Source organism: Papio anubis, chromosome 20 (assembly GCF_008728515.1).
Source record: "Papio anubis isolate 15944 chromosome 20, Panubis1.0, whole genome shotgun sequence".
NCBI classification, from domain to species: Eukaryota; Metazoa; Chordata; class Mammalia; order Primates; family Cercopithecidae; genus Papio; species Papio anubis.
In genome coordinates this window covers 33,871,121-34,148,355 of record NC_044995.1, presented here as the reverse complement: position 1 = coordinate 34,148,355, position 277,235 = coordinate 33,871,121, and the positions used below count along the sequence as shown (strand labels likewise).

Here is a 277,235-nt window from a genome sequence, read left to right as displayed (position 1 = left end):
CCTGCCTGCCTGTCACCCCTGGGCTCCCACCTCCTCCTCTAGGGCTGAGAACATAGCAGGCAGCCCATGGGGAGGACCTGGAAGGATCAGGCCCAGTCCCTCCCCTCCCATCCTGGGCCCCTTTTTCCTCTGTGTTTGTCTGCAGAGCCCTTGTGTATTTATCATATCAAAGCCGGTCTTGTCTTCTGGCCCGAAACTGGGAGTTTGGGGGACTTTATGTGTCTTTATCACCACAGTGTCCCTGCCTTAGAGTACAACTCCTGCATACAGGAGGTGCTCAATAGATGCTGATGGAAGGAATCCCAGGTCCCTGAATCCTGAAAACTCAGGAACAAACCCTCTGCGACACCTGCCCCAGCTCCCACCCTGGTCTTCCCATTTCCCTTCCTGCCCCTGCAGTTCCCAGGAGCCTGAGGGAGCCAGCACTCCAGATGTGGTTTTGTTTTGGTTTGGTTTTTATTGAGATAGTGTTGCCCAGGCTGGAGTTCAGTGGCATGATCTCGGCTCACTGCAACCTCCGCCTCCTAGGTTCAAGGGATCTCCTGCCTCAGCCTCCCCAGTAGCTGGGATTACAGGTGCCCGCAACCACGCCCAGCTAATTTTTTTGTGTTTTTAGTAGAGACGAGGTTTCACCATGTTAGCCAAGATGATCTCGATCTCCTGACCTCATGATCCGCCCTCCTTGGCTTCCCAAAGTGCTGGGATTACAGGCATGAGCCACAGCGCCCAGCCTTTTTTTTTTTTTTTTTTTTTTGAGCCAGAGTCTCTCTCTGTGACCCAGGCTGGAGTGCAGTGGTGCCATCTCGGCTCACTGCAAGCTCTGCCTCCTGGGTTCATGCCATTCTCCTGCCTCAGCCTGCCGAGTAGCTGGGATTACAGGTGCCTGCCACCACACCCGGCTAATTTTGTTGTGTTTTTAGTAGAGATGGGGTTTCACCATGTTAGCCAAGATGATCGCTATCTCCTGACCTCGTGATCCACCCTCCTCAGCTTCCCAAAGTGCTGGGATTATAGGAGTAAGCCACTACGCCCGGCCGCCTTTTTTTTTTTGAGGCAGAGTCTCACTCTGTCGCCCAGGCTGGAGTGCAGTGGCACAATCTTGGCTCACTGCAACCTCCACTTCCCAAGTTCAAGTGATTCTCCTGCTTCAGCCTCCCAAGTAGCTGGGATTACAGGCGCCCATCACCACGCCCGGCTAATTTTTTGTATTTTTGGTAGAGACAGGGTTTTGCCATGTTGGCCAGGTTGGTCTCAATCTCCTGACTTCAGTTGATCTGCCCTCTTTGTCCTCCCGAAGTGCTGAGATTATAGGCATGAACCAGCACACCCAGCTCAAATGATTTCTATTCTAAGACGCCTCCCCGACCACCCTAACTCAAGTCTCCCCGTCCTCATTCTTAGTTCTTTCAACTTTATTGAATCTAAAATTTTTTCTTTTTTTTTTTTTTTTTTGAGACGGAGTCTTGCTCTGCCGCCCAGGCTGGAGTACAGTGGCCGGATCGCAGCTCACTGCAAGCTCCGCCTCCCAGGTTCACGCCATTCTCCTGCCTCAGCCTCCCGAGTAGCTGGGACTACAGGCGCCTGCCACCTCGCCCGGCTAGTTTTTTGTATTTTTAGTAGAGACGGGGTTTCACCGTGTTAGCCAGGATGGTCTCGATCTCCTGACCTCGTGATCTGCCCATCTCGGCCTCCCAAAGTGCTGGGATTACAGGCTTGAGCCACCGCGCCCGGCCGAATCTAAAATTTTTGTAGAGACAGGGTCTCGCTACGTACCTAGGCTGGACAGTACTTTTGTGTATCTAAAATTCTCAGTTTTATTTCTCTTTTTAAAGAGAGTTGTCCCCCTCCTCTAGAAAGCCAGCTTCAAATGGGGCACAGTTTGTATCTCTCTAGGACGCTGCATTCCCCAGCACCAGGCTCAGAGAACGGGCTACATGGATATGTGAATGAATGAATGAATTAGTGAATGAATGAATGAATCACTGAATAAATAAATGGCTGAATGAGTGAATATCTTACTCACCCTTGCCATCCTTACACTCACTGGAGCCCAGGTTCCAGCCTCCATCCAGGCAGCCAGGGCTGGGTCCAAGATTTCGGTAGATGCACATGTGGAGGGGTGCTGGGGATGGAGGTGTAATGCTTGTGTGCCCGGCCACTCCCTGCTCAGGCCACTACCTTTGTGTCCCTCAGCTCCTGTAAACATCTTCCAGTTCTCCTGCACCCAGACCCTCAGCCACTGCCCAGAGATGAGTGGCCCAGCCCTCAGGCACCCCCCAGGTCCCCTGTGGAGGGGCTTGCTGTCCAGCCGCCTCCTCCATGCCTGACGTTTGCAGAGGACACAGCCTGTGCGCAAGGCAGTTTCCCAGGGCATGAGTCCCGGGGGCGTCTTGGCTGGCTGACAGGCTTACTTGCAAGCTTCTTGGGTCTCTTCCAGCCAACCATGGGCTGGTGAGAGGCTCTGCCTGGAACGGAGACCCAGACGGCCCCCACCAGAAGCCCCACCTCCATTCCAACCTTGATTCCCATTCACGCTGCCTGCTGCCGACCTTGTCTCTGAGGGGTGGGATTCCAGCAGGTGGCAGGACTGATTCAGGTGGGAGGCAAGGCCGTTGATCACCAGATTGACTGTCCAAGTTTCACTTGATGGGGGCAGTCCCCAGTCCCTCAGGGCAGGTAGATGCACAGGAGAACAAGCAGAGGTCTTTTCAGAGGGAGAAGGTGGGTACAGGGGCTTTAGGGCATGCGCAGGGATGCAGGGGATCGGAGGCAGTGGTGTGCTGTGGCTGACGGTTTTGTGAATTTCAGGACAGTTACATGTTAGACTTGAATTCAAAAAGCGTCAGGCCGGTCGCGGTGGCTCATGCCTGTAATCCCAGCACTTTGGGAGGCCGAGGCGGGTGGATCGCTTGAGGCTAGGAGTTCGAGACCAGCCTGGCCAACAAGGTAAAACCCTGTCTCTACTAAAATTACAAAAATTAGCCAGGTGTGCTGGTGCGCGCCTGTAATCCCAGTTTCGTGGGAAGGCTGAGGCATGAGAATTGCTTGAACCCAGGCAGTGGAGGTTTGGAGGCTGCGATGAGTGGAGATTGCACCACTGCACTCCAGCCTGGGTGACAGAGCGAGACTCTGTCTCAAAAAAAAAAGAAAAAGCATCTGATGCTGCAGCCTGTGCAAGCAGACCAGGGTGAGCCCGTGGGCATGGTATGCTTCTCGTGGCTCAGGGACCTGTGTAGGGGCTGGGTTGAGCTGTCAGGGACCAGGAGCATTGAATGTGGTACAGGGATGTGCCCGATCCTGAGGGAGCTGTGGGTGGCTCCAATGTTGTGCTATAGAAAGGGCTCCTGGTGGTCCAGGCAGGGGAACAGCAAGTGCAAAGGCCTGGAGATGGGAGCCGTGGCAAGGGGGGACTGAGGAGGCTTGACTAGAGGCCGGAGTGCTGGTGAGTCAGCAGAGAGATGCAAGAGGGGTGGTTGGTTCTCAGGCGTGGCTAAAAACCCACCGCTTCGGGGTCCCCATGACCCCTTTCTTGCTCTGCAGTGACTCTCAAAGCTGCTTGTGTCTGGTCAGGTCACTTGTAACAGCCCCCTGTTACGGATCCTATCCGGCCCTGCCTGGTACCTCTGTGGATATGACTGGGACCACCCAGGCCTCTATTTCCTGATTGTCACAGCCCTGGGCATTGCCACCACGGCCGGGCCTTGTGCAGAGCAGTCTGGACAGGCTGGGATGAGGAACAGGCTCTCCGGGAGGGAACAAAGGTCCTGTCTGCAACTTTGAGCCATCACCTGGCCCCTCTGTGACTCACCGCCACCCCCAACCCATGCAGCTATCCCTCATTCATGCATTCCTTCCTTCCTTCATTCATTCTGTCCAACTGTTTTCTGAGCTCCGCAGAGGAAACACAGAAGACCAGCCTCCCTCAGGAATAAACACTCAGATGTTCCTGACCTGGGCCAAAGCTCTGGGCTGGGAAGAAAACAGATGGAGGGTGTGGGAGAGAGATAGGGGGGTGGGATCTGCTGGCTCCAGGAAACCCCCAGGCTGGTGGGGGACAGAACTGAACACAGTCACCTCAAGCCTGGTGGGAACAGGGTGAGGCAGAGGCAGAGGCAGTAAGACTGTCTGGAAGAGGAGGAAGGAAGAGCTCCCTACCCACTGATCTCCCAGGCTCCCTGGAGCCGCCATTAACTTTAATGAATGAGTCTGCCAAGTTCAGCCTGGGTGCTGGGGGAAGGAGCACTGTTTTGGGGACCCCCAGCCCTGGTGATCCCAAACTCCCTGGGGCTCCGGCTTCCTGTCATCCTGGGCATGGGTGTTGGGGGTTAGGACTGGGTGGCCTGATCCAGACGGGCATCTTTCCTTCCAGAGAAGGTGGCCTCTAACCGAGTGCCCCAGCATGTACCCAGTCCTACCCCTGGAAGCCCCTACACAGGGCTCCCAGGCACCCCCCGCACTTACAATCACCCTAATCCCTCCAAGGCTCCCCTGTGCAGACCTAGACCCCGGAGGAGGTCGTTTGAGGGGCAGGCATTGAGTCGCTTTGCTAAGTTGTCTTACAGCTGATGCTAACGGGGAGGACGGTCCCAGGCGTGCAAAGGTTGACAGAGCTGCAAAGGTTGACAGAGCGCCTGAAGTTTGGGACCTAATTTTGGGGAGGGGGTATAGTTAGGAGGTCCGGAGGGCTGTTGGGGGTGGCGGTTGGAGATTCACCAAGGTCCTCTCCGTCGCACGGGGCAAGAGGGGGAGTTCGAGGTCCAGTCGCACGCTGGGGGATTGCAGGGGGCCCCGGGGAATGTGGGATCTTTAAATATGGGCGGGGCTTGCGGGGTCGTCGAAGGCGGTACCAACCCGGGCTCGGCCAATCGGCGGCGGCTCCCGCGTCGCACCGCCCCCTTCTCTCCCGGCCCGGGCGGGCGCTTGCCCCCCGCCGGGCCCGTGGACTGGGCGGCGGGGGATGCGCCTGCTGCCGCCGCCCCCGGCCCCGCCGCCCCCGGGCCCCGCGCCCGCTCGCTGCTGCCCGCCCCGTCCGCGACCCCGGCTCCGGTCCCCGACCGGGGGTGCGCGGCCGCGCGGGACCCTCTCCCCTCCAGCCTTGTCCACCCGCCCGGGCCGAGCCCAGCAGGTACTGGGTGGGATGGGTGAGGGTGCGGGAGGATCCGGGGTCTGCAGCTCAGTGCGCCCAACGAGGGAGGTACGTCCCGGAGGGGGACGCGGTTTGGGGCAGGGGCCAAGAGGGAGGGTCTCCGTGCGGTCCGGAGCCTAGGGAACAAGGAAAGGTGGGGGGAATGAATGCATGTACATTGCCCGAGTGAGTGAGGATCCACGCACCCTCATCCTGGGAGGGGGAGGTTGCAGGGTTCACTTTGGGGGAGGGCAAAGCTGTGAGTCTCCAAACTCCATAGATAGGGTTGGAGGTCGGGGAGCTCTCAGGGATGGACAGTGACCCGCAATGACTTAGGAATGGGAAGGAGGTGACCCACCACTGGCCCCTGGATCCAGGGGTTGGGGCACTCAGGGAGGGGTCAGGGAGCCGGGTCTTCCAGCTCTCCCCGGACAGAAGTCCCGGACCCATCTCGGGGCACTGCCCCTGCTGTTCTGGAGGGCTGGCCAGCAGATGGGAGTTCCCGAGGCTGGGGTCTGAGCGGAGAGGCTGATGGAGATGCATCAGAATGGAGGGCCCCCGAGGGAGGCAGCCTCCGGGAGGGCAGGCTAATTGCACCCTGCTGGCTGCTAGCAGGCTCCTGGCGGGTGGTGATGGGGGGATCGGGCCGGCAGCCAGCGCCTTGCTGCACTGGCTCCTGGGCGGCCCATGGGACAGGAGGGCAGGCAGTGCCTGTCTGCCCTGCAGAGCTAGGGCCCTAGGAATATTGGGGGAGGGGAGGGGTGGTGGTGATGAGAAGGGGGATCCTCGGAGACCTTCCTCAACCTCAGCAGGGACACCCGGACTCTGGCTGCGCCCGCTGGGGACCCACAACAGGCCCACATGTCCCAGAAGTTTCTGTTGTGTGCTGATCTGGTTGTGGTACCCGGAAACCCCTGGGTGTGCATCTGGGGGCCAGGGGCTGTCTGCCTTGGGGATTGAGGGGCAGGGGGCACCTTCTGTTGGTCCACTTCTGAAGAACAGAAATCAGTGGCACCGAGCTCTTACAGCCTGCAAAGCATTTGCCATGCAAGATCTCACTGTGTTCTGGACACCAACCCTCGTCGTGGGAGTGGGGGGGGCGGCACCATGGGGAACCTTTACAAAGCAGGTGGCCGAGGAGTGGGCAGTAACTTGCTCCCTGGCAGGGGTGCCTGAGGGCCCCTCCTCAGTGGCTGCCTCAACGAACCTGTCATTTGTAAAAATACTCACTGGAGGGCTCTGGAGGCTTGGCTGGGATTCTGTCTCTTCCCATGTCCTGTTGGGTGGGGAATCTAAGGAGCCATCAGCCCTGCTCCCTGCTACCCTCATCCTCTCCTCAAGAGCTCTCTTGGGTCCCCCCAGGCCCACCAGATTCCCCCGGAAGTGTGTGTCTCCAGGGGAGGGTGTGGAGGGGGGTCTCTGCTCATCCCCCCTACCCCAGGCTTCAGGGAAGGGAGATCTCATGACCAGACAGAGTAGTAAAAGTAAGGCAATACTTTCCGGCCCAAATACACCCTGTAGGATGTTTTGTTGTTGTTGTTTGTTAGAGATGGGATATTCCTAGTTGTTCAGGCTGGTCTCGAGCTCCTGGGCTCAATCGATCTCCTGCCTCGGCCTCCCGAGTAGCTGGAACTATAGGTGCATACCTGGCTAATAGGGTTGTATTCCTCACTTGGCAAACCCAGGACTGTTACCCAGAAAAACATACCCTTTCATGGACATCTAAACCTTGGCTGAGGGTTCCCAGGGGCTCCTGGGTCTCTGGGAATCCCTGAGGGTCCCAGGGACTCCAGTGTTAGGCCCAGATTGCAGTGGGGGAGGGGATGTGTACCCAGGAATGGGGAAGGCCCAGGCACTCATCAGTTCTGTGCTCCAAGCTCATGGCTTCTCAAGGGCAGGACCAGGCTGGTTCCCCTCCCAGAAAGCAGACCCTGCCACCTGCCACACTTGGATGGCACTAATTTAGTCCCTGCCTTTCCTGGCTGGATGACCTTGGGCAAAAGGTGCTGAGCTTCTCTGAGCTCTGTCTCCCGTCTGTAAAATGGGAACGAGAATGCCACCTTGCTCACCAGTGGTGATAGGGATTAAATGTGATCATCCTGATCTCAGGCTCAAAACACAGTAAGAGCCCCGTCCACGATAACGTGCTAGATGCTGGGAAAGCCCTCCACCCCTCCACCCCTCCACTCTCTTGGAAGCCACCTGCCATTTCTCTCCTCCTCCCCACCCCCTCCCTGCCCAGGGCACCTTAGGACGCGGCTGCCAGGCAAGGAGGAACATGGCAGACACACGGCTGAATTTGGCCCATGCGTCGGGTGGCTGAGTCACATCCCCAAATTGCATCTTCATTGGTGCGTTTCAGAAGGTCGTTTGCAGAGGCCCTCAGAGGCCCATACCCCCTCTGGGTTCTGTCTGCCCGGCCACCCGCTTCTCTTCCCTGTGCCCCCCGTCCCCAGCCGGGGAAGTTTTGCCCCCTCAGGGGGATGGTGGAAAGGGTGCCTGGGTTTTTCTGGGCTCCCTGGATGAGGGCACGATCTGGGGTCCCTGTGTGCACCCTAGTGCAAGTTCCCAGCCCCACCTGGCAGCCAGCAGACATTCAGGTGGTAGGCAGGGGTTTGAGCCTCGGAGCGGAAGCCCCACCTAAGTATATGTGAGGTTAGGGAAAGATCAGGGCCAAGGTCACAGTTTGAGGCTTCACAAACTGTCAAATGCTGGGCCCACAGGAGACCAGGTCCTATAGGCTGTAAAGTGCTGGGCCGGCAGGAGTTCAGGCCTGATAAACTATGAAGTACCAGGCCACATGAGGCTAGGCCTGATAAACTGGGAAGTGCTGGGTCTGCAGGAGGTCAGGCCTTATAAGCTAAGAAGTGCCTGGTTATAGGAAACCACAGCCTGATTGATGTGATGGATGAGGGTGGGAAGGGGCGGGACAAGTTCTGAGACTCATGAGGTCACCTGACCATCAAAGGAATAACTTTTTTTTATTTTTTTTTGAGACAGGGTCTCACTCTGTCACCCAGGCTGGAATGCAGTGGCGTGATCTCAGCTCACTGCAACCTCCACTTCGCGGGTTCAAGTGATTCTTGTGCCCCAGCCTCCCAAGTAGCTGGGATTATAGGCGCCCACCACCACGCCCAGCTAATTTTTGTATTTTTAGTAGAGACAGGGCTTCACTATGTTGGCCAGGCTGGTCACAAACTCCTGACCTCAGGTGATCCACCTGCCTTGGCCTCCCAAAGTGTTGGGATTACAGGCGTGAGCCACTGTGCCCAGCAGTTTTTACTATGTTGGCCAAGCTGGTCTTGAACTCCTGATCTCAAGTGATCCACCCGCCTCAGCCTCCCAAAGTGCTGAGATTACAGGCGTGAACCACCGTACCCGGCCACGAAGGAATGATTCTTGCACTCCTGTGTGCTGACACCAGTATCTGGAGACACATGGTGAGGGACAGACACAGTGTAGGGGGTGCGGGACAAAGGCACAGGTGGTCCTGCAATGTGTGCGGTGGCCAAAGTCACCCAGCAATGTAGCTCCTTTTATTTTTTTTTCTTTGAGACAGAGTCTCACTCTGTCGCCCAGGCTCCAGGTTGGATTGCAGTGGTGTGATCTCAGCTCACTGCAGCCCCCACCTTCTAGGTTCAGGCGATTCTCCTGCCTTAGCCTCCCGAGTAGCTGGGATTACAGGTGCCCGCCACCACACCTGGCTAATTTTTGTAGTTTTAGTAGAGACAGGGTTTCTCTATGTTGGTCAGGCTGGTCTCAAAACTCCTGATCTCCAGTGATCCGCCCACCTCGGCCTCCGAAAGTGCTGGGATTATAGGTGTGAGCCACCGCGCCCGGCCAGTGTGGCTTATCTTGCTGTGTCCTTGAATGACGGTCTCTTAGTCTGTCACCCCCAGTGGGGGTGGGAAGTGTCCTGCCTGTGCACACAGCTGCCCCCCCCAACCCTTCTCCCAGGCCTGGCACACAGGGGACCCCCCAGCGCACGCTGTTGTGATCATTTCAAAGGGGATAACACTTGGCCTTCCACCCACCCCTGCCCAGCTTGTTGGGAAAATCTCACAAAGGAGCCGGGTCCAGAATCTTCCTTGCAGGGAGAAGGTGTGTCTTCAGGCAGGTTATTTTATTTTACTTTCATTTTTATTTTATTTTATTATTTTATTTTATTTTATTTTTTGAGATGGCGTTTTGCTCTTGTCGCCCAGGCTGGAGTGCAATGGCATGATCTCGGCTCACTGCAACCTCCACCTACCGGGTTCAAGTGATTCTCCTGTCTCAGCCTCCTGAGTAGCTGGAATTACAGGCATGGGCCCACCACGCCTGGCTAATTTTTTGTCTTTTTAGTAGAGACGGGGTTTCACCATGTTGGTCAGGCTGGTCTCGAACCCCTGACCTCAGATGATCTGTCCCCCCTTGGCCTCCCAACATGCTGTGATTCCAGGCGTAAGCCAGCGTGCCCGGCCCAGGCATGTTTTTTCTCTTTTTTTTTTCTCTTTTTTCTTTTCTTTTTTTCTTTTTTTTTGTGACAGAGTCTTGCACTGTCGCCCATGCTGGAATGCATTGGCGCAATCGCTACTCACTGCACGCTGCGCCTCCTGGATTCAAGTTATTCTCCTGCCTCAGCCTCATGAGTAGCTGGGACCACAGGTGCCTGCCACCACACCCGGCTAATTTTGTTTTTGTATTTTCAGTAGAGATGGGGTTTCACTGTGTTAGCCAGGATGGTCTTGATCTCCTGACCTCGTGATCCGCCCACCTCGGCCTCCCAAAGTGCTGGGATTGCAGGCGTGAGCCACTGCGCCCGGCCCCCAGGCAGGTTCTTTCACAACATCGTGCCACAGTTTCCCCATCTGTAAAACTGGCCAAATCCCAGGACCCACTTCTTGGCAGTATTAGGATTCAGGAGAACATTTACATAAAGAATGGAGCCTGGGACCAGGCACAATGGTCCATGCCTGTAATCCCAACACTTAGGGAGGCCAAGGAGGGAGGATCACTGGAGCCCAGGAGTTCAAGACCAGCCGGGGCAATGTAGCAAGACCTGATCTCTACTAGAAATAAAAATAAATCATCTACAGCTGAACACTACATACCACCCTGAACACACCTGATCTCATCTGATGTCGGAAAAATAAATCATTAGCTGGGTGGGGGGGATGGTGCATACCTGTAGTCCTGGCTACTTGGGACGCTGAGGTGGGAGGATCCCTTGAGCCCAGGAGTCCGAGGCTGCAGTGAGTTAGGATCGCCTCACTGCACTCCAGCCTGGGCTACAGAGCAGGTAGGGAGTGCATTTGAGGGTCTGAGATACTGGGCTGGGCAGGGCAGGGGAGAATCTAGCAAGTTGGATCCAGAGACTCAGACAGCCTCATCAGTGCTTTGGTGAGCATGACTGTGTCACCATCAATTGAGGTCCCTCCTCTCACACATGATGCCACAGGGCATTGCTCTGTAATCACACAGGATGCTCTTCAAATAGCCTGGCAGGGAAACTGAGGCTGGCTTGAGGTCAGAGAACCCAGCCAAGCATGTCTTACATCTTACAAAGCCCTGCAGAATTGCTTCTAGATCTTGGAGTTAAATCCTGCATTGCCACACTGGTCCTGGAATCTGTTTAGAGATTATGGATCCCCGCCTGCCCAGGCAGGAGGGAGCCTCAGAATCGCTGTAGCCAGGGTCCCTAATGTCCCATAGGCCACAATGCAGGAGCCTACAAATGCAGCAGGCACAGTGAGGTGAGGTTAACTCATCCAGGAGTCTGAAGGTTGGAAGAGGATAAGTGCAAATGAAAACCACCCTCTAAGCATACCATTGGCCACCCCATCCTCCCAGGCAAGCCCGTTGGTAGATTTCATCTTCCAGCGTTCAGCAAGTGTTTCCTGAGTGTCATCTGTTTGCTAGGCATTGTTCTAGGTACTTGGATACACATAAAGTCAGCAGGCAGGGGTCTGGGAGATAGTGGGGGGCATTCCAGGCAGAGGGCACAGCCTGTGCAAAGGCTCAGAGAAGGATGAACTTGTTGGAATCTGGTGATCGGGAGACCATTGTGGCTGGAGGGATTGGGTCTGGGGAGAGTAAGAAGGATGAGATAGGTGGGAACCAGATACAGAGGGCCCCTTGGCCATAGTGAAGAGTTTGGTGTTTTATTTTATTTGTTTTTGTTTTAGAGATAAGGTCTTGCTATGTTGTCCAGGCTGGATTTAAACTCCCAGGCTCAAGCAGTCCTCCAGTCTCAGCCTCTAAGTAGCTGTGATTACAGGTGTGCACCACCAGGCCCAGCTCTGGAGTTTCTTTGTTCTGTTTGTTTTTTTTTTTTTTTGAGACATAGTCTCACTCTGCCACCCAGGCTGGAGTGCCATGGCATGATCTTGGCTCACTACAGCCTCTGCTTCCTGGGTTCCAGCCATTCTTCTGCCTCAGCCTCCCAAGTAGCTGGGACTACAGGCGTGTACCATTACGCCTGGCTAATTTTTGTACTTTTAGTAGAGACTGGGTCTCGCCATGTTGGCCAGGCTGGTTTCAAACTCCTGACCTCAAGCGATCCTTCTGCCTTGGCCTCCTAAGTAGCTGCAATTACCAGAGCTGCACCACCGTGCCCGGCTCTCTGCCGTTTATTTTTTCAATGAGACAGCACTGGGGAGCCATGGGAGGGCTTTGAGCAGGGGAGGGATTCAGGCTGACTCAGATGTTTCTGGGATGGTAAACCCACGTGCCAGCACTCTGGGCCACTCCCAAACTTAGAACGTTCTGGGATGGGTCCTTGCCTTTCTGGTCAGTAAGCTGGACCCTGCTGTGACCACGTCCCTCTGTCCCCTTGCAGGACAGTGCAGGAGCCCAGCCGCTGAGCCATGCCGGGCCCCGGGCGGCCTGCAGCGAGCGCAACCCCTGCACCCAGGTAGTCATGAACAGCCACAGCTACAATGGCAGCGTGGGGCGGCCGCTGGGCAGCGGGCCAGGCGCCCTGGGACGAGACCCTCCGGACCCCGAGGTCGGCCGCCCCCCGCAGCCCCCGCACAGCCCGGGCCTCCAGGTGGTAGTGGCCAAGAGTGAGCCAGCCCGGCCCTCACCCGGCAGCCCCCGGGGACAGCCCCAGGACCAGGACGATGACGAGGATGATGAGGAAGATGAGGCCGGCAGGCAGAGGGGCTCGGGGAAACCCTCAAATGTGGGCCACCGCCTGGGCCACCGGCGGGCACTCTTCGAGAAGCGGAAGCGCCTCAGCGACTATGCCCTCATTTTTGGCATGTTTGGCATCGTCGTCATGGTGACGGAGACCGAGCTGTCCTGGGGGGTGTACACCAAGGTAGGTGCGGTCCTCCCCCAGGCGCTCCAGGGAGGTTCCACCGGGGCCCACCTAGCTTTCTTGACATGGGGTTGGGGGTGGCAGGACCCCCCAGGAGGTAGGGAGTGTTAGGGGGCTCCTGGAGGTGAGGGCTCCCTGGCCTTCTGCATACCCACCTCCGGGAAGGTAGCAGGGAGGCTGCACGTGGGGAGGGAAGGTGCCAGCCCATTCCCTGGCCAGGTGGCTTAAGGCGGAGGGGGGTTTCCCCCCAGGACAGGGGGTCCCCAGAGTGGGCCTGCTCTGGAGAGCAACAGAACAGCTTCCTCCCCTTCCCAGAGTGAGTGCGTCCAGGTCACAAGCCTGGCTGTGGGTTCCCTCCTGCCACCTGGAGAGAGATCAGGGCTGTGTCAACCTATAAACTGTGAAGTGCTGAGGCTGGATGAGCTCAGACCTTGTGAATTGTGACATGCTGTGCCCATGTGAAGCCAGGCCTTATAAACTGTGACGTGCTGTGCCCATGTGAGGCCAGGCCTTACAAACTATGAAGTGCTGTCCCCATGTGAGGCCAGGCCTTATAAACTGTGAAGTGCTGTCCCCATGTGAGGCCAGGCCTTACAAACTATGACGTGCTGTGCCCATGTGAGGCCAGGCCCCATAAACTGTGAAGCACTGGACACATTTTGCTGTCAGCCTGGTCCCTAGGAATAAGGCCAGGAGAGCACCACTTCCTGAACACAGCACCTGCTGCACGCCCAGCCCTGATAAGCTGTTTCACACACAGTGGCCCCAGGACTGGGGAACTAGCAGAAATTCGGGGTACAGTGGGAGAAGCCACTGGGAAGAGCCCCATTTGGCTGACTCCCATGCCCAGGAGCCAGGGTAGGGGGATGGGAGGGCCGCCTACCCGCCGCCTCCAGCATCTATCCGGTTGTGTCCTCTCTCTTTACCCAGGAGTCTCTGTACTCATTCGCACTCAAATGCCTCATCAGCCTCTCCACGGCGATCCTGCTAGGTCTCGTCGTCCTCTACCATGCCAGGGAGATCCAGGTCAGTGCTGAATGCTGCCAGGAAGCAGCTCCTCTCCTCAAACCCCCGACACCAGCCCACCTTTAATTTTCATTGATTATTTACAAAAAAGAACAGGTAGTGAGAAGTGAGGGGCTGAGCTGGGACTCTGGGACACACGGGTTGTTTCCAGGCTGGAGTGCAGTGGCGCGATCTTGGCTCACTGCAACCTCCGCCTCCTGGGTTCAAGCGATTCTCCTGCCTCAGCCCCCCGAGTAGCTGGAATTACAGGCGCACGGCACCACACCTTGCTAATTTTTGTATTTCTAGTAGAGATGGGGTTTCACCATGTTGGCCAGGCTGGTCTCAAACTCCTGATCTCAAGTGATCCACCTGCCTCAGCCTCCCAAAGTGCTGGGATTGCAGGTGTGAGCCACTACTCCTGGCCTATTTGTTTAGCTTTTGAGACAGGGTCTCACTTGTTGCCCAGACTGGAGTACAGTGATATGGTCATAGCTTTGACCTCCTATGTTCAAGAGATTTTCCTGCCATAGCCTCCCAAGTAGCTGGGACTACAGCTGCACACCACCACACCTGGCTAATTTTTCTATTGTCTTGTCGGTGACTGGCCATATTGCCCAGGCTGACCTCAAACTCGTGGGCTCAAGTGATCGGCCCACCTTACCCTCCCAAAGTGCTAGGACTTTACAGTCGTGAGCCATCATGCCCGGCCGCACATGCATGTTGATAACAGCACTGTCTGCACTAAAAATCATTAATTCTGTGATCCCAGCACTTTGGGATACCAGGTAGGGTGGATCACTTGAGGTCAGCAGTTCAAGACCAGCCTGGTCAACATGGTGAAACTCCGTCTCTACAAAAATACAAAAATTAGACAGGCATGATAGTGGGTGCATGTAATCCCAGCTACTCGGGAGGCTGAGGGGATCACTTGTGCTGGGAGGCGGCGTGTTGCAGTGAGCTGAGAGTTGCATTCAGCCTGGGCAACAGAGCAAGACTCCACCAAAAACCAACAAAGTAGCCAAAGCAGAAACAACGCCCATGGACCATCCGCATGAATGGATAACAAATGTAGTATTCTATACAATGGACAATTATTCAACCTTTTTTTTTTTTGAGGCGGAGTCTCGCCTGTCACTTCAGGCTGGAGGTAGTATGCCGATCCGCTCACTGCAAGCCTCCTCCGGGCCGGGTTCCCGCCATTCTCCTGCCTCAGCCTCCCAAGTAGCTGGGACTACAGGCGCCGCCACCACGCCCGGCTAATTTTTTTGTATTTTTAGTAGAGACGGGGTTTCGTTGTGTTAGCCAGGATGGTCTCGATCTCCTGACCTCGTGATCCACCCGTCTCGGCCTCCCAAAGTGCTGGGATTACAGGCCAACCTTTTTTTTTTTGAGATGGAGTCTCACTCTGTTGCCCAGGCTGGAGTGCAGTGGCGCGATCTTGGCTCACTGCAACTGCCGCCTGAGTTCAAGTGATTGTCCCGCCTCAGTCTCCTGAGTGGCTGGGATTACAGGCACCTGCCACCACGCCTGGCTAATTTTTGTATTTTTAGTGGAGATGGGGTTTTACCATATTGGCCAGGCTGGTCTCGAACTCCTGACCTCAGGTGATCCGCCCACCTCGGCCTCCCGAAGTGCTGGGATTACAAGCGTGAGCCACCGTGCGCAGCCTATTCAACCTTAACGAAAGAATGAAACACCACAACAGAAATGTATTGTCTGAAAGTTCTGGAGCGTGGAAGTCTGAGATCAAGGTGTGAGCAGTGTTGGTTCCCTCTGAGAGCCATGAGACAGAATCCGTTCCAGGCCTCTCTCCTAGCTTTTGGTTGCTGCTGGCAATCTGGGGGATTCTCGGCTTAGGAGATGTGTCACTCCAATCTCTGCCTTGATGATCACATGATGTTCTCCCTTTGAGAATGTCTGTGTCCAAATTTCCTCTTTTTTAGATAAGAACACCAGTCAGTATTGGATTAGGGCCCACTGTAATTAGATGATTCCACTTTTTTTTTTGAGACAGAGTTTCGCTCTGTCACCCACACTGGAATGCAGTGGCTTGATCACGGATCACTGCAGCCTCAGCATCCCGGGCTTACACAGTCCTCCCACCTCAGTCCCCAAGTAGCTGGGATTACAAACACTTGCCATCATGCCTAGCTAAGTTGTAATTTTTTTGCTTTTTTTTTTTTTTTTTTTTTTTTTTTTGTGGAAAGGGGGTCTTACCATGTTGGCCAGACTGGTCTTGAGCTCCTGGGATCAAGCGATCCTCCCGCCTCAGCCTCCCAAAAGTGCTGGGATTTCAGGCGTGAGTCACTACGCCCGGCCTGATTCCAGCTTAACTTCATTTTAACTAGCCGACCTCGTTACAATGACCTCATTTAACGAGACGACTTCTATAAAGACCTTATCTCCATATAAGAGCACATTCCAAGGTACTAGAGGTCAGGATGCCAACATGTCTTTTTCAGCAGAACACGAATCAGCCCGTAACAATTTCTGATACTGAACATGGACGAACCTTAGAAATATGACGCTCAGTGGAAGAACCCAGGCATAAAAGGCCACCAATCTTATGCTTTCGTTTATGTGAAATTTTCAGAAGATGCAAATCCACAGAGACCGAAAGATTAGTGGTTGCCGGGGAGTGGGAAAGGGAGCAACCACTAATGGGGACAGGGCTCCCTTTTGGGGTGATGGAAGTGTTCTGAAATTAGATAGAAGTGGTGCTCGCACAACACTGAATGTACTAAATGCCACTGAATTGTGCACTTTAAATGGGAGCATTGTAGGGTTTGTGAATTTCATATATGTATACTTGCGGGGTTTTTTTTTTGTTTTGTTTTTTGAGATGGCGTCTTGCTCTGTCACCTAGGCTGGAGTGCAGTGGTGCAATCTCAGCTCAACGCAACCTCTGCCTCCTGGATTCAAGTGATTCTCCTGCCTCAGCCTCCCGAGTAGCTGGGATTACAGGCACCTGCCACCACACTTGGCCAATTTTTGTATTTTTCATAGAGAAGGGGTTTCATCAGGTTGGCCAGGCTGGTCTTGAACTCCTGACCTCATGATCCACCCGCCTCGGCCTTCCAAAGTGCTGGGATTACAGGTGTGAGCCACCGCCCAGCCTTTTTTAAAAAAAAAAACAAAAAAAACACAGGATCTCGTTCTGTTGCCCGGGCTGGAGTACAGTGGTGCAGTCAGAGCTCACTGCAGCTTCCACCTCCTGGGATCAAGCAGTCCTTCTGCCTCAGCCTTCCAAGTAGCTGGGACCACAGGCACAGACCACTATGCCCAGCTAAATGTAAAACCTTATATATATAGATATATAGAGATATATAAAATCATATATCTATAAAGACAGGGTTTTCCTGTGTTGCCCAGGCTGGTCTCAAACTCCTGGGCAAGGGTGATCCTCCTGCCTCAGCCTCCCAAAGTGTTGGGATAGGTATGAGCCACTCTGTGACCTGGTTTTGTTTTGTTTTTTTGAGACTGAGTCTCTGCCTATCATTTCAGGCTGGAGTGCAGTGGCTTGATCTCAGCTCACTGCAAGCTCCCATTCTGGTTCACTTTATTCTCCTGCCTCAGCCTCCCAAGTAGCTGGGACTACAGGCTACCACCTCACCGCTAGTTTTTGTATTTTAGTAGAGACGGGGTTTCACCCGTTAGCCAGGATGGTCTCTGACCTCCTGACCTCGGATCCACCTTGTCTCAGCCTCCCAAAGTGCTGGGATGGTAGGCTTGAGCCACCACACCTCGGCCTTGTTTTTGCTTTTTAACTGTAATTCAGGCTGGATACATTGGCTCATGGCTGTAATCCCAATACTTGGGAAGGCCTAGGCAGGAGGATCACTAGTTCCAGGAGTTTGAGAGAGAGATCAGCCTGAGCAACATGGGGAAACACTGTCTCTGCAATTTTTGAGACGGAGTCTCACTGTTCCCAGGCTGGAGTGCAGTGGCGTGATCTTGGCTCACTGCAAGCTCCGCCTCCGGGTTCACGCTTATTCTCCCGCCTCAGCCTCCCAAGTAGCTGGGACCACAGGTGCCCACCACACGCCTCCGGCTAGTTTTTGTATTTTTGTAGACCGGTTTCTACCCATGTTAGCCAGGATAGTCTCGGGATCTCTGACTGCGGATCCTGCCTCCTCCCAGTGCTGGGATTACAGGCTTGAGCCACCACACTCGCCTACAAACATTTTTAAAAAGCCACTGACCAGGCATGCATGCCATCAGTTCCAGCTACTTGGGATGTGGGATCACCTTATTTCCAGAGAGGTCAAGGGCTGCAGTGAGCCGCGACGCCACTGCACACCAGCATGGGGATGAATGACTCCTCTCAAACAAAAAACAAAACAAACAAACAAACAAAACCTGGAAGGACAAGTAATACAGCAAGACCCTCCTCTTGAAAAAAAAAAAAAAAAGAAGGAAGGAGTTAGAGGCCGCAGTAACCTATGATCCCGCTAGAGCAGGACCACCGCTCTCAAACAAAAGGGCGGGGGGCGGGGGAAGGGGCGTGGCCATATTCCTGATGATACCGTTTGCCCAGCCCACATGACACCTGGCTCCAACTGACAGATGTTATAATTCACCACCTTCCTAGGGCTGGCCCTGGACATGGCCAGGGTACCCCATGGAGGGCCCGGGGAGGCAGTGGCGCTGCAGGGTGTCCTTTATGTCAACGCTTTGCGGATGTGCGAGCGGAGGAGGCCCCTAGAACGCGCGGCCGCCACATTTTAAGGAAGTGACTTTTTTTTCTTTTTCTTATTTTAGAATGACTTTATTGCTTCTTATTTTTAAATGACACGTGAAAAAGGAAAAAAAAATGATACTTAGGAGTTATACACACGTTCAGAAGGAAGAGAAAAGTACAGTGAAAGGCTGGGTGCGCACACCTGAAATCTCAACACTTTGGGAGGCTGAGGTGGGAGGACTGCTGGAGCCCAGGAGTTCAAAACCAGCCTGGGCAGACAACAGAGTAAAGTCCCCATCTCTGCATAAATTTCTTTCTTCTTCTTTTCTTTCTTCTTTTTTTGTACCTGTTGCCCAGGCTGGTGTGCAGTGGTGCAATCTTGGCTCACTGCAACCTCTGCCTCCCAGGTTCAAATGATTCTTGTGCTTCAGCCTCCCAAGGCTGAGATTACAGGCATGTGCCACCACACCTGGCTAACTTTTTTGTATTTTTAGTAGAGATGGGGTTTTGCCATGTTGCCTAGGCTGGTGTCAAACTCCTGGCCTCAAGCAGTCCTCCTGCCTCGGCCTCCCAAAGCACTGGGATTACAGGCAGGAGCCACCGCACCCATCCTGTTTCCGCTTTTGGAGGTTGTGAATAGTGCTGTTGTGAATGTGTCTGTCCAAGGGTTTGCTTAAACACTTGTTTTCATTTCTCTTGAGTCTGTCTAGGAGCGGGATTGCTGGGTCATTAGGAACTCTATGTTGAACTTTTTGGGGGAACACTCATCTGATATTTCGTTCGAATTGTGGTCAGTGCTGAGAACTACAGAGTTTTGCATATGAAGTCACATTTCTGACTTCTCTTGGAAAAATTTGAAGCTGGCACGGTTGCTCACACCTGTGATCCCAGCACTCTGGGAGGCTGAGGCAGGAGGACACTTGAGGCCAGGAGTTTTAGACCAGCCTGGGCAAAACAGAGAGACCCCATCTCTGCAGGAAATTTTAAAAATTAGCCAGGTGTGGTGTTGCATGCCTGTAATCCCAGCTCCTCAGGAGGAGGCTGAGGTGGGAGGATCACTTGAGCCCAGGAGGTCAAGACTGCAGTGAGCTGTGATTGCGCCACCGCACTCCAGTCCAGGCACAGAGCAAGACCTTGTCTCCAAAAAAAGGAAAAAGAAAAGAAAAATCCTCGCCAGGCACAGTGGCTCACACCTGTAATCCCAGCACTTTAGGAGGCCAAGGTGGGTGGATCACTTGAGGTCAGGAGTTCGAGACCAGCCTGGCCAACATGCTGAAACCCCGTATCTATTAAAAATACAAAAATTAGCCGGGCGCAGTGGCAGGCGCCTGTAATCCCAGCTATTCGAGAGGCTGAGGCAGGTGAATTGCTTGAACCCGGGAGGCAGAGGTTGCCAAGATCGTCTTCATGGCACCTGAGCCAAGTGAACCAAGATTGCGCCACTGCACTCCAACCTGTGCAACAGAGCAAGACTGTCTCAAGAAAAAGAAAAAGAAAGAAAAGAGCCTGGGCATGGTGGCTCACGCCTGTAATCCCAGCACTTTGGGAGGCCGAGGCGGGCGGATCACGAGGTCAGGCGATCACGGTGAAACTCCGTCTCTACTAAAAATACAAAAAAGTTAGCCGGGCGTGGTGGTGGGAGCCTGTAGTCCCAGCTACTCGGGAGGCCGAGGCAGGAGAATGGCGTGAACCCGGGAGGTGGAGCTTGCAATGAGCAGAGATCGAGCCATTGCACTCTAGCCTGGGCGACAAGAGCAAAACTCCATCTCAAAAAAACAAAAGAAAGAAAAATCCGAGCCTGTGGGGTTTCAGGCCAGGCTGACGTCACTCTCTGGGGTTGGGCGGGGAGCGCGGCGCGTGTCTGACACCCATGGCTGGCTCCCTCCTGCCCTCCACAGTTGTTCATGGTGGACAACGGGGCTGATGACTGGCGCATCGCCATGACCTGCGAGCGCGTGTTCCTCATCTCACTGGAGCTGGCGGTGTGCGCCATTCACCCGGTGCCCGGCCACTACCGCTTCACGTGGACGGCGCGGCTGGCCTTCACGTACGCGCCCTCGGTGGCCGAGGCTGACGTGGATGTGCTGCTGTCCATCCCCATGTTCCTGCGCCTCTACCTGCTGGGCCGGGTGATGCTACTGCACAGCAAAATCTTCACGGACGCCTCGAGCCGCAGCATCGGGGCCCTCAACAAGATCACCTTCAACACGCGCTTTGTCATGAAGACGCTCATGACCATCTGCCCCGGCACGGTGCTGCTGGTCTTCAGCATCTCCTCCTGGATCATCGCAGCCTGGACAGTGCGCGTCTGCGAGAGGTGCGACCCCGCCCCGGGAGCCCCCCCATGCCCCCAGCCCCCGTTTCCCTGGACCTCCGTGCCCATTCATGATTTCACTGACCCTGGGCTCCTCCCGACCCTGGCCATTGCTTCTGTCTCCCCGATTGCAAGACACCCATGGTGCCTCCTGTCTCCCAGTCTGTGGCTTCAGTAATCATCCTCTCTGGGGATCTAGTCCTGTGTCCCCAGCTGCCCTCAACCAGGGAGGGACCCCAGCTCCCTCTCCCTCATCCTCCCCGCCGGGGTCTCCCAAGCCTCCTTCTCCCAGCCCCTCAGCTCCCTGGGAGGCTGACTTCTGATCTCTGGGAGGCTGACTTCTGATCTCTGGGAGGCTGACTTCTGATCTCTGACCCCAGGGGCGCAGGCAGCAGGCACAGGGATGCCTCCCCTTCCCCTCTGTCTCCCACCTCCCACGTTTAACCAGCTTTCATTTTCCCCTCTGCCCGCTCCACTGGACTTTAGGGAAAACATGTGAGTCCCACCCTTGGCTGAGCTGTGTGCGCAGAACAGCCGCTGCCACCGCTGCCGCCATCCCCGACCCGCCAGGAATTTAAGATTAGCTGCCGCAAGGGGAGGGAGGCAGGGAGAACGGGCCAGCAGGGTGGGTCGAGGTCAGTCCCCCCATCTCAGGGACAGGCCGCTCCACTGGGCTTCCTCTCCGAGTCTCAGGGCCCTTGTGTCCGAATGGCGGGGGTTAAGGAAGGGCTTGGCTCTCATGTTGTGTTTGGGCAGCTGACCGCTGCAAGCTCCGATGTTTCCTCCCAAGACTTAAATAGATCTGGGGTGGGCTGGGCGTGGTGGTGGTGCCTGTGATCCCAGCTACTCGGGAGGCTGAGGCAGGAGAATTGCTTGAACCTGGGATGCGGAGGTTGCAGTAAGCTGAGATTGTGCCACTAAACTCCAGTCAAAAAAAAAAAAAGACAAATAAATGGGTCTGGGGTGAAGGAAAACCGGCCGCGCCTTCAGGACCTCCAAACAGGAGGGAGTCTGTTGTGAATACCCCTAGGAGGTGGTAGGCCATCAACCCGATTTACGAAGAGGGAAACTGAGACTCTGGCAGGCAAAGGGACTTGCCAAGGGGCCTGAGTCTGGCGGTCTCAGAGGCAGGAGGGGCTCCGCCAGGCCTGGGGTGTGAGGGTGCCTTATCTGGGAGAGGGTCTCCCTGCCATGCGCCTAGCTGGTGGAGGCCCCGGAGGGGTCCCTGACTGGACCCCTGCTTGCCCTCAGCACCCCATCCTCATCCCTTCACCCAGCCCCCACCCCCCATACCCCCACGGGCCCTGCCTGGGCCTGAGGCCTGGTGCTCAGGGATGAAGGCCCCAGTTTCTCCGGCTGTCAAGGCTTCCAGGGGTCTCCTTGGGCCTTTGATGTTCCCACATGCAGCTCCTACATACCCCTGGTGGGTGGGGTCAGAACTAGAGTTGGGGGTATGGGGTGCCCCTCATCAGGTATCCCTGAGGTCCAAGCTGGGTCCTTGCAGGACTCTGGGGGGGTGGGGCACGGGGCAGGGCCGGCAGGCAGCCAATCCTAAATTCTGAGCCTGGCGACCATGCTTGAAGCCCCCTTGCCTGCCTCGCTCTGACCCACCCCCGCCTCCCGCATGTCCCTCAGCCCTGCTCCTGGGCGGTGCCACGGCACCCCCACCTTATTGCTCTGTCTGGATCTGGGGCTCACCCACCCACCTACTAGAGGGCCCCCCTCGCCCCTCCTGCCCTCTGGGGATCAGGCAGCTTGGGGCTCAGATGTTTTGGTGTAAGATGGGGGTCAGTCAGCTGGGTGCGGTGGCTCACACCTGTAATCCCAGCACTTTGGGAGGCCGAGGCAGGTGGATCACGGGGTCAGGAGATTGAGACCATCCTGGCTAACATGGTGAAACCCTGTCTCTACTAAAAATACAAAAAAAAAAAAAAAAAATTAGCCAGGCGTGGCGGCAGGTGCCTGTAGTCCCACCTACTCGGGAGGCTGAGGCAGGAGAATCGCTTGAACCCAGGAGGTGGAGGTTGCAGTGAGCCAAGATCGTGCCACTACACTCCAGCCTGGGCGACAGAGAGAGACACTGTCTCAAAAAAAAAAAAAAAAAAACAGAAAAGATGGAGTCAGTCCCTGGGCCTTCACCCAGCAAGCATCCTAGAAGCCCAGACCGGAGGTGCCTGGAGTGGCATTCAGTCTCCGCAGGAATGAAGACCCCCAAATGCCAATCTTTGGGGAGCCTCCATCTCCTTCCCGCTGGAGCCTCTGACTCCAGCCCTATCCTTGGGCTCTGTCACCCACTGTGTCTGGCACAGGCCTCCCCTGAAGATCCTGCTCTGTCCAGGCGACTTCCTCGGTGCTACCCCAGTTGACCTCTGACCTTGAATCCCCCAGAGGCTGGCTTGGGGCTCAGATGATCTAAACCCTGCAAAGGAGTGGGTTAGCTGGAAGCCAGGTCAGAGGGGGCCCAGCCCCCAGAAAAAGGCCAAGGGGATTCGGGGACTCAGAGCTGAGCGGGAACAGATCCTAGAGCCACCCCCAGACCCAGAGAGCCAAGCCCTCGGCGCCCTGGCATGGCCACAGGCAGAACCCCTTTGCAGCCTCTCTGGCCGAAGTCCCCAGCCCGGCTGTGACCAGGACTAAGTTCCGTCAGTTTTAAGGCCTTGGGGCCTGTCTCCCTGGGTCCCAAAATGTAGCCCCAGGCCTCTCCCCAGTGCCAAAGCCAATGCCCCTCTCCTGCCAACCCCCAGGTGCAACATGGGCCTGGAGTTGGGGGACTCATGCTGTCCTCCAGTCTATGTCCTTCATATATGGGCGTCCCTTCTTGCTCGAGCCCCAGGTCGTGATCCTCCAGCCTCCCACCTCCTCCAGTCCTCCTACCTCCTTGGGGCCTCGCTGGCTGGGGAAGTTCTTCCTGGTGTCTGACCCGAATCCTTGCCTCCACCTCCTGCCGCTTCTGGTGCTGTGGTCACCCGTCCCCCTGTCTGTGTGTGTCTGTCGTTGGGAGGGGGATTGTATGTTCATACAACCTCACCTGGGCCCCTCTCTGCCCCATCCAGGGAAGCAGCTTGGGGGACAGGTGAAGGGAACGTGGAAGGGCTGTAGGGGAGATGGTGCACCTGTCCTATACCCACAGGACATGGCCCCAACGCAGCCAGGTGGACTCAGGGCCCTGCAGCCCTGGCGCTGCCCCAGGCAGTGTGATGGAGGCAGAGGGGATGGTGTAGACTGAGCCTCCCTCTTCCCACTCTGGCTCCCCAGGTACCACGACAAGCAGGAAGTGACCAGCAACTTCCTGGGGGCCATGTGGCTGATTTCCATCACCTTCCTCTCCATCGGCTACGGCGACATGGTGCCCCACACTTACTGCGGGAAGGGCGTGTGCCTGCTCACTGGCATCATGGTAAGGGCGAGGCTCCATGTGCATGATCCTGGGAGGTCTAGCCAGCTGTCTATTCCACCAGCCCTTGCATACCCCTCGCTGACAGGGTGCTCACCCCATCACGAGCTTTGCCTGATCAGCATCCCTCCGCCTGTCAGTCCACCCCTCCTCTGCTCTGCTCTTTTCCTCTGACATCACGTGGAAGCCACACTCACAGGCTTCCTGAGACATCTCCCTGCGGTCCTTCCAGGCCTAGATATGCAGCTCCCACCACGCCTGCCCAGTAAGAAGCTGTGGTCCACTCTGACCAGAGAGTCATTGTCACCCCTTTATTCTCTACAGCCCGATTTATTCACAGCCTTTGGATCCAGGGCAAGGGGCTTGATGCTGAGGTGCCTTAGTTTCCTTGGCTGTGACCAATGCTACTTCCTCTGCTTTGCAAGGGCTAAGTCGGTTATTTATGTGAGAATCCCAGAACCGTGAATGCCGTGGACACGCTATAAACACCTGCTGCGTGCCGGGCGCAGTGGCTCACGCCTGTAATCCCAGCACTTTGGGAGGCCAAGGTGGGCAGATCACCTGAGGTTGGGAGTTTGAGACCAGCCTGTGACCAACATGGAGAAACCCCATCTCTACTAAAAATACAAAAGTAGCCGGGAGCGGTGGCTCACACCTGTAATCCCGGTACTTTGGAAGGCCAAGGTGGGCGGATCACGAGGTCTGGAGTTCCAGACCAGCCTGGCCAACATGGTGAGACCCTGTCTCTACTAAAAATACAAAATTAGCCGGGCGTGGCGGCAGGCGCCTGTAATCCCAGCTACTAGGGAGGCTGAGGCATGAGAATTGCTTGAACCCAGGAGGCAGAGGTTGCAGTGAGCCGAGATCACGCCATTGCACTCCAGCCTGGACAACCACAGCAAAACTTCATCTCCAAAAAAAAAAAAAAAAGAAACCTGCTGGGCTGTGTCCTCTGCAGCCCAAACCCCCTTCTTTGGCTGACTTTCAGGGTGTTCCCTGAGTCCTCATTTGTCTTTCGTGAGTCGGTGGGCGCAGGCAGCACCCCGTCTCCCCGAAGGATTCTCCAGTCTGCCGTGGGTGCCTGTAAACATCCTTTCATGATCACTGCTTCCTCTTTTCCCTGATTCAGTCATCGGGGTCCCTGTCCATCCCCTCTTTCCAGAACCTTCTTTCTCTCCAGACATGTTTTATGCCCATGCCAACAAATGCTTTTCCATGTTTTACTTTATTCAATTTTATTTTTATGTTTTTATAAAGATGGGGTCTCACTATGTTGCCCAGGCTGGTCATGAACTCCTGGGCTCAAGTGATCCTCCTGCTTGGGCCTCCCAAAGTGCTGGAGTTACAGGCCTGAGCAATTGCACCTGGCCCATGTCCGCCTTTTTTTTTTTTTTTTTTTATTGAGATGGAGTCTCACTCTGTTGCCCAGGCTGTGGTGCAATGGCGCGATCTCGGCTCACTGCAACCTCCACCTCCCGAATTCAAGCCATTCTCCTCTCTCAGCTTCCTGAGTAGCTGGAATTACAGGCGCCTGCCACCAGGCTCAGCTAATTTTTGTATTTTTAGTAGAGATAGGGTTTCATCATGCTGGCCAGTCTGGTCTTGAACTCCTAACCTCAGGTAATCCACCTGCCTCGGCCTCCCAAAGTGCTGGGATTACAGGCGTGACGCCAGCACGCTGGCCCCCCCCTTTTTTTTTTTTTGAGATGGAGCCTCAGTCTGTCGCCCAGGCTGGAGTGCAGTGGCATGATCTCAGCTCACTGCAACCTCCCCCTCCCAGGTTCAAGCGATTCTCCTGCCTCAGCCTCCCGAGTAGCTGGGATGACAGGCACCCGCCACCAGGCCTGGCTAATTTTTGTATTTTTAGTAGAGACGGGGTTTCACTATGTTGACCAGGCTGGTCTCGAACTCTTGACCTCAGGTGATATGCCCACCTCAGCCTCCCAAAGTGCTGGGATTACAGGTGCAAGCTACTGCATCTGGTCTATGTCTGGCTTTTTACTGGCAGCCCAGCATGGATCCCTCCCTGCAGCATCTGTGCGGTACATCGTGCTGTTGCAGAGCCTTTGTCCATTCCTTTTCCTTGCTGTCTAGTATTCTAGGTGGAGGTTTCCAGCAGGTCGCTCTGTCCCAGTTGACAGGGCTTTTCCTGAGAACAGGCTTCTAGGTGCTCTCAAAACCTTTGTCCTGGCCTGGAAACTGAGACAGGGTTTCCTCCGGGAACCTGTGCTTGTGCTCTAGGCCAACCCTGCTCAGGCTCAGGGTGTTGGCATCTAAACTTGCCTGGGGCTGGGCATACTAATGGCTCATGCCTGTAATCCTAGCACTTTGGGAGGCTGAGACAGGTGGATCATTTGAGGCCAGGTGTCGGAGACCAGAATGGGCGACATAGTGAGACCCTATAGCTCTACAAAAAAAAAAAAAAAAAAGGTAGGGGGAGGGGGCAGGCGCAGTGGCTTACACCTGTAATCCCAGCACTTTGGGAGGCCAAGGCAGGTGGATCACCTGTCTGGAGTTCAAGACCAGCCTGACCAACATGGTGAAAACCCCTCTCTAGTATAAACACACACACCCACACACACACACAATTAGCAGGACGTGGTGGTGCACGCTTCTAGTTCCAGCTACTCAGGAGGCTGAGGCAGGAGAATCGCTTGAACCTGGGAGGTAGAGGTTGCAGTGAGCCGAGATTGTGCCACTGCACTCCAGCCTGGGTGACAGAGCGAGACTCCATCTCATAAAAAAAAAAAAAAAAAAAGAGGCCGGGCGCGGTGGCTCAAGCCTGTAATCCCAGCACTTTGGGAGGCCGAGACAGGCCGATCACGAGGTCAGGAGATCGAGACCATCCTGGCTAACACGGTGAAACCCCGTCTCTACTAAAAAATACAAAAAATAGCCGGGCGAGGTGGCGGGCGCCTGTAGTCCCAGCCACTTGGGAGGCTGAGGCAGGAGAATGGCGTGGGGCGGGGGAGCTTGCAGTGAGCTGAGATCCGGCCACTGCACTCCAGCCTGGGCCACAGAGCACGACTCCGTATCAAAAAAAAAAAAAGAAGAAGAAGAATCGTCCTACCTCCTGGAGTTGCTGGGGGTCGAGTGAGCTAATGTGTGGGACATGCTGGGAAACAAGTAGACCTGGAGTCAGTGAGCTCCGCAGATGGAATCCACTCACACTGCTGACTCAGGGAATGGGGAGGCTGCAATCTGGGCAGCCTTCATGGAGGAGGGAGTGACCTCAAGACGGGACGCTGATGTGCCCCCACTCTGCCCCGCACACAGGGAGCTGGCTGTACCGCGCTCGTGGTGGCTGTGGTGGCCCGGAAACTGGAGCTCACTAAGGCTGAGAAGCACGTGCACAACTTCATGATGGACACTCAGCTCACCAAGCGGGTGAGGACCGCGGTTCCCATGGAGGCCGCCTCCTGGCCTTGTCAGTGAGCGTAGAACTTCCCTGCTTTCCTTCTGTATGTGCCGGGCACGCGCATGTGCCCATGGGTTACCATGCAGCCCCATGTGCTGGCTTTGGGAGGCCGAGGCGGGTGGATCACCTAAGGTCAGGAGTTCGAGGCCAGCCTGGCCAACATGGCGCTAACCCATCTCTACTAAAAATACAAAAACTAACGGCATGGCAGGCAGGTGTTTTGCAGTCCACTTTGGGACTGAGGCAGGAGAATTGCTTGAGCCTGGGAAGCAGAGGCTGCAGTAAGCCAAGATGGCACCACTGCACTCCAGCTCTGGTGACAGAGCAAGGCTCTGTCTTAAAAAAAAAAAAAAAAAAGGGTCGTGGCTCACGCCTGCAATCCCAGCACTTTGGGAGGCCGAGATGCATGGATCAGGGGTCAGGGAGATCGAGACCATCCCATAACACGGTGAAACCCTGTCTCTACTACTAAAATACAAAACTAGCCGGGCGGTGGCGGGCGCCTGTAGTCCCAGCTACCGGGAGGCTGAGGCAGGAGAATGGTGTGAACCCGGGAGGCGGAGCTTGCAGTGAGGGAGGACGCGCCACTGCACTCCAGCAGCCTGGGCTAGCGAGCGCAGACCCCATCTCAAAAAAAAAAAATGACTGTGCCTGACTCACACCACACCCATCCGTGAATAGTGCACAGGAGACATCATGACATCTACCCTTGTGCCCAGTCATATCCACCCATGGGCATTCAGCGAGAGGTTTGGGCCAGACTGCAATATGCAATTTGAGAGCTACCCCAGTAGGTTGGATCGCTCTGTACCCCAGATCTCATATACTAAAATGGAGATGGTTGGGCGCTGTGGTCAGCTCAGAATCCCAGCACTTTGGGAGGCCGAGACGGGTGGGACTTCGGGCAAGGTCAGGAGATCGACCATCCTGGCTAACCTGGCTGGAAATCCCGCTCTCTACTAAAGGTAACACAAAACTACCGGCAAGGTGGCGGCTTCGTAGCTCCAGCTACCGGGAGGCTGAGGCAGGAGAATGGCGAACCCGGGAGGCTGGAGCTTGCAGAGCTGGGATCCGGCCACTGCACCAGCCTATGACAGAGGAGACCGCTCTGCACAAAAAAAATAAAAAAATAAAATAAAATAAAAATGGGAGAAATAAAAACACATGCCGCATTCACTGAATTCAATATCTGCATCATGGTTACGCCAAAGTCACTATAATCCCAGCACTTTATAGGCTGGTGAGGCAGGTGGATCACCTGAGGTCAAGAGTTCAAACCAGCCTGGCCACATGAAACCCCCATCTCTAGTAAAATAGTTAAAAATTAGTTGGCAGGCTTTATAATCCCAGCTACTAGGGAGAGTGAGACAGGAGAATCACTTGAACCCGGGGGGTGCAGTGAGGCAAGATCGCACCACGGCATTCTAGCCTGGGCCACAGAGCGAGACTCTCAAAAAACAACAACAACAAAAATACCACAAAAAACATTTGCATGTTTGCAGAGAAGGGGCCTGGCCCATCGTGAGTGATGTGTGTTAGGTATACACACATTGCGCAGACGTTGCTGTGCAAGCATGGCCCTGCCTTATAGCCCAGGGACCCTGAGAGGCATTTCCAGAAGTTTCTAGAGGTTTCTGGAAGATTCTAGACATTTCTGCAGCCTTTTGGAATTTCATGCCAACCCTGAGGCATGAAATTGTTCTTTTTCTGGCCCCAGGTAAAAAACGCCGCTGCTAACGTTCTCAGGGAGACGTGGCTCATCTACAAACACACCAGGCTGGTGAAGAAGCCAGACCAAGCCCGGGTTCGGAAACACCAGCGTAAGTTCCTCCAAGCCATCCATCAGTAAGTCCAGCACCTTTCCAGCTCACGTTTCTGTGTCCACATGGCGCGGAGGCAGCCCTCGCAGCTCAGTGTGGCCTCTTCACAGCTCCCTGCCAGGGATGGGTGGTCAGTTGGTTGGGGCCTGTATCTTCTGAGCTGGGTGGATGGGAGGATCTTCAGAGGGAGGCAGATTATGGGTTCTGCTAAGTCATGGACACTACTCAGTAAGTGGCAGGATGTATATTTTATTCTCTGGAATAACCAGGATGATTCTAACCCTTTAGACTTTGAAGAGATTTCCTCTTTTTGCTTTGTCTGCCAGGAAGCTCATAATTAAATCCGTGGTCTGATCCATGGGATCATGTGGGGTAACTAGAAATGAATTAAGCCAGGTGTGGTGACTCATGCCTGTAATTCCAGCACTTCAGGAAGCTGGAAGATCGCTTGAGTCCAGGAGTTCAGCACCATCCTTGGCAATACAGGGAGACCCTATCTCTACAAAAACTAATAACTTAGCTAGGTGTGGTTGTGTGCCTCTGTGGTCCCAGCTACTCAGGAGGCTGAGGTCGGAGGATCACTTGAGTCTGCAGGGTCAAGGCTGAAGTGAGCCATGATTGTGCCACTGCACTCAGCCGGGTTACAGAGTGAGACCTTGTCTCAAAAAAAAAAAAGAAAGAAAAGAAAAGAAAGGAAGAAAGAAATTAAGAAATTGCTTGATTTCCTGTGTTGCTTCTTTGCCCTGAGAATTATTTAATAAAGTAACTCTAAATCCTTGGCTGCTCATTGAAGTCACCAGGGGGCTTTTTAAAAATCCCAAGAGCCACATCCAACATCAATTACTTAGTAGAGTCTGGGTTGCAGCCTGGAATTACATTTAAATTCCTCAAATGGCTGCTTGGTTGGGCGTGGTGGCTCACGCTTATAATCCCTGCACTTTGGAAGGCCAAAGAGGGAAGACTGATTAAGGCCAAGCTTTGGAAACCAGCCTGGGCGACATAGTGAGACCCCACTCTATGTAAAAATTAAAAAATAAACCTGGGCGTGGTGACTTACACCTTGTAATCCCAGCACTTTGGGAGGCTGAGCGAGGAGGATCGCTTGAGGCCAGGAGTTTGCAACCAGCCTGGGCAACAAAGTGAGACCTCGTCTCTACAAAAATAAAAAAATTAGCCCAGTGTGGTGGCACGTGTCTGTGGTCCCAACTACCCAGGAGGCTGAAGTGGGAGGGTAACTTGAGCCCAGAAGGTCAAGGTTGCAGTGAGCTGTGATTGCGCCATTGCACTCCAGCCTGGGCCACAGAACAAGACCTTGCCTTAAAAATATATATATGGCTGGGCGCAGTGCTCACGCCTGTAATCCCAGCACTTTGGGAGGCCAAGGTAGGTGGATCACCTGATGTCAGGAGTTCGAGACCAGCCTGGCCAACATGGTGAAAGTTTGTCTCTACTAAAAATATAAAAATTAGCCCGGCATGGTGGCATGCACCTGTAGTCCCAGCTACTCGGGAGGCTGAGGCAGGAGAATCGCTTGAACCTGGGAGACGGAGGTTGCAGTGAGCTGAGATCGCACCACTGCACTCCAGCCTGGGCGACAGAGTCTCAAAAACTAAAAAATAAAATATATTACAATAAGTAAATAAATAAAATTTCCTCAGGTGAGTCCAATATGCAGCCAGTCAGCAAATTTTTTCTGTAAAGGGCCAGATGGTAAATCTTTCAGGTTTTATGAGCCAGTTTCTGTTCCACTCTTCAACTCTCTGCTATTGAGACAGGGAAGCAGTGAGGATAACCTGGTGTGGCCATGTTCCAAAGAAACCTTATTTTCCAAGACAGGTGGCCAGCTAGATTTGACCCACAGGCCATAATATGCTGACGACGATGCTGTCCACTAGAATATCATGTGAACAACATATATAATTTTAAATTTGCTAACAGCCACGTTAGAAAAAAGTACAAAAGGCCGGGCACGATGGCTCACGCCTGTAATCCCAGCACTTTGGGTGGCCGAGATGGGCGGATCATTTGAAGTCAGAAGTTCAAGACCTACCTGACCAACATGGTGAAACCCCATCTCTACTAAAATACAAAAATTAGCCAGGCCTGGTGGCACATGCCTCAGAGGTCCCAGCTTCCCGCAGAGGCTGAGGCAGGAGAATCACATGAACCCGGAAGCTGAGGCTGCAGTCCCCTAGACTGGCTTAGGCATGAAGGGATGGTTAGCAATGTGGCTCACATCAACTGAGATGGGCGGATCACCTGAGGTCAGGAGGCGAGACCACTCGACATCATGAGGAAATCCCCCATCTCAGGTAGCCAATCGCAGGTTGGTGAGCATCAATCTCAGTTGCTCAGGAGGTTGAGCAGGAGAATCGCTGACCAGGGAAGCTTAGTTGCAGTGAGCTGAGATCGTGTTGGGATGAGTCGACACACTGGCATTCCCACCTGGGCAAGCAGGAGTGAGACTGTGTTCAAACAAAGGGGTGACCAAAAGGAGCAAGGGCATACACTAACCAACTCCCCCTGTGGCCAGCTGTCCAGAGACCAGGGTCACCAGTGCCAACACCAACACCAAGTAGCAAGTGTGGGTTCAAATCCTGCCAGGGCAGCGATGTGGCAGTGGCTTTACCCTCTGAGCTAAGTTTCCCCCAGACGTATGGGCTTTCTTTTTTTGAGACGAGAGTCTTGCCTGCTGCTCAGGCTTGTGCATGTATCTCGCTCACTGCAAGCTCCGCCTCCCGGGTGCTCACGCCATTCTCCTGCCTCAGCCTCCTGAGGTTGGGACTACAGGCTCACCACCGCCAGCCTGCTAATTTTTGTATTTTTAGTAGAGACGGGTTTCACTGTGGGTCTCGATCTCTCCTGACCTTTGTAATCCTCGCCTCGGCCTCCCAAAGTGCTGGGATTACAGGCGTGAGCCACCGCGCCCGGCAACGTGGGCATAGTTTTCTGAATGAAACACCACCTCCGGGACAGGACAGAGGACAGGTGTGTCCCTGAGGGGCTGGCACAGAACCCTCAGAGGCTGGGCACTTCCCCAGAGCAAGGGCAGCCCCTCGGCCATCTGGGAACCCTGCGCGGGGCCCTGGGGTGGCACCCCCGGGAGTTGGGCAGGGTTGGGTACATGCCGCACAACTGTGCTGAGGTTAAAATTGCCTTGTGATTTTTCTCCTGCTCTGCCTGGTCCTCCCAGGGCTCAGAAGTAAGTCTTCTCCCAGGGGCTTGGTGGGGCTGGAAAATCGGGGGTGCATGGTGGTCACAGACAGGGGCACACGTGGGGCATGCCAACCCCAGCCTCAGAGGCAGGCAGGATTCACATCTGCCCCATGGATCGGTGTAGGCTTCACCTTGGTCTGGGATCCAACGTCCTGGGGTCCCGAGTTGGGCTGGAGACAGGACCAGCCAATGGGTGGTGTGGGCGGTGGCCAGGCTGACTCCTGGCCCTGCTGCACCCACTGTATGCTGGGAGGGAATAGACCATAGGGAATCGGCCGCCCAGCTCCCACCTTATCCTCTGATGCATGTCCCATAGGTGACCCCAGGTGGATGCATGAAAGTCCCTGCCCCCACTGCAGCCTCCATGGGAACCTGCCTAACCCCCTCTCCCCAACCCTGTGTCCCCACAGGCTCCGGAGTGTGAAGATCGAGCAAGGGAAGCTGAACGACCAGGCTAACACGCTTACCGACCTGGCCAAGGTGAGTGGGTTGGGGCAGGGTAGGCCGGACAGGGCAGGTGGGGCCCTGGAGCAGACAGGATGGGGCTCAGCTCCTGCCGGAGGAGGGCACAAGGACCCACAGCGGGCTGAGTGCAGTGGCAGGCAGATCTCTTGAGCTCAGGAGTTTCAGACCAGCCTGGGCAACATGGTGAAACCCCGTCTCTACAAAAAAATACAAAAATTAGCCAGGCGTGGTGGTGGGCGCCTTTAATCCCAGCTACTTGGAGGCTGAGGCGGGAGAATCGCTTGAACTTGGGAGGTTGAGGCTGCAGTGAGCCAAGATGGCACCGCTGCACTCCAGCCTGGGTGACAGAGTGACACCCTGTCTCAAAAAAATAATAATTTTTTTTTTTTGAGACGGAGTCTTGCTCAGACGCCCAGGCTGGGGTGTGGTGGCGCGATCTTGGCTCACTACAAGCTCCGCCTCCCGGGTTCACGCCATTCTCCTGCCTCAGCTTCCTCAGTAGCTGGGACTACAGGCGCCTGCCACCTTGCCTGGCTAATTTTTTTTTTTTTTGTATTTTTAGTAGAGACGGGGTTTCACCATGTTCGCCAGGATGGTCTCGATCTTCTGACCTCGTGATCCGCCCGTCTTGGCCTCCCAAAGTGCTGGGATTGAGCCACCGCGCCCGGCCAATAATTTTTAAAATAATAAATTTAAAAAGACTGTATAGTTAGGGGGCTAAGTGGAAGAAGAGGTATTTCTAGATTTAGGCATACTACCTCAATTCAAGCTCTGAAATTGAAGAGAAAAAAATTCCTTTGCTGTGGGTATAAATTCAAATGATAGCCTTGGGAGAAAGCTTATTTGTATAGCAATTAAATGTCTGTCAGGAAATTTAAATTGATTGCAAGAGAAATTGGGGCCAGGTGCCATGGATCCTGCCTGTAATCCCTGTAATTTGGAAGGCTGAAGCAGGCAGATCACTTGAGCCCAAGAGGTTGAGACTAGCCTGGGCAACATAGAGAGACCCCGTCTGTACAAAAAGAATAAAAAAATAAACTAGGCATGGTGGTGAGTGCCTGTAGTCCCAGCTATTAGGGAGGCTGAGGTGGGAGAATCACTTAAGCCCAGGAGGTCAAGGCTGCTGTGAGCTGCGATCACTCTGCTGCAACAGAGCAAGACCCTATCTCAAAAAAAAAAAAAAAAAAAGCAAGAAAGAAATCAGTTTGTGTTATACATGGATCTGTGTGTTGATTCTAATATCAAATCATTTCCCACTTTTTTTTTTTTTGGCTTTATTTATTTTTTGAGACAGAGTCTTGCTCTGTCACCCAGGCTGGAGTGCAGTGGTATGATCTTGGCTCACTGCAACTTCCGCCTCCTAGGTTCAAGCAATTCTCGTGCCTCAGCCTCCAGAGTAGCTGGGACGACAGGCATGCACCAGCATCCCCGGCTAATTTTTGTACTTTTAGTAGAGACGGGGTTTCACCATGTTGGCCAGACTGGTCTCGAACTCCTGACCTTAAGTGATCCGCCCGCCTCGGCCTCCCAAAGTGTTGGGATTACAGGCGTGGGCCACCGTGCCCAGTCCATTTCCTGCTTTTTGAATTCTTCCACTGGAAGATGTGTTATTGGACCAGTTGCAATTAATCAAGTGCTTGAGATCTTTGCAACACTGATTTGAATTCCCTCCTGACCAATGACATAGTTTCGGAAAATAGCTTTTGCTTAGTGGCTACATCCCCTGATCTACCAGTCAGCCTGAGGCCAATTTCATGTTATCTTTAGAAAATGTTAAGTCCCATTTCTATTTTATTTCTTGTCCCCAGTGCATTTTGGACTCACTTCCCCCATCACTAGGAAGAGAATGCAATCTAACTTAATATTAACCTACAATAAATTTAATTTGGAAGGGAAATTTTTTTTTTTTTTTTTTGAGACAGAGTCTTGCTCTGTGGTACAGGCTGGAGTGCAGTGGTGAAATCACGGTTCACCGCAGCCTCAACTTCCTCAGGCTCAAGCAATCTTCCCACCTCATCTTCCCAAGTAGCTGGGACTACAGGTGCACACCACCAGGTCCTGCTAATTTTTGTATTTTTTGTAGAGATGGGGTTTCACCATGTTGCCCAGGCTGGTCTCAAACTCCCGAGCTCAAGTGATCCTTCCGCCTTTGGCCCCAATGGGATTACAGGCGTGAGCCACCACGCCCACAAAATAATCTCACAGAGAGAAAAACATATTCTAGACCCCTGAAGATATACAGTTAACTCTCGAACAACATCGGGGTTATGGGGTGCTGACCCCTTAAAAGTCAAATATTCCCATATAACTTCTTTTATTCTTTTTGAGACAGAGTCTCACTCTATTGCCCAGGCTGGAGTGCAGAGGTGCGATCTCAGCTCACTGCAGCCTCTACCTCCTGTCTCAAGGTATTCTGCCTCACTCTCCTGAGTAGCTAGGATTACAGGTGCATGCCACCACACCTAGCTAAGCACTTTTTTTTTTTTTGAGACAGACGCTTGCTCAGGCTGGGAGTGCAGGAGGGGAAGCTGGCCACTGCATGGCCCCTGTCTGTTTCCTGCTGCCTCGGCTGGGACTGCCACCCCAAGTTAATTTTTGAGTTTAGGCATGAGCCATTTGTAATGTTAGATGATTCGATCTTCATGATCCACCCACCCTCAGCTCCCAAAGTGGCTGGGATTACAGGTGTGAGCTACCACGCCTGCCTGTTTTCAGTGAGATGGAGCCACTCATGTTGGCTGTGGCTGGTCTCAACTTCCTGACTCTCAAGTAATCACCTGCTCTGGCTCTTCCAAAGTCCTGGGATTACAGGTATAAGTTACTGTGCCCAGCCTCATAACCTTTTGATCCCAACCCAAACCCACCCAACCTTTTCCCACCCACCTTTTCCAACCTATTATATACTGTATTCTTACAATAAGGTATGGTAGAGAAAGGAAAATACTAAGAAAATCAGGCCAGGTGCAGTGGCTCATACCTGTAATCCTAGCACTTTGGGAGGTTGAAGAGGGAGGATCACTTGAGCTCAGGGAATTCGAAGACCAGCCTGGGCAACATGGCAAACTCATCTCTACAAAAAAAAAAAAAATACAAAGTAGTAGGAGGTTGAGGCAGGAGAATTGCTTGGTCGTGGGTGCAAGGCTGCAGGAAGCCAGATACACCCACCGCGACTCCAGCCTGGGAGATAGAGCAAGACTCTGTATCTAAAAAATAAAATTTTGGCCGGGTGCGGTGGCTCAAGCCTGTAATCCCAGCACCTGGGAGAGGCCTCTAGATGGCTGATCACGAGGTCAGGAGATCGGGAGACCATCCTGGCTAACATGAAACCTGCCTCTACTACAGGTATCACAAAAAGATCCAGCCAGGCTAGAGGTGATGGGAGCACCAGGTCCCAGCTACCGGGAGGCTGAGGGCGTGGGAGAATGAAACCCGGGAGTATGGAAGCCAGTGAGCTGAGATCCAGCCACTGCACTCCCGCCTGGGCGACAGAGCCAGACTCCATCTCAAAAATAAATAAATAAATAAAAAATAAAAAAATTTTATAATAAAAGTACCACCCCTCATAATCCCAGCACTTTGGGAGGCTGAGGCAGGTGGATCACCTGAGGTCAGGAGTTCGAGGCCAGCCTGGCCAACATGGTGAAACTCTGTCTCCACTAAAAATACAAAAATTAGCCAGGCATGGTAGCGGGCGCCTGTAATCTCAGCTACTCAGGAAGCTGAGGCAGGAGAATCGCTTGAACCCAGGAGGCGGAGGTTGCAGTGAGCCAAGATCATGCCTATGCACTCCAGCCTAGATGACAAGAACGAGACTCCATCTCAAAAATAAAAATAAAAATAGGTCGGGCGCGGTGGCTCAAGCCTGTAATCCCAGCACTTTGGGAGGCCGAGATGGGCAGATCACGAGGTCAGGAGATCGAGACCATCCTGGCGAACACGGTGAAACCCTGTCTCTACTAAAAAATACAAAAAACTAGCCAGGCGAGATGGCAGGCGCCTGTGGTCCCAGCTACTCGGGAGGCTGAGGCAGGAGAATGGCATAAGCCCGGGAGGCGGAGCTTGCAGTGAGCCGAGATCGCGCCACTGCACTGCAGCCTGGGCGACAGAGCGAGACTCCGTCTCAAAAAAAATAAATAAATAAAATAAAAATAAAAATAAAAATAAAAATTTTAAACCTCAGAAAAGGCTAAAAAGAACCACCTGAAGGCTGGACGCTGCTCTGGCCACCAGGTGTCACCTTCTGGCCCTAGGGACTGTGGTGCCTGAGAGAGGCCAAGGTGAGGTCAGTGGTGCTAGGAGGGGCGTCCCCCACGAGATGTTTGCACTCGGAGCGGGGTCTGCCTTGCAGTGATGGAGGGAAAAGGGTAGGGGGCACAGTGGGGGAAGCTGGGAGGAAGAGGCTGGGGGTGAGAGGACAGAGGAGCTGGGGTGGGCACCTCTCTGTCCTGTCTTCCTTCCACCACTACCTCCATCCTCCCATGGAGGCCGCCACCGCCAGGTGGCAAACCGGTGTCCTCACCCAGCTGCGCTCAGAGCAGTGGAGTGATGTTCTAGTGCCATCTGGTGGCCAGAGTAGCATCTGCACCCAGGGCTGTCCCTGTCTGGCCGGCCTCCCCTGCCCACAGTGGGACAGCGCCAGAACCGGGCAGTGGAGGTGGTGGGGACGCCCCACTGGCTGCTGTAACAGTAATTGTGGCTGTTGTGTTCCCAGTCTGTGATTGTGTCAGATTCTCAGGGCAGTCACCTTACTCATCAGACCCCTGTCCCCTCCCCAGCCTAATGGGAGGGGTGGCAGTTCACGACCCAACGGGGCTCCCCCTCCTCTTCCTCCTAGGCGGCCATGTCCCCAAGCTCCTGCTGTTCCCCAGCCTGGAGAAACATCAGTCCAAAACATCCCCCAGGTCTGTGGGTACCACTTGAGCACCGCCTCTGGCTGTGTGTGCCCTGTGGCCACCAGATCCCCCCAGGGCAGCTCTGGCCATGTGCTCCCCACCCCAAGACCTCATTAGGCCTTTCCCAGGCCTGCCAGCCTTGAGCTTGGCTTCCTTTTCTTTCTTTCTTTTTTTTTTTTTTTTGAGACAGTTTCTTTCTTGTCACTCAGGCTCACTGCAGCCTCCACCTCCTGGGTTAAAGCGATTCTCCTGCCTCAGCCTCCCGAGTAGCTGGGAGTACAGGCGCCCACCACCACGGCCTGGCTAAATTTTGTATTTTCAGTAGAGACAGGGTTTCACCATGTTGACCAAACTGATCTCAAACTCCTGACCTCAGGCGACTCGCCCGCCTCGGCCTCCCAAAGTGCTGGGATTACAGGCGTGAGCCATCACGCCCAGCTGAGCTTGGCATTTAAGACCTGTCTTTTAGGCTGGGTGCCTCCCAGGAAGAGGAGGCTGTAGTGAGCCAAGATTGGGCCACTGCACTCCAGCGTGGGTGACAGAGGGAGACTCTGTCTCAAAGAAAAAAAAAAAAAGGAGACCAGTCTCTCCCCTCATCCATTCTCTAATCCTTCCCTGGGCCCAGCAAGGGACCTCTGGGGCTGGGAGTGTCCTCCCAGCCACCCCCCACATGGGCCCCATTAGCAGCCGCCACCCACCTGGAGCATGTGAGCTGTCCCTCTGTGTCATTGTTGTCGTGGTATCGTCCTCCTCTCTCTCACTCGGCGGCACCTCTCTCCTGCCCCTCTCTGTCTCTGGCAGACCCAGAGCGTCATGTATGACCTTGTATCGGAGTTGCACGCTCAGCACGAGGAGCTGGAGGCCCGTCTGGCCACGCTGGAAAGCCGCCTGGATGCGCTGGGTGCCTCTCTGCAGGCCCTGCCCGGCCTCATCGCCCAAGCCATACGCCCGCCCCCACCGCCCCTGCCTCCCCGGCCCGGCCCCGGCCCCCAAGACCAGGCAGCCCGGAGCTCCCCCTGCCGGTGGACGCCCGTGGCCCCCTCGGACTGCGGGTGACGGCCCTGCCCGCCACCAGACCCCTAAATCTTGGCCATCGTGTGGCCACCACCTCCGGGAAGCCTTGTACAGTGGCACCTCTTGGAGTTCCAGAAGCCGGCGCTGAGTCAGGCTGAGTGGACTGAGGCCTGCCCCGCCCAGACTGCCCGGGCAGAGGGCAGGGCTGGACCATGGGTGAGGGCAGGGGAGCCCGGAGCTTCCTCTGGTCACCTGGTCCCCCGACTCTCCCCAGGCCCCCGGCGGGCATGGAGCAGCCCCGGGAGGGGTCCGTGCTGGTTTTGAATAAAGCAGGACCCGCCTAGTGGCTGCCTGTATGCGTGGCTGGGAGGCACTGGTGATGTCCCAGGAGGTAGAACCCCAGCCCTGGGTACCAAGATAAATATGGGAATCAAAAAACCTGTTCCCATCACCGGCCTAACCTAGAACCTTAGCCTAGAAGCCCCCTCTCCCTCTGGGCTGAAGCTCAGTGAAGGATAACTCTCTATGGACACCTGTGCCAGCCCCACCTGGCGCTGATAATGCGATCCCTCAGAGGGCGTGGCCCAGCCCTGGCCAGAAGCATCTCTCCCCTTCAACCAACCGCGCTGATGGACACCCACTGTGTGCCCGGCCTCAGCAGAGCCCATGGGGGAGGTGACCTGGGTGAGGAAGGTCTTTTGGGTTTTTGTGAGATTTGTATTGAGTACCTGCTGCCTACAGAGAATGTGATGTCAATTACCACACTGATTCCTCATCAGAGCTTGATCACGGTGGAATGAGGGGAAACTGAGGCCCAGAGAGGTAAATCTACCTGCTTGGGACCACACAGCGAGGAGGGATGGTGCCAGATTCGAACTGGAAATCCCCTAGGCCAAAGTAAAGAACCGGACTGGCTGGGCGAGGTGGCTCACACCTGTAATACCAGCACTTTGGGAGGATAAGGCGGGCGGATCACCTAAAGTCAGTTCAAGACCAGCCTGGGCAACATGGTGAAACCGTCTCTACTAAAAATATAAAAATTAGCTGGGTGTGGTGGTGGTGCACACCTGTAATCCCAGCTACTCGGGAGGCTGAGGCAGGAGAATCGCTTGAACCCGGGAGGTGGAGGTTGCAGTGAGAAAAAAAAAAAAAAGAACCTGGACTTGGTGAAAGGGACTCCATGGAGGAGCCATGGGGACGGCAGGAGGAGGGGGTATTTGGTGACATCCAGGGGTCAGACAGACCCTTCAGGGGAGGGTTCCAGACACAAGTAGAATCAGAAAGGTCCCTGGAGGACGTGGGCTTGGGTGCTGGGAGCAGCAGGCACTTACTTGGCAGATGCTGAGCCCTGGGTGGGACAGGGAGGCCTGGCTCCTGGGGAGACCATGCTGTGCCCAGCCAAGGAGCCCCAGGTCCTGGCAGCCTCTGATAAGGCCATCCATTGCCTGGCTCAATGAGATAACTAGGCCATTGCTGGTGCATGAATGACCAGCTTGGGCCCAAGCACAAGAAGGGTATGAGGAGTGCTGGTCAGACCAGGGTTCGAGTCCTGACTCTGCCACTGCTGGGTGACTCTGGGCAGTGGCTGCCCCTCTGGGGCCTCTGTTGTTTCATCTATAAAATGAGGGTGACAGTCTATTTAACCAGAACTCCCTAAAAAGGGCCAGGCAACTGGTAGGTGCTCAATAAATGCTCCTTCCCGCCTGAGGGATCACATCGGAGTCTTTGGCAGGACTCATCCTTTATACCCTGTTATCTGGCTGGGGAAACTAAGGCCTGAGAAGGAAGGGAGCTGTCTTTCAGGGTGAGAACCCAGGGTTCAGTTAAGGAACATCCGTGGGTGTACCTTCTGAGCCCAGTGGTAGCTCCCAGGTCTGATGGCAGAGGCACAGTCAACCCATAGTAGTTTAAAAAAAGAAAAAAAGAAAAACACCAAAGCCATAAAGTTGTAAACAGGCCGGGCGTGGTAGCTCACGCCTGTAATCCCAGTACTTTGGGAGGCTGAGGTGGGAGGATCAGTTGAGGTTAGGAGTTGGAGACCAGCTGGCCAACATGATGAAACCCCATCTTTACTAAAAACACAAAAATTAGCTGGGTGTGGTGGTGCACGCCTGTTGTCCCAGATACTCGGGAGGCTGAGGCAGGAAAATTGCTTGAACCAGGGAGGTGGAGATTGCGGTGAGCCGGGATCACCCTACTGCGCCCCAGCCTGGGCAACACAGCAAGACTCTGTCTCAAAAAAAAAAAAAGAGAAAGAAAAGTAAACATGGCAAGAAAGAAAGAGAGAGAGAGAGAGAGAGAGAAAGAAAAGGAAGGAAGGAAAAAGAAGAAAGGAGACAAAGGAAGAAAGAGAAAGGAAAGAGAAAAAGAAAGGAAAGAAAGAGGAAAGAAAGAAAGAAAGAGAGAAAGAAAGAGAAAGAAAGAAAGAGAAAGAAAAAAAAGGAAAGAGAAAAGTAAACAAGGCCAGAGGTGGCAAGGGGACTCTGAGGAAATGGCATTTGGGCGTGGGCGGCATGGGTGGGAGAACGGATCTGGCAGCGGAACAGCGCAGTGCGGAGGCGAAGAGGGCTACTCGAGGTGGATTTTGTTTGGGGGACAGCCATGAAGTGACAATGACGGGGAGGCTGAGGCAGTGCCGGGTTCGGGGCGGGGGCGAATTAGACCATAGGGCTGAGCTCTGCGGCCGCCTCGGTGCCTCCCCAGCCACCTCCGCCCCTGCCTGCCTCTAATTCAACAGCACCCACCCTACAAAAACAGGGCCCGCCCAGCTCCGAGGATGGCAAAGTTAACAGCGCGGGCACGCGGGCGGCCCGTCCCCGGCGGCCCGCGCGCGTCACAGGGGCGGATGCAGAGGACCAGGAAGTTCGCCGACGACGCGCCCGCCCTGGGGCACCGGCGCCGGCCCAGGTTCGCCGGGGGGGCCCTGGAGGAAGCTCGCGGGACGCGACGGGGGAGCGCGCAGACCCCGGGGATCTGCAGGCGCACCCCGGCCGTGCGCCTCCTCGCCGCGTGTCCAGGCCGTGTCCCCCGCCGCGCGCCATGCGCCCTGGGGGCGTGCGCAGCTTCGCGCTGGAGCTGGCGCGGGGCCCGGGCGGCGCCTACCGCGGCGGGGAGCGGCTGTGCGGCCGGGTGCTGCTGGAGGCGGCGGCGCCGCTGCGGGTGCGAGCGCTCGAGGTGAAGGCGCGCGGTGGGGCGGCCACCCACTGGCTGGAGGGTCGCAGCGTGGGTGTCAACGCCTTATCCAGCGACTACGCGGCCGCCGAGACCTACCTGCGGCGTCGGCAGCTGCTGCTCCGAGGTGAGACACTCGTCGCGCCGGCCCCACAGCAGCCGGGACCCCCTCGGCCAGGACCCTCTTCGGGGCCGGAAGCCTCTCAACTTAGAACCTCTGCGGTCGGGTGATCCTTTTCAAGGAGCGGGAACCCCCTTCCCGGGGTCCTGACCCTCCCACAGGTCAGGAGTTCAAGACTAGCCTGGGCGACATGGCGACACCCCATATCTCCAAAAACTACCAAAATTAGCCAGGCGTAGTGGCGCGCTCCTGGAGTCCCAGCTACAGGCTGAAGTGGGAAGATTGCTTGAGCCTGGGAGGTAGAGGTTGTAATGGGCTGAGATCGCACTCCAGCCTGGACACCCACCCCGCCCTGGTCAGGACCCCCACTAACCCGGAACGTCTACCCAGGGTCTGGGCGTTCCCTTCTCTGGAGTCAGAGGCCCTCGACTTAGAGGCTGTGCGGTGGGGAGACCCCTTTCAAAGCAGGGGGACCCTCCTATTAGAGTTCAGGGAACCCCTGGGAAGTGGAGTGGGAGATCTCCCTGGTGGACCCCAGGGTCCCCGTTGATCCCAGGCCTGGAGTCCCTGATTCTCAAAGAAGGCCCCCACCTCGTGTTACCCAGGGCCCCACCTCAGTTTACCCCACAGGGTCTGCAGCGCGGAGTTCTTCCCTGGGGTAGGGTTGGGGGTCTAGTGGTATTTCCCGGTGAGGAGGTGGAAATGCATCCCAGAGGGGAAGAGATGAAGTGGGGTCACATTCTCCTGGGAGTCTGGGTCTTGGGCAGGTCTCTACTCTTCCCCGAACCTCAGTCTTTCTCGCACCCCAAGCGTCCCTAGGATACAAAGCTGGTCACCAGTGAGCCAGGGGCCACAGAAGGAGGCAGTCCATACCCTCACACCCTACTGTGTGGCTATGGGAGGGCATCATCCTCTCTGGGCTGCCCTGGCTATTCCTCCGGGCCAAGCCAGACCTCGCTATATCCGTCTGTAAAATGGGCCAGGAGGGAGGCAGACCAGATTCCCAACAGCCCCAATTTTTCCCCAGCGCTGCGGGCAATAGAAGCTTTGCGCATGCAAGAGCCACAGGTGTGGGGGACCCTTCCCTCCCCAGCAGTGGAAACAGAAGAGCAAGCGCGGTGGGGCGGGACAGGAAGGAGCCTAGGAGGCACTTCCCTTCCCTGGCAACTCGGAGAATTATTTGGGGCCGCTTTCACCTGAAGGCTGCCTGGACACTCAACGGCGACTTCCTTAAAACACTGGAGAGGCAGCCTGGTGCGGTGGCTCGTGCCTGTAATCCCAGCACTGTGGGAGGCCGAGGAGGGCAGATCACCTGAGGTCAGGAGTTCGAGACCAGCCTGGCCAACATGGTGAACCTTTGTCTCCATTAAAAATAAAAAAATTAGCCGGGCGTGTTGGTGGGATCCTGTAATCCCAGCTAGTAAGACAGAAGAATTGTCTGAACCCGGCAGGTGGGCAAAGGTTGCAGTTAGCTGAGATGGCACCGCTACACTCCAGCCTCCGTGACAGAGCAAAACTCTGTCTCAAAAACAAAAAAACAAAAAACACTGGAGATGCGAGCCTGGTGGGCCTGCCTGCCTGTGGTTCCAGCTACTACAGAGGCCGAAGCAGAACGATCGCTTGAGCCCAGAAGTTCAAGGCCAGCCTGGGCAACATAGCGAGACCTGCCACCCCCGGCCTCATTTTTGTTTCTGTTTGTTTTTTTTTCCAGACAGGGTCTTACTCTGTTGCTCAGGCTGGAGTGCAGTGCCGCGATCTTGGCTCACTGCAACCTCTGCCTCCTGGGTTCAAGTGATTCTACAACCTCAGCCTCCTGAGTAGCTGTGACTAGATACCCGCCACCACACTCAGCTAACTTTTGTTTGTTAGTTAGTTTGTTTTTTTTTTTTGAGACAGAGTCTCACTGTCACCCAGGCTAGAGTGCATTGGCACTGGCGCAATCTCGGCTCACTGCAACCTCTGCCTCCTGGGTTCCAGTGATTCTCCTGCCTCAGCCTCCTGAGTAGCTGGGATTATAGGTGCCCGCCAACATGCTGGCTAATTTTTGTATTTTTGGTAGAGACGGGTTTCACCATGTTGGCCAGGCTGGTCACGAACTCCTGACCTCAGGTGATCCACACGCCTTGGCCTTCCAAAGTGCTTGGCTTACAGGCATGAGCCACCGTGCCGGCCCCTATCTCTTAAAATACATAAAAATTGGCCAGGCGCAGTGGCTCACGCCTGTAATCCCAGTACTTTGGGAGGCCAAGGCGGGAGGATCACCTGAGGTCAGGAGTTCAAGACCAGCCTGGCCAACATGGTGAAGCCCCGTCTCTACTAAAAATACAAAAATTAGACAGGCTATTTTTTTTTTTTTTTTTTTTTTGAGGCAGAATTTAGCTCTTGTTGCCCAGGCTGGAGTAATAACATGCGATCCTCAGCTCACTGCAACCTCTGCCTCCCAGGTTCAAGTGATTCTCCTGCCTCAGCCTCCCAAGTAGCTGGGAATACAGGCATGCGCCACCATACCCAGCTAATTTTGTATTTTTGTATTTTTTTTTTTTTTTTTGGAGAGGGAGTCTCCCTCTGTCGCCTTCAGGCTGGAGTGGTGCAGTGACTCACCACTGTAAGTCTGGCCACTTCCCAGGTTCACGCCTAATTCTCCTGCCTCAGCCTCCCGAGTAGCTGGGACTACAGGCGCCCGCCACCGCGCGCAGCTAATTTTTTTTTTTTTTTTGGTATTTTCAGTGGAGACCGGGTATCACCGTGTTCGTCAGGATGGTCTCGATCTCCTGACTTCGTGATTCGCCCGCTTCGGCCTCCCAAAGTGCTGGGATTACAGGCGTGAGCCACCACGCCCGGCCAATTTTGTATTTTTAGTAGAGACAGGGTGTCTCCATGTTGGTCAGGCTGAATTTGAACTCCCGACCTCAGGTGATCTGCCTGCCTTGGCCTCTCAAAGTGCTAGGATTACAGGCATGAGCCACCTCGCCTGGCCAATTTAAATTTAAAAATTTAAATAAAAATTTAATTTAAAAATTAGCTTGGGAGGCCGAGGCGGGTGGATCACGAGGTCGAGAGATCGAGACCATCCTGGCTAACACGGTGAAACCCCATCTCTACTAAAAATACAAAAAATTAGCCGGGCAAGGTGGCGGGCGCCTGTAGTCCCAGCTACTCCGAGGCTGAGGCAGGAGAATGGTGTGAACCTGGGAGGCGGAGCTTGCAGTGAGCCGAGATCGCGCCACTGCATTCCAGCCTGGGTGACAAAGCAAGACTCCGTCTCAAAAAAAAAAATTAGCCCAGCTACTCAGAGGGCTAAGGCAGGAGAACCTATGGAACCCAGGAGGTGGAGGTTGCAGTGAGCCGAGATGGTGCCATGCACTACAGCCTGGGTGTCAGCGTGAAACCCTGTCTCAAAAAAAAAAAAATTAAATTAAAATTTTGGCTGGGTGCAGTGGTTCACACCTGTAATCCCAGCACTTTGGGAGGCTGTGGTGGGCAGATGCCTTGAGCTCAAGAGTTCAAGACCAACCTGGGCAACATGGTGAAACCCCATCTCTTCAAAAAATACAAAAATTAGCCGGGTGTGGTGGTGCGCACCTGTAATCCCAGCTACTCTGGAGGCTGAGGTGGAAGGATCGCTTCACCTAAGGTGGAAGGGAGGCAGAGGTTGCAGTGAACCGAGATCATGCCACTGCACTCCAGCCTGGGCAACAGAGTGAGATCCTGTCTCAATAAATAAATAAATAAATAAATAAATAAATAAATAAATAAATAAATAAATAGCTAAACATTTAAGGAAAAAAACAGTGACACTGGAGGCCAGTGGAGCTGCTGTGTGACCCTGGGCAGTGCCCCGCCCCTCTCTGGGCCTCTGGGGTCCATCTGTGAAATAAATTGAGGGAGGCGCTGGCTCAGTAGTCCCTTCAGGGTTACGTCATCCCGCTTCTCCTCCCGGACTTAACGGCCTACTGTCTCCCTTCTAGTATCCACTTAAACCTGGCCTAAGGTCCCAGACCTTCCTTTCAACTCCAAAGACCCATCCTCCCAGGCAGCCTTCCAGGCTGATCACTGTGCCTCCAACCCCTTCGTTCCTGTTCTGACCCCCGTCACGGACTGCGGGTGACCGTGTTTGTTTATGACCGCCCCCTCCACACCCACACACCTCACTGAGGTGGTGGAAGTCTCGTGGTCTCCTGAACCGAGCTCAGAGGCGGACAGTCAGGGCAGGGGATGGGTTCAGCAGCAGCGCATTCCGCTGCCACGAGAAGGCGCCCGCGTCCCGCAGACGACGCAGAGGCAACTCCCGCTGGAGAAACTCCAAGCGACTTTTCTTTGGGGAAACTAAAGCCCAGAGAGGTGTCACGTGGTCCCGAAACCACACCGCAGCCGTGGACCTGGGGGTGCCCGAGCGTCCCCTGCATTCAGCTCTGTGAAGGGAAGGGGGCTGAGGATGACTGGAGCAGGCACAAGGGCTGCGAGGAAGGTAGGGTTTGCCAGAGGGTGAAAATTGGGAAAGGAACATCAAGTCGTAGGTACCGCTCCTGGGCGAATGCGCCGAGGCGCGACCGGGTGACAGTATGACGGTATGTCAGGAGCAGGTTGATGACCCGGGAGCGAGGCTCTTGGAGGAGTCCGGCTGGGGCTGCACGATGATCCATGCACAACTTTCTGAGGTCGGGACTGATTTTTATTTTCTCCCGGCTCTACAGAGGTGGAAACTGAGGCTCCAGGAGGTTGTCATTTGCCCAGAGCCACCAGCTGAAAGGGACTTGAATCAGGGAAGAGGTGCAGCAGGCACCAGCGTGGAGGGCAGTCCCACTCACGTCTTCCACTTCTCCCTTTGCATAGCGGGGGGAAAAAGCCTGGAACAGTCATAGGCTCTAGGGCCCTCAACTGGGGCGAGAGCCCCCCGCCCCAAATCGGGCTGGACATGCCTCGAGTCACGTCTACGAGTGGCGGCTGGTGAGCGATTAAGCCGAGAGGCTGAAAGCTCTGCTAGGTGACCTCAGGCCTGGGCCCTGCCTCTGGACCTCTTTTTCCCCTCTTTGCCCCCGGGGTCCGCGAGAGACCAGCTTTGGCCGCCTCAGGGCTTCAGTTTCTCCCCGGGGTCCGCGAGGGAGTGAGGCAGCGTGGGGCAGCCGGCGGTGAGCAGGGGCGTTTGTTATTTTGCTCCACGCTAGGGCAGAGCCACGCCCCTTGTCGCGCTATTGGTGGAGTCCCTTCAGGGGGCGGGGGAGAGACGGTGACCCCGCCCCCCGCACTGCCGTATAAAAGCGGCGCCGACGCACGGCGCGGGGATTTTCTGCTCGGGCTGGTGAGCACGCCTGCGCGTTGCGGGCGATTTTGCGTTCTGAGGCTGCAGCGTCGGCACCTTGAGCTGCCGGTTCACGGGTTCGAGGCCAGGTTCCGCGTGTTGTGGGTTCGCACCCCGGACGCGATGCTATTCGACAAGGTGAAAGCGTTCTCGGTGCAATTGGACGGTGCGACCGCGGGCGCCGAGCCCGTGTTCAGCGGCGGCCAGGCCGTGGCGGGCCGGGTGCTGCTGGAGCTGGCAAGCGCCGTGCGCGTGGGTGCCCTGAGGCTGCGCGCGCGGGGCCGCGCCCATGTGCACTGGACCGAGTCGCGCAGCGCGGGCTCGAGCACGGCTTACACGCAGAGCTACAGTGAGCGCGTGGAGGTCGTGAGCCACCGTGCCACGCTCCTGGCGCCAGGTATGGATGGGTAACCGCTGCTCAGCGCTCCGGTTGTGTGCCAGCCACCACCTGGATGGTGGTACCTTTGTCAGCCCTGGGACCCCAACGCAAGCACTCAGTCGCCTCCTTTTGCTTTTACCTGCAGATACTGGGGAGACCACGACGCTGCCTCCTGGGCGCCATGAGTTCCTGTTCAGCTTCCAGCTGCCCCCGTAAGTCCTCTGAGGTGCAGGGTTGCCCTAAGCCTGCAGCCCCTTCCAGATTTGTACCTCCAATACTGGATATCTGGGCACCTCTGAGCCCCAAGACCCTCCCCCTGGGAGGCCCCTAGAGTGTCTATGTCTCCTTCTCCCTGCCTGTGTGTCTCTGTATCTTGTCCCCTGAAGTCCCATCCCTCCACCCCAGGAACCTGGTGACATCCTTCGAGGGTAAACATGGTAGTGTCCGCTACTGTATCAAGGCAACCCTGCACCGGCCCTGGGTCCCAGCACGCCGGGCAAGGAAGGTGTTCACTGTCATCGAGCCTGTGGATATCAACACGCCAGCCCTGCTGGTGAGTGGCCACCCTTGGGGGGTAGGATGGGAGTATTGTAGGAAGGGGCCTGGCTGCTGGGTGACACCAATCGATAAGATGGAGGTCATAGGTGGGCCCTGGCAGGGAGGGAGGCGGGTGTGGGAATGTGTGTGGAATCCACTGCTATCTGCACCCATTTGCCGTGTGACTCTAGGCAAGTGTCTTGCCCTCTCTGAGCCTCAGGTGCCTCTTCTGTGAAACAGACCACAGCTAGGGCTTACCAAGAGCGAATTACACACCAAACACTTGGCTTGTACATTTCATTTCTGGCTTTATAAGATGGGTTGTGTCCCTGGCTCTATTTAACAGATAGTTCCTGGATTGTTAAAAAGAAACCAAGCCCTGCCCAAAGTCCTCCCTCAGCTGGGGGTGGTTTGGAAGCTCCACAGCGACTGTGGTTTGCACAAAGTGACTCATCCACATCACTTTCCTCTACACCGACAGGCACCTCAAGCGGGGGCTCGGGAAAAGGTTGCCCGATCCTGGTACTGTAACCGTGGCCTCGTCTCCCTTTCGGCCAAGATCGACCGGAAGGGCTACACCCCAGGTAGCAGGCGGACGGGACTGGGTCGGGACGGGAGCTGGTGTTGGGGCTGCAGGAGGGGAAACTGAGGCCCCACTGCTCCTCGCTGCAGGAGAGGTCATCCCTGTCTTTGCCGAGATCGACAACAGCTCCACACGTCCTGTGCTGCCTCGGGCAGCGGTGGTGCAGACACAGACGTTCATGGCCCGAGGCGCCCGAAAGCAGAAACGGGCGGTGGTGGCCAGCCTCGCAGGAGAGCCGGTGGGCCCTGGGCAGCGGGCGTTGTGGCAGGGCCGGGCACTGCGGATCCCCCCAGTAGGTCCTTCCATCCTGCACTGCCGTGTTCTGCATGTGGACTATGCACTCAAGGTAGGGCACCCTGCTGGCCCTGGGGGACAGCGGCCACATTCACCCTGTATTCCCTCAGACCGGGGGAAGCTGAGGCCTCAGTCTCCCCAGGCATAGGAGGGAGGTGGGAGTCGGGGAGGTTGCCTGGGCACCCTCCCTCATGGATCCTTCCTCCAGGTCTGTGTGGATATCCCGGGAACGTCCAAGCTGCTGCTGGAGCTGCCACTGGTGATCGGCACCATTCCCTTGCACCCTTTTGGCAGCCGTTCTTCCAGCGTGGGCAGCCACGCCAGCTTCCTGCTGGACTGGAGGCTGGGGGCCTTGCCGGAGCGGCCTGAGGGTAAGCTCCCACCCTGCTTGCATGCAGAGGGTGGGTGGATACACGGAGAGGTGGACACCGGGTTAACTCTCTCACCACGAGTCTCCCGGAATCCCAACCAAAGGTCACACAGCCTGGCAGTCCCAGAGCTGGCACAAGCCAGCTCCTGGCCCCTGGTGCCTTGGAGGAGGGCTCTCTCTTGCCAAACTCACCCGCCCTGTCTCTCACTTCCAGCTCCTCCTGAGTACTCGGAGGTGGTAGCCGACGCTGAGGTGGCAGCCTTGGGGCAGAGCCCCTTCCCACTCCCGCAGGACCCCGAAATGAGCCTTGAAGGCCCATTCTTCGCTTACATCCAAGAGTTCCGCTACCGCCCACCACCCCTGTACTCTGAGGTGAGCTCAGGGGTCTGAGAACCACGCACGCCTCTCTGGGCCCTGGGAGGCTCGATGGGGCGGCAGACATAGTAGATGGGTTTGCTTTTTGTTTTTTTAGACAGGCTCTTGCTCTGTCACCCGGGCTGGAGCGCAGTGGCATAATCATAGCTCACTGCACCCTCAACCTCCTGGGCTCAAGCAATCCTCTCGCCTCAGCCTCTTGAGTAGCTGGTTCTACAGGCGCACGCCGCCACATCCTGCATTTGTGTTTTGTTTTATTTTGCTTTGCTTTTTGAGATGGAGTTTCACTCTTGTCACCCAGGCTGAAGTGCAATGGTGCGATCTCGGCTCACTTCAACCTCCGCATCCCTGGTACAAGCGATTCTCCTGCCTCAGCCTCCAGAGTAGCTGGGATGACAGGTGTTAGCCACCAGCCCAGCTAATTTTTGTATTTTTAGTAGAGACAGGGTTTCACCATATTGGTCAGGCTGGTCTTGAACTCCTGACCTCAGGTTATCGCCTGCCTTAGCATCCCAAAGTGCTGGGATTATATGCATGAGCCACCACGCCCGGTCAATTTTTCCATTTTTTGTAGAAATGGGGTCTCACTATGTTGCCCAGGCTGGTCTTGAACTCCTGGGCTCAAGTGAACTCCTGAACTCCTCCCACCTTGGCCTGCCCAAAGTGCTGGGATTACAGGCGTCAGCCACTGCACCCAGTTGGCAGTGGATTTTAATTGTTGACAGAATTTCTATACATACAGTCGGCCCTCTGCATTAGCTGGTTTGGAATCTGCAGATTCAACCAAACATGGGTCAGAGACATTTGAAAAATAAATACATACATGGATAATACAGATTAAAAATATGATAGGCTGGGTGCAGGGGCTCACGCCTGTAATCCCAGCACTTTGAGAAGCCAAGATGGGAGGACTGCTTGAGGCCAGGAGTATAAGACCAATCTGGGTACCAGAGCAATACCCCCATCTCTACTGCAAATAATACAAAATTACCCAGGCGTGGTGGAGCCCACCTATGGTCGGGAGGCTGCGGCAGGAGGGTCGCTTGAGCCCAGGAGTTTGAGGCTACAGTGAGCAATGATTGTGCTACTACACACTCCAGTCTGGGAGACAAAACAAGACCTCATCTCAATACTACTACTAATAGTAATAATGCAGCATAACAGTGATTAAATAGCATTTATATTGTGTGTGTGTGTGTGTGTGTGTGTATATATATATATATATATATATTTTTTTTTTTTTTTTGAGATGGAGTCTTGCTGTGTCACCCAGGCTGGAGTGTGCAGTGGCACAATCTTGGCTCACTGCAACCTCCACCTCCCGGATTCAAGCAATTTTCCCTGTCTTAGCCTGCCGAGTAGCTGGAATTACAGGCGTCCACCACCATGCCCGGCTAATTTTTGTATTTTTTAGTAGAGACAGGGTTTTGCCATGTTGGTCAGCCTGGTCTCGAACTCCTGACCTCAGGTGATCTGCCTGCCTTGGCCTCCCAGAATGCTGGGATTACAGGTGTGAGCCACCACACCTGGTCATAAAGTATTATAGGTAATCTACAAGAGATTTAAAGTACACAGGAGGGCTGGACACAGTGGTTTATGCCTGTAATCCCATCACTTTGGGAGGCTGAGGTGAGCAGATCACTTGAGGTCAGAAGTTTGAGATCAGCCTGGCCAACATGGCAAAACCAGGTCTCTACCAAAAATACAAAAATTAGCTGGGCATGGTGGCGTCCACCTGTGATCCTAGCTACTCAGGAGGCTGAGGCGGGAGAATCGCTTGAACCCAAGAGGTAGAGGTTGCAGTGAGCCGAGATCGTGCCACTGCATTCCAGCCTGGGTGACAGAGCGAGACTCTGTCTTAAAAAATAAAATGAGGCCGGGCGCGGTGGCTCAAGCCTGTAATCCCAGCACTTTGGGAGGCCGAGACGGGTGGATCACGAGGTCAGAAGGTCAGAGAGACCATCCCTGCTTGGTGCAGTGAAACCCGTCTCTACTAAAAATACAAAAAAACTAGCCCAGGCCGAGATGGCAGGAAGCCTGTAGTCCCAGTTACTTGGGAGGCTGAGGCAGGAGAATGCAGTAAACCGGGGCGTAGCTTGCAGTGAGAGCTGAGATCCGGCCACTGCACTCCAGCCAGTGACAAGCTGAGACTCCGTCTCAAAAAATGAAATAAAAAAAATAAAATAAAATAAAATAAAAATAAAATGAGACACGGTACTGGTGCTCACACCTGTAATCCCAGCACTTTGGGAGGCCGAGACGGGCGGATCACGAAGTCAGGAGATTGAGACCTTCCTGGCGAACACGGTGAAAGCCTGTCTCTACTAAAAACACAAAAAAAAAATTAGCCGGCCGTGGTGGCGGGCGCCTGTAGTCCCAGCTTCTAGGGAGGCTGAGGCAGGAGAATGGCGTGAACCCAGGAGGCGGCAGAGCTTTCAGTGAGCGGAGATCGCGCCACTGCACTCTAGCCTGGGCGACAGAGCGAGACTCCATCTCCAAAAAAAAAAAGAAATAAAAATAAAGTACACAGGAGGATGGGCTTACACTATCCGCAAATATTATGCCATTTTATATCAGAGACCTGAGTATCTGTGGATTTGGGTATCCACGGGGTTCCTGGAAGCAATCCTCTGTGAATACAGTATACGCTCCACTCCAAAACCCTCCTTGCACCCCAGTCTGCCCTAGACACCACCTCCAGATGGCCTCTTCCCTGGTCAAGGGTGGGAGGTGGGAGATGGCTGGATGGGGAGCGGTATTTCTGAATTTCTGTTTCCAGTGTCCTCTCAGGCTTAATGGTAACATTTCTCTCAGGAGGATCCAAACCCACCCTCAGGGGCCATGAGGCCGCGCTGCATGACTTGCTGAACGGCACAGGGACCCCGTGAGGAACAAGGATACACACCGGCTTTCAGCCATCGTGACTGTGGGGAGCGGCTGGACCAAGGGCTGACCTCCCCGACTGCATTGAAGCTGGGAAACCAAGTCTCAGAGTGAGGCGGAGCCTTTCGGATATCACATGGGACAGAGGAAGAGCCCAGCTGGAGTCTGACTTATCTGGACCGCCACTGTCCTTGTGAGGCATGGAACGTCCAGTGCAGTATCCCAGGGACTGTTTAATAACCTGTCTTCCTTCCCAGCCTGTCGGCAGTGCTGGAGTCCACCAGGAGCCTTCAGTCTGGGAGAAACAGAGCCAGACATAGACAATTCCAGCATCACGAAACCAGAAGAAGAGACCTGCAGCTGTGAGAATCCAGACAGGAAGCAGAGATGGCATCCTTGTGGAAAGGGCATTTTAGCTGAGGCTTTGGAGTACACACAGGAGCTCAGCAGGCAGACGAATGAGGAAGAAAAGTCAGAGAAGGTCAGAGCTGAGTGACGTTTGGAATCCACCCCGTTTATTGTAGAACTGGGGGTTCAGGGGGCAGGTGCCTTAAAGTTGAGGCCACACAGTGAGGTCCGGTGGGTGAAAGGACCCAGGAACGAGGCGTTCAGGAAAGCAGGTTGTCGGAGCTATGTGGGGTCTGTGGGTGGCAGGGGCAGCTGCTCCAGCCTTTGAAGACTTTGAAAGCCAGAGATTCCTGGCTCAGGCTTGGACTTCCTGGGAGCTCCTCTAGGTACCCAGGAGCATCAGAGCTGCCTGGGTGTTCCATGGCCCAGGGAACCCAGGTTCAGGGTAGGACAGGCAAGACCAGATACCTAACGTGCAAAGTGAAAACACTGGGGTCCCCGTTAAATGATGAAGAATTCAAGACAGTGACAACATTACGTCATACCTGGGGACAGAGATCAGCCTAAGGTGACAGCCGGGGACTACTGTGCTTCCTGGAGGCTCCTTGTGTCCTGGAGGAGAAGAGCACTTGAGGGGGCCGCTGGACAAGCTCCCAACTGCAGGGTGCCAGCGCTGGCTGGGGCAGGGCCCCGGCCTGGGACTCAGCATTTCTGATATGCCTTAAGAAATCATTGTTTTGTACAATTATTTTTTAAAAGTAAATGTGTGGAGAAAGAAACCGGGCTTCTTGGTTTATTTTCCGCTCCCGTCCAGCTGCTGAGGGAACTGGGACTGCCATTCCTGGTCACTATCTTGGAGACTAAATTCCTGGCCAAGGAAAGCGGAGGGGCCCATGATTCAGAAGGGGAGACTGAGGCCCAGGACTGGGAGGGGGTTGGCCCAAGGACACATGAGGAGGCTGAGCTGGGGTGGGAGCTGAGCCCTGGGCCCCTTACTTGTACTCCCTGTGGGAGTCTCAGAGGCTAGCGGAGGCTAAACAGTGGAAGCCAAGCAGAGAACTCCTCTATCCTCAGAGAGTGGCGGGCTGGGGCTGGGAGGAGCCGCTTGAGTACGGGAACATCCTGTTACCTGAGTGTAGGTTTGGTTTTTGTAGGTTTTTTTTTTTTTTTTTGGTGGTGGTTTTTTGTTTTTAGAGGGAGTCTTGCTGTGTCGCCCAGGCTGGAGTGCAGTGGTATGATCTCAGCTCACTGCAACCTCTGCCTCCTGGGTTCAAGCGATTCTCCTGCCTCAGCCTCCCAAGTAGCTGGGATTACGGGTGCCTGCCACCATACTTGACTAATTTTTTAATTTTTAGTAGAGACGGGGTTTCTTTTTTTCTTTTCTTTTTTTTTAAGACAGAGTTTCATTCTGTCACCAAGCTGGAGTGCAACGGCTTGGTCTCGGCTCACTGCAACCTCCGCCTCCCAGGTTCAAACTATTCTCCTGTTTCAGCCTCGAAAGTAGCTGGAATTACAGGCATGCGCCACCACACCCGGCTAATTTTTCTTTTTCTTTTTTTTTTTTTTTTTGAGATGGAGTCTCGCTCTGTCGCCCAGGCTGGAGTGCAGTGGCACAATCTCGGCTCACTGCAAGCTCCGCTCCGCCTCCTGGGTTCACGCCATTCTCCTGCCTCAGCTTCCCAAGTAGCTGGGACTACAGGCGCCCGCCACCACGCCCGGCTAATTTTTTGTAATTTTAGTAGAGACAGGGTTTCACCATGTTAGCCAGGAAGGTCTCAAACTCCTGACCTTGTGATCCACCCGCCTCGGCCTCCCAAAGTGCTGGGATTACAGACGTGAGCCACCGCGCCCGGCCATTTTTCTATTTTTTTAATAAAAAATAGAAACCTGTTGGCCAGGCTGGTTTCAAACTCCTGACCTCAGATGATCTGCCTGCCTCAGCCTCCCAAAGTGCTGGGATTACAGGCGTAAGCCACCATGCCTAACCCTGGATTTGTTTTTATGGAGGTGAAATTAACATATTATAAAATTCACCATTTGAAAGTGTTCAATTTAGTATACTTTACAATGTAGCATTTAGTATATTCATAATGTTTCTTGTTTTGTTTTGAGATGGTCTCACTCTGTTGCCCAGGTTGGACTGCAATGGCCCCATCACCGCAGCCTCAACCTCCTGGGCTCAAGAGATCAACTTGCCTCAGGCCCCCCAAGTAGTTGGGACCACAAGTGTGTACTACCACACCCAGCTGATTATTTTTTTGTAGAGACATGATCTCCCTTTGTTTCCCAGGTGGGTCTCGAACTCCTGGGCTCAAGCAGTCCTCCTGCCTCAGCCTCCCAAAGTGCTGGGATTACAGGTATGAGCCACCACAACCAACCGGGCTATTTACAATGTTATGCAACCATCACCACCATCTATTTCCAGAACATTTCTATCCCTGCCAAAGGAAACCCCGTCCCCACTAGTGATTAATCCCCATTCCCCCTCCCCCACCTCTGGCAACCACTAATCCACTTTCTGTCTCTATGGATTTGCCTGTTTTGAACATTTCACATCGATGGAATCATGCAGCCTTTTGTGTCTGGCTTTTATCACTCAGCATGTTTTTGGGGTTCATCCACATTGTACCATGTATCATTCCTTTTTCTGGTTGAATAATATTCCATTGTCTGCACAGACCACATTGTGTTTAGCCATTCATCCATGGATGGACATCTGGGTTGTTTCCATGGCTTCGCTATAGTGAATCTTGCTGCTAAGAACACGCGTGTTCAAGGATTTCTTTGAAAACCCACGGAGCTGTTAGGTGGCCCTAGTGGCATGGGGCTGTCATTCTTCTGGAGTTACAGGTGGGGATAGTGAGCTCAAGAGAAAGAGACTAGCCTGGCAGACATGGTGAAATCCTGTCTCTTCTAAGAAGAATACAAAAATTAGCCAGCTGTGGTGGCAAGCACTTGTAATCTCAGCTACTCGGGAGGCTGAGGCAGAAGAATCACTTGGACCTGGGAGGTAGAGGCTGCAGTGAGCCGAGATCGTGCCACTGCACTCCAGCCTGGGTGACAGAGTGAGACCCTTTCTCAAAAAAAAAAAAAGGAAAGGAAGGAAAGAAGAAGGAAAGGAAAGGGAAAGGAAGGGAAAAGAAAAGAAAGTGGGGGAGGGAGGCAGAGAGAAAGAGAGAGGAAAGAGGGAGGAAGGAAGGAGGGAGAGAGGGAGGGAGGGAGGGAGGGAGGGAAGGAAGGAAGGAAGGAAGGAAGGAAGGAAGGAAGGAAGGAAGGAAGGAAGGAAGGAAGGGAGATGCCCCACCCAGGGTCCCACAGTCAGGACTGAAATAGCCAGCACTCAAAACTGCCCCTTGGGCCAGGCACAGTGGCTCACACATGTAAATCCCAGCACTTTGGGAGGCCAAAGCAGGAGGATCGCTTGAGCCCACGAGTTTGAGACCAGCCTGGGCAACATAGCAAGATCCTGACTCTACAAAAAATATAAAAAATTAACCAAGTGTGGCAGTGTGGACCTGTAATTCTAGCTACTTAGGAGGATGAGGTTGGGAGTATCACTCGAGCCTGGGAAGTCAAGGCTGCAGTGAGCTATGATCGCACCACTGCACTCTAGCCTGGGCGACAGAGCAAGATCCTGTCTCAAAAAATATATATAAACACTGCCCCTTAGACTCCAGTGTCCATGCCCCCCTCAGGCCACATGATACTGTGCCCCTCAAGCTCCCGCTGAAGCTCCACCTGTCCCACCTCAGCCCTCATGCCCCTCCAAGTTTGGGCAAGGCCCTATTGAAACCCTCATCTGGGCCAGGCGTGGTGGTTCATGCCTGTAATCCCAGCACTTTGGGAGGCCAAGATGGGCAGATCACGAGGTCAGGAGATCGAGACATCCTGGCTAACACGATGAAACCCCGTTTCTACTAAAAATACAAAAACTTAGCCGGGCATGGTGGTGGGCACCTGTAGCCCCAGCTACTCAGGAGGCTGAGGCAGGAGAATGGCGTGAACCCGGGAGGCAGAACTTGCAGTGAGCTGAGATCGTGCCACTGCACTCCAGCCTGGGCAACAGAGCAAGACTCCGTCTCAAAAAAAAAAAAAAACCCTAGTCTGATACCCCAGGATGTCCCAGTCAGCCTGCCCAAGGCAGCAGAAATTAACTGGCAGGCTGGAGTGGCCATTGTCGGGGCCAGGAGCCAGGGATGAGGACTGAGGGACCCAGGGACTGGACACGAGGAGATCTGCATTAGGACTTGGCTCTCTGTGTGATTCCAGGCAGGTCACCTTGTGTCTGAGCCTGTTTTGTCATCTGAGACTCTGGGAGACACCCACCCCTCACACCCTGCCACAGTCCTCAATCACTTCCTTCCTCTGGCCTGAGGGTGAGCCCTCCTTTCCTGCTACCCCTGGTCCTAAGGTCCACCGAGACCTCCTTTGACCTGGCATCGAGCTTGGAGCATGCCATATGTGGGAGGTCCCGGAGTCCAGGCGGAGGGGAAGCGTTCCTACAACACAGTCACTAGAAGCCGAACTGACAGTCTCAGTAGGAAATGAGTTCTTTGTCATGCGGGGTGTGCAAGACATAAGATATCAGTTTCCAGATCCATGTTCCCAAACAGAGGAGAGTCTACGGTATTTATTCCAGCAAGGGATGTGGGTACAGTGCGACCAAAAGATTCCGCCCAGCGGGGGTGGGAGGACAAGACGCCCGGTGTCCTCAGGACTCCTGAGTCTGCAGCTATGGGGAACTTGATCCTGACAGAAGGAGAACTTTCCGGTTCAGATGATCGACAACCAGGATAAAGCTGGCCCAGGTAGTCCCAATTCAGGAAACTTCCTGAACTTCCCGGGGAGGGGCCCAGGGAGCCCAAAGGCAGGTGGTCAATTTCTGTCAAACATGAAATAAGGCCGGGCGCAGTGGCTCATGCCTGTAATCCCAGCACTTTGAAAGGCTGAGGTGGGAGGATCACGTGAGGCCAGGAGTTTGAGACCAACCTGGTCAACAGAGTGAGACCCCATCTCTACAAAAAAAAAAAAAAAAAAAAGTAAACATCAGCCGTGCCTGATGGCATGTGGTCCCAGTTACTCAGGAGACTGAGGCAGGAAGATCACTTGGCCCAGGAGGTCTAGCCTGCAGTGAGCTGTGATCAAACCACTGTACTCCAGCCTGGGTGACGCAGCAAGAATTTTTCTTAAATAATAATAATAACAACAAACCCCGCACTTCTATAGGCCTGTAAGACCCCCTGCCCACCTTTCCCTCTAGCTCCCCATCCCTCCCTGTCTGCTACTCAAACACTCCAAGCTGATTTTTATTTTTATTTTTATTTTTTAGACAGAGCCTCTCTCTGTTGCCCAGACTGGAGTGCAGTGGCTCAATCTTGGCTCACTGCAACCTCCACCTCCCAGGTTCAAGTGATTCTGCTGCCTCAGCCTCCCAAGTAGCTGCGACTACAGGTGCGCGCCACCATGCTCAGCTAATTTTTGTATTTTTAGTAGAGACTGGGTTTCACCCTACTGGCCAAGCTGGTCTTGAACACCTGACCTCAAGTGATCCACCTGCCTTGGCCTCCCAAAGTGCTGGGATTACAGGTGTGAGCCACCATGCCTGGCCCTCCAAGATGATTTTTACCTTGGGGACTTCTCATGTACTATTTCCCTTGTGAAAAGGCTCTTCCCCCATTGGTGGTTTCTCTTTACCCCCTGGCCTCACGTTTTCAGAGCCACTCCAACCTCCTGGCCAAAGTTGCCACTCACTCCATCACTCCCTCTCCTGTCTCTCTGTTCTGTAGTCTTCCTAGCCCTCATCACACTCTGAAACTACTACCTAGATGTTCATTTGTTTGTCTGACGCTTTGTGGGCAGGGCCAGGTCCAGGCTCTGACCCCAGCCCCAGCATCATACAGCAGGCATGAGGGTGGTTGACTAAGTGACTGGGGGGCTGCTGCTCTGCCTACTCTGATGTGGATGAAGACGCCTCCTTTTTATTTATTTATTTATTTATTTATTTATTTATTTATTTATTTTTGTTTTGTTTTGTTTGAGATGGAGTCTCACTCCCTTGCCCAAGCTGGAGTGGAGAGCCTTAATCTTGGCTCACTGCAAACTCTGCCACCCGAGTTCAAGCAATTCTCATGCCTCGGCCTCCTGAGTAGCTGGGATTACAGGTATGCACCACCGCACCCAGCTAATTTTTGTATTTTTAGTAGAGTCAGGGTTTCACCATATTGCCCAGGCTGGTCTTGAACTCCCGACCTCAGGTGATCTGCCCACCTTGGCCTCCCAAAGTGCTGGGATTACAGGCGTGAGCCACCGTGCCCAGCTCGGGTGAAGATTCTGATGGGGGTGGAGGTGTCACCCCTTGCACTTGCTCCCAAGACCCCCTAGAGTCAGACGTGTCCCCCATGCAGAGAGTCGAATGCCAGGTCTCTATCCCTCAAGGTCTCTGTCTGTCTTATTCTGACTCTGACCATCTTTTCTTTCCCATCTCTGTCTCTCTCTCAATGTCTCTCTTGCTTACTGTCTCTGTCTCTGTCTCTCAGTCTTGTTGCCTCTGTACTTCTGTCTCTGTCTCCCTGTCTCTGTCTCCCTCTGTCTCTGACTCTCTCACTATCTCTCTTGGCCACCATCTCTCTATCTCTCTGGGTCCCTGACTCTCTCACCATCTCTGCCGCCTGCCCTGGCCCGGCCAGTTGGGGGACAAGGGGTGACAAGCAGTCAGGGCGCCTGCCGCTTGTTTTCCCGCCCATGCTGGCAGGGAGCCCAGCCCTGCCGGGCCACTGTTCAGGAATCCTCCAGCCTCCCCACTCCAGCCACCAGGCGCAGCCACCGCCAGCCTCTCCACCCAGCACATTCTGTCCCAAGCAAAGAGCGCCAGGGGTGGGGTGGGGGTAGAGGTGGGAGGGGGACGCATTCCTGCTGAGCTCTAGTTACAGGACAGCTTGTCCTGGTGGCCCCACCAGCACAGCCTCCTGATGGCTCCCCGTCCTGCTCTGGGGTTAGACCTTCCTGAATGAGGCCAAACCCCCTCTGCCAGTTCGTGCCCACCTCAGGGCCTTTGCACCAGCTGTGCCTTCCACCTGGCACTCCGTCTCCCTAGATCTCCCCAACACCTCCTCCGCCTGCACATCTGAGACCTCACATCACCTTCTCAGCAAGTCCCCTCTGTCCCTAGGCCAGGGCACCCCGAATTCCCCTCCTGCTGCCCCAGTGCATTTAACTTCCTGGTCCTCGCCACCTCCCCGGGGTTACATATTCACTTGTTTGTTGATGTGGTGTCTATTACACGAGGGCCCCACTGTGTCCCAGCACCCCAAACACACAGTAGGTGGCTCAGTGAAGGTTTTTACAATTGACATCTTTTCCTCCCAAAGCTCAGCCCACCCAGGTTCACCCATGTGGCTCCCCAGTTCCTGACCTACCCCACCCCTGCCTCGCCCTGCCTCCACCACCCCTGCACCCCAATGCACCAGGATTTTCCAAGCCCCCCTGCCTTGGCCCAGGGAGTTTTCTCCACCAGATGTACCTTTCTGAGAGAGAAGCTGGGTGCATTGAGGGGCAGGGGCGGCTGGAGTTCAGACGCACCTTTTGAGCGAGGGGCTGGGCCTCTCTGTCACTGGGCTCCAGGCACAGGGCAGTCATGATGTACACACACACGTGCAAACACACACGTACACTAAGCCTCTCTGCAACACAGAAAAACCAGCCAGTGAACTCGGGCACAAGTAGCCGGGCATGTGGTGTTCATGGGGTGCTCACATGTGAGGTCCCCCAACTCCTAGGGCGATGCGGTTATGGCCTGGATCCTACAGGTGGGGCCCAGACGTGGGCTTTGAACCCACGCCAGATATGCACAAACCTATCCAAACACACACGTCTCTGCCCTCGCTTCCCCCACCCGGGAGTCACCCCCCACACCTTGTTTTTGATGTTCAGGAAAGTCCCCAGAAAGCATCGGGCCCGGGCAAGGGGCCAGGAGGAAATGGTGACTCAGCCGGTGGCCATCAGTGCCTGCCACGCTGGGCTGGGTGGCCTGATCTGGACTGGGCGGCCCTATCTGGGAGGATCCACAGAAAACAACAATAAGAGATGAGGGCGTGGGTGCGGGGTAAAAAGGACTTGGCCCAAGAACGATCAGAGAGGGGATGGACCACTCTGTGCTCCAACACTTCAACCCTGCTGGGCCTGATTGACAAGTGGGGAAACTGAGACACAGGGAACAAGTGACTTGGCCAAGGCCCCCCAGCCAAGATGGTACAGGCAAGGGGATCCCCTAAGTCCTTAGCACAGGGGTCTGGGGGAATGTCTATCTGCCCTACATTTTTTTTTTTTTTTTTGAGACAGGGTCTCACTCTGTCCGTCAGGCTGGAATGCAGTGGCACGATCTCAGCTCACTGCAATCTCCGCCTCCTGGGTTCAAGTGATTCTCCTGCCTCAGCCTCCAAGTAGCTGTGATTACAGGCACCTGCCCCCACGCCCAGCTAAGTTTTGTATTTTTAGTAGAGACGGGGTTTCACCATGTTGGCCAGGCTGGTCTCAAACTCCTGACCTCAGCTGATCTGCCCACCTCAGCCTGCCAAAGTGCTCGGATTACAGGCACGAGCCATGATGCCCGGCTCCCTGCCCTACTTTCGGAGGCTCAGAAAGACCCAGATCTACTTCCCGGGTTCCTGTGTGGCCATGTGACCAGGCCTGGCCAATTAGAGCCTTTTGTTATCACAGACACAGGGATTGGGTCAGGGGTGGGCACGTGATCCTGGCTGGACCAATCATGTTACGAATTTGGAGACTCCCTGGAAGAAGGCCCAGAAGTAAGGAAAATCATCTTGGACGCATAATGAGGACAGTGGATTAGAGAGTCCTAAGGACACTGGTGAAGAGCAGAGCAGGACTCACATAACCCCAGATCCCCGTGGAGTCAGGGTGGAGCCAGAGGGAAGGCTGAAGGCTGGAGGGTCCTGAGAGGCCTTGCAGAAAGAGAGGGCATTGGAGTTGGGGCTTTGATGGATGAAGAGGAACTAGGGAAAGGCATTCCAGGCAGAAGGAACCGCCTGTACAACCACAGCAGGCAGGTGGGAGCTAGGCGTGTCCTCAGTCACCCCAGTGGCCCCATGGGGCTGGAGCATAGAGAAGCATCTGCAAATTTGTTTATTTATTTAATATTTGAGATGGAGTTTTGCTCTGTTACCCAGGCTGGAGTGCAGTGGCACGATCTTGGCTCACTGCAACCTCCGCCTCCTAGGTTCAAGCGATTCTTCTGTCTCAGCCTCCTGAGTAGCTGGGATTACAGGCGCACGCCACCATGCGCAGCTAATTTTTTTTGTATTTTTAGTAGAGACAGGGTTTCACCATGTTGGCCAAGCTGGTCTTGAACTCCTGACCTCAGGTGATCCACCCGCCTGGGCCTCCCAAAGTGCTGGGATTATAGGCGTGAGCCACTGCGCCCGGCTATTTATTTATTTTTTGAGATGGAGTCTTGCTCTATTGCCCAGGCTAGAGTGCAGTGGTAGGATCTTGGCTCACTGCAAGCTCCGCCTCCCAGGTTCAAGCAATTTTCCTGCTTCAGCCTCCTGAGTAGCTGCGATTACAGGCGCCCGCCATCACGCCAAGCTAATTTTTGTATTTTAAAAGAGACGGAGTTTCACCATGTTGGCCAGGCTGGTCTTGAACTTCTGACCTCAAGTGAGCTGCCCGCCTCAGCCTCCCAAAGTGATGGGATTACAGGCGTGAGCCACATGCCCGGCTTAGATGTGTTTATTTGTCTTTGTGCTCAATTCTCCCACCTACAAGCCCCCTAAGGGCAGGACCGGGTCTGCTTTGTTGGTGGCCAGCAGTTGTCCGTTAATATTTGTGATACAGGTGAACCAGGCCACGTGAATCCTTGAACCGGGGCTGAGAGCCAGCGCTTTCTTTTAGGGACACAAACAGGCAGGATGGGCAGGGGGTGGTGAATAGGGAGGATTGGGTACATGAGGCAGAAGAGCCTGGGGCTTTATGACCCCTGAAGCCTGTGACCCAGAAGGGACCAGGCCCAGGCCACAGTCCAGGCAGGAGAGGGCGTGTCCCCATCTGTGAACCACCGCACCCCCCCCCCACCCCCAGCCCCCGGTCATGGTGCTTAGGAGGGATGCAGGGTGGAGCTCCCGGTCTGGGCTCTGGGATCACCTCTTCCTCCTTGTGTGACCGTGGGCAAAGGACCGCGCCCCTCTGAACCTCAGTTTCGTCATCTGGAGCTTGACTTCGCTGTATGTCAGGGTAAGGACTGTACACAGAGTGGGTGCAGCGTCTGTGGGGTAGCATAGGGGTGCTGAGGCAGCGGGTGAGGGGTAGGCTTGTCTGGAACATGCCGTTAGCAGTTCCCAGCCTCTTTGAAAACAGGAAACTGGCTCTCCTGGGAGCCCCCTGCTGCGCTTCCTGAGTCTCTGCGCGTGCTGGGGCGGTGTGGGCAGGCACGTGTGTGTTTGCGTGTTTGCAGGCGGCCTGGAATACAGCTGGACCCGCCTGCGTGTGCCTGTGTGTGTGTGTGTTGGGCCACCCGTGGCGTTGCCCAGAGGCATGTGCACAGACACCCGTTACCTGTGGTAGAACATGGATCTGTGGATCTCAGCCAATGTGGGAAGCAGACAGTGGTTTGATTGGGGCACTTTTGAGTCTGAGTCTAAGTGTTAAGCCTGTGTGACGGTCAGCAGCGGCGGCTGGTGTGTGCTGGGACTGATTTGGGCCGGCAGAGCCTGTATGGTGGCCCCAAGGCCTCTGAAACCCCAGATCAGCCCTGATTCAGCTGCAGATGTTGGCTTTATTTATTTATTTATTTATTTTGAGACAGGGTCTTGCTCTGTTGTCCAGGCTGGAGTGCAGTGGTGCCCTGATAGCTCACTGTGGTCTCAACCTCCTAGGCTCAAGCTATCCTTCCATCTCATCCTCCTGAGTAGCTGGGTCTACCACCACACACCCAGATAATTTTTGTATTTTTTTAGACACGGAATCTTACTATGTTGCCCAGGCTGGTCTCAAACTCCTGAACTCAAGCAATCCTCCTGTCTCAGGCTCCAAAAGCACTGAGATCACAGACATGAGCAGCAGCCCCCTTTTTTTTTTTTTTTTTGAGACAGTCTTACTCTGTTGCCCAGACTGGAGTGCAGTGGTGCAATCATATCTCACTGCAGCCTCGACCTCCCAGGCTCAAGTGGTCCTCCTGCTTCAGCCTCCCAACCATCGGGGACCACAGACACAAGCTACCATGCCCGGCTAACTTTTTTTTTTTTTTTTTTTAGATGGAGTCTCATTCTGTCACCCAGGCTGGAGTGCAGTGGCAAGATCTTGGTTCCCTGCAACCTCTGCCTCCCAGGTTCAAGTGATTCTCCTGCCTCAGCCTCCAGAGTAGCTGGGATTACAGGCATGCACCACCACATCTGGCCATTTTTTTATATTTTTGGTAGAGACAGGGTTTCACCATGTTGGCCAGGCTGGTCTCAAACTCTGGAACTCAAGTGCTCATCCTGCCTCAGTTTCCCAAAGTGCTGGGATTACAGGCATAAGCCACCATGTCTGTAATTTTATTTTGTTATTATTTTTATTTTTGTAGAAACATAGGTTTCCCTGTGTTTCCAGGGCTGATCTCAAAATGCGATCCTCCTGCCTCAGCTTCCCAAAGTGCTGGGATTACAGGAGTGAGCAACCACGACTGGTCTACAACAGGTTCATTGTCACCTCAGGGCCCTTTTTTTTTTTTTTTTTTTGAGACAGAGTTTTGCTCTTGTTGCCCAGGCTGGAGTGCAATGGCGTGATCTCAGCTCACTGCAACCTCTGCCTCTAGGGTTCAAGCGATTCTCCTGCCTCAGCCTCCCAAGTAGTTGGGATTACAGGCATGTGCCACCACGTGCAGCTAATTTTGTGTTTTTAGTAGAGATGGTTGTTCTCCATGTTGGACAGGCTGGTCTCGAACTCCCGACCTCAGGTGATCTGCCCGCCTTGGCCTCCCAAAGCGCTGGGATTACAGGCGTGAGCCACCACGCCCGGCACCTCAGGGCCTTTCTACGTGTTGTTCTTTCTGCCCAGATAGCTCTTCCCCTCGCTCATTACAAAGCTTGCACTTTCTCTTCCTGAAGATGTCAGTTTAATAATTCCCTCCTTTGAGACCTTTCCACTTCTTCTTCTTCTTCTTCTTTTTTTTTTTAATTTTTGTGGAGTGCAGTGGCATGATCTCGGCTCACTGCAGCGTCTGCCTCCCAGATTCAAGCAATTCTTCTGCCTCAGTCCCCCAAGTAGCTGGGACTACAGGCATGTGCCACCACACCCAGCTAATTTTTGTGTTTTTAGTACAGACGGGGTTTCTTTTTTTTTTTTTTTTTTTTTGAGACGGAGTCTCGCTCTGTGGCCCAGGCTGGAGTGCAGTGGCCGGATCTCAGCTCACTGCAAGCTCCGCCTCCCGGGTTCACGCCATTCTCCTGCCTCAGCCTCCTGAGTAGCTGGGACTACAGGCGCCCGCCACCTCGCCCGGCTAGTTTTTTGTATTTCTTAATAGAGACGGGGTTTCACCGCATTAGCCAGGATGGTCTCGATCTCCTGACCTCGTGATCCGCCCGTCTCGGCCTCCCAAAGTGCTGGGATTACAGGCTTGAGCCACCGCGCCCGGCCACTAGCCGGGGTTTCAACGGGTTGGCCAGGCTAGTCTCGAACTCCTGACCTCCAGTGATCCACCCACCCTGGCCTCCCAAAGTTCTGGGATGACAGGCGTGAACCACCGTGCTCAGCCCCTTTTACCTCTTTCACAAAAGCAGCCCTATTCTGTCTCTCAGTTCCTTTTAATTCCTTGCCTTGCCCTTCTCACGGTTTGTAATTACAATGTATTGACAGGATCACAGCCTGTCTTCCACCTCCCCTCTGTACTGGGAGCTCCAAGTGGGCGGGTCATAGCATGCAGTAGGTGCTTAATAAATTTCCTGGCTGGGTGTAGTGGCTGACGCCTGTATAAAGCGCTTTGGGAGGCTGAGATGGGAGGATCGCTTGAGGCCGGGATTTTGAGACCAGCCTGAGCAACGTGGTGAAGCCCCATCTCTACTAAAAAAAAAAAAAAAAATGCCGGGCGCGGTGGCTCACGCCTGTAATCCCAGCACTTTGGGAGGCCGAGGCGGGCAGATCATAAGGTCAGGAGATTGAGACCACGGTGAAACCCTGTCTCTACTAAAAATACAAAAAACTAGCCAGGCGCGGTGGCGGGCGCCTGTAGTCCCAGCTACTCGGGAGGCTGAGGCAGGAGAATGGCGGGAACCCGGGAGGCGGAGCTTGCAGTGAGCCGAGATAGCGCCACTGCACTCAAGCCTGGGGGACAGAGCGAGACTCCATCTAAAAAAAAAAAAAAAAAATTAGCCAGGCATGGTGGCACATACCTGTTTCCTAGCTACTGGGGAGACTGAGGTGGAAGGAATGCTTGAGCCCAGAAAGTTGAGGCTGCAGTGAGCCGCGATTGCACCGCTGCACCCCAGCAGGATGGGACCCTATCTCTAAAATAAAGAAATAATATAAAAATAAATGCATGTGATAAATGAGAGTGCGGAGCCTGCACAAGATGCAGAGAGCCGGGAATGGGGAGGTGGAAGACAAGGGCCCTCCCTCAGTAACTGCTCAATTAGTATATGATGGATTAATGAAGCTCGAAGTGAGACCCTGAGCCACTGGTCCTGGGCTCCTAAAGAGGAGTCTTCTGGCCTCATCCCTAGCCTCCTGGCCCCAGGTCACACTGTGTGAGCAGCCCCTGGAGCCTGCTTGGCAGGGGAAGAACAGAAGTCCCTGCTCAGTTATTTGCATACTGGCTTCTCCCACGAAGTCCTAACATCACAACTCCAAGTGCCCTTTCCTTCCAGACCCCAGGCCTGGAAAGATCTTTATTTTGGCCACCTCAGCCCATTGCACAGAAGGGATATCCAAGGCCAGAAGCAATCCCGTCCCTCTGTCTAGGTTGAGCATGTCCCTCCTCTGCTCACACACCCTCCATGGCTCCCTATTACCCTCAGGGGAAAGTCCGGCTCCTCAACTCAGCAGTCACAGTCCAGCCTGAGTGTGGCAAATTCTTTTTTCCTTTGTCTAATTCTCAGTCACTCTTTGGGTCTCATCTTGGTTATGTTTCCCAGTGTTGACCATTGACACAGTCCCAGGACACACTAACTGCTGTCAGAAACCAAGTGTTTGTTGCATTAATTATGTGAGAACATTAGGCTGAATATGTCTTTTATTGTTGTTAAGAGACAGTGTCTGGCTCTTTCACCCAGGCCGGAGTACAGTGTTGCGATCATGGTTCACTGCAGCCTCAACCTCCGGGCTCAAGCAATCCTCCCACCTCAGCCCCCCGAGTAGCTGGGACTACGCACACTACCACACTCAGCTAATTTATTTATTTTTTGTAGAGATGGGGTCTCACTCTGTCGCCCAAGTTGGAGTGCAGTAGTACGATCATGGCTCACTGCAGCCTTGACCTCTGGGCTCATGCGATCCTCCCACCTCAGCCTCCCAAGTAGCTGAGACTACAGGCACACAGCACCACGCCTAGCTAAGTTTTTTTTTTTTTTAATTTTTTGTAGCGACAAGGCTCATCATGTTGACCAGCCTGGTCTCAAATTCCTGGACTCAAAACAATTCCTCCCACTCTGCCTCCCACCGTGCTGGATTATAGGCATGAGCCGCCACACCCATTAGGATATGACTTTGTTTGTTTGTTTGTTTTGTTTTTTGAGACAGAGTTTCACTCTTGTTGCCCAGGCTGGCGTGCAATGGCGCAATCTCAGCTCGCTGCAACCTCCACCTCCCGAGTTCAAGTGATTCTCCTGCTTCAGCCTCCCGAGTAGCTGGGATTACAGGCATGTGCCACCACGCCCGTCTAATTTTGTATTTTTAGTAGAGACAGGGTTTCTCCATGTTGGTCAGGCTGCTCTCGAACTCCCGACTTCAGGTGACCCACCCACCTCGGCCTCCCAAAGTGCTGGGATTACAGGCATGAGCCACCGTGCCCGGCCTAGGATGTGACTTTTACAAAGTAAAAAGACTCACAGTTTACATTGCATGTGAACACTGTGGACCATTGACTATTAACAGGGTATTAAATTCAATATAAAGAACAGTGACTGCCCAAGAGCTTAGATCAGGAATTGGCAAGCATTTTCTATAAAGGGCCAGATAGGAAATATTTGAAGCTTTGCCGGCTACACAGTCTCTTTTGCAATTACTCTACTCTGCTGCTCTTTGAAAGCATTCATACACAGTACACAAATAAGTGAGCATGGCCGTATCCCAGGAAAACTTTGTTCATGGACACTGAAGTGTGAATTTCATGTAATTTTCACATGTCATGAAATAGTCTTCCTCCAGTAGTTTTTCAGTCATTTTAAAACGTAGGCCAGGCACGGTGGTTCTCGCATGTAATCCCAGTGCTTGGAGAAGCTGAAGTGGGAGGACCATTTGAGGTCAGGAGTTCAAGACCAGCCTGGGGCCGGGCGCGGTGGCTCAAGCCTGTAATCCCAGCACTTTGGGAGGCCGAGACGGGCGGATCACGAGGTCAGGAGATCGAGACCATCCTGGCTAACACGGTGAAACCCCGTCTCTACTAAAAAATACAAAAAACTAGCCGGGTGAAGTGGCGGGCGCCTGTGGTCCCAGCTACTCGGGAGGCTAAGGCAGGAGAATGGCGTGAACCCGGGAGGCGGAGCTTGCAGTGAGCTGAGATCCGGCCACCGCACTCCAGCCTGGGTGACAGAGCCAGACTCAGTCTCAAAAAAAAAAAAAAAAAAAAAAAAAAAAAGACCAGCCTGGGCAACAAAGGGAGACCTCCCCCCATCCTTACAAAAAGTTTTAAAAATTAGCTGGGATGCCTGTAGTCTCAGCTATTCAGTAGACCGAGGTGGGAGGATCACTTAAGCCTGGGAGTTCGAAGCTGCAGTGAGCTATGATCCCACGACTGCACTCTAGCTTGGGTGACTGAGAGCGATCTTGTCTCTAAAAAAAGGAGGGAGCCAGGGCCAGCCATGGAGACCAGCCTGGCCAACATGGTGAAACCCTGTCTCCACTAAAAATACAAAAACAAAAACAAAAACAAACTAGCCGGGCGTGGTGGCAGGCACCTGTAATCCCAGCTACTCCAGAAGCTGAGGCAGGAAAATCGCTTGAACCCAGGAAGTGGAGGTTGCAATGAGCTGAGATCGAGACATTGCACTCCAGCCTAGGAGACAAGAGTGAAACCCATCTCAAAAAAAAAAAAAAAAAAAAGGAACTGGGAATGGTAGCTCACACCTGTAATCCCAGCGGCACTTTGGGAGGCTGGGGCAGGCAGATCACTTGAGGTCAGGAGTTCTAGACCAGCCTGGCCAACATGGTGAAACCCCGTCTCTACTGAAAATACAATAATTATCTGGGTGTGGTCCCAGCTACTCGGGAGGCTGAGGTGGGAGATTCGCTTGAACCTGGGAGGCAGAGGTTGCAGTGAGCCGAGATTACGCTGTTGCACTCCAGCCTGGGTGACAGAGTGAGACTCTGTCTTAAAAAAAAAAAAAAAAAAAAAGAAAAAAAGTGAATACTGTTTTGGGTTCATGGTTAAAGCTGAAGTTTGCCAACCCCGATGGATCATAAGTGTCATGATTTGTGTTTACAGAGTATCAGAACTTTGTTTAAAGTTACCAGCTGATAAAATATGAGGACAGGTTTATGGCTAATAGCATTTGATCATTGACAGGTAGCAAGTATCAGGATTAATCTTTTTTTACAAAGTATCAGAACACAGCAAGCGCTGATGGCTAATCAGGTGTCAGGACCTGGGTTTAAGTCCAACCCTGCCTGGGGGCCTCAGCACCGCACCGCTAACCACCAACTACTGTCCGCTCTCAGGACACTGTTTACTAAGTATCGAGTGACAGGCTGATGGCAAAGTATCGGGTCATGGAGAAGTCACACTGCGAGTTGGGCACTGTGACAGTGTCTCCAGATGCCAGCTGTTTACAGTGACAGAAGACCGGCTGTTTACAGGGGATGAGTCAGTCCCACTTCCAGATACCCAAATCCAGATGGCAGATGGGACTGGAACCTCTCCAGGTGTTTACAGGGTACTGAGGTCCTGGCAAACTGGACTTCTCTCCTGCAGCCACCTCTAGCCAGGGTGGGGAATGAGGCAACCCTGAAGGCTCTGGGACCCATCTCCTGCTCATCCCTGGCTGTGCTGCCTCAGGCACGTTACTTAACCTCTCTGGGCCTCTGCCACCTCATCTATAAAATGTGCATGATGAGGAAGCTAGGTTGCCAGATAAAATATAGGCTACTTGGCTAAATGTGATGTTCAGATCAATATTGAATTTGGTTTTAGTATAAGTATATCCCGTGTAACATTTGGGATATACTTACACTAAAAAAAAAATTATGGGTTGTTGCTGTGGTTTACATGGTCCCCCAAAGTTCGTATGTTTGAAACTTAATCCTCAAAGCAATAGCGTTGAGAGGTGGGGCCTTTAAGAGGTGATTCAATCTCTGGAGTGGGTTCGTCATTGTGGGAATGGATTTGTTATAAAAGTGAGATTGGAGGCCGGGCGCAGTGGCTCACACCTGTAATCGTAGCACTTTGAGAGGCTGAGGCAGGTGGATCACTTGAGGTCAGGAGTTTGAGACCAGCTTGGCCAACATGGTGAAACCCCGACTATACTAAAAATACAAAAATTAGCTGGGTGCAGTGGCAGATTCCTGTAATCCCAGCTACTTGGGAAGCTGAGGCAGGAGAATTGCTTGAACCTAGGAGGCAAAGGTTGCAGTGAGCCAAGATCGCGCCATTACACTCCAGCCTGGGGGATAGAGTGAGACTCTGTCTCAAAAAGAAAAGAAAGAAAAGAAAAAATGAGATAGGAGGCGGGGCACGGTGGCTTATGCCTGTAATCCCAGCACTTTGGGAGGCCAAGGCAAGCAGATCACCTGAGGTCAGGAGTTCAAGACCAGCCTGGCCAACACGGTGAAACCCCACCTCTACTAAAAAAACAAAAATTGGCCAGGCGTGCTGGCTCACACCTGTAATCCCAGCACTTTGGGAGGCCGAGGCGGGCAGATCACAAGGTCAGGAGATTGAGACCATCCTGGCTAACATGGTGAAACCCCGGGGTCTCTGCTAAAAATGCAAAAATTTAGCCGGGCGTGGTGATGGGCGCCTGTAGTCCCAGCTACTTGGGAGGCTGAGGCAGGAGAATGGCGTGAACCCGGGAGGTGGAGCTTGCAGTGAGCCGAGATCGCGCCACTGCACTCCAGCCTGGGCGACTGAGCGAAAAACAAAAAAAAAAAAAAAAAAAAAAAAAAAAAAAATTACCATGGTATGGTGGCACATGCCTTTAATCTTAGTTACTCAGGAAGCTGAGACAGGAAAATTGTCTGAGCCAGGGCGGCGGAGGTTGCAGTGAGCCGAGATTGTGCTACTGCACTCCAGCCTGGGTGACAGGATAAGACTCCGTTTTTTGTTTTTTTGGTTTTTTTTTGAGACGGAGTCTCGCTCTGTCGCCCAGGCTGGAGTGCAGTGGCGCGATCTCGGCTCACTGCAAGCTCCACCTCCCGGGTTCACGCCATTCTCCCGCCTCAGCCTCCGAGTAGCTGGGACTACAGGCGCCCGCCACCACGCCCGGCTAGTTTTTTGTATTTTTAGTAGAGACGGGGTTTCACCATGTTAGCCAGGATGGTCTCGATCTCCTGACCTCGTGATCCACCCACCTCGGCCTCCCAAAGTGCTGGGATTACAGGCTTGAGCCACCGCGCCCGGCCGAGACTCCGTTTCAAAAAAAAAAAAAAGTGAGATTGAGATGGACACAGTGGCTCACACCAGTAACCCCAGTGCAAGGCAGGAGGCTCACTTGAGCCCAGGGGTTTGAGAATAGCCTGGGCAACATAGTGAGAGTCCGTCTCTACAAAAAATTTAAAAATTAGCTCAGTGTGGTGGTATGCACCTGTAGTCCCAGCTACTCAGGAGGCTGAGGCAGGAGGATCACTTGAGCCCAGGAGTTCAAGTCTGCAGTGAGCTATGATTGCACCACTACACCCCAGCCTGAGAGACAGAGCAAGATCCTGTCTCTGTTTTAGAGACAAATACATGTCTCTAAAATATATGTATAATATATGAAAATATATATCATACATATAGATACATGCATATATATTATATATTTGTTTTTTATATATATATGTATGTATAGTGAGACCCCATCTCTATAAAAAAGAACAAAATTAGCTGGGTGTGGTGGTGTGGGCCTATGGTCCCAGCTACTCAAGAGGCTGAGGCAGGAGGATTGCTTGAGCCCGGGAGGAAATCAAAGCTGCAGTGAGCTGAGACTGCACCACTGCACTCCAGCCTGGGCAAGAGGGTCATAACCTGTCTTTAAAATTTTTTAATGTAAAAATAAATAAAAATGTAAAAGAAAAGGCTGGCCAAGTGCCGTGGCTCATGCCTGTAATCCCAGCACTTTGGGAGACGGAGGCAGGCAGATCACGAGGTCAGGAGATCGAGATCATCCTGGTTAACACAGTGAAACCCTGTCTCTACTAAAAATACAAAAAATTAGCCGGGCATGGTGGCACACACCTGTAATCCCAGCTACTCAGGAGCCTGAGGCAGGAGACTAGCTTGAACCCAGGAGGCAGAGGTTGCACTGAGCCAAGATCATGCCACTGCACTCCAGCCTGGGCAACAGAGCAAGACTCCGTCTGACAAAAAAGAAAAGAAAAGAAAAGGCTGTCTGGGGCTTCCCTTGCTCTCTGACATGTTTCTCTTACCACGTGATGCCTGTACCACGTCATAACACAGCAAGGAGGCCCTCGCCGGATATGGCCCAATCTTGGACTTCCCAGCCTGCAGAACCACAAGCCAAATAAACTTCAGTTGTTTATAGATTACCCAGCCTGTGGTATTCTGTTATTGCAAAGCAGAAAGCTGACTAAGACAGTTGTTTCTCTGAAATTCAAAGTTAACGGGGTGCCTGGATGTGTATTTGCTAAGCCTGGTCCCCCTGTGATGAAGCCTCCCTCATCACACAAAAAAAACTTAGAAATTTAAAATTGAGCCAGGCATGGTGGTGCATGCCTATAGCCCCAAACTCAGGAGGCTGAGGCAGGAGAATCCCTTGAGCACAAGAGGTCAAGGCTGCAGTGAGCCATGATCGCACCACTGCATTCCAGCCTGGATGACAGAGCAAGACCTTGTCTCTGTCATTTTTTTTTTTTTTTTTTTTTTTTGAGAGGGAGTCTCACGCTGTTGCCCAGGCTGGAGTGCAGTTGCCGGATCTCAGCTCACTGCAAGCTCTGCCTCCCAGGTTTGCGCCATTCTCCTGCCTCAGCCTCCCGAGTAGCTGGGACTACAGGCGCCCGCCACCTCGCCCGGCTAGTTTTTTGGTATTTTTTAGTAGAGACGGGGTTTCACTGTGTTAGCCAGGATGTTTTTTTTCTTTTTTAGACAGAGTCTTGTTCTGTCGCCCAGGCTGGAGTGCAGTGGCGCCATCTTGGCTTATTGCCACCTCTGCTTCCTGGGTTCAAATGATTCTCCTGCCTCAGCGTCCCGAGTGGCTGGGATTATAGGCATGTGCCACCATACCTGGCTGATTTTTGTATTTTTAGTACAGATGGGGTTTCACCATATTGGGCAGGCTGGTCTTGAACTTCTGATCTCAAGTGATCCACCTGCCTCAGCCTCCCAAAGTGCTGGAATTGCAGGTGTGTGAGCCACCACAACTGGCCAAGACCTTTTCTCTAAATATATATATAACCTAGACAAGACCTACCAAAGGGAGATGCTCATTACCAGGACCCTGTCCCCATTTATTCAAATGAATGAATTGTGGGGTCAATCCAAGAGGGCTTCCTGGTGGAGGTGATTCCTTATTGAGTCCTGAAGGCAGAGGTTTCGTAGCTACAAGCAGGAGACAGAGCATCCCAGGCAGAGGGCACAGCATGTGCTAAGGCCCTGGGTGGGAGGCATTGTGATGATTTCAGGGGCTGTCTTCATGTCACCTCCACCTGTCTTCACAATTTGCCAGCTCACAGTTGATGAGGCTGAAGGTAAGTTTGGGATGGCCTGGATCACCTGGCAAGTCAGGCGGATGTGGCATCGTCACTGCCCACTCTGGAGGAAAGGACGCAAGGTCCCACTGCATTCTCGGCCTAGGCAGAGGCAGGATGATCAGTGAGGCTGCAGAACCAGACACTACCTTTGCCCTGGAATTTCCTGAGCTGCTGGCCGGGTATATCCTCCTCTTCCACATTGCAGAGCAAGAGGAACGAGACTTGGCCTCGGGCTGCTGGGCGAGGCGGGGAAGCAGAAAACAGAGCTTCGGGTCACCTGGCTGAGCCCACTCAGGACCCAGAACCAGGACTGGGATGACAGTCATAGCAACAAAAGCCCCACCAGGCTGATTCTGTAAACATCCCCATTTTACAGACAGGAAAACGGAGGTCCAGAGGGACAAAACTGCTTGCTGAGGACTCCTGGTGACCCATGAACACCACCTTTTCCCTTTTATCATTATTATTATTATTATTATTATTATTATTATTATTATTATTTGAGACAGAGTCTCTCTCTGTCGCCCAGGCTGGAGTGCAGTGGCGTGATCTTCGCTTGCTGCAAACTTCACCTCCTGGATTCAAATGATTCTCCTGCCTCACCCTCCTAAGTAGCTTGGATTACAGGCACACACCACCATGCCTGGCTAATTTTTGTGTTTTTAGTAGAGACAGGGTTTCACCATGTTGGCCAGGCTGGTATTGAACTCCTGGCCTCAAGTGATCAGCCCGCCTCAGCCTCCCAAAATGCTGGGGTTACAGGCATGAGCCACTGCGTCTGGCCTTCAGCTTTCTCTTTTATTCTTACTTTTTTTTTTTTTTTTAAAGACCAGATCTTGCTCTGTCTCCCAGGCTGGAGTGCAGTGGTACGATCGTGGCTCACTGCAACCTGGACTTCCCAGGTGCAAGTGGTCCTCCTGCCCTAGCCTCTCAAGTAGCTGGGACTATAGGTGCATGTCACCATGCAAGGCTAAAACCTTTTTTTTTGTTTGTTTTTGTTTTTTTTTTGTTGAGACGGAGTCTCGCTCTGTCACCCAGGCTGGAGTGCAGTAGCCGGATCTCAGCTCACTGCAAGCTCCGCCTCCCGGGTTTACGCCATTCTCCTGCCTCAGCCTCCCAAGTAGCTGGGACTACAGGCGCTCGCCACCTCGCCCGGCTAGTTTTTTGTATTTTTTAGTAGAGACGGGGTTTCACCGTATTAGCCAGGATGGTCTTGATCTCCTGACCTGGTGATCCGCCCGTCTCGGCCTCCCAAAGTGCTGGGATTACAGGCTTGAGCCACCGCGCCTGGCCGTTTTTTGTAATTTTTAGTAGAGACGGGGTTTCACCGTGTTAGCAAGGATGGTCTCGATCTCCTGACCTCGTGATCTGCCCGTCTCGGCCTCCCAAAGTGCTGGGATTACAAGCTTGAGCCACCGCGCCCAGCCACTTTTTTTTTTTTTTTTTAAACAGATGGGATCTTCCATGTTGCCCAGGCTGGTCTCAAATTCCTGGGCTCAAGTGATCCTCCTGCCTCGCCTTCTCAAAGTGTTGAGATTACAAGCGTGAGCCACTGTGCCTGGCCTTATCCTTGCTTTTGAGGTGAGAAGATGGAGGTCCAGCATCCATGGCCAGATTTCAGCCCACTGGGTCATTTGTCTCTAGCCTCAGTAGCACTGGCCATGAAATGGGACTTTAGCCAACTGCAGGTGGCCAAGAGCCAACCTTGCATCTCAGGCTGCTGGGCCCCTCTGAGCTCAGCCCCGGGGGCTTGTTGTAGGAAGGTCCCTCACTTTTATTTATTCCCACACCCCCATTGTGTATGTAACTGTCTGAAACTCACTGTTATCCCCATAAGGAAAAATGTGCTTGGCTGGGCACCATGGCTCATGCCTGTAATCTCAGCACTTTGAGAGGCCGAGGTGGGAGGATCACTTGAGGTCAGGAGTTCGAGACCAGCCTGGGCAACATGGTGAAATCCCGTCTCTACTGAAAATACCCAAATCAGCTGTACATGGTGGCATGTGCCTGTAATCCCAGCGTCTCGGGAGGCCAAGGCAGGAGAATTGCTTGAACCTGGGAGGCAGAGGTTGCAGTGAGTCGAGATCACATGACTGCATTCCAGCCTGGGTGACAGAGTGAGACCCTGTCTCAAAAAAACAAAACAAAACTCATTCACCTGTACTTTATTGGATATAAGTTATACCTTAGTACACTTGACTCAAGATTTATGTATTTAATGTTTTATTTTGAGAATGTGAGAAAACAAAGTAACATAAGAATAAAATCCAGGCTGGGAGTAGTGGTTCACGCCTGTAAACCCAGCACTTTGGGAGGCTGAGGCAAGTGGATCACCTAAGGTCAGGAGTTTGAGACCAGCCTGGGCAACATAGGGAGACCCCTCGTCTCTACAAAAAAAAATTTTTTTAATTAACCAGTCGTGGTGGTGGACACTCAAATGTTACAGAATGGTTCTTGTGACTAGGCTTTTAGTCACAGCTACTTGGGAGGCTGAGGTGGAAGCATCACTTGAGCCCGGAAAGCTGAGCCTGCAGTGAGCCGTGATGGTGCCACTGCACTCCAGCCTGGGCAACGGACTGAGACTGTCTCAAGAGAAAAAAAGAAGGCCGGGCGCAGTGGCTCACGCCTGTAATCCCAGCACTTTGGGAGGCCGAGGCAGGTGGATCACCTAAAGTCAGGAGTTTGAGACCAGCCTGGCCGTCATGGTGAAACTCGGTCTCTACTAAAAATACAAAAATTAGCCGGGCATGGTGGTGGGCACCTGTCCTACCAGCTACTTGGGAGGCTGAGGCAGGAGGATCGCTTGAACCCAGGAGGTGGAGGTTGCAGCGAGCCGAGATCACTCCGTTGCACTCCAGCCTGGGTGACAGAGCGAAACTCTGTCTCAAAAAAAAAAAAAAAAAAGAAAAAAGAAAAGAAAAAGAAAAAAAATTCAAATGGTTTATACAAAGTCTTCCGTTTTGGAAAACTCGTGTTATTAGTTCCAGCTCTGAAAGGATGAAGAGTGGTCTCTTGCTACATACCCTAGCCATCCAGATGCGTCTGTTCATGTTCTTTTTCTTGCTTCAAAACAAAACACATCTGTGTTTTAAGTTATAAGTGTTAACTTGCTAGATTCAAAGCATTCATGAAACATATGTGACCACACCATTAAAGAAACACAGAAAAAAAAGGAGAAAACAGTCGATTTATTTATTTATTATAGAGATAGGGTCTCAGTCTGTCACCCAGACTGGAGGGCAGTGGCGCCATCATGGCTCACTGCAGCCTCCCAATTGTACAGATGAGGAAACTGAGGCACGCATCTGTATGTCTCAGGCTGATGGGCAGCGTGGCTCACACCTGTATTCCCAGCACTTTGGGAGGCTGAGGCAGGAGGATCGCTTGAGGATCCAGCCATAAAGCAGTCAGTTTAGAAGCGGAGATAGTATGGCGGTTACAGCCGTACTGAATCAGGCACCATGGCTCCGGTTCCATGCATAACAGCCCTAGAACTATCAATCTGGATAAAATGATTCTTTTTATTTATTTATTTTTTGGTAGAGATGGGATCTTGCTATGTTGCCCAGGCTGGTCTTGAACTCGTGGGCTCATGCAATCCTCCTGCCTCAGCCTCCCAAAGTGCTGAGATTACAGGTGTGAGCCATGCCGCCCATCAGTTTGAGACACACACATGTGTGCCTCAGTTTCCTCATCTGTACAATTTTGTAGCGATGAGGTTTCGCCATGTTGCCCAGGCTGGTCTCGAACTCCTGGGCTCAAGTGATCCTCCCACTCGAATGCAAGGTTCATCACCCCCTTGCGCATGGGGTCATTGTGAGGACAGGGTGGGTTGGGCCTGGTGCAGTGGGCATTGTCAGAGCAGAAGAAATAAGTCCCAGGTTGGATTTAGTGTCTTCTGTCTTCTCAGCTGCCTTCACTTGTTTACGCTGGTGTGAGCCAACCTAAAGTCTCACTCTGACACATTGTCATCATCCAAATGGCCAACTGCTAATCATCAAGCACTTCCCGGCCACCGCAGCGAGGCAGTAGCAGCAATGTCCCAGGATCTGCCAGTTCCTGGTCACATCCCATTGCACGTCTGCCCCTAAGCAGTCCTGGGGCTGCTTAGATTCTAGAAAAATCTTGGGAGCGAGGAGCCCAGGGTGGCATCCTGTGGTCTTGATCCCAATACCATGCTCTCCCAGGGTCACTTGGAAGCTGGACTCAGGGTCCCAGTCGGGGAGCTGGTGGCTCAGGCAAAGAGACGCAGAGGAACCCCCCTGGGGACTCAGCAATGTGGCCCTAAGGGAGCTGGGTGCAGCGCAGTGGCCCACACCTGTAATCTCAGCACTTTGGGAGGCCGAGTGGGAGGATCACTTCAGCCTAGGAGTTCGAGACCAGCCTGGGCAACATGGCAAAACCTCGTCGCTACAAAACTACAAAATAGAGCCGGGCGCCGTGGCTCACCCCTGTAATCCCAGCACTTTGGGAGGCTGAGGCGGGTGGATCGCCTGAGGTCAGGAGTTCGAGACCAGCCTGGCCAACATAGTGAAACCCTGTCTCTACTAAAAATACAAAAATTAGCTGGGCATGGTGGTGGGTGCCTGTACTTTCAGCTACTCCAGAGGCTGAGGCAGGAAAATCACTTGAACTTAGGAGGCGGAGATTGCAGTGAGCTGAGATAGCACCACTGCATTCCAGTCTGGGTAACAAAGCGAGACTCCGTCTCAAAAAAAAAAAAAAAATTAGCCAGGCGTGGTGGCATGCACTTGTAATCCCAACTACTCAGGAGGCTGAGGCAGGAGAATAGCCTGAACCTAGGAGGTGGAGGCTGCAGTGAGCCATGATTGCGCCACTGCACTCCAGCCTGGGAGACAGAGTGAAAAAAAAAGGAAGAAATACCAGGTGTGAGAAAATCGAGAAAATCTAGTAGAATCAGGAACATAGTGGAGAAGAAATCATCTGGTGCTGTGGAAGCTCAGGACAGAGCCCTGCATCAAGAAAGAAGAGATTGTGCTGCTGCACTCCAGGCTGGGTGACAGAGTGAGACTCCATCTAAGAAAAAATAAATAAATAAATAAAGGCCAGGTGCGGTGGCTCACGCCTGTAATCCCAGCACTCTGGGAGGCTGAGGCGGACGGATCACAAGGTCAGGAGATCAAGACCACCCTGGCTAACACGGTGAAACCCGTCTCTACCAAAAATATAAAAAATTAGCTGGGCGTGATGGCGGGCGCCTGTAGTCCCAGCTACTCAGGAGGCTGAGGCAGGAGAATGGCGTAAACCCGGGAGGCAGAGCTTGCAGTGAGCCGAGATCGTGCCACTGCACTCCAGCCTGGGCAACAGAGCGAGACTCCGTCTCAAAAAAAAAAAAAGGAAAGAGGAATAAAGGAATCAAAAAGTGTTTTCAACCCTGTAGGGAAACAGACACAAACTGTATTAAGAGAGATTAATGATGCAAGATGGATGTCCAGGACCCACCTGCTGGGGACCACAGTGGCTTAACTCCACTGGCTCTGGGAACTCGGAGGTCATGGCAAGCAGAGCAGTGAAATTCCTGCACCAGGAGGGGGCCCAGGCCATGCATGAGGAGTCGCTTCATGAGTACCAGCATGGCCCAACTTACAGAACTGGCTGGGTTCAGCTGTTCAACGTCATTGCCAAGGCATATCCTCCCATATCCATGTCCAGGGCCCCTGCTACTGTCCCAATCATCCGTGGCCCAGGGAATAATGGAGAAGGGAGCCTGCTCTGTGCTTGACATCCCAAACATTTTGGTCACCAGCCAATCATCTTTGACCCCAAAAGACCCAACAAGCCACTCTACACTATGCTGGTGACCCACCATCAGGAAAGGGTCATTCTTTTTCCTGGTAAAGTGCCCCCAGAGCCCACACTGATCAATGAGCTGTATGGGCTGGGGGTGGATGCCATCTTTGGCTTCAGCTTCAAGGGCAATGTTTGAAAGCCATTCTGTAACATTCTGAGTGTCCTGAATGGACTCACTGTGCCACTGCCAACGCTGACATTCCCTTGGGATGGGACATAGAGAAGGAAAACTCCGGAAGGGGACACGGAGAAGGAGAACTCCGGAAGGATCCAGCCAGATCTGCGTCTCTCCCTGATAGCACCCAAAAAATCTGAAACCTAGTTTACAGATTGCTACCGCTACTTGAATGCCACTTGCTTTCGGGAAAAGGAAGCAATCGCTAAAAAACCTACCATTGTACCCTAACACTGAGTATGTCTCATCATCTGGTGAGGAAGGTGATGACATTCTTCCAATGCTATACTCAGTGTCTCCTTCTCCCATGTCATGACACACACACACACAAAACGCAGAGAGAGACTACTAAGGCTAAAGAGACGGTGGGCATACCATGGTCATGGACAGGAAGGCTGAGGCTCACACAGATGCAGATTAACTCATTTAATAGTCCCAACCCACCAGAAGGAACTAATCTTGCAGATACCTTGATTTCAGACTTCTAGCTTCCAAAGCTGTGAGAGAATAAACACATTAAATTAATTTCCCCCTCTGTCGTTTCAACACAATCCCAATTAAAGTCATGTCACAGCTTTCCCTGGAACTCAATATGATAATCGAAACATTTAACTGAAGCAGCAGAGGGTTGCAAATACTTGGGGCATTGCTGCAGAAGAACAGGGCGGTCCTACCTGACATACCAGATACTGGAACCCATGGCAAAGCCTGTAATTAAGTCAGCAAAATACTGGCACAGAAAGAAACACATTGACCAATGGATTAGAATTAAATGCCCACAGACAGCCCTATGCAGGTCAGGAATTTTGCTTCAAGAAGGAGAGAGTGGCCGGGCGCGGTGGCTCAAGCCTGTAATCCCAGCACTTTGGGAGGCCGAGACGGGCGGATCACGAGTTCAGGAGATCGAGACCATCCTGGCTAACACGGTGAAACCCCGTCTCTACTAAAATACAAAAAAAATTAGCCGGGCGAGGTGGCGGGCGCCTGTGGTCCCAGCTACTCGGGAGGCTGAGGCAGGAGAATGGCGTGAACCCGGGAGGCAGGGCTTTCAGTGAGCTGAGATCCGGCCACTGCACTCCAGCCTGGGCAACAGAGCCAGACTCCGCCTCAAAAAAAAAAAAAAAAAAGAAGGAGAGAGTCTGTCCCAGCAGTGGGGAGGGGAGGCTATCCCATAAAAGGCTCTGGGAAATGGGAGACCATGTTGAAAACAATATTGGTTCTCTACTTCACACCATATGCAAAACAAAAATCCACATGGGTTAAGGAGTTACACACAAAAATATAACAAAATTAACCTTTTTATTTTATGTTTTTAGACAGGGTCTTGCTTTGTCACCCAGACTGGAGTACAGTGGCATGATCATAGCTCACTGCAGCCTCAGACTTACAGGTGCACATTACCACGCCTGACTATTCTTTTCAAATTTTTTTGTAGAGACAGGATCTTGCTGTCTCTAGATCAAGATCTTGCTGTCTTGCTATGTTGCACAGGCTAGTCTTGAACTCCTGGTCTCAAGTGATTCTCCTGCCTCAGCCTCCCAAAGTGCTGGGATTACAGGCATGAGCCACTGTGCCTGGCCCAAAAGAAAGCTTTAATGTCTTGGTAGAAAATAGAGGTGAACTCAAGGGCAAGCCTTGGTGCCTCATGCCTGTAATCCCAACATTTTGAGAGGCCAAGAGGGGAGGATCATTTGAGCCTAGGAGTTTGAGACCAGACTGGGCAACATAGGGAGACCCCATCTCTACAAATTAAAAAATTAGCTAGGCATGGTAGTGTGTGCCTGTAATCTCAACTACTCAGGAGGCTGAGGCAGGAGAATTGCTTGAGCACAGGAGTTTGAGGCTGCAGTGAGCTGTGATCATGCCACTGCACTCCAGCCTGGGCCATAGAGTGAGACCCTATCTCAAAAAAGAAAAAGAAAAAGAAAAAAAAGGCCAGGTGCCAGAGGCAATGGCTTACGCCTGTAATCCCAGCACTTTGGCTGAGGCAGGCAGATCTCTTGAGGTCAGCAGTTTGAGACCAGCATGGCCAACATGGTGAAACCCCATCTCTACTAAAAATACAAACATTAGCTGGGCGTGGTGGCGGACACCTGTAATCCCAGCTACTTGGGAGGTTGAAGCAGGAGAATCTCTTGAATCTGGGAGGTGGAGGTTGCAGTGAGCCGAGATCACACCACTGCACTCCAGCTGGGCCACAGAGGGAGTTTTCACCTCAAAACAAAACAAAAAGACTAGTTACAAATTAGGGGAAGATATTTGCAATATACTCAACAGATGGAGGAATACTATCAAACCTACATAAAGAATTCCTATAATGACAGCCAGGCACAGTGGCTCACGCCTGTAATCCCAGCACTTTGGGAGGCTAAGGTGGGTGAATCACCTGAGGTCAGCAGTTGAGGATTAGCCTGGCCAACATGGTGAAACCCCATCTCTACCAAAAATACAAAAATTAGCCAGGCAAGATGGCAGGTACCTGTAATCCCAGCTACTCAGGTGGCTGAGGCAGGAGAATCACTTGAACCTGGGAGGCGGAGATTGCAGTGAACTGAAATTATGCCACTGCACTCCAGCCTGGATGACAGAGCAAGATGCGGTCTCAAAACAAAACAAAAAGATAAGTGACAAATTAGGGGAAGATATTTGCAATATACTCAACAGATGGAGGAATACTATCAAACATATATAAAGAATTCCTGGCTGGGCGCGGTGGCTCAAGCCTGTAATTCCAGCACTTTGGGAGGCCGAGACAGGCGGATCACGAGGTCAGGAGATCGAGACCATCCTGGCTAACACAGTGAAACCCCGTCTCTACTAAAAAATACAAAAAACTAGCCGGGCGTGGTGGCGGGCGCTTGTAGTCCCAGCTACTCAGGAGGCTGAAGCAGGAGAATGGCGTAAACCCAGGAGGCGGAGCTTGCGGTGAGCTGAGATTGGGCCACTGCACTCCAGCCTGGGCGACAGAGCGAGACTCCATCTCGAAAAAAAAAAAAAAAGAATTCCTATAATGAACACCACAAAGAACACAGAGTAAGATTTCACGAAGGAGGAAATCTTCATGTGGCAAGTGGCACATGAGATGGCAAGGAGATGATCATCTATTGGGCATCAGGAAGATACAAGTTAAAACACCAGGTAGATGCCATTTGATTGTCAAAAGCTACAAAATCCACCAATATCAAGTGTTTCCCAAGATACATTCATGAGAAACTCACAAATGGCTGGGGGAGGGTGAATAGTGCTGACACTTGGGAAAAACCTCTGGAGTTTCCAAGTGTCTCTGAGTCTACAACCCACAAGCTCCAGAAATCCCCAAAGAGAAACACACACCTTCCTGCTCCTGGCCAGAGTGCAGGAGGTAGGCACTCTCAGACCTGGAGGACCTGCAGGAGGACAGGGGAGTTTTTACTTGGGGTTGGAGAGGGGACTGTCTAAGTTTCCTGGGGCTAATGTAACAAATTTGCACAACCTGGGCGGCTCCAGACAACAGAAATTTATTCTCTCCCAATTTTGGAGAGAAGTCTGAAATCAAGATAATTGCCAAGGTTGATTCTTTGCAGTGGTTTGAGATGTTTAAATGAGCTAATATCTGGTACACACTAAACACTTAGTATATGCTTGCTGGGAGAATAATAAAATGCAGGAATACAGCAAAGCATAAAATAAGCATCAGTTGTTGATTGGATGCTTGATTAAGACTAAGTGAAGGGCGGGGCACTGTGGCTGATGCCTATAATCCCAGCACTTTGGGAGGCCGAGGAGGGTGGTTTGGCTGAGGTCAGGGGTTCGAGACCAGCCTGGCCAACGTGGCAAAATCCTGTCACTACCAAAAATACAAAAATTAGCTGGGCATAGTGGTACATGCCTGTAATCCCAGCTACTCAGGAGGCTGAGGCAGGAGAGTCACTTGAACCTGGGAGGCGGAGGTTGCAGTGAGTCGAGATTGTGCCACTGCACTCCAGCCTGGGCGATGGAGTGAGACTCTGTCTCAAAAAAAAAAAAAGTGGTGGCCGGGCGCGGTGGCTGATGCCTGTAATCCTGGCACTTTGGGAGGCTGAGGCAGGCGGATCACTTGAGGCCAGGAGTTTGATACCAGCCTGGGCAACATGGTGAAACCCTGTCTCTGCTAAAAATGCAAAAAATAGCCAAGCATGGTGGTGTGTGCCTATAGTCCTAGCTACTTTGGAGGCTGAGGCTGCAGTGAGCTTGAACCCGGGAGGCAGAGGTTGCAGTGAGCTGAGATCACGCCACTGTTCTCCAGCCTGGGCGACACAGTGAGATTCTCTCTCAAAAAAAAAAAAAAAGACAAGACTAAGTGGAGATGAGGGTTCAGTGCACCCCCATCCCCTGGCCCTGCTGCCCGCGAGCCAGACCCTGAGCTGACAGATTGATTGCCCATTTCCTCTTATGGATTGATACGGGTCTCTTACCTCTGGGTTTGCTCAGCCCAGCGGCAAGCAGTCAGAGCCAGAAGCTGTTTGCAAACCGAAACCGGTCTGTGGCTTGGGCCACCTACTTGTGAAACCAGCTGTCACTGTTTCCTCCCTGTGAAAAAGTCCCCCAGTAAAGCTGCGCGGGGGAGGAGAGGGAGGGTGGAGGAGGGCAGAGTAGCTTCCCGGGAGACCTTGGGGCGTGGCGGCGCTGCTCTGGACTTTGGTTTGCTCATCAGCAACCGGGCACCATGCGGAAAGGGGATTGCAGGCTCCTGGCTGGGGAGTTTGGATTTGGGGATGCTGGACAAGTGACTTCACCTCTCTGAGCCTCAGTTTCCTTATCTGTGAACCAGTGAGAAACACATGGCCACCAGAGTTGCTGCAAAGGGGCATGTCCCTCTCTTCATTCAGGCCTGGGCCCCAAACGTCGTCTATTCCAGGAAGCCCTCCAGGACTGCCTGATCAGGCAACGCGCTCCCCCTGCTGCATCTGGTCATGTATTCTACTTTATTCATCGCACTTTTCAACACCTGATTCCACATTACAGATGCATCGCTTCAGGTGCATAATGTCCTCTGGGTCCCACCTTTGTCCCCAGACCATGAGTCCTACAAGGGCGAGATTGCTCTCAATTTATCCCCAGCTGTGTCCCCAGACCACAGCCCAGGGCCTACAGCACAGCAGGCATCTGGTATTATCAGCGCATGATTATCTGTGAGCACACTCATTAAGCCCCAGCTGTGTAGAGGAGCCGGAGACACCACCATGAATGAGATACAAATTCTTTTTTTTTTTTTTTTTTGGATGGAATCCCATTCTGTTGCCCAGGCTGGAGTGCAGTGGCACAGTCTCAGCTCACTGCAACCTCCACCTCCCAGGCTCAAGTGATTCTCCTGCCTCAGCCTCCCAAGTAGCTGGGATTGGTAGCTGGGACTACAGGCTCCCACCACCACGCAGTTAACTTTTGTACTTTCGGTAGAGATGAGGTTTCACCATGTTGGCCAGGCTGGTCTCGAACTCCTGACCTTGTGATCTGCCCACCTCAGCCTCCCAAAGTGCTGGGATTACAGGCATAGCCACCGCACCTGGCCAAGATACAAATTCTTGATGGCAGAGGAGGGAGAGAGAGTGTGGTTGATGATGATATTTGAACCGAGACCCAAAGGAGGTGGGGGAGACATATGGGCATCTATGGGAAGATGGTCCCCGGGAAAGCACAGCCTTTGGACAGGCCCCGAGGCAGGAGCCTGTCTGACTCACTGGAGGATCTTGGAGGAGGCTGAGGTGGCCAAAGTCGATTAAGCAGGGTGGGGAGGGAAGAGGCAATGATGCAGTGAGACCAAGCAGGGCTTTGAGGTCTGGGAGAGAGCTCTGGCTTTTGCTCTGAGGAAGGTAGGAGCCATGGAAGTTTCTAGACAGAAGAAGGACTAGCTGGACTCAAGATACCAGGGTGGGGTATCTCTGGGGGATAAAGGGAGAAGCGAGGAGACCACAGAGGGGTACCTGTGCTGGTCCTAAGACGCAGGGATAGTCTGGACCAGGGAGAAGGACCTTCATGAGAAGGAATCGGATGTGGGAGCAATTTTGATGGTGGATGAGTGGAAGAAGAAGATTCAGGGGCGCCAGCGTGAGCCCATCTCAGAAGGGAGGAGACTGAGACTCTGGGGGCAGAGGGATCTCAGTAAAGGAAAAACTGGAAGAAACCGGTGGGACGCTCAGAGGTGGCCAGGGACCAGGAGGGAGCCCCCCACCTCCCTCAGTCACAGTGGTTGCCAGCTTCCTCCTGATGCAACCTGACCTTCCATCTCTCTCTTTGTTTTTCCTTTTTTTTTTTTTTGAGACAGAGTCTCACTCTGTCACCCAGGCTGAGGCACAGTGGCACGATCCCGGCTCACTGCAACCTCCACTTCCCATGTTCAAGCAATTCTACTGCCTCAGCCTCCAGAGTAGCTGGGATTACAGACACACACCAGCACGCCCGGTTAATTTTTGTATTTTTAGTAGAGACAGGGTTTCGCCATGTTGGCCAGGCTGATCTTGAACTCCTGACCTCAAGTGATCTGCTTGTCTTGGCCTTCCAAAGTGCTGGGATTACAGGTGTGAGCCACCGCCCCCGGCCTGTCTTTGATTTTATCTCTATAATTCCCATCCCTGTCAGAGGGAAGAGGCTCTTCCACCTACGGACGCCAATAGGCCTGACTCAGCTTCCCACAGATTCATTTACTAACCCCCAAACCCCAAGACATGGGTACCAACCCTGTTTTACAGATGGGGAAACTGAGGCTCATATAGGTGAAGTGGTTTTCCAGGTTGACTAGCGGCAGAGGCAGGATTAGAACCCCGAGCCTTGACTCTAGACCCCTGCTCTTGAGATGGCACGCTGCTGGGGGTCATCAAACATTTCACCCCGAGATGCGTTATTCAGTTCCCAGCTTCTGAGAACTTTGACTTGGGTGGGAGCCCCCTGCAACATGCTAAAAATCCAGGTTTAGGCATTTTTTAATTTAAAAAAAAAACTTATTTATCGTCCAGGCACGGTGGCTCATGCCTCTAATCCCAGCACTTTGGGAGGCCGAGGTGGGCAGATCATTTGAGGTCAGGAGTTCAAGACCAGTCTAGACAACATGGCGAAACCTCGTCTCTACTAAAAATGCAAAAATTAGCCAGGTGTGGTGGCGCATGCCTGTAATCTCAGCTACTACAGAGGCTGAGGCAGGAACAATCGCTTGAACCCAGGAGGCAGAGGTTACAGTGAGCCGAGATCTTGCCACTGCACTCCAGCCTGGACAACAGAGCAAGACTTCATCACAAACAAATGAACGAACAAAACTTATTTATTTATTTTCTAGAAACAGGGTCTCACTATATCACCCAGACTGGAGTGCACTGGCATGATCATAGCTCATGGCAGTCTCAAGCTCCTGGACTCAAGCGATCCTCCTACCTCAGCCTCCCTGAGTAGCTGGGACTACAGGCACCTGCCACCATGCCCAGCCACATTTTTTTCAATTTTTTGTAGAGAAAGGATCTCACTATGTTGCGCAGGCTAGTCTTGAACTCCTGGGCTCAAGCAATCCTACAGCCTCGGCCTTCAAAAGTTCTGGGATTACAGCCTTGAGCCACCAACCTTGGCCAGATTTCGATTTGTATGGCCTTACGTTTCTGAGTTTGTAAGATTATATATGATTCATTTGCTCATTCATGTTCATTCATTCCTGGCCACCTCCAGGTGCCTGCCTTATTTGGGGCGATGCTCGAGGCACCAGCTTGGGAAGGTCCAGGCTGGATAGAGATATTCTGGTTCCCATAGGGTCAAGGCTAGGCTGGAGGGAGGTACCCAGGGCTGGGGGTCCCCAGCGATCCAGGAGGTGGGGGGCTTCCTGAAGAAGGGAACCTCATGCCAAGGGCCTGGGTCCCTTCCTCTTCACGCCCCCCACCCCCATGACGAAAGCCAGAGAGGATGAGGGCAATGTGGGGCTTCCAGACCCCAAATCTGAGCCTGGTGCCTGGCATGGAGCCCCAGAGCGTGCCACCGTGTCTCTAGTGATCCCTGAAAAGTTCCAGCATATTTTGCAAGTACTCAACACCAACATCAATGGATGGCAGAAAATAGGCTTTGCTATCACCGCCATTAAGGGTGTGGATGGAAGATACGCTCATGTGGTGTTGACCAAAGCAGACATTGACCTCACCAAGAGGGCGGGAGACTCACGGAGGATGATGTGGAATGGGTGATCACCACTATGCAGAATCCACAGCAGTACAAGATCCCAGACTGGCTCTTGAACAGACAGAAGGATGTAAAGGATGGAAAATATAGCCAGGTCCTAGCCAATGGTCTGGACAACAAGCTCCGTGAAGACCTGGAGCGACTGAAGAAAATTCGGGCCCATAGAGGGCTGCACCACTTTTGGGGCCTTCGTGTCTGAGGCCAGCACGCCAAGACCACTGGCTGCCGTGGCCGTACCTGTACCATGGGTGTGTCTAAGAAGAAATAAGTTGTAGGCCTTGTCAGTTAGTAGTTTATGGCCGGGCGCGGTGGCTCATGCCTGTAATCCCAGCACTTTGGGAGGCCGAGGCGGGCGGATCATGAGGTCAGGAGATCGAGACCATCCTGCTAACACGGTGAAACCCTGTCTCTACTAAAAATACAAATAATTAGCCAGGCGTGGTGGCACACGCCTGTAGACCCAGCTACTCTGGAGGCTGAGGCAGGAGAATCTCTTGAACTCGGAAGGCAGACGTTGCTGAGATCTGGCCACTGCGCTCCAGCCTGGGCGACAGAGCAAGACTCCGTCTCAAAAAAACGAGTAGTTTATATACCAAAAAAAGAAAAGAAAAGGAAAAAAACCTGAGCCCAAAGCCTCGCCCTAAACGTCACCTCCGGTCCCCATTCCTGCCTTGCATCAGGCAGCAGCCAACACCACGGGGACGTGGCCTGGGCTTCCCGCCAGACTGCCTGCTGCAAAACCAGCTCTGGTGTGTGGGGGTGTCACCGTCCAGTATGTCGGGGTGGAACCTTCTGGGCTGACCATTTATGGGACAGGCCCCTAGAACGGGAGGCCCAGGATAGCCAGAGAGCCACAGAGCCCAGCAGCTGGACCAGGGTGACCGTGAAGCCACTGGGGCTGGGACACCTGCACGAGACTGTTCGGGAACAAGGCCCTATTTCCCCACCTAAAAATGGAAGTGGGGCCGGGCACAATGGCTCACGCCTGTAATCCCAGCACTTTGGGAGGCCGAGGCGGGTGGATCTCTTGGGGTCAGGAGTTCGAGACCAGCCTGACCAACATGGTGAAACCCTGTGTCTACAAAAATACAAAAATTAGCCAGGCATGATGGTGGGGGGCCTGTAATCCCAGCTACTCGGGAAGCTGAGGGAGGAGAATCATTTGAACTGGGAAACAGAGGTTGCAGTGAGCAGACATTGCACCACTGCCCTCCAGCCTGGACCACAGAGTGAGACTCTGTCTCCAAAAATCAAAAAAAAGAGACGAAGAAACAGAGAAACAAGGAGAGACAGAGGCAGTGAGAGACAGAGACACAGAAAGATAGACAGGGAGAGACAGAGATAGGTGAAACAGAGACAGAGAGAGATGAGACAGAGACAGAGAAACAGAGACACAGAGAAACAGGGAAAGAGAGAAAGGGAGACAGAGAAACAGGGAAAGAGAGACAGGGAGACAGAGATAGAGAGAAAGAGACAAAAGTCAGACAGAGAGATGAGACAAAGAGATAGAGAGAGAGACAGGGAGAGAGATGAGAAATGAGATAGACAAAGATAGAAAGATGACACAAATATTTTGGGAAGCTGACGGGGAAGGATTGCTGGAGGCCAGGAATTAGAGATCAGCCTGGGCAACATAATGAGACCCTTATCTCTACAAAAAGAAAAAGAAAAAAAAAAGATGGCATAGAAAGAGACAAGGAGAGAGACAGAGAGACAAGAGACAAAGAGAGAGAGAGAGAGGCACAGGGAGAGAGACAAAAAGAGGCAAAACAAGCCAGGCATGGTAGCTCATTCCTATAATCCCAGCACTTTGGGAGGCCGAGGAGGGTGGATCACCTAAGGCCAGGAGTTCAAGATTAGCCTGACCAACGTGGTAAAACACCATCTCTACTAAAAATACAAAAATTAGCATAGTGGAGTGGCGCACGCCTGTAATCTCAGCTACTTGGGAGGCTGAGGCAGGAGAATCACTTTAACCTGGGAGGCGGAGGTTGCAGTGAGCCGAGATCGTACCATGGCACTCCAGCCTGGGCAATAGAGTGAGACTCTGTCTCAAAAAAAGAAAAAAAGAAAATGGCAAGACAGAGAAATAGAGACAGACAGAGAAAGACAGGAAGATGAGACATGAGAGATAAGGAGAGACAGGGAGGGAGGAAGGAAATAGGAAGCTGGGGGTGGGGCCGGGGCACAGTGTCTCATGCTTGTAATCCCAGCACTTTGGGAGGCAGAGATGGGAGGACTGCTGGAGGCCAGGAATTTGAGACCAGCCTGAGCAGCAGAGTGAGTGCTCTTTCTACAAAAAATTCAAAAATTAGCTGGGCTTGGTGGCACACACCTGCAGTCTCAGCTACTTGGGAGGCTGAGGTGGGGGGATTGCTTGAGCCCAGGAGGCTGCAGTGAACTATGATCACACCGCTGCACTCCAGCCTGGGTGACAGACAGAGACAGAATCTCAAAATAAAACAAAATGAAAATTAGCCAGGGACAGAATCTCAAAATAAAACAAAATGAAAATTAGCCAGGAATGGTGGTGGGCACCTGTAATCACAGCAACTTGGGAGGCTGAGGCAGGAGAATCGCTTGAACCCGGGAGGTAGAGGTTGCAGTGAGCCGAGATTGCACCATTGCACTTCAGCCCGGGAAAGGAGAGCAAAACTCCGTCTCAAAATAATAATAAAATAAAATAAAGATCACTGCTGTTCAGTTGGTTAAGGAAAAAAAAAAAAAAAAAAAAAAAAAGGTTAGGGGTACAGGACCAGCCACTGGGAGAAGAGGGCCCTCCTCCCCAACCAGAGGAGCCCCTGGCTGGAGCTCCTGATCCCAGCGCATAAGGTTTAATATTATTAAAGGTGATGATATCTTGGAGGGTTGGGCACCTCCTTCACCTAGCTCCCTCTCACCTCTCATAGGCCCCCCGGGGGGTTAACTACCCCATTGCACCGATGGGGAAACTGAGGCTCGGAGAAGCCCTGGCTGCACAACTAGTTGGAGGCAGAGCCAGGACTCGGCTGGATCCTTGAGACGTTTGTCGACTGTGTGATCCCTGGCCCCTTCAGTCTCCGACCCGGAGGAGGAACCCGCCCCTCTCCCCCTCCCCCACCCCCGGCCCGCCTGGCAGGTGTTTTTTTTTTTCCCCTTTTCCTGGGTATTTTGGTTTCGGCAGGAACCGCATGGGGGAGCAGGCGGTTCCTGCTGGCAGGGTCAGCCCAGGGCGGGGACCGGAGCCAGGAGCAGCTCCAGGCCGGGGAAGGTGGGGAGGACTCGGGGAGGGAGCCCGGCCGTGGCCCCGACCACTGGGACCAGGCACGTCGCGTCCCCATCTCAATCTTCCGGTGCCTCAGTTTCCCCACCTGGAAAGCGGGGCCCTGCGTGATCGCGGCACGGCCCGTGGGGACGCGTAGCGCATGGTGCCGGGCGGGGTGTCTCCGTCTCCGCCAAGGTTCCGTCCGCTCAGTTATTAAACATTGATGGAGGCCTCCGATTCGGGGACGGAGCCACAGGTCACTGCCCCAAACCGGGGCGGGAGGTGGGGAGGGCAGGAGGGGAGGAGCGGGGAGGGACAGGCCAGAGGTGGGGGCTGGGGGCGGGGAGGATGGGAGAGGTGCCCGCAAGAGGGGTTTATCAATATCAGGAGGATTCTTAAGTAGAGCACCCAAAGCACAAGCCAGCAAAGGAAAATAGATCAACCCGACTCCATGCAATGTAAGACTTTTCTTCTGCAAAGGCCACTATTAAGAGAGGCCGGCACGGTGGCTCACACCTGTAATCCCAGCACTTTGGAAGGCTGAAGCAGGCAGATCACTCAAGGTCAGGAGTTCAAGACCAGCCTGGCCAACATGGTGAAACCTCGTTTCTACTAAAAATACAAAAATTCGCCAGGCATGGTGGCTAACACCTGTAATCCCAGCTACCCAGGAGGCTGAGGCAGGAGAATCTCTTGAATCTGGGAGGCGGAGATTGTGGTGAGCCAAGATAGCGCCACTGCACTCCAGCCTTGGCAACAGAGCAAGACATCATCAAAAAAGAAGGAGGAGGAGGAGGAAAAGGAGAAGGAGGAGAAGGAGAACGATAAGAAAAAGGTGGCCAGGCTCAGTGGCTCACACCTGTAATCCCAACACTTTGGGAGGCTGAGGTGGGCGGGTTACTTGAGCTCAGGAGTTCCAGAACAGCCTGGCCAACATAGTGAAACTCCGTCTCTACTAAACATACAAAAATTAGCCAGGCTTGGTGGCAAGAGCTTGTAATCCCAGCTACTTGGGAAGCTGAGGCACGAGGATGATCACTTGAACCCGGGAGGCAGAGGTTGCAGTGATCCGAGATCACGCCACTGCACTGCAGCCTGAGTGACAGAGCGAGATCCTGTCTCAAAAAGAAAAAATAAAAAGGAAAATAGCAAGTGTTGATGAGGATGTGGAGAAATTTGAACCCTCATGCCTTGCTGGAGGGAATGTGAAATGGTACAGCTGACGTGTGGAAAAGTTTGGCAGATCCTCCAGAAGTTAAACACAGAATTACCATGTGACCCTGTGATTCTACTCCTAGATATATATGGAGAAAACTGAAAACGGGTGTTTATGCCAAAATTTGTACACAAACGCTCAGAGCTCCACTATCCACAATAGCCAGAAAATGGAAACCACCCAAATGCCCATCGATGGCTGAGTGGATAAATGAATAGTGACACATCCACACAATGGAATGCTATTCAGCCATCAAAAAGAATGAAACCCTGACACGCACTATAACGAGGATGGGTTTCAAAAACATCTGAGTTTCTTTCACAAAAGAACAGACAAAAAGGCTACATATTATATGATTTCATTGATATAAAATGCCCAGAACAGGCAAATCCATAGAGACAGGAAGTAGATTAGTGGCTGCCAGGGGCTAGGGGAGGGGAATGGGGAGTGGCTACTATGGAACGAGGTTTTCTTTTTGGGGAGATGAAAATGTTCTAGAACCTGTGATTGTACAAAAACCACTGAATTGTACTTTTTTTTTTTTTTTTTTTTTTGAGACAGGGTCTCACTCTGTCACCCAGGCTGGAGTGCAGTGGTACAATTATGGTTCACCGCAGCCTCAACCTCTTGGGCTCAAGTGATCCTCCCGCCTTGGCTTCTCAAAATGCTGGGATTGCAAGCGTGTCAACTGTACACTTTAAGAGGGTGAATTGTATGGTGTGTGAATGTATCTTAAAAAAGGAGGAATGGCTGGGCGCGGTGACTCACGACTGCAATCCCAGCACTTTGGGAGGCCGAGGTGGGCAGATTGCCTGAGGTCAGGAGTTTGAGACCAGCCTGGCCAACATGGTGAAACTCTGTTCCTAGCAAAAATACAAAAATTAGCCATACATGCATGGTGGTGGGTGCCTGTAGTCCCAGCTACTCAGGAGGCTGAGGCAGAAGAATTGCTTGAACCCAGGAGGCGGGGTTGCAGTGAGCCGAGATGGCGCCACTGCACTCCAGCCTTCTGGGCGACAGCGTGAGATTCCATCTAAAAAAAAAAAAAAAAAAGAAGGGAGTAAGTCTGGGCTCAGTGGCTTGTGCCTGTAATCTCAGCACTTTGGGAGGCTGAGACAGGAGGATCGCTTGAGCCCAGGAGCTCAAGACCAGTCTGGACAACATAGCAAGACTGTCTCTACTTTAAATTTTTTTTTTTTTTTTTTTTTTTGAGACAGAGTCTCACTCTGTCGCCCAGGCTGGAGTGCAGTGGCGCGATCTCGGCTCACTGCAAGCTCCGCCTCCCGGGTTCATGCCATTCTCCTGCCTCAGCCTCCCGAGTAGCTGGGACTACAGGCGCCCACAACCGCGCCCGGCTAATTTTTTGTATTTTTAGTAGAGACGGGGATTCACCGTGGTCTCGATCTCCTGACCTTGTGATCCGCCCGCCTCGGCCTCCCAAAGTGCTGGGATTACAGGCGTGAGCCACCGCGCCCGGCCAAAAATTTTTTTTTTTTTTTAAAGAAAGAAATGAGTTAAAAAGAGAGAGAGAAATGGGCAGAGGGCAGATTTGGAAGAAGGGGCTTCTTGGCCGGGCGCGGTGGCTCAAGCCTGTAATCCCAGCACTTTGGGAGGCCGAGACGGGTGGATCACGAGGTCAGGAGATCGAGACTATCCTGGCTAACACGGTGAAACCCCATCTCTACTAAAAAAATACAAAAAAAAAAAAAAAAAAAATTAGCCGGGCGAGGTGGCGGGCGCCTGTAGTCCCAGCTACTCGGGAGGCTGAGGCAGGAGAATGGCGTGAACCTGGGAGGCGGAGCTTGCAGTGAGCCGAGATCGCGCCACTGCACTCCAGCCCGGGCGACAGAGCGGGACTCCGTCTCAAAAAAAAAAAAAAAAGAAGGGGCTTCCTGGGCAGAAGGCTTGGCATCTGGGCACAGATAATAAAGTATCAGGGGCCAGGCCAGGAGCTACCCTGAGTCCAGGGGTCATCTCCTGCAGCCCATGGTCCCCAGAAACCTCTGACACCTCAGTCCCATCCTGGCTCAAGGGCAGAGGCAGAGACAACATCTGTTTCTGACCACACCCAGAGGCTACTGGAGAGATCGAGAAGGAAGGTACCTGGGGAGGTAAACTGAGGCAGCCTATCTCCCTGATGGAGACAGGCTTCCCACCTATAGGTGGGAGCCGTGGAGAAGGGAAAAGATGGATCAGGAAAGACAGAGACAGAGGAGGGAAGGTGGGAAGAGGGGCAGAGGCTCTGGAGAGGCTGCCTGACCACATCCATTGTATGGACCGGAAAACTGAGGCTCACAAGATGAATCACTTACTTCCAGCTGAACCGCAGCCAGAATAAACTCTGAACATCTCACCAGTCAGGCCCTGACTCTCCAGCTCCAGGACCCCACAACCTAAGAAGAAAACCCTAGCCCACGGGTGCAGTGGCTCATGCCTGTAATCCCAGCACGTTGAGAGGCCAAGACAGGAGGATCACTTGAGCCTAGGAGTAAGAGACCAGCCTGGGAAATATGGTGAAACTCTATCTCTACAAATAATCAGATAAACTAAGCTGAGTGTGGTGGCACATGCCTGTGGTTCTAGCTACACAGGAGGCTAAGGAAGGAGAAACAGCTGATCCTAAGAGGTCGAGGCAGCAGTGCGCTGTGGTCACGCCACTGCACTCCAGCCTGGGTGAGAGAACCAGACCCCATCTCAAAAGAAAAAAAACAACTCTGGCCCAAACGCTCCCAGCCTCACGTGGGCTACAACCTCTTCCCCCATCCCCCATCCATTCCCCACTAGCCACCTCAGGGCCTTTGCATTCCCTCTTCTGGCCCCTCTTTACCACCTTAGTCCAGCATTGCCTCCTCCAGGAAGCCTTCCCTCACTCCCTACTCCTCACATCCCCACTCGTCACTCTTACGGTTTCTCATAACTCTCTGTGTGATCATTAGATTAGTGTCTGCCTTCCCAGCCAGCTAAGAGTCCCTCATGATCAAGAAGATCCTGACTTGTGCAAGGTGGGGCCTGTTATACAGTAGGCACTCGATGCTGACTTTTTTTTTTTTTGAGACAGGGTCTCACTTTGTCACCCAGGCTGGAGTCCAGTGGCATCATCTCAGCTCACTGCAACCTTGACCTCCCCAGGCTCAGGTGATTCTCCCACCTCAGCCCTCAGCCTCCCAAGTAGCTGAGACTACAGGCGTGTGCCACCAAACCTGGCTAATTTTTGTATTTTCAGTAGAGACGGGGTTTCACCAGGTTGGCCAGGCTGGCCTCGAACTCCTGAGCTTAAGCGATCAGCCCGCCTTGGCCTCCCAAAGTGCTGGGATTACAGGTGTGAGCCACCGCGCCCGACCCTGATTTCTTAAATGAATGAATGAAACTGAGCTGTGAAATGGAGGCTAATATCGTCCTGACCCCGGAGCTGCTGGGAGAAGCTGAGGCATGGCTGCTCTGAGGAGCCCTGGAGTAATAGTTGTATAGCAGCCCTTGCTCAATATTTACCAGGCCAGGGCCCTGCTAAGCAAACTTGCTGAACCCATTGAGAAAAGGACCCCAACCCCTTCCTATTTTATAGATGGGCAAGGAGAGGCCCAGAAAGAACCTCCTGTTGGTCATTTTCTAGGGGCAGAAGAAGGACTCAAAGTGGCTTCATCAAAACAGGGAACTGAGGCCGGGTGCAGTGGCTCATGCCTGTAATCCCAGCACTTTGGGAGGCCAAGGCAGGTGGATCATTTGAACTCAGCAGTTCGAGACCAGCCTGGGCAACATGGCAAAACCCCGTCTCCACAAAAAATACAAAAAAATTAGCTGGGCGTGGTGGCTTGAGCCTGAGGTTGAGGCTGGAGGATCACTCGATCCCAGGAGGTGGAGGTTGCAGTGAGCCAAGATGGCGCTACTGCATTCCAGCCTGGGCAACAGAGTGAGACCCTGTCTCAAAAAATAAATAATAAATAAAAAATAAAAATAAAATATCTATCTATTTATTTATTTATTTTTGAGACCGAGTCTCACTCTGTCGCCCAGGCTGGAGTGCTGTGGCACAATCTCGGCTCACTGCAACCACCACCTTCCAGATTCAAGCGATTCTCCCGCTTCAGCCTCCCAAGTAGCTGGGGTTATAGGCGCTTGCCACCATACCCGGCTAATTTTTGTATTTTTAGTAGAGACAGGGTTTCGCCATGTTGGCCAGGCTGGTCTCAAACTCCTGACCTCAGGTGATCCACCTGCCTCAGCCTCCCAAAGTGCTGGGATTACAGGCATGAGCCGCTGCGCCCAGTCTAAAATATTTATTTATTTATTTATATTTATATATTTTCTTGATACAGAGTCTCGCTCTGTCACCTAGGCTGGAGTGCAGTGGCACCATCTCGGCTCACTGCAAGCTCCGCCTCCCGGGTTCACACCATTCTCCTGCCTCAGCCTCCCGAGTAGCTGGTACTACAGGCGCCCACCACCACGCCCGGCTAATATTTGCATTTTTAGTAGAGACGGGGTTTCACCATGTTAGCCAGGATGGTCTCAATCTGCTGACCTCGTGATCTGCCTGCCTCGGCCTCCCAAAGTGCTGGGATTACAGGCATGAGCCACTGTGCCCGGTAAATATTTTTTAAAAAAGAGGAACCAGATGGAAAATACTGGGTTTCAGGTAAGGCTGGATCCAGGAACCAATGCTTCATCTCAGTGCTGCTGTCTTCCCTGCAGACTCCTCTCTCAGGCAGGCGTCCCCACGGTGGGAAGGAAAGAGGCTCCAAGCTCCAGGCTTCCCTCTGTCCAGCTCAGCCTCCCACTAGCGGAAGCAGGGTGAGCATTTTCCCCATGCACTCTGGCAAAAGTCCCAGCTGCTACACAATAAACATTGCCTGTCTCCTACTTCTCGCATCCAAGAGACTGTGCAGAGGGGTGGGTTTGCGGCCAACTCCAGGGGCCTCCAGGGCTCACACCTGCAATCCCAGCACTTTGCGAGGCCAAGGCGGGTGGATCTTGAGGTCTGCAGTTCGAGATGAGCCTGGCCAACATGGTGAAACTCCATTTCTACTAAAAACACAAAAAATTTTTAGCTGGTCATGGTGGTGGGCACCTGTAATCCCAGCTACTTGGGAGGCTGAGGCAGGAGAATCACTTGAACCCGGGAGGCGGAGGTTGCAGTGAACCAAGATTGTGCCATTGCACTCCAGCTTGGGCAACAAGAGCGAAACTCCGTCTCAAAAAGAAAAAAAAAAAAAAAAGGAAGATAAACGCTCAAGGGAGAGCAAGCCTGGTGGAGGGAACGGCTTGAGCAGAAGCTGGGATGTGGCAGATCCGGAGCGGGGCGGGGGGCATCTGCAAAGCTCTGAGCAACCACTTTGTGGCTAGGACACGGGAGCCCAGGCCTCTGTTTCCCCATCTGGATGCATCCATGGGGAAACGGAAGTCCCCCCACCAAAGGGTCGGGGCCTGGGACTCTTGCCTCCTGGCCCTACTGGCTGCAAGAGGTCTCTCCCCGAGAGGTCTCATCCTTTTTTTTGCCACAAAATTCAGTAGTTCTGGGCTTTAATCCCCCTCCTCTGAAACCGGAAAAGTCTGTTTAGCAAACACCGTAGGAGGAGGCAGGGCGGGTCCGGCCGGGGAAACGCGCGCCGCTGTTGCCACCTGGTGGCCATGGGGGGAATCTGAGACTACCTGCTAATCGCCGGGACTGGGGTGGGATTTCAGGAGCCCCCCAACACCTCGGCTCAGACCGCAGTGGAGATCGGGGGAGGCGGCTGCAGAGCGTGGGCAGAAAGAGGGAGGATTCAGGGTGTGTAAGGGGGGCAAGGGTCCTGCTGTGAGTTGCTGGGCGTGAAGAGGAAGGAGCGTAGGGGCAAACCACGGTTCCTGTTACGGGAGCGCCCGGCTGCTCCACTCCCCCTAGGCCGTCCCTTCCCCTGCTCAGTCCCAGCTTAGCAGGGTTCCCAGCTCTCATCCGGCTCTGTCTCCCCCAGATTAGGTGCTCCTGGAGGAGACTCAGAGGAAGAGATTAATAAATATATGTGGAATGAATGAATGAATGAATGAACTCAAAGGCTCGTGTTTTGAGATTTTGAGGACATTCAAGCTTCAAACGGGAAAAAATACCCAATAGGAGGCTCATTTACGATGATTTTGAACAGCTGTGTAAGGTCATTGTCATCACCCCCATTTTATAGGGGGATGGGGATGGGATGGGAGGACCATCATTTTTTCCACAATGTTTACAGTCCCCTTCCCCCATATGCCTGGATCCTCCGAGCTACAAGACCCCACAATGCTGCAGGGAGCCCTTGAGTCCAGACTCCCCATCCAGTGCTCCTGGGGGCGGATGCCCAGCCCAGGGTCCGGGGATCCATCTGAGCCCCCTTTGCCCCCATTCCCAGTCTATTCTACTCCAGAACAGGTCAATGGCAGGGTCTGCTCCTGCTCCACGGATGCCAGGCCCAGCAGGGTGCAGCAGCTTCCATTTCATGGCAGCATCTAGGGTTCCCCCACAGGATGCGTGGCAACAGGTGCCGGGCAGACAGGAGGCAGGTGCACTAGAGCCTGGAGGAGCTCTGGGTTATTTGGGTCCAAATTTGACTCCTGTGTGTGCTGCGTAGCCTCAGGCGAGTCACTCACCCTCTCTGAGCCTCAGTGATCACATCTGTAAAATACAACAGTTATGGTTCCTTTCAGGGGGTGGTTGTGGGAATTTGGTAGGGAATCATGTGAGTGGATGGAATGGGCTGGGTATGCCATAAGTGCTTAATAACCAGCCGTTGTGATTGAGATAGTCGCTCTTCCTGTCTGTAAGACAAAGTGGATGTTCCCGTTTCTCCTTCAAGCCTCCAGGCCCTGATCTCCCAGGAGCGATGGACATCTAGCCCCTCACCCCCCGGGCAGGGTTGCACCCCTGACCGTCTGGCCCACTGGGCCTCAGGACCTTGGCCTTGCACCTGTCTCCATCCTCCAAGGACAACTGTGTATCCAGGGCCAGCTCAGGGGCACCCTCAGGTAGCTCTGCCTTCTCAAGAAGCTCAGTCCTCTCGCCTTTGTCCCAGGACATCTCCACCACCAGGGCCTCCTGCAGGGATGCCTCTTCCTGGAAGTCCACTGGGTTGATCCACTGCCAAGTCTGCAGAGGGAGGGTAGGGCAGAGTTCTACTTCCTATCCACAGCAGGATGGAACGGACCGGGTCTCTGCTGGCTAAATTCTCTAAAATCCTGAGACCTGGATGGGCGCACTGGCTCACACCTGTCATCCTCGCACTTTGGGGGGTTGAGGCGGGTGGATCACTTGAGGTCAGCAGTTTGAGACCAGCCTGGCAAACATGGCCAAACCCCATCGCTACTAAAAATACAAAAATTAGCTGAGCTTGGTTGTGCATGCCTGTAATCCCAGCTATTTGGGAGGCTGAGGCAGGAGAATCATTTGAACCCAGGAGGCAGAGGTTGCAGTGAGCCGAGATGGCGCCACTGCACTCCAGGCTGGGTGACATTGCAAGACTCCATAAAAAAAGAAATATATGGCCGGGCGCGGTGGCTCAAGCCTGTAATCCCAGCACTTTGGGAGGCCGAGACGGGCGGATCACGAGGTCAGGAGATCGAGACCATCCTGGCTAACACGGTGAAACCTCGTCTCTACTAAAAATACAAAAAAATCATTAGCCGGGCGAGGTGGCGGCGCCTGTAGTCCCAGCTACTCGGGAGGCTGAGAGGCAGGAGAATGGCGTGAACCCGGAAGGCGGAGCTTGCAGTGAGCCGATCGCGCCACTGCACTCCAGCCTGGGCGACAGAGCAAGACTCCGTCTCAAAAAGAAATAAATAAAAAAAATAAAAATAAAATAAAAAAATATATATATATCCTGAGACCAATTTGAGGATGAACTCTGCCTCACTGACCCCCATTCAGCCCCTCTTAGGAAGAGCACTTCCCTCTCTCTTTGGGAAATTTCCCTCCCCTCTTTTCACAGATGGTGTGGCTGACAGTGCAGTGGCCCCACCTCAGCTCTAGCACTGGTCATGTGACCCTGGCCAGCCCACCCATCAGACCCTTCCCTAACCCTCTGGTTCCAGCCATAGGCTCAGGGAAGAGCCTGTGAACCAAGCTGGACCAATCAGTGATGGCCCTGAGACTGTTGCCCTAGGTAATGGGGAGAATGGACACTCTGCTTCCAATCAGAGAAGGCTCAGCATGCCTGGGGGAGAACCCTGAATGGGCAGCTCCGAGATAGACCCCAGTCGCTGGATTCAGCCATATCTAGAAGCCCACTCCCTTAGGATTTTTCCATCAGGTGCCCTTTATAATAAAGCCACTTTGAGTTCTGTTTCTAGTGCCAGGAAATGTACCTCTGCTTGCCTGTCTTTAAAATGGGAAGGGGTTTGGAGCACTGGTTTTGGAGTCCTTACCTTGATGGATTGGAGGAGAATAAAATGAGCTAATGCGTGACCCTTGTCCAGCGTGTGCACCCAATAAAAAGACTTAGGATTAGAAAAGGAGTCCTTACCTCCTTCCCTGCAGGGAACTGAATGGCGGAGCTGGCACAGGGTGTGGGCAGTGGTGGGCACAGGTGCCGTGTGGCCCTGAAGAGGAAAGGGGGACGGTGAGAGGAACTGAGCACCTTTTTTTTTTTTTTTTTTTTTTGGAGATAGAGTCTCGCTCTATTGCCCAGGCTGGAGTGCAGTGGCGTGATCTCAGCTCACTGCAACCTCTGCCTCCTGGGTTCAACTGATTCTCCTGCCTCAGCCTCCCGAGTAGCTGAGATTACAAATGCGTGCCACCACACCCGGCTAATTTTTGTAGTTTTAGTAGAGACAGGTTTCGCCATGTTGGCCAGACTGATGTCCAATTTGTGGCTTAAATCGATCTGCCTGCCTCAGCCCCCCAAAGTGCTGGGATTACAGGCATGAGCCGCTGCGCCCGGCTTGAAAGCAGCTTTCAATCAGACATGCCCACCAGTGTCACCGCCCCTTTCCATGGGAATGACCCAAGGACCCAAAACTTACTACCCTTCCCTAGAAATTTCTGCATGGGATCACTTGAGGTCAGGAGTTCAAGACCAGCCTGGCCAACATGGTGAAACCCTGTATCTACTAAAAATGCAAAAGAAATAGCTGGGTGTGACAGCACGCACCTGTAGTCCCAGCTACTTGGAAGGCTGAGGCATGAGAATGGCTTGAACCTGGGAAGAGGAGGTTGCAGTGAGCCAAGATCGTGCCACTACACTCTAGCCTGGGTGACAGAGTAAGACTCCACCTCAAAACAACAACAACAACAACAACAACAAAAGAAAATAAAAGAAAAAAGAAAAAGAAATTTTGCATAAACTGCGCTCTTAATCTGTATGCAATTAAAAGTAAGTATAAATCTGACTGCAAAACCGCTCTCAGTGGCTACTCTCCGCCTACAGGGAAGCCGTGCTCTGCAGAGGCAGTCACGGAGCTATAACTGCTTCTTCAGTAAAGCTGTTTTCTTCTACCTCTGGCTTGCCCTTGAATTCTCTCCTAGGCGGAGCCAGGAACCCAATCAGTGGGCTAAGCTCCACTTTGGGGCTCCCCTGCCTGGCATCATTACCATTGCTATGGTAACGGTAAGAGGTGTCAATTACCTGTTCAGGCCAAGGTAGCCAAGGACACCCACGAGAAGGATGCTCAGGAAGCTCCCCAGGGAGGCGAAGAAGATGAACCAATCAGAAACCTGCACTTCTGGGGTGGGAGAGCGTGGGTTGGCAGAAGGCTACCTCCTGCCTCTTCCTCAGGGAAGGAGCTGGGAGGGCCCGGTTTCTCCATGAACTTGCTGCTGACCCTGGTGCACATGCCACAGGCTTCTCACTGGGAGACCACAGAACCCACCTGCCCAGTAGCTGTCAAGGAATAAAGGCCTGGCATGCAGGAAGTGTTCAAGCCTCTGTAATTCCAGGCCGGGCACAGTGACTCATGCCTGTTACCCCAGCACTTTGGGAGGCCAAGGCGGGCAGATCACCTAAGGTCAGGAGTTCGAGATCAGCCTGACTAATATGGTGAAACCCATCTCTACTAAAAATACAAAAAATTAGCCGGGTGTGGCGGCGGGCGCCTGTAATCCCAGCTACTCGGGAGGCTGAAACAGAGGAATCGCTTGAACCCGGGAGGCAGAGGTTTCAGTGAGCAGAGATCGCATCATTGCACTCCAGCCTGGGCAACAAGAGTGAAAATCTGTCTCAAAACAAAAAAAGACTCCGTAATTCCAAGAGCCTACACATAGGGCACATGTGGCTGCCCCTGGACCCAGGCCTGCCTGCCCCACACCAACTCTGACTCTTGTTCTCTGGGTTCCAGTTGGTACTCTTGGAACTGAAAGGACACCGTGGCATGTACAGGGATCATTTGATCTCTGAATCTCTTATAACCATACACCCCAGACAACAGAGCCTGTGTTGTTCTCTTCCTTCTCCTCCTTCTCCTCCTCCCTCTTCTTCTCTTCCTCTTCCTCTTCGTCTTCTTTCTCCTTCTTCTTCTTCTTCTTTTTTTTTTTTTTTTGAGACAGGATCTTGCTCTGTTGCCCAGGCCAGAGTGCAGTGGTGCGGTCACGGCTCACTGCAACCTTGAACTCCTGGGCTCAAGCCATCCTCCCACCTCAGCCTCCTGAGTAGCTGAGACTACAGGTGTGTGCCACCACACCCCACTATTTTTAAAATATTTTTTTGTAGAGATGAGGTCTCACCATGTTGCCCAGGCTGGTCTTGAACTCCTGGGCTCAAGCAATCCTCCAGCCTCAGCCTCCCAAAGTGCTGGGATTACAGGCGTGAGCCACCGCACCAGGCTTCGCCTGCATCCTCCTTATTTTTGCATTGATTTATTTCTCGCTCAATGAACAGATTCCTGCACCTCCCTCCTCCCCAAGAGCCCCCAGATACTTTGACACATCTACCCCCAACCCACGGTGTCAGACCAGGGAGGAGGGACAGTTGTAGACAAGGGCATGGCCAGAAGGAGGCAGAGAAGGCTTGCTGGAGGAGGGAACTTTTGAGCTGAGTTTTGAAGGATGAATAGGAGTTAGACCGTGGGGAAAACAAACATTCCAGGCAGGAGGGAGGGACGGGCCTGCATGGGCAAGGCTCCTGGAGTGTGAGAGGAAGCTGCAAGAGAAGGCAATGGGAGCAGGTTGAGCTGCTGCTTTCTCCTGAGGGCAGTAGGGAGCCATGGAGGGAATGAGGGTGAGGGCAGGGCTGCTAAGATCATTATGGGAAGCGCAGTGCGAATAACTGGGTCCCACCCCCTCCACTCACTGATGCTGAAGCGCTGGGGCTGGCTCCAGGCACCCCTCAGCCACGCCGTGTCTGCTCGCACCTGCACTGTGTAGGCTACACCAGCCCGCAGGTCACTGAGGGTTACTTGGGTCTCTGTGGGCTGCACGGGATGCTCTGCAGTGGGAGAGGCAACCCTGAGTCCTGGGACCCCTGGAGGCGGGGCTTGGACACAGGACCAAATTGAGGACTAGCTAAAACAGGTGCTGGGCTTTCCATAAGACACGCCCACCAGTGTGCCATGTCAGTTTACCATTACCATGGCAACACCCAGAAATGACCACCCCTGTCCATGGCAATGATCCCACAACGCGGAAGTGACCACCCTCATCCTAGATACTTCTGCATAAACTGACCTTTCATTTGCATATAATTAAAAGCGGGTATAAATGTGAGAGGTAACTACCCTGCCTGTGGGGTGTTCCTGCTCTGCAAGGAGCACGACTGCTGCTGCTGCCGTACATGGCCACTTCAGTAAAAGTTTCTTTTTTTTTTTTTTGAGACGGAGTCTCGCTCTGTGGCCCAGGCTGGAGTGCAGTGGCGGGATCTCAGCTCACTGCAAGCTCCGCCTCCCGAGTTCACGCCATTCTCCGGCCTCAGCCTCCCGAGTAGCTGGGACTACAGGCGCCCGCCACCTCGCCCGGCTAGTTTTTTGTATTTCTTAATAGAGACGGGGTTTCACCGTGTTAGCCAGGATGGTCTCGATCTCCTGACCTCGTGATCCGCCCGTCTCGGCCTCCCAAAGTGCTGGGATTACAGGCTTGAGCCACCGCGCCCGGCCAAGTAAAGGTTTCTAACACCACCGACGTGCACTTGAACTCTTTCCTGGGGAAAGTCAAGAACCCTCCCAGCTAAACCCCATTTTGTGGGCTTTCCTGTCCCTCATCAGATCCCCGCTCCAGGCCTCGGTGTCCTCATCTGTGGCATGGAGACAAGTCATCCCTGCCTGATGAGAGTCCAACTGCTGCTACATGTGAGGGGCAGCCTCTCATGGATGAACCCAACACACCATAAGCACTTGGCTGGTGCCCACCCAGCCTTCTCCAGGGTCTGCAAGGGGTGATCAAGACCCTCAAGTTCAGCTGGGTGCAGTGGCTCATGACTAATCCCAGCACTTTGGGAGGCCAAGGTGGGAGGATAGTTTGAGGTCAGAAGTTTGAAACCAGCCTGGGCGAGGCCGGACATGGTGGCTCACACCTGTAATCCCAGCACTTTGGGAACCACAAGGCGGGTGGTTCACCTGAGGTCAAGAGCTCGAGATCAGCCTGGTCAACACGGTGAAACCCCGTCTCTGCTAAAAATACAAAAATTAGCCAGGCATGGTGGCAGGTGCCTGTAATCCCAGCTACTTGGGAGGCTGAGGCGGGAGAATTGCCTGAACCCGGGAGGCGGAGGTTGTAGTGAGCTGAGATTGTGCCACTGCACTCCAGCCTGGGTGACAGAGCCAGACTCCCTCTCGAAAAGAAAAAAAAAGAAAAAAAACCCAGCCTGGGCAATATAGCAAGACCTTGTTTCTACAAAAAATAAAATATTAACTGTGCACGGTGGTGTGTACCTCTGTTTCCAGCTACTAGGGAGGCTGAGGTGGGAGGATCGCTTGAGCCCAGGAGGTTGAGGCTGCAGTGAGCTATGATGGCACCACTGCACTCCAGCCTGGGCACAGAGTGAGTCCCTGGCTATAAAATTAAAAAAAAAAAAAGGCCAGGCGCGGTGGCTCACATCTGTAATCCTGGCACTTTGGGAGGCCAAGACGGACGGATATAAAAAAAAATTAAATTAAATTAAAAAAAAAAACCTGAAGTATAATTCTCTTGTTTTTGTTTTTTGTTTGTTTTTGTTTTTGTTTTTTTGAGACAGAGTTCTCACTCTGTCGCCCAGGCCGGAGTGCAGTGGTGCAATCTCGGCTCACTGCAATCTCTGCCTCCCGGGTTCAAGTGATTCTCCTGCCTCAGCCTCCCAAGTAGCTGGGATTACAGGCATGTGCCACCATACCCGGCTAATTTTATATATATATATATATATATATTTTTTTTTTTTTTTTTTTTGAGGCGGAGTCTCGCTCTGTCACCCAGACCGGAGTGCAGTGGCCAGATCTCAGCTCACTGCAAGCTCCATCTCCCAGGTTTACGCCATTCTCCTGCCTCAGCCTCCTGAGTAGCTGGGACTACAGGCGCCCACCACCTCGCCCGGCTAGTTTTTTGTATTTTTTATTAGAGACGGGGTTTCACCGTGTTAGCCAGGATGGTCTCGATCTCCTGACCTCGTGATCCGCCTGTCTCGGCCTCCCAAAGTGCTGGGATTACAGGCTTGAGCCACCGCGCCTGGCCTAATTTTATATTTTTAGGAGAGACGGGGTTTCTCCAAGTTGGTCAGGCTGGTCTCCAACTCCTGACCTCAGCTGATTGACCCCCCTTGGCCTCCCAAAGTGCTGGGATTACAAGCACGAGCTACCGCGCCCAGCCAATTCTCTTGTTTTAAGGGTCTGATAACCAAGGCTCAGAGAGGGACAGCAAGGTGCCCAGGGTCACACAGCAAAGGAGATCTCAGGCTAGGATCCTCCCTTCTTACCCGAGCCACATCTGCACTGCCTCACGTACCTGACACCTGGTTGCTGTCTTCATCTCGGCAGCGGACAACATACTCCTTTAGGACGCCGGGACAGGTGCTCAGCGGGGATGGTGCCCAGTCCACGGACACTGAGTCCAAGCTATGATTCTTCACCGAGACGTGGTGCGGTGTCCCAGCTGCTGAGGCTGCAACCAGTACCATTGTCATAGTAAACGCCAAGAGTGCTGGTCGAGGCCTGGCACAATGACTCGCGCCTGTAATCCCGGTACTTTGGGAGGCCGAGGTGGGTGAGTCATTTGAGGCCAGGAGTTCGAGACCAGCCTGGCCAATATGGCAAACCCCTTCTCTACTAAAAATACTAAAATTAGCCAGGCATGGTGGCGGGCACCTGTAATCCCAGCTACTCAGGAGACTGAGTCAGGAGAATCACTTGAGCCCAGGAGGCAGAGGTTGCAGTGAGCCTAGATGTCGCCCACTGCATTCCAGCCTGGGCGACAGAGCAAGACCCTGTCTTCAAAAAAAAAAAAACAAAAAAAAAAAACAAAGCCGCCATGGCGACTTATGCCTGTAATCCCAGGACTTTGGGAGGCCAAGGAGGGCAGCTCATTTAAGGTTAGGAGTTTGAGACCAGCCTGAGCAACATGGTGAAACCCTGTTTCTACTAAAACTACAAAAATTAGCCGGGCGTGGTGGTGGGCGCCTGTAATCCCAGCTACTTGGGAGGCTGATTCAGGAGAATCGCTTGAACCCAGGAGGCAGAGGTTTCAGTGAGCCAAGATTGTGCCACTGCACTCCAGCCTGGGTCAGAGAGTGAGACTCTGTCTCAAAAAAAAAAAAAAAAAAAAAAAAAAAAAGGAGTGCTGGTTGAGCACTTCCTGAATGCCCAGCCTCCCACTGTCCAGAGACAGGGGTAGCATTGGCCACAGAGTCAGGTGGGCTGGGTTTTAATTCTGGTTCTGCCACTCAGTCACTGTCATTTTCCTTCCCTGGGCCTCAGTTTTCCTATCTATAAAATGGACAATGCTGGCCGGGTGCAGTGGCTCACACCTGTAATCCCAGCACTTTGGGAGGCCAAGGCAGGTGGATCACGAGATTAGGAGTTTGAGACCAGCCTGGCCAACAGGCTGAAACCCCGTCTCTACTAAAGATACAAAAAATTAGCCAGGCATGGTAGCGCACATCTATAATCCCAACTACTCGGGAGGCTGAGGCAGGAGAATCGCTTGAACCCGGGAGGCGGAGGTTGTAGTGAGCCAAGATTGTGCCACCATTGCACTCCAGCCTGGGCAACATGGCAGGACTCTGTCTCAAAAAAAAAAAAAAAGGACGATGCTGTTAAGCCAGACAGAATGGCTCACACCTGTGATCTCAGCACTTTGGAAGGCTGAGGTTGGTGGATCTCTTGAACCCGGGAGTTCAAGACCAGAAGACCAGCCTGGGCAACACAGTGAGAGCCTGTCTCTACAGAAAGAAAAAAATTTGCCATCCATGGTGGCATATGCCTGTAGTCCCAGCTACTCAGGAGGCCGAGGTGGGAAGATCACTTGATCCCAGGAGTTCGAGGCTGCAGTGAGCTATGATTGTGCCACTGCATTCCAGCCTAGGAAATAGAGCAAGACTCTGTCTCCAAAAAAAGAAAAATATGAACAATGCCACTCAGAATGTCTTTGCTGTCCACCGAGCTGACCTCCATATGTCTGGCCTGACGTGCTGCAGGTGCCTCTAAATGCTCATTCTCTTCTCCTGACACTGAGAGTTCCTGCTGAATCCTCCATAGAGATAAACCTGCAGGTGGCTGAGTGCAGTGGCTCACACCTGTAATCCCAGCACTTCAGGAGACCAAAGTGGGAGGATCGCTTTAGTCCAGGAGTTTGAGACCAACTTGGGCAACACAGTGAGACCCTGTCTCTATTTTACTTTATTTATTTATTTTGAGACAGATTCTTGCTCTGTCGCCCAGGCTGGAGTACAGTGGCACGATTTTGGCTCACTGCAACCTCTGCCTCATGGGTTCAAGCAATTCTCCTGCGTCAGCCTCCCGAGAAGCTGGGATTACAGGCACCCACCACCACACCTGGCTAATTTTTGTACTTTTATTTATTTATTTATTTATTTATTTTTAATTTTTATTTATTATTTTTTTTTGAGACGGAGTCTTACTCTGTCACCCAGGCTGGAGTGCAGTGGCCGGATCTCAGCTCACTGCAAGCTCCGCCTCCCGGGCTTACGCCATTCTCCTGCCTCAGCCTCCCGAGTAGCTGGGACTACAGGCGCCCGCCACCTCGCCCGGCTAGTTTTTTGCATTTTTTAGTAGAGACGGGGTTTCACCGTATTAGCCAGGATGGTCTCGATCTTCTGACCTCGTGATCCGCCCGTCTCGGCCTCCCAAAGTGCTGGGATTACAGGCTTGAGCCACTGCGCCCGGCCTAATTTTTGTATTTTTAGTAGAGACAGTGTTTCACCATGTTGGCCAGGCTGGTTTCAAACTCCTGACCTCAGGTGATCCACCCACCTTGGCCCCTCAAAGTGCTGGGATTACATGTGTGAGTCACCACGCCCAGCCTCCATTTTTTTTTTTAATTATTTAAAAAGAAAAAATAATGTAAACCTGCAGGTTTGGGTCACTTACCATTGCCCCCAAAGTGGTAGGTGGACAGGACCGTAGACCACAAGGTGAGCTTCTTTGGGTGCGCAGAGGCAAAGATAGTAATGTGGTAACACTTTTCCTGCCCCATTGCCCCAGACTCTCGACTCCAGCTGTAGGTTGCTGGAAGGATAAGCAAAGACCAGGCCATTCAGTAGATTGTGTTCCCACCTCTGCACCTTTGCATTGGCTGTGCCAGCTGCCAGGAACCCCCAGAAAACTCCTACTCATGCTTCAAAGCCCTTGCACCAATATCCCCTCCTCCAGGATCTCCTCTCTGTGCAATGCCCCCAATCCCATCCCCATCCTCCTCTAACCCAGCCCTTACTCCATGGAACCAGGGCTTCTTTTTTTTTTTTTTTTTTTTTTTTTTGAGGCGGAGTTTTGCTCTGTTACCCAGGCTTGAGTGCAATAGCGCGATCTTGACTCACTGCAATCTCCACCTCCCGGGTTCAAGGTATTCTCCTGCCTCAGCCTCCTGAGCAGCTGGGATTACAGATGTGTACCACCATGCCTGCCTAATTTTTATATTTTTAGTAGAGACAGGGTTTCTCCATGTTGGCCAGGCTGGTCTCGAACTCCTGACCTCAGGTGATCCACCTGTCTCAGCCTCCCAAAGTGCTGGGATTACAGGCGTTAGCCACCTTGCCAGGCCAGTGGGGTCAGGGGTTCCGTGTCCAGTTCTGTCTCCTCAGGCTGTGAATTCCTCAAGGAACAGGCTGAGGTTGAGGCTTTCTGGGGCTCTGGCAAGGCCCAGAGCAGGAAGCAGGAGAGTGAGAGGCTACCTGAGCCTCACAGTCCCCTCTTTCCCTAAAGACTCATTAATTTGCCACCAGCATCTCACGAACTGCCACCTTCCCTGGCGCAGTTGAATATTTAACAAACACCTTAGGATGTGAGATTCATTACCTGCAGGTGTGCGATCTGCCTGGAACTGAGCTCAGGATGCCAGCAGGAGGTTCCAGACCCATATGGGTGAGAGGCTCCGAACCTCACCCTGTCCCTACCTCTGTGTGATCTCGAGTAAGCAGCAACACCTCTCTGGGCCTTAGACACCCGCTATGTGCCTTCCCTGCAGGTTTGAACCCACCAGGAGCTAAAAGGGAGGGCACAGAGGAGGAGCAGAGGCAGGCCATTCCAGGCCATTACCCATTCCAGCCGGATCCGGGTCTTGCGGCGCAGTCAGGTTGCAGGTGGCAAGGCTTCCTTCCTGGCCCACGGGCTGCCATTCAATGCAGTACGTCGTGCTCTGAGCCCGGGCTGGCCAATACATAGTGGTTCCGTTGGTTCCGACGCTGATATTCAGAGCCACTGGTTCTGGAAGGAGAGGGGAGAGACCCATCAGACAGTTGCCATCTCTCTCCCCAGCCCCCTTCTCTGGCTCCTGCAGCCTCTCTCCCACCCTTTCGTCTATACCTCTGACCCTACAGGCCAGGGTGTCTGTGTTTGGCTGTTTCCCTGCACTGGAGGCTGCCTGGGGAGTCACGCAGAAAGAGGGTAGCAGATGGCGTTTGTTTTTTTTGTTTTTTTTCTTTGGAGACGGAGTCTTGCTCTGTCGCCCAGGCTGGAGTGCAGTGGCATGATCTCAGCTCCCTGCAACCTCCTCCTCCCGGGTTCAAACGACTCTCCTGCCTCAGCCTCGTGAGTAGCTGGGACTACAGGCACGTGCCACCATGCCCGGCTAATTTTTTTTTTTTTTTTTTTTTTTTGGTGGAGGCGGGGTTTCACCGTGTTGCCCAGGCTGGTCTCAAACTCCTGACCTCCAGTGATCCACCTGCCTTGGCCTCCCAAAGTGCTGGGATACAGGCGTGATCCGCCGCATCCAGTCAGCAGATGGTGTTTGAATGAGCTGAGTCCTCCTCCACCCTAACTGCTGTCTCCTTGCCAGGATATTCACCATGAGGGCTTCCTGTACTGCCATTACACCCACCTCCAGCCTTGTAGGCGTCTCCGGCTGCGGCAGATACCTGGCCGCCTACCGCTTGCCTCGCCTGGGCGGAGAGTGAGATGCAAGACCAGGCTCCCCGGCCTGACTGGCCCCACTGGTGGTCTCATGCCAAACTCAGAAGCACGAGCACACACCCACTCAGTCCCTGGGCAAATCTCTCCCACTCCCTCCCGCCAGGGTGTCTGCACGAATGTCAGAGACGGATACTGCTTGCAATTCTGGGGATAGCAACAGCCGTTTATTGAGTACCGACTGCATGTGCCAAGCCAATGCTGAGAATTTTACAGGCACCATTTCACTATGATATGGGACCAGGCTGGGTGTGGCAGCTCACACCTGTAATCCTAGCACTTTGGGAGGTGGAGATGGGTGGATCGCTTGAGCCCAGGAGTTCGAGACCAGGCTGGGCAACATAGGGAGACCTGTCTCTACAAAAAATAAAAATTAAAAATTAACCAGGTGTGGTGGTGCACGTCTGTAGTCCCAGCTACTCTGGAGGCTGAGGCGGAAGGATCACTTGAGTCTGGGAGTTCATGGCTGCAGTGAGCCATCATTGCACTCTAGTCTGCCAACAGACTGAGAACCTAGCTCAAAAATAATAATAATAATAGTAGGTCGGTCACGGTGGCTCACATCTGTAATCCCAGCACTTTGAGAGGCTGAGGCAGGTGGATCACCAGCCTGGGCAACATGGTGAAACTCCATCTCTACTTTTTAATACAAAAATTAGGCTGGCATGGTGGCTCACGCCTGTAGTCCCAGTGCTTTGGGAGGCCAAGGCAGGCAGATCACCTGAGGTCAGGAGTTCAAGACCAGCCTGGCCAACGTGGTGAAACCCCATCTCTACTAAAAATGATCCGCCTGCCTTGGCCTCCGAAAGCATGGGGATTACAGGCATGAGCCACTGCACTCGGCTGATTACTGAATTTTTGATATACCCCTAAATTAGGCACTGCTTTAAAATTTTCTGCTTCACTCCTCTCACCCTGGTCTAGCTGAGGCTCAGAGTAGGTGCTCAGCTCTGAGGGGCCCTCATACCGCCCTCCCCACCCAGAGGAGGCACCTGTGTGGGTGTCAGCAGGAATGTACCACGTCTGGTTTGGGCCAGGACCAAATCGGTTCGAGGAGATGACAGCCACATTGTAGGCAGCACCCGAGAGATAGGGCATTTTCTCCAGGGGCAGGGTCCTGGTGGCCTTGGCCTTACACGGGCAGGACAGCATGTGGAGCTGCAGTTGGTAGGTGACCTCCGCTCCAGGCGCCGGCCCTTGACAGCCTTCTGGAAGCTCCAGCTGGGTTGGCTGTCAGGAGTATGAAAGACAGCTTGTGGGGACCTGATCACATTCATCATCCCATAGGGAGACAGCAGGACACAGCCTATGAGGACAGACTTGGCCAAAGGCCACAGTTGATAACACGCATCAAAAATTAAAAAAATAATAAACCTCAATGCTGGCAAAGCTGCTGTGAGACAGCCATTCACCGCCCGCACACATCTAGCTTGGGGGAAGTGAGAAATTGACAAAACCCACTGACATTCAGGAAAAAAAAATGTTTCCATCTTTTAACCCAGTTACCTCAAGCAGAACATTTTTCCTTAGGAATGGAATTTGAGTTAGAGGAACATAGGAAGTAAAGGATTTTTGCTACAGCCTTATAGTAACAGCCCATTAGGGACCTGGCTAAGACGACTATGGTAAAGTCAATGAGTGGAATATTTGCCAGTTTTGTCTCAACAGAAATAGTCCCTCTGTGCCTCAGTTTCCCTCTCTGTAAAATGGGGCTAATCAGACTGCACTTAATGGGTTGTTTTGGGACTTTTTTTTTTTTTTTTTGAGACAGAGTCTCACTCTGTCACCCAGGTTGGAGTGCAGTGGCGCAATCTCAGCTCACTGCAAGCTCCGCCGCCTCCGGGGTTCACGCCATTCTCATGCCTCAGCCTCCCGAGAAGCTGGGACTACAGGCGCCCCCCACCATGCCCGGCTAATTTTTTTTTTTTTTGTATTTTTAGTAGAGACGGGGTTTCACCGTGTTTGCCAGGATGGTCTCGATCTCCTGACCTCATGATCCGCCCGCCTCGGCCTCCCAAAGTGCTGGGATTACAGGCGTGAGCCACCGCCCCCAGCCTGTTTTGGGACTTAAAGCAATAACCTGCTACCCAGGCAAATGCAGTCATCATTGTCTCCTTCCTGGCCTTCTGGCTTCTGTGCAATTCCCACACACTGTTTCTCACACAGGAGCCAGGGAAAGCCTGTGAACATCTGAGTCCAGTCATGTCCCTCCCCTGCTCACACACACTCCATGACTCCCTATGACCTTCGGAGTTAAACCCACAATCTGCCCACTCACTGCCACCTCTACTTCTCTTCCCCCTCCATCTCCCACTTGCTCATCAGCCTCCAGCCTTTTGCCTCCTGCTCCCCATCCCAGGCCACCCCACAGCCCTGTGATAGCCCCGTTACCTGCTCTTTCAGGGTCAGCCGCCTCCTCCCATCCCGGCCCAGCTGCTCCACTGAGAATCTCACCTGAGGCTGTGGGGGATTTTCTGCAATCAGAACCAAACCAACCAGACGAATTGGAAGGAGAGAAAGACTGATGGATGTTTTCTTTGTAAATGATGGATTCTCCACATTCACAAAGTGAGAATCCCTTGCTGCCCCAAATTGCAGGAAAGAGAAAAAACTGGAGGAAGAAAAATTAACACCGTTCGCATCCCCAGGGATAACTGCCACCTGTAATTTCATGTTGTCTAAGGTTTTTTGTTTGTTTGTTTGTTTGTTCGTTTGTTTTCTACCGCCCAGGCTGGAGTGCAGTGGTGCGATCTTGGCTCACTGCAACCTCTGCCTCCCGGTTTCAAGCGATTCTCCTGCCTCAGCCTTTCGAGTAACTGGGACTACAGGCGTGTACCACCACGCCTGGCTAATTTTTTATTTTTAGTAGAGACGGGGTTTCACCATGTTGGTCAGGCTGTTCTCGAACTCCTGACCTTGTGATCTGCTTGCCTCGGCCTCCCAAGCTGCTGGAATTATAGGCATGAGCCACCTCGCCTGGCCTCTAAGTTTCTCTTTGAGTGCAAATGTATTTCTCGGCATGGTTTTGTTGTTGCTGTTATTTTATAGACTAGAGACAGGGTCTCGTTTTGATTCCCAGGCTTGTCTCAAACTCCTGGCCTCAAACAATCCTCAGGCCTCGACCTCCCACAGTGCTAGGATTACAGGCATAAACCACAGCACCAGGCCTTTCTGCATGATTTGAAACCCTCTCACTCATTTCCCTGTTGCCCAGGGTCAGGGCAGCAGCCATTTAGTACACCCTGCCACCTGCAGGTGACATTGTCCTTGAGACACTGTGAGGTTCAGCCCAATGATTCTCACTTGATAAAGCTCTGTAGCGGGCGGAGTGCAGTGGCTTGTGCCTGGAATTCCAGCACTTTGTGAGACCAAGGCGGGACGATCACTTGAGGCCAGGAGTTCGAGACCAGCCGGGCCAACATGGTTAAACCCCATCTCTACCAAAAATAAAAAAATTAGCTGGGTGAGGGTGCGGTCACCTGTAGTCCTACCTGGGAGGCTAAGGCAGGAGAATCACTTGAACCCGGGAGGCGGAGGTTGCAGTGAACCAAGATCGCACCACTGCACTCCAGCCTGGGTGACAGAGCAAGACACTGCCTTAAAACAAAACAAAAAACCCTAAAGTGAGTGCGGCAAGACCAGATGCCACATTGTCAGGGTTTGAGCACCCATTTCTCCCTCTGCCTTATTTCTAACACTTACCACCTTGTTTCTAATACCTGCTGCCTTATTTCTTTTTCCATCTTATTTTATTATTATTATTATTATTATTATTTTACTTTTTGAGACCGAGTCTGGCCCTGTCGCCCAGGCTGGAGTGCAGTGGCGCGATCTCCGATCAATGCAACCTCCACCTCCCGGGTTCAAGCGATTCTCCTGCCTCAGCCTCCCAAGTAGCTGGGATTACAGGCATCAGCCACCACGCCCGGCCCCATTTTATTTTATTTTTTTAGAGATGGGGTCTCACTATGTTGCCCAGGCTGGTCTCAGATCACTGGCCTCAAGTGATCCTCCCGCCTCAGACTTCTGAGCAGCTCGAACTACAGGGTGCACCACCACCTCCAGCTGCTGCCTTATTTCTAATGCTTGCCCCTGTTCCTGTGCCCGGAGTGATCTTACCAGGGGGAACACACACAGGGCTGCTCCACTTGCTCCAGGAACTCCCCTGGCTCCCCAGCCGCCGTCGTCGGAGCTGGATTTCCTGGGCCACATTCATCTCCAGGGGACAGAGGCAGGACTCTGGGGAGAAGCAGGTCAAACATCAGGCTGTAAGAATTGTCCAGGACTTGGCACCAGTCACTTAGCCATCATGCACTTATTGAGCTCCAACTGTGTACAGAGCCATGTGCTGGGTCCTGGGGGCTCAGCAGAAGCAGGCCAGGCCCTGTCCTCTTAGGGCCTCCAGGATCACCCACATCCATCCCTGCCCTCAGTTCAAGTCCCGGCCATGGCCATCCCTTGGGTCATGACCTTGGCCAAAGGCTTCTCACCCCCTCCAAGTCTTGATTTGTTTCCCCACTTGGAATATGGAAATAATCCAATACTGAGCTATGAGGCAGGGTAAGAGGCATACAAAAAATTCAGCATTGGACCTGGCATACAGTAGGCGCTCAATTAATGCCAACTTGTTGCAGCTGTTGTTGTCATTACTATTATTATTCTCACCAGTATCATCATCCTGAGGTCCGCAGTCGCCCTAGAATAAGAATGTATTCATATATTGTTTTGCGTTTTAATGCTGAAAAATATCTGCTGTTTTACAATTATTTATTTATTTACTTATTTATCTGAGACAGGGTCTCACTCTGTCATCTAGACTGGAGTGCAGTGGCGTAATTATGGCTCACTGAAGCCTCAACCTCCCAGGGTTCCGTGATCCTCCTGCCTCAGCCTCCTGAGTAGTTGGGACTACAGGCACGCACCATCACACCTGGCTAATTTTTGCATTTTTGGTAGAGACAGGGTTTCGCCATGTTGCCCAGGCTGGTCTCAAACTCCTGGCCTCAAGCAGTCCCACCCCAGCTCGGCCTCCCAAAGTGCTGGGATTACAGGTGTGAGCCACTGCACCTGGCTACATTTTTTTAAATTAATAATCCCCTTCAGGGATTATTTCTATAGTTAATTACTAGAGAACCTTCTCTAGGTTCAAACCTTCTTTAGAAACATATAAAGCAGTAAAAAATTATTATAACTAAATTTTGAAAATTAATAATTATTTTTACTAAACACGATGTGGGATCCTGGATTGAATCTGGGAACAGAAAAAAGACATTCCTGGAAAAATTGGTGACATTCAAATAATGCCTGGAGTTTATATAAGACATTAACATTTAGAGGAGTTTGGGTAAGGGGTATATGGGCGTTCTCTGCACTAGTTTATAAAGTAACATTTCTGAAAATTGAAGATTATTCCAAAAGAAAAAAATTATTTTAAAACATTTTAGTGGGAGCCAGGCGCAGTGGCTCTTGCCTGTAATCCCAGCACTTTGGAAGGCCAAGGTGGGCAGATGACCTGAGGTCAGGAGTTTGAAACCAGCCTGGCCCACATGGCGAAATCCCGTCTCTACTAAAAATACAAAAATTAGCTGCACGTGGTGGCAGGTGCATGCCTGTAATCCCAGCTACTCGGGAGGCTGACGCAGGACAATCGCTTGAACCTGGGAGGTGGAGGTTGCAGTGAGCTGAGTGCCACTGCACTCCAGCCTTAGCGACAGAGCAAGGCTCCGTCTCAAAAAAAAAGGAAAAAGAAGAAACCACCTGAGGGGCTAGAGTGGGGGTTGGTTGGGAGCGGGGACAGACGCAGTGATGGTGAGACTGATTTGAGGGTGAAGGTGCCCTGGAGAGGCCCGTGTCCACCCTGGACTTGGGAAATAAACTCACCAACTTCCATGAGCTGCTGGGCGTCCGGTGCCGGAACTGCACCTCAGCACCAACCTGGTTATCCGGGGTCTCCCACTCCATACGCAGCTGCCCAGCCAACTTGGACACCTTGATGTCTCCCAGAGGAGGCTTATATTTAACTGGAAGCAGAGGCAAGGATTGGCGAGGGGCAGCCCACACGTATGTCAGTTAATGGGCCCTGAAAATCTACCCGGTCCAAGGTAAGCAACTGAATCCCTAAATATGAATTAGTGGACACCTTGCAGGTCCCAGCTAAGCCTGGTATACTATGATTCAAAGAGTCAAGATTTATACACAAGCCACATATGGTGGCTCACCCTGTAATTCCAGCATTTTGGGAGGCCAAGGCAGGAAGATCACTTGAGTCCAGGAGTTCGAGACCAACCTGGGCAACATAGTGAGACCCCCATCTCTACATAAAAATTAGCCGGGCATGGTAGTTCATGACTGTGGTTCCAGCTACTTAGGAGAGTGAGATGGGAGGATCACTTGAGCCTAGGAGGTTGAGGCTGAAGTGAGCCCTGATCGCACCACGGCACTCCAGTCTAGGAGACAGAGGGAGACCTTGTCTCTAAAAAATCAACAAATAGGGCCGGGCGCGGTGGCTCAAGCCTGTAATCCCAGCACTTTGGGAGGCCGAGACGGGCGGATCACGAGGTCAGGAGATCAAGACCATCCTGGCGAACACGGTGAAACCCCGTCTCTACTAAAAAAAATACAAAAAACTAGCCGGGTGAGGTGGTGGGTGCCTGTAATCCCAGCTACTTGAGAGACCGAGGCAGGAGAATCGCTTGAACCCGGGAGGCGGAGGTTGTAATTAGACGAGATCGCACCACTGCCCTCCAGCCTGGGTGACAGAGCAAGACTCTGTCTCAAAAAAATAAATAAATTAAATTAAATTAAATTAAAATTTAAAAATAAATAAATAATTTTTCATAAAGATTGATACACAGGATCCTGCTAGTGAAGATATCTTTAAAATATTAACACCCATTGCTGGCAAGGCTGTGAAGAGACAGGTACTTTTGTGAATTGCTTGGCAGAGGATAATTGATTCTGACAAGCAATTCACAAAAGTGCCTGCTTTTGAGGGTGATCCACCCACCTCGGCCTCCCAAAGTGCTGGGATTACAGGCATGAGCCACTGTGCCCAGCCAATTTTTTTTTTTTTTTTTTTTTTTTTTAGAACTCTCAGGGAAATTGTACTTAGTTTTTAGATCCGTTTCAAGGAACCTGACCTAAGGAGAGACATAAATTAGCATAAATTAGTCTTGCTGCACTGTGGCCATACCCTGCCTGATTCTTTATTATATCATTGTATAAATTTAAGAGGTATGATGGTTTGATGTACATATGCACAGTGAAATGATTACTACAGTAAGCAATGTAACATATCCATGGCCAGGCACAGGGGCCCACGCCTATACTCCAAACACTTCGGGAGGCCAAGGCAGGAGGATCATTTGAGCCCAGGAGTTTAAGACCACCTTGGCCAGCATAGCAAGACCCCATCTCTTAAATATATATGTATACATATCCATCACCTTCCATAATTACTTTTTTGGTGTGTGATGAGAACACCTAATTTTTTTTTTTTTTTTTTTGAGACAGAGTCTCACTCTGTCACCCAGGCTGGAGTACAGTGGCGTGATCTTGGTTCACTGTAACCTCCATCCCCCAGGTTCAAGCGATTCTCCTGCCTTAGCCTCCCAAGTAGCTGGAATTACAGGTGCCCACCACCACACCCGGCCAATTTTTGTATTTTTAGTAGAGACGGAGTTTCACCATGTTGGTCAGGCTGGTCTCAAACTCCTGACTTCAGGTGATCCTCCCACCTTGGCCTCCCGAAGTGCTAGGATTACAGGCGTGAACCACTGCACCTAGCCCTAAAATCTGTTATTTTAGCAAATTTTCAATATACAATATGCTATTTTTAATTATAGTTCTCTACTGTACATTGGAACTCTAGACTTATTTATGCTGCGTAACAGCCAATTTTATTCCTTTGACCTACATCTCCCCCATTTCCTCCTTCTCCCCGTCCCCGGTAACCACGGTTCTACTTTTGGTGTCTAGATATTCGACCTTTTTTTTTTTTTTTAAAGATTATACACGTAAGTGAGATCATGCAATATTTTTGTTTCTGTGCCTAGCTAACTTCACGCAGCATAATGTCCTCCAGCTTTGTCCATGTTGTGGCAAATGACATGATTTCCTTCATTCTTTTCTTTTCTTTTTTTTTTTTTTTTTTTTTGAGACAGCGTCTTGCTCTGTCACCCAGGCTAGAGTACAGTGGTGTGATCTCGGCTCACTGCAACCTCTGCCTCCCAGATTCAAGCCATTCTCCTGCCTCAGCCTCCTGGGTAGCTGGGATTGCAGGCATGTGCCACCACACCAGGCAAATGTTTTGCCTTTTTTGTGTGTGTTGCTATTGTTTTTTAGATGGAGTCCCGCTCTGTCGCCAGGCTGGCGTCCAGTGGCTCAATATCAGCTCACTGCAACCTCTGCCTCCTGGGTTCAAATGATTCTCCTGCCTCAGCCTCCCCAGTAGCTGGGACTACAGGCGCGCGTGGCCTGCACCTGGCTAATTTTTGTATTGTTAGTAGAGATGGAGTTTAACCATGTTGGCCAGGATGGTGTGGATCTCTCGACCTCGTGATCCGCCCACCTCAGCCTCCCAAAGTGCTGGGATTACAGGCGAGAGCCTCCGCGCCCGGACAAATACATGGTGTTGAGTCATGAGAACAGATATTCAGAACCCAAGCAGCTCCTGGTAGCATTATGGACAGCAGAGAGAAACCAGAAGCAGCCTCAGTGCCCAGGAATAGGGGATTGGTAAGAGGACCATGAAAGACTGCTTTGTCACAATAGTGTTTGTGTGACACTACATGAAGTGACAATGGCTAGTAGTATCAAGTCCCTTGCCAGGGGCCAGGAATTCCCCTCCAGCTCCAGCCTTGCAGCCTGATGGCCTCTGGGTATAAAAGGGACAGCGGGGAGAACAAGGTGCTAACCTGACGTGTAGAGCTGCAGGGTCACCTCAGGAGATTTCTCTGTCCGGTTCCTGGCCCAGGATTCCACCCAGAGCGTGACGGTGTGCAGCACAGACACCCCGGCCTGGTCGGAGAACTGCAGCCTGGTGGCTGAGCCTGCGGCGAAGTAGCAACAGCGCCCAGAGCTAAGGCTGCAGCAGGAAGGAGCGTGTCAGTGCCGAGTCTGGGGTCCTGGTGGACCCCACAGCCGACTTTGTGCATCAAATCCCGGCATCATTTTATGGGTGTTTGTTTGTTCGTTTGTTTGGAGATGGAGTCTCGTTCTGTCGCCCAGGCTGGAGTGCAGGAGTTCAAGACCAGCCTGGCCAACATGGTGAGACCCTGTCTCTACTAAAAAATACAAAAATATAAAAATTAGCAGGCACGGTGGCGTGTGCCTACAATCCCAGCTACTCAGGAGGCTGAGGCAGGAGAATCACTGTAACTCGGGAGGCAGAGGTTGCCATGAGCTGAGATCATGCCACTGCACTCCAGCCTGGGCAACAGAGCAAGACTCCGTCTCAAAAAAAGAAAAAAGAAACAAGTAAGTAGATGGATGGATGGATGGAAGGAGGGATGGATGGATGGAAGGATGGATGGATGGATGGATGGATGGATGGATGGATGGATGGATGGATGGAAGGATGGATGGACGGATGGAAGGATGGATGGATGGATGGATGGATGGATGGATAGATGGATGGATAGATGGATGGATGGATAAGTGAAAGGGTGAAGAAAAAAGGACTAAAGAGACCCTCATGGCCACCCACCCTGGGATGCCTACCCTCACTGACCACCCCCCACCACAATCCTCCAACCCTCTCTTCTTAGATGAGGAAGCAGAAGCCCAGGAAGGTGTGTTGACCCAGCCAAGATCACGCATCCGAGAGTAGGGGCACCAGAGGGGGTTGGAGCAAGAGTGGGATGGTGGGTGAGGGTTTAGGAATGGTAGAGGGGTCCTCACCAGCACCGCAGGAAGTGGCTGACCCCAGCTGTGGGACCCTCATACTGCCAGGAGCACTCGTAACCAGCGCTGGATATCCGATAGCAGCTCAGGTCCCTAGGGCCCGAGGCTGAGCCTGGAAGAGATCCTGTAGGCTTGGGAACAGACCAGAGTCTGGAGGGGTCTTTGTGCCCAGGACAAATCTTTGTGATGCTTACATCTTTCAGTGTCACCTCAGCCTAAACCCTCCCTGCGTCCTTCCTACCTCATCTCCCGCCATCTCTCGCCTCAACCTATTCGGAATCCTCAGCCTTCGAACTCGTCCTCAAAGAGGCCAGATGTCCTGCCACCTCCCTCTCTATTCCTCACCCTCCTTCTGGTGGTGTTTTTTTTTTTTGGGGGGGTGCCCTGGGCCCCAGCTTCCCTCCTCTGGTTCTTCAAAACACATCATCACATGCAGTATAGACATTTGTTTGCCTGTTGTCTATCTCTTCCACTAGGCTGTGGTCTTGGGAAGTCAGTTGAGCTCACAGCCCCCTATGTCTAGATCCATGTGCGCACATAGAAGGTGCTCAGTAAATCGTTATCAAACAAGAGAATGGACGGTGTGTCTGCTCAGTGTCAGACCCTTTGCAGGGCGCATTATGAGCATAAATGTTCCAACAGTATGTCCGGGCGTGATGGCTCATGTCTGGAATCCCAGCACTTTAGGAGACTGGGGCGGGTGGATCACCTGAGGTCAGGAGTTCGAGACCAGCCTGGGCAACATGGTGAAACCTCGTCTCTACTAAAAATACAAAAATTAGCTGGTTGTGGTGGCAGGCACCTGTATTCCCAGCTACTTGGGAGGCTGAGGCTGGAGAATGGCTTGAACCTGGGAGGTGGAGGTTGCAGTGAGCTGAAATCAGGCCACTGCACTCCAACCTGGGCAGCAAAACAAGACTCTGTCTCAAAAATAATAAATAGGCCAGGCGAGGTGCCTCATGCCTGTGAGCACCCAGCACTTTGGGAGGCCGAGGCGGGTGGATCATGAGGTCAGGAGATCGAGACCATCCTGGCTAACACGGTGAAACCCCGTCTCTACTAAAAACAATACAAAAAAATTAGCCAGGTGTGGTGGCGGGCGTCTGTAGTCCCAGCTACTCAGGAGGCTGAGGCAGGAGAATGGCATGAACCCCAGAGGCAGGGCTTGCAGTGGATCCAGATCATGCCATTGCACTCCAGCCTGGGCGACAGAGCGAGACTCCATCTCAAAAAGAAAAAACAAACAAATAAATAAATAAATAAATAAATAAAATAAAATAAATGTTCCAATAATTTATTGGGGGGGGGCTTCAAAATGCTTAAAAGGTACTTTCTCCCATGTACCGACCAATCTGAACGGACATAGACACCAGCCCTGAGACCGTGCTAGAGAAGTGATAAGGTTCAGAGAGGAGGCTGGCTGCTCCAGGGCACCTTGAACCTGTTGAGAATGGGCCAACAGGTGGTGGGGTGGGGGCTCCCAAGACCACAGGTGTGGCTGGGTCTTCGACCGGGTGGCAGAGGCCATGGGAGGGGCTGCTGTGGATGGGGTCAGGTAGAGCCCTACATAATCCTCAGCCAACAATGAGGAACTGCTCCAAACCTGAGTCTGCATCCGGATATGGTGGGTCCTGAAAACAGCACTCACTGGTTCTGCAGGCAGCTGCAAAGGCAATGAAGACATAATGACATCCCTGGCCTTGCACTGTGTGGGGAGAAGGGCTCAGCCTTGGGGTCTACACCTAAGTGATCATCAGCCCTCCCACCCACCCACCTTCCCATCTATGCACCCACCTACCACCACTCATCCATCCATCTGCCCATGTATTCATCCACCCATCTACCCATCCATCCATGTATTTATTCATCTATCCACCATCTACCCATCCATCCACCCATGAATTCATGCATTCATCCATCCATCCATCCATCCATCCATCCATCCATCCATTCATCCATCCATCCACCCACCCACCCACCCACCTACCCGTCCATCCATCCATGTACTTATCCATCCATTCACCCATCTACCCATCCATCTATCCAATCATCCATGTATCCATTCATCCATCCACCCATCTACCCATCCATCCATCCACCCCACCATCCACCCATCCACCCATCTATCCATGTATTCATCCCTCCATGTATTCATCCATCCATCCACCCCATCTACCCATCCATCTATCTATCGATCAATCCATGTATTCATTCATCCATCTACCTATCTACCCATTCATCCATCCATCCACCCCACCATCCATCCATCCATCCACGTATTAATCCATTCATTCATCCACCCCACCATCCACCCATTTATCCATCCATTCATCCATCCATCCATTCATCCATCCATCATCCACCCCACCATCCATCCACCCCACCATCCACCCATTCGCCCATCCATCGTGTATTCACCCATGCATCCATGCATTCATTCGTCCAGTATCCATTCACCCAACCGTCCATCTATCCATCTACTCACCAATCTATCCATCCATACATCCATGTATTCATTCATCCATACACCCACCCATCCATCCATTTATCTACCTACTGATATATCCATCCAGCCACACATCCATCCATCCATCCATCCATGTATTTATTAATTCATCCATCCATCATTTAACCACCCATCCACCTGTCTATCCATTCATCCACCGCCCTTTAGTCCTCAGAGGTTGAGATGCATATTTGGGAGATACTCTCAGGAGGTCCCCCCAGCAGGAAAGAACAGTAAGACCAACAGTCTGGAGGGCAGAGAGAAGTGGGGGTGTGCCTGGGGTGGCACCAGTGTCTGAAGCCAGCATGGGGAGAGACAGTAGAGGGTGCATGGCAAGGAGAGGCCTGCCAGGGCTGGCCCAGGCAAGCACACTTGGCCCACTAGCAGTTGGGGCAATAATTTATAACATTTCCCCAGGAGGCAGCGACCTCCTTCAGCCACTGGGACCCTGTCTCTGTAAAAAGTACGCGCCAAAAAGATTAACCTGGCACGGTAGTGTGCGCCTGCAGTTCCAGCTGCTCAAGGAGCTAAGGCAGGAGGATCACTTGAGCCCAGGTGGTCAAAGATGCCGTGAGCTATGATCAGGTCACTGCACTCCAGCCTGGGCAACAGAGTGAGACCCTATCTCAATAAATAAATAAAAAGGGTATATGGGAGGATATGCATAGGTTATATGCAAATACTTCACCATTTTATATCAGGAACTTAAGCATCCTTGGATTTTGGTATCTGCAGAGGGTCCTGGAACCATTGCCCCATAAATACAGAGACAACTGTATACATTATATTATGTATGTCTATCTATTGTAAACTACATACATAAGATACTATACCATGTATACCTATTAGATACATACTTGCTTTTCATTCATTCCTTCCTTAGTTTTTTTTTCTCACTGAACTCAGGGAGGTGGTGGAAGAGATTTAGTGCATTTCACAGAAGAGAAAAATCAAGACCGGAGGAAAGATGTCTAAGTTCGATCCCAGAAGCCATGACTGCCCATCTCCCATTTGACAGCAGGAAAGACTGAGGCACAGAGAGATGAAACCAACCCACACAGCAGGCCCACAGCTCTCCACACATACACGTGCCTCCCCCCGGCAAGACGAGCTGCCATGCCAGGGTCGGGGGACTCACCACCCTGCCTGGATCGCAGGAAGAGGAGGAGGAGGGGGACCACCCAGGTCACCAGCGGCCCCATTGGATCCACGCAGAGCCCCACAGCCCCAGGGGAGCCTCTCTGCCACCTGCGAGGTTCAGCCACCCCGTCCCCACTCCGGAACACATTGAAGCTGAACAAGGGAAAAAGACCAAAAAAAAAAAAAAAAAAGTGAGTGTCACAGCCCATCCCTAGTGCAAGTCAAAGCGAAAGAGAAACCCAGGAAGTCAGCTCCGTGGTGGTGGTGATGGTGGTGGCCACAGACTCACCTTTGGAGCAAGTCAGGGTTCTAGGGGTTCTGCCCTGCTGGCCCCAGACCTGAACTGAACACCCAGATGCCAGCCCCATGGGCCACCTGTAGTTCCATGCACTTGACCAGGTCCCTGGCCCTCTCTAGCCGATTTTTTTTTTTTTTTTTTTTTGAGATGCAGCCCTGCTCTGTCACCCAGGCTGGAGTGTGGTGGCGTGATCTCCACTCACTGCAACTTCCACTTTCCCGGGTTCAAGCGATTCTCCCGCCTCAGCCTCCCGAGTAGCTGGAATTACAGGCAACTGGCACAACACCCGGTTAATTTTTGTATTTTTGGTAGAGATGGGGTTTCACCATGCTGGCCAGGCTGGTCTCTAACTCCTGACCCCAGGTGATCCTCCTGCCTCAGCCTCCCAAAGTGCTGGGATGACAGGCGTGAGCTACCGTGCCCGGCTGCCAAATTCTTTTTTTCCTTCTTTTGAGATAGGGTCTTGATCTGTGACCCAGGCTGGAATGCAGTGGCCCAATCACGGCTCACTGCAACATCAACCTCCCCAGGCTCAGGCCATCCTCCTACCTCAGCCTCCCCAGGAACTGGGACTACAGGCATGCACCACCATGCCCAGCTAATTTTTGCATTTTTTTTTTTTTTTTTTTTTTAGAGAAGGGGTTTTGCCATGTTGCCCAGGCTGGTCTCAAACTCCTGGGTTCAAATGATCCATCCGTCTTGGCCTCCCAAAGCGCTGGGATCACAGGCGTGAGCCACCGCACCGAGTGGCTTGCCAACTTCTGAGTCTGAGACTGAAGAGCTGAAGGAGGGCAGTGTTCTTGGATGGCCTGAGTTCATCCTTCCAACAAATTGTTTTTTTTTGAGACGGAGTCTCGCGCTGTGTCACCCAGGCTGGAGTGCAGTGGCACGATCTCGGCTCACTGCAAGCTCCGCCTCCCAGGTTCACGCCATTCTCCTGCCTCAGCCTCCAAGTAGCTGGGACTACAGGCGCCCGCCACCACGCCCGGCTAGTTTTTTGTATTTTTAGTAGAGATGGGGTTTCACCATGTTAGCCAGGATGGTCTCGATCTCCTGACCTCGTGATCCACCCGCCTCGGCCTCCCAAAGTGCTGGGATTACAGGCTTGAGCCACCGCGCCCGGCCAACAAATTGTTACAAAGAGCTTGCAGCATGCTGGCTGCTGGCCCCCCAAAATGCCCACCTCCCCATAGGCCAAGCTCCAGTTTTGTGCACCTGGACTCGCCCCTCTAATCCCAGCACTTCGAGAGGTTGAGGTGGGGGTATCACTTGAACCCAGGAGTTTGGGACTAGCCAGAACAACATGGCAAGACCCCACCTCTATAAAAAATAAAAAAGCCAGACGCAGTGGCTCACGCCTGTAATTCCAGGAGGCAGAGGAGGCCGAGGTGGGTGGATCACGAGGTCAGGGGATCTAGAGCATCCTGACCAACATGGTGAAACCCTGTCTCTACTAAAAATACAATAATTAGCCAGGTGTGGTGGCGGGCACCTGTAATCCCAGCTACTCAGGAGGCTGAGGCAGGAGAATCGCTTGAACATAGGTGGTAGAGGTTGCAGTGAGCTGAGATCGCACCACTGCACTCCAGCCTGGGCAACAGAGTAAGACTGTGTCTCAAAAAAAAAGAAAAGAAAAGAAAAGAAAAAATCTATATATGTATATAGATATAATAAAAACTTAGCCAGGCGTGGTGGCATGCATCTGTATTCTCAGCTGCTTGGGAGGCTGAGGTGGGAGAATGGCTTGAACCCAGGAGGTTGAGGCTTCAGTGAATCATGATCATGCCATTGCACTACAGCCTGGGTAACAGAGAAAGATCCTGCCTCTAAAAAAAAAAAAAAACCATTTAAGACATGCAACTTAGTTTTTCCCCCATGTTCCATTTCTTTTTTTGTTTTTTCTTTGAGACGGAGTCTGTCTCTGTCGCCCAGGCTGGAGTGCAGTGGCGTGATCTCGGCTCACTGCAAGCTCCGCCTCTGGGTTCATTCCATTCTCCTGCCTCAGCCTCCCAAGTAGCTGGGACTACAGGCGCCCGCCACCTCGCCCGGCTAGTTGTTTTTTTTTTTTGTTTTTTTTTTTTGTATTTTTAGTAGAGACCGGGTCTCACCTTGTTAGCCAGGATGGTCTCAATCTTCTGACCTCATGATCCGTCCGCCTCAGCCTCCCAAAGTGCTGGGATTACAGGCATGAGCCACCGCCCATGTTCCATTTCTTAGCCTCTGAGTATTTCATTTCCTGCCCCTCCCTCCCCACTGTCAGCAAAGCCTCTAAATGTCAGTGGAGAAGCTCTGATCCAAGCTACCGCGTGGATGAACCCTCAAAAACATTATGCTGGGCCGGGCGAGGTGGTTCGCGTCTGTAATCCCAACACTTTGAGAGGCCGGGGTGGGCGGATCACCTGAGGTCAGGAGTTCGGGACCAGCCTGGCCAACAAGGTGAAATCCTGTCTCTACTAAAAATACAAAAATTAGCCGGGTGTGGTGGCATGTGCCTGTAATCCCAACTACTTGGGAGGTTGAGGCAGAGAGAAAAACTTGAACCTGGGAGGCAGAGGTTGCAGTGAGCCAAGACCACCCCACCGCCCCCCACCCGGGGAAAAAGGGGAAAACCCAAAAAAAAAAAAAAAAAAAAAAAAAAAAAAGTCACACACAAAAAAACCCGATCATGCTGGGTGGACGAAGATGGACAGGAAAGGCACACATTGTATGATTCCACTTATATAAAACATCCAAAATAGGCAAATGTACAGAGGCAGACAGTAGCTGAGCGGTTGTCAGGGGCTGGGGGGAGGCGGGAGTGAGAAGTGACTGGTGATGTATGCGGGGTTTCCTTTTGGGGTGATGCAAATGTTCTGGAACCAGATAGAGGTGGTGGTTGCACAACACTGTGAATGTGCTAAATGTCACTGAATCGTTTGCTTTAAAGTGATGAATTTCCGGCCTGGGCGCGGTGGCTCACTCCTGCAATCCCAGCACTTTGGGAGGCCAAGCCAGGTGGATCATTTGAGGTCAGGAGTTCGAGACCAGCCTGGACAACATAGTGAAACTCAGTCTCTACTAAAAATACAAAAATTAGCCGGGCGTGATGGCAGGCGCCTGTAATCCTAGCTACTCGGGAGGCTGAGGCAGGAGAATAACTTGAACCCGGGGGGCAGAGGTTGCAGTGAGCCAAGATCACGCCACTGCACCCCAGCCTGGGTGAGAGAGTGACACTCTTTCTCAAAAACAAAAAAAAGATCAATTTTAGGTTATGCGAGACGCATCTGCAGAAAAAAGAAATATTATTAGAGTCCAGGGGCACTGAGGAGGGAGAGGGGGAGGGTCTCTTCTAGGGGGTGAGCATCTGTGGAAACTGAGGCCCAAGCGGCCAGGGTCGCACCACACAATTCAGCGTCCTGGGAGGAGGTCCCTCCTTCAAGAAGCCTGGCCCCTAGGGGCAGCTGAGCTGGCCAGGGTCAGGCGCCCAGCAGGCTATGAGGTCAGCGAGTTGGGGACAAAGACTCAGTGTCCTGGGCCTGGCACACTGGGGACGGGGACCCTGTGACCCCATACAGAACAGCCTTCTCTGGCCCCAGGGCCCAGGCCAGGGTCTGCTGGGGGATGGATATGTGAGGCCTGGGGGAGGGGCAGAGACAGAGACAGGACAGAGATAGAGAGATACATAAAGATGGAGGAGCCCAGGCAGGGTGGATTATGGCTGTAATCCAGCACTTTGGGAGGCCAAGGCAGGAGGATCGCTGTAGGCTAGAAGTTCAAGAGCAGCCTGGGCAACATAGTGAGACCTTATCTCTATAAAAAATAATTTGCTGGGTGTGGTGGCAGGCACCTGGAGTCCCAGCTACTTGGAAGACTGAAGCTTAAGCCAGGGAGGTCGAGAGTACAGTGAGCTCTAATTGCGCCACTGCACTCCAGCCTGGGCCACAGAGCCCAGGCTGGGCTCAAAAAATAAAAATAATTTTTGTTATTTTTTGCGTCAAAAAATAACAAGAAAGGTGGAGGAAACAGGTAGAGATCAGAGGAAAGTCACGGCCCCCTCCTGACCATCCTGAGACCCTCCCGACTCCACCAATTCCCGGAGAGTCCCTCACTTGCCCCATTTCACAGATTGGGAAACTGAGTCCAGGGGCACTCAGACCACCTGAGGCCCCAGCTGGAGATGAAGAGATGGATTCAAACCACCCCTCGTGGAGTACACTTTTGCCCCTTCCAGAGTGGAGACCGTGCCTCAGGGCTTCCCCAACCCCCACAGAGCTTGGCCCTCCCAGGCCTCATCTTTCCCACCTGCAAAATGGGCTGTTGTGAGTATGCAGGAGGGCTTGGCTCGCAGTGAGCGCTGTCCACCCGCTGGCCAGTGTGATTAGTCATTGTTGTTCCCCGGTGGCCTCTGCCTGGCAGCTGCTGGAAAAACATCGAGGGAGGGAGATACAGGGCTGGGGAGGTGAAAAGCTGGACACAGACGCCCCAGCCCCTTGGGATCAGGGACAGATGAAGGCCGGGTGCCCTAAAGTAGAGCAGGGAGGGCTGCCTGGAGGAGGGACACTTGAGCTAGTATTTATAGAATTACAGGGCATCTCTAGCAGGGGCCACAGCAGAGCCAAAAGTCCAGAGGAGGTGCTTTGGGGACCACCAAGATGGACACAGTGGATCTGGGGTTCTGTGGGGTGATGGGCTGGGGCCTCGAGCGCCAGGCTAAAGGGCCTGGCTTTCTCCGAGGGCAGTAGGGAGCCATGGCAGGTGTGTGAGCTGGAGGGGTACCCCACACAAAGGTGAAGTGGTATTTCTCCCCTTATTGAAGTCACAACCTGACACTCCCTCTGAAGTTAGCCACATCCCACCTTCCCCTTGCCACATCTTGGCATGCCCACCTCCTTCCCTTCCTCTCTAGGCTTGCCAGGAGGCCCTGTGGGCCCCTTATGGCCCCACCCAGCTGCCAGGGCTGAGATAAGCTCCCAGGGCTGCCCCACTTTCAGATGCCCCACAGACTCGGGGGAGGGCGAAACAGGAAAGATCGAGTCACGGGGGCCCCGGAAAACATGATGGGAGGAACCACAGCACTTCCCCACCTCCTCAGCTTCCGCCTTCTTCTCAGGGAGAGAGACCTTCAGCCGGAGGAGGAGGGCCAAGCGTCCCTCCATGTGGCCAAGATACCCTAATGCCGCTGAGGATCATCTAAAGAGGGTGTTGAGCCTGTAATCCCAGCACTTTGGGAGGCCGAGAGGGGCGGATCACGAGGTCAGGAGATCGAGACCATCCTGGCTAACACGGTGAAACCCCATCTCTATTAAGAAATACAAAAAAGGCCGGGCGCGGTGGCTCAAGCCTGTAATCCCAGCACTTTGGGAGGCCGAGGCGGGTGGATCACGAGGTCAGGAGATCGAGACCATCCTGGCTAACATGGTGAAACCCCGTCTCTACTAAAAATACAAAAAACTAGCCGGGCGAGGTGGCGGGCGCCTGTAGTCCCAGCTACTCGGGAGGCTGAGGCCGGAGAATGGCGTGAACCCGGGAGGCAGAGCTTGCAGTGAGCTGAGATCCGGCCACTGCACTCCAGCCTGGGCGACAGAGCGAGACTCCGTCTCAAAAAAAAAAAAAAAATAAAGAGGGTGTTGAAGGATACATAGGAGTTAGCCAGCAGAAAATACATTTGTTCATTTAACAAACTCATAGGCATCACTCATCAACAAGAACAATTTTCATCATTCAATCAAACTTTCTAATGCCTCTGGGGGATCATTTGAGGATGTTTAATTATTATTTTTCTTTGAGACAGGGTCTCACTCTCTTACCCAGGCTGGAGTGCAGTGACACAATCATAGCTCACTGCAGCCTCAACCTCCCAGGTTCAAGCTATCCTCCCACCTCAGCCTCCGATATAGTGGAGACACAGGCCTATGCCACCATGCCCTGCTTTTATATCTTTTTCTTTTTCTTTTTACTTTTGAGACAGTCTTGCTCTGTCACCCAGGCTGGAGTGCAGTGGTGCGATTTCAGCTCACTGTAACCTCTGCCTCCTGGGTTTAAGCAATTCTTCTGTCTCAGCCTCCTAGTAGCTGGGATTATAGACGTGTACCACCATGCCCAGCTAATTTTTGTATTTGTAGTAGAGACGGGGTTTCACCGTGTTGGCCAGGCTGGTCTCAAATTCCTGACCTTAAGTGATCTGCCAGCTTCAGCCTCCCAAAGGGCTGGGATTACAGGTATAAGCCACCACCCCCAACCATCCAGTTATTATTTTCAATTTTTTTTTTTTTTTTTTGAGACAGAGTCTCGCTCTGTTGCCCAGGCTAGAGTGCAGTGGCCGGATCTCGGCTCACTGCAAGCTCTGCCTCCTGGGTTTACGCCATTCTCCTGCCTCAACCTCCCGAGTAGCTGGGACTACAGGTGCCTGCCACCTTGCCCGGCTAGTTTTTTGTATTTTTTAATAGAGATGGGGTTTCACAGTGTTAGCCAGGATGGTCTCTATCTCCTGACCAGGTGATCTGCCCTTCTCGGCCTCCCAAAGCGCTGGGATTACAGGCTTGAGCCACCGCGCCCAGCCAAATTTTTTTTATTATTATTTTTTAAGTTTTTGGTAGAAATGTGGTCTCACGGCCGGGAGCGGTGGCTCACGCCTGTAATCCCAGCACTTTGGGAGACCGAGGTAGGCGGATCACCTGAGGTCAGGAGATCGAGACCATCCTGGCTAACACGGTGAAATCCCGTCTCTACTGAAAAATACAAAAAACTAGCTGGGCGAGGTGGCGGGCGCCTGTAGTCCCAGCTACTCGGGAGGCTGAGGCAGGAGAATGCCGTCAACCCGGGAGGCGGAGCTTGCAGTTAGCTGAGATCCGGCCACTGCACTCCAGCCTGGGTGACACAGCGAGACTCTGTCTCAAAAAAAATAAAAATTAAAATAATAATAATAATAATAATAAAATAAAAATACAAAATTAGCCAGGCATGGTGGCACGCACCTGTAATCTTAGCTACTCAGGAGGTAGAGGCAGGAGAATCGCTTGAACCCGGTAGGCAGAGGTTGCAGTGAGCTGAGATTGTGCCACTGAACTCCAGCCTGGGAGACAAGAGCAAAACTCCGTCTAAAAAAAAAAAAAGAAAGAAAGAAAAAAGAAAAAAGGAAATGTGGTCTCACTATGTCGCCTAGGCTGGTCTCAAACTCCTCGTCTCAAGTAATCCTCCCACCTCAGCCTCCCAAAGTGCTGGGATTACAGGCATGAGCCACAGCTCCTGAACAGATAAGAGGATGTTTTAAGGAAGACACAGGAGGTTACCAAGAAAAAAATTCATTCAACCACCACACCTCCCGATATCCCTTACAGAGACATGTGAGGAGAGTTTTGATGGGTGCATAGAAACTCACAAGAATAAAATGTATTTGCTCATTCAATACAAGGTCCTCTGATGCTTCGCAAAGAGAATTTGAAGGGGGTTTTGAATAATATATAGATGTTAGGCTGAGTGCAGTGACTCACGCCTGTAATCCCAGCATTTTGAGAGGCCAAGGCCGACGGATCGCCTGAGGTCAGGAGTTTCAGACCAGCCTGGCAAACATGGTGAAACTCTGTCTCTACTGAAAATACGAAAATTAGCCGGGTGTGGTGGTGGGTGCCTGTAATCCCAGCTACTTCGGAGGCTGAGGCAGGAGAATTGCTAGAATCCTGGAGGTGGAGGTTGCAGTGAGCCGAGATCGCGCCACTGCACCCCAGCCTGGGAAACGGAGCGAGACTCTGTCTCAAAATATGTGTGTGTGTGTGTATGTGTGTGTGTATGTGTCTCTGTGTGTGTGTGTGTGTGTTGACCATAGAAAAACTGCATTCATTCATTCAGTCAGTCCAGTCAGTCAGTCACTAAGTAAGCAGTCCTTCTTGCCTATTAAGGGGTTGTTCGGGAGGCAGTTCTGTGTAGGAGTTCTCCAGAAGAAGCAGCGGATTTGAGACCTCTCTGGTGGCTCTCTCCAGCAGGTTCCCACATGCCCAACCCAACCCTGGTTCAGGGAACCTCTCTTTCCCCAGGATTCCGTTCAAAGCCCCAGGGAGGGCTCTGATAGGCTGAGCTTGGGTCACATGTCCACCTTGAACCTATCACAGTGGCTGAGGTGGATAAACGACTCTGGGTTACATGTCCACCCCAGGCTGGACTAAGGGAGAACTTTGAGGCAGAGCTGACCAGAGTCTGAACAATTGGCCATTGGAGGACAGGAGCTTCCCATCACTTGGGGTGTGCAAGCTACAGCCTGAAGTTCACTTAGTGTAGGATTGTCAGATAAAACACAGGACTTCCCCACTCCCATTGGTTTCTGCCTTCTCAGGGACCTTCAGCGTGAGGAGTGGGGAGCTTCCCTCTATGTGGCCAAGAGACCCTGATGCCCCTGAGGGGTCATCTAAAGAGGGTGTTGAAGGATGTATAGGAGTTTTCCAGGAGAAAATCTATTCATTCATTTAACAAACTCGCTTATAGTCATTATTCATTAAATAACATTTAAGTTAAATTCCCAGTTAAATTGGAAGTTCAGACAACCAACATATTGGTTTGTGTTTTGTTTTGTTATGTTTGAGGCAGAGTCTCGCTCTGTCACCCAGGCTGGAGTACAGTGGCACTATCTCAGCTCACTGCAACCTCTGCCTCCCGGATTCAAGTGATTCTCCTGCCTCAGGCTCCCGAGTAGCTGGGATTACAGGTGTGCCCCATTACTCCCAGTTAATTTTTGTAGTTTTAGTAGAGACCTCTTTGGTGGCTCTCTCCAGCAGGTTCCCACACGGTTTCACCATGTTGCCCAGGCTGGTCTCAAACTCCTGACCTCAGATGATCCACCCACCTCAGCCTCCCAAAGTGCTGGGATTACAGACATGAGCCACCAAACCCGGCCAACACATTGTTTTTTAATATAACTATGTCCCAAGTACTGAAGGGGGCATACTTATACTGAAAAACATTCATTGTTTATGGAAATTTAAATTTAACTGGGTGTTTGCTTTGGAAAACAGCCTGGTTGTCTTTTACAAATTTAAAACATAGAGTTGCTGGGAGTGGTGGCTCATGCCTGTAATCCCAGCACTTCGGGAAGCCAAGGCAGGAGGATCGCTTGAGCCCAGGAGTTTGAGACATGGCGAAACCCTGTCTCTACAAAAATTTAGCTGGGCATGGTGGCGTGTGCCTGTAGTCTCAGCTACTCCACGCTCCAGCCTAGGCGAAAGAGCAAGACCCTGTAATCCTAGCACTTTGGGAGGCCAAGGTGGGTGGATCACTTGAAGGTCAGGAGTTCGAGACCAGCCTGACCAACACGGTGAAATCCCGTCTCTACTAAAAATGCAAAAATTAGCTGTGAGTGGTGGCGGGTGTCTGTAATCCCAGTTACTCAGGAGGCTGAGGCAGGAGAATCAATTGAACCTGGGAGGCAGAGGTTGCAGTGAGCCAAGATCGTGCCACTGCACTCCAGCCTGGGCATCAGAGCAACACTTCATATCAAAAAAAAAAAAAAAAAAATCTATGCAAAACATTGTATGCCAAAGTTCATAGCAGCTCTATTCAGAATAACTACCAAAAAGTGAAAAAATCCAAGTGACCACCAACAAATGAGTGGATCAACAAAATGTACGTGTACATATACGCAATGGAATATTATTTGGCCATGAAACTGAATGAAGTACTGATATTTGCCACAACGTGGGCACATCTTGAAAGCATGATGCTGAGAGAAGCCAGACACATAAGGCCACATGTTATATGTTTTCATTTTTATGAACTATCCAGAACAGGAAAATTCATAGAACGGGAAGCAGATTGGTGGTTGCCAGGGACTGAGGGAGGGGGAATGAGGACTGGCTGCTAATAGGTACAGGGTTTCTTTCGGGGATGATACAAATGTCCTGGAATTAGATCGTGGTGATGGTGAGTATGCTTAAAACACTGAATTGCACACTTTAAAAGCGTGGATTTTATGGTATGTGAATTTTATGTCAATTTTTTAAATTATATGAGAAAAACAAGTTTTCCCTGGGATCCTATATTTTTATTTGCTCAATCTGGCCATCATAACTTGATGCAACTCTACAGTACCTCATGGACAATCGGGCCCAGTGATCCTTCCTAGGGTCTCTTCGAGCCTGAAAACACACTCCAGTGTCCAAACTGAACAATGGGGCAGCTGAAGACAACCGCGGCTGCAGAGAAAGTGCGAGTCGCAGGGAAATAAAAAATGCAGGTGCTAAGCCAGGCACAGTGGCTGATGCCTGTAGTCCCAGCGCTTTGGGAGGCTGACGCAGGAGCATCACTTGAGGCCAGGAGTTCGAGACCAGCATGGGAAATATGGCAGTACTCCATCTCTACAAAAAAAAATGCAAAAATTAGCCGGGCATGGTGGCATGCGCCTGTGGTCCCACCTACTCTGGGAGCTGGGATATGGGGGCTGAGGCGGGAAGATCGCTTGAACCCGGGAGGTTGAGGCTGCAGTGAGACAAGATTGCACCACAGCACTCCAGCCTGGGGGACAGAGCAAGACCCTGTCTCAAAAAAAAAAAATGTTTTTTTTTTTTTTTAATGTGGGCGCTATTTTGGGACTTTGGGCTTTTCTCAGCCTCAGTTTCCCCTTCTGTAAAATGGAGTAGAACGATTATCTTCAAATATCTGCGAGAGGTGGTGCTTATGAGACATTTAGGGCAGAAAGGCAATCATCCTCAAAAAAGAAACTGACAACTGCAGCAGCTACCTGTTTTTGTAAGTAAAGTTTTATTGGCACCAGGGCCAGGATTAAAGGGAGGCAAATGAGGCTAAGTGGTGCAAGAACAAGGGTCTGATCATGTCTTAAGAGTTTTAGTGTTTTGACCAGGCAAAACACTAAAACTCTTTGGCCTGTAATCCCAGCACTTTGGGAGGCTAAGGTGGGTGGATCACCTGAAGTCAGGAGTTCGAGACCAGCTTGGCCAACATGGTGAGACCCCATCTCTACTAAAAAATCCAAAAAAAAAAAAAAAAAGCCAGTCTGGTGTGGTGGTGGGCACCTGTAGTCCCAGCTACTAGGGAGGCTGAGGCATGAGAATAGCTCAAACCAAGAAGGCAGGGGTTGCCGAGATCATGTCACTGCACTCTAGTCTGGGTGTCACGGCGAGACTCGTCTCATAAATTAAAAAAAAAAAGTTTTGGTGTTTTGGCCATACACCTATAATCTCACACCTGTAATCTCAACACTTTGGGAGGCCTAGGCGGAAGGATCATTTGAGGCCAGGAGTTCAAGACTAGCCTGGGCAACATAGTGAGATCCCCGTCTCTAAAAATAAGATAAAAAATAAAAGTTTTGATGTTTTGTTCATCATAAATGTTTTCATTAATTTTATGTTTTTAAAATATTATTTCTCTTGATGGCTGAGTTTTTTGGGGCACCCTTAAATTTTGCACAGGGGTGAGATCCTCACTTGCCTCACCCTAGAACCCGTTCTGTTGTGTGTACTGGGCACTTTTTTTGTTGTTGTCTTGTTTTTGTTTTTGAGATAGAGTCTCGCTCTGTCACCCAGGCTGGAGTGCAGCGGCGCTATCCGGGCTCACTGTAACCTCTGCCTCCTGGATTCAAAAGATTCTCCTGCCTCAGTCTTCTGAGTAGCTGGGACTACAGGCGCGCGCCACCACGCCCAAGCAATTTTTTTTTTTTTTTTAAAGTAGAGACAGCGTTTCACCATGTTGGCCAGATCACTCCTGACCTCAAGTGATCTGCCCATCTCGGCCTCTCAAAGTGCTGGAATACAGGCGTGAGGCACTGCGCCCGGCCAATGCGCTGGGCACGTTGATTAACCTCTCTTAGCCTCAGTTTCTTCATCTGCAAAATGGGGCTGAATGATGCTCCCTTACTTCTGAGAGGATTCATTGTAAAATATTTACTTCTGCGCTCTGCTGAAGGGGCGGGGCCAACTCGCCCAGTGGGGGCGGGGCCCTGTGGTCGGGCGCCCGGGAGGGGCGGGGCCAGGCCTCGTCAGCTGACCGGCCTGGCCAATGGCACCCGGCGGCGGGGCCTGGCAGGCCGAGGCGGGGCCGGGGGCGGGCCTGGCGGCGCGGACTCCCGGGCCATGGACGAGTCGAGCCTCCTGCGGCGCCGCGGGCTCCAGGTGAGGGCCCTGCGCGGGCGGGCGGGAGGCGGAGGGCGCGGCCAAGTGGACGCGGCCTGAAAGGTGCGGGGGGGGGGGGGGGGGGGCCTTCGCGGGCTGTAGGGAAACTGAGGCAGAAGGCGGTGAACGCTCAGATCGCTTCTTTTTGACCACCCGCTTCTCAAAGTGCTTTTTCTCCTGGTGGGAAGGGGGAAGGTGTCCCCCTTGGACATCTAGGGAAACTGAGGCTCCAAGCGATGGCGTGGGAGGAAGAGGCTGAGGGCTCTGCCCCTCCCCACCAGCTGTTCTAATAATAATGCTAGCAACAGCAGCCAGAGAACTCACCATATGTTCATGGTTGTTTTAGTCCTATTACTAGCGATGTATTAATATTAGTTCTTATGTATTAATACCTCCTTGGGTCGTCGCTGCACCGCAGTACCCCCCTCAGTTCAGCCCTACGACGACCTGGGGAGGTTGGGGCTGTCAGGCACCCATTTGTCAGAATAAGGAAACTGAGGTTCTAGTCCCAAAAAGCCACTCTCCAGAGGTCGCCTAGCTGGGATTCGATCCTGCGCCCTCAACCAGCTGTCTTAGGGCACAAGGCGCTGCCAACCAGCAGTGTGACCTGGGGGGAGGGCACCCTTGCTTCTCCGGGCCTCAGTGTTCCAACGGGCCACAGGGTCCTCCTTTTACCGAGTTCATGTTTGGGAGGCTGTGTCATCAGGACGGCGTCGGGGACAGCAGAAGCCTAAGTTTGAAGCCACACACGGGCTACATGACCCCGGACAGCCACCCCTTGACTTCTCTGGGCCTCAGTTTCCCCGTCATAAGAAATGAGAAACGAGAATTAAGATTTGGCCATTTTCCTCTGGGACTTAGACCACACCCTTAAGAAGCCACCAAGTTTTCAGGTAGGGAACCTGGGATTCAGCACTTACCCAACGAACATTTATGGGGCGCCTGCTGTATGCCTGGCTCTGGACAGGCAGTAGAGTGTTCTGCAACCTCTGGAGCTGCCCTCCTAGAAACCCCAACCTGTTCCGGAAGGTAGACGCCAGAGCAGCGGTGACCCCACGGAGTGGTCAGTTGTGATAAGGGACTCACCGCAAGTGAAGGAGGCGCCTGACCCAGACATTGCTGGGAGCCCTGGGTTAGAGGAGGCAGTCAAGGGTGGCGGGGCATTGCAGCGGGGGGGCGGTATTTAGGGAAATGAAAGAGGCTGACAGAAGCTGGTACCCAGGGAGGACTGAGCAGGTGTGGTGGGCGTCGTGGACTGAGGTTAGCTCCGGGCGGGTTGAGGGGGTGAGAGGAATGGGGCCGGCGGGTCTCCAACCTGGAGCCGCACCGGTAGCTGCGGGACTGCGAACTCTGCAGGTGATGGGAAGCCAGGTCGGGAGTGGTCAGGGAAGGCACGGGCTGAACTGCAGATCAGAGACACCCGGTCTCTGGCCGCGCGGGGGTGGGGCAGAACTGGAAGCACTGAGGCCAGAGGCAAGAGTGGGGGACTTGGACGGAAAGGAGGGGGCGGGGCGGGATTGGCGAGCAGCGTGGTGTTGGGGGGGGGGGCAGCCCCGCCTCCAGCCCCAGTTAGATGCCAACCCGCCCGCAGCCTCTTAAAATAGAGAAACCGCCTCCGGGTAGGCGAATGGGGGTGCTGCTGACGTCAGGAAGTGGGGCCTGTTCCATGGGGGGGTCAAACATTTCCTGATGATAAGTTCTATGTTACAAAAGGGGAAACTGATGTTCAGAGAAGCATAGACACTGTCCGGGTTTCACAAAGTGTAGGTGACAGAGTCAGACAGGATTTGAACCCAAGCAGTTCCGGCTTCCTCTCCAGACCAACCCAGCACAGGCATCCATCCGCGAAGGTGGAGGGATGAGCACGGATTCCGACGAAATGAGGGCATTTGTGCAGAGGCCACAGTACGTGCAAAGGCCCAGAGTCATGTAGCCTTTCTTACCTGTTTTTATGGGGAAACAAGAACTTGAACCTATTTCTTAGCACTAGAGGCTGATGGCCAGGACTTAACGCTTCCAGGGCCTTCAGTGCTGATTTTGAAGCGGTTAGACTTTCCCCCTAGGGTGATGGGGAGCTATGTATGGAAGGTGCTGGAGCAGGAGAGGGCATAGCCATATTGAGGGGCTGGAAAAACTCCTCTGGAGGGCTAGGAACAGGAGCCGGGGAATCAAAAAGGTCAGGAAGCCAGGAAGGAGCATGGAATGAAACTCTAAGTGTACCAGGTGTGGTGGCTCATGACTGTAGTCCCAGCTGCTCAGGAGGCTGAGGCAGAAGGATCCAAGGATCTCTCTCTTTTTTTCTTTTTTCTTTTTTTTTTTTGAAGGAATCTTGCTCTGTTACCCAGGCTGGAGTCCAGTGGCGCAATCTCAGCTCACTGCAACCTCAACCTCCCGGGTTCAAGTAATTCTCCCTTCCTCAGCCTCCCGAGTAGCTGGGATTACAGGCACATGTCACCACGCCCTGCTAATTTTTGTATTTTTAGTAGAGACAGGGTTTCAACATGTTGGCCAGACTTGTCTCAAACCCCTGACCTCAGGTGATCCGCCCACCTTGGCCTCCCAAAGTGCTGGAATTACAGGCGTGAGCCACCGTGCCCAGCCAAGAAGGATCTCTTGAGCCCAGGAGTTTGAGGCTGTAGTGAGCCATGACCACGAGATCCTATCTCAAAAATAAAAATAAAGGTCCAAGTGGGAGAAGATTAAAATAATAATAAAATAATAGTAAAGTGATAATAACTGTTCATATTAACATGCTAAGCCCTCTCATGCATTCAATTCTCCTAACAGCCGGAGTGGTCAGTGCTTTTATTAGTTCCATTTTTCAGAGGAGGAAACTGAGGCCCACAGAGGGAAGTACCCACCAGGAAGCCAGAGAAATTCTAAACAATCTGGCACCTGAAAAGTGTTGTCTTCATCAGCTGCAGTTTGGGGTCTTTTTTGGCTGGAAACCTTGTTAATGGTCCAGGAGCATCCCAGCCAATCAGGGGGCAGATCGCTGATGAGAGCCAATCAGATTTCCTGGAGGCCAAAGGCCAAAGAGTCCATTCACAGAAGGGTGCTGACTGGCCAGTCCAGACGGATAGCCCAGGGCATCCTCTCCGGTGGTGACAATGTGGGGCGTGCTGTTGGCTGTGTGCGGGAGAGGTCTGAAAAAGGATCTGACCTGGCCCGCGGGCGGCCAGTTTGCGACAGCCCTGCGTCCAGGGAGGTGGTGGAGACCTTCCCAGTTTGGGTTAAACTCAGCCTCACGCCTAACGTGTGCAGGCACCGGGTAACGTGAGCTGATATTACTACTACTACTATTAGCTTATTACATTTATCATCTCCCACTTGGACTTTTGCTTTACACATGACCGAATTTCAAAACACCAGGTCCCACAAACAGAGCATCCCCTGGCAGAGAAGGTGGTTAGAGCCTGTATCTGGACTTTGTCTCTGCCACTACTGGGGTGGCTCCCTTAGGTTCAGCCCTCAAAGGTGATCCTGCTTTCTCATGGCCCGCTTCCATTTATTTTCCCCCTCCTCCTCCTCCTCCTCCTCCTCCTCCTCCTCCTCCTCCTCCTCTTCCTCCTCCAGGAAGCCCTGGGGCTTGTGCCATGTGGTCCATGCTGACTTCTCTCCCGTTTCACTTCAGGGGCATTGAACTTCCAACGGGGCTTGGTGCCCAGCAGGCTGAGTGCTCCGTTTGCACGTACTGTTTGCTGGGCATGGACTGGTGTTTTCCATGTGCCTACTGGCTTTGTCCAACGCCTTCTACTCCAGGAAGCCCCTTAGCTCTCCTCTCTGCGTGCCTCCAACCCCTCTTCTCCCTTCGAGTCTCTTTTTTTTCAGACAGTATCTTGCCCTGTCGCCCAGGCTGGAGTGCAGTGGCACGATCTCGGCTCACTGCAGCCTCTATCACCTGGATACAAGTGATTCTCCCTGCCTCAGCCTCCTGAGTAGCTGGATTAGAGGCGAATGCCACCACACCTGACTAATTTAATTTTTGTATTTTTTAGTAGAGATGGTATTTCACCATGTTGGCCAGGATAGCCTCAAACGTTTTTGTTTTTTTTTTTTTTGAGACGGCGTCTCACTCTGTCACCCAGGTTGGAATGCAATGGTATGGTCTCGGCTTACTGCAACCTCCGCCTCCCGGGTTCAAGCAATTCTCCTGCCTCAGCCTCCCGAGTAGCTGGGACTACAGGTGCATGCCACCACGCCCAGCTAATTTTTGTATTTTTAGTAGAGACGGGGTTTCACTATGTTGGCTAGGCTGATCTTGAACTCCTGACCTTGTGATCCACCCACCTCGGCCTCCCAAAGTGCTAGGATTACAGGCGTGAGCCACTGCGCCCGTCTCAAACTCTTGATCTTAAGTGATCCTCCTGCCTCAGCCTCTGGGATTACAGGCGTGAGCCACAGCACCCAGCCACTTTGGGTCTCTCTCTTAATCCCTCCAGTATGGAGGTGCTCCTGCTCTGCTATGTCTTCTCCAAACTGGAATTTCCTCAGGTGGGGCTAAAGCTTGTGGGGGAGGCAGCATCCCCCAGCCTGGGCAAGCACAGACGGGGATACCATAAATATTACCTTTAATGGGCAGTTTCAGGGGGTCGGGGCCTCCCCAACCTCCACTCCTCTGGGTAGGAGCCACTCCCAGGGGAACAGCAGGCACAGAGGGGGCTGTGGGCGGAAGCAGATGGTGTGGGGACTGAAGGGTCCGGGAATGGTGCCAGGAGAGTTCCGTGTAGTCCAGCTTCCCCGGGAGCCTTTGCAGGGAGCTGCCGATTTTGCCTCACCTCTCTCTGCCGCTTTCAAAAAAACATCTTCAAGCCGGGCACGGTGGCTCATGCCTGTAATGCAGCATTTTGGGAGGCCGAGGTGGGAGGACCACGTGAGGTCAGGAGGTCAAGACCAGCCTGGCCAACATGGTGAAATCCCATCTCTACTAAAAATATGAAATTCGCCAGGTGTAGTGGTGGGCACCTGTAATCCCAGCTACTTGGGAGGCTGAGGCAGGAGAATCGCTTGAACCCGGGAGGCAGAGGTTGCAGTGAGCCAAGATCGTGCCATTGCACTCTATGCTGGGCGACAGAGCAAGACTTCATCTCAGAAACAAAAACAAACAAACAAAAAAACAACCACAAGAAAAATCTTCACATCTTTTTGTCTTTTGGAAACAACTCTCAACCGGTGGTTATTATTCACCTCTTGATCACTGTCTTGACTCCCATCCATCAAAGTCTCCCCCAGCACCAGGCCCTGAGCTTGCTACTCGTTGATTCCTCCAGGGACCCTATGTCACTGGGCCATTTTCCAAATGAGGAAACTGAGGCACAGAGGGGTTAAATCACTCATCGGGTCACACAGTGCAGGAGTGGGGGAGGCAGACTGGGAATCTAGGACTGTGTGCTGGATGGGGTGCAAGTGGGACCCCCCAGCAGGGTTCAAATCCCTCCCTGTTTCACGTGGGGTAGTGGAGGAAGTGGTATAAGATCCCACAACTGGCTGGGTGCAGTGGCTCATGCCTGTAATCCCAGCACTTTGGGAGGCCAAGGCAGGTGGATCACTTGAGACCAGGAGTTCAAGACCAGCCTGGGCAACATGGTGAAACCTCATCTCTACGAAAAATACAAAAATTAGCTGGGTGTGGTGGCACATGCCCATAATCCCAGCGACTTGGGAGGCGGAGGTTACAGTGAGCCAAGATTGCACCACTGCATTCCAGTCTGGGCGACACAGCGAGATACCGTCTCAAAAACAAACAAACAAAAAAAAGGTCCCACAGCTATTGGAAGGGCCAGAATGAGACCCTAATGGCCACGATGATGGTGGTGATGGTTCCATCACTGTGACTGTTTGAACTCAACGTAGTGAGTTATCCTCAGAGGTATTCAAGCAGTCAGGGAGACCTCTGAGTGGTAGATTATTCTCCTCCCATCGTGACAGCTTGGTTTTCTGAGTGCAGAGCAGCTGAAGTCAGGCCTGGGGTGACACCACACCCCTGCAACCCTTCCCCACCTCTCCCGCGAGACCTTGCCCTCCCAGCTGGGTCATCCGGCAGCCCAGCAGCTTCCGGCCCCCTCCAATTGGCTGTGGGGGCCGATGGCGTCACTGGTTGCCATGGCGAACACCCAGATCAGGACGTGGGCAGCCTGGAGCCCACCAAAGTAAAAATAGTCGTGTGTCCCCAGCGTGGCCGCCCTGATGTGTGTGGAGGGAGGGTGTCCTGAGACCCAGTTTCCTGCCTCTCACTCCACTAAGAGATGTGGGCAGCCGGCTTTCCTCTGCACCTAAGTTTCTCTGCCAGTAAAACAGCCCCTGCCCGCGGTTCACAGTAGGCGGCTCAGTAAATGCAAGGACATTTATCAGGTATTATGATAGCTTCCATAGTCCCTTGCTGAACTCAGCAATAGTACAACAGCTCACAACAGCAGCAATAGTAATGGCTGATCGTGATTAACCCAGATCCCTCCTGATGTCATCTCCAGATTACAGATGGGGAAACCGAGGCACGGGGGCATACAAATAACTTGCATGGCCAGGAAGAAGCAGAGAATTGAACTGAACCCAGGTCTGGGTGTCCCCAGATTCTAAACTTGTGCCACATGGCATTTTGAGAATTTAAAAATCCTCTTGATTGGCCGGGTGCAATGACTCACGCTGTAATCCTAGCCCTTTGGGAGGCTAAGGCGGGTGGATCACTTGAGGTCAGGAGTTCGAGGCCAGCCTGGGCAAAATAGTGAAACCTCGTCTCTGCTAAATATACAAAAATTATCCGGGCATGCTGGCGCACACCTGCAACCCCAGCTACTCGGGAGGCTGAGTCAGGGAAATCACTTGAACCCAAGAGGCAGAGGTTTCAGTGAGCCAAGATTGTACCACTGCAGTCCAGCCTGGGTGACAGAGTGAGACGCCATCTAAAAAACAACCACAGAAAAAACTTTTTTTGGCCGGGCATGGTGGCTTATGCCTGTAATCCCAGCATTTTGTAATCCCAGCATTTTGGGAGGCCAAAGTGGGTGGATCACCTGAGGTCAGGAGTTCAAGACCAGCCTGAACAATGTGGCGAAACATTGTGTCTACTAAAAAAAGGGGGAAAGGGCCGGCGCGGTGGCTCAAGCCCTTTGGGAGGCCGAGACGGAAGGATCAACAGGTCAGGAGATCGGCACGGTGAGACCGCCTCTACTAAAAAATACAAAAAACTAGCCGGGTGAGGTGGCGCCAGGTCCCAGCTACTCGGGAGGCTGGAGGCAGGACGGCTGAACCTCGGGAGGCGGAGCTTGCAGTGAGCTGAGATCCGGCCACTGCACTCCAGCCTGGGCGACAGAGCCAGACTCCGTCTCAAAAAAAAAAAATAAAAATAAAAATAAAAAATAAAAAAAATAAAAAAAAAGGGGAAAAAGCCTAGCTACCGGGAGGCTGAGTAGAATCGCTTGAACCTGGGAGATGAGGTATCGACGAGATTGCCATTGCACTCCAGCCTGAGCAACAAGAGAAAACTCTGTCCAAAAACAAACGCAAACAAAACAAAACCCTCTTTAACCATGTCTGACAAGCTCAAGGCTTTCTATCCTGCATGTGGTGAGGGCACCAAGAGTGCAGATCAGCTTGCTGAGCTCTAAAACGGTCTTCAAAAGGGAGTCACCCGTCAGCCGTACTCTCCACGCCCCCACTGGTACCCAGGGCTCAAACCTGCATAGACTTTGCAGCAAGTGAGAAGAGAATGGTGTTCAGACCTAGACCCAGGAGGAGAGGGACATCTGAGATAGGACAGGGATAGGACAATTCAGGAATCTCTATTTTCTCAACAGATTATTAGTTTTTAGCCGCTACTGACATACTTCTTCATAAATAAAACTAATTTGTAATTTTTAATAAAATTATTATTGTTATTTTTAGACATAGGGTCTTGCTCTATCACCCAGACTAGAGTGCAATGGTGTTATCATAGTTCACTGCAACCTCCAACTCCTGGGGTCAAGCAATCCTCCCACCTCAGTCTCCTGAGCAGCTGGGATTACAGGCGTGGGACACCATACCTGGCTAATTTTTTTTTTTTCTTTTTTGAGATGGAATCTCGCATTGTTGCCAGGCTGGAGTGCAATGGCACGATCTCAGCTCACTGCAACCTCTGCCTCCCAGGTTCAGATCCTCCCGAGTAGCTGGGACTACAGGCGTGCGACACCACGCCCAGCTAATTTTTGTATTTTTAGTAGAGACAGGGTTTCACCATGTTGGCCAGGATGGTCTCTGGACTTGACTTCTGGATCTGCCTGCCTTTGGCCTCCTAAAGTACTGGGATTACAGGCGCGTGAGCCACCGACTCAGCCCTTCAGATTTATTTATTTATTTATTTTATTTATTTATTTTATTCTATTTTATTTTTGAGACAGAGTTTCGCTTCTTATTGCCCAGGCTGGAGTGTAATGGTGCAATCTTTGGCTTACTGCAACCTCGCCTCCAGGTTCAAGAAGTGGATTCCCTCCTGCCTCCCAGCCTCCCCAGCTGGGATTACAGGCACCCACCACCATGCCTGGCTAATTTTGTATTTTTAGTAGAGATGGGGTTTCACCATGTTGGCCAGGCTGGTCTTGAACTCCCCACCTCAGGTGATCCACCCACCTCGGCCTCCCAAAGCTCTGGGATTACAGGTGTGAGCCACTGCGCCTGGCCGGCCAGGCCTTTTTTTTTTTTTTTTTTTTTGAGACAGGGCTCAAGCAATCCTCCCACCTCAGCCACCCAAGTAGCTGGGAGTACAACCTCGAGCCACCATGACTAGCTAAATTTTCACTTTTTATTTTTTTATTTTTTGTAGAGACAGGGTTTCACTATGTTGCCCAGGCTAATTTCAAACTCCTGAACTCAAGTGATCCATCCGCCTTGGCCTCCCAAAGTACCAGAATTACAGGCACGAGCCACCACACCCAGCCCAGTCTGGCTAATTTTTAAAAAAATTTTTGTAGAGATGGAGTCTCGCTATGTGGCCCAGTCTAGCTTAAACTTCTGGGCTCAAACAACCCTCCTGCTTTCGCCTCCCAAAGTACTGAAATCACAGGTGTGAGCCACCGTACCCAGCCTAAAATAATTTTTAATGCAGGTATGGTAGGAGCCGGGTGGGGAATTAAATTGTGAATCTGGGGGGGCCTCCAGGAAGAAGGGATGTTGAGTTCAGACCTGGAGTATGAGCTGTAGTTAATTAGGGCCGGAAGGGAGGGAAGGCCATTCTGAGAGAGCATACAGCTAGTGCAAAGGCCCTGAGGCAGGGCTGAGCCCAGTGTGTAGACACATTGGTTGGGGCAGGGGATTGGGGATTGTGAGGGTGCATCAAAGGCCAGCTGTTCTGAGGGCTAGTCTCTCTGAGAATGTTCTCCATTTCTGTCTCATTGCAGAAGGAACTGAGCCTGCCACGCCGGGGACGTGGGTGAGTTCACCTGGGGCTGGCGGGCTGGGTGGGCCCTGGTGGTCCTGGAAGTGGATATTTCAGCAACAGCCACTGAATTGTGCATGGATTTAATAATTACAGCAACACGTCTCATGTTCATTCTTGCCCTCGTGTTTGTAAAGTGCTTCACAAGCACCTGGCCTCTCGCCACACACATGGGAGGCCATGCCAGTTTGCAAATGAGGAAGCTGAGGTGCAAAGGGGTTTCATCACCAACTTAAGGGCACTCAGCTGGGAAGGGGAGAAACTTGTCTGGAATCCAGAGTCTGCATGTTGAATTTCAACTGAAGTGTATTAGAACTGGCTTGAATGCCTCCCATGATGGGGAACTCACTTCCTTTTGGGGAACACTAGCACAAAATCATCTCTCAGCTGGACATGGTGGCTCACGCCTGTAATCCCAGCACTTTGGAAGGCTGAGGCAGGCGGATCACTTGAAGCCAGAAGTTCGAGACCGGCCTGGCCAACATGGTGAAACCCCGTCTCTACTAAAAATACAAAAAAATGAGCCAGGCATGGTAGTGCACGCTTGTAATCCCAGCTACTTAGGAGGCCGAGGCGGGAGATTCGCTTGAACTCAGGAGGTGGAGGTTGCAGTGAAATGAGCAACCGCCGCTGCACTTCAACCTGGGCGACAGAGTGAGACTCCGTCTAAAAAAAAAGAAAAGAAAAAAATCATTTCTCTTGGGGTCACATCAGTGTTCCTGTAGGCTTTTTTGTTTTGTCTTGTTTTTGAGACGGGGTCTCGCTCTGTCACCCAGGCTGGAGTACAGTAGTGTGATCTTGGCTCACTGCAACGACTGCCTCCTGGGTTTAAGAGAGTCTCCTGGCTGGGCGCGGTGGCTCAAGCCTGTAATCCCAGCACTTTGGGAGGCCGAGACGGGCGGATCACCTGAGGTCAGGAGATCGAGACCATCCTGGCTAACACGGTGAAACCCCGTCTCTACTAAAAAATACAAAAAATTAGCCAGGCGTGGTGGCGGGCGCCTGTAGTCCCAGCTACTCGGGAGGCTGAGGCAGGAGAATGGCGTGAACCCGGGAGGCAGAGCTTGCAGTGAGCTGAGATCTGGCCACTGTACTCCAGCCTCGGCGACAGAGCGAGACTCCATCTCAAAAAAAAAAAAAAAAGAGAGAGTCTCCTGCCTCAGCCTTAAGAGTAGCTGGGACTACAGATGCGAGCCTCCACACCCGATCTGTATGTTTAGTAGAGACAGGGTCTCACTATGTTGCCCAGGCTGGTCTCAAACTCCTGGACTCAAGCGATCTGCCTACCTCAACCTTCCAAAGTGCTGGGATTATAGGCATGAGCCACCATGCCCAGTCTAGGTTACCGTTTTTTATCCCCAAAGCTTAGAGAACATTTTTGTTCAATGCCTTCATTCATTTACAGATGAAAGAAACCAAAGCCCGGGGGTGGGGAGGGGTTTACCTTAAGCTAGTGGTCTGGAAGTGTGTGAGTATGGACACCCCATCTTTGGGGGCTGCTTTTGCCTGAGTTGGGGGTGGGAATCACTCAACGAACATTTTTTTGAGCACCTACTGTACATTGGGCCCTGCTGAAGGCAGAGGGGATACAGACAATTCAATCTCAGAGTAAGGGTTGAAGTTTTGTATGCAGGAGAGAGATTAATCAGAGAAAGAGACAGAGATGCTGGGGGTGGTTTTATCCTGAAGATCTGTGGCCTCTTGGAGAAAGTGACCCTTGAGCTTAGATCTGGAAGAAGAGGAGGAGCTGCCAGGGGGAAGTCTGGGGAGAATGGCATTCCAGGCAGCAGGAACAGCGTGGGCAAAGTTTCTGGGGTGCCAGCACACTTGGCATTAGAAGAACAGCATGAAGACAAGGGTAGCTGAGTGGGGTGAGTGGAGGTGAGGTGGAAGGACAGGAGAAGGAGGAGGTCCTGGGAATGGGGTCAGAGTGGCCCCCAAGCCCAGGCCATCTGCTCCTGTTCCAGTGGGGATGATGCAGTTGGTGAGGAGGTACTTGAAGGCCCCAGTGGTTGGGGGTTGCCGGGGGACTCGGGGGTTGCCAGGGGACTCGGACATTGCCCTGAGAGCGGGCACTGTTTCCAACCTTGGCCCAAGCTGTGGGCAGTGTTGGCCCAAGCTGTGGACCGTCAATCAATGAGGACTGCAGAGGGTAAAGTCCTGGACTTTGGGGCAGGACAGAGCCAAAGACTCCACAAGGGATGTCCACTCCCTGCCACCTTCCCTGTGCCCCACTGGGTCCACCGGGACCTCTAGAGGGCCAGAGTGAGGCACAGACACCCCCAGACCGTGGGGTTTCCGCTGAGAGAGAGGGAGGACAGGGCTGGCGGCGCCTGGTGCTGGTGGCGGTGCAGGGACAGCTTGGCGGAGAAGGGGCTGGTGGGGCTGGACTCGTATATGGGTGAGGGGGACGACCTTCCTGGCAGAGGGAACAGCTGGAAGCCAGGGACTGGAGGTGTGGTCAGAGCCTCTAGTGTGCGCGGGGATGCGGAGACCCGAGCAGGTTAGGACCTCAGTGCCGAGCGGCTGGCCGGGATGCGGGGTTGGGGAGCTGGAACGGACTGCGCTCAGATCCTGGCTCCCAGAGAGCCCCAGGGCTGGGGCAAGGGCTGAGGCCCGGCCAGGGCGGGGAGAGGCGGGGTCAGGCCATGGAGCAATCGCGCCGACCGCGGAGCCAGTGACCGCCCTTCCCTTCCGGGACGCAGCTCGGGTGCTCCCGACCCGGCGGCCTCGGCGTCCCTGCAGCAGACGGGGCGCCACCCGCGGCTCCGCCATCGGGCTGCGCGACCCTCGCTGCTGGGCCCGGCCTGCGCGCAGGTGCGGAGCTCTGAGCCCCGCCCCGAGGCGGAGCCAGCCCGGCCCCCAGCGGCCCAGCCCCCGCGTCTAGTCCGCCGCACCCGCCAGGCGTCTGTCCCTGCGTCCGTGTGTCCGTCCGTCGGTCCGATCGCGCCACGATTAGGGCTTCCGGGGGCCACCAAGGGGGCGTCGATACCCGGCCGCACAGACGCGGCCTCGGCCTCGGCATGAAGTCCCGTAGGGACAAGCTGCACATCCCGGCGCTGACCCTCGAGTGAGTGTGGGGCAGGGCGGGGGTGTGGGGTGGTGCAGGGAGGACAGGATGACAACCACCCTCCCCCCACGTCTCTGTTCGTGTCGCCCAGAAACGCACCGCCGCCTCCGGGGAGTCCTCCCGGGCCATCGGTCTGGCCCCGCCCTCACGGCCTGAGCTGAACCCAGAATCCCCAGTCTTGGGCCCCTACTCCCTGAGGGAACCACAGCCGCCATCCGGAGATCCGGATTCGGCCACGCGAAGGGGCGGCCACCAGGTTCACCGTCCCCGGCCTCTTTCTTTGCAGTCTGTCTCCGAGCAGCCAGAGCCCGTCCCTGCTGGGTCCCAGCAGCCCCTGCAGCCCCTGTAGCCCCTCCTTGGGCCTGCACCCCTGGAGGTAAGTGACAGCGCGTGTGGGCGGGTCGCAGACATCGCCCTGGCACCCCAGAGCCTTGGAAACCCGCCAGAATCATCACTCTCCCTAAGGTACTGTAGGTTGGTGACCACCTCTCTGGACCTCAGTTTACCCCTCCGCATAATGGCACTGCGATCCGTTCTAGGGGGTTAATGGGAAAATTCCATTTTCAGCCAGGCCAGCATCTGACAGGTGGCCAAGCCAAGGGAAGAACTTAAGCTGTTGCCCAAGGACTTTCCCAAGACAGGTGCCGGATTCCCAAGCTGCTCAGGGCACTCCCTGCTGAATCGGCCTGGAGTGCTGGGTGGTGACCTCAGGGAGAAAGCTCCTCCCTCTAAACACACACGCACACCCAAGGCTGAGAGGTCACCAACGAGAGTGCTGTGAATTGAGCTTAACCTAAGTGGCGCTGGGAGAAAAGAACCAGCATGACTGAGCGCTCCATAAGCCCTTCCTGATCCCCACTTCCCAATTAAGAAAACTGAGACTTAGAGAGGAGATGCCAGTTTTTCTGATTCAGTCCGTCCTCTGGGGGCCAAGCGTCAGGGACAGTTTTGCCACCAGGTCTGTTGAGGGTTTGACTGGCCAGTTGGTTGACTCTGTGACTGGCCAGGTTTCAGGACAGGAGGGAGTTTTGTGAGCTCCTCTGATGGTTTGGAGGGGGGACATTTAGGGAGGGACAGATGTGAGGTCAATGGTGTCTATTAGAATTATATGGCCCATCAACCATTTACACTTCAGTATGAATGAGCTGCTTAAATCTTTTCACAGCCTTTTTTTTTTTTTTTTTTTTTTTTTTTTTTTTTTTTTTGAGGCAGAGTCTTGTTCTGTCCCCTAGGCTGGAGTGCAGTGGCGCAATCTTAGCTTACTGCAACCTCCACCTCCCGGGTTCAAGCAATTTTCCTGCTGTAGCCTCCCAAGTAACTGGAACTACAAGCACCTACCACCACATCCAGCTAACTTTTGTATTTTTTTTTTTTTTTTTTTTTTTGAGACGGAGTTTGGCTCTGTCGCCCGGGCTGGAGTGCAGTGGCCGGATCTCAGCTCACTGCAAGCTCCGCCCCCCGAGTTTACGGCATTCTCCTGCCTCAGCCTCCCGAGTAGCTGGGACTACAGGCGCCCGCCGCCTCGCCCGGCTAGTTTTTTGTATTTTTTTTAGTAGAGACGGGGTTTCACCGTGTTCGCCAGGATGGTCTCGATCTCCTGACCTCGTGATCCGCCCGTCTCGGCCTCCCAAAGTGCTGGGATTACAGGCTTGAGCCACCGCGCCCGGCCTAACTTTTGTATTTTAGTAGAGATGGAGTTTCACCATGCTGGCCAGGCTGGTTGCAAACCCCTGATCTCAAGTGATCCACCTGCCTCAGCCTCCCAAAGTGCTGGGATTACAGGTATAAGCCACACGGCAGGCCATCCACAGACTTTTAATGGGCAGAAGAGAGAACAATATGGAGCCCACATTTGCGTGCTGGGCAACAGGGAGGTAGCTTCATTCGGGCACCAAGCACTATGAGATACCTACTGAGATCCAGGTGCTAAAGGCATTGGTATAAAGAAAACATAGTCCCTCCATCAATGGCTTCTCAGTCCGCTTGGGGAATTCAGTGATAAAACGAATGGATAAACAAGATACATTCAGACAGGGACCTCCTGGGGAGGTGATGTTTGAGCCAAGGCCTGGGCACAGCTAAAGGAAGATTGGCACCAGGCAGTGGGTACTGCATGTGCAAAGGTCCTGTGGCAGGACTGAAGTGGTGGGTTTTTTGTTTTTGTTTTTATTTTTTGAGACAGAGTCTCACTTTGTCGCCCAGGTTGGACTGCAGTGGCATGATCTCGGCTCACTGCAACCTCAGCCTCCTGGGTTCAAGTGATTCTCCTGCTTCAGCCTCCGAGTAGCTGAGACTACCGGTATGCCTCCATGCCTGGCTAATTTTTTGTTTGTTTATTTGTTTGTTTGAGAAGGGGTCTTGCTCTGTTGTCCAGGCTGGAGTCCAGTGGTGCCATCTCGGCTCACTGCAACCTCTGCCTCCTGGGTTCAAGTGATTCTCCTGCCTCAGCCTACCTAGTAGCTGGGATTACAGGCACATGCCAACACTCCCAGCTAATTTTTGTATTTTCAGTAGAGATGGGGTTTCACCATGTTGGCTAGGCTGGTCTTGAACTCCTGACCACAAGTGATTCTCCCACCTTGGCCTCTCAAAGTGCTAGGATTATAAGCCTGAACCACCATGCCCGGCCTAATGTTTGTATTTTTAGTAGAGGTGGGGTTTCACTATATTGGCCAGGCTGGTCTTGAACTCCTGACCTCAGGTGATCCACCTGCCTTGGCTTCCCAAAGTGCTAGAATTACAGGCGTAAGCCACTCTGCCCCCTCCCTGAGATATTTTTTAAGCCTCTGTGGCTGCCTTGAGGGGAGAAAGGTCTGCTGGGGCCAGGAATGGAGTGGCCAGAGAGAAGGAGGTGGCTAGGACAACATCCAGGACCAAGTTGAGGCATCCAATGGGAAGCAGAGACTGCCATCACCCCCATTTATGAAGAAAACGGGGGCACGGGACCTCAGAATGTGTTATAAGGAGCATCCTAGGAAGGTTTCGGGCCAGATCTGACTCTGTCTAAATCCTTGGCTTCCACCCCAGGTGAGGACGTGATGAAGGGAGGGATCCTTGTATTGGAGGCCGCAGAGCAGATTTGACCAGTTTTAACTGGGAGGGAAGGGAGGAAGTGTCTGGGGCTGAGAAAGCCCACCAGGCTGCCTGACTCACCACCAGGGGGCAGCAGAGCCACATTGCCTTGGGCCTGCCAGGGGGAATGGGTCCCTGGCAGGGAAATGGGTCCCTGCCTGCCATGTTCCAAGCATCCTAGCAATAAGCTCATAATTGTCCCAACAGGGTCCAGCCTCTGCAACTCCCCTGCCTCTTTTTTTTCTTTTTTTTTTTGTGAGACAGTCTCGCTTTGTTCCCAGGCTGGGGTGCAGTGGTGTGATCTCTGCTCACTGCAACCTCCGCCTCCTGGGTTCAAGCGAGTCTCCTGCCTCACCCTCTTGAGTAGCTGGGATTACAGGCATGCACCACCACACCCAGCTGACATTTGGATGTTTTATTGGTTTGTTTGAGACAGAGTTTTCTTCTTGTTGCACAGGCTGCAGTGAAGTGGCACGATCTTGGCTCACTGCAACCTCCGCCTCCCGGATTCAAGTGATTCTCCTGCCTCAGGCTCGTGAGTAGCTGGGATTACAGACGTCTGCCACCACTCCCGGCTAATTTTTTGTATTTTTAGTAGAGATGGGGTTTCACCATGTTGGCCAGGCTGGTCTCGAACTCCTGACTTCAGGTGATCCACCCGCCTTGGCTTCCCACAGTGCTGGGATTACAGGCGTGAGCCATCGTGCCTGGCCTTGCAACTTCCCTGCCTCCATTCTATCCATCTCCCCATCGCTCACTTGGCTCCAGCCACACGGCTTCCTGGGCTGATCCTCCAGAATGCAGGCTGGTCCAGCCTCAGGGCCTTTGCACCTGCTGTCCCCACTGCCCAGAACTCCATTCCCTCCTTTTTAATTCTGTCACATCCTCATCAAGGCCTCAGCCTCAGATGGGAAGCTTTCCCCAACCACCCCCTCCTTCCAGGCCCCACAAACGTGGAGTATAACATGCATTATACCTGTCCATTTCCCTATCCAGACCTCAGGGATTTTCTTTTTTGTTTCTTTCTTTTTCTTTTTTTTTTTTTTTTTTTTGAGACAGTCTTGCTCTGCCACCCAGGCTGGAGTGCAGTAGTGCGATATCTCAGCTCACTGCAACCTCCGCCTCCTGGGTTCAAGCAGTTCTCCTGCCTCAGCCTCCCAAGTAGCTGGGATTATAGGCATGTGCCACCACACCTGGCTAATTTTGTATTTTTAGTAGAGACGGGGTTTCACCATGTTGGCCAGACTGGTCTCAAACTCCTGAGTTCAAGCGATCTGCCCATCTCAGCCTCCTAAAGTGTTGGAATTACAGGCATGAGCCACGGCACCTAGCCAACCCCAGAGATTCAATTTCCACATTGTCTTGTGTGACTATCCAGTTATTTTTCTCACCCAGAGGTTTGACAGCCTCTCTGGGACCATACCTTATCTGTCCTGGTCATGTTGTAGCCTCAGGGCAGGCCCAGGGTGTGTATCCAGCAGGTGCTCAGTTAATGCATGTGGCTTAGATGAATGGGCAGTATCTGGGAGGGCTGTCCTTGTGGTGGTGATGGCATTGGGGGTTGGGGGTGGTGTTGAAGAAGGCGATGAGTTGGGCGCTCATAGACAAAGTGGCAGGAACAGCATCGTTAGAGACACATTCCTTCTGGAGCCTCAAATGCCAAGGGCAGGAAGAATGTGGATTTTCTACCTAGGGCACTAGGAGCCATAGAGTGTGGTGCTGGGAGGGGCACAGATGTATGGGCAGGTGGGAAGCGCTGGGGTAGTCCCACTAAAAAGGGGCCGGTGAAGAGAGATATCTGTATATCTACCTGAGACTTTGGCATTTACAGTCAGAGCACAGGCAGGGAGAGTCAAATGCCACTGTCACAGAGTTTGTCAGGGACAGGGCTAGGATATGACCCCTGGGAGAGGGATTCACCCGGGAATGCGGTTTTGCTGTAAGAGCAATAGGGAGCCATGGAGGGTTTGTGAGCAGGGCAAGGGCATGATCTGGGGAGCAGTGAACTGACACCAGAGATCAGTGGCTCAGCCAGCCTTTCATGGAAGGCCTTCACCGTGGCAGCAGGCTCTTTGGATTGTCAGCTGCAGCCCTGTTTTGCAGAGGGGGAAACTGAGGCCAAGTGAGCATGAGAGAAGGTTCTCTCCCTGCTACAGATGTCAGGGCAGTGGGTATATGTAATAGGGGGTGTGTAAGTGTTACTGGGTGTAGCTGTGGCTGGGGACAAGGGGGCAGCGTCGTGTGTGTGTATGCAAAGGTGTGTCCCCGTGCATATGGGGTGGCTCAGCACGTAGTGACAGCAAGTGGAGACTGTGGCCCCATCCCCACTTGGGTCCCCAGCCAGACTCAGGAGAATCTGTAGCCCACACGAGGCTTGGGCTGCGTCCCTGGGGGTCATAGGTGACCACTCCCATCCTCATTACCATCTCTGGTGGTCTCAAAACCACCATCTCCCCTGGTCTCAACACTCCCAAACCCACCCATTTTTCCCCATAGCTTCAATATTCCCCTCCCAGACATTGTCCCAGCCCCTTACTGGCCTCCTGCTACCTTCATTCCTGTCCCCCAACAGTCTCCTCCCCATAGCAGACACAAGGGGGTTTACAAACATAGTCCAGATCACACCGCTTCTCTGCTCAAGCACCCTCCATGGCTCCCCATTGCTCCTACAATAAAATTGCACTCTTCCCTGCAGCCCACAAGGCTCATGTGGTCAGCCCCTCTGGCATTTTGCCCTCAGTGCTGCCTCAGAGAGCAGTGCCCTTTGCCTGGGATGCGCTTTCTGCATAGCCAGCTCCTTCCTCCTCCATTTCTGGCTGGCTGCAGTGTTACCTCCTCTGAGAGGCCTCATGGCTAAAGTCGCCCCTTGCAATGTTCTGTCCTTTCTTTTCCCTTCTCAGCCTTGGTGTTTGAAATTATCTTTTTCTTTCTTTCTTTCTTTCTTTCTTTTTTCTTTTTTTGAGACGGAGTCTCGCTCTGTCACCCAGGCTGGAGTGCACTGGTGCGATCTCGGACCACTGCAACCACCACCTCCTGGGTACAAGTGATTCTCCTGCCTCAGCCTCCTGAGCACCTGGGAATACAGGCACGCGCCACCATGCCCAGCTATTTCTTTCATATTTTTATTTATTTTTTTTTTTGAGATAGAGTTTTGCTCGTGTTGCCCAGGCTGGAGTGCAATGGCGCTACCTCAGCTCACTGCAACCTTCACCTCCTGGGTTCAAGCAATTCTCCTGCTTCAGCCTCCCAAGTAGTTGGGATTATAGGCACGTGCCACCACACTCGGCTAATTTTGTATTTTTAGTAAGACTGGATTTCACCATGTTGGCCAGGCTGATCTCAAACTCCTGACCTCAGGTGATCCACCCGCTTTGGCCTCCCAAAGTGCTGGGATTACAGGCATGAGCCACCAGGCCCAGCGGAAATTATCTTGCTCATTGAATTGTTTCCTGTTGGCTGGGCACGGGGGCTCACACCTGTAATGCTGGCACTTTGGGAGGCCAAGGCGGGCAGATCACCTGAGGTCAGAAGTTTGAGTTGCCTGGCCAACATGGTGAAACTCCGTTTCTACTAAAAATACAAAAAATTAGCTGGGCGTGGTGGTGCACACCTGTAATGCCAGCTACTCGGAAGGCTGAGACAGGAGAATCGCTTGAACCCAGGAAGGCGGGGGTTGCAGTGAGCTGACATGGCGCCACTGCACTCCACCACACTTGGCCTCACCCAGGCTGGTTTTAAACCAAGGCTGGGAAAAGCCGGATGGAGGCTGGGTATGGTGGCTCACGCCTGTGATCCCAGCTAATTGGGAGGCTGACGCAGGAGAATCGCTTGAACCCAGGAGGCGGAGGCTGCAGTGAGCTAAGATTGCGCCATTGCATTCCAGCCTGGGCAAGTAGAGCGAAACTCTGTCTCAAAAGAAAGAACAAAAAATCGTCTCTTTAGATATGAAGCCCGGGCTCCAGCATCGGGCCTGGACTGGGTCCCAAAGTGTCCTGGGGCCCAGGAAGGGGCACCCCTCATGATGACACTGCCCCTGACTTGCCTGGGCTGTCATGACAGGAGGAAGCATTAATTCAGTCCCCACAGTGGGAGACACTTCTGCTTCCATAGTGGCTTCCATAGTGAACACATACTGTACCCTCAGCCCTGTACCAGGCTCTGTGTCTCAGATTTTCAATACGGGGGATGTTATGCATGGGGAAACAGAGGCCTGGAAGTTAGCCTGATGCTATCGTTTATAAATTATATATAGATATGGAACATATACCAGGTGCCCTTGGAAGCGCCCCCTTACATCTGATTTGTGTAATCCTCACTGTCAGTCCAGTTTTCCTCCAATTTCACAGTTGAGGAGACTGAGGCTGGAGTTTAATCAGGTGGCTTATTCCTAATTGAGGCAGGGCTGATGGCCCTTCCCGCCACACAGAGGCAGAGCATGTCAGACGCCCCGACTCAATTTGCCAAACACACCCTCTGTGCCATTCCGGTGCTGGGAGCTGCTGGGACCCCAAGGAGTCCCCAGCCTGGGGAAAACAGAGCCAGACAGACACGAAAGCGGGTTTTTCAGAGGAGAGGACGCTGTCTTGCCAGGCTAGATTCCAAGCAGTGGGGCCAGGGTGGGCGTGGTAGCATGAGCCAGGCCAGGACGCTGGGTGGGTCTTGGGTGCCGCACTGAGAAGGGGTCAGTGCCCCGGGAGAGAGGAAAAGGAGGGAGTAATTAGATTTACAGTTTAGCAGAAAGGAGCCAAAATGCCTATCCCTGGCTCGAGGTTAAGGTGCTGCCAGCTCCCCGCCCCCGCCGCCCGCGGTCGTAGCAACGCCCAGCCTCAGCCGCCCGCGGCCCTAGCAACGCTCCGCCTCTCCGCCCGCGGCCATGGCAGCGCCCCGCCCACTCGCCCGCACGCGGGTCCCAGGGCCTCGCTTCCGCGTCGCTCGCTCCGCCTTCCGGCAGGCCCCGCCCCCAACGGCCCCGCCCCCGCACTCGCCTGGGCGGAGTTCCAGGCCGCGCTCGGGGGCGCGCGCTTCCTTCTCGCCGCCCCCCCAACCCCGCAGCCCTGTGCGCCCCCCTCCCTGTCCGGCTCCGCGGGGCTCCCGGGGCCGATCCCACCGCCGAGGTTCGCGCCCCGCCGCCGCCGGCTGCGCCCCCGCGCCTTCCCGGCCTCGGGCGGCGGCGGCGGCACAAAGGGAAGCAGCATGTCCGACCCCAGCTACTGGACGGCGGTGGCGGCTCCCGGCCATCGCAGCCGCCTGGCCAAAGGCGCGCTGCTGCAGCGCTCCAAGAGGTAGGGGGCACGGCGCCGGCGAAGGCTCGGCGGCCGGCCGAGCAAACAGGAGTTGCCAGAAGTGTGTCCTGGCCGCGTGGCGGGGACCACGGCGAGTGTCTGTCTGTGGCAGCAGTGGGAAGGGGGGAGGACGCCTGTGGATCGAGGTGTCCCCTGGGGTCCCTGGCACCCTCCTTTCGCCCCTCGTTCCCTGTACTGGGGTGTCTGTCCGCCAGCGTCGCAGCTGGGGTGGTGACAGACAGGAGTGAGTTGAGACTGAGCTAGGATTTGAACCCGGGTGTCCAGGGCTGTGCAGAACCAGGGAGAAACTTCTTGGAAAAACTGAGGCTGATCTGTCCCTGGGGGCCCATTCGGCAGAAATGTTGGCTCAGAAGCAAATATTTACTGCATGAGGCTGGCATTTGGGTGGGGTGTCAGGAGTCCAGATAATTGAGGTTAACCCCCTCCAAAGCCTTATCTCTCTTGGAGTCTCAGTTTCCTCTTTTGAAAAGCAGAGAGGATAAATGAGGGCTGTGGATTCTACCGGACCTGGGTTCAAATTTCGACTCAGCCACTACCAGGCTGTGTGACCTCAAGTAGCTCCTTAACCTCTCTGTGCTTGGGTTTTTCATTGGTGCTGGACTGGGGCAAAGTCTGGGTGGTGGGACCAGCTACCAAAAGACCTTGAATGCTGAGTCCAGGGCTTAAACTTCCCTCCAAGATCATGGGGAGCACTGGAGGGGGGATATGGGTACCAGAGGGATGAGGTGCAGGAGGCTGGCTTCAGGCCCCTGCTTTCTGCCACATTCTGTCTGTTGTGTCCTGGGTACCAAGAGAGGATGGTTCCCAAATGGCAACTTCTCGAGGTCCTGGATCTCCTCCAGGAAGAGTTGAACAAAGAGTCAGCCCTGCATAGATGCTTGGGAAGTGAACAGATGATGCTTGGTTCTCCTTTGAGGCCTCACACTTGGCCGTGTTTTCAAGAAGACCTCGCCCAAGAACAGGAGGGAGGGCAACTCAGTGTTTTTCCCAAATGCTTTTGGAAGCAGCAAGTGATACAGCAGGATCGGGGAGGGAGGGTGCTGCTGGTGCAGTGTGGGGGCGAGGAACCAGGTGAGGGGCTGGGAGAGGATGCGGAGACAGCCAGGTGAGCATGCATTGAGGGGTTGGCAGGAAGTTTTGCAGAAACCTGCAGGTTTCACTTTTGCTTCTGCAGCTCAGGCTGGGAGACAATCACTGTGACTATTGACATCTGTGGCTTCAGTTTCCCAGTCTGGGAAATGGGCTCAGCTGGTCGCTCCCAACTCTGGGGCTTGTTGGGCTTGGCACATGTTGGGGATGTAATTCACTCAGGAAGCATTGCCTGCCCTCCCAGCGTGAGCCAGGCCCTGTGAGCCTTGTGTAGGCAAAGACAACAGCGTATGTACCCGAGTCTGGCCCAGAGCTGAGCACTGGATGTAGTAGGTTTCATCCTTCAAGGTAGAGATGGGGAAACTGAGGCTCAAGGGGCAGCCATATGTGGAGACATAGATAGGCTGGGCCTCTTCTCCCTGTCCACCTTGTCACCTGTGTCCTTTGATGATCGTATGCTTGTTCTCCCATGCATTGACCTGCTCTGAGCATTCTGCCTGGGACCCCATTTCTGCACCTCAGAGGCCCCGAGACTTCATCTCTCCCTCCCCGCGAGGTTCTCCCACCGCTGAGCTGTGTTGGCGGCTTGGGGTGTGTGGGCTGATGCTCTGGTGGAGCAGAGCTGTTGCCGGGCGACTGCTCTGGTGGGGCGGGAGATGGTGTCACTCCCAACTTCCTTCTGTCAAGGTGTGGGCTGAGGCCAGGGCTCAGGTGGGAGAAGAGGCCAGGCAGGGTGTCAGAGACCTGGGCCAGGTATCTGGTGGCCAGAAGGGAACTGGGATGGAAAGAGGACAACATGTGGGCAAAAGTTCAGCAGAACAGGCAGGACTGCGAAAGAGATTGCATTTAGGGTTTCTAGTTGGGTCCCATTGGCATTTTAGGGGCATCTTGGGAAGAAGGAGGGTTGTCAACAGATGGGAGCAGGGGCTTTAGGAGGGGTGTATAGAATGGGGTGTCTCAGCCCATATCTGGGCTCCAGGGTGTGGTTGGTCCACGTGATTTGCTGGTGCTGCTGGCAGTAGCCATGGTACAGGGAAAGGTGTGGGGGTGGGACTGTAACACAGAACCGTGAAAAGCTGGGCCGGGGGCTCCTGGCCATATGTAGTGTCCACCATCAGGCTAGAAGCACTTCATGCCATTGCTGTTAATAACAACATTGCCAATAGTTTGTGTTTGTTTTTGTTACTGTTTTTGAGACGACGTTTCACTTGTGTCGCCCAGGCTGGAGTGCAATGGCGCTATCTCAACTCACTGCAACCTCCACCTCCTGGGTTCAAGCGATTCTCTGCCCCAATCTCCTCAGTAGCGGGGATTACAAGTGTGCGCTACCACGCCTGTCTAATTTTTGGGTGTTTTGTTTTGTTTTGTTTCGTTTTTTTGAGACGAAGTTTCACTCTTGTTGCCCAGGCTGGAGTGCGATGGTGCGATCCGGGCTCACCACAACCTCCACCTCTTGGGTTCAAACGATTCTCCTGCCTCAGCCTCCCAAGTAGCTGGGATTACAGGCATGCATCACCATGCCCAGCTAATTTTGTATTTTTAGTAGAGACAGGGTTCCTCCATGTTGGTCAGGCTGGTCTCGAACTCCTGATCTCAGGTGATCCACCCACCTTGGCCTCCCAAAGTACTGGGATTACAGGGATAAACCACTGTGCCCAGCCTTGTTTTTGTTTTTTTAAGAGAGAGGGCCTTGTTCTGTCACCTAGGCTGGAGTGCCGTGGCACGATCATGGCTTACTGCAGCCTTGACCTCCTGAGGCTCAAGCAATCCTCTTGCCTCAGCCTCCTGAGTAGCTGGGACTACAGCCGTGCATCACCCCAGCCAGCTAATTTTTAAATTTTTTTATAGAGACGGGGTCTCGCTATATTGCCCAGGCTGGTCTTGAACTCCTAGCTTCAGAGGATCCTCCCACCTTGGCCTCCCGAAGCACTGGGTTTATAGGCATGAGCCACCATGCCTGGCCAGCAGTAGTTTCAATAATAAGGAATGTTAGTCAAGGGGTGACTCCCTCCTGGGCCTTAAAGACCTGGCTAAGGGCCATGGGGGAACCCACCTGGGGGCAGAGTGGGAGTGGCCATGTCCAACATCCCATCCTTCTCCAGAACGGGCTGCCTGTGTGATTTAGGCTGGGCAGGTGGCTTAGTGCAGGGCCCTGGGCAGCCACCTACCCTGTCCCCTTTTCCCCCCACAGCTGCCGCAGCGGGAACCGCAAGAGCTTGGTGGTAGGAACGCCCTCCCCGACCCTCTCCCGCCCCCTGTCGCCACTGTCAGTCCCAACGGGTGAGTGTGGGAGCAGCCAGCGGGTGCTGTGTCCTGCCTCTGCCCCGCTGACTCAGTTTTCCCACCTCCTCCTCAGCAGGCAGCAGCCCCTTGGATAGTCCTCGGAATTTCTCGGCTGTCTCTGCCCTCAATTTCCCCTTTGCCCGGAGGTGAGTGATTGCCAGCTTTGGGAGACAGTGCGGGCACCACGGGCAGGGGTTGGGCAGGGGCACGTGCTCGGGGGCTAGACCTGGCCCCTCATTCATTTCATTCACCTTTTCCCCTCCCCTGGCCCATCTGGTGGTGGTCTCCCCCTCTGGCTCCCATCCCTGACAAATGCATGCCATCTTGCAGCCACATCCCACGCACAGACAGGTAATTTCAACCAGCCCAGGGGGTGGGTGGTCGTGGGGGGATATAGCCCTAAGAATCATTAACTCACTAAAGAAATCATTCATTCATTCATTCACTTAACAAGAGCTGATTGAGTGCCTGTCATGTGCCAGATGCTTGCATTTCATTTATTTATTCATACAACAACGTTCATTAAGCACCTGCTGTGTGTATGCTCTGCGCTGCGGGCTGAGGGCATGGTTGCAAATGGGCGACTGGCCCTGAGCCCCTGGGGAGTCCTCCGTTTGGTGGGGGGTGGCCAATGTGTGCCCCAGAAGCTACAGCTCAGAGGTTGAAGCTTTGACAGGGGACACAGTGGCAGTTGGAGTCACGGGGGGCTTTCTGGAAGAGGTAGGTACCTGGAGAGAGAGAGAGCGTGCAGTGGATTTGGCCAGCCTGTGTCTCTGTTCTTGGTTATTTTCAGGAGATCCTTCCTATGACAGGGCCAGAATATGCTGGCCACAGTGTCTGCTCTTAGTCCCCACAAACCACAGGGGCCAGGCTTTCCTTCCATCTGTTCTTGTTCCCCTCTCCAGGGCAGACGGCAGAAGATGGTCCCTCGCGTCTCTCCCATCTTCCGGCTATGGAACCAACACACCCAGCTCCACCCTCTCGGTACCCATAGCCCCACCTTGGCAGACGGACAGGCAGATGCCGGGTTGGGGGGGGACACATCTTTGTGTGTTTTCTTCAAGGTGTTGGGTAGTTGTGCGGTCAGCAACCATACTAGCTACTTCCTCCATGCATGCCCCATTCTGGAAAATGCGGGGTCCCCTGAGAAGACCCAGCCTTGGCCCCAAAATAGACCCCAGTCGGGGAGATACAGATATCCCCAGCCTATGGGATCAGGGCCTGGCCAGAGGGGGACTTGGGGCTGCCCAGGGGTACAGACAGGGAGGACTTCCTGGAGGAGGGGGCATCAGAGCTAGGGTTTTGAGGGATGCATAGGAACTAGACAGGAGAAAGAATGTTACCATCTGATGGCCATCTGATGACCAGCAGACAGCCTGGCCCTTGAGGGGTGGTGCTGGGGTCCTGGCCACACCACTGACGGTGAACTCATGACTCTAATCCCCACCACTCTCTACCAGTCAAGCTCATCCTCCCGGGAACGTCTCCACCAGCTTCCCTTCCAGCCGACGCCAGACGAGCTGCACTTCCTGTCCAAGCACTTCCGCAGCTCAGAGAATGTGCTTGATGAGGAAGGCGGCCGGTCACCCCGCCTCCGCCCCCGCTCTCGCAGTCTCAGGTGGGCCTCGACCTCTGGCCCTAGCCCCGGCCCCTCCCTGGGCTAGTGTGGAGGCCCAAGTTGTGGCTCCTCCTCCACCCTAGCCTCTGATTCTTGTCCCTCAACCCTGGCTCAGAGCCCCGACATCCTCCCCTAGGGTTGGTCTGAGGTCCCATATCACAAGCCAGCTGTCTTCCTTTCAGCCCGGGCCGTGCAACGGGGACCTTCGACAATGAGATTGTCATGATGAACCATGTGTACCGGGAGAGGTTCCCCAAGGTGGGCAGCGCCTGGCGGCTGGACCAGCCCCTGCGCTTCTCTCCACATTGCTGTCCCTCCATGGAACTCTGTCTTCCTGGCTGTGTCCCCCTTGCCAGTCTGTTCATTTCTGTCTTTCCCTCCCCTTCCACTGAAACATGTTCCTCCTGCCCCAGCCCTCCCACCCCATCGCCCCCATCGCCTCATCTCCTCATCTCCTCTCTCCCCAACCGTGCCTCTCCTGCCCCCTTCTGTGCGTGTCACTCCAGCCCCACCCTTGACCAGGTCGCCCCGTCTCACCCCACCCAGGCCACAGCACAGATGGAGGGCCGTCTGCAGGAGTTCCTGACGGCCTACGCGCCTGGCGCCCGGCTGGCGCTGGCTGATGGCGTCTTGGGCTTCATCCACCACCAGATCGTCGAGCTGGCCCGAGACTGCCTGGCCAAGTCTGGCGAGAACCTCGTCACCTCCCGCTACTTCCTAGAGATGCAGGAGAAGCTGGAGCGGCTTCTGCAGGATGTGCGTGGTTTTTCGCATGTTGAGGTTTTGCATGCAGTGGGACGCGGAGCGAAGGGGGTCCCCGGGCCAGATGGTGCTGAGGACCTCTGGGTGATGCCACGACCCACCTCCCCCAGGCCCATGAGCGCTCGGACAGTGAGGAGGTCAGCTTCATCGTCCAGCTTGTCCGGAAACTGCTAATCATCATCTCGCGGCCAGCTCGGCTGCTGGAGTGTCTGGTAAGTTTATTTTTGTACAGCCAACTTGGGATCCGGGCAGAACTGAGATTGGGACCACGACAGTCCTGCCGAGATACAAGTGACAGTTGCCATCGTGTAGGGCTTTGAGAGGAACGCAGGGTGCTGCCGGGCTAGCATGGGCTTCCCTGAGGAGGGATCGGGAGCGGAGACCCAGGGGGTGAGCTGGGAAGGGTGCTCCAGGCAGAGGGAACAGCATGTGCAGAGGCCTGCAGGTGGAACCAAGCCCCGGGTGACCAGCCCTCCTGTGCCCCTAGGAGTTTGACCCTGAGGAGTTTTACCACCTGCTGGAGGCGGCTGAGGGCCATGCGCGGGAGGGCCAAGGCATTAAGACTGACCTTCCACAGTACATCATTGGGCAGCTGGGCCTGGCCAAGGACCCCCTGGAGGGTAAGCCGGGATGGGAAGAGGAAACCAAGGCTGGGAAAGGCCGGATGGAGGCCAGGCATGGTGGCTCACACCTTTAATACCAGCACTTTGGGAGGCTGAGGCGGGCAGATCACTTGAGGCCAGGAGTTCGAGACCAGCCTGGTCAACATGGTGAAACCCCCTCTCTACTAAAAATACAAAAATTAGCTAAGTGTGGTGGCGCATGCCTGTAATCCCAGCTACTCGGGAGGCTGAGGCACAAGAATTGCTTGAACTTAGGAGATGGAGGTTGCAGTGAGCTGAGATCGCACCACTGCACTCCAACCTGGGCGACAGAGCGAGACCTGTCTCAAAAAAAAGAAAAGAGCAGATGAAGCCAGGATTCAAACCCAGGCCCATCCGATTCCAGAACCACCACACTGTTCTTTGTCTCTCTGTGACCTTGCTCTTTGGTCGCCTGTGGGAATTGCTGAGACCCACTGATCTTTTGGGGCCCAGGGGCCTCAGTGTCCTCAAATGCCACATGAAGATGGCCGGAAGCCTGGGGACCAGTGTTAGCAGTGGCCTTCCCTTTGTCCTGCAAATTTACAAACGGCTTTATTAATTTCTGTGGCCTTTACTATGGCCCAGAAAGTGGACTTGGAGTCAAACAGGACAACCCGTAGGTAAGAAGAAGACAGTTGGGGCCGGGCGCGGTGGCTCACGCCTGTAATCCCAGCACTTTGGGAGGCCGAGGCGGGCGGATCACCTGAGGTCAGGAGATCGAGACCATCCTGGCTAACACGGTGAAACCCTGTCTCTACTAAAAAAATACAAAAAATTAGCCAGGCACGGTGGTGGGCACCTGTAGTCCCAGCTACTCGGGAGGCTAAGGCAGGAGAATGGAATGAACCTGGGAGGTGGAGCTTGCAGTGAGCCGAGATCGTGCTACTGCACTCCAGCCTGGGCGACAGAGCGAGACTCCGTCTCAAAAAAAAAAAAAAAAAAAAAAAATAGAAGACGACGGTCAAAAACTCCCACAGCCGGCCGGGCGCGGTGGCTCATGCCTGTAATCCTAGCACTTTTGGGAGGCCAAGGTAGGTGGATCACAAGGTCAGGAGTTCAAGACCAGCCTGGACAACATGGTGAAACCCTGTCTCTACTAAAGATACAAAAATTAGCCAGGTGTGGTGGTGTGTGCCTGTAATCCCAGCTACTGGGGAGGCTGAGGCAGGAGAAACATTTGAACCCTGGAGGTGGAGGTTGCAGTAAGCCGAGATCACACCACTGCATTCCAGCCTAGGTGACAGGCGGGACTCTGTCTCAAAATAAAACAAAACAAACAAAAAAACTCCCACAGCCAGCCAGGTGCAGTGGCTCACGCCTGTAATCCCATAATCGCAGCACTTCATGAGACTGAAGTGGGCGGATTACTTGAGCTCAGGAGTTCAAGACTAGCCTGGCCAACATGGGGAAACTCCATCTCTACTAAAAACAAGTATTAGCCGGGTGTGGTGGCAGGTGCCTGTAAATCCCAGCTACTTGGGAGGCTGAGGCAAGAGAATCGCTTGAATTCAGGAGACAGAGGTTGCAGTGAGCCAACATCGCACCACTACACTCCAGCCTGGGCAACAGAGTGAGCCTACATTTAAAAAAAAAAAAAAAAAAAAAAAAGATGTAGCTGGGTGTAGTAGTGCGTGCCTGTAGTCCCAGCTACTCAGGAGGCTAAGGTGGGACGATCACTTGAGCTTGGCAGGTTGTGACTACAGTGAGCTATGATCACAGCACTGTCCTCCAGCCTGGGTGACAAAGCCAGACCCTGTCTCAAAAAGGGAAACAAAACAAAACAAAACAACATTTCCACAAATAGCCAGGATAAGAGGAAGCAAAAGCTGTAGCATTAAACTTGGACCTAGCCCGGTCCAGCAGTAGCCAGGGGAGGCTCTGGGAGGAGGTAGTGTTCAAACTGAGGCCTGGAGGGCAGGACGTGATCAGGTTGCAGATCCAAGGGAAAGAGTGAAACAGGCAAGGGTAACAGCATAGGCAGAGACCCTGAGATTGGACCATACCTGGAGTGGGACTGAGCTGCCACTGTCCCCATTTAAAGCTGGGGAAGCCAGGCATGGTAGCTCACACTTGTAATCCCAGCACTTTGGGAGGCCAAGGCAGGAGGATCACTTGAAGCCAGGAGTTTGAGACCAGCTTGGGCAACATAGTGAGACTCTGTCTCTATTAAAAAAAAACAAAACAATTAGCCAGGTGTGATGGCACATGCCTGTAGTCCTAGCTACTTGCGGGACTAAAGTGGGAAGATTGCTTGAGTCCAGGGATTTGAGGCTGCAGTGAGCTATGATTGCAACACTGCACTCCAGCCTGGGCAACATAGCAAGACCCCAACTCTACAAAAAGTATTTTTAAAAATTAGCCAGGTGTGGTGGTGAATGCCTGTAGTCCCACCTACTTGAGAGGCTGAGGTGGGAGGATCGCTTGAGTTTAGGAGGCTGAGGCTGCAGTAAGCCGTGATGGCACCACTGCACTCCAGCCTGGGTGACAGAGCAAAGCCTGTCTCTGAAATAATCATACTTGGCCTGGTGCGGTAGCTCACGCCTGTAATCCCAGCACTTTGGGAGGCCAAGGCGGGTGGATCACCTGAGGTCAGGAGTTTGAGACGAACCTGGCCAACGTGGTAAAACCCTGTCTCTACTAAAAATACAAAAATTAGGCCGGGCACAGTGGCTCATACCTGTAATCCCAGCATTTTGGGAGGCCGAGGCAGGCGGATCACCTGAGGTTGCGAGTTCGAGACCAGTCTGACCAACAGGGAGAAACCCTGTCTCTACTAAAGATACAAAAATTAGCCAAGTGTGGTGGCGTGCGCCTGTAATCCCAGCAACTTGGGAGGCTGAGACAGGAGAATCATTTGAACCCTGGAGGCAGAGGTTGCAGTGAGCCGAGATCACACTACTACACTCCAGCCTGGGTGACAGAGCGAGACTCCATCTCTAATAAATAAATAAATTAAATTAAATAATCATACCAATAAAAAATAAAACTGGGGAAACTGAAGCTCCAGGCAGATAAGGCTGAGCAGGGAATCAAACCCAGGTGTACCTAAGGCCAGATCACATGTGGTCTGTGACTGGACCATGTTTGCCAGGCATTCGCTAGGGGCTGCCCCTCTGCCAAGGCCTGGGGCAAGAACATACTGGACCTTCCACCTGGGCTGCATCCTGAGCTGAGGAAGATGTTAGGAGCTGACACCCAGGGGGCCTGCGTCACATTCCGTGTTCACAGGCTCAAGGCTCAGAGCCTGAGTGTGATCATAACTGAGCACTTCAGAGCCAGGGCAGCCCACTGGCCCTTCTAGAAGGTTCCTCAGTCATTGCTTCATCCAGCCTCCCTGGTGTGGCTTCATGACAGTGTCATGGTAGCTGGAAAGAGGAGGCACCGCATCCCCAGCCTGGGATGAGAAATCTAGAGGCCTCAGGAAATTGCTGGGTGATGCAGGGTGAGGCGGGGAGGCCCCAGCTGAGGCTCCTCCCTCATCTTGCAGAGATGGTGCCACTGAGTCACCTTGAAGAAGAACAGCCCCCAGCACCTGAGTCCCCGGAGGTGAGTAGCAGAGGCTGGGGGCCCCCGCCCATCTTGTTCTTTCCAGAGTGGACCAGGCATCTGCAGAAAGGGCTGGGTTTGCCGAGGTCTGGCATGTAGCTTAATTAGCATCGGTGACTTTGGAGGCAAGGTGACAGCAGGTGGGACTGTCACACCTTGGAAGTTGGGTGGGGGCAGTGCTGGAGGGGCACCGGAAAGGTGAGTTTTGCAGGATGTATAAGAGTTTTCCAGGAGGAGGGCACAGCTGTGATCAAAAAAGGACAGAAAGTCAGAAGCTGAGTTGGAGAAGTTTGGACAGGGGAGGAGGTAGCATCAGGCACCAGGACCAGTGGTTTGGGATTGGGGGCGGGAGAAGCCTGGCCAGCTCTGCAGTGGGACGGGACCCCGAGCCCTTCCTGTCCTGCAGAGCCGCGCCCTGGTCGGCCAGTCACGGAGGAAGCCATGCGAAAGCGACTTTGAGACCATCAAACTCATTAGCAACGGAGCCTATGGGTGAGTCCCTGAGTCCTGCATAGAACCATTTCACAGATGCCTGAGGGGATGGTTGAGGCCCAGGCAGCTCCTGCATCCCCCTCCCACCCTAGCAGGGCTCACACATTCACCCCTGAATTGGCAGAGAGGGCACCTGAGGCCTGGAGGGGGAAGTGGAGGCACGCCATATTGAGGTTACAGCCTCACGTGTGCTCTGTCCACGAGCCAGGCCTTTACCTGCCCCAGGTGTAGGGCGTTCTAGGAGCTTGGGGGCTGATCAAGGAAATAGATGCCCACCCAGTGGGAGTAGCACGCAGTGGGTTTTATTTAGGTGCTACTTTGAATGGCAGGCTTGCATACAAGGGAAGTCCCGCACAGCATAAGCCCTTTGGAGGCTGAGGTTCCAGGAGTCACCATCGAGATGGAGAGGCTGGCAAGGGAACTCCCCGGGGAGACGGGAATCAGAGAGAGGGCTTACGTGTCTACGTGATGTTGTTCAACAGCACGGGCACGGAGTCTCTGGGTCAGAGTCCTGCGGGGCGGTAGCAGCTTAGGGTCTTGAAATCCACAAAGTTCATCTTATCCAGGACTCAGAGATAGTGGGTGCAGTTTCATGAGTCTGCAAAGCAAACAGGCTCTCAGTGGCTAAAATTGTGCTTATTTGGGCTGTGTGTAAAACAAATGGATGGTTAAAAATTTGAGCTTGGTGCTAGCAGGCTTTTAAAAGAGCTGGACTGGGTGCGGAGGCACTTTGGGAGGCCGAGGTAGGAGGATCGCTTGAGGCTAGGAGTTCGAGACCAGCCTGGGCAACATGGCAAAACCCCATCTCTACTAAAAATAGAATAATTAGCTGGGCATAATGGCACATGCCTGTAATTCCAGCTACTTGGGAGGCTGAAGTTGGAGGATCACCTGAACCCAGGAGGCAGAGGTTGCAGTGAGCCGAGATCGCCCCACTGCACTCCAGCCTGGGTGACAGAGTGAGACCGTCTAAAAAGAGAGAGAGAGAGAAAGAGAAAGACACAAGCAGCCAGGTGCAGTGGCTCTCACCTATAATCCCAGCACTTTGGAAGGCCAAGGTGGGAAGGTCACTTGAAACCAGGAGTTTGAGACTAGCCTCTGCAACATAGCGAGACGCCATCTTTACAAAACATGTAAACATTAGCCAGGCTTCTGATGTGGGAGGATCATTTGAGCCTGCGCGGGACAGGTGGTCAAGACTATGGTGAGCCATGATCTCATGACTGCGCTCCAGCCTGGGCAACAGAGTGAGGCGCTATCTCTAAAAACGTAAAATAAGATAAAATAAAAATAAAAGAAACATACAGCCTAGAGGCCAATATACAAGGGCCATGTGCAGCCCATTTATATGACCCCCAGCAATGGCAGCTTAAACCCAAGGGTGGCTGCTCTGGGAGGGAGACCAGGTAAGAAGAAAGGGTGGCCCAGGCAGAGGGCACAGCACAGGCAAAGGCCAGGCAGGTTGGGATCTGGGCTCAAGCTGAACTGCAGTGCCTGCTGGGGCCTCGATCTCTGGTCCCAGCAAGCCCGGCCCCCTGTCCCCAGGGCTGTCTACCTGGTGCGGCACCGTGACACGCGGCAGCGCTTTGCCATCAAGAAGATCAACAAACAGAACTTGATCCTGCGTAACCAGATCCAGCAGGTCTTTGTGGAACGTGACATTCTCACCTTTGCCGAGAACCCCTTTGTGGTCAGCATGTTCTGCTCCTTTGAGACCCGGCGCCACCTGTGTATGGTCATGGAATACGTGGAAGGTACGGTCACTGGGGCTTGCATGCCTCCAGCGATGGGGAGCTCACCCCTCCATGCCTGGGAGAAAATTTTTAGACCAAGTTGAGGTCTGTTCTGTTCTCTATGAGATCTCACCCTGCTTTGGGGAACCCTCAGGAACCCCAGTCTGGGGTAGGGACCCCAGCGATGGGGGTTCACGGCTGGGGGAGCCCAGACAGGAGTGTGTGAGGATGGGACCCTGGAGGCAAGAGGAGGGTGGCCATCCTAGGTTGGGGGAACTGATGGGCAGAGGCCTGGAGGCCAGAAGTGAAGGCAGGGAGATGTATGGTTCAGGCAGGTAAAGCACTATTACCAAAGTACTCCCAGGTTAGAGAGCAAACCTGCACTTAGGAAACACCAGCTGTGTACAGGGAAAGAGACCATGCAGTAGTTGTCGCCCTGCTGGGGAGAATCAGAAGGCAGGGTCTCAGCTTGGCACGCTGGCTCACGCCTGTAGTCCCAGCACTTTGGGAGGCCGAAGTGGGCTGATCCCTTGGGGTCAGGACTTCGAGACCAGCCTGAGCAACATGGCGAAACCCCTGTTCACGCCTATAGTCCCAGCTACTCGGGAGGCTGAAGCAGGAGATTCGCTTGAACTCTGGAGACAGAGGTTGCAGTGAGCCGACACTGTGCCACTGCACTCTAGCCTGGGCGACAGAGTGAGGCTCTGTCTCAATAAAATAAATAAAAATGTAAAAAATAGGCTGGGCGCGGTGGCTCACGCTTGTAATCTCAGCACTTTGGGAGGCCAAGGCAGGTGGATCACGAGGTCAAGAGATCAAGACCATCCTGGCCAACGTAGTGAAACCCCTTCTCTACTAAGAATACAAAAATGAGCTGGGTGTGGTGGTGTGCGCCTGTAATCCCAGCTACTCTGGAGGCTGAGGCAGGAGACTCGCTTGAACCCGGGAGGCGGAGGTTGCGGTGAGCCGAGATCGCGCTACTGCACTCCAGCCTGGGCAACAGAGCGAGACTCCGTCTCAAAAAAAATAAATGAATAAATAAATAAATAAATAAATAATAAAAAATAAATGAAGGTAGGGTCCGCCCCTTCCCTCTTCCCTGACCCTCCCCGCTGAGACAGAACAAACTGGGGACGCTTTGCAGGCGGTAAAGTGAGGAGGATGCGTAGCCATTGGGCATAATCTGGGGGCGGGGGGCGAGGCGCTGGCCTGGGCCTCATGACTACATCCGCCCCTCTCCCAGGCGGCGACTGCGCCACGCTCTTGAAGAACATGGGCCCGCTGCCCGTGGACATGGCCCGCCTGTACTTCGCCGAGACGGTGTTGGCGCTCGAGTACCTGCACAACTACGGCATCGTGCACCGTGACCTCAAACCAGACAAGTGAGCTGAGCTAGCATGAGCGGGGCCTGGGGGAGGGCGGGGCCAGAGAGGATCTGGGCGGGGCCAGAGCAGATCACGGCGGGGCCTGAGAGGATCAGGGGCGGAGCCTCTGAGGTGGATCCCAGGACCCTTTGGAAGCCTGAGCTCTGTTGGCACCTCCTGACAAGAAGGCAGGGAATGAGCGCACGATGAACATCTTGTGTGTACAGAGGAGAGGAGAGGAGACACTTAATAGGCGTCTGCTGTATGCAGGGGAAGGCCGGTGCACTTATGGAGGTGCTGCCAATCAAGGGGAGAGGATGTGCACTTAGGATGCACACGCTGTATATAGGAGAAGGGGCTGCGCACCCAGAGCTGCTGCAGCACAAGGGGAGAGAACATGCACTTATAAGACACCAGCTACATACACAGAACAGGATTATGCAATTTGCAAGACCTTAGATGTAAACACAGTGACCATGCATGTCTTGAGCACCTGCTGTAAATTAGTGCAGGAAAGCAAGGAAGAGAACGTGTTTACTGAGAGCCTTAGGATGTTTATGTTATTCTAGTATGTAGTAAGCACCTACTGCATGGCAGACCCTCTATGGGCAAGTGGGAGACACAGGGCCACCTGCTTTGAAACCCCTGTATGATTTTCTCCTCTGCATTTATTGAGTGCCTCCTGCGTACAGGGAAAAGGAATGCCTGTTTATCAAGTGTCCTCGAGATATGAGGCAAGAACTGACGTTTCTCACATACATGGCGTGGCATGTAGCCCAGGCTTAGCGGCTCATACCTGTAATCCCAGCACTTTGGGAGGCCGAGGCGGGACGATCACCTGAGGTCAGAAGTTCAAGACCAGCCTGGCCAACATAGTTAAACCTTGTCTCTACTAAAAATACGAAAATTAGCTGGGAGTGGTAGTGCGCACCTGTAGTCCCAGCTACTCGGGAGGCTGAGAAAGGAGAATTGCTTGAACCCAGGAGGCGGAGGTTGCGGTGAGCCAAGATTATGCCACTGCACCCCAGCTTGGGCGACAGAGCGAGACTCCATCTAAAAAAAACAGCGCCTTGCATGTTTTCAGGGCATTTTGCAGTTGGCAAGTGGCTTAGAAAACAGACATGTATTTGGCACCTGCTGTGTACCTGAGCCTGTGCTCGATGCTCTAAGGAACTCAAGTATGAATAACTCCTTAGACACTAATGTTGGGTTTCTATATCACAATTTCTTGGTTGGCATGTACTTGTTAGGCACCAGGTGTGTACAAAATAGGCAGAAGAACAGTTATTAGGCAATGACTGTGTACCTGGCCCAGAACACTTTATTTTATTTATTTATTTATTTTTTTTTTGAGACTGGGTCAGTCTCTGTCGCCCAGGCTGGAGTACAGTGGCACAATCTCGGCTCACCGCAACCTCCACCTTCTGGGTTCAAGCAGTATTCCTGCCTCAGCCTCCTGAGTAGCTGGGATTATAGGCATGTGCCACCATACCCACTAATTTTTTTTTTTTTTTTTTTTTTTTGAGATGGAGTCTTGCTCTGTCGCTAGGTTGGAGTGCAGTGGTGCGATCTCGGCTCACTGCAGCCTCAGACTCCCTGGTTCAAGCGATTCTCTTGCCTCAGCCTTCCAAGTAGCTGGGATTACAGGCATGCGCCACCAGGCCCAGCTAATTTTTGCATTTTTAGTAGTGACGGGGTTTCGCCATATTGGCCAGGATGGTCTGGATCTCCTGACCTTGTGATCCGCCAGCCTTGGCTTCCCAAAGTGCTGGGATTACAGTCGTGAGCCACCGTGCCTGGCCTAATTTTGTATTTTTAGTAGAGACGGGGTTTTGCCATGTTGGTCAGACTGGTCTCGAACTCCTGGTCTCAGGTAATTCACCCACCTTGGCCTCCCAAAGTGCTGGGATTACAGGCATGAGCCAGCACCCCCGGCCCAGAATTGTTTCTTTACAGAGCTGGGGCAAACAGGAGGTACTGACTACATAGTTCATTAAATGATGGTTATACACAGTGAATTCTCTGGAATGTTTTTTTTTTTTTTTTTTTTGAGATGGAGTCTCGCTCTGTCACCCAGGCTGGAGTGCAGTGGCTGGATCTCAGCTCACTGCAAGCTCCGCCTCCCGGGTTTACGCCATCCTCCTGCCTCAGCCTCCCGAGTAGCTGGGACTACAGGCGCCTGCCACCTCGCCCGGCTAAGTTTTTGTATTTTTAGTAGAGACGGGGTTTCACTGTGTTAGCCAGGATGGTCTCGATCTCCTGACCTCGTGATCCGCCCGTCTCGGCCTCCCAAAGTGCTGGGATTACAGGCTTGAGCCACCGCGCCCGGCCGGAATGTATTTTTAAGTAGCAGATGTACCCAGAAGGTGCACGGAAATGCGACTTCATACAGCTGGTGCATAAGACTCTGTGATGTAGTGAAATATTTATATATTTAAGTCCACAGGAAAACCTGAATAGCAGTGTATACTGTACATGCGCGAGAGTTTTAAAAATGAGTTCCCTCACCAGGCACGGTGGCTCACGCCTGTAATCCCAGCACTTTGAGAGGCCGAGGCAGGCGGATCCCCTGAGGTCAGGAGTTCAAAATCAGCCTGACCTCCATGGAGAAACCCTGCCTCGACTAAAAATACAAAATTAGCCAGGCATGGTGGTGCATGGCTGTAATCCCAGCTACTCAGGAGGCTGAGGCAGGAGAATCACTTGAACCCGGGAGGCAGAGGTTGCGGTGAACTGAGATTGCGCCATTGCGCTCCAGCCTGGGCAACAAGAGCGAAACTCTGTCTCAAAAAAAAAAAGTTCATCCAGGCTGAGTGCTGTGTCTCATGCCTGTAATCCCAACCCTTTGGGAGGCTGAGGCAGCAGCACTGCTTGAGCCCAGGATTTTATTTATTTGTTATTTTTTTGAGATGGAGTCTCGCTGTGTCACCCAGGCTGGAATGCAGTGGAGCAATCTCGGCTCACTGCAAGCTCCACCTCCCGGGTTCACGCCATTCTCCCGCCTCAGCCTCCCAAGTAGCTGGGACTACAGGCGCCCACCACCACGCCCGGCTAATTTTTTGTATTTTTAGTAGAGATGGGATTTCACCGTGTTAGCCAGGATGGTCTCAATCTCATGACCTTGTGATCCACCCGCCTCGGCCTCCCGAAGTGCTGGGATTACAGGCATGAGCCACTGTGCCCGGCCAAGCCCAGGATTTTGAGACAAGTCTAGGCAACATAGTGAGACCCCATCTGTACAAAAAAATTGTAAAAACTAACCCGGCAGCCGGGCCCGGTGGCTCATGCCTGTAATATCAACACTTCAGGAGGCTGAGGCGGGCGCATCACCTGAGGTCAGGAGTTCAAGACCAACCTGGCCAATATGGTGAAACCCTGTCTCTACAAAAATACAAAAATTAGCCGGGCATGATGGTGGGTGCCTGTAATCCCAGCTACTCGGGAGGCTGAGACAGGAGAATCACTTGAACTTGGGAGGTGGAGGTTGCAGTGAGCTGAGGTCACGCCATTGCACTCCCGTCTGGGTGACCAAGCAAGACTTGGAACAACTAGCCAGGCATGGTGGCATGTGCCTGTTGTCTCAGCTACTCAGGAGGCTGAGGCAGGAGAATTGATTGAGCTGGGAGGCTGAGGCTGCAGTGAGCTGCAATTGTGCCACTGCACTTCCAGCCTAGGTGACAGACCCTGTATTCAAAAAAGAAAATGCATTCATTCACAAAGTGCATGGAAATGCTTTTGTATACATCAGAAGCTCGAGATATGTTCATTTTTCAATAGGGGATGTAAACAGTGGTTGCTTACAGAGTGTTTAGTTTGTTAAGATAATGGATGCATGAACAAAAATATGTAGTAGCTAGCCGGGTGTGGTGGCATGTGTCTGTAACCTTAGCTACTCGAGAGGCTGAGGCAGAAGAATCACTTGTACCTGGGAGATGGAGGGTGCAGTGAGCCGAGATCGTGCCACTGCACTCCAGCCTGGGCGACAGAGCAAAACTATGTCCAAAAATATATATATACACACATATATACACACATACACACACACACACACATATATACACATACACATATACACACACACAGTAGAGACCAGGCATGCTGGCTCACACCTGTCATGCCAGCACTTTCAAAGGTGAGAGGATTGCTTGGGGCCAGCAATTCAAGACCAGCCTGGGCAACATAGCAAGACCTCATATCTACAAAAAAAAAAAAAAAAAAAACAAAACAGCTGGGTGTGGTGGTGTGCACCTGTAGTTCCAGCTACTTGGGAGGCTGAGTAGGAGGATCCCTAGGGCCCAGGAATTGGAGGCAGAGCTCCGCCCATCTCAGGTGGAGCCAAGGTCTAGGGCAGAAGGAGTGGCCAGGCACCCCGGCTCCCCAGCCCTGAGCAGACTCCTTGCCTGCCCACAGCCTGCTCATCACCTCGCTTGGCCACATCAAGCTCACGGACTTTGGCCTGTCCAAGATCGGCCTCATGAGCATGGCCACCAACCTCTACGAAGGCCACATCGAGAAGGACGCCCGAGAGTTCATAGACAAGCAGGTGGGTGGGCAGGTGGGTGGGAAGCCCTGGGACGCTGCCTCCTCTCTCCTGGGGCCTCTCTCGGGCTGGGGGCTGGTCTCAGTTTCCCCATTCTGCCTGGCCTAGGTGTGTGGAACACCGGAGTACATAGCCCCCGAGGTGATCTTCCGCCAGGGCTATGGGAAGCCAGTGGACTGGTGGGCCATGGGCGTCGTCCTCTATGAGTTTCTGGTGGGCTGCGTGCCTTTCTTTGGAGACACCCCCGAGGAACTCTTCGGTCAGGTGGTCAGCGGTGCGTTTCCTCCACGGGCCCGGGTTTGAGCTGCAGCCCCACCAGAGCTCTGGGCAGCGGTCCTCCACCCGCATGTCAGGGAGAGAAGCAGGAAGATGGGAGGGAGTTGGATGCCAGGTGGGGAGGCGGCGGGGTGCTGAGTGAGACGGATGGCTGGATTAATTATGGGGTCATGGAGTCTTCACTGAAATGACATGTGAGGCTGGGCATGGTGGCTCACACCTGTAATTCCAGCACTTTGGGAGGCTAAGGCGGGAGGATCATATAAGGCCAGGAGTTCAAGACCTGGACAACATGAAACCCCATCTCTACTGAAAATACGAAAATTAGCCAAGCGTGGTGGCGGGCACCTGTAATCCCAGCTACTTGGGAGGCTGAGGCAAGAGAATCACGTGAACCCAGGAGGCGGAGGTTGCAGTGAGCTGAGATTGTGCCACTGCACTCCAGCCTGGGTGACAGAGCGAGACTCCATCTCAAAAAATAAAAAAAAAGAAGTGACATGTGAGCAGAGACCTGCAAGAACCTGAGAATGAGAGGAAGCCATAGAGACAGAAAAGGGAAAGGTAGCTCTGAGCACAGGGCACAGCCACGGCAAAGGCTGTCAGTGGGTACCGAGCCTGGCACGTTGAAGGGGCAGAGGAGGCCAGTGGCTTGGAGTACAGTGAAGTGAGGGGAAATGGTGGATGGTACTAGAAAGGGGTACCCCTGCCTTCTCCCTCCCTCCCTCATTTTAGATGAGATCATGTGGCCAGAGGGAGACGAGGCCCTTCCAGCGGACGCCCAGGACCTCATCACCAGGTTGCTCCGGCAGAGCCCACTGGACCGTCTGGGCACTGGTATGTAGTGTTGGGGAGAACCCAGGTGGGTTGCTCCTTCAGGCCCTGGGACCCAGGAAACAGGGGTAGACAAGAGTTCTACTTGGGAAGCTGCATGGAGGAGGGGGTTTGCAGCTGGGGTTTTGAAGGGTGCATAGGAGGTCTCCAGGAACTATCAGAAGACCTTGGAAAGAATAGGAAGTAGCTGGGTCTGGTGCCCACAAGGAGCACTGAGCCTGAATAAGTATGTGAGGCTGTGAAGTCACCAGGACCTGTGTCAAAGGCCCAACCCAGAAGATCCCACTGTCCCAGTTTTCCCAGCCACCTGGTTAATCATTAAGGGACCTTTTGAGACTCATGCAGCCACCCGTCACGTGGCCACTGTGGCTCCTGTTCATGAGTGAAGCTTCGCTATGGGAGATGGTTGAGTCCAAGGTTGGGGATCATCACCTGCTCCGTGGAGCAGAAACAAGTGGGAGAAGCCCAGGAAGGAGGCCGTCGTAAGGCCCTGGGCTTTCTCTAGGTGGTGTGGTCCCAGATGGGAGGAGAGAGAAGTGCAGAATCTTTGGAACCTGGGCAGCCTGGGTGCTTTTTTATTTTTTTATTTTTCTGAGATTAGATCTCTCTCTGTCACCCAGGCTGGAGTGGAGTTGCACAATCTTGGCTCACTGCAACCTCCACCTCCCAGGCTCAAGTGATCCTCCTACCTCAGCCTCCTGAGTAGCTGGAACCATAGGCATGTGCCATTGTGCCTGGCTAATTTTTGTACTTTTGGTAGAGACGAGATTTCACTATGTTGCCTGGGCTGGTCTCAAACTCCTGACCTCAAGTGATCTGCCCGCCTCAGCCTCACAAAGTACTGGCATCACAGGCATGAGCCACCATGCTTGGCTGATGGCCTGGGTCTGAATCCCGACTTGGTCCCTCTCCAGTCTCCTAAATGACAGCGGATTTTTATTCCCATTTTTCTGATTCTTTTTTTTCTTTTCTTTTCTTTGTTTTTTTCTGTTGTTGTTGTTATTTTTTGAGATGGAGTCTCGCTTTGTTGCCCAGGTCGGAGTGCAGTGGTGCTATCTTGGCTCATTGCTGCAATCTCCACCTCCCAGGTTGAAGCGATTCTCTTGCCTCAGCCTCCCGAGTAGCTGGGAATACAGGCACCCGCCACCACACCCGGCTAATTTTTGTATTTTTAGTAGAGACGGGGTTTTGCCATGTTGGCCAGGCTGGTCTTGAACTCCTGACCTCAGGTGATCCTCCCTTCTTGGCCTCCCAAAGTGCTGGGATTATAGGCGTGAGCCACTGTGCCCAGCCCATTTTTCTGGTTCTGTGTTGTCCCCACCCTGTGTCCAGCATCGGCAGTGGGGGGTGGTGGGCATCCTGTGGCAGGTGAGGCGAGGACCCGCAGGGCTCAGCTGGGCATATCTGCAGGTGGCACCCATGAAGTGAAGCAGCACCCCTTTTTCCTGGCCCTGGACTGGGCAGGGCTTCTCCGCCACAAAGCCGAGTTCGTGCCCCAGCTCGAAGCCGAGGATGATACCAGCTACTTTGACAGTAAGGAGGGGTCCCCCCGGCGGGGGTGGGGGGCTCTGCCATCCCTCAATCCCTGAGTGCAGAGGGCTGTGTGCCAGGCGTTCCACCCGAGCTTGGCACCTCACCCTAGGCCTGGAGCTTCCGACTTTCTGAGCCTTCCAAGAATCTAGGGCATGTGTCGGCTGCCCCCTGGCTGGATTTCTTGTGCGTCTGGGCTCAGGAGGCCACAGCATCCCTCAGGCTTCAGAAGAAGAAACCAAGGCACGAAGTGTGGCAGACCCTTGTCTGGGGTTCCCCAGCAAATTGGGCCTCCTGGGTGTCCGTCCCTGACCAGGCATGGGGCCCCATCTGTCACCCAGGAGGGTAGGGCGCCTCGTGCACCTTTAGTGGAGGCGTCCCTGCAGGGGCACTCACTGTAGGTGAGCTCTGAGGAATGACTGTCTCTCCCCACCTGGTGGTCCTGCCCTTCAGTGTCCAGCACCTCCTTCAGAACTTGCTTCATGTCAGAGGTCTTCTCTGAGCTTCTGTTTCCTCTTCTGTAAAATGAGGAACATCCTTTATGTTTGAGATGCACAACTTTGGCCAGGTGCGGTGGCCCAAGCCTTTAATCCCAGCACTTTGGGAGGTCAAGGTGGGCAGATCACCTGAGGTCAGGAGTTCAAGACCAGCCTGACCAACATGGAGAAACTCCATCTCTACTAAAAATACAAAAAATTAGGCAGGCACGGTGGCGGGCGCCTGTAATCCCAGCTATTTGGGAGGCTAAGGCACGAGAATTGCTTGAACCCGGGCGGTGGAGGTTGCGGTGAGCTGAGATGCTGCCATTGTACTCCAGCCTGGGCAACAAGAGCAAAACTCTGCCTCAAAAAAGAAAAAAAAAAAAAGAGATGCACAATTTTACTTAATTCTGTGTGACCCATCTCAAGGAATTACTGAAGGTCGGAAATAGGAATTCCCACCCCTGGTCCCACAGCTTTTTTTTTTTTTTGAGACAGAGTCTGGCTCTGTCGCCCAGGCTGGAGCACAGTGGTGCGATCTTGGCTCACTGAAACCTCTGCCTCCCGGGTTCAAGCAATTATCTGCCTCAGCCTCCCGAGTAGCTGGGATTACAGGTGCCTGCCACCATGCTTGGCTAATTGGTCCCACAACTTTTTAATTATTTATTTTTTGAGACGGAGTCTCACTCTGTCACCCAGGCTGGAGTGCAGTGGTGCGATTTTGACTCACCACAACCTCCACCTCCCAGGCTCAAGCGATTCTCCTGCCTCAGCCTCCCAAGTAGCTGGGATTACAGGCGCGTACCACTACTGCCCAGCTAATATTTGTATTTTTAGTAGAGATGGGGTTTCACCATGTTGGCCAGGCTGGTCTCGAACTCCTGACCTCAAGTGATCCACCCGCCCTGGCCTCCCAAAGTGCTGGGATTACAGGCGTGAGCCACTGCGCCCGGCCCCACAACTTTTTAGGGACACAGCTGGTGTTAATCCCCAGATATCTGCTCTGCCCCCCAAGCCTCCTGTGGTCCTTAAACACACCAGGCACTGTCCTACCTCAGAGCCTTTGCCCTGGCAGTGACCCTATCCTGAGATGCCCTCCCTACATCGCCACACTGCCCTCGAGATCATCTCTGGGCATCAGGCGTGCTGCACGTGCCTCTCCCTCCCACAGCACGTTCGGAACGTTACCGCCACCTGGGCTCCGAGGACGACGAAACCAATGATGAAGAATCATCCACAGAGATCCCCCAGTTCTCCTCCTGCTCCCACCGGTTCAGCAAGGTGGGCCTGGGCCCCGGAGGGAGCCACTGCTCGGGAAACATTGCATGATGTCTGTGTGCTTTCGTATCTGTTTTTTTGGTTTTGCTTTGTTTTGTTCTGTAGAGATGGGGTCTCGCTATGCTGCCCAGGCTGGTCTCAAACTCCTGGGCTTAAGTGTTCCTCCCACCTCGGCCTCCCAAAGTGCTAGGAATTGTATTGCTTTTTTGTTTTGTTTTGTTTTGTTTGAGACTGAGTCTCGCTGTGTTGCCCAGGCTGGAGTGCAGTGGCGCGGTCTCGGTTCACTGCAACTCTGCCTCCTGGGTTCAAGCAATTCTCCTGCCTCAGCCTCCTGAGTAGCTGGGATTACAGGCACCTGCCACCACGCCCGGCTAATTTTTCGTATTTTTAGTACAGACAGGGTTTCACCATGTTGGCCAGGCTGGTCTCAAACTCCTGACCTCAGGCTATCCTCCTGCCTTGGCCTCCCAAAATGCTGGGATTACAGGCATGAGCCACCGCACCTGGTAAATTTTTTGTATTTTTAATAGAGATGGAGTTTCACCATGTTGGCCAGGCTGGTCTCAAACTCCTGTCCTCAAGCAATCCACCCACCTCAGCCTCCCAAAGCCCTGGGATTAAAGGCATGAACCACCAAGCCTGGCCCTGGGTGTTATTTTATAACCTCATGAGCTTAACTCACATTCCCTACTTTGTTTATGATTTGATCAAAAAACGCTCCACTCTGCTTTAGGCCTGGGCCCCAGGCAGGACTTTCTTTTTTTTTTTTTTTTTTTTGAGACGGAGTCTCGCCCCCTTGCCCCGGGTGTAGTGGCCGGGGCTCAGCTCACTGCAAGCTCCACCTCCCGGGTTCACGCCATTCTCCTGCCTCAGCCTCCCGAGTAGCTGGGACTACAGGCGCCTGCCACCTCGCCCGGCTAAGTTTTTGTATTTTTAGTAGAGACGGGGTTTCACTGTGTTAGCCAGGATGGCCTCGATCTCCCCAGGCAGGACTTTCTAGTCAGCAGCAAAAACCCAGCCCGGTAGCCTGGCCCCTGAGCCTCAGTTTTTCCATCTGTACAGTGGGCTAAAAAGTCTATGCTCTTTTAGGGATGTGGGGAGTGAGGATTTAGGGAAGTGACTCATACTGAAGCACCTGGCACATAGGAATCACTCGACTAAGCCAGCCTTCTTTTTTTTTTTTTTTTGAAACAGAGTCTCGTTCTGTCTCCCAGGCTGGAGTGCAGTGGCACGATCTCGGCTCACTGCAACCTCTGCCTTTCAGGTTCAAGCCATTCTCCTGCCTCACCCTCCCAAGAGGCTGGGACTACAGGCATGCGCCACCACACCCAGCTAATTTTTGTATTTTTAGAACAGACGGGTTTTCACCATGTTGGCCAGGCTGGTCTTTTGTTTGTTTGTTTGTTTGTTTGTTTGTTTGTTTGAGACGGAGTCTGGCTCTGTCACCCAGGCTGGAGTGCAGTGGCCGGATCTCAGCTCACTGCAAGCTCCGCCTCCTGGGCTTACGCCATTCTCCTGCCTCAGCCTCCGGAGTAGCTGGGACTACAGGCGCCCGCCACCTCGCCCAGCTAGTTTTTTGTATTCTTTAGTAGAGACGGTGTTTCACCATGTTAGCCAGGATGGTCTCGATCTCCTGACCTCGTGATCCGCCCGTCTCGGCCTCCCAAAGTGCTGGGATTACAGGCTTGAGCCACTGCGCCTGGCGGCCAGGCTGGTCTTGAACGCCTGACCTCAAGTGATCCACCCACCTCAGCCTCCCAAAGTGCTAGGATTACAGGCATGAGCCACCACACCCAGTCTAAGCCAGCTTTCTGGCCACCTTTGTTTTTACTGGTTTTTTTGTTTGGGTTTCTTTCTTTTTTTCTTTTTTCTTTTTTTGAGACAGGGTTTTGCTATGTTGCCCAGGCTGGTCTCAAACTCCTGGGCTCAAGTGATCCTCCCGGCTGGGCCTCTGAAAGTGCTGGGATTATAGGCATGAGCCACCCACACCTGGCTTAACATTCTTTTGTCTTGCCTCCCAGGTCTACAGCAGCTCTGAGTTCCTGGCCGTCCAGCCCACTCCTACCTTCGCTGAAAGGAGCTTCAGTGAAGACCGGGAGGAGGGGTGGGACCGCAGTGAGGTGGACTATGGCCGCCGGCTGAGTGCTGACATCCGGTAGGTGGCCTGGGGAAGTGTAGGCAGATCCAGCTTCCAAGACTGCTGGGAGTTAGAGACACAAAATCTGATGCAAAGGGAGCTTCCTAGTGGCCAAGTAGAAAAGGGTCAAACATCTTGACCAACCTATCAGGTCCCTGACAACCTTGCTCCCTTTGACTCTGTGTTCCTCACCATGCAAACATAAAACAGCTGTGCACCATCATGCTGATAGGCACACTTTTCCTTCTGTCCAGAATGCCCTTTGCTTAGTAACTCCTGTTCATCCTTCAAAGCTCAGACCCAACAGAAATAGTCAATGTCTGCCAGAGAATGGGTGTTGGAAGCTGGACTTGTTTTTTTTCTTTTTTTAAGAGACTGGTTCTCACTCTGTCTCCCACACTGGAGTGCAGTGCCATGATCATAGCTCACTGCAGCCTCAAACTCCTGGGCTCAAGAGATCCTCTCAAGTAACTGGGACTACAGGCGTGCACCACGGCACCCGGCTAATTTTTTAAACAATTTTTTGTAGGCCGGGTGCAGTGGCTCACGCCTGTAATCCCAACACTTTGGGAGGCCGAGGTGGGTGGATCACCTGAGGTCAGGAGTTCAAGACCAACCTGGTCAACATGGTGAAACCCCGTCTCTACTAAAAATACAAAAAAATTAGCTGGGCTTAGTGGTGCACGCCTGTAATCCCAGCTACTTGGGAGGCTGAGGCATGAGAATTGCTTGAACCTGGGAGACGGAGGTTACAGTGAGCCAAGATCATGCCACTGTCCTCCAGCCTGGGCGACAGAGTGAGACTCTGTCTCAAAAAAAAAAAAATTATAGAGATAAAATCTCCTTATGTTGTCCGGCCTGTCTGAAACTCCTGGCCTCAAACAATCCTCCTGTCTCAGCCTCCCAAAGTGCTGGAATTATAGGTGTCAGCCACTGCAGCCAGCCTGGAGGCTGGGTTTTAAAAGTTGAATACGAGGCCAGGTACAGTGGCTCATACCTGTAATCCCAGCACTTTTGGGAGCCCGAGGCAGGCGGGTCACTTGAGCTCAGGAATTCAAGACCAGTCTGGCCAATATGGTGTAACCCCGTCTCTACTAAAAATACAAAAATTAGCCCAGTGTGGCGGCAGGCACCTGTAATCCCAGCTACTTGGGAGGCTGAGGCAGGAGAATCTCTTGAGCCCTGGAGGCAGTGGTTGTAGTGAGCTGAGATTGCACCACTGCACTTCAGCCTGGGTGACAGAGCCATACCCTGTCTTTAAAAAAAAAAAAAAAAAGGTGACTGAGAAGTCTCCAGGTGGACAGAGAGGACAGTGCAGACAGAGGGAACTTGTCTATGCAAACTGCCCCTGACTGCAGACTGAGAATTAAGATGTGGCCATGAAAGGTGGCTGAGTATACTGGGTGCAGGTGCCTGGCAGGGGTGACCCAGGCTCTTCCTCCCTGCAGGCTGAGGTCCTGGACATCCTCTGGATCCTCCTGTCAGTCATCTTCGTCCCAGCCCGAGCGAGGTCCCAGCCCATCTCTCCTGAATACCATCAGCCTGGACACAATGCCCAAGTTTGCCTTCTCATCAGAGGATGAGGCGGCAGGCCCGGCCTCTGCAGGCCCCAAGAGGCCTGTCTTCATTCTAGGGGAGCCTGACCCACCCCCAGCAGCCACCCCAGTGATGCCCAAGCCCTCGAGCCTTTCCGGTAAGTGGGACCCTGAGTAAGAGGGACGATGTCATGGAAGTTTCCCAGAGGAGGGGCTATTTGAGATGGGTTTTCAAGGATGAGTAGGAGTTCTCCAGAGCCAACAAAGGCTTTAAGAGAGGAGAAGCCGGCCGGGCGCGGTGGCTCAAGCCTGTAATCCCACCACTTTGGGAGGCCGAGACGGGTGGATCACGAGGTCAGGAGATCGAGACCATCCTGGCTAACACGGTGAAACCCCGTCTCTACTAAAAAAATACAAAAAACTAGCCGGGCGAGTTGGCGGGCGCCTGTAGTCCCAGCTACTTGGGAGGCTGAGGCAGGAGAATGGCGTAAACCTGGGAGGCAGTGAGCTGAGATCCGGCCACTGAGAGACCTCCAGCCTCCAAGGAACCCCAGTCTAGGGTAATGCCCCCAGCTTCATAGAGTCAGGATGGGACCCCTAGCTCCCAAGATGGGGGAACTAAGGGCCTAAATGGGTGTGGAGGAAGGCTTCCTGGAAGAGGGGGCTTGAAGACTTTTGCATAGAGAATAATTTGGGAATGGTGTGCGGGACGAGGGAACTGCACGAGCAAAGGCCAGGAGGCTGGACTGTGTAAATAGCAACCAGGGAGGAAGGGCCTTAAGGTCTCTTTAGGACCACGTGGTGAGTTTGAGGGGCTCCCGGCTGACCCTGCTGACCCTCTAGCCGACACAGCTGCCCTCAGCCACGCCCGCCTACGGAGCAACAGCATCGGCGCCCGACACTCCACACCGAGGCCTCTGGATGCCGGCCGGGGCCGCCGCCTTGGGGGCCCAAGAGACCCAGCCCCTGAGAAGTCCAGAGCCTCCTCCAGCGGTGGCAGTGGTGGCGGCGGTGGGGGCCGTGTGCCCAAGTCGGCCTCTGTCTCTGCCCTGTCCCTCATCATCACGGCAGGTAATGCCCAAGGCCCGCTCTCACCTTTGTCTGTCCGCACCCATTTTAACCTACAGAGTGGGAGCCTATCCTGAGTAGGGGAGGCTGGGGATGAGCCCCAGGAGAGGGGAGGAGGAGCAGGACACAGGGAGAGCTGGGGGGACGGTGTTCCCAGTAGAGAGCACTGCACGTGCAAAGGCCTGATGGGGCGACCATGCTTGGGACATTGAAGCAATAGCAAAGTGGCCAGGGTGGGAAAGAGGGGGCCCCAGGGGAGACCTGCAAGGGAATGGGTGACCCCCTCCCTAACCCCCTGCAGATGATGGCAGCGGCGGCCCCCTCATGAGCCCCCTGTCCCCGCGCTCTCTGTCCTCGAACCCGTCGTCCCGTGACTCCTCGCCGAGCCGAGACCCGTCCCCCGTGTGTGGCAACCTGCGGCCCCCCATCGTCATCCACAGCTCCGGCAAGAAGTACGGCTTCAGCCTGCGGGCAATCCGCGTCTACATGGGTGATAGCGACGTCTACGCTGTGCACCACGTCGTCTGGGTGAGTGCCGAGTGGGAATGGCAGGGACCCGGGTTCTAGTCTGACTCTGCCCGGTCGCGCCCCTTCTCAGAGCTGCATTTTGGAGCCTGGCAGGATTAGGGAGACAGAGCTGGTGCCACCGAGTTCATCTTGGTCCCTGTCAGTTGGTAGGGAGGAGGTCGGATGAGAGAGACAGGGATGGATGGATGGAGGCTCACAGATCCCAAGTGACATTAACCTCCCAGCTCCATATGGGGACGCACTGGGCGTGTTATCCTCCCTCCCCCAGCCCAGGGGCGTCGGGGCATGCCCTCCTTATTGGTTGCTCCCTGAACAGACAGAGAGGACTTTCTGGAGGAGGGGGCATAGGAGCTGGGGCTTTGATGGGTGAGTAGGAATTCCTCAGGATCAGAGAAATGGAGGCAACACAAGAGGCAGCAGCTTGCTGGGGTCCCACAGCAGACCCAGCCTGGGCTGGGGTCTCCTGATGTGGGACCCAGGCCATTAACCTCACTGTTCCCCTGTCTGCCCCCAGAGTGTGGAGGATGGAAGCCCCGCCCAGGAGGCTGGCCTGCGGGCCGGGGACCTCATCACCCACATCAACGGGGAGTCGGTGCTGGGGCTGGTGCACATGGACGTCGTGGAGCTGCTGCTGAAGGTGCGGCGCCCCCACTGCCCACCCTCAGGGCTCCCCGGCACCCCTTGGCCACAGCTCCGGGTTCCCTGTGGTTCTCCCCATCCAGACACACAACCCTACATTCAATGTCAACTCCAGGCCTGGCACACCCACTTCCTTCTCCCCAGAATACATGTCCTTCTTCAGCCCCCAACATCACCCCTCAGAACTCCTCCTCCAAGAAGCCCTCCTTTCTCCCTGGGTACCCTCACAGCTGTTCCTCCCTCTGGCCTGAAGCCTGGAGGTAGGAGATGGGCTCAAGACAGGAGGAAGGGCTGGGCGTGGTGGCACACGCCTGTAATCCCAGCACTTTGGGAGGCCGAGGTGGGAGGATCGCTTGAGCTCAGGACTTTGAGACCAGCCTGGGCAACAGAGCGAGACCCCATCTCTGCAAAATATTAAAAAATAAAATGAGCTGGGCATGGTGGCACACGCCTACAGTCCCAGGCACTTGGGAGCCTGAGGTGGGAGCATCACTTGGGCCCAGGAAGTCCAGGCCATAGTGAGCCGTGATCGTGCCACACTGCACTCCAGTCTGGGAGACAGTGAGACCCTGGTTCTGAAAAAAAGAGGGCTCTCATGTGGGCGGCTGCATGGGTGGTTCATTGGATAGACAGACAGTGGGCAGGTGTCTTTGGCCTAATAACTCATGGGCCCTTAGGTGAGTGATTGGGGGATGGAAAGATGTTGGGGTGGTTAATGGGTGGATACCAGCTAGGTGGGTGACAGATCCCGGGAGGGTGGAGAGTGAAGAGGGCAGGCTTCGATGGGTGTTGACTGCAGAGGGAAGGATCTTGGCAGGAGGGGTGGTGCTCCCTGGGCCATTGGTTGACCGGATATAATGGGTAGGTCACTGGCTGGCTGGATGAATGGATGTTAGGGTGGTGGGTCCTAGCTGGTGCCCAGAGTGAAGGGGACATAGCAGCTGCCTGGCAAGTGCTGGGCCCTGTGAGAGGCACCGAGGCAACCCCTCACCATCCCTCCCACAGAGCGGCAACAAGATATCCCTGCGGACCACGGCCCTGGAGAATACCTCCATCAAGGTGGGCCCCGCCCGGAAGAATGTGGCCAAGGGCCGCATGGCGCGCAGGAGCAAGCGGAGCCGTCGGCGGGAGACCCAGGACCGGTGCGCGGCAGTGGCCACCAGGGAGCGGTACACGGGGCACGCCCTGGGGACAGGGGTTCTTTTTTTCTTTTCTTTTCTTTTTTTTTTTGAGATGGAGTCTTGCTCTGTCGCCCAGGCTGGAGTACAGTGGTATGATCTTGGCTCACTGCAACCTCCACCTCTCGGGTTCAAGCGACTCTCCTGCCTCAGTCCCCTAAGTAGCTTACAGGTGTGAGCCACCGTGCCTGGCCAGGAGCAGGGGTTCTGAAGCCTCCAATTTTCTTACCCCAGGCGGAAGTCGCTCTTCAAGAAGATCTCCAAGCAGACCTCCGTGCTTCACACCAGCCGCAGCTTCTCCTCCGGACTCCACCACTCACTGTCATCCAGCGAGAGCCTCCCTGGCTCGCCCACCCACAGCCTCTCCCCCAGCCCCACCACTCCCTGCCGAAGCCCAGCCCCTGATGTCCCACCAGGTGGGTACACCCCCCCACCCGCCCCCTGCCGCCTCGGCTACCCTGGGGGCAAGGGCTGGTGGGCCCCAGGAGGGAGGAAGGGGTTTGGAGGATGGAATGGGGGATGGAATGACGCGATGTAGGGAAAGATATGACCAGAAAGAACATCTTCCAGAATCCTGGTGTCTAGCAGGGAACCTGGAAGTACTCAGAGATGAGTGCAGGTGCCAGGGAAGGATGTGCCCAGCAGAGGAAACATCATGGACAAATGGGACTAGACAGGAGGGTGGGAAAACTGAGAAGAGGCTGGGCACGGAGGCTCACGCCTGTAATCCCAACACTTTGGGAGCCCGAGGCAGGAGGATCACTGAGCTCAGGAGTTTGAGACCAGCCTGGGCAACACAGGGAGACCCCATCTGTACAAAACATTAAAAAATTAGGTGGAGGTGAGGCTGGGCGCGGTAGCTCACACCTGTAATCCCAGCACTTTGGGAGGCTGAGGCAGGTGGATCACCTGAGGTCGGGAGTTCGAGACCAGCCTGGCCAACATGGAGAAACCCTGTCTCTACTAAAAATACAAAATTAGCTGGGTGTGGTGGCACATGCCTGTGTAATCCCAGCTTAATTAGGAGGCTGAGGCAGGAGAATCACTTAAACCCGGGAGGCAGAGGCATGTGCTTCCCGAGATCACTATCACACTCCAGCCTGGGCAACAAGAGTGGAACCCGCCTCAAAAAAAAAGGCCAGGCGCTGGGTGGCTCAAGCCTATAATCCCAGCACTTTGGGAGGCCGAGACAGGCAGATCAATGCAGGTCAGGAGATCGAGACCATCCTGGCTAACATGGTGTCCCCGGGCTCTACCAAAAAATACAAAAACTAGCCGGGCTTAGGTGGCGGGCTTGTAGTCCCAGCTACTCAGGAGGCTGAGGAGGCAGGAGAATGGCATAAACTCCAGGAGGCGGAGCTTGCAGTGAGCTGGAGATCCGCCACTGCACTCCAGCCTGGGCGACAGAGCCAGACTCGTCTCAAAAAAAAAAAATAGGTGGGTGTGGTGGTGCACACCTGTGGTCCCAGCTACTCTGGAGGAGATGAGATCACTTGAGCCCAGGGAGGCCTCGGCGGCTGCAGTGAGCCATGATTGCACCACTGCACTCCAGCCTTGGCAACAGAGTGAGACCCTCGCCTCAAAACAAAAGGGAAAAAACCCAGAAGGGATACAGAGAAGGCTTTCTGGAGGAGGGAGGAGTAGGAGCTGGGGCTGATGGGTAAGTAGTTCACTGTGAGCTAGGCCAAGGAAACAACCCTGAGCAGGAGGCAGAAAAGTCTGGTATGAACCAGCCATGATGGCTCACGCCATCCCAGCACTTTGGGAGGCCAAAGCAGGCGGATCACTTGAGGTCGGGAGTTCTGGCGACCAGCCTGGCCAACATGGGAGAAACCCCAACTCTACTAAAAATACAAATTAGCCAGGCATGGTGGCACATGCCTGTAGTCCCAGTTACCAGGGGGCGGAGGTATGAGAATCACTTGAACCTGGGAGGTGAAGGCTGCAGTGAGCCAAGATCACGCACTGCACACTAGCCTGGGTGACAGAGCTGTATTCTTGAGGATGAGTCTGCTTGTCGCTTCAGGCTGGAGTGCAGTGCCGGATCTCAGCTCACTGCAGCTCCACCTCCGGTTCACGCCATTCTCCTGCCTCAGCCTCCCCGAAGGCTGACTACAGGCCCACCACCCGCTAGTTTTTGTATTTTTAATAGAGACGGGTTTCACCGGGTGGTTAGCCAGGATGGTCTCAATCTCCTGACCTCGATCCCTCCGCCTCGCCTCCCAAAGTGCTGGGATTACAGGCTTGGCTTCACCGCCACCGTCAGACTTTATTAAAAATTGCTGTGCCATGGTGGTGTGTACACCTGTTGTCCCAGCTACTCAGGAGGCTGAGTTGTGAGGATCGCTCCAGCCCAGGAGGCTGAGGCTATGATTGAGCCAGTGCACTACAGCCTGGGCAACAGAGCAAGACCCTGTCTCAAAAACAAAAACAATCAGGCGTGATGGGTGGCCACATGGAAGGATGTGGGCTTTAGCAGTTTTCATCAGTCCCACAGCTCCACTTCCGGACTGGGGACATTGAGGCCAGCAGCCCTGACCTATACTTATCACCCACAGATACCGCTGCATCCCCACCCAGCGCATCCCCGAGCTCCAGCAGCCCCGCCTCCCCAGCTGCTGCCGGCCACACCCGCCCCAGCTCCCTGCATGGCCTGGCTGCCAAGCTTGGGCCACCCCGCCCCAAGACTGGCCGTCGCAAGTCCACCAGCAGCATCCCGCCCTCCCCGCTGGCCTGCCCGCCCATCTCTGCGCCCCCACCCCGCTCACCCTCACCCCTGCCCGGGCACCCGCCAGCACCTGCCCGATCCCCGCGGCTGCGCCGAGGCCAGTCAGCTGACAAGCTGGGCACAGGGGAGCGGCTGGATGGGGAGGCAGGGCGGCGCAGTCGTGGGCCAGAAGCCGAGCTCGTGGTCATGCGGCGACTGCACCTGTCCGAGCGCCGAGACTCCTTCAAGAAGCAGGAGGCCGTGCAGGAGGTTAGCTTTGATGAGCCGCAGGAGGAGGCCACTGGGCTGCCCTCCTCAGTGCCACAGATTGCCGTGGAGGGCGAGGAAGCCGTGCCAGTAGCTCTCGGGCCCGCCGGGAGAGACTGATCCCCCTGCCAGGTCTCTCCCTGGCCTCAAAGTCACACGTTTCCTTGTGCAATGTTTTTTCTGTAAAGTCACGCCTGGATGGGGACTGAGCCACCAGCCTGACACCCAGAAGGCAAGAAGCCATCTTGGTCCTTGCTGGGAGGTGGAGACATCACTTCCCTTTCTTGTGTTCTGGGTGTCAATCAGGGGCCGGATGGGCAGGAATGGGAGATAAGGGTAGCTTTGTAAATACAGCAAATCCCTGCAACCACTTGTATTACTTTTTTTTTTTTTTTTTTTTTTTTTTGAGACGGAGTCTCACTCTGTTGCCTGGGCTGGGAGTGGCATGATCTCAGCGCACTGCAACCCGCCTCTCCCGGTTCAAGCGATTCTCCTGCCTCAGCAGCCTTCCCAAATAGCTGGGATTACAGGCTACCTCGCCACTATGCCCAGCTTGGCCTTTTGTATTTAGCACGGATGGGGTTTCACCATGTTGGTCAAGCTGGTCTCGAACTCCTGACCTCATGATTTGCCCACCTCGGCCTCCCAAAGTGCTGGGATTACAGGCGTGAGCCACTGGGCCCAGCCTAATTTATTACTTTTTATAAGCGACAGCCAGACTGAGCCGCCCCCTGCAGGCGGCCGCCAGGTCTTGCCCCAGGCACCTGGGACCCTGTTTGCAGGCCCCGCCCTCTGGGCTGAGAAGGAAGCACTTTGGACAAGTCATCTGTGTTTGTGTTTTCTAGTTTTTCTGTACTTTTTAAGTGTTTTATGTTACCTGGTCTCATTCCCTTCCCCACACCCACCCATTTGAGGGGATTGAGTTGAAGTCACCTGTACTAGCCCAGTTTGGATACAACCTGGAGTGTCCGTCAACGATTCCCCTCACCCACAAAACAATGTAATCCCAACGATGGACTGGATTCTGAAGGCCACTTCCCACCGTCATAGCTGCCATCCCCAGGCAGTGCCTACTCTCTATATATAGAGTCTGCCTCCAATCCCCCTGGCCTCAGCCTGGAGAAGGGATGTGGGAGCTGGGGCTTTGATGGATGAATAGGTGTTCACCGGATCTGGGCAGAGGGGTCATCTGCTCCCAGGGTGGGCACTGATAAAGGAAGGCATAGGCCTCATCTGGCACTGCCAAGGCAGCCTCCGGAAATGCTCAGCTGTCTCGGGGCACACTCCAGTATGCCAGTCCTGCGGGATTATGTTCAGCTACTTCTGGAAACAGTCGGTGTCCCCTCCCCTCAGGCTCTGCCTCGGCCTCACTTTGTCTAGTCTACCCTGGACAAGATGCCGTGTGTTTGAGGCCCAGCAGAGTGAGCCCTTGGCCGTGATGTATCTGAAACACCTGTTAGGGGTTCCCTCCATATGTCAGAGCCTCTCTGGGATGAAGTTCAAGCAAGAAAACCCAGTTGAGGCTCGAGTTTGAATTTCAGCTTCACTGTGTGGCTCTGGGAAAATGGCTTTCCCACTCTGTGCCTCAGTTTCCTTGTGTTTACAAGACTAATCCCATTGACTGTTTATTAAGCACCTACTGTGTGCCAAGCGCTTTTACGTGGCTTCTCCCTCAGCCAGCCTTGAGAAGGCTGGAGGTGGCATCATCACCTCCGTTTTACAGACAAAGCAGCTGAGACCCCAGCGAGGGGCGGAAACCTGTCCAATGATCACCCAGCAGGAGTCGTGGCAGAATGGAGCATCAGCCAGACCCTGTTGTGGGCGTTGTCATCAAGGGAGCTTGAATGGAGGGTCTGGTGTCAGATACAGCCGACTCCAGCCCCAGCTCATCCCCCATGATGCTGTGTGACCCACTGGGCACTCTGGTGAGGGAGCTTTCCAGACATCAACAGCCCACTCTGCGTCCCTTTCTGAGTCCCCTGCCCAGCACTGCCTAGTGTTGGAGGGTAGACCAAGGCTGTGCATGACTCACCCCCTCCTTCCATCCTGGAGCTGGCAGTGAATAAAAGCCCGTATTTACAAAGATGAGCTCCAACGTCTGGATTTGTGAGGCTGAGAAAGGAGGAAGGGAAGAGTGGGGAGGGAAGGGGAGGGGAGTGAAATAGACCCATGGCTTAAAGTCATTGCAAGTGGATTTTGAGGGCTGCCTGGGAGTTTGCTGTTGAGATTCTTCCTGATGCCATCGCTGGTAGTGGCCTCCTGCTACCTATGAGTACTCCATCATAGCTCTGCCCTTAAAAGCTTCCTCCAGACATCTGGGCCCTGAGCTATGTTTTTTTTGTTTTGTTTTGTTTTTTGAGACATAGTCTCGCTCTGTCGCCCAGGCTGGAGTGCAGTAGCACGATCTCTGCTCACTGCAAGCTCCGCCTCCCGGGTTCACGCCATTCTCCTGCCTCAGCCTCCCGAGTAGCTGGGACTACAGGCGCCCGCCACCACGCCCGACTAATTTTTTATATTTTCGGTAGAGACGGGGTTTCACCGTGTTAGCCAGGATGGTCTCGATCTCCTGACCTCGTGATCCGCCCGCCTCGGCCTCTCAAAGTGCTGGGATTACAGGCGTGAGCCACCACTCCCGGCCTATGTTTTTTATTTTTATGTTTTTGAGACAAGGTCTTGCTCTGTAACCCAGGTTGGAGTACAGTGGCGCCATCACGGCACACTGCAGCCTCGACCTCCTGGACGCCCTGAGCTATGTTAATAAAATAAATAAGCGGCGGTGCGCAGTGGCTCACGCCTGTAATCCCAGCACTTTGGAAGGCCGAGGCCGGCCGATCACCTGACGTCAGGAGTTCCAAACCAGCCTGACCAACATGGAGAAACCCCGTCTCTACTAAAAATACAAAATTAGCCGGGCGTGGTGGCGCATGCCTGTAATCCCAGCTACTCAGGAGGCTGAGGCAGGAGAATCGTTAGAACTCGGGAGGTGGAGGTTGCGGCGAGCCGAGAAAGCGCCATTACACTCCAGCCTGTGCAACGAGAACGAAACTCCGTCTCAAAAAATAATAATAATAAAATAAGCAATCGTCGCGTCCTTTCTATCCTGGTCTTAGCTTGCGCTCTGCCATAAAACTTCCTGTAGCCGAACGCAGCCCAGCCCTAGAGCAATCCGTTACTTCCGGGGCGCTCAGCCGGCTTGCAAACCTTCTTGGCTACACCCCCATCTCCGAGAGCGTTCGGCTATTTCCGGAAACAGCTGGCATCTGGGCTCAAGTCCGCTAAGTTCTAGTGCCCGTAGGGGTCGAGATCGTTGGCTGTTTCCGGACGCTCTGGGTTGCCATGGAAACTCCTTCAACCCTGGCTTTCTCGGACCTCTGCTTTTTGCCGCAGGCCCTTTCCCCACTCCAGTGCCCCCTGTTTGCTGAGCTTGAGAACGCCTCATTTGCCCTCGGAACCATCTATGCTTCAGCAATTTCCATAAGCTGGCGGTCCCTCTGAGTCTAAACTCCCAAGGCCTCCACTGGGCATTGAGCGCATTCGGTTATTTCCAGAAACGCTCGGCGGTCTCGGGGATCGGCCTCCGTTGTGCCAGTCCAGCGGGAGAGAATGTTCGGCCATTTCCGGAAGCGCTCGGGCGTCTCTAAGCCCTGCCGAGCTCAGCCGAGCCTAGCCTCGGAGCCTTCGCCGACCCGATTGCACTCGGCTACCTCCGGAAATGCTCGGCTGTCTCGGGGCTCCCTCTAGTCCACCAGTCCCGCGGGATTACGTTCGGTTACTTCCGGAAACACTCGGGTGCCCCCTCCCCTCAGACTCCGCCTCGGCCTCCGTTCACCAGCCCGGCCCGAATACGCTCGGGCATTTCCGCCGGGGGCGGGCCAGGCCGCTCGGAACCGTGGCGGCGGCAGAGGCGGGGATCCCGCGGCTGCGGCGACGGTGGCCGCGGTGGAGCCACGGGGCGGGCTCGGTTTGGTGTGACGGCGACTGCGGCGGCGGTGGCGGCCGCGACCAGGTGAGTCCTGACTGGCCCTCGTGGCGGGGGCGGCTGGGAGTGTGCTTAAACGCGGGGCGCCTGGGGACAGTGCGGGGCCCCGGTGGAAGCCAGAACGCAAGCGCCAGGCTGCGTCGGGCCCCGCGGGAACTGGGGGGGCCGCAGGCAAGGGGGGGGCCTCGGGCTCGGTTCCGCAGCGGTGCAGCCTCCCTGGGACGGTCGGGGCAGAATGGGGGTATTCCCCGCGTCCAAGATACCGGACTGGAGCCGCGGCCCCAAATGAAGGGAGGCCCTGCCTGGAATGGGGCTTCGAATAGTACCGAGGGGCGCCCAGGCATTGTGCGGGGCAGAATAGGGTGCAGGAGGGCCGGGGGGAAGGTCGATCCCACTTCCGGTCCCCTAGCCGGGTAGTCGGGTCCATGCAGACCCAAGTGCGCGTCTGTGTGAGCGCGCAGGCCCTGCCTTCACCCGCGGAGCCCCCAGCCCTGCCTGCCCCGCCCCTCCCGCCTCCCGGATTCGGTGAGCGCTGCTCCCGGGGCGCGCACACCGGGGCATGGGGGCGGGCTGGCAGGCAGATCCAGGCGGTTCCCTGGGCATCCCCTCTCGGGGCCTCAGTTTCCCCACCTGTAGAACGAGGGTAACAGAGACCTGGGAGTGGGTAAGTTGGGCACCCGAGAATGTGGCGCCCCTCCGCCCTGCTCGGACACGTCTTGGGGCTCCCCATGACTGAAGGATGCTCAGAGCCTCCACCTGACACTCGGGCCCCTTAGTGGATAGCACCTATCCTTATAGCCACCCTGAATCCTTGACAAGCAGCTTACCCGCTGCCAAGCCTTTGCATGTGCCGTTCCCTATGCCTAGCGCACCTTCCTATCCACTGTGATGATCCATTCTCCAGAACAGCACATCCATCCGTCACCCTAGCCCTGTCCATCACAGGAGGTCTGAACCTGCAGGGCTAGGCTGGGAATTTGTGCCCATCTCTGCCTCCCCAGACTGGGGCTCCTGGGGAAATGATCAATGCCCTGCGGCCGGCAGCCTCCCCTCCTCCTCAGCTGCAGTACCCCCACCTTCTCCTGGCTCCCTGTCCCTCCCTGGGGCTAAGGTTCCCTCTAAGCACCTCCCCATCTGCATTTTGCGCCTCCTCTGGGCCCCAGGCTGGAGCTACCTGCCAGCCCACTCACTCCTCCTGTGCAGAGACTGGAGGTCCATTTGCTTGGACTCACCTGTAGGCCTTTGCTTGTGCAGGGGCCTCTTCCTGGACTTCCTTCCCTACCTCTTAGTTCAGCTGGCCTGACCCCTCCATGGAGCTCCCAAAGCAACCGGAGTGGCCCCCATTGTGTCCTCCCTACCCTGGGTATCTGGCCACCTGGGTATCTGGCCACCTGGCTGCTGCCCCCTCATGTCCAACTGGGCCTTGAAGTCGGCAGATCTAGGTGTAAGTCCTGGCTTCCTCCTGGCCTACCGCACGGCCCTAGACACCTCCCTGCTCTGAGCCTCAGTTTCCCCTTCTGTAACAGGGGCGATGAAAAGCTTGTTTACTGGCCGGGTGCAGTGGCTCACGCCTGCAATCCCAACACTTTGGAAGGCAAAGGCGGGAGGACTGCTTCAGCCCAGGAGTTTGGGACCAACCTGGGCAACATAGCAAGACCCCACCTCTGTTGAAAAAAAACAGGCTGGGCAAGGTGGCTCATGCCTGTAATCCCAGCACTTTGGGAGGCCAAGGCGAGCGGATTACTTGAGGTCAGGAGTTCAAGACCAGCCTGGCCAACATGGTGAAGCCTCATCTCTACTAAAAATACAAAAATTAGCTGGGCGTGGTGGCATGCTACTTGGGAGGCTGAGGCAAGAGAATCACTTGAACCTGGGAGACACGTTGCAGTGAGCTGAGATCACGCCACTGCACTCCAGCCTGGGCGACAGGGCAAGACTTTGTCTCAAAAAAGAAAAACAAAGAAAAACTGATTTACTGAGCATGTAGTATACCTGGGGCAGTTTCTTGGGAGCTCTACTCCCAGCAGCTCCAAGGGAAGGCTGTCAGTAGACCCATTTTACACATGGAGAAGCTGAGGCCCTGAGAGGGACTGACCTCAGGGTCACTCAGTGATTCAGGGAATTCCAAATCAGGATTTGGGCCCATTTCCGTGTTGGGGGTGAGAGGAGTTGGCCTGGCTAACGCTGCCCTATCCCTGTCTCCCTAGGTCGGCGTCCTCGGCGGGCCGAGCATGGTGGCAGCCTGCACCCTTGGCTCCCTCGTCTGGTGCAGCCAGCAGAGCCGCCACCCTTGGGCGCCCATGGCCCTCCATGTGAGGGCGTGAGCAGCCTGCCCCAGCCTCACCTGCTGATGGAGGACTCAGTGGCCCAGTGACCTGACACCACGCCACCAACCCCCTCCCACCAGTTGACGAATGGTGGACCCAGCGACGAGTGGCCCTTGTAAGGGTCATGGAATAATTTGAAGCGAGGCATGAGCGGCCCCCGTGGTCGCCTGTGACTGCTGGAGATAGAGGTCCCAGCACCCCAAGCCAACCCAGCGGACCCTCCCAACCCTGCTCCAGCCAATGGGGCCAGTGGGACTCCAAGCAGCCACCTAACCATCCAGACCCCACCCCACCCACGCGGCCATGGCGGGCCCTGAGGGTTTCCAGTACCGCGCTCTGTACCCGTTCCGCCGGGAGCGGCCAGAGGACCTGGAGCTGCTGCCTGGCGATGTGCTGGTAGTGAGCCGGGCGGCCTTGCAGGCACTGGGTGTGGCCGAGGGTGGCGAGCGCTGCCCACAGAACGTGGGCTGGATGCCCGGCCTCAACGAGCGCACACGGCAGCGAGGTGACTTCCCTGGCACCTACGTCGAGTTCCTGGGGCCCGTGGCCCTGGCCCGGCCCGGCCCTCGCCCACGGGGCCCCCGCCCACTGCCCGCCAGGCCCCGTGATGGGGCCCCTGAGCCAGGTGAGCAGCAATCAGGGGCACTGGAGAAGGGGGGTGGTCCCCTTGGACCCTTGGTCTCCTCTTCTGTCCAGTGAGACAATGGGATCTCCAAGGAAGGAGGAAAAGGGACATTTGGTCATTTGACAAATGTCTTCGCTACTGTCAAGTGCTAGGCTCAGCGATGGACACAAGGCCTGGTCCTGCCCTCATGAGCTTCTGGTTCAAGAAGGGATGAGAGTGTGTTAGGAGGTGACACATACCATGAGGAAGGGGGCTTGCATGGAAAGATGCGAGAGTGGAGACTCCAGGCAGTGAGGGCAGAGCCTGTAGAGTAGAACTCTAATGGCCGGAATGGCCAGCAGAAGGACCGAAGGGAGGAAGGGGAGGGCAATGTGCGCCGGCCTCAAGGAGTTGGTGGGATTGATTTTGAGGACAATGGAGAGTGTTCAGTAGGATTCAGAGGCTCAGCCTAGCTTCATCCTGCATTTTGCAGACAGGGTCCCTTGAAGAACCCCTTTGGAGACCCTGATTTCCAAAATGAAGCCACAAGGAGAGTGGGATGTGGGCTATTCAGCTGAGGCCACATAACACAGTGGAGTATGAGGACCCCACATCCCTCCCCAAAGACCCTTGGCCATTGCCACTTGCCAGGGATGTGCCAGATATGGAGAATCGAGGGCACCAAGCCCACTCAGTGATTGCTGTTTGATGGGCAGGGAGTGTGGGCTCTGGCCGGGGAAACTGAGGCTCGGTTGCAAGAAGGAGGCCGAGGGGTACTGCATGCCCAGCAGGGTCTGCTCCGACCCTCCCAGCAGCCCAGCAAAAGGCCCTGTGTGCAGACCGGGAGGCCTGAGCGCAAGGCCGGCCATCAAATGCCGCACTTGGAACCAGTTGGTCACCCAGGGAGGCCAAAGCCCCGGGAGGTGCCAGGCCTGCTTTGTCCCAGGGTGACATTGCCCAAAGGCAAATCAGAGTCCCTCAGCACAGGGCAGAATAGGGGGTGCCGAGGTGGTGTGACACTGGCCCCTGCCTCCGGCATCTGGTATCTCCAGGGTCCAGATCTGCGTCCTGCCTCGGCCTGAAGGAGCAGGAGGTGGCCCCGTCCGGGCTCCCAGCCAGAATCTGCCTCTCCCCCTGGTAACAGCCACCTCCCTCCTCTGCCTGGCCTCTGTCCAGCCACCATACACGGCCCCACGTGGTGCGGCTGCCCAGCCCCACCCTCTGAATCTTCCAGGGTTATGTGACCTCGGCCAGAACCCGCCCCCTCGAGGCCTCAGTTTCCTCAGCTGGAAACAGGAGGGCTGGTCCCTGGGGATGCTGGGACCCAACCCCTCGGAAATGTGCTGAAATCACCTGAGCCCCACCTGGCTGTGCACCCACGGGGGAGGTTGCAGCCCCTCTGAGCCACAATTCCTCACCTGTGAAGTCGGGCTGATGCAGTTCTGATGGGAACCCCCTCCCCATTCTGCAAACTGATCCCAGGCCACTCTCAGGGTTGAGTTTCCCAACCCACCGGCCAGAATGTCACCCACCTCCTCTCCCCTTGTCCTTTTTCTTTTTCTTTTTTTTTTTTTTTTTTTTTGGCGTTTTCACTGCAGCTGGGCCTTTCTCCAGCTTGAGGCGCCACCTGGCCCATCACTCAGGGAGGCCCCACAGGCCCCAGCTTGCCCCTGCTGTGTGCCAGGGCGTCCCCGCCGAGGGCCAGAGCAGCGTCCAATAGTGGCAGACAGCGTGCTGCTGAGGCGGGGATGCTGCACACAAAAGGCCCTGTAGAGCTGGGAAGCCAGGGCTGGGAGGGGGCTGGGCCCAGGATGCCGCCGGCACCCGCTGGGAGGGGTTTCGGTTTTCCGAAAGGGGAGCAGTAATTTTCTTTCTTTTCTAAATTTTAACTTCTGGAGAAAATAATTTTTTAGAAGCAAAATGATTAAGAAAACGGGTCATGGTCCTTGGAAGGAAGCTGTTCTGACCCAGGCTGGTATATTTTCCTTTTCTTTCCTTTCATCCACTTTTTTGTTTGCATCAAGAAGGGAGAAGCGGGCTGGGCACAGTGGCTCACGCCCATAATCCCAACACTTTGGGAGGCCAAGGCGAGAGGATCACTTGAGGTCAGGAGTTCCAGACCAGCCTGGTCATGGTGAAACCCCGTCTCTACTAAAATAACACGAAAATTAGCCAGGCATGGTGGCACCCACCTATAATTCCAGCTACTTGGGAGGGTAAGGCACAAGAATCGCTTGAACCCAGGAGATGGAGCTTGCAGTCATCCCAAGATCATGCCACTGCACACCAGCCTGGGCGACAGAGCAAGACTCCATCTCAAAACAAAACAAAACAAAATTAATTAATAAATACATTTCCCTTGTTTGAAGCCACCTAGTTGGTAATTTTTTTGCGGCAGCCACTGAAAGTCATATAGCAGGTTTGGGCTCTGCCACAACCTGCTGTGCAATCTTGGCCACAGGACCTGCCCTCTCTGGGCCTCAGTTCCTTCAAATGAAACGTGGGGCCGGGCGCGGTGGCTCAAGCCTGTAATCCCAGCACTTTGGGAGGCCGAGACAGGCAGATCACGAGGTCAGGAGATCGAGACCATCCTGGCTAACACAGTGAAACCCCGTCTCTACTGAAAAACACAAAAAACTAGCCGGGCGAGGTGGCGGGCGCCTGTAGTCCCAGCTACTAGGGAGGCTGAGGCAGGAGAATGGCGTAAACCCGGGAGGCGGAGCTTGCAGAGAGCTGAGATCCGGCCACTGCACTCCAGCCTGGGTGACAGAGCGAGACTCCGTCTCAAAAAAAAAAAAAGAAAAGTGGGCCAATGACATTGCCTCTCATTTTTTTTTGAGACTGGTTCTTGCTCTGCCACCCAGGTTGGAGTGCAGTGGCGCAATCCTAGCTCACTGCAGCCTTGAACTCCTGGCCCCAAGCGATCCTCTTGCCTCAACCTCCTCGTTTTTTTTGGTTGTTGTTGTTGTTGTTGTTTTTGAGATGGAGTTTCGCTCGTCGCCCAGGCTGGAGTGCAATGGCGCAATCTCCGCTCACTGCAACCTCCGCCTCCGGGATTCTGATTATCCTGCCTCAGCCTCCCAAGTAGCTGGGATTACAGGCACGCGCCACCACGCCTGGCTAATTTTTGTATTTCTAGTAGAGACAGGGTTTCACCATGTTGGTCAGACTGGTCTCAAACTCCTGACCACAAGTGATATGCTCACCTCGGCCTCCCAGAGTGCTGGGATTACAGGAGTGAGCCACCGCTCCTGGCCTTTTTTTTTTTTTTATTTAAGAGATAGGGTCTCACTCTGTTGCCCAGGCTGGTCTTGAACTCCTGGACTCAAACGATCCTCCCACCTTGGCCTCCCAAAGTGTTGAGATTACAGACATGAGCCACTGCACCCCGCCACAACAGAAACTTATTCTGTCAGGTTTCTGGAGGCTGGAAGTCCAAAATCAGGGTCGTGCCCCTCTGAAGTTTCCTTCCTTCCAGCTACTGGTGCCTCCAGGCATTCATTCGTCTCATGCATGGGTTGATTATTCCAATCTCTGCCTTGGCTTTCTCTTCTTCTTTTTCTTTTTTTTTTTTTTTTTGAGACAGAATCTCACTCTGTCACCCAGACTGGAGTGCTGTGATGTGATCTTGGCTCACTGCAACCTCCGCCTCCTGGGTTCAAGCAATTCACCTGCTTCAGCCTCCTGAGTGGCTGGGATTACAGGCGTGCACCACCACACCTGGCTCTTTTTTTTTTTTTTTTTTTTTTGTATTTTTAGTAGAGATGGGGTTTCACCATGTTGGCCAGACTGGTCTTGAACTCTTAACCTCAAGCGAGTGACCTGCTGGTCTCAGCCTCCCAAAGTACTAGGATTACAGGCGTGAGCCACCGCGCCCGGCCTATTGATTGATTGATTGATTTTTGAGACGGAGTCTCGCTCTGTAGCCCAGGCTGGAGTGCAGTGGCCGGATCTCAGCTCACTGCAAGCTCCGCCTGCCGGGTTCACGCCATTCTCCTGCCTCAGCCTCCCGAGTAGCTGGGACTACAGGTGCCCGCCACCACGCCCGGCTAGTGTTTTGTATTTTTTTTAGTAGAGACGGGGTTTCACCGTGTTAGCCAGGCTGGTCTCGATCTCCTGACCTCGTGATCCGCCCGTCTCGGCCTCCCAAAGTGCTGGGATTACAGGCTTGAGCCACCGCGCCCAGCCTTGATTTATTTTTGAAACAGAGTCTTGCTCTGTCGACCAGGCTGGAGTGCAGTGGTGCAATCTTGGCTCACTGTAACCTCCACCTCCCGGGTTCAAGCGATTCTCCTGCCTCAACCTCCTGAGTAGCTGGGATTACAGGCACCCACCACCATGCCCAGCTAATTTTTCTGATTTTAGTAGAGACGGGTTCGCCATGTTGGTCAGGCTGGTTCGAACTCCTGGCCTCAGGTGATCCACCCACCTCGGCCTCCCAAAGTGCTGGGATTGCAGGCATGAGCCGCCATCCTGGCCAGCTTTCTGTTATTACAAAGACATCAGCCAGTGGGTTTAGTGCCCACCCTAATGCCAGGCTGGTCTCATGTACAGATCCTTGCTTTCCTTACACCTGCAAAGACCTATTTCCAAATAAGGTCACAGGTACCAGGGATGAGGACTTGGACATACCTTTTTGGGGACATTATTCAGCGCAGTCCACCTGTTCTGTGAAGTTGTGTGAACTCCTGGTATTTTAACCCAGAAAATTGTGTCCCATCAACTCTGCCCTCTCCTAGCCCCTCTACCCAAGGTCTTACAGCCTCCTGCAGATGGCAGTCAAGGTGCCAGGCACTTGTCTGAGCTGGGCCCTGCCTCAAACTGCCCTAGCTGAGGTCCAGCCGGCAAAGAGAGGGGCTGGGCTCCTTCCAGGAACCCCAGCAACAGGCCACCCTCCCTTCTTCCCCCACCAGGCCTCACACTCCCCGACTTGCCTGAGCAGTTCTCCCCACCCGATGTGGCGCCCCCTCTTCTGGTGAAGCTTGTGGAGGCCATTGAAAGGACAGGTGAGTTCCAGTCTGGCTGCAGCCCCTGGATTCTGCTTGCTTACCTCTAGTGACAGGCGACTCATGCCCTCACAGGGCCTCCAAGCTCATGCTGCATGGAAACAGGCCGAGCCTGGATGCCCTGGGCCTCTGTGTTGACTAGGGCACAGAGTGACTCCTAAGGGAAGATGGGAAGGTGAACACGACCAGGCCACTGCATGTGCTGTGCCCTCTCCCAGCTCTCCCTCCCCACCCCTCCCATGCCCTTATCTCTGGGCGGCAAAGCGAGACTGCAGGGGATTTGAGCGGCCAGCCCAGGCTTCAAGGGGGTTGGGGCAGCATTTGAAAGCTGACTCGCCTGTTCCCCTCACCCCCAGGGCTGGACAGCGAATCTCACTACCGGCCGGAGCTGCCCACACCGCGTACAGGTGAAGGGGAGCCTCAGTGGGGTGGGGGGGGAGCCTGGGGGCCGCAGTATACGTGAGTTGGACATGTCCCCCCTCACTGCACCCGCAGACTGGACCCTGAGCGACGTGGACCAGTGGGACGTGACCGCCTTAGCTGACGGCATTAAGAGCTTCCTTCTGGCACTGCCCGCACCGCTCGTGACCCCCGAGGCCTCGGCTGAGGCGCGCAGAGCCCTGCGGGGTGAGCCTGGCGATGAGCCCAGGGGAAGGAGGGACCTGTAGCGGGCGGGAGGGCCCAGGCCCGGCTCACCCTGCCCTGGCCATCTGTCCGCAGAGGCCGCGGGGCCTGTGGGGCCGGCGCTGGAGCCACCGACGCTGCCGCTGCACCGCGCGCTCACGCTGCGCTTCCTGCTCCAGCACCTGGGCCGCGTGGCCCGCCGCGCCCCGGCCCTGGGTCCCGCGGTCCGGGCCCTGGGCGCCACCTTTGGGCCGCTGCTGCTGCGCGCGCCGCCGCCGTCCTCGCCGCCGCCAGGTGGCGCTCCCGACGGGTGAGGGGCGGGGCGCAGCCGGAGCGAGCAGGGGTGGAGTTTGGGATGGGGTGGGCGGGGCATGGCCAGAGTGAGCAGCGCCTGGACCCTAAGAAGGGAGGGGAGGGGGTCCAGAGTGAGTGAGAAGCTGCGTTCTTGTGATGACGGAGAGGGCACCTGGGCTCCTGAGTCATGAGACAGAAGGTGAAGGGGCCTAGTCCCGAAGCATGTGGGTGGAGCCTGCACCTTCCCTTCTGCTCATCGTAGCTCCAGTACTACTCTCTTGCTCGCCTTTGTGTGAGGATTTATGGAGCACTTACTGCATACAGCTATGAGGGAGCTGGCCTCGCACTTGTGCCTGTATCATCTCCTCCTCCCCCCTGCACATACCGTCTCGTATATACCCTCAGGCGTGCAAACGCCTGTGCACATGTGTGGGCAGACAGGCCCCACCCAGCCCTCACCGCACTCCCCTTCCCCCTAAGGAGTGAGCCCAGTCCTGACTTCCCGGCACTGCTGGTGGAGAAGCTGCTTCAGGAACACTTGGAAGAGCAGGAGGTTGCGCCCCCAGGTGAGTCCCCTATATTGCTGTCATTTCTTCCCGTTGAGGGCCGTGATTGCTGATTCCTGGATGCTGCCGGCATCAGCAGGCCGGTTGCAGTGGGAGGCAGCCACAGTATCCAGTCAGTGCTCAGGATGCATTTGTTTTCCTGTCTCTCAGCGCTGCCGCCTAAACCCCCCAAGGCAAAGCTGGCCCCTGCAGGCCTGGCGAATGGCGGGAGTCCACCCTCCCTGCAGGATGCCGAGTGGTACTGGGGGGACATTTCAAGGTAGGTTGCTGGCAGGGGGTCAGGGACCAAGGAGGTGTCACAGGTCAATCAGGGTCTCCAGGTAGCTCAGCAATCCCAATGTTGGATGTCCCCACAGGGAGGAGGTGAACGAGAAACTCCGGGACACTCCCGATGGCACCTTCCTAGTCCGAGATGCTTCCAGCAAGATCCAGGGCGAGTACACGCTGACCCTCAGGTGGGGGCCTGTCCCTGCAAGGATGGCCGGGGGTCACAGGTCATGGAGACTGGGAGTTCAGAGGGATGATGGGACATGTGCGGTTTCAAGGATGGGGAGCTGGATGCGGTGGCTCACACCTGTAATCCCAGCACTTTGGGAGGCTGAGGCTGGCAGATCACCTGAGGTCAGGAGTTTAAGACCAGCCTGGCCAACATGGTGAAACCCTGTCTCTACTAAAAAATAAAAAAATTAGCCGGGCATGGTGGTGGACGCTTGTAATCCCAGCTACTTGGGAGGCTGAGGCAGGAGAATCGCTTGAACCCGGGAGGCGGAGGTTGTAGTGAGCCGAGATTGCACCACTGCACTGTGGCTTGGACAACAGAGCAAGACTCCGTCTCAAAAAAAAAAAAAAGGGGATGGGGATTGAGGGTCAGGTGCTGGGTCCCACTGGGTGCCAACACCCCCTCTCCTACACCAGGAAAGGCGGGAACAATAAACTGATCAAGGTCTTCCACCGAGATGGGCACTACGGCTTCTCAGAGCCACTCACCTTCTGCTCCGTTGTGGACCTCATCAATCACTACCGCCACGAGTCACTGGCCCAGTACAACGCCAAGCTGGACACACGGCTCCTCTACCCTGTGTCCAAATACCAGCAGGTCCGTGCTGACCTGGGAGCCAGGGAGGGTAGCACTTGGCTGGCCCCAGGCCTCAGTTTCCTAGAAAGACCCAACCAGACCATGAATCTCCCCTGATTCCCCCATGTATCTCCAGGACCAGATCGTCAAGGAGGACAGCGTGGAGGCGGTGGGCGCCCAGCTCAAGGTCTATCACCAGCAGTACCAGGACAAGAGCCGCGAGTATGACCAGCTCTATGAAGAGTACACACGGACCTCCCAGGTACTCCAGGCCCCGCACATGAGGGAAGCCAAGGCATAGAGGGGCAGTGGCAAGGCCGAGAGCAGGACGACCAACCCCAGAGGACTTGAGGATGAACATCCGGTTGCAGGTCACAGAGCAGGCACTTAGCACCAAGGGCTGATCTAAAAACATAGAAATAAGGCCAGGAACAGTGGCTCACATCTGTGCACTTGGGAGGCTGAGACAGGAGGATCACTTGAGCCCAGGAGTTCAAGATCATTCTAGGCAACATAGGGAGACCCCTCTACAAAAAAATTTAAAACTGGGTGTGGTGATGCACGCTTCTACTCCCAGCTACTCAGGAGGCTGAGGTGGTAGGATCCCTTGAGCCTGGGAGTTTGAGGCTGCAGTGAGCTGTGATCACACAACTGCAGTCCACCCTGGGTGACAGGGGAAGACCTTGTCTCTAAAAACAAATAAAAACAGAATTAAGTGTACAAGGCTGGGCAGGGTGGCTCACACCTGTAATCCCACCACTCTGGGAGGCCGAGATGGATACCTGAGGTCAGGGGTTCAAGACCAACTTGGCCAACATGTTGAAACTCTGTTTCTACTAAAAATACAAAAATTAGCTCGGCGTAGTGGCGAACACCTGTAATCCCAGCTACTCAGGAGGCTGAGGCAGGAAAAATTGCTTGAGCCTGGGAGGCAGAGATTGCAGTGAGCCAAGATCATGCCACTATACTCCAGCCTGGGTGACAAGAGCAAAACTCCGTCTAAAAAAAAATAATAGACCGGGCGCGGTGGCTTACGCCTGTAATCCCAGCACTTTGGGAGGCCGAGACGGGCGGATCACAAGGTCAGGAGATCGAGACCATCCTGGCTAACACGGTGAAACCCCGTCTCTACTAAAAAATACAAAAAATTAGCCAGGTGTGGTGGCGGGCGCCTGTGGTCCCAGCTACTCAGGAGGCTGAGGCAGGAGAAGGGCGTGAACCCGGGAGGTGGAGTTTGCAGTGAGCCGAGATCGTGCCACTGCACTCCAGCCTGGGCCACAGAGCCGGACTCCATCTCAAAAAAAAATAAATTAATAATAATAATAATAATAATTAAAATAAAAAATAAATAAGTGTACAAGCTTTTACAAAACCAAAAAAGGACAGATGAGAAGGGCCCAACCAGCCTCACAAGAGTTGCTGAGCCAGGACCTGGGGAGTGTCCAGGATGAGCCTATCTCTGGCTGGGCCTCAGTTTTCCCATCTGCAGAATGGAACCATGGATCTTGATTACTTCCGTCCCCTTCAACCAAGATGTTATTCAAGATGAAATCATGCCAGGTGCAGGGCGTGCACCTCTAATCCCAGCTACTCGGGAGGCTGAGGCGGGAGGATCGCTTGAGCTTGAGCCTAGGAGTTCAAGACCAGCCTGGGTAACATAGCAAGACTTTGTCTCTTAAAAAAATTAAAATAAAATAAAAATTAAGTGAGAGGTTTTGTCACTCCAAGACTGTGCTAATAAGCTTCTTTTGCAAGTTAAGAGGGAATAGATTCAGATGGAACAGCTGGGAATTCCTCAGTCCTCCCTAGCACCCTAAGGGTTTTCTTTCTGTCCTCTTTTTTATTTATTTTTTTGAAACAGGGTCTTGCTCTATCATCCAGGCTAGAGTGCCGTGGCATGATCTTGGCTTACTGCAACCTCAGCCTCCCTGGTTCAAGCGATTCTCCCGCCTCAGCCTCCCGAGTATCTGGGACTACAGGCACATGCCACCATGCCTGGCTAATTTTTGTATTTTTAGTAGAGACGGGGTTTTGCCGTGTTGGCCAGGCTGGTCTTGAACTGGTGGCCTCAAGTGATCTGGCTGCCTCAGCCTCCTAAAGTAAAAAAAAAAAAAAAAAAAAAAAATTAATAAAATTAAAAGATGGGCCGGGCACAGCGGCTCATGCCTGTAATCCCAGCACTTTGGGAGGCTGAGGCAGGGAGATCATCTGAGGTCAGGAGTTTGAGACCAGCCTGGGCAACATAGTGAAACCCCATCTCTGCCAAAAATACAAAAAAATTAGCTGGGCCAGGTACAGTGGCTCACACCTGTAATCCCAGCACTTTGGGAGGCTGAGGCAGGTGGATCATGAGGTAAGGAGTTCAAGACAGTCTGGCCAACATGGTGAATCCCCATCTCTACTAAAAATACAAAATATTAGTCAGGCATCGTGGCATGCACCTGTAATCCCAGCTACTTGAGAGGCTGAGGCAGGAGAATAGCTTGAACCCAGGAGGTGGAGGTTGCAGTGAGCCGAGATCACACCATTGCACTCCAACCTGGGACAGAGCGAGACTCCATCTCAAAAAAAAAAAAAAAATTAGCCAGGCATGGTGGCGCACACCTGTAATACCAGCTACTTGGAAGGCTGAGGCAGGAGAATCACTTGAACCCAAGAGGCAGAGGTTGCAGTGAGCCAAGATCACGCCACTGCTCCAGCCTGGGTGACAAGAACGAGACTCCATCTCAAACAAAAAAGAATTTTGAGGTGCGGTCTCACCATGTTGCCCAGGCTGGCCTCAGACTCCTCAGGGTTCAAGAGATCCTCCCACTTTAGCTTCCCAAGTAGCTAGGATTACAGGCAATCGCCACCAGCCCTGGCCTCTGTCCCCTTTTTACTGATGTGTTAGCTGAGGCTCTAAATGGACAAGACAGCTGTCCAGGATCAGTTAGGAGCACTGTAACTTCAGAATTGGCTTTGGCCCTGAGCCTCAGTTTCCCTGTTAATAGTTGTTACTTTGGCCGGGCGCGGTGGCTCAAGCCTGTAATCCCAGCACTTTGGGAGGCCGAGACGGGCGGATCACGAGGTCAGGAGATCGAGACCATCCTGGCTAACACAGTGAAACCCCGTCTCTACTAAAAATACAAAAAATTAGCCGGGCGTAGTGGCGGCGCCTGTAGTCCCAGCTACTCGGGAGGCTGAGGCAGGAGAATGGCGTAAACCCGGGAGGCGGAGCTTGCAGTGAGCCGAGATCGCGCCACTGCACTCCAGCCTGGGCGACAGAGCGAGACTCCGCCTCAAAAAAAAAAAAAAAAAAAAAAGTTGTTACTTTGTTGGGAGTTGTTGGAAGGGTCCATGTGACAATGTAAGGAAAGTCCTAGTGCAGCGTCTCCCCCAAGAAGCACTGTGAGCTGTAGCAACTAGATCTCTCATTCATTCCCAGCAGTGTTAACAGGTCCAGGTGTTTGTGGATACCTATAGGAGGATGTAAAGAAGAAGAGGGTTTGGGGGGTGGGGTTTTGAAGGCTGAATAGGAGTTCATTTGGTACAGCAGGAGTTAGAAGAATGACACTCCGATAGAGGGACCAACTTGAGCAGTCTCCATATCAGAGTTGAGATGTGCCTTTACCCCTCACGAGGGCCTTTTGGGGAGTCCCAGGAGGTGCTGAGCTGCGCCCCCTCCTCCAGGAGCTGCAGATGAAGCGTACCGCGATTGAGGCCTTCAATGAGACTATCAAGATCTTTGAAGAGCAGGGCCAGACTCAGGAGAAGTGCAGCAAGGAATACCTGGAGCGCTTCCGGCGTGAGGGCAACGAGAAAGAGATGCAGAGGTGAGTCTGGCGCCTCTGCCCTGCCCCACCCCACCCTGGATCTGGTGCGGTACAAGCCGGGAAGGGAAGGAAGTAGAAGGAGACCAGCCACCTGGAGGCGAAGAGTAGTCTGTTGAAATGGGCTTTGGGCCTGGTACGATGGCTCAGGCCTGTAATCCCAGCACTTTAGGAGGCTGAGGTGGGTGGATCTCCTGAAGTCAGGAGTTTGAGACCAGCCTGGCCAACATGGTGAAATCCTATCTCTATTAAAAATACAAAAATTAGGCTGGGCGCGGTGGCTCATGCCTGTAATCCCAGCACTTTGGGAGGCCGAGGCAGGCGGATCACGAGGTCAGGAGATCGAGACCATTCTGGCTAACACGGTAAAACCCCGTCTCTACTAAAATACAAAAAAAAAAAAAATTAGCTGGGCGTGGTGGTGGGCGCCTGTAGTCCCAGCTACTCAGGAGGCTGAGGCAGAAGAATGGCGTGAACCCGGGAGGCGGAGCTTGCAGTGAGCGAGATCATGCCACTGCACTGCAGCCTGGGCGACAGAGCGAGACTCTGTCTCTAAAAAAAAAAAAAAAAGGAAATGGGTTTTGAAGGATGAATAGGACTTTGTCAGAAAGAGAATCAGAGGAAACAGCATATGCTTAGGCTCAGAGACTGGAAGCACATAGTCTGGTGCAAAGTAGGTCCTTGAGAAAATCCTGGAGCAGGTGCAGTGGCTCATTCCTGCAACTCCAGGCACTTTGGGAGGCCAAGGTGGGAGGATTGCCTGAGCCCAGGAGTTTGAGACCAGCCTGGGCAACATGGCAAAACCTATCTCTACAAAAAATATTAAAATATTAGCCGAACATGGTGGTGCACACCTGTGGTCCCAGCTACTCGGGAGGCTGAGGTGGGAGGGTCACCTGAGCCCAGGAGTTTGAGGGTGCAGTGAGCTGAGATAAAACCCTGAGGCCTCTGCGCCACCCCACCCCTCCCACAGGATCCTGCTTAACTCTGAGCGGCTCAAGTCCCGCATTGCCGAGATCCACGAGAGCCGCACGAAGCTGGAGCAGCAGCTGCGGGCCCAGGCCTCGGACAACCGGGAGATCGACAAGCGCATGAACAGCCTCAAGCCAGACCTCATGCAGCTGCGTAAGATCCGAGACCAGTACCTTGTGTAAGTGGCGGCTCCCCCATGACTGCTGCGGCACCTGGAGATCTCTCCAGGCGTCTCAGTCTCTCCCTCTCCACCAAGTGGCCCTTCCTGGGCCCCAGGACACCTTATCTGTCCACAAGCCCTCTTCCTCTCCACCAGGTCCAAAACTCGGTTCCTCCTGGGCCTCTTGAAAGTTTTCCTATAGATCAGCCTCAGCTTAGACATGTGTGCAATGGGAGCGTCACTCCTATCCCATTCCATTTTGTGGAAAGCTGGGAGCTTTCTACAAAAATTCCTGCTGGGCTGGGCGCGATGGCTCACACCTGTAATCCCAGCATTTTGGGTGGCCAAGGCGGGCGGATGGATCACTTGAGGCCAGGAGTTTGAGGCCAGCCTGGCCAACATGGTGGAACCCCATCTCTACTAAAATAAAAAATACAAAATCCAGCCAGGCATGGCGGGGTGCACCTGTAATCCCAGTTACTCAAGAGGCTGAGGCAGGAGAATCGCTTGAACCGGGAGGCGGAGTTTGCAGTGAGCGGAGATTACGCCAATGCAGTTCAGCCTGGGCAACAAAGCAACACTCTGCCTCAAAAAAAAAAAAAAAAAAAAATCGCCTGCTGTGTATCCTACCACGCTGGGTGTCTGCGGCAGCCCTGTCCTGGGTTCAAATCAGTTCAAATCCTGCCTCCACCCACCAACCTCCTGAAGACCTCAGCCAGAATGTCCACCTCCCTCCTGAGCCTCAGGGGAGGCACTGTCGCATGCCAGGTGCCATGCTAAGCACCGTGCTTGTTATGAGTTCATTTGGTCCTTTCCAAGCCCCTTGTAAAGTTTGCCTTTTACAGCTGGGGAGACTGAGACACAGAACCTACAGCTGCCCTGTGCAAAGGCCAGCAGTGCTGGAGTGAGCCTCTGGTGATGATGAGGTGCTTGGGCTGGCATCTTCTTGGGGGACTCCACAAGCATTAACAGAAACAGAAAAATGAGGGGTGTGGGTCAGGGTTCCCCAGCAGAGCTGGGGGAGCCACCCTGGGTTCAGGCTGCCCTGAGCCAGGTCAGCGCTGCCCTCTTGTGGCAACCGGAGATATTGTACCCAGAACCCTCTCTTCTCAGCCAGACCCTGCCTCCCACAGGACAGGCCCACTGTGGGCTCAGCACCCACACAACTGCACAAGCCCACCTTTCTCCTGTTGCTTCTCAGGTGGCTCACCCAGAAAGGCGCCCGGCAGAAGAAAATCAACGAGTGGCTGGGGATCAAAAATGAGACTGAGGAGTGAGTGACCACCTGGAGGGAGGCAGGGAGGGTTTCCCAGAGGAGGGGGCCATTGGGGTGGGTTTTGAAGAATGAGTAGGAGTTCACCAGGGAGGAAGAGTTGTCCAGGCAGCTGGGGAGCCTCGGAAGTTGGCAGATGAGTGACCAGGGCCCTCCCCACCATCCCCCGCCACGCCCCGACCCCAGCCAGTACGCGCTGATGGAGGACGAGGACGATCTCCCGCACCACGAGGAACGCACTTGGTACGTGGGCAAGATCAACCGCACGCAGGCAGAGGAGATGCTGAGTGGCAAGCGGGATGGCACCTTCCTCATCCGTGAGAGCAGCCAGCGGGGCTGCTACGCCTGCTCCGTGGTGTGAGTGGACCGTAGCGCTGGGGATCCCCGCGTCCCTCCCAGAGCTCTCATTTAATGCCTGACGCGTGCCAGGCCTTGAGGAGTCCCTGGTGGGGTCATCGGGCACAGGGGAGCACGCGGCCCTGGGGCGGGGAAAGCTTGGCGGGGAGGCCAGCCTCCCGACCCGCCCTCTCCTTTGCCCCCACAGGGTGGACGGAGACACCAAGCACTGCGTCATCTACCGCACGGCCACCGGCTTCGGCTTCGCGGAGCCCTACAACCTGTATGGGTCGCTGAAGGAGCTGGTGCTGCACTACCAGCACGCCTCGCTCGTGCAGCACAACGACGCGCTCACCGTCACCCTGGCGCACCCAGTACGCGCCCCGGGCCCCGGCCCGCCGCCTGCCGCCCGCTGAGCGCCGAGGACCCCCCCCCAAGCGGAGCCGCCCCTGGGCCCGTCTGCACCGGAGGCTGCGGCGGCAGGAGCCACGGACCAGACCAGCCACATCCAGGGGTCTTCATTTCTACGGCTCTGGCTTTTGTTTGGGGTTCTCTCACCCTCTTTCCTTCTCTCCTTCCCTCCCTCTCTCCTTCCCTCCCCCATTCTCCAGATCTCCTGTCTCCTTTTCTCTCTCTCTCTCTTTCTTGGCCCTTGTCTTTCTCCATGTTGGGGGTCCTGCCTCCCCGACCCCATATCTCCCTGTTCCCCGGGCATTGCCCTCTCCATGGCTCTGGTCACCCTGACCCTCTGCCCTGCCCACCGCAGGTCCCCTGGGGCCCCGGAAGCCCCTCCTGGCTGCACCTGCCATGTTTACAGAGGGCCCCTGGGCTGCGCGGCCCCAGCCTGGGCACCCTGATTTTTAAGCCATAGACCTGGGGTCAGGGCAGGAAGGAACTTCACTCCGCTGCTTCCGAGAACCTCGGCCGTGACGTTCGGGGCCGGGCGGGACCCGCCCCACAGACTCCAACTTCCCCTCCAAACCCCGAAGTGAAACCCGCCACCGAGTTATCCCCACAAATGGGGCCACTGCGAGAAGTTCCCCCACCCCTAAAAAAATAATTAAACTCGCAGGCCGGGCGCTTTGGGAGGCCAAGGCGGGCGGATCTTTTGAGGTCAGGAGTTGGAGACCAGCCTGGCCAAAATGGCGAAAACCCGTCTCTACTAAAATCCGAAAATTAGCTGGGTTTGGTGGCGGGCGCCTGTAATCCCAGCTACTTGGGAGGCTGAGGTGCGAGAATCTCTTGAACCTGGGAGATGGAGGTTGCAGTGAGCAGAGATCGTGCCACTGCACTCCAGCCTGGGCAACAGAGGGAGACTCCTCCGTCTCAAAAAAATAAATAAACTCGTGAGCTGGTCCCAACCCCCCCCCTAGGAATCACAGCTCCCCGTACTGGTGCCGCCGCAGTGGCCAAGTTGCGACACTGCCCACGGCCCTTCCGCCTGATGCAGATTCAGGGCTTCTCTTCGATCATGTTGGGTTTTGACTCTGTTTTTCCTTGACTGCAAAACCCTCTTTCCTCTCCTCTTTTGGGACAAGAGCCCTGGTTTTCTACGCTGCCCTTGGCCACCACACTGCCTGCCCGGCGAGCTGGGAGGCAGGTTTTGTACGGTACGTTGTTATTGATATGATATAAAACATCAAACGTCGTGGGTGATTCTGTTGTCAGTGACTGGGCTTCAATACCGTCTCTGCGTGTCGGGGACCGTGGTGTTTACGGGGTCACAGCAGGTGGGGCCCATGGGTTTAACTCCAAGCCACCTCTGAGACCCGACAACCCCTCCCTCCCCCAGTTTAGCTGCTCAAGCCCAGAGCAGTTGAGGCAGTGCCCAAGGTCATACAGGAGAGAGATTCAAATTCTGAGCTCCCGACTGCTCAGGGGACCCCAGACCCCATCCAGCCACTCAAGTGCTTCCAAGCTGCTCCCCTCCACCACCCCCAAACTTGAATCCTGTCGCAGCCATCAGCTGTGTCCTTGGAAAAGTCATATCCCCTCCCTGATCCAGAGCTTCCTCATTCATTGCCAAGTGGTGTCAAAAGACACAACCCTCCCATGCCACAGGGAGTGGTCTCCCGTGTCTTTGATGTTCTCAAGGCGTCGGCACCTCCATCCAGCACTGGAGGCTCTTCTCTGATCTCTCCTCACCCCCTCCCATGCACAGACCGCCAGGTCCCAGGAGACGCTGAGCAGAAGCCCTGTGGGGTTTTTTGTTTCTTTTTAAAGAGTCAAGGTCTCGCTCTGTCACCCAGGCTAGAGCGCAGTTGTGTGAACACGGCTCGCTCATGGCTCACGGCCTCAAACTCCTGGTTTCCAGCCTCAAGCAGTCCTCCCATCTCAGCCTTCTGAGTCACTGGATTACGGGTGCGTGTCACCATGTCCAGCTAATTGGTTTTAAATTTTTTAAAAAACAAGATCTTGCTGAGTACAGTGGCTCACACCTGTAATTCCAGCACTTGGGAAAGCCGAGGTAGGCAGATCACTTGAGGTCAGAAGTTTGAGACCAACCTGGCCAACATGGCAAAACCTGGTCTCTACTAAAAATACAAAAAAAAAAAAAAAAATTAGCCAGGCTTGGTGGCACGTGCCTGTAATCCCAGCTATTTGGGAGGCTGAGACAGGAGAATCGGTTGAACCTGGGAGGTCGACGCTGCACCAAGCCCTGCACCGAGGTTGTGTCACTGTACTCCAGCCTGGGTGACAGAGTGAGACTCTGTCTCAAAAAAAAAAAAAAAAAAGATCTTACCCTTTTCCAGGTGAGTTTCAAACTCCTGGCCTCCAGCAATCCTCCTGCCTCAGCCTCCCCAAGTCACATGGGCCACCACGTGTGGCCTCATGGCATCTTTGACCTGGACTCCTGTTTACCAGCCTCCCATCACACCCAGAATCCACACCACCACTGCCATATCCTTGTCCCTTCAGCCCTCCCCAACCCTGGGGCCTTGCTGTTCTTGTCTGTTCTGTACAGCCACCTCTCAAGGCCCAACAAGGCTGAACCTGGGGCAAGTGCATAAACAAACTTCCCTTCTGACCCAGTCTACTGCTGGGACCTTGGGACAGGAGCTGCCTCCCTTAGTCTCAGAGCCCCGCAACCTTGCCAGGCACTGTCCCTGCCATGTGTCCTGTCTGGAGACACCCCGTAAATAACTCCAGCCCAGATAGTGCCTCTCACTGCATAGGTTCTCACAGGAGAAAGGTTGCCGTCTTCATGGCGGGGTGGAAGAGAATAGCCTGTGTGGCTTCTAAAAACACTCAACCACTGGCTGTGTGGCCTTGGCAAGATAGCCTTCCTTCTCTGATCAGCCATTTATTTGTTACCAACTGGAGTCAGCAGCCCCTACCCCCAGCCCCAACTGGATGCTTCTGAGGGTTCAATGATAAAATGGGTTGCCGGCCCACTCTATGCCTGGCAGCAAGCCAGACAGCAATACATTGTGGGGTTACATTTACGATTTCTTCCAATAGGGCTGGGCTGGTAACTACTGGAAAAATTGTAGCGATTATATTTGTGGTTATTTCTTCAATCCCACCCGGCATAGGGTAAGCACCAGACTTGAGGCGGTGAGTCCTGGGGAGGCTTTGAGAAGGAAAAGGGCATTGCCAACGGTTTGGTTGTCTGAGGGATGGGCTCGGGGACCATCCAGCCCCCGGGACTTCAGGGAAACTCCGGCTCCCAAACCAGCTGCTGTGTGCGTGGTCGGGGTCTTCCACACAACTAGAAGGGGGCACCGCTGGGGACTCAGCTATATCTTCCAGCCGTCTTTGGGACATTTTCTTCCTTAGGATCCGGTGTGTCTTGCCCTGAATGTGAGGCCCTGCAGGGTCTGAATGTCTCAATTATTCCCCCAACACTCCAACCTCCATCTGGGCCTTTTTTCCAGGCTATTCTCTCTGCCTTCACTGCTGGGGCCACTGTCCTGTGTAGGCACCAAGGCCTGACCATGCCACCCGGAAGCCCCAACCTGGGACAACTCTTCCCCCACCTGCCTCTGAGCCCTCCATGGTGACTCTTGTTCCCCAAACCTTATCCTTCTCCCCATTACACAGAAGGGAAAGCTAAGGCTCCGTCACTCAGATCCAAAGCCAGACGGACTCCAAGCCGCCCCACCCCTATCCCAGACAGCACAGGCCCCCGCTTTCCCCCATGGGTGCCCCTTGAAGGCCAGGTTGCCCCCCACCCTCCACAAGCCTTAGATGGTGAAAAGAAGGAAGGCCAGTTCTCTTCAGCCCAAGTCGGAAGTGGGGCTGGAGGGGGGTACCCTAGAGAAATGACACGCCACTCCCTGTGCCAGCTTCTGCTTTCTGGCATGGCTGTGGTCAAGCCTGAGTCAGTCCCACGGGACCACGGAGCCGGGTCAGGAGCATCGGGCTCAGGAGCTTGAGGGGGAAGGATCAAGGGGCAGGACGTGGGGGTTGGGCGTGAGGGAGGTCACGGCCCAGGCTGGAGGGAGGGAACCTGGCCACACAGGCCTTGCCCACTCTCAGGGGGCTGAACATTTCAGTTACTCCCCAAACACCCCAGCCTCCATCCCATCCCCAGCCTCCATCCCATCCCCAGCCTCCATCCCATCCCCAGCCTCCATCACAGGCCCACTCTGAGAGTGAGTCCCAGGCCCCAAGTCCCCTAGCCGCCCCCAGAAAGTCTAGGAGTGCATGGACACACCACCATTCCTCTCAGCCTCTTTGTGTCTATCTCAAAGGCCCCACCTCACCTCCCCTAAAGGTACTCTTGCGCCAGGGCTCACATGCCTAGGCAGGGCTGATTGCCAAGGGGCCCAGTGACCTCGTGACTGGGGACCCAGCACCTGGCAGGGGTGGGGGTGGGACACCCAGAGGGAGGAGTAGAGGAGGGAGAGACGCTGGCTCGGGGCCCAGGGGCGTGGGCACCGGGAGGCGGGCCCGGGTTAGGGGCGGGACCACCCCCTGGTTAAAGGCGCTCATTTCCCAGGCAGCCGCCCCAGCCGCCACACTTTTGCCCCGCAGCGATGTCCCTGTCGCCACTTCTGCTGTTCCTGCCACCGCTGCTGCTGCTGCTGGACGACCCCACGGCAGCGGTGCAGGCGTCCCCTCTGCAAGCGTTAGACGTCTTTGGGAATGGGCCGCCAGTTAACTACAAGGTAGGGACGGCGACAGGGCGGGCAGACTGGAGGGGACAGGCGCCCTGTCGGGGCAGGCGGCTCCTTCTTTCTCCCCAGACTTCACAGGGGAAGACCAGGGCCCCGACTGGAAAAACCCCGTTCATTTCCCGGCACTGCGGCCAGAGTCCCTCCGTGCCGTGCCGTTTTCGCTTTCGCATCCCGCATCTGAGACGCGCAGTTGCTTCCACCGCCTCGTCCAGCCCAAGGGTTCATTGAGCGCCTATTGTGTACTTTTGGGGCAGGAGCTGGGGTCTCCTTTTATGGTCCAGGGCACAAGTTCAGCAGCTGGCCGAGGGCCACCGGCATGCGTTCTTGCTGCTACCCCTGGTGCATTCATTCCAGCCAGGGCAGGGCTTGCGTGTCTCTGGGACCTATTAGGCAAATGCCCTAGAAGCTGAGCGACTTGCTCAGGGATCCAGCGACACGGGCCGCCCGCCACCCCTCAGCTGAAGCCGGAAGTCAGCACCTATTAGGTGCCGCCTCTGTTTGGTTGGGACTTGGAAAAGGTTCACGTGGGTTCCTCGCTCAGCTCAGAGTCAAAGTCTCCTGGTGGAGTGGCAAGAAATGGGCATGGGCCAAGGCCGGAGGCGGTGGCTCACACCTGTAATCCCAGCACTTAGGGAGGCCGAGGCGGGCGGATCACGAGGTCAGGGGATCGAGACCATCCTGGCTAGGCTAATACGGTGAAACCCCGTCTCTACTAAAAATACAAAAAAATTAACCGGGTGTAGTGGCCGGCGCCTGTAGTCCCAGCTACTCGGAACTGTAGTCCCAGCTACTTGGGAGGCTGAGGCAGGACAATGGCGTGAACCTGGGAGGCGGAGCTTGCAGTGAGCCAAGATGGTGCCAGTGCACTCCAGCCTGGGCGACACAGAGAGACGCTGTCTCAAAAAAAAAAAAAAAAAAAAAAAAGTCTCAAAGTCAAGATTCCACCTGGCAAGCTCTGGAAGGTGTGCAAGATGAATTGCCTATGACACCCCCCTTTCTACAAGAATACCAAGTGGGGTTCAGAGAAGTGGGGAACTGCCCAGGGCTACACCTGCCTCACACCCCTTCCTAATCCACAGATGGGCAATCTATACCTGCGGGGGCCCGTCAAGAAGTCCAACGCACCGCTTGTCAACGTGACCCTCTACTATGAAGCACTGTGCGGTGGCTGCCGCGCCTTCCTGGTCCGAGAGCTTTTCCCAACGTGGCTGATGGTCATGGAGATCCTCAATGTCACGCTGGTGCCCTACGGAAATGCACAGGTGCATGGGCGCTGGGGAAACTGAGGCACGTGGGCAGGGGAGCAGGGGACCCAGCCTGCCAGCCAGCTCTCACCCTGCTGCCTTGCAGGAACAAAATGTCAGCGGCAGATGGGAGTTCAAGTGCCAGCATGGAGAAGAGGAGTGCAAACTCAACAAGGTGGAGGTGAGCGTCCCCAGGGCCCCACACCGGGGTGGGGGAAACCCGTCCGACGTACAGGAGGTAAATACGAGGATGCCAGCTCTGTCTTCTGCCTGGTGTGCTCCCATTTAATCACATCTTTATTCCCTATCTCCTGGGTGGGTACTGGTGATTATTACGAGAGGGTGTCAGGGTACCCTGGGCCCTCTTCATGCCCTCTCCTGCCCCCTCTCCAAACCCCAGGCCTGCCTGTTGGATATGCTTGACATGGATCTAGCCTTCCTGACCATTGTCTGCATGGAAGAGTTTGACGACATGGAGAAAAGTCTGCCACTAGTGAGTGACGCCCCTCACTCCGCACGAGGAGGGGGACAAGGGTGGTAACCTTCCCTACACCCAGGCAGACCCAAATTCAAGTCTTAGCCTTGACCACTGCTGTCTGTGCAGCCCAAGAAAACAACTACCCTTCTTTATTTTATTTATTTATTTATTTTTTCTTGAGACGGAGTCTCGCTCTGTCACCCAGTCACCCAGGCTGCAGTGCAGTGGCACAATCCCAGTTCACTGCAACCTCCACCTCCCGGGTTCAAGTGATTCTCCTGCCTCAGCCTCCTGAGTAGCTGGGATTACAGTTCTGTGCCACCATACCAGGCTAATTTTTGTATTTTTAGTAGAGACAGGGTTTTACCATGTTGGTTAGGCTTGTCTTGAACTCTTGACCTCGTGATCCACCCGCCTAGGCCTCCCAAAGTGCTGGGATTATAGGCATGAGCTACTGGCTCTGTGCCCGGCCGTTTTTTTTTTTTTTTTGAAACAGGGTCTTGCTTTGTCACCCAGGCTGGAGTGCAGTGGTGCGATCTTGGCTGACTGCAACCACTGTCTCCTCGGTTTAAGTGATCCTCCCACCTCAGCTTCCCCAGTAGCTGGGACTACAGGCGCGCACCACCATGCCCGGCTGATTTTTGTATTTTTAGTAGAGACAGCGTTCACCATGTTGGCCAGGCTGGTCTCAAACTCCTGACCTCAAGTGATCCTCCTGTCCCAGCCTCCCAAAGGATTACAGGTGTGAGCCACCACGCCTGGCCCCAGCCTCCCCTCTTGAAACTTCCATCTCTGAATCAGGGGAATGAATGCAGGTCTCTTAGGAGCATGAGTGATCACGGAGGACTTACTGGAGGAGGCATTTCTGAGCTGGTCATGGAAGGATGAGCAGGAATGTGCAGAGACACAGATGATAGGATGTGGAGATGATAGGACAGACCCCACCTACTTCCTCAGGGGATTGTGAAGAATGACTTCCAGAGAAGTGACTCATTGGCTCCAATAATTTATTCATTCATCAAACATCTGGGTCACCCGGCCAGACATGGTGGCTCACGTCTGTAACCCCAACACTTTGGGAGGCCGAGGTGGGCGGATCACAAGGTCAGGAGATCAAGACCATCCTGGCTAGCACAGTGAAATCCCGTCTCTACCAAAAATACAAAAAATTAGCCGAGTGTGGTGGCTGACGCCTGTGGTCCCAGCTACTCGGGAGGCTGAGGCAAAAGAATGCCGTCAACCCGGGAGGCGGAGAGCTTGCAGTGAGCCGAGATCGCACCACTGCACTCCAGCCTGGGCAACAGAGCAAGACTCCGTCTCAAAAAAAAAAAAAAAAAAAAATCCGGGTCACCCAAGAGGCCTCACCTAGCGATACCCTAGTCCTGCAGGGTTAGATCAGGGCTGAGAGAGTGGCAAGGAGAGGGCACTGAGGAGACACAGTGGACGGAGGAGGAAGGGTATTCCTGGCAGAGGGATCAGCCTGTGTAGAGGCCCTGAGTAAAGTGAGATACCATGGGGGTCAGAGACAGTGGGGTCTGGTCTTAGGGATGAAAACAAGGGAGCTAGGAGGCAGGAGCAGCCTCAGCCCTGACTCAGGGGCCTCCACTCAAGCATGTATTGAGCGTCTGCTGTTTGTGGGCATTGTCGCATCGCTGTGAAGCCAACCCTCTTCTCAGTGACGAAACAGGCTTGACTCAGGGCTGGTGGGGGGACCGTTGAGATAACGGGGAGGAAGCTGAGGCAACCCCCTGCTCCCCACCCACCCAGTGCCTGCAGCTCTACGCCCCAGGGCTGTCGCCAGACACTATCATGGAGTGTGCAACGGGGGACCGCGGCATGCAGCTCATGCACGCCAATGCCCAGCGGACAGATGCTCTTCAGCCACCGCACGAATATGTGCCCTGGGTCACCGTCAATGGGGTAAGAATCTTTTTAGCCCTCAGCTTGACACTCATAGTCCCATGGAGTCAGGGATGGACCAGACAGAGGGACCAGGGATAAAGGAGCCCAGACAGAGGTTGCAGTGAGCCGAGATCGCGCCACTGCACTCCAGCCTGGGCGACAAGAGCAAAACTTGATGGCTTTGCATATGGAAAAGGGGCATTGGGCCTGGAGTTTTGAAAAGTGAGTAGGAGTCCATCAGGCAAAAAAAATGTATGTATTAATTCGAAGTGGTAAACATTGATAGCCACCCCCGCTGGGACAGGTGTGTCACTGATTCGCGAGGCAGGAGTCGGGGGCCAGACTTGGGAACACGTGCGGCCCTTTCTGGGCTGGAACCAGGGTGCATGGGTTGGGGTAGCTGCTGGGAGTGTGTGACCTCTGTCTTGCTTTGTGCAGAAACCCTTGGAAGATCAGAGCCAGCTCCTGACCCTCGTCTGCCAGTTGTACCAGGTAAGCTGGGAGGGGAGCAGTGGGATTCAAGTGGTGGGGGTAGGGTCTGCTTCCAGGACTCCAACTTGTGGCCTTCCCCTCCAGGGCAAGAAGCCGGATATCTGCCCTTCCTCAACCCGCTCCCTCAGGGGTGTCTGCTTCAAGTGATGGCCGGTGCGCTGTGGAGAGCTGATGCAAGGCAAGCAAGAACCTGGCCTCCTGCCTTTTTTTCTGATCCGGACCCTCGGCACCTGCTTCTCACCAACTGGAAAATTTCTATGCATCCCATGAAGACCAGATACACAAAATTCCACCCCATAATCATGAATCTTGCTCCACTAAGAACGGTGCTAAAGTAAAACTAGTTTAATAAACCCTTCTGGATGGTGTAATTAATTTGATAAGTCAGCCATTCCCCCTTCCCCAGGCCTGGCGAAACCCCCTCTCCACTGAAAATGGAAAAACTAGCTGGGCATGGTGGTGGATGCCTATAATCCCAGCTACTCGGGAGGCTGAGGCAGGAGAATTGCTTGAACCTAGCAGGCAGAGGTTGCAGTGAGCTGCACACCAGCCTGGGCGACAAGAGCAAAACTCCGTCTCAAAAAAAAAAAAGAAAAAGTGACTGGTTGTAGCTAGGCGAGGTGGCTCATGTCTATAATTGCAGTGCTTTGGGAGGTCGAGGTAGGAGGATTGCTTGAGGACAGGAGTTTGCGACCAGCTTTGGTTGGCATCATAGCAAGACCCTGTCTTTACAAAACATGAAAATAGAAGGAATTAGCAGGGCATGGCGGTGAGCAACTGTGGTACTCGGGAGGCTGAGGCAGGAGGATCACTTGAGCACAGGAGGTCAAGGCTGCAGTGAGCCATAATTACGCCACTGCACTGCAGCCTGGGCCAGAGAGCAAGACTCTGCCTCTTTTTTTTTTTTTTTTCTGAGATGGAGTTTCGCTCTTGTTGCCCAGGCTGAAGGGAAATGTGTGATTCGGCTCCCCACAACCTCTGCCTCTCCGGTTCAAGCAATTCTGCTGCCTCAACCTCCTGAGTAGCTGGGATTACAGACACATGCCACCACGCCCAGCTAATTTTGTATTTTTAGTAAAGACGGGGTTTCTCCATGCTGGTCAGGTTAGTCTCGAACTCCTGACCTCATGATCCATCCGTCTCGGCCTCCCAAAGTGCTGGGATTACAGGCGTGAGCCACCGCACTGGGCCAAGACTCTACGTCTTTTTTTTTTTTTTTTTGAGACGGAGTCTCACTGTGTCTCCCAGGCTGGAGTGCAGTGGTGCGATCTCGGCTCACTGCAAGCTCCGCCCCCCAGGTTCACGCCATTCTCCCGCCTCAGCCTCCCAAGTAGCTGGGACTACAGGCGCCCGCTACCGCGCCCGGCTAGTTTTTTGTATTTTTAGTAGAGACGGGGTTTCACCAAGGACTCTACCTCTTAAAAGAAAAAGAAAGGAACGAGCATGTTCAGTGTTGTATTATTTCCTGCTGATGGACTGGTCAAATCATAGATGTATATATTCTTCCTTCAAAGAGGTGAGGCTTAATTCCACTCCCTACAAATACCTTTGTTTCTCTTTAATTTGAGATGGGGTCTAGCTGTGTTGCCCAGGCTGGTCTCAAACTCCTCGGCTCAAGGATCCTTCTTGAGGATCCTGAAGTGCTGCGATTATAGACGTGAGCCAGTGCGCCCGGCCCTACAACCACCTTGATAGTGAACTGGATTTAGTAACTAGATTCCAAAGAGTAGAACAGGGAAAGTGAAAAAGAATACAGTGGCTCACACCTGTAATCCCAGCACTTTGGGAGGCTGAAGTGGGTAGATCACTTGAAGTCAGGAGTTCAAGACCAGCCTGGCCAACATGGTGAAACCCCGTCACTACTAAAAAATACAAAAATTAGCCACTAAAAATACAAAAATTAGGCTGGACGCGGTGGCTCACCTGTAATCCCAGCACTTTGGGAGGCCCAGGCAGGCAGATCACCTGAGGTCAGAAGTTCGAGACCAGCCTGGCGAATATGGCGAAACCCCATCTGTACTAAAAAATACAAAAGTTAGTCAGGCGTGGTGGTGCACACCTGTAATGCCAGCTACTCCAGAGGCTGAGATGGGAGAATGGCTTGAACCCGAGGGGCAGGGGTTGCAGTGAGCCGAGATCATGCCACTGCTCTCCAGCCTGGGCAACAGAGTGAGACCCCCATCTCAAAATAAATAAACAAATAAATAAAAATCATCAAGTAGCAAAGGCGGCATGTTTTGAGGTGACACATCCTGAACTTCCTCATTCCTGGCTGAATTGGTGGGTGGTGGACAGAAATTCAGGGTAGAAGTTCTGAAGTAAGATATCCATAGAAGGGGTAGAAAAAGACAGATTAGAACAAATAGAAAGGAATAAATGTAAGCACACTATGCCAAATATTGTCGAATCAGTATCTTTGTCCTGAGAATAGGTTAACTTGGTTACACGCTTGTGTCTTATTTTATTTTATTTTATTTATTTTTTTGAGACAGAATTTTGCTATTCTTGCCCAGGCTGGAGTGCAATGGTGCGACTGTGGTCTCGGCTCACCACAACCTCCACCTCCGGAGTTCAAGCAATTCTCTTGCCTCAGCCTCCTGAGTAGCTGGGATTACAGGCATGCGCCACCATGCCCGGCTAATTTTGTATTTTTAGTAGAGACGGGGTTTCGCCATGTTGGCCAGGCTGGTCTCGAACTCCCAACCTCAAGTGATCTGTCTACCTTGGCCTCCCAAAGTGCTGGGATTACAAGCATGAGCCAGTGTGCCCGCCCTTGTGTCTCATTTTAGAAGGGGGTGGCTTAGGAGGGAGTTGGGAACCTATCTAAGTCAGATCTCTAAATGGTGCGAGCCATCAGGCATTTAATGAGCATTTCTTCTTTCTTTCTCTGTCTCCCCACCCTCACTTTCCTTCTTTCCTTTTTTTTTTTTTTTTTTTCTTTTCTTTCTGGAGACAGAGTCTTGCTCTGTCACCCGTGCTGGAAAGCAGTGGTGCAATCTCGGCTCACTGAAGCGTCTGCCTTCTGGGCTCAACCAGAGTAGCTGGGACTACAGGCGGGTGCTACCACATCCGGCTAATTTTTTGTATTTTTAGTAGAGATGGAGTTTCACCATGTTATCCACCGTGTTATTGATCTCCTGACCTCATGATCCACCTGCCTCGGCCTCCTAAAGTGCTGGGATTACAGGCGTGAGCCACCGCACCCAGCCACACCTGACTAATTTTTGTATTGGCAGTGGAGACGGGGTTTCGCCATGTTGCTCAAACTGGTCTCAAAGTCCTGGGGTCAAGCGATCTGCCCACCTTGGCCTCCAAAAGTGCTGGGATTACAGGCGTGAGCCACTGCGCCCAGCTCTTCCTTTCCTACTCGACAGGATCTGGCTCTGTTGCCCAGGCTGCAGTTCAGTGGCACAATCACAGCTTACCGCAGCCATGACCTCCTGGACTCAAGCAGTCCACCTGCCTCAGCCTCTTAAGTCACTGGGACTACAGGCTGGAGTGCAGTGGCACAATCTTGGCTCACTGCAACCTCTGCCTCCCAGGTTCAAGTATTACTCTTGCCTCAGCCTCCCGAGTATCTGGGATTATAGGCACACGCCACCACACCCAGGTGATTTTTATATTTTTAGTAGAGACAAGGTTTCACCATTTTGACCAGGCTGGTCTTGAACTCCTGACCTCGTGATCCACCCACCTTGGCCTCTCAAAGTGCTGGGATTACAGGCATGAGCCACTGCACCCCACCCCAAAGTACACATTTACAAAAAGATTTTGAAAACAATATTTAAGCAGGCATATTATAAAACATAATTATTGTTGAAAAGCTTATTTATAAGCTTTCATCTCACTTTCATTTAACTTGTGTTCAACAATTATGCTTAATTACTCATGAACATTTCAAGAAACATTGAAAAAATCACCATCATCTTAAGTTACTTTTCTTGTTGACAAATCAAGTATCAAAAATCAAAGAAACAAAGAACCAAAAAAATTAAACATAGGGGGCCCAGCACCATGGCTCACACCTGTAATCCCAGTACTTTGGGAGGCCATGGTGGGGGGATCACTGGATGCCAGGAGTTCAAGACCAGCCTGGCCAACATAATGAGATCCCATCTCTATAAAAAATACAAAAAGTGGCCGGGCATGGTGGCTCATGCCTGTAATCCCAGGACTTTGGAGGCTGAGGCAGGTGGATCACCTGAGGTCGGGAGTTCAAGACCAGCCTGACCAACATGGAGAAACCCCATCTCCATTAAAAATACAACATTCGCCAGGTGTGGTGGCGAGTGCCTCTAATCCCAGCTACTCAGGAGGCTGAGGCAGCAGAATCGCTTGAATTTGGGAGGCAGAGGTTGCAGTGAGCCGAGATCACGCCAGTGCACTTGAGCCTGGGCAACAAGAGCAAAACTCCATCTCCAAAAAAAAAAAAAAAAAATTAGCCGAGCATGGTGGCTCACACCTGTAATCCTAGCTACTTGGGAGACTGAGGCGTGAGGACCACTTGAATCTGGGAGGCTGCAGTGAGCTGAGATCATGCCACTGCACTCCAGCCTGGGCAACAGAGTAAAACCTTGTCTCAAAAAATAACCATCCAAGCAACCAAAAAAGAAAAAAAACAAACCCACATATGGGTCTCTCCTTTACTTTTTAAAATTAATTTACTGTCAGGCTTGACATCCATTAAGCAAGTCACCTTTTTTTTTTTTTTTTTTTTTCCAGACAGGGTCTCACTCTGTCACCCAGACTGGAGTGCAGTGGGGTAACATCACAGCTCACTGCAACCTCTGCCTCCATGGCTCAAGCGATCCTCCCACCTCAGCCTCCCGAGTAGCTGGAACAACAGGTGCGAGCCACAACACTCAGCTAATTTTCTATATTTTTAGTAAAGACAGGTTTTCACTGTGTTACCCAGGCTGGTCTCAAACTCCTGGACGCAAGCAATCCACCCGCCTTGGCCCCCCAGAGTGCTGGGATTACAGGCATGAGCCACCGTGCCCACTCTCAATTCACTTTGTAAAAATTTATGTATTTTTTGAGACAGGGTCTTGTTCTGTCACCCAGGCTGGAGTGCAGTAATGTGATCACGGCTCATTGCAACCTCCGCCTCCAAGGCTCAGGTGATCCTCCCGCCTCAGCCTCCTGAATAGCTGGGACTATAGGCGAGAGCCACGAGCCAGCACGCATGGTAAATTTTTGGGTTTTGTTTTTTGTTTTTTGTTTTTTGGTTTTTTTTGCAGAGATGGAGTTTTGCCATGTTGCCCAGGCTGTTTCTGAACTCCTGGCTTCAAATGACCCACCTCCAGCAGCCTCCCAAAGTGCTGGGATGACGTATCTGAGCCACCACCTGGCCAAGCAATTCACTTTTATTGCATATATTGTTCTTAGGTTTAATTTACAGTTTTACAGTTTACACTTTTATAATCTTCAACGTCTAAAAATAACATAAGCCTGTTTGACTAGTCTTAAATTACATAAGCAAATGTGGTTTTCTAAAGTCAATGAAATAGAGCTCCTTCACAAGTTAATCTTTAGGCATTCCATCAAGAGGGAGAAAGTGTTACATACCTATAACATACACATATAAACATAAATAGGTGCAGTCAGAGATCTTAGAGCTTTCATTTTAAAATTATAGCTGTGAGACAGGTGTGATAATACAAAACTCACTAGTTTAAAAAAAATGGTGGAGCCGGGCACGGTGGCTCACGCCTGTAATCCTAGCACTTTGAGAGGCTGAGGCGGGCAGATCATTTGAGGCCAGGGAGTTCGAGAGCAGCCTTGGCAACAAGGAGAAGCCCCATCTCTACTAAAAATACAAAAATTAGCCAGGCATTGGTTCACGCCCATAATCCCAGTACTTTGGGAGGTCAAGGATGGCTGATCACCTGAGGTTGGGAGTTCGAGACCAGCCTGACCAACATAGAGAAAACTTGTTGCTACCAAAAACACAAAATTAGCCAGGTGTTGTGGCACATGCCTGTAAACCCAGCTATTCGGGAGGCTGAGGCAGGAGAATCACTTGAACACGGGAGGCAGAGGTTGCAGGGAGCCAAGATCTTGCCACTGCACTCAGTCTGGGTAACCAAGAGAGACTTAATCTCAAAAAATATAAATAAATAAATAAATAAATAAGGCCGGGCACGGTGGCTCATGCCTGTAATCCCAGCACTTTGGGAGGACTAGGTGGGTGGATCACAGGGTCAGGAGATCGAGACTATCCTGGCTAACATGGTGAAACCCCGTCTCTACTAAAAATACAAAAAATTGGCCAGGTGTGGTGGCGGGCACCTGTAGTCCTAGCTACTCGGGAGGCTGAGGCAGGAGAATGGCGTGAACCTGGGAGGCGGAGCTTGCAGTGAGCCGAGATCACACCACTGCACTCCAGCCTGGGGGACAGAGCGAGACTCAGTCTCAAATAAAATAAAATTAAAATAAAATAAAATAAAAATAAATAAATAAATAAGTGAGATCCAATTTGTCTCTGCAGATGAAACGAGTTACGATTACCTACTCAGATCATGAAAGCTTTGTGCTAACATTTGTGAAGACTATTAAAATTTTTCACTTGCCAGTTGGTTTCCAAATTGCCCTCTGAGAACACAGTTTCAGTCCATTGCAGGGGAGCCCCAAATTTTGGGCTTAGCCCAGGAGGGCTCTTGGCTTCTTCTAGGAAAGAATCCAAGGGTGAGCTGGTGGTGTTATACAGCACCTTTTTTTTTTCTTTTTCCTGAAAGACAGAGTCGTGTTCTGTTGCCCAGCTTGGAGTGCAGTGATGTAATCATAGATCACTGCAGTCTCCAAATCCTGGGCTCAAGAAGCCTCTTTGCCTCAAACTTCTGAGTAGCTGGGACTACAGACATGAACCACCAAGCCGAGCTAATTTTTTTAGTTTTTGTGGAGATAGGGTCTTGCTATGTTGCCCAGGCTAGTCTCAAACTCCTGAGCTCAAGAGATTCTCCTGCTTCAGTCTCCCAAAGTGCCGGGATCACAGGCGTAAGCCATAATCCCAGCCTAGTAAAAATTCGTACTTTTTTTTTTTTGAGATGGAATCTCGCTCTGTTGCCCAGGCTGGAGTGCAGTGGTGCTTTCTCGGCTCACTGCAGCCGTTTCCCAGATTCAAGCGATTCTCCTGTGTCATAAAGACAGGGCTTCACCATGTTGGCCAGGCTGGTCTCAAACTCCTGACTTCGTGATCTGCCTGCCTCAGCCTCCCAAAGTGCTGGGATTACAGGTGTGAGCCACCACGTGGCCTTTTTTTTTTTCCCAGACAAAGTCTCACTCTGTTGCCCACGCTGGAGTGGAGTGGCGCTATCTCAGCTCACTGCAACCCCAGCCTCACAGGTTCAAGTGATTCTCGTGCCTCAGCCTCCTGAGTAACTGGGACTACAGGCACACACTACCACACCCAGCTAATTTTGCTATTTTTTGGTAGAGATGGGGTTTCACCATGTTGTCCAGACTGGTCTTGATCTCCTGACCTCAAGTAATCCACCGACCTCAGCCTCCCAAAAAGCTGGGATTACAGGCATGAGCCACCGGGTTCAGTTGAATTCTTACTTTGCATTGGCTTAGTCAGGTCCCAGGATTTCTCCCCTGCAGACCTCAGAGGGAGCAGATTTTCCCAGCCAATTGTAACCCATCCTTGTCACCAGAAACGGTAGCAGGGCTAGAGTTTTCCTCCTCTCTCTGGTGTCTGGCTCAGACTGACAGACAGATTAACAAAACAATAGCACACAAAGCTTATTCATTGTAGATGGGAGCCCTCATGAGAAAAATGGAGACCCAAAAAAGTAACTAGACCGAAGTGTTTGTTTTGAGACAGGGTCTTGCTGTGTCACCCAGGCTGGAGTGCAGTAACGTGATCACAGCTCACTGAAGCCTTGACTTCTTAGGCCCAAGCAATCCTCCTGTCTCAGCCTTCCAAGTAGTTGGGACTACAGTTGCACACCACCACGTCTGGCTAATTTTTTAAAAATTTTGGCCAGGCACAGTAGCTCATGCCTGTAATCCCAGTACTTTGTGAAGCGGAGGCTGGGGGATCACCTGAGGTCAGGAGTTCAAGACCAGCCTGGCCAACATGGTGAAACCCTGTCTCTAGTAAAAATACAAAAATTAGCCAGGCATGGTGGCGGGCACCCATAATCCTAGCTACTTGGGAGGCTGAGGCAGGAGAATCACTTCAACCCAGGAGGCGGAGGTTGCAGTGAGCCGAGATCATGCCACTGCACTCCAGCCTGGGCAACAGAGTGAGATTCCTTCTCAAAAATAAAGAGAAAATAAAAGGGAAGATCACAGAGTCCTTCTGGGCCGGCCACAGTGGTTCACGCCTGTAATCCTAGAATTTTGGGAGGCTAAGGTGGGCAGATAACTGAGGTCAGGGGATCAAGACCAGCCAGGCCAACATGGTGAAACTCCGTCTCTACTAGAAATACAAAATTTAGCCAGCCATGGTGTTGCAAGGCTGTAATCTCAGCTACTTGGAAGGCTGAGGCAAGAGAATCACTTGAACCCAGGAGGTGGAGGTTGCAGTGAGCCAAGATCGTGCCACTGCACTCCAGCCTGGGCAACAGAGTGAGACTCCATCTCAAAAAAATAAATAAATAAATAAATAAGAGCCCTTCTTGCATCTACTGTTTGCAAATGTGTTTAACTCAAAATTCTCCATATCAATATGCCGAAGTTGTAGGTTGGCATGTTATGGGTGACATGTCCTGAGCACCATCAACAGAAACATATAAAAATCACAGCCAGGTATCAAAAGGTGTTCTTCCTGGAAAGCAATAAAGTCTTTTTTGTTTTTTTGTTTTTGAGACGGAGCCCGGCTCTGTCACCCAGGCTGGAGTGTAACGGCAAGATCTTGGTGTAAAGGTAAACTGAGGCTGGAGCCGAACCGGGAACAAAGACACAAGGCAAATGGCAGTCCTTTATTAGGACTCACGGGTGAGGTTCCTCGGTCCAAAGGTGCAGGCCGAGGAAGTCGCACTGAGGGAGGAGGGTAGGGGCTTTTTATAGCCCGAGAGGTAGGGAAGCTGGTTGTACAAACAGAGCCTGGGGGGTCTTGAAACTACTAGGGCAGGAGTCAAGTAAGGGTCATGAGGAAGGGGTCTTTGGAAACTGTTAACTGAAACTGCTGTTTACGAACCTGTGAAATGCAGGTGAGATGCAGGTCATGGGGGAGTGTGGTTGCCCAGCTGAAACCTCTGATGTATGCAAGTCTGCGGGTGTGTTTAAAGAGGAAAGGAAGTCTCGAACAAAGGGCCTGCTACACCAGGTGGTGCTGCCATGTCGGGTCTAGATCCCTGCCTAACATTCCGACCTCTTTCTAATAAGAAAAAAAGGGCGACATGTTCATCTGGCTGCTTCCTGCTGGTATGGGTCGTCGTGGGGTTCTTCGGAGGTCGGAACTCGGGTATAGGGGTGGAGCAGCATCTGATTGAAAGTGACCCGGGAGACTTCTTTCATGAGGTCCTGGATGAAGCGGGGGATACAGGGAGCTATGAGTAGTAAGAAGCCAATGATGGCTGGGCACAGTGGCTCTCGCCTGTAATCCCAGCACTTTGGGAGGCTGAGGCGGGCGGATCACGAGGTCAGGAGATCGAGACCATCCTGGCGAACATGGTGAAACCCCGTCTCTACTAAAAATACAAAAAAAATTAGCCGGGCGTGGTGGTGGGCGCCTGTAGTCCCAGCTTCTCGGGAGGCTGAGGCAGGAGAATCATTTGAACCCGGGAGGCGGAGGTTGCAGTGAGCCAAGATTGTGCCACTGCACTCCAACCTTGCAACAGAGCGAGACTCTGTCTCAAAAAAAAAAAAAAGAGGCCAATGATTAGTAAGGGGCTTAGGAAGGGTATGACCCAGCCAGCCATGGACAACTGCCACCACCCGAGTGGGGACTCTAATCCTAAGGGTTTTTGTGGAGTCCTTCTTGGACTTTTTCTAGAGTGAGGAGCTTGGTTTCTACTAGTCCTGACTCATTGATGTAGTAGCAGCATTCTTCATTAAGGAACATACAGCTCCCGCCTTTGTCAGCCATAAGGAGGTCGAGTGCCCTGCGATTCTGGGCTGCCACCTGGGCAACTGAGGTGATCTGTCATTGGAGGGAAGCCAGGGATTCTGCCGAAGCTTTGATTGCTACTTGTAATCGGGCTGTAAGGTCTTGAGAGGATCGGACAGAATGAGTTAAGGCTCCAGTTCCAAGGCCAGAGGCCATGAGGGATGCAGCTAAAGAGACTCCAATCATTAGTGGAAGGAATACTGCCCTTGCCTGGCGGGGGAGGGCAAGGGACAGAAGACAGGATAGCTCAGCTTCACTGTACAGGGTGAGGCTGGGGACTAGGGAGATGGGAACGTCTACCTTACCAGACGACTGCGGATGGTAGGGAATGTGGAGCTTCCAGGTCATCTGGAGTGCAGCTGCCACCTGCTGGGTGAGTTTGGAAATTAAAGCCGGACCATTGTCTGATTGGATGGGGAGACCAAACCTGGGGACAATGTGCTCTAGGAGAATAGTTGCCGCGACTTCTGCAGTCTCTCGAGTGGTGGGGAAAGCCTCAATCCATCCTGAGAAGGTGTCAGCTAAGGTCAGCAGGTAGCGAAATTTTTTATGTCGGGGCATGTGGGTAAAATCAAGTTGCCAATCTTCTCCTGGCTGGTGGCCTCTTAGCTGATGAGTAGGCCCTGGGTGTCTGAGCCTACCTTGGGGGTTAGTGGCTGAACAGGTGGCACATTGCTGATGTACTTTCTTAATTTGGGCCTGCAGTGAGGGAAGGTGAAAGATGGGTTCTAGGAAGTTATACATAGCCTTGGGTCCTATGTGGCGAGAGCGGTGTATGTCGGTTAGTATATGTACTGCCTGAGTCTGAGGGAGCGCTATTCGGCTGTCAATGAACACCCACCCATCCTTGTTTCGGGTAACACTGGGGTGGGCCATCAGGGTTTGAAGTTCCTGGGAAGAGTAGTCGGGGGAATATGTGGGGGAAAGAAAGAGTAAAGGCGCTCGGGGAGCGGGGGAAGTGAGGGCAGTGGCCCGTGCAGTGGAGTCAGCTAGGCTGTTACCTTGCAACACAGGGTCCTTAGAATGCTGATGGCTTTTGCAGTGGATGATGGCTACCTCTTTGGGGGCCTGGAGAGCATCAAGCAACCTCTTTATATGTGGTCCATTGACTACTGGCGTCCCTTTGGTAGTAAGAAACCCGCGCTCTTGCCAGAGAATAGAGGGAGTATGTGCAATAAGGTAAGCATATTTAGAGTCTGTATAGATATTAACCCTCTATCCTTCGGAGAGAAGTAAGGCACGGGTAAGGGCAGTGAGTTCAGCCTTCTGGGAGGTGGTGCCTAGAGGCAAGGGCCTGGTTTCAACCGTTTGGGTTGCTGTTACAACAGCGTATGCTGCCTGTTGGCGTCCATTGGGGGTTAGGACAGAACTCCCATCTACGAACAGGGTACGGTCTGGGTGTTCTAATGGCTGTTCGGAAAGACCAAGGCGGGCGGGTGGCAGGGTGGTGAGAACTTCTGGGCAGGAATGTGTGGGGGTGGAATAATATCCTAGAGTGGGCAAGAGGGTAGCAGGATTTAGAGGGGGTGAGGTGGTGAGAGTGATGTGAGGGTTTTCAATGAATAGCAGGTGGAACTGTTGAAGCCGGGATGGGGTGAGATGGCTGAGACACTCGTGTGTGATGAGATCTGACAGTCGGTGAGAAGAGTAGACTGTGAGAGGATGCCCTAGGGTAAGCTTGAGGACCTCTTGGGTAAGTTCTGTGGCAGCCGCCAGGACTCGCAGACAAGGTTGCCAGCCCTGGACTGTGGGATCTAACTGCTTGGAGAAATAGGCCACAGCCTGGTATGTGGATCCAATCGGCTGGGCTAGGAGGCCAGTAGCTATCTTCTGGCACTCCTCGGTGAATAGATGAAAGGCCCAAAGGGGGTTGGGGAGAGAGAGAGCAGGGGCAGAGACAGTCCTGAAGCTTCTTGAAAGAGTTGGCAACTAAGGAGGGGTCGGACAGCGGTCCAGTGGGTGTCTCCTTGGCAGCCTGGTAGAGGGGCTTGGCTAAGACCCCGAAGTTGGGAATCCAATGCCTGAAATACCCTACCAGTCCTAGGAAGGACAAGATCTCTTCTGCATCCTGAGGAGGCTGGAGAGTTTTGATGAGGCTCATTCTATCTGCCGTGAGGCTTTTCGTAGTGGGTGTGAGGAGTATACCTAGGTAGGCGACAGTAGGGGTGCAAAGCTGAGCCTTAGCCAGGGTAACCTGATAACCTCGGTCACCTAGAAAATTTAAAAGTGTAGCAGTGTCTGCAAGGGAGCACTCCCAGGAAGGACTACATAGTAATAGATCATCTAGTATTGTAGAAGGGTGCTATGGGTTAGGGGGCAGAGGAGGATGTCCCGTGCCAGTGCTTGTCTGAAAAAATGGGGGCTATCTCGGAACCCTTGAGGCAAGACGGTCCAGGTCAGCTGGGAAGAAACATGAGTGTCTGGGTCCTCCCATGTGAAAGCAAACAGAAAGTGGCAGTCTGGGTGTAGAGGGATGGTAAAGAAGGCATCCTTCAGGTCAAGGACAGTGAAATGAGTGGTGTCAGGGGGAACGCACGAGAGGAGTATATATGGATTAGGAACAACTAGAAAGGTAGGGACTACTGCCTCATTGATGAGGCGTAGGTCCTGTACGAGGCAATAGGCCCCAGAGCTTTTCCGTACAGGCAGGATAGGAGTATTACATGGTGAGTTGGCAGGAACTAGAATGTGCTGCCGGAGCAGGCGTGTAATGATGGGTTTTAGTCCTTGTCGGTGTTCAAGGGAGATAGGGAACTGGGGTCTAGAGGGGTACTTGGAAGGGTCTTTTAGCCAGATGCGAACCGGAGTGTGGTGCTGGGCAATGATCGGGGTGGAGGTGTGCCACACCTTAGGGTTAATGGGGACTGGAAACAGGAGTGGGGGGTCAGCCTGGAGGGGTTTGTCAGGTGAGAGGAGGAAGAGGAATGCGAGGTGTGGGGAGGGGTTGGGTCAGAAGTGAACTGAGGCCCCTAGCTTGGAGAGGAGATCTCGTCCTAACAAGGGGACTGGGCACGAAGGAATGATAAGAAATGAGTACGAGAAGAGGGAGCCATCCAGGCGGCAAGACAGAGGAGGAGTCTGGCGGTAGGTGGAGGGAGTGCCGTCAATTCCTATGACTGTGACAGTGGAGGGGTGGCTGGGGCCACTGAAGGAAGGCAAAACAGAGTAGGTAGCCCCCGTGTCCATAAGGAAGGATATGGACTTACCTGCTACCTGGAGCATAACCCTGGGCTCGGCGAGAGTGAGAGGGGTCCCCGAGTCTAGGCCTCTTCAATCTTCATCAGTGTCAAGGAGCTGGAAGGCGCCTCCAATACCTGGAGGAGGGTCATCACGTGGAGGCGCAGCGACCATCCTTAGGTCAGGGCAGTCTGACTTCCAGTGGCCCATCTGCCGACAGTTTGGACAGGGGTGAGTTGGCTCCATTGGTTAGGGCACTGCCTGGCCCAGTGGCCGTCATTGCCGCACTTGAAGCAGGCACCAGGTGGCGTGCGGGTAGTACCTCTTTTCTGGGAGTTCCTGGAGCTGGCTGACCTCAGGGCTGCTACCAAGGCCTGGGTTTGGAGTTGTACTTTCTGTTTTAGCCTGGCCTGTCGTTGGGCCTCAGCTGCTTCCTCCCTGGAGTTGTAGACCTTGAAGGCCAGTTTGACTAAATCCTGGATGGGAGTTTGAGGGCCTTCCTCCGCCTTTTTAAATTTTTTTTGGATATCAGGGGCTGACTGAGAAATGAAATATGAGGCCAACACAGTTCCTCCTGCAGGGGAGGCAGGGTCAAGGCGGGTGTACCAAATAAGTGCCTCAGTCAGCCAGTTAAGAAAAACGCCCGGATTTTCATCTGTGCCTTGGACTACCTCTTTTAGTTTGTTAAAGTTGACTGATTTGTTAGAGGCTGCCTGCATGCCAGCAAGAAGGCACTGAACCATCATGTCTCAGTGGCGGCGGCCTGCCTGCCCTACCTGGTAGTCCCAGTAGGACTCAGCCGAGGGCACTGCCTCGGTGCCAACTGGCATTGCGGGGTCAGTTAAATGAACCTGGTTAGTGTGCTGCCTGGCTGCCGCTAGGATGCGCTCCTGCTCCTCAGGAGACAGGGTTGAGGTCATAACGACATGGAGGTCATGCCAGGTGAGATCATATGCCTGGCACAGATACCTGAACTCTTTGATATAATGAGTAGGATTGGCCGAAAAGGAGCCTGCACGCCCCTCAACCTTAGACAAATCTGCCAATGAAAATGGCACATGGACCTGGACTACTCCTTCGGCACCTGCCACCTCTCACAAGGGACACAGCAGGTTGGTCCTGGACCGAGTATGGGCTGAGACAGGCGAGGAAGGGGAGGAGGTGGAGATAGGGGAGACAGAATCTGTCAGGTTTGGTAAGGGCACATGAGGGGTGGAAGGGAGGGGAGGCGTTGACGAGGATGGGGATAATGGCGGGTCAGGGTAAGGAGGAGGTTGGGTGGGAGACCGGAGGGGTGGCCGGGATAGGGTGTCAGGAGGCTCAGAAAAAGGGGAGGAATCATCCCTCTCCTTGCTCAAGGGAAGAAACTTTGCGAGTAGAACCTGAGCTAACGAGCATTGGGCGCAGAGATCTGGGCGAGAATGCAAGTCCTAAAAGGCTTGAACATAGGGTATCTCGTGCCATTTGCCTAGTCTCTTGCAGAAGTTGGTCAGATCCATGAGGATGTTAAAGTCTAGAGTGCCTTCTGCAGGCCACTGAGACTGATCATCCAATTTACACTGCAGTCATGCTACTGTGCAGAAGAAAATGAGCCACTTTTGTTTTACGTCTTGGCTGAGACTTAAAGTCTGGAGATTCGCCAAGAGGCACCCCAGAGGGGATTTTCGGTCTGGTTTGGACTGGGTAGTTCCCATGGTCCTAAGACAGGCAGTCCGGAGGCAATGGGAGCGTCCTCCTACTGCCACGCAGAGTGCGGGGTACGGCGGCTTCCGGGGAGGTTGGACGTCCCTTGTCCCCGGTGCCAAGGTCACAGTTGACCGGAGGGAGCCCCCGACATGGCCACGCGTTTTGGACAGGGACTTCCCAGAGGGGGCCTACAGGACAGGGGAAAACTTACCCAGCAGTGATCGAATTGAGTCTTGGATTTGGTGAAACGGCTCCTGGCTCAGAAAGAAGGTCCTGGCTCGGGGAGAGGAGAGCCTGCCCAACCCGGCAGGGGTCTGGGGGAGGGGTCTCCTCCCGGGTTTCGGCACCAAATGTAAAGGTAAACTGAGGCTGGAGCCAAACTGGGAATGAAGACACAAGGCAAATGGCAGTGAGAATAGCCTTTATTAGGACTCGTGGGCGAGGTTCCTCGGTCCAAAGGTGCGGGCCGAGGAAGTTGCGCTGAGGGAGGAGGGTAGGGGCTTTTTTATAGCCCGAGAGGTAGGGAAGCTGGTTGTACAAACAGAGCCTGGGGGGTCTTGAAACTACTAGGGCAGGAGTCGAGTAAGGGTCATGAGGAAGGGGTCTTCGGAAACTGTTAACCGAAACTGCTGTTTACGAACTTGTGAAATGCAGGTGAGCTGCAGGTCATGGGGAAGTGTGGTTGCCCAGCTGGAACCTCTGAGGTATGCAAGTCTGCGGGTGTGTTCAAAGAGGAAGGGAAGTCTCGAACAAAGGGCCTGCTATGCCGGGTGGCGCTGCCATGTTGGGTCTAGATCCCTGCCTAACACTTGGCTCACTGCAATCTTTGCCACCCGGGCTCAAGTGATTCTCCCGCCTCAGCCTCCCAAGTAGCTGGGATTACAGGCACCTGCCATCATGCCTGGCTGATTTTTGTATTTTTAGTAGAGACAGGGTTTCACTTTGTTGGCCAGGCTGGTCTCGAACTACTGACATCAGGTGATCCGCCTGCCTCGGCCTCCCAAAGTGGTGGAATTACAGCCATGACTCACTGCACCCAGTACCATAAATTCTCTTAATTTTATTTTTTATTTTACTTTTTGAGGCAGGGTCTCGCTCTGTCATCCAGGCCAGAGTGCAGTGTCACCATCTCAGCCAGCTGAAGCCTCAGCCTCTGGGACTCAAGCGATCCTTCCACATCAGCCTCCCAAGTAGCTGGGACTACAGGTGTGCGCCACCGTACCCAGATGATTTTGTTATCCGGTCTTACCATGTTACCTGGTCTTACCATGTTGCCCAGGCTGATCTCCAACTCCTAACCTCAAGTGATCCTCCCGCGTCCAGGTCCCAAATGGTAGGATTACAGGCATAAGGCACTGAGCCCAGCCAAGCAATAAATTTTTTTTTTTTTTTTTTTTTTTGAGATGAAATCTTGCTCTGTTGCCCAGGCTGGAGTGCAATGGCATGATCTCGGCTCAGTGCAACCTCTGCCTCCCAGGTTCAAGCGACTCTCCTGCCTCAGCCTCCAAGTAGCTCAGATTACAGACATGCACCACCACACCTAGCTAATTTTTGTATTTTTCGTAGAGATAGGTTTTTGCCATGTTGGCCAGACTGGCCTCAAGTTCCTGACCTCAAGTGATCCACCTGCCTCAGCCTCCCAAAGTGCTGGGATTACAGGCATGAGCCACCGTGCCCAGGCAATAAATTCTTAATTTATCCACCATTGTCTCTCAGCAACCAGTAATCCATTTATAGATTACCAAATGCTCAGATCAATGTCAAACAAAACTATGGGAGACCACTGTTTTGGACTGAGCTCCTGCACTAGGCGCCAACAGACCAGATGAAACAAGAATGGAGTCACTTGTGCTAAGTGCCACATAATCAAACTGAAACTTTGAGGAAGCAGACATATCCCAAACAGATCAGTTTTTTATTTTTTAAAAAAATATTTGTTTTGTAGAGATGAGGTTCTGCCCAGTTGCCCAGGCTAGTCTTGAACTCCTGGCCTCAAGCAATCCTCCTGCCTTAGCCTCCCAAGGTGCTGGTATTATAGGCATGGTCCACTGTGCCTGGCTGTCTTTCCTAAAAATTGATTTTAGTCTACCTGAGTTAGCCCAATAAGGAAATCCCCTCTGCTTTAACACTTACCAAAAAAAGTAACCTGAAGTTAATCAGGTTTTTTCTTTTTCTGACTCTTTTTTTTTTTTTTTTGAGATGGAGTCTAGCTCTGTCACCAGGCTGGAGTGCAGTGGTGTGATCTCGACTCATTGCAACTTCCACCTCCTGAGGTTCAAGTGATTCTCCTGCCTCAGCCTCCCGAGTAGCTGGGATTACAGGCATCTGACGCCATAGCCAGCTAATTTTTGTATTTATAGTAGAGACAAGGGTTTCACCATGTTGGCCAGGATGGTCTCAATCTCCTGACCTTGTGATCCGCCCACCTCGGCCTCATAAAGTGCTGGGATTACAGGCATGAGCCACCGTGCCAGCCTTGTTTTTTTTTTTTTTTTTTTTTTTGAGTTGGAGTCTCACTCTGTTGCCCAGGCTGGAGTGCAGTGGCACGATCTCGGCTCACTGCAACCTCTGCCTCCTGGGTTCACGCCATTCTCCTGCCTCAGCCTCTTGAGTAGCTGGGACCACAGGTGTCCGCCACCTCGCCCGGCTAATTTTTTTTTTTTTTTTTTGGTATTTTCAGTAGAGACAGAGTTTCACCATATTAGCCAGGATGGTCTAGATCTCCTGACCTTGTGATCCACCCGCCTCAGCCTCCCAAAGTGCTGGGATTATAGGCGTGAGCCACAGTGCCTGGCCAAACCCCAGAAAATTCCTAAACAGTTCTCGAGTCCCTATGTTCCACTGGCTCCCACCCTGTGGAGTGTACTTTCGTTTTCAATAAATCTCTGCTTTTGTTAAGCTTCATTCTTTCCTTGCTTTGTTTGTGTACTTTGTTCAATTCTTTGTTCAAGATGCCAAGAACCTGGACACCTTCAACAGGTAACAACCCACAGGCAGTAGTTTGCTACTCTAGTAGGGAATGCATAGGGGTTTCCATTGAAAATCATTTTTCAAGCCACTTGCGGTGGCTCACACCTGTCATCCCAGTACTTTGGGAGGCTAAGGCGGGTGGATCACTTGAGGTCAGGAGTTCGAGACCAGCCTGGCTAACATGGTAAAACCGCTGTCTAGACCAAAAATACAAAATTAGCTGGTCGTGGTGGCCCGTGCCTGTTGTCAGGCCTCTGAGCCCAAGCCAAGCCATCGCATCCCCTGTGTCTTGCACGTCTACACCCAGATGGCCTGAAGTAACTGAAGATCACAAAAGAAGTGCAAATGCCCTGCCTCAACTTAACTGATGACATTCCACCAAAAAAGAAGTGAAAATGGCCAGTCCTTGCCTTAAGCAATGATATTATCTTATGAAATTCCTTTTCCTGGCTCATCCTGGTTCAAAAAGCTCCCCCACTGAGCACCTTGTGACCCCCACTCCTGCCCACCAGAGAACAAACCCCCTTTGACTGTAATTTTCCTTTACCTACCCAAATCCTATAAAACCTCCCCACCCTTATCTCCCTTCACTGACTCTCTTTTCGGACTCAGCCCGCCTGCACCCAGGTGAAATAAGCAGGCAGGTTGCTCACACAAAGCCTGTTTGGTAGGCTCTTCACACGGACACGCATGACACCTGTAATCTCAGCTGCTTGGGAGGCTGAGACACGAGAATCACTTGAACCCGGGAGGCGGAGGTTGCAGTGAGCGGAGATCGCGCCACTGCACTCCAGCCTGGGTGACAGAGCAAGATTCCATTTCAAAAAAAGAAGAAAAGAAAAAAATGGGCCAGGCGCGGTGGCTCAAGCCTGTAATCCCAGCACTTTGGGAGGCCGAGACGGGCGAATCACGAGGTCAGGAGATCGAGACCATCCTGGCTAACATGGTGAAACCCCGTCTCTACTAAAAAATACAAAAAACTAGCCGGGCGAGGTGGCGGGCGCCTGTAGTCCCAGCTACTCGGGAGGCTGAGGCAGGAGAATGGCGTAAACCCGGGAGGTGGAGCTTGCAGTGAGCTGAGATCTGGCCACTGACTGCACTCCAGCCTGGACGACAGAGCTAGACTCCGTCTCAAAAAAAAAAAAAAAGAAAAGAAAAGAAAAAAATCATTTTTCCCTACGGAACGGTATAATTAGGATACAATTGTTTCTGCAAGAGCACAAATTCGCTTGGAAGGAGTCAACGTGAATCGTATGCCCAGAACAGTGACTAACACTTCAATTACTATTATTCTTCGGAACCTGAGATAAGAGAACCAGTCAAGGTCAGGCCCAAGGTCATTTTCTGGACCGGGCTCCAACTGGGCTGAGCCGCAGCAGAACTGTACCCCACCCCAAGTTCCATGAATGTGTTTTACAGGATTGGAGTCCACCTCGGTAGCTGTCGTGGTGACAGATCACATCCCTTCTGGTTAAGTCCAGGAGAATCTGGAAATACGGAAGGCAACCAGGCCAGAAGGCGTTGTAACTTCCTAAGATTGTCCAACCTCAAAGCGAGAGGCGGGACGACGGTCACTGATTTGCCCGCGTGACACGGTCTACGATTGGCCAGTTCCGTACTGGGCTGTTCGGTAGCTGCGCGGTTTCCCATAGGCTGGCACAGAAAGGGGCGGGGCAACAAGAGTGCAGCGTTACCAATCGGCATGCGGGAAGTAACGCAATTCTTTTTTCCGATTGGTCCGTGAAGCTCGGGCGGTCACTGGGAGATCGACCTTGGGATAGAACGCCTGCCTTTTATTGGTCAATACGCTTCGGGGCGGGCAATGTGGCGCTCCGAGGCTGCCTGCGATTGGTGGACGCGGCGCGGCTCAGGGTGGACCTGCGGGCTGAAGATCCCTATGCATTGGTCGGGATGCCGGAGGGGCGGGCAATTTGGGATCGACTGTGACTCGCGACTGGTCGGCGCGGGGAAAGCAGAGCGGCGCGCGGATTCCTTGGCTCCCGAGGGCTATGGCGCGGGGTGGCTGGCGCCGCCTGCGCCGCCTGTTATCCGCGGGGCAGCTTCTATTCCAGGGCCGCGCGCTGCTCGTCACCAACACGCTGGGCTGCGGCGCGCTCATGGCGGCCGGTGATGGCATGCGCCAGTCATGGGAGATCCGTGCCCGGCCCGGCCAGGTTTTCGACCCGCGGCGCTCCGGTAAGGACGCCACGCTACTTAGCCCTTCACCCCGGGCGACCTTTGATCCCGATACCCGACTGCTGGCCGTGACCCCTGACCCGTGGCCTCAGTCCCGCGCAGGACCCTTGCCCTGACCGCGCCTCTTCCGGGTGTCTGTCTCCCGCAGCCTGGGTCTTCATCACCTCCCAACCCCCGGGGGTCTCTACCCACTACCTAGGAGCCTCTGGAGCCGCGCCTGCTGGTGGGGCTTGTAGTGGAAGAATGCACGGGTGGGCTCTTCCGGTTTTCTCGGTGAGGCTGAGGCTCCGGGATGGCATTGGGCTTACCCAGGCCTTAGCCAGGGAGGGAGGGAGTGGACTGGAGAATTTGCCGGCCCAACCCAGCCCCCTGACTTACACTCTTATAGCGAGCATGTTTGCGGTGGGCTGCAGCATGGGTCCCTTCCTGCACTACTGGTACTTGTCACTGGACCGTCTATTCCCTGCGTCTGGCCTCCGAGGCTTCCCAAATGTCCTCAAGAAGGTCCTCGTGGATCAGCTGGTAGCCTCTCCCTTGCTGGGCGTCTGGTACTTCTTGGGTAAGGAGCCTCCTAAGCCTAGGCTTTGCCTCTCATAGGTGGCGAGGGGTGGAGCCAGCTTTGTGTTAAGAAGGATGCAGAGGTGCATTTCCAATGTGCCCCCTGTTTGGGTGGTCCCGAACTAGGAGCCAGGTCACAGCGGGGACGGGACAGATTCGGCCGATGTGAACACTGGCAAGTGTAAGAGGGACCTCGTCCCTCCTACAGTATCTGCTGGGGCCGTCCTGGGCGGGAGGTTGAGAGCATTTCCCAAAGAAGGGGACGACAAAAAGAAAAAAAAAGAAAGGCCGGGCGCGGTGGCTCACGCCTGTAATCCCAGCTCTCAGGGAGGCAGAGGCGGGAGGATAGCTTGAGCCCAGGAGTTCGAGACCTGCCTGGGTAATATAGCGAGACCCCGTTCTCCACAAAAAAAAAAGGGAAAAAAAAAAAAAAAAAGACAAAAAAAAGAAGGGGACGACACTCAGTTGAGACGTGAAGAGGGAACCAGCAGGCAGAGGGAACAGCTAATGCAAAGGCCCTGAGACCTGAACGAAGAGAAATTGAGGCTGGACTTCATGAGGTGCAACGGTGCCAGCCCTAGGCTCGGTAAAGACAGCAGTATTAATAGAGGAGCCTCTCATTCTCCACCTCCCAGGCCAGCTTCCTGGTCTGTGATGGAAAAGTAATACAACTGACTCAGCTACAGGGAGTGTCTCCTTTGGGGCACGTGTTTATATGTTTATGATTTCTGTCTCTCACTGGGACTGACTTGCTCTGTTTTGTCCCTACACCAGCTACCCTAATTCTCTGTCCATCCCATCTGAAAGTCCCTGTGCCTCTGCCCGGGGTGGGGGGCGCGGGCTCTCAGGGGCCCAACCCCGCGCCCTCCACCGTCAGCCCATCTTGTCATCTCAACAGTACTTCCTGGCCTCTAACACTGATTTCTTGGTTTCCTTCCCAGGGCTTGGCTGCCTGGAGGGTCAGACAGTGGGTGAGAGCTGCCAGGAGCTGCGAGAGAAGTTCTGGGAATTCTACAAGGTGGGAGCACCCGCCCCTTGCCCCTGTCCGGCCTCGCCCCCTCATGGACGCTCCGCCCCCACCCAGCTCCGGCCCCGCCCCTCATTCCCCGCCTCTCCCCGCAGGCAGACTGGTGCGTGTGGCCTGCTGCACAGTTCGTGAACTTCCTCTTCGTGCCTCCCCAATTTCGAGTCACCTACATCAACGGCCTGACGCTGGGCTGGGACACGTACCTGTCGTACTTGAAGTACCGGGTGAGTGTGGAGGGCATACCAGGCACCCAGGGGACTCCCCAGGGGGCTACACGTGTGAGCTCCAAGTGGCAGTGTAGCCAGCCACCCTGGAGAGTGGGAGTCCCCTGTGCTCCAGGCAACCTTTACCCAACAGTGGGCTGGCGGAGAGCTCCTCACTGGCCGTTAAGACCCAGCCCCGGCTGGGCGCCATGGCTCATGCCTGTAATCCCAGCACTTTGGGAGGCCCAAGCGGGTGGATTGCCTGAGATTGGGAGTTCGAGAGCAGCCTGGGCAATCTGGTGAAACCCCTTCTCTACTAAAAATACAAAAAATTAGTGGTACCCACCTGTAATCCCAGTTACTTGAGAGGCTTAGGCAGGAGAATCGCTTGAACCCAGGAGGCAGAGGCTGCAGTGAGCTGAGATCATGCCACTGCACTCTAGCCTAGGTGACAGAGCGAGACTCCGTTTCAAAAAAAAAAAAAAAGACCCATCCCTTCTGTGCTGTCTGATGCGACCTCAGCCAGGTCCCTGCCATGTCTGTTGAGCAGGGCTGACGTCTGGCCCGAGGGCAGGTAGGATAGGGCTCAGTTAGGAGGGACCAGGAGGGATGAGCCAGGCTTCTGACCAGATGCCTTGTCTTGTGTGGACAGAGCCCAGTTCCTCTGACATCCCCAGGCTGTGTGGCCCTGGACACCCGAGCAGACTGAACTGTCCACCTCCGGGACCAGATGCAAGACTGACTCCTGGCAGACCATCCCCTCTACCAGAAGGGGAATGGGCCCCTGCAGCGAGCTCGGGTCCTGGGCCACGTCCCAGCGCCACTCCAGCTCCCGGGCATTGGGCTGAGCCGCCCTTCCCAAGCGCACTTCTGGGACTCAGTTTCCCCAACTGGAACACACCCGTGAAGATGGATGATCATCCCCTAGCCCTTCTCAGCAGGAACCTCATACGACCTGTGACCAAGATGTCCCACTTGGGACTCAGCACGGGGCTCACCCTGCCAACCAGTCCCAAGCCCCAACCCCTCAACACTGCCGTCCACCTGGCTCTGGGCCAAGCCACCGATCCAGAGCTCCCTCAGGTCCTGGGACTAAGGCGGGGATGTGGCCGATCCCCTCAGAGCAGGCTCAGGCCTGGAGTCGGCCCCTAAAAGTTTCAGGCAGGGCCGGGCAGCCTCTGTGTTTCCTTCCCTGGTTGTGAACTGTGGAAATGCCATTAATTTATCTCTGTAATGTAATTGAAACTGCTGGCTGGGCGCAGTGGCTCACACCTGTAATCTCAGCCCTTCACGAGGCTGAGGTGGAAGGATTGCTTGAGGCCAGGTGTTCTAGACCAGCCTGGGCAACATAGCAAGACCCTGTCTCTATTTATATTGAAAAATAAAAATAACAAAAGAAAATGCTGTGGATGGTCAAAACCAGGGTGGGCAGGGCCCGGTGCTCACAGGAACACACGTGGTCCATTCGCTTTATTAGGTGTGTGTAGTGTTGTCTTGACATCTCCTAAGGAACTAGGGGGCACGTTTGACACTCATGAGGTCAGAACAGGTCTGGTGGGTAGGGGGAGGGGTCCCAGGGTGGTGAATACCCACAGCACAGCCCCCCACCAAAAGAGAAAACTGGGGGAGAGGAGCCCGGCAGGCCAGACTCTGACCCCCATGGTCCGCACAGGGAAACCCCCAACAGTGGCCTCAGCCCACCGCGGCAGAGCCGAGGGACTGGCAGGCCTGGCCACCTCCCATTGCCCAATCAGCCTGCTCTAGGGTGTCATCTGGCCCCCTCTTCACAACTGACAACTGTGGTTGGGGGTGAATTTAAAAAAAAGGCGAGGGGGTTCAGGAGGGTGAGTGGTGAGTTCACAGGGCCACGAGACACCACGGCTGAGTGGGGAAAGGGCTATATGTACAGGATGGGCAGGGCTTGGGGTGGGCAGGGGAGCCCGGGCCCCTGAGGGACATCTTCGATAAATAAATAAATAGCTACAATAATAAATAAGGGTGACGGGCTAAGTCAGGAGTAGGGGTCTTGTGCCCATGGCTGGTAGGGGCCAGGTCAGGCCCGGGTAGTTGGGGGAAGGTGGGGAAGACGGGGAAGAGGGGAAAGGGGGTGGGGTGGCTCTCAGCAGGCGCAGTCCTGGTGAGGTGGCACCTGCTGGTCACTGAGCTGTGGGCCCTGCTTGGCGCCTGTGACCGCAGGGTCTGCCGTGTCCAACGACTCGGACATCTTCTCGCAGATGACATCCACCAGGCGCTCAAAGGTCTGCTTGACGTTGATGTTGTCCTTGGCGCTGGCCTCAAAGAACTCGAACCCTGTGGTCAGGGAAGGCAGAGATGAGGACCCTGGCCACGCCCTATGCCAACTCCCAGAGATGCTTCTCTGAGGAAAGGAAACACTGGAGATTCCCAGTGCCAAGCAGCTTATTGAAGGTACTGACAAATCCCGCAGAGAAGCAACGTTGAACTGGGTCAGCTCTGCATTTCCTGCTTTTTTTTTTTTTTTTTTTTTTTTGAGACAGGGCCTTGCTGTGTTGCCCAGGATGGAGTATGGTGGCGTGATCATAGCTCACTGCAGTTTCGACCTCCTGGGCTCAAGTAATCCTCCACCTCCACCTCTCAAAGTGCTGGGATTATAGGCGTGAGCCAGTGCACCTGGTCTCCTGCCCTTCCTTCCTAAAACTGTGTCTCGTTGTCCTTAGGACCTGGCAAGACATGCCCTGCAGCGTCCAGCCCAGCACCATATACTGGCCCTGGAAGCCTCAGACACTCAAATCCAGCCATGACCTCCCCCCTGCTCACACACCCTCTGTGGCTCCCTATTGCCCTCCAAAGAGTCCCAGCCTCTCAGCATATGGTTGAGGCCCTCTCTGATCGGCTACATTTCCTCCAGCTGACCCTCATGTTTCAGTCTTGTGAAATTATCACCAAAACACACAGGATCTTTCTCACCGCAAGCCTTTGCCCAAGCTACTTCCTCTGCCTGAAAGACCCTTCTTCCAAGCTCTAGAGTCCACTGCCCACCACTCCAGGAAGCCTGGCTCCTCTCATGGGCTCCTCTCATCCAGGTCCCTCCCTCCACCTCAGGCGTCCCTTGAGGCCTCCCTAGATGCCTCTCGAGCACAGTAACACCCAACAAAGCGTTGGACGATGAGTGTCAGAATCAATCCTTAAACTTTCTGCATGGTGAACTCCTACACATCCCTCAAGATCCAACACAAATGGCTCCTGGATGAAGGCTAGTTTGCAGAAAGTGTGAATTACCTGGCTTAGCTGTAAGACCTTGGGTGTGAGCCCTCCCCTCTCTTAGTGTCCTTTTTCTAGCTTTGTGGGTCTCTGGCCCAGCTGGGCACTCACCAAGGTGGTCAGCTAGCTGCCGGCCACGTTCTGATGACACCACCCGCTCATCCTCCATGTCACACTTGTTTCCTACCAGCAGCACCTGGGCATTGTCCCACGAGTAGGTCTTGATCTGGGTGGACCTATAGGATGCAGCGAGAGGGGGACAGGTTATTGCTTGGAGGATCCCAGCTCCACCCTGACAGGCTGGTGTGGAGCCCGTGTCCTTGTCCGAGGGAGAAAGACCCTGAAGCTTGGCCCTCCATCCTCCCCACCATGCTTTTCCCCCATGTGCCCCTCGTTCACCCCACTCCAGCCCCCATTGACCCATTATTGCTTTTGTGTTTTGTGTTTTGTTTTTTTTTTAGATAGAGTCTGGCTCTGTTGCCCAGGCTGGAGTATCTGTCTGCCTTGACTTCTCAAAGTGTTGGAATTATAGGCATGAGCCACCCAGCCCAGAAATTTTCTTTTTTTGAGATAGAGTCTTGCTCTGTTGCCCAGGCTGGAGTGCAGTGGTGCGATCTAGGCTCACTGCAACCTCTGCCTCCCAGGTTCAAGTGATTCTCCTGCCTCACCCTCCCAAATAGCTGGGACTACAGGCATGAGCCACCATGTTTGGGTAATTTTTTGTGCTTTTAGTAGAGACAGGGTTTCACTATGTTGGCCAGGATGGTCTAGAACTCCTGAACTCAAGATCCACCCACCTCGGCCTCCCAAGGTGCTGGGATTACAGGTGTGAGCCACTGTGCCCAGCCCAGAAATTTTTTTTAAAGTTATTATTTCTAGAAAAAAAAAAACAAAACAGTTATTACTTCTGAGCAGAAAATTGAAATGTTTGCAACCTCTAACCTATGCCAACTCTCTTTTTTTTTCTTTTTTTTTTTGAGACAGAGTTTTGCTTTTGTTGCCCAGGCTGGAGTGAGTGCAATGGTGCAATCTTGGCTCACTGCAACCTCCGCCTCCTGGGTTTGAGCGATTCTCCTGCCTCAGGCTCCCAAGTAGCTGGGATTACAGGCATGCGCTACCACATCTGGCTAATTTTTGCATTTTTAGTAGAGATGGGGTTTCTCCATTTTGGTCAGGCTGGTCTCAAACTCCTGACTGCAGGTAATCCACCTGCCTTAGCCTCCCAAAGTGCTGGGATTACAGGTGTGAGCCACCGCGCCCGGCCATGCCAACTCTCCTTATAGTCTCTATATTCTCCACCCTACACTTGCAGATATTTTTTTTCTACATGGTTATAGTTTTACTTTTCCATTTGAAATCCTTCCCAGACCCCTACCTTTTATTTGTTATTTTTTGAAGAAAGTTTGGCTCAGAGACAATGGCCCCAGAATGAGTGTGGAAGGCCAGAAGCGATGGCTCATGCCCATCATCCCAGCACTTTGGGAGGCCAAGGTGGGCAGATCACTTGAGCCAAGGAGTTCAAGACCAGCCTGGGCAACATAACGAAATCGCATCTCAACTAAAAATACAAAAAATGAGCCAGGTGTGGTGGTATGCATCTGTAGTCCCAGCTACTTGGGAGGCTGAGACAGGAGGATCACTTGAGCCCAGGAGTTCGAGGCTGCAATGAGCCCTGATAATGCCACTGCACTCCAGCCTGGGTGACAGAATAAAACCCTCTCTCAAGAAAAGAAAAGAAAAGAGAAGAGAAGAGAAGAGAAGAGAAGAGAAGAGAAGAGAAGAGAAAAGAGAAGAGAAGAAAAGAAAAAAAGAGCAAGTGGGATGCACTCACCAGTCCTGCACTGCATTGAAGGACTCCTCATTGGTGATGTCATACATGAGAATGAAGCCCATAGCGCCCCGGTAGTAGGCGGTGGTGATGGTCCGGTACCGCTCTTGCCCCGCTGTGTCCTAGGGAGGAAGAGATGAAGGTCAGAGAGGACCCACACATAAGGCCCTGGGAGAGGAAATGAGCTCTGATATCATCCAGTTCAGCCCCATGGGAGGAGTAGGAGCTTGCCCAGGGGCATAAAGTGTCAGGAAGAGCAGGTTGGGTCACCAGTGCTCGGAATATATGATTGCTCCATTATTCTACAGAGTCATTCAACAAACATGTACCATGCCAGGTGCTGCGGCTCACACCTGTAATCCCAGCACTATGGGAGGCTGAGGTGGGCAGATGGCTTGAACCCAGGAGTTCCAGACCAGCCTGGGCAACATAGCGAGACCCCAACTCTACAAAAAATACAAAAATGAACAGGGTGTGGTGGCTCACACTTGTAGTCCCAACTACTCAGGAGGCTCAGGTGAGAGGGTTACTTGAGCCCAGGAGGCAGAGGTTGCAGTAAGGTGAGATTGCACCACTGCAGTTCAGCCTGGTGACAGAGTAAAACCCTGTCTCAAAAAAACAAACAGGGGGCCAGGTGCAGCGATGGCTCACACCTGTAATCCTAGCACTTTGGGAGGCCAAGGTGGGTGGATCACCTGAGGTCAGGGATTGAGACCAGCCTGGCCAACATGGTGAAACCCTGTCTCTACTGAAAAAAAAAAAAAAAAAAAAAAAAATTGGCTGGGCATGGTGGTGAGCCCCTGTAATCCCAGCTACTCAGGAGGCTGAGGCAGGAGAATCGCTTGAACCCGGGAGGCGGAGGTTTCAGTGAGCCAAGATTGCGCTACTGCACTCCAGCCTGGGTGACAGTGCAAAAACTCTGTCTCAAAAAACAAACAAACAAACAAACATGTACTGGGCACTGATCTTTGCCATACCCTGAACTGGACACTGGGGACACAGTTGTTAACAAAATGGGCAGAAATCCCTGCCCTTGCTAAGTGACACCCAGTGTGGGAAATAGAAAATAACGGTGTAAACTGGGCACAGTGGCTCACACCTGTAATCCCGGCACTCTGGGAGTTCGAGGCAGGTGGATCACAAGATCAGGGGTTCGAGACCAGCCTGACCAACATGGTGAAACCCCGTCTCTACTAAAAAAACAAAAATTAGTTGGGCATGGTAGCAGACGCCTGTAATCTCAGCTACTCAGGAGGCTGAGGCAGGAGAGTTGCTTGAACCCGGGAGGCGGAGGTTGCGGTGAGCAGAGATCATGCCATTGCATTCCAGCCTGGGCAACAGAGTAAGACTCCGTTTAAAAAAAAAAAAAAAAGAAAGAAAAGAACACTGTAAATGTATCCTATATTGGAAAGTGACAAGGACCAAGGAGAAAAATCAAGCCAAACGAAGATAGAGAGAATATAGCTGTAGGTTTAAAAACTAAAGGAAGCCAGACTCAGTGACACTCGCCTATACTCCCAGCTACTAGGGAAGCTAAGGCAGGAGGATTGCTTGAGCCCAGGAGTTCAAATCCAGCCTGGGCAACAGAGTGAGGCTCTATCTCTTAAAACTAACAAGGCCAGGTGGGGCGGCTCATGCCTGTAATCCTAGTACTTTGAGAGGCTGAGGTGGGAGGATCGCTTGAGCCTAGGAGTTCAAGACCAGCCTGGGCAGACATAGCCAAACCCTGCAAAAAAGAAAAAAATTAGCAGGCTTGGTGGTAGGCACCTGTGGTCCTAGCTCCTCAAGAGGCTTAGGTGGAAGAATGGCTTGAGCCCGGAAAGTCGAGGCTGCAAAAAGCTGTAATCACGCAACTGCATTCCAGCTTAGGTGACAGAGTAAGACCACCCTGTCTCAAAAAACAAACAAACAAAAGAGAATGGGGACCAAGATCCAGCTGAAACCTCATACATGGAAAAACTTGAAGATGGGGAAACTGAGGGACAAGGATTAGGCGCTTATGGGAGAACACAGTTGCTGTCTGTTTCTGCCCCTGGTATATAGTGGGCACCTGATAAATGCCCAGTGTGTAAGTGAATGACTCCAGTCAGGAAAGAGACAGACAAGGCTGGGGCTGCTTTTCCAAGGACAGGAATCAGACCAAGCCGGGTGGGAGCCCTCCAGCTGGGACCCACCCAGATCTGCAGCTTGATCCTCTTGTCGTTGCGATAGATGGTCTTGACCTTGAAGTCGATGCCCACGGTGCTGACGAAGGCAGGCGTGAACGAGTCGTCAGCATAGCGGAAGAGGAAGGACGTCTTGCCCACGCTGCTGTTGCCGATGATGAGAATCTTGAACATGTAGTCGAAGTTCTGATCCGAGGACTCCTTCTGCCCATAGCGTGAGTCTGTGGCGGATGCCATCTGGGGATACCGGGTGTAGGAGAGCCGTGAGGGGGGCTCTCTCCATCCTCATGTGCTCAAGCCCAGGCAGAGGATGGCGAGGGCTCCAGAAAACGGCCAGTATATGGAGAACACCCTTATCCCATCAGGAACCCCAGTATTAATTGGTGGTGCCCCCAGCAGAGGGCAGCCTGTGACCTTGAAATCCTGGACGTTTCGGAGGAGGGGCTCAGAGAGTCGCCGATGGGGACATTCCAGCAGCCCCCTCCAAAAGGCCTGTGCCCCAGGTGGGGCTGTAACCCTAAACCCAGGGCTGAGCCCAGAGGGGATGACTGCAGCTGGCTCCGCCCCCCATCAATCTTTCATGGTCCTCAGAACCCGGCCGCACTGCCCCACGTGCACTGCGTGCATGGTCCCTCGAGGACGCGCATCTGCAGCCCCCGCTTCCCCCAAACCTCCAGGCCGGAGAGCTCCGGCCAAGGCCGCTGCATCACATGATACAGGCGGGGCAAGCACACGCTCACGTGCACACAGCCTCAAACACGCTCATCCGTACATACAGGAGTGTGTGAACGCACTGGAGTGCACAGGACAAAGACATAGACACCTGTTTGCACACCGACTCGCCTATAGAAATGTGCAAACCACCCGTGCGCACAGGCCTCTCCACCCACGCAGGGTGTGCACATCACCCACACGGACACGGATCCCCGTGCTTGTATGCACGGGCCATGCATGCACAGGCGGTCCACACGTCTTTCTCCACGCGCGTGCAACACGCACACACTTAGGCCCAGACCCCCACGGGGTCACACGAGCATATCCAGGTACACACGCAAGGGTACACACAGACCTGCTGACACAGGCAGGCGCGCACACGCGTGTGCACACCACGCGCACGCGCACGCAAAAGCCTCCCGCGCGCACAGCTTCCCGCAAGGAGCTCGCCTCCCCTCCCCCTCCGCCGCAGAGCAGGGGGGTTGGGGGGGTTAGTGGTGAGGATCAGACAGGAGTGGGGCGCCCAGGCCCTACCCATTCCTAGCCTCGCGACAGCCGCATCCTTCCCCTCATTCAACCCTAGTCAACCCATCAGTCAAATGAAGGTTATGCAGGTGCTTGGAGTCTGAGCACACCCGGCCGCCCAGGAGCTCACCTTGCCCTGAACCGATGCAACGGCGACCCTAGCGGCAGTGACTTTTTTGGCGGTGGCGGTGACGGGGCCCCCTGTGCGTTGATGTGGGGCTGTGCGGTGGCGGCGGCGGCAGCGGCTCAGGCCCCTGCAGTCCTAGGTGACGTCCTGCAAAGGGAGGGGCGGGGCCTCACATGTAGATAAGTCCGTGACGCCATCCGGAGGCGGAGCCACGCGTAGAGATGTGGCCCATTGACGCACGCGGAGCCAGATGGGGCGGGGCTCCTGCGCAGATTGACGCGCAAATGGGGCGGGGCCTAGAGTTTGCATCCAGTAGGGGCGGGAGCGGCGCGGCGGCCGACTCCGCCTCTCGTCCGCCTCGGGGAGGCGGGGCCCCTCAGCGTTCTCTCACTGGCTTAAGCCCTCGAGCGACGGGCGGAGTAGCCAATCAACGATTGTCTACTCTCTCCTCCTGTCCAATGGTGGCATCTGGGCGATTGAAGGGTCGAGAGGCTGAGGCCTTGGCTGAGCCCCGGTCTTCGAGGGGCGGTTCCCTTACCCGCCCGCGCCCACCCCAGGTAGGGACTCTTGAGGCCACCGTCTTGTCCAAGGTGCTGTGACACCTGGTAAATGCCCCTGACTCCCAATTGCAGAAAAGAAAAACCGAGGCCCAAGAGATGTTTTATGCCCTCACACAAATGGGGTTCAAAATAATACAAAAGAATAAACAGGGGTCAAGAAGGACCCCTGTCCCATTCCCGAGGCGTAAGACCCCCACTGAGGGAGGGGCTAGCAAAGACTCCACCCCTCCCCCGTTTCTGAGGTTTGAAAAGAAAGAAGTAGAGGTCAAGAGAGCCACCTCTCCCCACCATTCCCAGAAAAGGAGGAAGGGGCTGACGGACACTCTGGGAACCCCTCCCCTCCCTGCGCCCCGTCATCAAGAGGAAAATTCGAAGAAAAGGTTTAGCAGGGACAGAGAAGCGACCTGTCCTGGAAACCCCTTAAAGCCTGCAGTAAATGCCCTGGGAAACAGGGAGGGCACCAGCCGAAGCCTCCAGCCCTTCAATGCTCGGGTTCAAAGACCCGAGGGCTGGGAGACGCCCCTCCCTCCATCCTGGGAAAGCAAATGGAGCCTTTTGGGAGCTAAGATGGTCCATCGTTTATTCCTCCAAATCTTCAGGGAAAGAAGTCAGAATTTGGGGAGGGGGCAGGAGCCCGAAACCCCAGCCCCCACTTTGGGTCTCCTGCGCCCTCTACTCCAGCTTTCAAACCCTCCAGGGGTGTGTGGCCCCCTGGAGAGTCCTGATCCCCTAGATTCTCTCCCCACACCTCCCAGTAGGCGGGGCTGGAGTGTGTGTGTGTTGGGGGTGACTCGTCCTGTTTATAAAAAGCTCGCCAGCTGCGGAGGCGCGGAGAGACCAGAATAACTTAGCGCCTCGAGGCCCAGCCGCCGCCAACCCCGTCCCCAGCCCGCCCCCAACGCCCTGGAAGTACTGGGACGCCCAACCCCATGTCCCCGCACCGTTTGCATTTGGGAAATTTATTTTTTTTCTTTTTAGGGTAACATGTTTGCTCCCTCCTCCCCCACTCGGACTATAAAAGTATCACGAATCCACTGCTGAGAGATTGGGAAAATTCAGAAAAACAAAAAAGAAAATAAAAAGAAATCCACCTCCCATTCTCCCCGCCCTCCGCGCCCACGCGGTAGTCCGTGCTCTGTGGCGGGTTCCAGGGCAGCTGGTCCAAGCCCTTGCCTGCGGCCTCGTTGGAGGGGAGGAGGTTTTAGGCTGCTCAGCTCCCTGATCGCCCAAAGGCACGCTTCCTACATGGGTGGTTCTCTCGGAAATACCTCCTTCCTTTTTTTCCCCAGGAAGAGAAAAGTGAGCCACGAGAATGTGCAAAAGCTTCTGTCACTGACGTAGTATTTTAAAGTAAAAATAGCCGGGTGAGGCGGCTCACGCCTGTAATCCCACCACTTTGGGAGACCAAGGCGGGAGGATCGCTTGAGCCCAGGAATTGGAAACCAGCCTGGGTAACATAGGGAGGCCCCGTCTCTACAAAAAATTTAAAAATCAGCTGAGTGTGGTGTCGCGTGCTTGTGGTCCCAGCTACTCCCGAGGCTGAAGTAGAGCCCAGGAGGTCGAGGCTGTAGGAAACCGTATCGCTTGAGCCCAGGAGGTCGAGGCTGTAGGAAACCGTATCGCGCCACTGCACTCCAGCCTGGACCACAGAGTGAGACCCTGTCTCAAAAAATTAATTACGGCCGGGAGCGGTGGCTCAAGCCTGTAATCCCAGCACTTTGGGAGGCCGAGACAGGCGGATCACGAGGTCAGGAGATCGAGACCATCCTGGCTGACACGGTGAAACCCCGTCTCTACTAAAAAATACAAAAAACTAGCTGGGCGAGGTGGCGGGCGCCTGTAGTCCTGGCTACTCGGGAGGCTGAGGCAGGAGAATGGCGTGAACCCGGGAGGCGGAGCTTGCAGTGAGCTGAAATCCGCCCACTGCACTCCAGCCTGGGCGACAGAGCGAGACTCTGTCTCAAAAAAAAAAAAAAGAGGAAAAAAAAATTAATTACTTAATTTAAATTTAAAAAGAATGCAAGCCCTTGATTATCCAGAGCAGCACTGGGCTCTGGAATTAGAAATGGTTGAGCTGGAGGAGGGGCTGCGGGCTTGGGGCATTTTCTGTGTGGCAGGAGAGACACAGCTGGTGGGAGAAGGGGCTGGGCTTCCAGGCCGGCCCCACTCAGAGGAAAGTCCAGAGGCCTCCCTATGGCCCCACCCTATGGTCTACACTAGACAAATAAAAATAAAAATCTGGCCAGGCGCGGTGGCTTATACCTGTAATACCAGCACCTTAGGAGGCCGAGGCAGGAGGATCACTTCTTGACCTTGAGGTCAGGAGTTCGAGACCAGCCTGGCCAACGTGGTGAAACCCCATCTCTGCTAAAAATACAAAAATTAGCCTGGTATGCTGGTGCCTGTCCCAGGAGGCTGCTTGGGAGGCTCAGGCATGAGAATCGCATGAACCAGGGAGGCGGAGGTTGCAGTGAGCTGAGATCACACCACCACTGCACACCAGCCTGGGTGATAACAGGGAGACTCCGTCTCAAGAAAAATAAATAAATAAATTAAAAAAAAAAAAAGTATCCCAGATACGGGTCCAGGGACGACTTCTTGGGGAAAAAGACACTAATTTAAAACCCAGTGGGGGGCCAGGCATGGTGGCTCACGCCTGTAATCCCAGCACTTCGGGAGGCCGAGGTGGGTGGATCACCTGAGGTCAGAAGTTCAAGACCAGCCTGGTCAACATGCTAAAACCCTGTTTCTACTAAATATACTCCACCTAAAAAAATAAAAAAAGAAAAAGAAAAGAGAGAGAAAGAAAGAAAAGAAAGAAAAGAAATATGAATATCTTATAACAGATGTAGAAAAAATGGAGGGAAATAAGGCAAAATACTGCAGATAATCTAGGGGTGGAGATACAGCAGAATTTTATTTCCTTCTTTATACATTTCCATTATTCCCAAATTTTCTACAATGAACACGTACTACTTTGTAAGGGGACTGGGGGAAAAATCTTGGAAAAAAAAAATTCCCTAAATCTCTGCCTTTTAAAAGTCTGGAAGGAAATGCACCAAGTTCGTGAACCCGGATGACTTTTAGTTCTGGCACTGTGGAATTTTATCATTAACTGTGATGATGATGAATTCTGAGGGGTTATAATATTTACGAACGAAGCCAGCTGCTCTGGAAGCCGAGGGCGGCTGTGATGACGCCTGCATCTTGTATAAATATTCAGGCACGCGAAGAGGGAGGCAGAGGGTAGGGATGGATACTAAGGCTTCCGGAGGCAGGGATCGAACCCTAGGCTTGAGCATGGTGCTCCCAGTACGCTCGGAGTCCCGACCAGCAGGACGAGCTCTTCCCGGCGAGGTGCCCTAAGTGGGACCATCAGAGCGGGAGGATGCCACCCCTCCAACCCACCCGCCAACCGCGGAGAAGCGCGCCCCGCCGTGTCTCCCACGTGCGCCACCAGGGGGCGCCGCTGGCTAATATTGGGCGCCCAGATGCTTGACTTTGTGCTGGCAAGAGGACCGCTCTGTGCCTCAGTTTCCCCATCAGTGAAATGGCCAGGACGCTCAATTTGGTCAATCGAATGTCTTAAGATGTAAAGATTTTATTTAACCCCAGATAAATGCTCAGTACCCCAAATGTCTAGGATATTTCAGGTAAGTAACAGACAACAACTCCCCACCCCCAACCGGAGTTTATCCAAGTACTAGGATCAGGTTACAGAGGGGAAACGGAGGCCCAGAAGGGGCTATGATGGCAAGAAAGCCTCAGGGGCCTCCCTCCCTCTAGGGGGAGTCTGAGGCAGTTTCAGGAATCAGGAGACTTGGAGACCCGCTAGGGAGGGGAAAATTGTGTGTTTTTGTTGCTGTCCTAGGGAAGGAGCAACATGTGGGGGACCCAGCATGGAGTTCTGAGGACAGAGAAAGCAGGGGGCTCCTACATCCAGAGACACCGAAGACAGAAAATATAGCAACTTAAAGCAACAACCGGTGCATAGGTTAAATCAATCTTCAGAGACATGTCGGCACAGAGCCCCCTCTTTTTGTTGTTGTCGCCCAGGCTGGAGTGCAATGACATGACCTCGGCTCACCACAACCTCCACCTCCCAGATTCAAGCGATTCTCCTGCCTCAGCCTCTCAAGTAGCTGGGAATACAGGCGCCCACCACCACGCCCAGCTAATTTTTGTATTTTTAGTAGAGATGGGGTTTCACCGTGTTGGCCAGGCTGGTCTTGAACTCCTGACCTCGTGATCCACCAGCCTCAGCCTCCCAAAGTTCTGGGATTACAGGTGTGAGCCACGGCACCTGGCCTCTAATTTTGTGTATTTTTAGTAGAGACAGAGTTTCACTATGTTGGCCAGGCTGATCTCAAACTCCTGACCTCAGGCGATCCACCCCCACTCAGCCTCCCAAAGTGCTAGGATTACAGGCAGGCGTGAGCCACCTGGCCTGGCAACTTTTCTTTTTGAACAGAGTCTTGCTCTGTTGCCCAGGCTGGAGTGCAGTGGCACGCTCTCGGCTCACTTCAACCTCCACCATCTGAGTTCAGCGATTCTCCTGCCTCAGCCTCCCAAGTAGCTGAGATTACGGGTGCCCATCACCACGCCCAGCTAATTTTTGTATTTTTAGTAGAGATGGGGTTTCACCATGTTGGCCAGACTGGTCTCGAACTCCTAACCTCAGGTGATCCACCCACCTCAGCCTCCCAAAGTGCTGGGATTACAGGCATGGGCCACCGTGCTCAGTCTCAGAGCCCCCCTGTCTTTCCTTTCCTTCTCTTTTCTTTTTTTAATTTTATTTTTATTTATATATTTATTTTTTGAGACAGAGTGTCACTCTGTCGCCCAGGCTGGAGTGCAGTGGCGCCATCTCAGCTCACTGCAAGCTCCGCCTCTGGGGTTCATGCCATTCTCCTGCCTCAGCCTTCCCAGTAGCTGGGACTACAGGCGCCCGCCACAATGCCCGGCTAATTTTTTATATTTTTAGTAGACACAGCGTTTCACCGTGTTAGCCAGGATGGTCTTGATCTCCCAACTGCGTGATCCACCCTCCTCGGCCTCCCAAAGTGCTGGGACTACAGGCGTGAACCACTGCGCCCGGTCTTTTTTTTTTTCTTTTAGACAGGATCTTGCTGTGCTGCCCAGGCTGGAGTGCAGTGATACAATCATAGCTCTCTTCAGCCTCCAACTCCTGGGCTCAAGCGATCCTCTCTGTCTCAACCTTCTGAGTAGCTGGGACTACAGGTGCACACCGCCATGCCTGGCTAATTTTTTTTTTCAGAGATGGGGGTCTTGCTATGTTGCCCAGGCTGGTCTCAAACTCCTGAGCTCAAGTGATCCTCCCACCTCAGCTTCCCAAAGTGCCGGGATTACAGGCATGAGCCACCATGCCTTGCCCAGCCCCTCTTTTCTGCTCCTCTTCCTGCCCCCTACCACAGTTTCAGAAACAAAATTGGGTATGAATGAAGCTTTGGTGCTGAAAATTTCCCCACTCACATTTCCATGCTCTTGCAGAGAGCTGCTTGGTAGAGGAAGACGGTGAGATGCCTTTGAGATGGTCTCCTGACTCCCCCACCCCTTGTGCAGGGCTACTACAGAGGCATAAAGCTGGTATGAAGTAGATGGGCAATACATATTATTTGACAAAGAAGGAAATAATTAAGTGACAGATGTTGCTCAAGAGTGACCACTGGAGAGGGTGGGCTAGAGGCTCTAGCAGACAGCACCTCTCCTCGCAGGGATAGAAGCCCAGGAGAAAGATCCCAAGGGCATTATAAGAGGCTGCCCCTTGGAGAGCTCTTTTAGGCAAGTCCGGGGTCAGAGTGGACCCCAGCCGGGTGCCTCCAATTAGACCCTGAGAGCCACCTATGACTAAGAACTTGATTGTCTCCCTCAATGGGTGGGAAAGTGAAGCAAAAGCCACATGGAGCCACTTCCTGGAAAGTCTGCCTGCCAAGAGCCAAAGGGATTCACCATCCATTGCCCCTGCAGTTCACACAGGGCTGGCCCTAAGTCCTCTGGTTGTCGAGGGGTAAGTCCCCAGGGTCTGGGCCAGCTTCCGGGGACAGGAGTTCAGTGTTAGGCAACTCCAAGGCCTCTTTGTCTAAAGCTGTCTCTTCCCCGTCCTCTTCCTCCTCCTCATCCTCTTCCTCTGCCTCCTCCAGAGTCAGCTCAAACTGGAATCTGTCAGGCCCACCCCATTCAGGGTTGGTGAGGTCTGAGGGACTTCGGGGGATCTTGCTCTGGTACCACTCTCGATTGTCCTCCAGCGTGTCCAGCAGGTCCTGTGCGTCTGGGTGGACCAGGTCAGCCCAAGTCTCCCACAGTGGGTGGGCAATGTAGTCAATGAAACCCACCTGTGGCGGGGGGTTGGGCAGGTAGGCATTTGGTGAGTCACAGTGAACCCTAGACTCAATCCAACCTCCAGATCTTTAGCCAAGTTGTTCCCTCTCCCTGGAATGCCGCTTCCCAACTCCTACCCATCCTTCAAAACCCTTTTCAAATAACTCACTGTCTAGAATGCCTCCCTTAACCCTTCTGGTCTCCTCCAACCCCAACCCTGACCCCACAGGGCTGAATGTACATGTCCCCCAGACTGGAAGCCCCTCCAGGGTCCCGCATGTCACCCAGAATAGATGTTTCCAAATCCCAGAAGTGCATGTCCCTCTCCCTGAAACTCAGAGAGAATGGATCCCAGGTCTAACTCGGCCCAGACAGCACCCTTAGGACACACTCTCTGGCTAGCCAGCCAGGGCCAAGCCAGGGCTCATGGGTTTGGCTCAGCCCCTCCCTTTTACTCTCTCCCAGTGTCTACCGGCTCAGCCCAGTCCCCTGCCAACCTGGGACTTCTCCACTGAGGCCGTGTGCTTGTCACACATGGGACTGATGTCCAGGCCCGACTCACGCTCGCGGTCTCCCTGATGGAAGAACTCGGCCATGATACGGTCTGTCCACTGGCGGTACAGGGGCAGCGGCTTGGTGGGGTTGCTCAGGTCAGCGCAGTGCACCAGATTCTGCAAAACCTACAGAGAGCAAGGCTCGGGAGGGCACTGGAGGGGCCCAGCCACATCTGGACCTGGCACCCCCACAGACAGGCTTGGTGCCATGGACACATTCATCTTACAGGTGGGGAAACTGAGGCTTGAGACCTGAAGAAGTGGTTTAGGCATAGGCATGCGACTCTTGACATTTCTTCAAGTTTGGCATACAGTCGGCACTTCATAAATGAAGCTAAATGAGAATTGCGAAAATGGAGGCCCCTCCAATTTTTTTTTTTTTTTTAAATGAGATAGGATCTCACTCTGTGACCCTGGCTGGAGTGCAGTGGCGAGATCTTGGCTCACTGCAACCTCTGCCTCCCAGGCTCAAATGATCCTCCCACCCCAGCCTCCCGAGTAACTGGAACTATAGGCATGCGCCACCATGCCCGGCTAATTTTTGTATTTTTGTAGAGACAGGGTGTTGCCCAGGCTGGTCTTGAACTCCTGAGCTCAAGCGATCCGCCCATCTCAGCCTCTCAAAGTGCCAGGATTACAGGTGTGAGCCTCTGAGCCAGGCTTCTTTTTTTAATTTCTTTTTTTTTTTTTTCTTTTAAGAGACAGGGTCTCACTCTGTTGCCCAGACCAGAATACAATGGTGCAATCACACCTCACTGCAGCCTCTAACTCCTGACCTCAAGCAATCCTCACGCCTTAACCTCCCAAAGTGTTAGGATTACAGGTGTGAGCCACTGCCCTCAGCCTTGACTCAAACTAAATGTGTAAGAGGCCTAGCTAAAATTGTTTTTAAAGTAAAACCAAAATATAAAAAGGAGGCCCCGGGGCCCGCCCAGCTACACACCTGGATTCGGTCGGAATAGTTGTCCAGGAGGAGGACGCCGAGGCTTGTCACCTTCTTGGTCTCCACCATGGTCTTGAGGTCGGCCAGGAGGTTCATGTGTTTGGACATGTCTGTGGCCAGCACCTGGGGCAGGCAAGGGAAGGTGACAGGTGCAAGGACCCTGCCCACCCCGACCCTCACTCCCAACTCCCAGATGCCACTCCGGCTCAGAATCAGCCTTCTGGGCCTCAGCATACTCATCTGTGAAATGGGAGGATGGAACTGCATTCACTGCAAACCCTGCTCACAAGAGGGGCTCAGTCAGGGGCCCCTTCTGGGAGGTTGTTTGGGTTGGCCATGAATTCTACATGTGTGACAGGGTGTGGGGGGAGGTGACCAAACCTGTGTGTCTGGAACTTGTGAGCCCAGGTCTCCCACAGTGGGTGGGCAATGTAATCAATGAAATCCACCTGTGGGGTGGGTGGGTCAGGTAGGCATTCAGTGAGTCACAGCAAACCCTAGAACCAATACAGTCTCCAGATCTTTAGCCAGGTTTTTCCCTCTGCCTGGAATGCCACTTCCCAACTCCTACTCATCCCTCAAAACCCTTTTCAAATAATCCATCCTCTAGGATGCCTCTGTTGACCCTTCCAGCCTCCTCCAACCCCAATTCTGATCCCACAGGGCTGCTTACGTGCTAAGGTGAGTTGTACCTGAGGACAGCGTGGAGGATGAGGTCTGTGCAAAGGGACTGGAAGAGTTGCGTACATAAGAGGAGCCTAGAAGGGGTGGTTGTGGCTGGAAGAAGTGAGCTCAAGAGAGATGGAGGTGAGACCGAGGAGGTTGAGGGCCTCTGGCAGCTGGAGGACCTTGTCCAAAGCTGCAAGGGAGTTTGCAGCTCACTGTGGGGAGGGATGTGACTTCATACCCCTCAAACTTTCATGTGGCTGCCATGTGCCCTGGAGAGCTATTTCTTTCTTTTTTCTTTCCATTTTATTTTATGGAGTCTTGCTCTGTCACCCAGGTTGAAGTGCAGTGTTGTGATCTCGGCTCACTGCAACCTCTGCCTCCTGGGTTCAAGTGATTCTCCTGCTTCAGCCTTCCGAGTAGCTGTGATTACCGGTGCGTGTCACTGTGCCCAGATAATTTTTTGTATTTTTGGTAGAGACAGGGTTTCACCATGTTAGCCAGGATGGTCTCGATCTCCTGACCTCGTGATCCACCTGCCGTGGCCTCCCAAAGTGCTGGGATTACAGGCGTGATCCACCATGCCCAGCCTTGGAGGGCTGTTTTTAACTCTGGGCACAGATGTTTAAAAACCAGAATGACCGCCAGGCGCGGTGGCTCATGCCTGTAATCCCAGAACTTTGGGAGGCCGAGGCGGGTGGATCATGAGGTCAGGAGTTCGAGACCAGCCTGGCCAACATGGTGAAACCTCATCTCTACTAAAAATACAAAAATTAGCTGGGCATGGAGGTGCGTGCCTGTAGTCCTCACATGTGGTTCCCACCCCTGGGAACACAGTTCCCCATCCCGTAGTCTTCCTCATTCTGCACATCCTGGCTTTAATGTTCCCTCTCCAGGAACCCCTCTCTGATCTCTTCGGCTGGTCTGGGCTCTGAAAGCACCTTGAACCTCCCTCCTCACCGCTCTGCCTGCAGGTCCCTAGTCACAGCTACCACCTCTGTGGCCATCTGCCCTACAGATCATGAATTTCATAAAGGCCGGAACTGTCTTTGCACAGATCAAGCACATAATAGGTGCTCAATAAATGCTTGTTAAGTGCATTAATGAGGCATAAGACCCCAAAACCTACTGATGTGCCCCTACTTAAAAAAAAAAATCTAATGGACAGATGTGCTTAATTTTTTTTTTTTTTTGAGACGGAGTCTTGCTGTGTCGCCCCGCTGGAGTGCAGTGGCGCTATCTCCACTCACTGCAACCTCCACCTCCCAAGTTCAGGTGATTCTCCTGACTCAGCCTCCTGAGTATCTGGGATTACAGGCGCGTGCCACCACGCCTGGCTAATTTTTGTATTTTTAGTAGAGATGGGGTTTCACCATGTTGGCCAGGATGGTCTTGATCTCTTGACCTCATGATCCACCTGCCTCAGCCTCCCAAAGTGCTGGGATTACAGGCCTGAGCCACCGTGCCTGGCTGCTTAATGATTTTTCCTTTTTTTGAGACAGAGTCTCACTCTGTTACTGAGGCTGGAGTGCCGTGGTGCAATCTGAGCTCACTGCGACCTCCACCTCCTGGGTTCAAGCGACTCTCCTGCCTTAGCCTCCCAAGTAACTGGGATCACAGGTGCCCACCACCACGCCTGGCTAATTTTGGTATTTTTAGTAGAGACGGGGGTTTCACCATGTTTGTCAGGCTGGTCTCGAACTCTTGACCTCAAGTGATCTGCCCGCTTCAGCCTCCCAAAATGCTGGGATTACAGGCGTGAGCCTGTGCCCAACCCAGATATGCCAAATTTAAGGCTCAGCAAAGTTGCACTTGAGACTCCAGAAACAGTTTCCATATCACCTGCGTACAGCCAGGATCTGCTGAGCCCAGCAGAGGGCCTGGGGTTTGGGCAGTTACTGTCCCTTTTGGTTTTTTTTGAGATGGAGTCTCACTCTGTTGCTGACGCTGAAGTGCAGTGGCGCGATCTCAGCTCACTAGCTCACTGCAGCCTCTGCTTCCTGGGTTCTAGCAATTCTCCTGCCTCAGCCTCCCGAGTAGCTGGGATTACAGGTGTGCACCACCACGCCCAGCTAATTTTTGTATTTTTAGTAGAGACGAGGTTTCACCATGTTGGCCAGGCTGGTCTCGAACTCGTGACCTGCCTGCCTCTGCTTCCCAAAGTGCTAGGATTACAGGCATGAGCCACCGCTCCTGGCCCCACTGTTCCATTTCACAGATGAGGAAGCTCAGACTCAGAGTGAGGACATGCCTGAGTCTGGATGAACCGCCGGCCATGCTAATATTACCCCACCCTGCTGTTGGCAGATGAGAAGGATGCCCCCCTCCCCTCTGTCCCTCCCACCCCTGTCACTGCCCTAGCCTCACCATGTCAATGACCATCCTGCGCAGACTCAGTCGCTGCTTGGTGCTGAGGTTCTGGAAGATATCGCAGTTCTTTGCCTGCAGCAGCTTGAAGCCCACAGCCAGGTGGTGGTTCTCCAGCACGGAGGCATCATTGTACATAAGCGCCAGCTCTGAGTCTGCGGGGATATGGGACTGAGAGCCCCAAGATCCACCCGCCCCACCCACTCTACCCAAAAGCAGCTTTTGGAAATCCTTAGCAAACTCCTACCCATGCATTGAAGGCCCAACTCTAGCATGCCCTCCTGTAAAAAACCATCCATGTCCCTGACCCTTCCCTGACTGCAGGGCCAGGGGTATCTGTGTTTGGCTCTGCCTACCCAAGACTGGGAAGGCTCCTCACGGACCCACTATGGCCAGAGACAGTGAGTACTCAGTAATGTTTTTTTTTGTTTGTTTGTTTGTTTGTTTGTTTTTTAGAGACAGGGTCTTGCTGTCACCCAGGCTGGAGCACAGTGGTGCAATCACGGCTCCCTGCAGCCTCAACCTCCCGGCCTCAAGTGATCCTCCCATCTCAGCCTCCTGAGTAATTGGGATTACAGGTGTGTGCCACCACACTTGGCTAATTTTTTTTTTTTATTTTTTGGAGAGACAGGGTCTCACTGTATTGCCCAGGTTGGTCTTGAACTCCTGAACTCAAGCAATCCTCCCGTCTTGGCCTCCCACAGTGTTGGGATTACAGGTGTGAGCTATGATGCCCAGTCTCTCAGTGCTGGTTAAATAAACAACTGAGTCTTTGTCTTATTGGACTCTAGGCCCTTTGAGTGAGGGGCCTCCACTCTCACCCCCAGCACTCCAGGGCTTATACACAGAAGGTGCCCAATAATTGCCTGTCGACCGAGTTTTTCAGATTCCTCATACGATCCTAAACGTTAAGATCTTGGTGGAAATGGCCAGGCGTGGTGACTTATGACTGTAATCCCAGCACTTTGGGAGGCCGAGGCAGGCAGATCGCTTGACGCCAGGAGTTTGAAACCAGCCTGGGCAACATAGCGAAACCTTGTATCTATGAAAAATACAAAACTTAGCCGGGCATGGTAGCGCGCACCTGTAATCCCAGCTACTCCGGGAGTCTGAGGCTAGAGAATCGCTTGAACCTGGGATGTAGAGGTTGCAGAGAGCCGAAATCGCACCACTGCACTCCAGCCTGGGTGACAGAGCAAGACTCTGTCTTAAAAAATAAATAAATAAAGACCTTGGTGAAACCAGATCAGCTCTGCCACAGCTCATTATTCTGTCATTTATTGAGTACCTACTGTGCACCCAGACCTGCTCCAAGCCCCTGAAGGGAGGGAAGACTGTGATAGTCATTTCACAGACAGGGAGACTGGGCTCAGGATAGATGGGAACCCCCTGAGATCACCTGGTAGACAGGGTGGAGGCGGGGTCTGCCTCACCTCCTGCACCCACTTCCCACTCCTACTTACTGGTGTTAATCAGAAACTGGTTGGAGACCCCAGGATGGTCCACATCATGGATGGCGCTTGCAAAGAGGGCAGCCAGGATTTCCAAGTCTGTGAACACAGCCTGAGCAGGCAGAGAGCACAGGTGATAAGGGGCGGGTTCTCTGGGCCCTACACCCGCCCGCCTGCCTGCAGTGGTAGCGCAGTACCTCAAGGGCAGGTGTAGCCAGCAGCACATGCGTGGACTGGGCCACATCGGCGGCATGTAGGCTGTTGTGATAGGCCACATCGGCATGGTAGTGACCCTCCAGCATCAGCAGGTAGGTGGCCAGTGTGTCTGCTGGGATCTGGAATGTCTTCAGCAGGTCCCGCTCCTGGTCCATCACAGATCCTGGCCTCAGGGCCTTGGTCTTGGGGCTGCAGCACACGCTGTTCCTACTCCTCTCTTCTGAACTCCTATCCATGCCTCAAGCACCCACTCCTCTGAGACGCCCTCCCTGCTCTCCTGAACTCCTCCACTCTGTGTTCTTTGGTGGTCCATCCCTGACCCTACAGGACTGGGGATGTCTGTGTCCAGCTCTTCTCTCCAGATTTCTCTCCTCTTCAGGGCCAGAGGCCAGGGCTGAGGCTTCTGGGCAATGAACTGTTCATCTGTGTGAACTCCTATTCATCCTTCAATACCCTGCTCAAATTATCCCCTTCAGAAATGTCAGAAAGGATTTCAAAAATGAGTGTCCCAGAGGTCTAGGGTAGGAAGTGGTGAAGGAAACCCCAGGAGTTTTTCCTTGGAAGCCAAGGGCAGGGTAGGTACCTGAAAAATGCTGAATATGATAGCTGTAAGGGGCCGGTTCCCACTTAGCTCCGCCACCTTGAACACGTCAAGTCCCCACCTGTTGGTGTCTTCTAGCTCCTAAGATGTGAAGGACTGGAGCTTAATTAACCCCAGCCCAACTTCCCCAGACTCTAGAGCCTCCATCCTTCCACCCCAGGTTCCACAGTGAGCCCCAACTGCCCAGTATATAGGTGGGCAAACAGGCAGACAGAGTCAAGGACCAAACCTTAATCTTGGCATTGTGGTTGAGGACCCACCTTGGCCAGCTGTTCCTCCTGGTCAGTCTGGACCCCAAAGCGTGGGACAGTGGCTGAGGAGAGGCTGGCACCATGGCAGAGCCCATGTAGGCCACTGATCCGGGACATGGGCTGCGGGGCCTCCTCAGCGGTCACCTTGGGCAGCTCCACCTCAGTCTGCTGGTCTGCAGATGGGCCAGGGTGAGGCTTACAGAAGCCAATTTCGCCTTTTGGGGCCTGGCCTCAGGACCTGAACTTTGCCAAACCCCAGGATCAACCTATTTCCCTTTCTACAGGAACCAAAGTAAGTTCGGGGTAAAGACCCTGTCGGCCGGATGCAGTGGCTCACACCTGTAATCTCAGTGCTTTGGGAGGTCGAGGTGGGCGGATCACTTGAGGTCAGGAGTTCAGGACCAGTCTGAGCAATATGGTGAAACCCCATCACTACTAAAAATACAAAAATTAGCCAGGTATGGTGGCGGGCACCTGTAACCCCAGCTACTCGGGAGGCTGAGGCAGGAGAATTGCTTGAACCCAGGAGGCAGAGGTTGCAGTGGCTGAGATTGCACCACTGCACTCCTGCCTGGGCAACAAAGTGAAACTGTATCAAAAAAAAAAAAAAAAAAAAAAAAAATCCCGTCTTGCCTGTAGCTACCTACCCCTCTCCTCTGTTCACAGCTGATTTCAGTAAACTCTTCTGCTAGGCATGGCCCCGTGGTGCCGAGGGCTCAGCATTTCCCCCCTAACAGCCTAGTGTCCTTTCCATCTCCCAAGCTGGTGTCTGGTTCCCTCCATCTCCTCCTAGGCAAATTTCTACTCATGCTTCAAAACCCTAGCTTTAATGTCCCCTGCCCCTAGAAGTTCCCTTGTTCCTCTCTCTGATCCAGCCCTGACTCATGGGGCTGAAGGTGTCTGTGTCAGGCTGTATCTCCCCCGGACTGAGGTCTATAATAGAAATATTTGTCTTTCTTCTTAGTACTCCTATAATATCGTCCAGGCAGTGACTCAACAAAGCTCACCCAGGAAGGTCCGGGAGATGTACTCGGACACCTGGTTCCCCGAGCGGCTGGTTTCGGACAGGTGGGTCAACTCCCGGTTTAGGATCCGCTTGAACTGGGGCGGACGGAACGTGAAGACAGTGATGATGAGGTACCGTGGGCCGAGGCAGGTAAGCTCAGCGATCTGCCCCACCTCACCTTGTTGGAGGCCATCTCCCCCACCGAGTGCCGGGTCTGCAGCGTCTCCAACTGATCCAGGCACCAGTCCAGCTCGTCTAGCGTCTCCAATGCCAGCTTCTGCCCCGTGTCCTCTGGGAGCCGAGGCAGTCAGGGGCCTGCCCCACCCCCGCTCAGGGACCCCACGCCTCTCACGCTTTCGTCTCTGCATCTGGACCCTGAAACTGTTCCCACAGGGGCCACCCACGACTCCTGGACCCAAGTTCCAGATCTGTCCCCCGAGTGGCTGTGTGACCATGAGATCTCTGGGCCTCAGCCTCCTCATCTGTAATATGGGTGTGGTGGGGTCCATCCCCGACGGCGTTATTGTTTGTTTTTGCAGGGGCGGGGCTACAATTAGCCCCAGTCTAAGGGCTCATGGACTGGGGAGGTCACTATGGAAAGGAAGCTCCCAGCTGTCCTCAGCAGGGGAGGGAAGGAACAGGTACTTTACCTGCAGGCGGAGGGGGCTGATTGCTGGATGAAGGGTTTCCGACGGGTCCCTGCCTGCGGTACAGCAGCCTCAGGCGTGGCTGCTCCGCCCATCTCGCACCGCCCCCAAGTCCTCCAGGCCCCGCCCCTTAAGCCCACCCTTAGGCGCCGGAGTCCCAGCCTCAATTTGCAGCCCGCTTTCCGCCAGGCCCCGCCTCCGTCGTCTGCTGGCCCCGCCCCTCCCCGCCCACCTTGTCTCTGCCGGCCCCGCCCCCGCCCCGCCCCGCCCTCTACCTACTTGGCTGCTCCTAGGCATTGCAGGCGGGCAAGGGCCGCCACGTTGCTCCGAACCGTCCGCAGACTGGCCAGGACCTGTTGGGAGGAGGTGGTAGGCGGTGGGAAGGAGAGGCCAGATCCGGAGGGGGTCAGGGCAGGGAGGGCGGGGGACACCCACCTGGGCAAAGGGCGTCACAATCATGTCCTCTCCATGTCTGCGAGGAGACGTGCCATCAGGAAGAGTTCTCTCCCATCTTCCAGCTTTTACCCACACCATATACCCTCAGCTGAGGGGTTCCTGTTCTCAGGACTTCTCCTCCGGGCGCCTTCTTAGTCCCTGGGCTCCCTTCATGCGACTCTCCCTGAGACCCACCACAGCCCCTCCAACCATTCACTCACTTTATCGGCATCTCATAAATGGGGAAACTGAGTCCCAGGGGCAAGGAGGTATTTCCCTTTTCATTATGCCCACTAGGAAGGTCAAAGTATTTCTTTATTTGCTGCTAATTAGCCTTAATGTGTTTGTTTTTTGAGGCATAGTCTTGCTCTTTCGCCCAGGCTGGAGTGCAGTGGTACCATCTCGGCTCACTACAACCTTCACCTCCTGGGTTCAAGCGATTCTTGTGCCTCAGCCTCCTGAGTAGCTGGGACTACAGGCATGCACCACCACACCTGGCTAATTTTTGTATTTTTCAGTAGTGACGGGGTTTCACCATGTTAGCCAGGCTGGTCCTGAACTCCTGACCTCAAGTGATCCGCCGACCTCGGCCTCCCAAAGTGCTGGGATTACAGGCGTGAGCCACCGTGCCCGGCCGACCTTAATGTTTTTGGATTACCACCCCCACCCCAGCAAAAGGCCGAGTTCTCTACACACTTGATTGAATAAATGAGCTGCCTGGCAAACTCCTACCTGAACTTCAAAACCTTCCTTAAATGGCTACTTGAAGGAACTTGCTGAATAGAGGAACAAAGGAAGGAGGGAGCGTAGAGGAGGTGTCATTCCACCAGCCCCAGACTCACAGGTCGCTGGCCACAGAGGAGTTCCGAGACACGGCCTTGGGTGAGAGTTCATAGTCACTATCTGAGCGGTACAGGAAGGACTCGCGCCGCTGGCTGTGCGAGACTGGAGCCTGGATGACCCGGCCCAGCCCAGGGCTGGACTGAGGGTCCAGGGCCCTCCTCCCGCATGAGAGCCCATTTTCCAGGTCAAAGCTGAAAGGAGAGAAGACATGGTCAGAGACGAGGGTCATGACAATTGGGTGCCGGGTCGTGGCCACCTTGTCTGGTGCATCCTCCCTGAGGCTACTTGGCAGTCAGGCAAGTGTGGTTTCCAGCTTGTTCACCTGACCCCAGCTGCACCCTCAGGAGACTGCACCCCTCACACTTTGGTCTTTGAGTCTACACTGGACTCCAGGACCTCAGTTCCAGATCTTCCTCAAAGTGGCTGTGTGGTCATAGACAGGTACTGACTTTCTCTGGACCTCAACCACCCTGTGTCTTTTATTTTTCTCTCTTTCTTTCTTTTTTCTCTTTCTCATTCTTTCTCTCTCTCTCTCTCTCTCGCTCTTTCTTTCTTTCTTTTCTTTTCTTTTTTTTTGACAGGGCCCCACTCTGTCACCCAGGCTGCAGTGCAGTGGTATGATCCTAGCTCACTGCAGCCTCAATCTCCTAAGCTCAAGCCATCCTCCAGCCTCAGCCTCCTGAGTAGCTGAGACTACAGGAGCACGCCCCAACACCCGGGTAATTTTTTAATTTTTTTTTTTTTTTTTTTTTGAGACGGAGTCTCACTGTGTCTCCCAGGCTGGAGTGCAGTGGCGCGATCTCGGCTCACTGCAAGCTCCGCCCCCCGGGTTCACGCCATTCTCCCGCCTCAGCCTCCCAAGTAGCTGGGACTACAGGCGCCCGCTACCGCGCCCGGCTAGTTTTTTTTTTTTTTTGTATTTTTAGTAGAGACGGGGTTTCACCATGTTAGCCAGGATAGTCTCGATCTCCTGACCTTGTGATCCACCCGCCTCGGCCTCCCAAAGTGCTGGGATTACAGGCTTGAGCCACCGCGCCCGGCCATTTTAAAATTTTTTGTAGAGACCAGGTCTCACTATTTTGCCCAGGCTGGTCTTGAACTTCTGGCCTCAAATAATCCTGCCACCTCTGCCTCCCAAAGTGCTGGGATTACAGGAGTGAGCCACTGCACCAGGCCTCCCCTGTTTCTTTTCATTCTGTTTTTTGAGGGGTTTTTGAGATGAAGTATGGCTCTGTTGCCGGCGCTGGAGTGCAGTTGTCCACGCTGGAGTGCAGTGGGGGCACAATCGCAGCTCACTGCAACCTCCGCCTCCCGGGTTCACGGAATTCTCTTGCCTCAGCCTCCCAAGTAGCTGGGATTACAGGTGCGCACCACCACGCCTGGCTAATTTTTGTATTTTTACTAGACACGGGGTTTCACCATGTTGGCCAGGCTGCTCTTGAACTCCTGACCTCGTGATCTGCCTGCCTGGGCCTTCCAAAGTACTGAGATTACAGGCATGAGCCACTGCACCCGGCCTCCCCTGTTTCTAACATGTGCGTGATGTAGCCCATTCCCAAGAGCTCTTTGAGGGAGTTACAACCGAACATCCAACGACTGGGACAGGATGACCATATTGCAAAGGGACAAACTGAGATCTAGCTCACATGGTGAACACGTGGACTGGAAACAGCTTCTTGGACTCTTCTACCTGGAGAAGGCCGGGGTTCTGCCTAGCTCCTGCGTGCGCCTTAGTCTAGAGAGACCCTACTCCCAGCCAACTTGACCACACCCTTGGCCACCTGCCACGCCCCCAGCGTTCCAGGCTCCACCCTTAGCCCATAAGGCTCCGCCCCACGGCCGTCGACCACGCCCCCAGCTAACCAGGTCCTGCCCTAGGCTCCCCCACTCCTCCACTTCATCTTCAGCCTGAACCTTCCGCCTGTTCTCTTGCACCTCCGGGTCTTTGCACAGGCCGTGCCCTCTGCCCGGAGCACTCTCCTCCTTCTCCACACTACTTGTCCCGTTCTATCCTCAAACCCTGTCTTTCCCTCTGGCCACACCCTCTAGCCCCTCCTCTTTGGGGTCACAGGTCAGAGAAAGGGCGTAGGGCAAGTACTGAGGCCCAAGAAAAGATGGTGATCTGGGGGTAGGGTTTTCAAGAAGGGCAGGCGGAAGCAGCACCGACAGGAAGACAACGGGGACCGCCCGAGACTCGCAGCTCCCGGCCGAGGGCCAGTGTCCAGCTGGTCCCGGCCATGACTTTTGGGTCAAAGGTCACCCTATCCCCGTCCACGGGCTGGGTCAGCACCCCCGCGTAGGCTCAGATCTGGGTAGAGGTGAGGGATTCGGCAGCATTTGGTCAAGTATGACCGGGTCTGAATTGGGTCTGATCACATCGAATTGGACTTCGTCCCGAAGAGTTTGTTTGATGAGTTCGGGAGAATTCGGCTACGTCCGATTAAGCTCGGGAGAGTTCGGATAAGTTCGATCTTGTTCGTCTAAGTCCGGTTACGTTCGGTCTGCTTCGAACAAGTCCGGGTGACGCTCGGGGCCGGGTCGGGCATGTTCGGTCACGTCCGGCTACACGGGGGCTAGTTCGGGCATCTCCGACTAAGACCGGCCGCGCTCGGCCAGTTCCGTCCGACTCCAGCGGGTTTAGCGGGACTGGGATGATCCCCCGGCCAGCCGAGGGGGCGGGGCTTCTTAACCCTTCCCTGGCCGGTTTGGGGTGCGCCGTGGGCGCTGTGGCGCAATGGGAGACGCTCTTAGGGGAGGGCTGGAGACGGCGGATACCCCAAATCTGCCCTTCGAGGGGCAGGCATGCGGGTTGCGGCCCCCTACCCCTCTCGTCTCTCCCCAAGGATTCCAGAAAAGCGCGTCTATGGACAAATAGGGAAACTGAGGCCAGGAGCGGCCACAGGGTGTGCAAATCCGGATCCCAGGCGCAGAGGGTTAAGAGCTGGGCCCGGGTTTTCTTGGGGCGGGGGAGGCTGTTTTTCTTTCTGCTCTAAACTTAGCCAGGAGCGGCGGGGTCAGGCTGTGGTTCCATGACGCGGGCGGCGCGGGGGTAGGGCCCCCCGGCTGTGGGAACGGCGCGGCTGCCCATTGGCCAGGGGGGTAAACTGAGCCTGAGAGGCTCGGACTTGGGTTCGGGTCCGGCCTGCCCGGAGCCCGCCTTCGTTCATCTTCACTTCTGGGTACCCGTGACGCGCCCTCGACGTCCTTGCGCTCTCTCCAGCGCCTTCAGAAGTGACCGTGCTTCCCTCGTGTTCGGTGCCCCGAGGTCGCTCTCCAGGACACAGAACCCCCACTCCCCCACTCCCTGGCTGAAATGAAACCACCAGGAACCACGATCATGCCTTCTCCCTCCAACCCCAGCTATGACCTTGCAGAGGGACCTCCCTCCCCTCTCAGCCTTTGGATGCCAGACTTACCAAGTGGGTGCCAATTCGGCGCGGACCGAGCGCAGGATGCCAGTCACAGTCGGCGCCCACAAGCCCCACTCCGGACCCCAGCCTCGCCCCCACCCCTCCCCACGAGGTCACAGTCGTTTCTGGAAAGGCAGGGATTCGAACCCAGAGGAGGGGTGGACCGAGTGCTTAGAGGATGCAGCGCAAGCAGCTGCGGGGCACGGGCGCGCGCTCATCCTGGGACTCCCGAACGCCCTGCCTCGAAAACCCCCTCAATTCAGGTCTTCCTCCGTGGACACCCAGAGTTCATTGTGAGGCCCCCAGGGCATCTCTTTGCTGGCACTGGGACGGAATGGTGGTGGGAGGGGGCGCCAAGGGGAGAAGTGCCCCTTCCCCTTCCTCCCATTGCCAGGACGCACAGCCTGCCTGCCCTAGGCCGCCGAGGGTCAGGAGGAGACGTGAGCCTCAGCCCGTCCCACTCTGGGCCTCACAGCTGGAAGGAGACAGACGGCTGGTCCCCTGGGCCTATATCCAGGCGGCGGGTGGAGACAGACAGAGACAGAGAGAGACAGAGTCACCAACTGCGAGACAAAAGTAGAGTAGGGTAGGGGGAGAGAGATACAGAGAAAGCGAGGGAGAGGCAGAGCGTCCATGCCCTGACTCCGGCCCTGGCCCCAGCTGTCCCTGCCCTTGTCCCTGTCCCTGCCCTTCCCACCTCCACACCGGGCGTCCCGGTGACCCCGCCAGGCCCTCTGTCCCGCCTCACCACAGCGGATGGGCCACCGTGAAGCGCCGCTGCAGGCGGATGCTCTGATTCACCAAAAGCTTCCTGAAGAGCCCGGGGGAGCCGCGCGGGGATCCCCGAGGGGAGCTGGGCCCCGGGGCCGGGGCGGGCGCGGGGGGGCCCTGCATCGCCAGGACCGCGTGGAGGCTGGACCTAGCGCCGGCTGCGCGGGACCTTTTCTGGACAGCTGCGGGGGCGGGGCCCAGCGGGGAGGGGGCAAAGGGCGCATCCGCCCCGCCTCGCGACGGGCGGCTCCCTGACGACCCCCGAGACAAACGGGGAAACCGAGGCACAGAGTCAGACGCAACTCTCCGCTCCTTTCTTTTTCTTTTCTTTTTCTTTTTTTTTTTTTTTTTTTTTGAGACAGGATCTCCATGTGTTGCCTAAGTTGGAATGCAGTGGCACAGTCCTAGCTCACTGCAGCCTCAACCTCCTGGGCTCAAGGGATCCTCCTACCTCAGCCTCCCCAGTAGCTGAGACTACAGATGCACACCACTACGCCCGGGCTAATGTATTTTCTGGAGAGTTGGGGGGGGGGGGGTCTCCTTATGTTGCCCAGGCTGGTCTCAAACTCCCGGACTCAAGTGATCCTTCTGCCTCAGCCTCGCAAAGTGCTGGGCTTACAGGTGTGAGCCATTGCGCCTGGCCCAACTGCACTTCTTTAGGGGGCTGCCCCTAAGATCTCAGAGCCTGGATCTTACTCAGCCTTCCTCTGCACGCCCCTGGTTAGTGTAGCTTGCTGGGCCAATAACTGCTAAAAAGTGTAGAATGAGGGAGTCAGAAAGCAAGGTGCCCAGAGAAACAGCTATCCTACCTTCCATTATGAGGTCGTCACCAAGGTATAGAGTTTGCCAATGTCCGATCCCACTCAATGTTTCTAATCCTCCTCTACCCATTTTCCAGATGGAGAAACTGAGGCCCAGTGCCACCCAACAGCCCACCAGAAACTACAAACCCTTAATCCTTTGCCAAGTGGGGAAACTGAGGCTTCCATGGAAGTGGTCACAGGCATAGGTCTTTGTTACACGGCAGCGAGACTCAAACTCAGGTCCCCTCTCCCAGCACCCCTCCACACGAGTCCCCACGTGATCCCCCACCTGCTCTGACATTCCCCAGGCCCTGTCTCTGGATGCCTTCGCTTCTCCTGCTGTCTCCTCCTAGACAAACATCCGCACACCACCTCTGCCAAGTCTTCCGTCCTGTGAAGCCTCAGCCGCCCACCCCTGCCCTCGGAGGACCTCACTGTCCCAGGACTTGGGGGGGCCTCTGGTCAGTGTCTGGGAGGATTCCCAGAGTCTGTACCAGGTGCTCTACCGTTGGAATGCTGGAGTCAGGCTGGCCCTGTTCCACTCTACAGAAAAGGAAACCAAGGCTTAGCCTGAGGCCTGACCATGGCCCTTGCTGTGGAATGACCTCTGGCTCTCAGCCTGGGCCTTCCCCCTGGGGAGGCTGCCTCAGTCTTGGTGTCCCCAGACATGGTACCCACGTTTCTGGCAGTCCTAGAGAAGCCCATTGATCAGGGCTCCTATAGGAGATCCTGAGCAACCATGCTAAGGCCAGATACATGAGATTCTCCCCATTCTACAGATGAGAAAACAGAGGCTCAGAGGAGGAGACACACAGCCCAGAAAGACAGAGAGCCTCAGGTATCTGGCCAGGAAGCCCCCCTAACCCCCACAGCCTTGCAACCAGACACCTGGTGGGAACCAGACCTCACTGTCCCCAAGACAAAAATACCATCGTGGCTGCTGGGGCCAGACCTAATTATAGCCATCCCTAGGGGACAGAGGCTGCTAGGATTGTCCTAGTGGGGACACTGGAGCCAAGGTCTGAGCAGTCTTGACACCACCTCCCCGCCACTGTGAGAGACGTGACAATAGTTACATGTCCCCAAGGAGAAACCAAGGCACAGAGATTCAGCCCCTCCCCCAAAGTCACAGATATAAAATAGGAGGCTAAGACTAAACAAAATGATATAAACTGAGTGCCTCAAAAACATGCAGCACTCAGCCAACAGCAGTGAAGGGAAAAATCATTGGATTTTCAGACGAAACCTGCAAAATGTGGACTACTGTTCCCATTTCGAGGATGGGGCTACTGAGGCACAGAGAGGCACAGTCATTTGCCCAAGGACACACAGCCATAAGGTGCAAGACTGGGGTCATTTGAACCCGGACAGGCGCTGTTCTTCCCAGCCTGGATTCTCCCACACTGGATGTGTTAACTCACTTCATCCCCTCTGTAGTCCCAGGGGCGACTCCCACATTAATATTTTATCAATAGTTTTACTATTAATGTTTCATTCATAGATTTAATTTTAAATATTTTATTAACAGTGCTAACAAGAAGGTGTTAATTAATAGCTGTTTGGATGGAGAAAGAGTCACAGCAAGGGGTGGCCACAGAGCCAGGACTCAGCATTCAGAGTCTGGCTCCTACCTGACCCTGGGAGACTCTCCAAGCCCCGCTGGGTAAGGGACAAAAGCTGAAAGAGGTTTGGACAGAAGCGCCCCCACCCTGACTCCGTCCCTGCATGACTGCATGACCTGTAGAGGTGCCCAGTAGTCTCTGGTGCCTTTATTTTTATTTTTTTATTTTATTTTATTTTTTTTTTATTGAGACGGAGTCTCGCTCTGTCGCCCAGGCTGGAGTGCAGTGGCCAGATTTCGGCTCACTGCAAGCTCCGCCTCCCGGGTTTACACCATTCTCCTGCCTCAGCCTCCCGAGTATCTGGGACTACAGGCGCCTGCCACCGCGCCCGGCTAGTTTTTTGTATTTTTTTAGTAGAGACGGGGTTTCACCGTGTTAGCCAGGATGGTCTCGATCTCCTGACCTCGTGATCCGCCCGTCTCGGCCTCCCAAAGTGCTGGGATTACAGGCTTGAGCCACCGCGCCCGGCCTATTTTTATTTTTAATTTAATTTTATTTATTATTATTATTATTTTTGAGACAGAGTTTTACTCCTGTTGCCCAGGCTGGAGTGCAATGGGGCAATCTCGGCTCACTGAAACCTCCACTTCCTGGGCTCAAGCAATTCTCCTGCCTCAGCCTCCCAAGTAGCTGGGATTACAGACATGTGCCACCATGCCCAGCTAATTTTTTTTTTTTTGGTAGTTAGTAGAGATGGGGTTTCACCATGTTGGTCACGCTGGTCTTGAACTCCTGACTTTAAGTGATCCACCTGCCTCGGACTCCCAAAGTGCTGGGATTACAGGTGTGAGCCACTGTCCCTGGCCTTACTTTTTTGAGACACAGTTTCACTCTGTCACCCAGGGTGGAGTTCAGTGGCGCGATCTTGGCTCACTGTAACCTCCGCCTCCCAGGTTCAAGCGATTCTTCTGCCTCAACTTCCCGAGTAGCTGGGATTACAGGCATCTGCTGCCATGCGGAGCTGATTTTCGTATTTATAGTAGAGACAGGGTTTCACCATGTTGGCCAGGCTGGTCTTGAACTCCTGACCTCAGGTGATCCGCCCACCTCAGTCTCCCAAAGTACTGGAATTACAGGTGTGAGCCACCACGCCCACTCTGATGCCTTTAGCACGCTACTGCCTCAATTTCCCCCATTTGAATGTCCCTTCTCTGGGCAGGCACTTTTCCCCACGGCCACCAGGTGGCCCCAGAGAGTTTTTTTAAATGGATGTTTTTGCCCATTTTACAGATAAGTAAACTGAGACGTGGAGAGGGAAGATAACTTGCCCAAGTCCCCATGGAGAAGTCAAGCAGAACGAGGAGGGTGGGGGCCAAGTCGCATGTGTAGATGCTCACATGAGTCAAATCACACACTCCTTTGCTCCGGACCCTCCCATGACCCCCCATTGCCCTCAGATCTGAATTCACACCTCCCCAGAGGTCCCATGTGGCCCATCCCCGCCTCACTTCTCTAGGCTTACGCTGTTCCAGTCTCTCCCCACTCCTCACTGTTGGCCTGAATCAGCCAGGCTTATTTCCACCCCATGGCGCTTACCTGAATGCTTGCCGCCTGCTGATGCTTTGTCTTTTGGGTTACAGTCAGAGAGTCACCTCCTCCGAGAAGTCCTCCCTGACTAGCCAGGTAAGTGCCTCAGAGCACCCTCCAGCCATGGGTACAACTTCACATTTATTGTCATGATTATTTGCCTGTGAGTCCCTGGAGAGCAAGGCCAGGTCTGCCTTGTTCCCTGCTGTTCTCTCAGTACTTGGCACTTAGTAGATGCTCAATAAACGCTTGTAGCGTTTATTGAGGATGTGGTGGCTCTTGCCTGTAATCCCACACTCTGGGGGGCCAAGGTGTGTGGATCACTTGAGACCAAGAGTTTGAGACCAGTCTGGCCAACATGGTGAAATGTTGTCTCTACTAAAAATACAAATATTAGCCAGGTGTGGTGGTGAGCACCTGTAATCCCAGCTACTGGGGAGGCTGAGGTAGGAGAATCGCTTGAACCCAGGAGGCAGAGGTTGCAGTGAGGCAAGGTTGTGCCACTGCACCCAGCCTGGGCAACAGAGTGAGAGACGCCGTCTAAAAAAAATAATAAATAAATAAAATAAATGCTTGTAGCATAAACAGAGAGCCTCTCCTTCCATCCTCCAGCCACAGTGATATGTTTTCAGCTCCTCACACGCCTGATCCTCTTGAGTCTGAGGCTTTGCACATTCTGTTCCTTCGACTTAGAATGCCCTTCTTTTTTTTTTTTTTTTTTTTTTGACGGAGTCTCGCGCTGTGTCACCCAGGCTGGAGTGCAGTGGCGCGATCTCGGCTCACTGCAAGCTCCGCCTCCCAGGTTCAGGCCATTCTCCTGCCTCAGCCTCCGAGTAGCTGGGACTACAGGCGCCCGCCACCACGCCCGGCTAGTTTTTTGTATTTTTAGTAGAGACGGGGTTTCACCATGTTAGCCAGGATGGTCTCGATCTCCTGACCTCGTGATCCGCCCGCCTCGGCCTCCCAAAGTGCTGGGATTACAGGCTTGAGCCACCGCGCCCGGCCTAGAATGCCCTTCTTGCACTCAC

At 53.6% G+C, this 277,235-nt stretch overlaps 9 protein-coding genes and 1 pseudogene across 39 annotated transcripts; 7 read left to right on the top strand and 3 right to left on the bottom strand.

Annotated features, from left to right (window-relative positions):
- Positions 1-4,937: 4,937 nt before the first annotated feature.
- On the top strand, positions 4,938-40,366 carry KCNN1 (potassium calcium-activated channel subfamily N member 1). 5 transcript variants are annotated; one of them, XR_001897645.2, is made up of 11 exons: positions 4,938-5,125; positions 11,946-12,428; positions 13,359-13,454; positions 20,016-20,434; positions 20,918-20,926; positions 23,687-23,828; positions 27,102-27,212; positions 28,961-29,063; positions 32,257-32,265; positions 32,690-32,759; positions 38,438-38,775. XR_001897645.2 is itself a non-coding variant. In XM_009193850.2 (11 exons), the coding sequence occupies exons 1-11, from the start codon at positions 4,958-4,960 to the stop codon at positions 38,690-38,692; spliced, it is 1,890 nt and encodes a 629-aa protein (XP_009192114.1). In that variant the 5' UTR covers positions 4,938-4,957; the 3' UTR covers positions 38,693-40,366. The 5 variants fall into 5 exon arrangements, 3 of the variants coding, with proteins under 3 accessions (XP_009192114.1, XP_003915210.2, XP_009192115.1); XM_009193850.2 differs by having other exon boundaries at positions 28,961-29,088; positions 38,438-40,366; XM_009193851.4 differs by lacking the exon at positions 4,938-5,125 and adding an exon at positions 8,435-8,565 and having other exon boundaries at positions 28,961-29,088; positions 38,438-40,366.
- A 1,104-nt stretch (positions 40,367-41,470) lies between these two features.
- ARRDC2 (arrestin domain containing 2) lies at positions 41,471-53,789 on the top strand. 4 transcript variants are annotated; one of them, XM_003915163.5, is made up of 8 exons: positions 41,471-41,948; positions 47,766-47,832; positions 48,026-48,173; positions 48,639-48,741; positions 48,830-49,086; positions 49,243-49,405; positions 49,619-49,776; positions 52,594-53,789. In XM_003915163.5, the coding sequence occupies exons 1-8, from the start codon at positions 41,690-41,692 to the stop codon at positions 52,645-52,647; spliced, it is 1,209 nt and encodes a 402-aa protein (XP_003915212.1). In that variant the 5' UTR covers positions 41,471-41,689; the 3' UTR covers positions 52,648-53,789. The 4 variants fall into 4 exon arrangements, with proteins under 4 accessions (XP_003915212.1, XP_009192117.1, XP_021786579.1 ...); XM_009193853.4 differs by lacking the exon at positions 41,471-41,948 and adding an exon at positions 45,713-46,410; XM_003915162.5 differs by lacking the exon at positions 41,471-41,948 and adding an exon at positions 46,428-47,638.
- A 33,724-nt stretch (positions 53,790-87,513) lies between these two features.
- Positions 87,514-88,596, top strand: LOC101015349 (annotated as a pseudogene).
- A 10,092-nt stretch (positions 88,597-98,688) lies between these two features.
- IL12RB1 (interleukin 12 receptor subunit beta 1) lies at positions 98,689-138,169 on the bottom strand. Of its 9 annotated transcripts, none has more exons than XM_031659751.1 (19): positions 138,001-138,167; positions 135,045-135,310; positions 124,692-124,846; positions 122,651-122,710; positions 121,045-121,159; positions 120,060-120,229; positions 117,025-117,164; positions 115,810-115,840; positions 115,264-115,383; positions 113,536-113,618; positions 112,137-112,374; positions 110,275-110,442; positions 109,111-109,248; positions 106,511-106,666; positions 103,896-104,030; positions 102,237-102,333; positions 101,136-101,211; positions 99,585-99,763; positions 98,689-99,292 (listed from the first exon to the last, which is right to left on the bottom strand). In XM_031659751.1, exons 2-19 carry the CDS (start codon positions 135,284-135,286, stop codon positions 99,280-99,282), a joined length of 2,316 nt encoding a protein of 771 aa, XP_031515611.1. In that variant the 5' UTR covers positions 135,287-135,310; positions 138,001-138,167; the 3' UTR covers positions 98,689-99,279. The 9 variants fall into 9 exon arrangements, with proteins under 9 accessions (XP_031515611.1, XP_031515610.1, XP_031515615.1 ...); XM_031659750.1 differs by having other exon boundaries at positions 99,572-99,763; positions 138,001-138,166; XM_031659752.1 differs by lacking the exon at positions 98,689-99,292 and having other exon boundaries at positions 99,416-99,763; positions 113,599-113,618; positions 138,001-138,168.
- Positions 137,004-192,546, top strand: MAST3 (microtubule associated serine/threonine kinase 3). Of its 15 annotated transcripts, none has more exons than XM_017952289.3 (29): positions 137,004-137,080; positions 146,452-146,483; positions 149,846-149,935; positions 161,215-161,303; positions 161,383-161,452; positions 161,637-161,657; positions 162,212-162,290; positions 162,767-162,924; positions 163,107-163,182; positions 163,471-163,680; positions 163,797-163,898; positions 164,174-164,306; positions 167,818-167,876; positions 168,283-168,368; positions 169,914-170,122; positions 171,345-171,483; positions 175,876-176,008; positions 176,114-176,279; positions 177,014-177,115; positions 178,523-178,645; positions 180,293-180,402; positions 182,421-182,554; positions 183,985-184,229; positions 184,915-185,142; positions 185,441-185,667; positions 186,182-186,304; positions 187,312-187,475; positions 187,719-187,900; positions 190,043-190,735. In XM_017952289.3, exons 1-29 carry the CDS (start codon positions 137,042-137,044, stop codon positions 190,576-190,578), a joined length of 4,065 nt encoding a protein of 1,354 aa, XP_017807778.1. In that variant the 5' UTR covers positions 137,004-137,041; the 3' UTR covers positions 190,579-190,735. The 15 variants fall into 15 exon arrangements, with proteins under 15 accessions (XP_017807778.1, XP_009192122.1, XP_017807785.1 ...); XM_009193858.4 differs by having other exon boundaries at positions 161,380-161,452; XM_017952296.3 differs by lacking the exon at positions 149,846-149,935.
- Positions 192,547-193,981: 1,435 nt separating this feature from the next.
- On the top strand, positions 193,982-213,139 carry PIK3R2 (phosphoinositide-3-kinase regulatory subunit 2). Its single transcript, XM_003915165.5, has 16 exons — positions 193,982-194,464; positions 196,645-197,389; positions 202,282-202,374; positions 202,731-202,781; positions 202,870-203,001; positions 203,095-203,308; positions 203,773-203,858; positions 204,009-204,117; positions 204,215-204,313; positions 204,774-204,954; positions 205,070-205,195; positions 208,603-208,745; positions 209,716-209,892; positions 211,076-211,147; positions 211,334-211,504; positions 211,692-213,139. The coding sequence occupies exons 2-16, from the start codon at positions 197,068-197,070 to the stop codon at positions 211,897-211,899; spliced, it is 2,184 nt and encodes a 727-aa protein (XP_003915214.1). The 5' UTR covers positions 193,982-194,464; positions 196,645-197,067; the 3' UTR covers positions 211,900-213,139.
- A 3,265-nt stretch (positions 213,140-216,404) lies between these two features.
- Positions 216,405-221,080, top strand: IFI30 (IFI30 lysosomal thiol reductase). Its single transcript, XM_003915166.4, has 7 exons — positions 216,405-216,597; positions 217,686-217,868; positions 217,957-218,031; positions 218,251-218,343; positions 220,096-220,248; positions 220,669-220,722; positions 220,807-221,080. The coding sequence occupies exons 1-7, from the start codon at positions 216,466-216,468 to the stop codon at positions 220,867-220,869; spliced, it is 753 nt and encodes a 250-aa protein (XP_003915215.1). The 5' UTR covers positions 216,405-216,465; the 3' UTR covers positions 220,870-221,080.
- A 19,438-nt stretch (positions 221,081-240,518) lies between these two features.
- MPV17L2 (MPV17 mitochondrial inner membrane protein like 2) lies at positions 240,519-243,997 on the top strand. The gene is made up of 5 exons (XM_003915169.4): positions 240,519-240,808; positions 241,197-241,367; positions 242,308-242,384; positions 242,489-242,617; positions 243,249-243,997. The coding sequence occupies exons 1-5, from the start codon at positions 240,622-240,624 to the stop codon at positions 243,303-243,305; spliced, it is 621 nt and encodes a 206-aa protein (XP_003915218.1). The 5' UTR covers positions 240,519-240,621; the 3' UTR covers positions 243,306-243,997.
- A 19-nt stretch (positions 243,998-244,016) lies between these two features.
- Positions 244,017-251,373, bottom strand: RAB3A (RAB3A, member RAS oncogene family). Its single transcript, XM_003915168.3, has 5 exons — positions 251,199-251,373; positions 249,839-250,066; positions 247,668-247,786; positions 245,948-246,072; positions 244,017-244,906 (listed from the first exon to the last, which is right to left on the bottom strand). Exons 2-5 carry the CDS (start codon positions 250,064-250,066, stop codon positions 244,716-244,718), a joined length of 663 nt encoding a protein of 220 aa, XP_003915217.1. The 5' UTR covers positions 251,199-251,373; the 3' UTR covers positions 244,017-244,715.
- A 5,992-nt stretch (positions 251,374-257,365) lies between these two features.
- On the bottom strand, positions 257,366-272,433 carry LOC101010706 (cAMP-specific 3',5'-cyclic phosphodiesterase 4C). Of its 2 annotated transcripts, XM_009193870.2 has the most exons (15): positions 272,233-272,433; positions 268,074-268,265; positions 267,232-267,268; positions 267,076-267,149; positions 266,800-266,852; positions 266,328-266,440; positions 266,151-266,244; positions 265,153-265,316; positions 264,875-264,973; positions 264,273-264,437; positions 264,088-264,187; positions 262,625-262,779; positions 259,592-259,714; positions 258,592-258,774; positions 257,366-258,108 (listed from the first exon to the last, which is right to left on the bottom strand). In XM_009193870.2, the coding sequence occupies exons 1-15, from the start codon at positions 272,376-272,378 to the stop codon at positions 257,761-257,763; spliced, it is 2,046 nt and encodes a 681-aa protein (XP_009192134.2). In that variant the 5' UTR covers positions 272,379-272,433; the 3' UTR covers positions 257,366-257,760. The 2 variants fall into 2 exon arrangements, with proteins under 2 accessions (XP_009192134.2, XP_021786591.1); XM_021930899.2 differs by lacking the exons at positions 266,328-266,440; positions 266,800-266,852; positions 267,232-267,268; positions 268,074-268,265; positions 272,233-272,433 and having other exon boundaries at positions 267,076-267,108.
- Positions 272,434-277,235: the final 4,802 nt, after the last annotated feature.

Coding starts and splice junctions, on each gene's coding strand:
- KCNN1 (XM_009193850.2), top strand. CDS start 4,958: ATGCGCCTGCTGCCGCCGCCCCCGGCCCCGCCGCCCCCGGGCCCCGCG. Junction 5,126..11,945: donor GCCCGGGCCGAGCCCAGCAG/GTACTGGGTGGG, acceptor GTCCCCTTGCAG/GACAGTGCAGGAGCCCAGCC. Junction 23,829..27,101: donor GCCTGCTCACTGGCATCATG/GTAAGGGCGAGG, acceptor CCCCGCACACAG/GGAGCTGGCTGTACCGCGCT.
- ARRDC2 (XM_003915162.5), top strand. CDS start 47,365: ATGCTATTCGACAAGGTGAAAGCGTTCTCGGTGCAATTGGACGGTGCG. Junction 47,639..47,765: donor TGCCACGCTCCTGGCGCCAG/GTATGGATGGGT, acceptor TTTTACCTGCAG/ATACTGGGGAGACCACGACG. Junction 47,833..48,025: donor TTCAGCTTCCAGCTGCCCCC/GTAAGTCCTCTG, acceptor CCTCCACCCCAG/GAACCTGGTGACATCCTTCG.
- IL12RB1 (XM_031659749.1), bottom strand. CDS start 135,286: ATGCTGGTCTCGAACTCCTGGCCTCAAGTGATGCTCCTGCGTCAGCCT. Junction 113,619..115,263: donor CCCTGTGTGTGTTCCCCCTG/GTAAGATCACTC, acceptor TTCTGATTGCAG/AAAATCCCCCACAGCCTCAG. Junction 109,249..110,274: donor CCCGGATCCGGCTGGAATGG/GTAATGGCCTGG, acceptor TTATCCTTCCAG/CAACCTACAGCTGGAGTCGA.
- MAST3 (XM_017952294.3), top strand. CDS start 157,381: ATGCCTATCCCTGGCTCGAGGTTAAGGTGCTGCCAGCTCCCCGCCCCC. Junction 170,123..171,344: donor GGTCATGGAATACGTGGAAG/GTACGGTCACTG, acceptor CCCCTCTCCCAG/GCGGCGACTGCGCCACGCTC. Junction 185,668..186,181: donor CTGTGCACCACGTCGTCTGG/GTGAGTGCCGAG, acceptor GTCTGCCCCCAG/AGTGTGGAGGATGGAAGCCC.
- PIK3R2 (XM_003915165.5), top strand. CDS start 197,068: ATGGCGGGCCCTGAGGGTTTCCAGTACCGCGCTCTGTACCCGTTCCGC. Junction 202,782..202,869: donor GCTGCCCACACCGCGTACAG/GTGAAGGGGAGC, acceptor CTGCACCCGCAG/ACTGGACCCTGAGCGACGTG. Junction 209,893..211,075: donor ATCCGAGACCAGTACCTTGT/GTAAGTGGCGGC, acceptor GTTGCTTCTCAG/GTGGCTCACCCAGAAAGGCG.
- IFI30 (XM_003915166.4), top strand. CDS start 216,466: ATGTCCCTGTCGCCACTTCTGCTGTTCCTGCCACCGCTGCTGCTGCTG. Junction 217,869..217,956: donor TGCCCTACGGAAATGCACAG/GTGCATGGGCGC, acceptor GCTGCCTTGCAG/GAACAAAATGTCAGCGGCAG. Junction 218,344..220,095: donor TGGAGAAAAGTCTGCCACTA/GTGAGTGACGCC, acceptor CCACCCACCCAG/TGCCTGCAGCTCTACGCCCC.
- MPV17L2 (XM_003915169.4), top strand. CDS start 240,622: ATGGCGCGGGGTGGCTGGCGCCGCCTGCGCCGCCTGTTATCCGCGGGG. Junction 240,809..241,196: donor TTTCGACCCGCGGCGCTCCG/GTAAGGACGCCA, acceptor ACACTCTTATAG/CGAGCATGTTTGCGGTGGGC. Junction 242,618..243,248: donor TGTCGTACTTGAAGTACCGG/GTGAGTGTGGAG, acceptor TTGTGTGGACAG/AGCCCAGTTCCTCTGACATC.
- RAB3A (XM_003915168.3), bottom strand. CDS start 250,066: ATGGCATCCGCCACAGACTCACGCTATGGGCAGAAGGAGTCCTCGGAT. Junction 247,787..249,838: donor GGATCAAGCTGCAGATCTGG/GTGGGTCCCAGC, acceptor CTTCCTCCCTAG/GACACAGCGGGGCAAGAGCG. Junction 244,907..245,947: donor GCAGCTAGCTGACCACCTTG/GTGAGTGCCCAG, acceptor CCCTGACCACAG/GGTTCGAGTTCTTTGAGGCC.
- LOC101010706 (XM_009193870.2), bottom strand. CDS start 272,378: ATGCAGGGCCCCCCCGCGCCCGCCCCGGCCCCGGGGCCCAGCTCCCCT. Junction 264,188..264,272: donor TGGCTACACCTGCCCTTGAG/GTACTGCGCTAC, acceptor CTGCCTGCTCAG/GCTGTGTTCACAGACTTGGA. Junction 258,775..259,591: donor ACTATTCCGACCGAATCCAG/GTGTGTAGCTGG, acceptor TGCTCTCTGTAG/GTTTTGCAGAATCTGGTGCA.